At 54.1% G+C, this 261,408-nt stretch overlaps 10 protein-coding genes, 3 long non-coding RNA genes and 3 pseudogenes across 66 annotated transcripts; 9 read left to right on the plus strand and 7 right to left on the minus strand.

Annotated features, from left to right (window-relative positions):
• Positions 1-3,060: 3,060 nt before the first annotated feature.
• LOC144338620 (keratin, type I cytoskeletal 18 pseudogene) lies at positions 3,061-7,502 on the minus strand (annotated as a pseudogene). The gene is made up of 2 exons (XR_013412869.1): positions 6,476-7,502; positions 3,061-5,543 (listed from the first exon to the last, which is right to left on the minus strand). The product of XR_013412869.1 is annotated as a keratin, type I cytoskeletal 18 pseudogene (transcript).
• Positions 6,524-7,153, plus strand: LOC114674833 (MORF4 family-associated protein 1-like; annotated as a pseudogene).
• Positions 7,503-8,681: 1,179 nt separating the features above from the next.
• LOC114674999 (uncharacterized) lies at positions 8,682-44,060 on the minus strand. The gene is made up of 7 exons (XR_013412870.1): positions 43,944-44,060; positions 34,663-34,780; positions 26,560-28,708; positions 26,311-26,458; positions 24,930-25,032; positions 23,547-23,694; positions 8,682-13,600 (listed from the first exon to the last, which is right to left on the minus strand). It is a non-coding gene; the product is annotated as an uncharacterized LOC114674999 (long non-coding RNA).
• On the plus strand, positions 24,920-26,515 carry LOC144338622 (uncharacterized). Its single transcript, XR_013412872.1, has 2 exons — positions 24,920-24,998; positions 25,153-26,515. It is a non-coding gene; the product is annotated as an uncharacterized LOC144338622 (long non-coding RNA).
• Positions 43,523-52,468, plus strand: DUSP9 (dual specificity phosphatase 9). Of its 7 annotated transcripts, XM_077987527.1 has the most exons (6): positions 45,818-46,254; positions 46,833-47,013; positions 48,571-48,785; positions 49,029-49,436; positions 50,396-50,851; positions 51,120-52,468. In XM_077987527.1, exons 4-6 carry the CDS (start codon positions 49,064-49,066, stop codon positions 51,443-51,445), a joined length of 1,155 nt encoding a protein of 384 aa, XP_077843653.1. In that variant the 5' UTR covers positions 45,818-46,254; positions 46,833-47,013; positions 48,571-48,785; positions 49,029-49,063; the 3' UTR covers positions 51,446-52,468.
• Positions 52,469-61,473: 9,005 nt separating this feature from the next.
• On the plus strand, positions 61,474-66,783 carry LOC698182 (large ribosomal subunit protein eL20 pseudogene; annotated as a pseudogene).
• Positions 66,784-69,096: 2,313 nt separating this feature from the next.
• On the minus strand, positions 69,097-86,135 carry PNCK (pregnancy up-regulated nonubiquitous CaM kinase). Of its 9 annotated transcripts, XM_077988858.1 has the most exons (14): positions 84,857-85,133; positions 74,445-74,483; positions 73,965-74,259; positions 72,314-72,383; positions 71,896-72,027; positions 71,453-71,527; positions 71,207-71,345; positions 70,875-70,998; positions 70,611-70,686; positions 70,404-70,516; positions 70,244-70,322; positions 70,069-70,156; positions 69,778-69,922; positions 69,097-69,493 (listed from the first exon to the last, which is right to left on the minus strand). In XM_077988858.1, the coding sequence occupies exons 4-13, from the start codon at positions 72,379-72,381 to the stop codon at positions 69,785-69,787; spliced, it is 1,032 nt and encodes a 343-aa protein (XP_077844984.1). In that variant the 5' UTR covers positions 72,382-72,383; positions 73,965-74,259; positions 74,445-74,483; positions 84,857-85,133; the 3' UTR covers positions 69,097-69,493; positions 69,778-69,784. The 9 variants fall into 9 exon arrangements, with proteins under 9 accessions (XP_077844984.1, XP_077844987.1, XP_077844988.1 ...); XM_077988861.1 differs by lacking the exons at positions 73,965-74,259; positions 74,445-74,483 and adding an exon at positions 85,649-86,135 and having other exon boundaries at positions 84,857-85,042; XM_077988862.1 differs by lacking the exons at positions 73,965-74,259; positions 74,445-74,483; positions 84,857-85,133 and adding an exon at positions 73,089-73,122 and having other exon boundaries at positions 69,097-69,489.
• Positions 86,136-86,289: 154 nt separating this feature from the next.
• SLC6A8 (solute carrier family 6 member 8) lies at positions 86,290-94,876 on the plus strand. Of its 7 annotated transcripts, none has more exons than XM_015128479.3 (13): positions 86,290-87,193; positions 88,703-88,834; positions 89,620-89,869; positions 90,307-90,439; positions 91,339-91,473; positions 91,561-91,664; positions 91,755-91,879; positions 92,200-92,312; positions 92,426-92,563; positions 92,642-92,744; positions 92,830-92,930; positions 93,011-93,181; positions 93,350-94,876. In XM_015128479.3, the coding sequence occupies exons 1-13, from the start codon at positions 86,932-86,934 to the stop codon at positions 93,488-93,490; spliced, it is 1,908 nt and encodes a 635-aa protein (XP_014983965.2). In that variant the 5' UTR covers positions 86,290-86,931; the 3' UTR covers positions 93,491-94,876.
• A 4,157-nt stretch (positions 94,877-99,033) lies between these two features.
• BCAP31 (B cell receptor associated protein 31) lies at positions 99,034-127,517 on the minus strand. 6 transcript variants are annotated; one of them, XM_015128516.3, is made up of 8 exons: positions 127,464-127,517; positions 126,263-126,398; positions 123,809-123,909; positions 117,564-117,711; positions 102,510-102,645; positions 101,487-101,610; positions 100,555-100,655; positions 99,034-99,514 (listed from the first exon to the last, which is right to left on the minus strand). In XM_015128516.3, the coding sequence occupies exons 2-8, from the start codon at positions 126,352-126,354 to the stop codon at positions 99,476-99,478; spliced, it is 741 nt and encodes a 246-aa protein (XP_014984002.1). In that variant the 5' UTR covers positions 126,355-126,398; positions 127,464-127,517; the 3' UTR covers positions 99,034-99,475. The 6 variants fall into 6 exon arrangements, with proteins under 6 accessions (XP_014984002.1, XP_077844991.1, XP_028698142.1 ...); XM_077988865.1 differs by having other exon boundaries at positions 127,391-127,517; XM_028842309.2 differs by having other exon boundaries at positions 127,333-127,517.
• Positions 127,518-127,976: 459 nt separating this feature from the next.
• Positions 127,977-149,179, plus strand: ABCD1 (ATP binding cassette subfamily D member 1). Of its 4 annotated transcripts, none has more exons than XR_013412868.1 (11): positions 127,977-129,290; positions 132,305-132,485; positions 139,412-139,554; positions 139,645-139,813; positions 140,295-140,389; positions 143,223-143,368; positions 143,705-143,850; positions 146,136-146,260; positions 146,336-146,487; positions 146,630-146,822; positions 148,990-149,179. XR_013412868.1 is itself a non-coding variant. In XM_077988849.1 (11 exons), exons 1-11 carry the CDS (start codon positions 128,391-128,393, stop codon positions 149,077-149,079), a joined length of 2,274 nt encoding a protein of 757 aa, XP_077844975.1. In that variant the 5' UTR covers positions 127,977-128,390; the 3' UTR covers positions 149,080-149,179. The 4 variants fall into 4 exon arrangements, 3 of the variants coding, with proteins under 3 accessions (XP_077844975.1, XP_028698141.1, XP_001085640.2); XM_077988849.1 differs by having other exon boundaries at positions 146,136-146,220; positions 146,362-146,487; XM_028842308.2 differs by lacking the exon at positions 148,990-149,179 and adding an exon at positions 147,524-147,881 and having other exon boundaries at positions 146,136-146,220; positions 146,362-146,487.
• LOC144338621 (uncharacterized) lies at positions 138,055-168,513 on the minus strand. Its single transcript, XR_013412871.1, has 8 exons — positions 168,278-168,513; positions 159,053-159,132; positions 158,224-158,311; positions 150,675-150,769; positions 150,134-150,295; positions 142,230-142,349; positions 141,620-141,744; positions 138,055-140,019 (listed from the first exon to the last, which is right to left on the minus strand). It is a non-coding gene; the product is annotated as an uncharacterized LOC144338621 (long non-coding RNA).
• Positions 168,514-170,424: 1,911 nt separating this feature from the next.
• PLXNB3 (plexin B3) lies at positions 170,425-184,005 on the plus strand. Of its 8 annotated transcripts, XM_077988807.1 has the most exons (36): positions 170,425-170,500; positions 171,081-171,260; positions 171,782-172,822; positions 173,165-173,344; positions 173,825-173,953; positions 174,039-174,139; positions 174,662-174,794; positions 174,959-175,115; positions 175,205-175,313; positions 175,395-175,509; positions 175,625-175,750; positions 175,832-175,948; positions 176,177-176,270; positions 176,353-176,522; positions 176,758-176,909; positions 177,103-177,208; positions 177,816-177,946; positions 178,201-178,377; positions 178,489-178,684; positions 178,821-179,060; positions 179,147-179,305; positions 179,378-179,529; positions 179,639-179,739; positions 179,813-180,036; positions 180,158-180,336; positions 180,527-180,593; positions 180,819-181,146; positions 181,288-181,391; positions 181,558-181,651; positions 181,887-182,059; positions 182,208-182,368; positions 182,628-182,775; positions 182,938-183,002; positions 183,074-183,149; positions 183,269-183,343; positions 183,604-184,005. In XM_077988807.1, exons 1-36 carry the CDS (start codon positions 170,456-170,458, stop codon positions 183,706-183,708), a joined length of 5,910 nt encoding a protein of 1,969 aa, XP_077844933.1. In that variant the 5' UTR covers positions 170,425-170,455; the 3' UTR covers positions 183,709-184,005. The 8 variants fall into 8 exon arrangements, 7 of the variants coding, with proteins under 7 accessions (XP_077844933.1, XP_001085759.1, XP_077844935.1 ...); XR_013412865.1 differs by lacking the exon at positions 171,081-171,260 and having other exon boundaries at positions 173,846-173,953; positions 182,208-182,396; positions 182,595-182,775; positions 183,269-183,330; XM_001085759.4 differs by lacking the exon at positions 171,081-171,260.
• A 1,657-nt stretch (positions 184,006-185,662) lies between these two features.
• On the plus strand, positions 185,663-190,412 carry SRPK3 (SRSF protein kinase 3). Of its 4 annotated transcripts, none has more exons than XM_028842311.2 (15): positions 185,663-185,827; positions 185,899-186,029; positions 186,190-186,298; positions 186,428-186,515; positions 186,804-186,891; positions 187,450-187,556; positions 187,631-187,796; positions 187,898-187,923; positions 188,423-188,555; positions 188,645-188,884; positions 188,965-189,065; positions 189,423-189,530; positions 189,607-189,676; positions 189,762-189,854; positions 190,018-190,412. In XM_028842311.2, exons 1-15 carry the CDS (start codon positions 185,709-185,711, stop codon positions 190,200-190,202), a joined length of 1,764 nt encoding a protein of 587 aa, XP_028698144.2. In that variant the 5' UTR covers positions 185,663-185,708; the 3' UTR covers positions 190,203-190,412. The 4 variants fall into 4 exon arrangements, with proteins under 4 accessions (XP_028698144.2, XP_077844976.1, XP_014984008.3 ...); XM_077988850.1 differs by having other exon boundaries at positions 188,693-188,884; XM_015128522.3 differs by having other exon boundaries at positions 188,426-188,555.
• A 35-nt stretch (positions 190,413-190,447) lies between these two features.
• On the minus strand, positions 190,448-199,553 carry IDH3G (isocitrate dehydrogenase (NAD(+)) 3 non-catalytic subunit gamma). 4 transcript variants are annotated; one of them, XM_015128520.3, is made up of 13 exons: positions 199,463-199,553; positions 195,748-195,789; positions 195,502-195,513; positions 195,133-195,230; positions 194,653-194,765; positions 192,768-192,828; positions 192,516-192,648; positions 192,158-192,291; positions 191,741-191,843; positions 191,490-191,636; positions 191,051-191,145; positions 190,908-190,968; positions 190,448-190,643 (listed from the first exon to the last, which is right to left on the minus strand). In XM_015128520.3, exons 1-13 carry the CDS (start codon positions 199,541-199,543, stop codon positions 190,542-190,544), a joined length of 1,182 nt encoding a protein of 393 aa, XP_014984006.1. In that variant the 5' UTR covers positions 199,544-199,553; the 3' UTR covers positions 190,448-190,541. The 4 variants fall into 4 exon arrangements, with proteins under 4 accessions (XP_014984006.1, XP_077844978.1, XP_077844979.1 ...); XM_077988852.1 differs by lacking the exon at positions 195,502-195,513; XM_077988853.1 differs by lacking the exon at positions 195,502-195,513 and having other exon boundaries at positions 195,744-195,789.
• On the plus strand, positions 199,382-203,699 carry SSR4 (signal sequence receptor subunit 4). 3 transcript variants are annotated; one of them, XM_077988868.1, is made up of 7 exons: positions 199,382-199,551; positions 199,892-199,972; positions 201,588-201,706; positions 202,671-202,745; positions 202,940-203,029; positions 203,279-203,344; positions 203,540-203,699. In XM_077988868.1, the coding sequence occupies exons 1-7, from the start codon at positions 199,542-199,544 to the stop codon at positions 203,642-203,644; spliced, it is 546 nt and encodes a 181-aa protein (XP_077844994.1). In that variant the 5' UTR covers positions 199,382-199,541; the 3' UTR covers positions 203,645-203,699. The 3 variants fall into 3 exon arrangements, with proteins under 3 accessions (XP_077844994.1, XP_014984009.3, XP_077844993.1); XM_015128523.3 differs by having other exon boundaries at positions 199,449-199,608; XM_077988867.1 differs by lacking the exon at positions 199,382-199,551 and adding an exon at positions 199,665-199,803.
• A 3,664-nt stretch (positions 203,700-207,363) lies between these two features.
• PDZD4 (PDZ domain containing 4) lies at positions 207,364-233,450 on the minus strand. 10 transcript variants are annotated; one of them, XM_077988840.1, is made up of 10 exons: positions 233,333-233,450; positions 233,082-233,217; positions 232,773-232,956; positions 213,511-213,746; positions 212,433-212,523; positions 211,910-212,008; positions 211,238-211,300; positions 210,673-210,774; positions 210,265-210,375; positions 207,364-210,069 (listed from the first exon to the last, which is right to left on the minus strand). In XM_077988840.1, exons 3-10 carry the CDS (start codon positions 232,830-232,832, stop codon positions 208,522-208,524), a joined length of 2,310 nt encoding a protein of 769 aa, XP_077844966.1. In that variant the 5' UTR covers positions 232,833-232,956; positions 233,082-233,217; positions 233,333-233,450; the 3' UTR covers positions 207,364-208,521. The 10 variants fall into 10 exon arrangements, with proteins under 10 accessions (XP_077844966.1, XP_077844967.1, XP_077844973.1 ...); XM_077988841.1 differs by having other exon boundaries at positions 233,082-233,434; XM_077988847.1 differs by lacking the exons at positions 212,433-212,523; positions 213,511-213,746.
• Between the last annotated feature and the right edge of the window lie 27,958 nt (positions 233,451-261,408).

Genomic DNA, 261,408 nt, shown 5'->3' on the forward strand with positions numbered 1-261,408 from the left:
TGTTGAATATCGAACTCATGTATTTACCATCCCATTTTTCATTCGTGCCTTCCACAAGCAGGAAATGGCGCATCAGGCTTTAGGGACATAGAACCCCAAAAGGACTCCCAAGCTAGTGACAGTCACTTGAGCCATTCTGATACATTCAGATCATTGCTACAATTTCAGACAGCTGGCAATATGGAGAGGCAACAGCTACTACTCCCTAAACCCTTCTACCCAGGCGCCTTGATCTCCGGATGATGTGGAAGTCTCCACCTCTTACCCCCACCCCACACACCCAGTCCGGCCTGGGTCTCCTTCCTCAGCACCTCCTGCCTCCACCAGGCTCCCCAAGTCCTCTCCATCGCAGCTGGGTTAGTTTCCTGGGGCTACTGTAACAAATGACCACAAATTGGGTTGCTAAAAACACCAGAAGTATATCCTCTCTCAATTCTGGAGGCCAGACACCTGAAATGGAGGTGACACCAGGGCTTTGCTCCCTCAAAGGCTCTGGCAGAGGATCAGTTCTTCCTTGCTCTTCCAGCTTCTGCAGCCTGAGTTCTTCCTGGGCTTGTGGCCCCATCACTCCAATCTCTGCCTCCATCTTTACATGGCCTTCTCCCTGTCTTCTCTTCTCTTATAAGCACATCTGTCACTGGATTAGGGCCCACCTAGATAATCCAGGAGGAGCTCATCTTGACATCCTTATCTTCATTACATCTTGCAAAGGTCCTTCTAAATAAGGTTACAGTCACAAGGATTAGGACATGGACACACCTTTTGGGGGCTGCCATTCAGCCCACAATAGCAGCCGCCGGAGCCAGCTTTCTAAACGGCGAGGCTCAACAGGTCCTGCCCTGCCTGACACCCTCCGGGGTCCCTTCACCCTCAGGAGAAAATGTGGGGCCTTGGCCTCACATGCTGGTCCTTGCAGAGTCACCCTGTCAACTGACCGGCCTCAGATCTCACCACTTTGCCTCATGGCAGAGACCTTTGGCAGGTCCCCTAAAGGTTATGGCCCCCCAGCTGAACGTCTCTGCACATATTCTGCCTGGTGAAGGAATTACTGCTCCACTTCCATCACCCAGCTTGCTTTTGTCTATGTGCACAGGTGTGCACGTGTGTGTGCATATGTGCGTGTGTGAACTGACTCAGGGTCCCCAGCTCCCGGTGCTGCTGACACCTGCCATACCTTGAGCACTGTGTCTGTCCCCAAGCTGTGAGCAGCCCCACCCTCTCCCCAGCCCAAGGCTGAAACCTGGGCAATGCCCAGAGGGCCCACCTTGCCTCAGCCCCGTTGGTGGAGGCCAGGTCCTGTGTTCCTCCAGACAGTGCCCTGGGCTGGAGCAGCCACAGCTAGATCTAGAAGGCTCAAGCCCATGTTCCCTAAAGCAGCTATGGGCCTTGGAGAATCAGGCTGCTGCCTCTCAGCTTCCCCCTACCACCACATCTGTGCACACTACACACACACACACCCCCATACACATGCATCACACATTCCCCCCACATACACACATGCACATATGCGAACACCCCAAATCATACAGTGCTTCCCTCTGGCCCCTGGTGGCCCGCCTATCCTCTAGGCACAGCTCGAACTCCTCCTTCTGCTCTGGGCCTTATGTGCTGAGAAGAGTCCCAGCTCAGCTAGTAAAAGGTGCCTGGGAATGTAAGCCGAGGGAATGACTCAATGAACACGAAGTTTAAAGCCCTGGGTCACCTCGGCGCAGTGGTTGATAAATGAATAATTCACTAGCCACCAACTGGAGCCAGCAAACCTTTAGGCAGCACCTCCTCTCCCACTGGCAAGCCTGTCCCCATTGTCCCAAATGTGGCATACCCCGTCTCATCTCCCCTGGCTCAGATGGTGAGTTCCTCGAGGGCTGAAGCCTGGTTCGCGACCCCAGGCTCGGCCCTGGGGCTGCCAGTCACCATCAGAAACACGATTCTGTAATATTTGCCAGCGCTTCCTTAGCTAATCCTCACCATGTGCCCATACATTGATTAAATCACAGCCTTTCCCTCACAATAGCACTATTATGGAAAAGAGTGAGTGACTCATTTCAAGGAATAGGACTCGGTCTGAAGATCAAAGGATGAGGCAGAGAAAGAGGGAAGAGGCATTTGGGGTCCAGAAGAGAGGCTGTGCACAGGCAGGGCCATGGGAAAGCCTGGGTGGTCTTCAAAAAGCAGAGGCAATTTCCAAAGCACCTAACCTGCCCAGGTCTTCATCCTGGCAGCCTCATCAAAGTCCAGGCCTACTACTTGTCTTTAGAAACTCCTCACTGCCTGGGAACCTCCTGCCATAGTCACTTATCCACTGTGCCATCCGAGCCAGCTCCCTCTCACCATCGGCAAGATCCACAGCCTCCATCTCTGTTCTCCCTCCCCGCTCCCCACTGCCTACCCACCCTTCATCTTTTTATTTATTGATTGATTGAGACAGAATCTCGCTCTGCCGCCCAAGCTGGAGTGCAGTAGCATGATCTTGGCTCACTGCAACCTCCACCTCCCGGGTTCAAGTGATACTCCTGCCTCAGCCTCCTGAGTAGCTGGCGTTACAGGCCACGTGCGCCACCACACCCAGCTAATTTTTTGTATTTTTAGTAGAGACGGGGTTTCACCATGTTGGCCAGGCTGGTCTCGAACTCCTGACCTCAGGTGATTTGGCTACCTCGGCCTCCCAAAGTGCTGAGATTACAGGTGTGAGCCACAAAGCCTGGTCAGATTATGACTTTTTGGTGAATCTACTACCTGGTATTATTTTCTTTTTCAGAGACTCGAGTAACCAGGAGCTCAACAGAGTAATTGAGCAAGCTCTAAGCACGCACGGGATCTTGGGTGTGACCAAGTTGGACCTAGGGAGAAGTGCTGCCAGTCGGGCATGAGGGCTGGAAAATCTACCCCGGCAATAGATGTGCGGGAGACTAAAACCAGATGAGTGGGTGCCAGGGCCAGGAAGAGATCACAGGGAGTGACTGCTGATGGAGACAGGGGTGACAAGGCTGTTCTGGAATTAGATAGTGGTGACGGTGGCACAACTCTGTGAATACATTAAAAGGCCATTGAATTGTATGCTTTAAATGGGTGAATTTTATGGTACGTGAATTATATCTGAGTAAATCCATTATTTTTTAAAACTACCACATGCAATCGTGCCACTGAGGACAAAATCTTCTTATGGGGAGAAGGGTTTCACACGGAAGAGCTGGGAGACTGGCCAGCAAAGAAAGTCGGAGGGCAGAGCAGCTGGAAGAAGTGGGCAACGTTACGGAGCCAGGAAGCTCTCAGAAGGGCCAAGTGAAGGCAAGGACCTGAGAAACCCAGGGTGTCAGCAGGACAGCCACAGCGAGGGTGGGTGGCCGGGCTGTCCCGGGACTCCTGATAGCCCAGGGACGACTCCTGATAGCAAGGAGGTGGTGCGGGAGGGGACCAGAGTGGGGTGTACCCTCAAAGTCCTGCAACGAGGTCAGCGAGGTCACCTCTGAAACAAGGCTCCACTGCGATGGTTGGAGATGGAGGATCCTCGTTGTGGGCTGCACAGCAGCCAGAGTGGGAGCTGATGGAAAGACCTTGGCCTGAAATCTGTCTCCTAGGCAGCCCCTGAGCCCCTCCTGTGATGAACAGCTGGCTCCCTGGCTCAGGTGGGTGAAGGCTCCTGTCCCGCAACCCCATGGGGACTCCACTCACAGCCACTGGTCCCACTGTGACCCTCTCGCTGGAGCAAAGCAGGAAAGTCACTGGCAAATAATTTGCAGTTCCATTCTCATACACAGAGAACTCTAGAAGTTTCCACCTGCCCCAAAGAGCAACATTATGCTTTTACTATCCTCCCCCTAGGACACTTCAGCTCTCCGGCTCCATGCCACAGTCTGTCTCCAGGGACCTTGATCTCGCTGTCCCTCACATGTCACACAGGTCCACTCTATCCATGACAACATGCTGACAGGATCTGGGGATCAGGAGCAAGTGGCTGAGGAAGGGAGGGAGGGTAAAGGTCAAGGTATCAGGGAGAGAGGAGTGAGGCCTGTCTATGAGTTACTCAATTGTCATGCATTAATGGGGCCCTAAATGTGTTATTTTCCTAGGGGGTATTTGTACAAAAGCATCAAAGTGAAGATGTATTTGTTTCCCGTTCATGGCCCGCCCCCCCACCACCCCATTTCCTGTGGCTGCCGTAACAAAGTAACACAACAGAAATGCGCTCTCTGGCAGCTCTGGAGGCCAGAAGCCTAAGATCCTGGTGTCCGCAGGACCCTGTTCCCTCCTCTGGAGGCTCTGGGGGAGGCTCCTTCTTGCCTCTCCCAGTTCCTGGGGAATCTGGGTGTCCCTTGGCTTGTGATGACACCGCTCTATTCTCTGTGAATCCACGTGGCCTTCTCCTCTGTGTTTGTGACTTCTTTTCTCTTATAAGGACACCTGTCATTGGATGTAGGGCCCTAATCCCGATGATCTCATCTCGAGATCCTTAACTTAAGCACATCTGCACAGACACTTTTTCCAAATAAGGTTCCATTCACTGAGTTCAGAGGGTTTTGTTTGTTTGTTTGTTTGTTTGTTTGTTTGTTTGTTTTTGAGATGGAGTCTCACTCTGTCACTGCATGGTGACCACTCTGGTGGCATCCTCAATCTGCTGAGACCAGTACTTGTCCAGTTCCTCTTGTTTCTTCCAAGCCAGCTTGTCATATTGGGCCCGGATGTCTGCCATGATCTTGGCGAGGTCCTGAGATTTGGGGATCTACCTCCACGGTCAACTCAGAGCTGGCAATCTGGGTTTGTAGGCCTTTTACTTCCTCTTCGTGATTCTTCTTCATGAAGAGCAGCTCCTCCTTGAGGGCCTCGATCTCTGTCTCCAGCTGCAGCCAAGTGACATTGGTGTCATCAATGACCTTGCAAAACCCATGGATGTCGTTCTCCACAGACTGGCGCATGGCCAGCTCTGTCTCATACTTGACTCTAAAGTCATTAGCAGCAAGACGGGCACTGTCGATCTGCAGAACAACACGAGTATTTTCCACAGTATTTGCAGAGATCTGAGCCCTCAGGTCCTCCATGGTCTTGAAGTAATAGCTGCAGCCTCTGTCCTGGGGTCCCTTCTTCTCCAGGTGCTTCCGGATTTTGCTCTCCAGCTTCTGGTTCTCAGTCTCCAGGCTCCTCACTCTGCCCAGGTAGGAGGCCAGGCGGTCGTTCAGACTTTGCATGGTCTCCTTCTTGTTCTGAATGCCTCCCATTCCTGTCAGACCCCTGGCCATCCCTGTGGCCAGGCCGCAGACCCCATGCCGCCCTGGAAGCTGGTGGAGCAGGACACGGAGATCCGGGAACCAGAGGCCCCAGCACCTGCATAGATGCTAGCCACACTGCTGACCAGCCAGGCACCATAGCTGGGCACCTGGACAGAGCCCAGGGACTGGTAGTTGGTGGAGAAGGTGGAGCAAGTGGTGAAGCTCACACTGTCCGTGGAGGAGAGCAAGAGGACAGGACTCGAGCTTTGCCGGCAACCAAGATGACAATACTCTCTAAATTGATCTACAAATTCAATGGAATCCTTATCAAAATCCCAGCTGGCTTAAATTAAGAAAGAAAGAAAGAAAGAAAGAAAGAAAGAAAGAAAGAAAGAAAGAAAGAAAGAAAGAAAGAAAGAAAGAAAGAAAGGAAGGAAGGAAGGAAGGAAGGAAGGAAGGAAGGAAGGAAGGAAGGAAGGAAGGAAGGAAGGAAGAAAGAAAGAAAGAAAGAAAGAAAGAGAAAATCAGTCCTAGCTGACTTTTGTGCAGAAATTGACAAGCTGACCCTAAAATGTATGTGAAAATGCAAGAAACTCAGAATAGCCAAAACAATCTTGAAAAAGAATGAAGTTACTTTTCCTAATTTTCCAAGACTCACATTTCCTAATTTCAAAACTTACCACAAAGCTACAGGACTCAAGTCTGTGTGGTACTAGCACAAAGATACTCATAGATCAATTGAACAGAATTAAGAATTCAGAAATAAACCCTTACATCTGTGGTCAACTGATTTTTGCCAAGGGTGCCAAGACCAACATCAATGGCAGAGAGAATAGTCTGTTTAACAAAAGGTGTTGGGACAATTAGACATCCACAAGCCAAAGAATGAACTTGGACCCCTAGCTCAGACCATATACAAAAATTAACTCAAAATGGATCATAAATCTAAATGTAAGAGCTAAAACTATAAAACTCTCGGAAGAAAACGCAAGAGTAAATCTTGATGACCTTGGCTTAGGCAATGGTTTCTTAGAAAGGATGTCCAAAGTATCAAACAAGCAAAGCAAAAATAAATTGGAAAATGAAAAACTGTTGTGCTTCAAAGGGCACCATCAAGAAAGTGAAAAGACAACCCACAAAATAACAGAACCCATTTGCAAATTACATAGTAGCTGATAATTGACTTGTATCTAGATCATATACAGAACCAATGCAACTCAATAACAAAAAGAAATAGCCCGATTAAAATTAGGTAAAGGGATTTTGTTTACCGCTGCTCTGCTCACGTTGCTACTGCGGTTCTGAGGCAGCAGGAAGAGATGCGGCCCCCGGACGTCGTCGAGCTGTCAGAACCGAAGGAAGTAGAGGTGCTGGAGGTGGAGGAGGATTTTGAGCAGTTTCTGCTCCCAGTCATCCATAAGATGCGAGAGGACATCGCGTCGCTGACAAGCACTGGCCAGCATACCTGTGGAAGCAGAGCACGCTGTGGAAGATGGGCAATATGCCCATCCAGATCAAAACCCAGGTGGAAGCTTCAGAGGAGCATCCTCAACCACCTCAACAACCCGGACAACGCAATGGAGGGCAGGGTGGCCAACAGGTGCCAGAAGACCGAGGAGAAGGCCAAGGAAATGGTGAAGATGGCAGGGATGCTGGTGGCGCTGGCCCGGAGGATAGAGATGAACGAGTTGAGAGCATGGTCGGTGGTTTACAGCCAATGGATTCTGGTCATCTGGTGGAGATTGGCTGACACCCAGGAGAAGCTGAAACCAGAGAGCCTTTGGTTTTCTCTGTTTTCCTCTGTCCACGTGGCTGACACCCAGGAGAAGCTGAAACCAGAGAGCCTTTGGTTTTCTCTGTTTTCCTCTGTCCACGCTCTGTCCTCACTCACACTCAGTTCTCTGCTATGGTCTGTGGTTGATGAACTCAAAGTGAGTTTTGATTGTTAGCGTTTTTGTCTGGGGAAGTAAGTTTGTTTGGAAAATGCTCTCTCATACAGGAATGAGGACCTAGACCACGCTCTTGCAGCAGTCACATTTGTTCCCAGGCTTTGGTTGTTATTTCTAGATGTTTGAGGTGCTTTGCTCTTTCTTGTGTGATCTGATAGCTCCATGGAACTTTGGGTCTGTGTGTGACACATGAGCCTCACAGTTGGAGTTCTCCAGCTCTGGAGGGGCTGAAGGAGCCGCAATAATTCTAGAAGATGACTCCATACAGCAACTACTGAAGAAAGGACCAGACTTCAACTGGGAATGTGGATGGGCTGACCTGGCTTGGACCCATGAATCTGGAGAAGAGCTGGAGAATGGAGAGTATTATCTGTATTTGAGGACTTTAATTTCTGTGTGAGACCAAAGGAGGAGATATATATTTTGTTCAAAATTTAAATTTTATGTGGTACACTATCTGATATAACCTGTCTGGTGAGTTTGTTTGGACAACCTAATTCAGCTTTATCTGACATGGAACCTAAAATAGAGGATGAGATCTTGATATTCTGTACAACTTGATGTAATACCCTGATGCATTTCAGGGACTTAGCATAAAATGAAAGAGATTTGCAAAGACCCTTGAGGAGCTGGGGGATGAGAGTGTGGAATTGTGCGTTGGACCCTAAACTGGAGTGGAAGAGGCATCTTCAAGGTTCATACATTGTCCAGCTATAAGTTCATTTGAGTAGCAGACCTGATAAATATTTGGGGTCAAAACCCTACCATGTTTTTTTTAAACTTACCGTATTAATCAAAGTATTCATTTGCTTGAAAAGAAAAAAAATTGGGCAAATGATCTAAACGGACATTTCTCAAAAGACTATGTACAATGTGCCATGAGCACATGAAAAAATGGTCAACATCACTAGTCATTAGTGATGCAGATCACTAGAAAACGCAAATCAAAACTAGAATGAGGCCAGGTGCAGTGGCTCATGCCTATAATCCCAGAACTTTGGGAGGCTGAGGCAGGTGGATCACCTTAGGTCAGGCATTCAACATCAGCCTGACCAACATGGTGAAACCCCGGGTCTCCTAAAAATACAAAAATTAGCTGGACATGGTGGTAGGTGCCTGTAATCCTAGCTATTCAGGAGGCTGAAGCAGGAGACTCGCTTGAACCCAGGAGGCAGAGGTTGCAGTGAGCTGAGATCGTGCCACTGCGCTCCAGCCTGGGCGACAGAGTGAGAGTCTGTCTCAAAAAAGAAAAAAGAAAAGAAAAAAAAAACTCGAATAAGATACAATTCACACCTGTTAGGATGACTAATAAAATTAAAATGGAAAATAACAAGTGTCTGTTTGGAGAGGATATGGAGAAATCAGAACCCTCATACATTGCTAGTAAGATGTTCAATGGTTATAGCCATTTGGGAAACTAGTCTGGCAGTTCCTCCAAAGGTTAAACATAGAGTAACCATGTGACCTAGCAATTCCACTCCTAGCTGTACAGCCAAGAGAAGTGAAAGTATATGCCCACACCAGATAATTTGCACGAATGTTCATAGCAGATTTATTCGTAATAGCCAAAAAGCAGAAGCAACTCAAATGTCCATCAATAGATGAATAAACAAAAGGTGGCATATCCAGGCAATGAACATTATTCAGCCCCCAAAAGCAATGAAACACTGGTCCATGCTGCAGTGTTGGTGAACCTTGGAAACATTATGCCAAGCCAAAGAAGCCAGACACAAAAGGCCACAAAATTATATGAGTCCATTTCTATGCCAGATTGGAACAGGCAAATCCATAGAAAGGAAGACAAATGGTTGCCAGGACTTAGGGGGAGAGGAGAATGAGGAGTTAGTGCTTAGGTGATACAGGGCTCCTGGTGGGGGTGATAAAAACGTTCTGGAATGAGATCGTGGTGATGGTTACTTAACTCTATGAATATTTTTTAAAGTACTGCATTGTACACTTTAAAATTTTTTGTAAAGGCAGAGTTTGCCATGTTGTCCAGGCTGGTCTCGAACTCCTGGACTCAAGTGATCCACCCATCATGGCCTCTCAAAGTGCTGGGATTACAGGCATGAGGCACCACGCCTGGCATGTATACTTTAAATCGGGAAACAGGGTGAAGGGTACATGGGACCTCCCTGCACTGTCTTTAGAACTTCCTGTGAATCTATCATAACTCAAAATAAAGACAAGCCAACAAAAAAAGGTGTCAGATGAACTGGGCTCATTCAGGTGTTGGCAGAATTCAGTTCCCTGGAGCTAGGCCCTCCTTTCACTTTCCAGCCATCAATGATGCCAAGAGCTCTTCCCATCATCTCTGCATCTTTCTGACTTCGGCTTCTGGCCTCGGCCAGTGAAGCTCTGCTTGTATGAGCTCTTCTCCCTATGTTAAGGTCAACCGATGAGTAGCCCGAATCACATCTGCAAAGTCCCTTTGGCCATGTAATGTAACATACTCACGGGAGTGACACGGGAATGAAGGTCATGGGGGCCGAAATTCTGCCTACCAGAAGTTGATTATTTCAAAGCTATTTGGGATGGAGAATCCCCAGGATCAGTGAGGAGGTGGATGTTGGGGAGGAGGAAGAGGAGATATCAAGGAGCTTTCCCAAGTTTGGGCCAACCGGGTGGGTGAAGGTGCCAGTCTCCGAGATGAGGGACGGGTGTGGGAAGAAGACGCGCTCCATTGTGACACGTGGAGTTTGAGGGGCCTATGTCTTCCTGGGGATTGTCCCCTAGGGGAAAGGTCTGGACAGCCATAAGAGGGACTGAGGTCACCCAGGACGAGGGTGGCGGGTGAAAAGGAGCTGCCGGGGCAGCGGGCCGCCGTGAACCCCTCCTGGGATCTTCCACCCCAAGCTCAGCCTGCGATTCTCTCCCTGGACCCCTTCTCCTTCCTCTCCAAAGCCCTCCCTGGAAGGAGCCCCGCATGCTGATCACAGCTGCCGCTAGGGGGCAGAGCCGTCTACATCAAAAGCCACCCTGCTCCAGCGTGCGCGTGCGGGGAGATGCGCGAGCCCGTGTGCACGCACGGCGGGGCCTGGCTTGACGCTGAGTCCCGCGAGCTAGGCTCGCCACCCCCACCCCATCCCCCTGCTGCTGGGAGCCCCAGGCAGTCCCCGGACAAGGGGTTCCAAAAGGTCCCCTCTGTTGGGGACTGGGAAGCAGGCCCTGCCCCAGTGCCCCCCAAAGCGCCCGCCCTCCCCTGGTGTGGCTGGAGAGGGGTCTGATCCGGTGGGGCTGAGCCCGGAACTGGGTCTCCTCCTCCGGGCCCGGGGTTGGGGCTGGGGGCGGTTACCGCCCCTCCCCACCTCAGCCCCGCACCCTCCACGCCGTGTCTCCGGCATCGAAATTCACAGCAAAATACACAACTAGTGAAGAACTGGGCTCGGGTCCCAGAAATAGGCTGCCCTTTCCAGAGGGTGACGGGAATATCCTCCCTGCTTCCCGTTGCCATGGTTTCCGCTCAACCACCAGGCAGCCTGTTGCGCGGCAGCCATTTGCCGCGACGGGATGCTGCTGCCGCTGGTGTGCAGCAGGCCGCCACGCGAGGAAGGGGACAGACTGCCCCGGAGACCCGCCCGCCACGGAGAAAAGGCCACGGATCTAAAGACATCGGAGGGCGGCTACGTGGGCCGGATGGACAAATGTTAGCGTCAGCACCTGTCTGCAGGGGCGCCCTTGGCCTGGGCGCTGGACCTAGGCCATCAGGACTGAAGAGCCTTCTTCTCTTCTGGCCAGAGAAAGAGCAAGGGGTGGCTTCCTGGCAGGTTCGGAGCTGGCACAGCACAACAGAGCCTAGAAAATCACTAGCAGGGCTGAGCTCAGGATTCCACAGCTGCAGGCTTCCTGTTGGACCCAGTCTGCTCAAGGACTCCCTCACAGCCCAGTGCTTTCTGTTCACCCCAGGGTGCTCCCCGCCCAACCTCCTAGCCTCAGTGAGTGGGAAATGTCTGTGCTGCCCACTTGTCCTCAAATGCCTGTCCTTGCTCAGCTGCTCCCTGCTCTGCCCCATCTGGAGGGGACAGGGTGAGGAGGCGCCCTGGAGGCCTGACCCCAGCTTGGGCAACACAGCCTAGTGGGGTGATCACACCTGGGCCTGCAGCCCCTCCAGCACTTCCTGGGGCTGTGCCGGCCATTCCAGACCATTCCTGTTGGTGGAACTCATGACAGGGCTTGTTTACGCCAGTCACTGTGTTCTGGCACCTCCCCCACCCCGATCATTAACTTTTCTGGTCCTTTTCAGTTATTAAAATTCAGCCCAGACTCACATCCCATGGGCCTCCCCTCCCCATCCTTGGGGCTGGAATGGACTGGAATGGAGAGGAGGTGGCCTGACCTCCCTTCCCTCCCTTCCCACCCTCCACCCCCCAGGCCGAGGCAGGCAGAACTTGTGCCAAGGTGAGGGGGTGAGAGGGGCCCCATCTTTGCCTGGACTTTTTGATGCCTGCCAATGGGATCGCCCTTTTCCGAGGGCGGACTCAGCCCCCTGGTTGCTAAGGCTAAAGACCCTTTGGGATTGGGAAGCCCTGTCCTCTCTGGGCCCCACCAGTGCCTACGGGACCCCCTCAGACCTCTGGCTCCCACACCTTGTGCCCCCGGAGCAGAAGGCAGCTAGGGTAAGAGTGCCTTCAGTCCTGCCAGGTTCAGCAAATGTCCTGCCTTCAGAAACCTCGGCGGGCAGACAGGCAGGTGCCTGCTCAGGAATACGGCATGCCCCCCATCCCCAGGGGGACATACCCAGCTCTCCCCACAGCCTCCGGGGACTGCGGGCTGTGTCCACAGCACTGGCAGGGCCTTATTTTCTCCCAACATTTTGGCATTTTATGGTTTAAAAACAAAGCATTCCCCTAAGGGCAGCCTGTTTCCGCACCGGGCTTCTGTGGGAGTGAGTGAGGCTGCTCTCCTGAGGGAAGTGTGATTCTTGCCGGGGTCAGAGGCCAAGACGAGCCAGGAGGGCACTTACCCCTTTGGGACATCTTGCCCTTGTCCTTTCTGTTTTCTCTACTCAGGCCTCTCCCCTGAGCTGAGGAAACCAAGAGAATTCTTGTCCTTTTGGATAAAGACCCTTTCCTAAGATTATTTTTTCCTAGAAATAAGCATACCTTATTAAGATATTTTGGACTGGCTGGGCGCAGTGGCTCACGCCTCTAATCCCAGCACTCTGGGAGGCCAAGGCGGGGTGATCTCGAGGTCAGGAGTTCGAGAGCAGCCTGGCCAACATGGTGAAACCCCAACTCTACCAAAAATACAAAAAACTAGCCGGGCGCAGTTGGGCATGCCTGTAATCCTAGCTACTCAGGAGGCTGAGGCAGGAGAATTGATTGAACCCGGGAGGTGGAGGTTGCAGTGAGCTGAGATCGTGCCACTGCACTCCAGCCTGGGTGACAGAGCGAGACTTTGTCTAAGGAAAAAAGAAAAAACAAAACATATTTTGGACTGATTTTGTGTGTCCTGATGCAGTTTTTCTTTGTGCATTAGACATAGTTAAACACACAGTGCAGCCAAGTGCAGGGCCACACTGCCTCGCTGCTCTCTTCCCTCACAGAGCCGGGCACGACAGCTGCGGCCACAGGGAGCAATTGCCTGGAGCCAGAGGGGGCAACATCAGCCCAAGGGCAAATGGGCAACCCTGTGCGAAAGGCTTCGGTAGCTAGACCATCTACTTTAGAAGAAAGGTGAAGAAAAAGCCCCCAGGAGAGGAAGCAGCCCCTAACCCAACTGACAAGCAATCCTTTCGCAGAGACAGAAGGGCCTTCAGTGAATTGGTTTCAAAGTGTTTGATTTCTTAGAATCAGAACAATTGATCATTAGAGAACTGATTAAGCTACAGCCGCTGTTGAATAAAAGGTAAAAATAAACTCCTTCATTTGAATTCCAAATTCAGGCTTGGAGGTGACCTAGCCATGAGGCAAACTGGCTGTGGGTGGACAGGGCTGCACACAGAGCCGGTGGGTGGACGTCACCTGAAGTCTTCTCTCCTCCCAAAGGGTGGGTGCTGGGACCCCAAGGGCGCAGTGTGAATTTTCCAGCACTTAACACCAGGATAGCCCAGGTATAGAGGCTGCTGAGGGGCTGATGCAGGTTCTCCAAGGGCCACTGCTGTGCCCAGAATGAGCCACTAGTTCCGGATCAGGAGGAGCAGGGGCCGAGGGGGGGGTCCCAAAGGAGAGACTGGTTCAGGGTCAGCTGCAGTTTACCAACGGGTGCAGAGGTACTTTGACATTTTAGCCACAGGCACAGCCCTACCAGTGAGTACCAGCTGTTGTGACCGGAGATGGCAGGGGTCAGAGCCAGTCCTGGGACCCAATTTCTCCCCTCGTCCGTTACCTGGAGGGGTCACCAGGGCCTAATGAAGACTTTTGAGGTTTGTTAGCCACGAAAGAATTACGGTGCCTCTCCATATGGAATTCAGCAGAACTCTCACCTTTTAAAATGGTCTAGTAGACACTGAGTAGACACAAAAGGACATTTACAAAATATGTGTAAGTGTAAAAAACAATACAGCGAACTTCTGTGTACTCACCACCAGCTTAGAAGAAAGGTAACGTTCCCTTTGAAGGACCTTGAGTGACCCTTCTCTTCGCCCCATGTCCCCCACCCCCACTTCAGAGGTGACCACCTTCTTGAATTTTACATTTACCACTCGTGTGTTTCTTTACAGTTTCACCACCTTTGCATCCCCAAACGATATATTTTTTAGTTTTGCCTGTTTTGAATTTTATATAAATGGATTCATACTGTCTGTATTATTCTATAACCTGCCTTTCCACTGAATGTGGTATTCACGAGACTAAGAGCCATAATCCATTTTTCCCACAAGCATTCTGTTCTGTCGTGGGATTAAACTACAACTGATCTCTGTATCACCTGCTTGGTGGATGGGGGAATTGTTTCCACTTTTTGGGCTGTTACCAGAGTCCTGATGCCCAGCACAAGTTTCACTAGTGGGTATATCCAGGGGAAAATCCGTGGGCCACCAGAAATGTACACTTGCAACTTTGCTGGGCAATGACAAATTGTTTCCTCAAGTGGTTGTACCGATCCATACGCCCCCCCTGTAGCGTACAAGCTTTCTAGCGGTTTCACAGCCTTGCCAACACTTGATGTTGTCAGACCTTATTTTCCATATGGATAACCAGCATAATTTATTGAACATCTCCTTCCCTCACTGGCCAGCAATGCCAACTTTGTCATACATTAAGGTTTTTGTTTTTGTTGTTGTTTGTTTGTTTGTTTGTTTTGAGACAGGGTGTCACTCTGTCACCCAAGCTAGAGTGCAGTGGTGTGATCTCAGTTCACCACAGCCTCGACCTCCCGGGCTCAGGTGATCCTCCCACCTTAGTCCCCCGAGTAGCTGGGACTACAGGCGCCCACCACCGTGCTCCGCCAATTTTTTGTAAGTTTTGTAGACACAGGGTCTCACCGTGTGTTGCCCAGGCTAGTCTCAAGCTCCTGGGCTCAAGTGATCCTCCTGCCTCAGCCTCGCAAAGTTCTGGGATTTCAGGCATGAGCCACTGTGCCCGGCCCGCACTATCTTAAATATGGCACCTTTATAATAATTTTTAGAATCTGCTGAGGCAACTCCACCCACCCCCTCCTTCTCTATGAGTGTCTTAGCTATGCCATTTGTTCTTCCATATAGATGTAAGAACCACCTTGTCAAGCTCCATTTACAAATGGCATTTAGATTACAATTACGTTCAATCTAAAACTTTAATTGGGAAGAACTGGCATGCTCAAAACCTTGATTTTTCAGAAAATCCTGGATATCCAAGGTAATGGCAGCCCCGTAAATCTGGAACTCTCAACAGAGCTTCCAAACCAAAATCATTTTTAAAAAGCAAGCACAAATAAAACTACCCAAAACTCATGTCCTCAGCATAATCAGAAGACAAAGAGCATTTGAACTTCAAAGTACCTAAAACAGATCAAGTCACAAGGATGGGGAAATAGATCCTCACAGGAAATACAAACGGAAACAAGTGAAGCAAACCATATATCAAACAACAACACAATCACCTTGAAAGAGAAAAAATCTCAGCAAGCAGCCTGAACGCGGTATGGGACTCTATGTCCTCAAGGGAAAGACAAAAAGGACTCTAGACAAACCTGGAAATCTACATAGTAGTTTTCTTCTTTGCAGAGACAAGAGTTGATGATTCTGAAACTACTTTCCAAGCATTCTAGGACTGAGCAAACACATAAATATATTGTGGATAATGGGAGCCAACTTTCTCAGCAAGAGGGAAAGAATTTATCAACCAAGAAGTAGGAGGAAGACTAAAATGGACCTGGTGCTGTTGGGTTGAAATTGGATGGGTCAGTATGGACTCATGGTAGATAGATACATAGACAAATGTGGGACTGTATATACATATATACACATATATGTATCTGCATATATGTATGTATTCTCTATGTGTGTGTAATTTCCCAGTAAGCTTCTAAGTGCCATTATCCACTCAAAATGAATCAGGGATCCTAGGAGAAATGGCTGATTCCAGAAAAGGAGACCAGGGAAAGTCAAGATGAGCCTAGACTACCCTGTTCTTCCAGAAAGTAAGAAACCCCCAAGTCCACACTGATAAAAAGAAATAAGTATAGTTGTACACTGAATAATGACATTTTGGTCAAAAACAAACTGCACATATGACAGTGGTCCCACAAGATTATTATACTGCATTTTTTTTTGAGATGGGGTCTCGCTCTGTTGCCCAGACTGGAGTGCAGTGGCATGACCTCAGCTCACTGCAGCCTAGACCTCCCAGGCTCCACCAATCCTCCCACATCAGCCTCCCTAGTAGCTGGCACCTGCCACCACGCCTGGCTATTTTTTAAACTTTTTTGTAGAGATGGAGTCTCGTTATGTTGGTCAGGCTGTTCTTGAACCTCTAGGATCAAGTGATCCTCCCGCCTCAGCCTCCCAAAGTGCTGAGGCTACAGGTGTGAGCCACTATGCCCAGCCTATAATACTGCATTTTGACTGGACCTTTTCTAGGTTTAGATACACAGATACTTACCACTGTGTTACAGTTGCCTACATTATCGTGCTGTACAGGTTTGTAGCCCAGGAGCAATAGGCCATACCATATAGCCTGGGAGTACAGTAAGCTACACCATCTAGGTTTGCGTATGTGCACTCTAGGATGCTCGAACAATGATGTAATCGCCTAACAACACTCTTCTCAGAACATAGCCCCATCATCAAGCAACACATGATGTAAAGGGGGAGAAGAGAAGCTCTTTCTCCCAGAACAAAGCCAAATAATAAATGAAGAAGGAATGATGGAAATAGGAAATCGCCATTTGGCAACTATTGTAGTAATGAGTTTCAAGCAAAAAATAATCAATGAATGAAAAACCTCGTGGGAACTGGACAGCAGAGACACCTGGAAGATGCCACCTTAACCACATGATCAAAGTGATCATCATCAGCAATGGGACAAGGGGACTGGCCATACACAGAGAGGGACACAGCACTTCTGAGCTATTGCCATGGAAAGTGCAAAACCTGGATGGAATCATGAAGAAACATCAGCCAAGCCCCAACACACAGAAGTGCTGCAAAATCACTGGCCCATTTGCTCCTGAAAACTGTCAAAAGCCACAAAGAACAAAGAGCTGGTCCAGACTTAAGGAGACTAAAGGGCTAGGTCAACTGCATAGAACGTGTGATCACAGGTGCTCCTTTTCTGGAAAGAACTTTATAGAAAAGATATTATTGGCACAATTAACAAACTCTAAGGTCTGTAGATTATAGTATTTTTTTTTGAGACAGAATCTTGCTCTGTCACCCAGGCTGGAGTGCAGTGGCATGATCACAGCTCACTGCAGTGACAACCTCCCAGGCTCAAGCAACCCTCCCACCTCAGCCTCCCCAGTAGCTGGGACCACAGGTGCACAACTACATGCCTGGCTGAATTTGTTTAACTTTTTGTAGAGATGGGGTCTCACGTATTACCCAGGGTGGAGTGCAGTGGCACGATCATGGCTCACTGCAGCTTCCACCTCCTGGGCTCGTGATCCTCCCGCCTCAGTCTCCACAGTAGCTGGGACCACAGGCATGCACCACCACACCTGGCTAAATTTTCTTGTATTTTTTTGTAGAAATGGGGTTTCACCATTTGCCCAGGCTGGTCTTGAGCTCCTGGGCTCAGGGATCTGCCCACCTTGGCCTCCCAAAGTCTAGGATTGCAGGTATGAGCCACCGTGCCTGGGAAACACTTGTTGGTGTCCGTCCTTTTGAATAGAGCCATCTTAGTGTGAAGTGGTATCTCATGTGGCTTTGATTTGCATTTCTCTAACGACTGGTGATGTTGAACATCTTTTCATGTGCTCATTCGCCTCTCCTATATCTTATTTGGAGAAATATCTATTCAAATCTTTCACTCACTTTAAAAATTGGGTCATTTGTCTTTTTATTGCGGGGTTTTGTGAGGTTCTTGATATATTCTAGATACAAGTCCCTTATCTGATATATAATTTGCAAATTTTCTATCTCATTCTGCAAGTTTTCTTTTAACTTTCTTTTTAGTAATATTTGCAGTGCAGAACTATTCAATTTTGATGAAGCCCAATTTATCTATTTTATCTTTTGTCACTTGGACTTTGGGTATCACGTTTAAGAAATTATTGCCTGATCTGAGGTCATGAAGATTTACACCTACGTTTTCTTCTAAGAGTTTCATAGTTTTGGGGCTCGCATTTGAGTCTTTAATACATTTTGAGTGAGTGTTTCTGTATGGTGTGAGGTTGGAGTTCAGCTTCATTCTTTGGCATGTAGACATTTAGTTTCCCTAGCACCATTTATTAAAGAGATGATTTTTTCTCCCATTGAATGGTCTTGGTGCGCCTGGCAAAAATCAATTGACCATTGATGTGTGGGTTTATTTCTGGCCTCTCAATTCTACTCCATTGATCTGTGAGCCTTTTCTTATGTCAATACCATGCAGTCTTGATTCCCGTAGGTTGTCCTAAAGTTTGTATTTGATAATTCCACTATGGGTCTACTTCTGCTGCTTCCATTCATATTGCCTTCACTCTTCATATGCCTAGTTATTTTTATTGTTTGCTGAACATTTCAATTGCAGACATTTTTATAGTGATAGCTTAAGGACTAGGGCGATGTCACCTTCCTGCAGAGAAGATGCCACTTGACTGTCCCAGCTTCTGAGGATGCCAGCAATCTAAGATTAGTTGCCCTAATCCAGTTTCTGGTATTGAGAGGCTAAAAAGCTAGCTAAAGTACTAGGAGACTCTTTCTATTGCTGGATCACCTTTACTCCTAGGGAACAGCCCTATAGGGTCCCCACCAAAATGAGAGAGATGCACCAGGGTGCTCCATGAGCAGGTCCTGGTTCCTGTGCCTGTCCTGCTAGCCCCAGGAGCCATCAAAAGCCCTGGACAGTTCGTACTCCCCTCATTCTCAATCTCCAATCACGCTCAGGGTGTGAGCAGCTGCAAACACTGGCCTTGCCTCCCTAGCATCCTGCCCTGGAAGTTCTTCATCCTCTTTTTGCTCTATGATGCCTTCAAGCAGATGACTTTCATATTTTTCCAGTTTTTTTAATTGCCCTCAGTAGGAGGGAGGCACCAATTCACTAATTTATCATGATCACAAGTGGAAGTCCTTCACTGAATTCTTAAATTCAATTACCTTATTTTCCACTTTTAAAAGTATAATTTGGTCCATTTTCAAATGTCCTTGGTTGTTTCATAGAACACTGCCTTTTTGATATTTTCAACCCCCTCTTCGATTTCTCTCAATGTATTAAACACGCTGACGTTATGCTCTGTAGCTGATGATCCCAGCTTTGGCTGTGGGAGCTGTGCTCTGCTGGCACTTACCCATGGAGTGGTTTCCTTTTTTACTCGTGTGTTTGGATTTTTTGACTGGATATTTTTCCTTCTCAGATCTCACAGTGGGAATGCCTTGAGACCTGGTTGAAGGTGGTTCCCTCCAGAGAGGATTTGCATTGCCTTCTGACAGTTTTCCGGGGCACTCTAACCCAGAACCTTTTTTTTTTTTTTGAGACAGGGTCTCACTCTGTCACCCAGGCTGGAATGCAATGTTGCGATCATGGCTCATTGCGACCTCCAACTCCTGAGCTCAAGCGATCCTCCTGCCTCAGTCTCCTGAGTAGCTGGGACCACAGATGCCACTATACCCAGCTATTTTTTTTTTTTTTTTTTTTTTTTTTTTTTTTTTTTTGTAGAGATGGGGGTCTGTCTATAGGCTGGTCTCGAACTCCTGAGCTCTAGTGATCCTCCCATCTTGGCCTCCCAAAGTGGAGGGATTACAGGCATGAGCCACCACACCTTGCCCAGAAGTATTTAAACTAAATTCTCAGTTTGAGGAGTTTATGGCCTATCTGGGTGTTGTAAATTCCAGCTGCAAAGCCACGTGGTGCTGGCTTGTGAGTACAAATACTCAAGAGGAGGTATTTTCCCCTCCCCCTCATGCCAGGCTTGGAAATGAGCAATTCTCCTTGAGGCCTGGTGATGAAGAGGTAGTGGTCGATATTTCCAGTTCATCCTGACGATGATGATAACACCTTTTATGGTCCCACCTTCATGCAGATGGTGGTAAGGGGGGTGGTTCCTTTTAGACTTCTCATTTTGCAAGTCTTGGGCCTTGTCTTCTGTCCCCACAATCCATGAGGCCATGAAAACTGAACCCAAAGTCACCAGGGTCTGCAAATGCCCAAGGGTGACAGTTAGCCTCACTGTTCTGGTTACCTCTAGGAGTTCCTGCTTTGACTTAATTTTTGGACTCTGGGAATTCCTTACTTCTTTGCCATATCACTGGTGCATTAAAAAAAAATGATTTTAAGGCCAGGCACGGTGGCTGATGCCTATAATCCCAGCACTTTTGGAGGCCGAGGCAGGAGGATCACTTGAGCCCAGGAGTTCGAGACCAGCCTAGGCAACAGAGTGAGACCCCCGTCTCTATAAAACAATTAGCCAGGCGTGGTGGCACCTGTAGTCTCAGCTACTCGGAAGGCTGAGGTGGGAGAATGGCTTGAGCCCAGGAGGTCAAGGCTGCAGTGAGGCAAGATCATGCCACTGCACTCCACTCTGAGCAACGGAGCCAGACTCTGTCTCAAAAAACAGAGAGATGATTTTAAAATATTTTCTTTTCTTTAGCATATTTAGTTGTTTTCATCAGAAGGGTCATGCAGAGCACCTAGTTTATAATTGTAATGAAAACAGAAATCAGTTTTTACCTTTTGAAATGTCACAAAACTGACACGCATGCTCACATAAAAACAACTTCTTTCTTGGTTTTCTCATTGCGAAAAGCTGGATACACTCACCAAAGATGAATCTCTCTGTCTCTCTCTCGGTTTCTTGTTGAGGAGGTGGCCTCGTATTTTTCTTTCATAGATACTTTTGCAATAATAATTACACATTTACTTATTACGTGTGTCATTAAATGACTGTCCCCCCACTTGATAATAACAAGACCACATCTGTTTGGTTCTCTCTTCTATCAGTTAGGATGAGATTCGGGTACACAGATGACAAACCATATATATATATATATATATATATATATATATATATATATATATGCATATGAATGGGGGAGAGGGAGGAAGGGAAGGAGTCCTACAGACCTAACAAGAATAGGTGATTATTTGTAATAGCAAAGTACTGGAAACGACGCCACCATCCATCAGCTGGGCTTGTTTGAACAAGCTGGGGCTGACCTGCGTGTTGGAATACTATGCAGCTAGAGTCAGCATGCTGCCCGGGGCGCCCCCAGCATACCAAGATACACCCAACAGTGAAGCACACAACAATATGCCATTTTTTTGTATAAAAATGTGGGGATATGAATGCACATATGTTGTTTAATGAAAAATGTTTTCCATAATATAAAAAATCGGAAAGAAAGATCACTGCCATCCCTAAGAATCAAAACAAACAGAAATAGATGAACCAAACAATATAAAAGTTGGCGGCATAATCATATGTAGAAGTATTTCAAGTGTCTTGAAAACACAGTATTTTGGTTGACTGGACGCGGGGCTCACACCTGTACTCCCAGCACTTTGGGAGGCCGAGGCGGGCAGATCACCTGAGGTCAGGAGTTCAAAACCAACCTGACCAACATGGTGAAACCCCATCTCTACTAAAAATACAAGAACTAGCTGGGCGTGGTGGTGCACGCCTGTAATCCCATTTACTCAGGACACTGAGACAGGAAAATTGCCTGAACCTGGGAGGCAGAAGTTGCAGTGAACCAAGATTGCACCACTGCACTCTAGCCTGGGCGACAGAGCAAGACTCTGTCTCAGAAAAAAAAAGAAAAAAGAAAGAAAAGAAAAAGAAAGAAAAGAAAAGAAAAGACGGAAAAAGCAGTATTTGTATTGTCCACACCTGGCGGGATACATGTGGTTTTTTTGAAACACGGTCTTGCTTTGTCACCCAGCCTGGAGTGCAGTGGTATGATTACAGCTCACTGTAGCCTTGACCTCCTGGGCTCAAGTGACCCTCTTACCTCAGCCTTCTGAGTAGCTGGGACTACAGGTGCACACCACCACACCCAGCTAATTTTTAAAAAATTTTTATAGAGATGGGGGTCTCACTCTGTTGCCCAGGCTGGTCTTGAACTCCCGGGCTCAAGTGATCCTTCTGCCTTGGCCTCCCAAAGTGCGAAGATTACAGGCATGAGCCACTGTGCCCTGCCCCTAATGGGATAAGGATGAAAAAAATTGCAAAGAAATCTGAAATGGTATTCAGTAATGCCTAAGTGTGGTCTCTCTGAATACATTTCCCCCTAAAAGGACCTGGGGTTCCTTGGAGTGATGTGTATATGCAGGTCTGGAGTGGAGAGTGGAGAAGATGAGACCAGGACATCCTGCTGGGACTGCAGCAAGGGACATGGAAGCCCCCTCCAAGGCACCCCCACTGGCCAACAGCACCAAGAGGAGGAAGGATGGCCATGGAATAAAGCATGTGACATATGCCAGAGTCAGAATAGGGATTCTTTGTTTTCTTTTGTTTTGTTGTGTTGTGTTTTGTTTTGTTTTGTTTTGTTTTTTGACAAAGTCTTGTTCTGTCACCCAGGCTGGAGTACAGTGGTGTGATCTCGGCTCACTGCAACCTCCACCTCCCAGGTTCAAGCAATTCTCCTGCCTCAGCCTCCCAAGTAGCTGGGACTATAGGCGTGCACCACCATGCCTGGCTAAATTTTTTTGTATTTTTAATGGAGACGGGGTTTCACCACGTTGGTCAGGCTGGTCTCGAACTCCTGACCTCAAATGATCTGCCCGCCTCGGCCTCCCAAAGTGCTGGGATCACAGGCATGAGCCACCGCACCCAGCCCAGAGTCAGAATATTCTTAACAATGGGTCACCTGCAGAAATTGTTGGGGACTGGCCTGTGACTCTGAAGGGTGATGTATAGAAAGAACACTCACATGGCTATCTGGCTTTTCCTGCCTCGCCTGTTTTTGTGTGTGTGTGTGTGTGTGTGTTTTTATTATACTTTAAGTTCTAGGGTACGTGTGCACCACATGCAGGTTTGTTACATATGTATACATGTGCCGTGTTGGTGTGCTGCACCCATTAACTCATCATTTACATTAGGTATATCTCCTAATGCTATCCCTCCCCCCTACTCCCTCCCCACAATAGGACCTGGTGTGTGATGCTCCCCTTCCTGTGTCCAAGTGATCTCATTGTTCAATTCCCACCTATGAGTGAGAACATGTGGTATTTGGTTTTCTGTTCTTGTGATAGTTTGCTGAGAATGATGGTTTCCAGCTGCATCCATGTCCCTACAAAGGACACGAACTCATCCTTTTTTATGGCTGCATAGTATTCCGCCTCACCTGTTTTTTATGGTGACCAGTCAATGAAGGAAAGCTCTTCTGTTACAGAATTCCAACTAGGAAATGCCGGAATAATTATAGAATCGAAAAATCACCATTTTCAACCCTAAATAATGGATCTAGGTGCTAAAAACACTGGGCAAAGGGATACTAGAGAATTCTATAAAGGCCAGATCAGGCTGACACCACTTGAATCTCCTGATCAGTCTTACCATCGTCAAGAGGTACATGAAAAGGGGCTCAGCATCACCAGCCATTAGGGAGACGCAAATCAAAACCACCGTGCAGTGCCATCACACACCTATCCCATGGCTGAACTAAACCACAGCAGATGTCGGAGTGGGTGTGGAGAAACCAGCGCTCACCCATTGCTGGTGGATATGACAAACCGGGCAGCCACTCGGGAAAACAGTTGGCAGTTTCTTACAAAAACACTCATCTATAAAGGGGTAGCCCAGGGGGTTTTGTGGTGAGGAAACCGTTCTGTAATTTGATTGCACTGAGTGTTACATGAATGTACACAGTGATGAAGTTGCATAGAGATGTACATACACGAGTGCACGCACACAGGAGACACCTGAGCATGGACATCACGTCCGGGTTCCGGTCGTGCCTCGGGTGTTCAAGTAGCCAATGTCAGAGGGACCTGTGGGGAGGGGCCACAGCTTCCCAGGCACTTCTCACCGAAGTCCTCGTGAATCTAACGGTTTAAAAAGAACAAGTTAAAAAATATTCCAGCAGAAAAAAAGAAAAGTATAAATGAAAAATATGGGCAAACTATTGATGCCAGTTGATGGATCCACAGGGTTTCATGAACTCTCTCTTTGTTTATGTTTGAACTTTTCCATGATAAACCATTTTCTTAAGAGTCACCACTAAACAAGTGTCTGTTGAATAAGTGAAGCATTCGTGAATAACTGCAGTCCAACTCTGTCCTTCCAGAGATAATGCGAGCAAGATCCCGCAAGGGGAGATGACTACTCAAGGTCACGTGGAACAGTCAAGGCTACTGAGATCCCGTCTAGCTCTTTCTTAATGTGTGTTTTTAACTTTATACAAGCAGTACATTATTTTTAAAGGAAAAGTGACCATAAACTGAGGGCTGCAACATAGGAGGGGGGAAGGGCAGAGGGAGACCCAGGATGCCAGCTTTGCCCAGGGGCAGGGGCAAGGCAGACAGCCTGGGGAGGTTAGAGGCTCTGCTGTGAAAGGGTTTCTGCAAGATGAAATCACTCGAACGCCGGCTGTGTTTGGACATCTTGAGAGAACATTTCCACACATGGATGGGGTCTAGGGTTGAGTTCGTGATACATGCAAACAGCAAACCCAAAGGACAATGATTAACTCCTGGGAAAACAAAATGCAGCTTGCATGGCCCCACCATGAGCGGCATTTATGTGGCCGCATAATTTCCAAGCATGGGGATAGGAAGGGGTAGAACAGCAAAGGTTTGGGGGATGGGACTCATGGAAGCCTTCGAGGAGGCCCCCAAGACGTGGGCGGACCCTTGTCTTGGCACACTCCTGCCCCCACATCCTTCGGGCCCCAGCACTCCCCGACACCACTGGACCCGCCGCCCCCACCACTCTGCTTCCTGCCAGCCTTCCAGATGGCCTGTCCTTGCCCCTGTGTTTGCTGTCTCCTGAGGTCAGCCCCTCTGCAAAGACACTGGCCTCTCCCCTCTGGCTAGGTTAGGTCAAGGACTTGGCCTCTCCAACGCCCACTCCTCTCATTCACAAACAGGGGCACCCTAGGCATCAACCTGTACCCGAGCTCAGCCACAGACACATCCGGGCCCCCAGAAGGGCCCTCAGCTCTCCAGAGCCAGAGCAGGCAAGGGTGACAGAGCGTGTGGCTTTGGCGGCTGGGCCAGGAGGAGGGAGGGGCCCCCACTGCAGGGCTTAGCCCTGTCACACTTCAGCAGAGAGCAGCTGCCCTGTCAGCATCCACGTGCTGCTGTCCTCAGAAATGGGGTGCCTGTCGGGGTGTGCTGGTCCTCAAAAGGTGTGTCCACGTTCTGGAGCCTGTGAGTGGGACCCTGTTAGGAAAGAGGGTATCTGCAGATGTGATGACAGTCAGGCTCTCGAGATAAGCTCAGTCTACATGATGGGGGGCAGGGGGTGCCAAATCTCATGACAGGCATCCTTCTGAGACACAGGAGAGACAGAGAGGAGAAGGCCATGTGGAGATGGAGGTGGAAATTGGGGTGATGCAGCCATGAGCCAAGGAAGCCTGGAGCCCCCAGGAGCTGGAAGAAGCAGGAAGGATCCCCCCGGAGACTCGGCCCTGCGCACGCCTAGATCTCACACTTCTGGCTTCCGGAGCGTGAGGGAATCGATTGCTGCTGTTTGAAGCCCCAGGGCCCATGGTCATTTCTTATGGCAACCATGGGACACTTGTTCGGTGAGAAAAAGCCCCTTGAAGCACATGAGTGGTGGGTGCCATGGATCAAGGGCCGCCAACAAGTCAAGCCCCAGGGCCACTGGCTGGGCAGACTGGACCCCACAGAACCAAGCCACATGGAACACCCCCTGTCCTGAAGAACAGGTCCCTGTCACAACTGGCTCAGGAGGAACTCACCGACTGCGAACACCAGGCCGGGCTGGGCCACTGAGAGGAAAGCTGGGGACACAGCCAAGGTTGGGGAGGGACAGGCAGACTGGAGCCCCCTCCAGCTACACCCTCTTGCTCACAGGACCGCGCCTCCTAGCCAGACTTCTGGAAAGCCTGGTCTCACTTGACAGTCACCCGCCCCAACCAGGTGTCACTCCCTTCTCCCTCACCCCCTTTAGACAGTTCCCTCTGTCTCCCATGACCCTCCTCCAGGGCCTGGTGCTTCAGCTCCATGACCTCTGGCTTCAAGTAAGGGGGAGGGGCAGGAGGGACTGGGATGGCCCAGAAGCCTGTTCTCAGAGGCTGGCACCGTGAGCAGGAGAAACAAAGGGCAAAGCCAGGAGACACCAAATGTAGGTTAACTGCAAGGAAGGAGGGAAGGGAAGGCCATGATGGAGACGTGGAGCCTGCAGACCATAGGCCAGAGGTTCCGTTGTGCAGACCCACCCCACTGAAGGCTGCAGGCTGGCCAGAACCCCAACGCCTCACAGGCCTAGGGAGCCCGGGCTCACCATGAAGCCCAGTAGCCACGGTTTCTGGGCCCCAGGGAGGTCTCATGGCTGCACAGGCACTGCCACCCAGGACCCCCCAGGTGCCACAGGACAAGAGGTTGGTGAGTCAGGAACCTGCCACAGCCATGCTCATGCTGAGGGGCTCAGAGGATGCCTGGGCCCAGGTGCACCCTGGCTTGGAATAAGCTGACCTTCATTCAGGTAACCTTCCGGCTCCCCAGCTAGGTTGTCAAAGTCATGGGGACAGCCATTTGGTCGAGTCCACTCTTCTATCACCAGCACAGGTGCTTCAATATGTGTTGAATGAATGAATGAATATATGAACAGGTCCAGTATTTCCTGCAGGGAGCAGAGAGTGGTCTGGGCAGCCTCTGAAATGAACGACTGTTGCTGTGGCATGACTGGTGTACCCTCCCCTCTTTGAAGGGTAGATGGGGTACCTGGGGGAAAGAGCCTTCCACTCACTGCCCTGGAGCCATATCTCTTCCTCATGGTCGATCTTCTCACGCCAACCCTCCGGGCAATGGCCCAGAAGCCACTTGCAAAGCGGCCACTGCCCGGCAGGTCAAAAGTCCAGGGAGTGAGACAGGCCCTGGCAGAGCCAAGGGAGGAGAAAGAGCTGGAGTGTGAAGGTGGGTGAGGAGGGGCTGGGGAGGAAGAGTGGGGGTCTGGGAGTGGGGAGATCCCCTCTCCTCCCTGGGTCCTCGCCACCCCCTCCCAGTCTGGCTGGCCTGGCTGCTCCCCAGCTCCGGTCTCCCATTCTCCTCTTGTCCCAGGCTGGTCCACGAGGGGCAGGCGAGGTATCCGGGGCACAGGGGAGCAGGCGCTGTCCCACAGCTGTGGTCCTGCCCGCTGTGCTGGGGGCACCTGCCAGGCCAGAGGCAGCTCCCTCCTGGGGACAGGTCAGCAGCAGGTCCCCAGAGGCCCAGCAGGGAGGTCCAGGGTGAAGCCAAGGTGTCCATGGGAGGCAAGAGAGTCCCCCAGAGGACTGAGCCAGTGGGAGAAGACCAGGCCAAAGGGGGCTGTGGGCCACCTTCACGGCAGGGCAGGGGCCAAGGCGGCACCTCGCCCCAGGGCTAACTGTGGAGCTACATGGTCTGAAGGAGGTAGAAGGAGAGTGGGGGCGGCCCTCCTCTGCCTTGGGCTGGCTCAGCTGACCCAGCTGGCTGCGGGATCCTGGGGGCAGAGGCCTTTCCCACATGTGCATCTAGTTGAAAAAGGAGGTTCAATGAGTTGAAGCGTCCTGATCTGGAGGACAGAGACCTTAGGAATCTGCATTTACCAGATGCCAGTGTCCCCTTCATATACTGAGGGCTCAGCGCTCCCATGTCCCAGCCTTGCCCACCCAGCCCTGGCTGCTGGGAGCTGAGCATGAGTTAGGAGCCCCTTCAGCCCCTGAGAAACCAGAGCTCAGGGATTTCTTTTCTTCAGAGACCCTGGGCCCTGGCCAGGAGCACTTAGCCCGCAGCAAGGATCCCTCAGCAGGCCTGTGCTCCCAGGACGAAAGCTGTCCATCCGGGGCTTAGGGGAAGGGTGGAGACACTGCTCAGGGAACCTCCGGCTGCAGGGAGCAGGGCCCCCAGGGGGCCTAGTGCAGGGACAGCTTCGGAGCCCCTTTTCCTGAGCAGAGGCAGGGAGGTGCCCAGTGGCCTTCGGCTGTGTGGCCTGGTGCCCAAGCTTGTCCCTTCACCAGGGCGCTGTGGCTGGGGCCTGGGCTGTTGACACGTTGTGGGGTGACTGGTTGGTGCCCCCACCGAAAGATACATCCACATCTTAACACCCGGGCCCTGTGATCAGGGCCTTATATGCAAAAAAAGGGTGTCTGCAGATGTCATTAAATTGAGGATGTGGAGATGAGAGCAACCTAGAGGATCCAGAGGGCCCCAAATCCAAGGATAGTTTCCTTAGAAGAGACAGGAGACACAGAGAAGACCATGTGGAGGCAAAGGTGGGGAGTGCCCGGGGCCCCCAGAAGCTTGAAGAGGCGGGAGGATCCTCCCCCAGAGCCACCGGAGGAAGCGCCCAATTCTGGATTCCGGCCTCCAAAACTGGGAGAGTCAATTCCTGTTGGCTGAAGCCACACGGTTTGTGGTCATTTGCTGCGGCAGCCCAGGCCACTCCGACACTAGGGAATGGGCTGAGTCCAGAGTCTTCCTGGGCCGTGGAGGCGGGGGGGTGGGGAGACCTTTGCACCTGCATCGTCCAGTAACCTGATGGGGGCTGGGGCGACCTTGGGAAGGCAGCTCCTGTTGTCCTTGGCTCATTTCCAGAGAGCGTGAGCGGCCAACCTGCATGGAGGCTGGGGAGTGAGCCCCTTAGGCCGGGGGCCCCTGGGAGTGCACCCCACTTCCACTGCAGGAGGAAGAGTCATGTGCACTGGGCTGTGGGTCCCACACAAGCCTAGAAATAGGGGAGCAGGGGCTGCCGTGTGCACCATTGTTGGCACTGCGTGTGTGGACACATTGGTGGTGGAGGCGGCACTGCGGTCAGCTGAAGAGCGCGACGCCTAGAGCAAGTGAAGACGACCTTGACAAGTCCGTGATCCTGTCAGGAGATCAATCTCCCTTCCAGCATGTTTTCAGTTTTTTACTGTAAAGAATTGCAAACACACGCCCAACCTCCAGAGGATGACAGGGCACACCGGCCCCGCCGGCGGTCCTCACACGGCCCTCTCTCCTCTCCACTCCCCTTACTGTGGCCCCGAGGCCTGGGGCCTCCTGAGAGAGGCATCTCCATCTGCCTTAAGTAGGGACAGGGCCTCCCAGGCAGCAAACCCGGATTCAAAACCTGGACGCTTGTCTACACCAGCCAGGGCTGGAGGTTGGCCCTCTCAGCCTGGGGACTCACAGGGGTGCCCCAAACTCCAAGAATCAGCCCCCTAGACCTCCACCGGGTCGGGTCAAAGTCAGTATGGGTGGGAGGTATTCTCAAGATCGCCATGCAGGAAGTAGGGTCCCGGAGAGAGGACAGGCCCAGACAGCCATCGCCGCAGGCATCTGCCCACATGGAAAGCAAGGCGGTAAGCAGAGGCGATGGAATGTGTGTCAACACCGTGCAAAGGGCCAATGTGGCCGGGGCTGGGGCAGAGAGGGCGGCAGCCGGGGGCCTCAAGGGGCGGGCAAGAGGCCCGGGAAGCTGGGACTGCCAGGAAGTAAGCCAGCTGCTCAGCCTGGGGCGCCCTCCCCGAGGCCTGCCTGCTCCCTACCAGCCAGACTTCTAGCCAAGCTCCAGACCCAGGAACCCAGCTGCCCACCTAGCATCTCATGGGGGTGGCCTTGCACACCATGCACCTCCACCCAAGTGTATATGCCAAGCACTTGAGCAATTTCTAATGCCAGGCTCCCCTGCCCCACCACATCTATAGTGGCTCCAGCTGCGGTTGCCTCTTCTCTTCACACCCCTCCCGGGAGCACACACGCGGGCATGCAGGCTGTTCCGAGGGATTCTGGAAGGCTCTGGTCCTTTCTCCTTCAGCAACCCCCTAAGGGGCTGGGTGAGGGGTGAGCAGCCAACACACATACATGCATACACACACACACACACACACACACACACACACACAGGTCTCTGCATTTCATGTACATGTGAAAATCGTTTGCTCCCCAATGCAGGTAACATGGGAGGCTGGGCCCTGCAGCTCTGAGGCTCTCTACACAAACAGATCCTGAGACAGGACAGCCTCAAGGGGCCTGTCAGCCTGTGGCCAAGTCAGACAGTCGCGTCCTGTTTGCCCTGGGAGGTGACTGGTCCAGAGGTGGGCCTCCCCGTGAGGACTCAACTGGTAGGGCCAGCAACGGGCACTGAATGCTTGTAGGCCCAGTTGTGGGCCAGGGGACCTCCCTCCCTCCCCCAGCAGGCTCCTCTCACTCACACTCTGGAAGGTACAGAGGGCCAGGAGCAGGGGGGAGGGGCAAGGGAAGGGATTAGTCCCAGGCAGCCAGCTAAAGAGGGGTCCAGGAGCAAGGCGGCACTGAGGGGCGCCTCCAAGGGCCAGCAGCATCAGGCTGACAAGGAAGCATACATGGGCACACATTCGGAACACGCGGGAGCGCCTGCCTGTGTGCCTGCAGGCAGGAGTGTGCAGGAGGCCATGTGAGAGCCTGGGGAGGGCTGCGCCAGTGAACAAGGCAGGCTTGTGTGTGTGTGTGTGTGTGTGTGTGTGTGTGTGTGCGCGCGTGTGTCTATCTGCCTACCTGTGCATGTCTGTGTCTGTGTACACACGTGAGTGCATTTGTGCATGACCCAGGGGAGCAAGTGCGCTCTGCCTCAGGGACTCCAGGAGCCGAGCTGGCATTCAGGAAGCATCTTTAGGCTCTTGAACAAAAGGGCAGCCTCTGCTGTCTCCCTCCCCACAGCTCCCTCTTCTGATGCGGCAGCCGTGTGGCACATCCAGGCTCTTCGGCTTTCAGTCTCATTTTTATCCTGAATATCTACACACTTGCGTGCACACGCACGTGAGCACACGCACAGACGCCCTGTGGTACAGTACACTCCAGGAATACTATGGACCCTCTTTCTTTCTTTCTTTTGAGATGAAGTCTTGCTGTTGTCGCCCAGGCTGGAGTGCAATGACGCGATCTCGGCTCACTGCAACCTCCGCCTCCCAGGTTCAATCAATTATCCTGACTCAGCCTCCTGCGTAGCTGGGATCACAGGCGTGCACCACTACACCTGGCTAATTTTTGTATTTTTAATAGAGACGGGGTTTTACCATGTTGGCCAGGCTTCTCTCGAACTCCTGACCTCAACTGATCCAGCCGCCTCAGCCTCCCAAAGTGCTGGGACTATAGGCAAGAGCCACCGCGCCCAGCCTACGGACCCTCTTTCTAGGTCCCTGAGCAGGGGAAGCATTTCCGTGCCTCCATGCTCTTGCCCATGCTGCGCCCCCAGCCTGCTATGACTTGCTTTCCAGAGCCACCTGGTGAACTCCTACTTTGAGTGGCAGCTCAGTGGCCTGCCTTCTTCCTCTGCAGAACCAGTGGCTTTCCCTGGTCCTGTCTTACCTGTGGGTCTTATGAGCTACTTGTTAAAAGTGGATCACTTGCTCCTGATACCTCAGCCACCATCCCAGTAACTATCCCAGACCTAGATTGTACCCAGAATCCAGCTGAATTGGTTCATCCATTCACTCCACAGGCACGGATTGGGAGCTTACTGCATCATGTTTCTCCCTAAAGATAAGCTCTTAGTTAACATCACCAACCATCAATTACTATACCAGAATACACACTCAGGAAAAACCATAATGTAGACCAGGATTTAAAGAAATGCCATTAACTAAGAAAAAACTAAGGACCTTGTTTCAATATCAGCCATGAGCTGCCACTGCTTGTTAAATATGAGTCTGTGTCAGAGGCAGAATTAACAATTCACCAAACACCTCCTTAAGGAGTTACAAGTTTCTTATCAAAACCTCCAGCCCCATTTGTGCTTCTGTTATATTGGCATTTCCAAATGGAAGAGAATGTTCACTGGTAGCTTTGTCCCTTTTCCATGGTGAGGGGCAGAGGGAGGTGCTGACTGTCCTTCCTCTTCCTCAGTCTGGGCCTAGAATAGCTAAAGAAAGCAAAACTACCTCCTCTGAGTTGAGTCTTTTTTCACTGAGACCCTCTTCTGTCGCCAGGCCTCAAATATCATGAAAACTGTAACTGGTTAAAAAAAATCACCTGCATAAAAATCTTTAAAATTCATTTTAACAACAAAAGTATTTATGATAAAGGGTCATTCCACCAAGAAAACATGGCAATTTTAAATGCATATACACCAAACAACAGAGCTACAAAATATGTGAAGCAAAAACTAATAAAACTGGAGGGCTAGGTGCAGTGACTCATGCCTGTAACCCCAGCACTTTGGAAGACTGAGGCAGGCAGATTGCTTTGGCTTAGGAGTTCAAGACCAGCCTGGGCAACATGGCAAAACCCCATCTCTACAAAAAAAAAAAATATAAAAACTAGCCGAGTGTGGTGGTGTGTGCCTGTGGTCCCAGCTACTTGGGAGGCTGAAGTGGGAGGATCACCTGGGCCTGGGAGGTTGAAGCTGCAGTGAGCTGTGATTATCCTACTGCACTCCAGCCTGGGCAACAGAACCAGCTCCTGTCTCAACAACAAACAACTCTAACAAAACTGGAAGGGGAAATAGACAAATCCACAATTACAGTTGGAGATTTTAACACACTTCTCTCAAAAATTGACAAAACAACTAGACAGAAAATCAGCAAATTATAAAATAACTCAACATCACCATCTATATTGGGCACATCCCAATATAGATTATATCCCAGGCAAACCTCAATGAATTTAACAGAGCTAAAATCATACAGTGTGTTCTCTGACTACGATAGAATCAAATTCTAAATGAATCACAGAAAAATCTCCAAACACCAGGAAAGTAAGCAACATGCTTCTAAATAACCCATGGGTCCAAGAGGAAGTCTAAAGGAAAAACTTTTTTAAAAATACACCAAAATAGTCAAAAACAAAACTACAAAACAGGAAAATTTGTGGGGTGCAGCTAAAGCAGTGCCCAGGGGGACATTTATAGCACAAAAAGAAAGGCAATTGTTTCTCTCCCTAAAAAGTAATCAATTTCTCAGAGGCAGGTTGGTGCATGGGAGAGGGTTGACTTGAACAATATCTGGAGAGCCCAAAGCTTTCAAAAAACATTACAACTTGAATATATTGGGAAGCTGGAAGATGTTAGAGCACTTACATTTACTTTCCTGGATCCAGACTTCACATTGAAGAGTTGAATTGAACTCTGGGTCTACCTCCACCTGGCTGAATTAGTCTGAACAAGTCATTCAGATGTTCAGAGTCTTCATTTCCTCATCTGTGAAATGCTAAGGCCCTCAACTTCACAGGGATCTTTTCGAGTTAAACGTTAGAGCACTTAAGAAAACTTCCTGAAACTCCCGAAGCATTGCATTCATTTGCTAGAGCTGCTGTCACAAAATCCTGCACATGGTGTGTGTGAAAATTGCACACATTTATTCTCTCCCAGCTCTGCAGGCCAGAAGTTCAAGATCAGGGTTTGGGCAGGGCTGTGGTCCCTCCGAAGGCTGGAGGGAAAGGTCCGTCCCAGGCCTCTCTCGTGGCTTCTGTCAGGTTGTGGCTAATCTTCGGTGTTCTCTGGCTTGTGGATCTCTGCCTCCACAGCAAGTTCTATACTAAACTATACTAAGGCTCTACTAGAAAATGTTAGCCTTGTCTCTATTGGACCCTGTGAGATATATATATATACACACACACACACACACACGCACACATACACACATATATAGCTCAACCTTGGTTGCGTCCTGGCCAGTCGGCCTACGTGGCTGAGAGGCATTCTGCTGTCCCTGTTCCTGTGAAGGTATATATGCACAGCTATGCGTGGACGCAGTGTGGCTGCTCCGGCTCTGGACAGGGCCAGCTTCGTCACTGCCTCCAGCCCCGTCTCATCCAGGGCATCTGCAGCCCTGGGAGCAGCCAGGCTCTCAGCGCACATCTCTGGGCCTGCCCAGGAGGACTCGGGCAGTTGCCGGAGCACCTGGTCCCTCACAGAGGCGCACTCTGCCCAAATCCCTCCTCCCAGATGACGAGCACTCACACAAGACTTCAGTTTCATCAGTAACGAAGGCCTGTAGCTGACTGGTCACAGAATTCGAGGCAGAGGTGTCCCAGGGACCACCATTGTGATGACATGGCAGCTGGCCCTCCTCCTGCCCCTGCCCCCACTTATTCCTCTAGCGCATGCCTAGCCAGTGCCTGGGGGGTAGCCAGCCCGCCTCGGGCCAGGCCAGCTGAGGGAGACTGGGAGGCCTGTGGCCAGCCTGGCCCTGGCAGCCACACTCTTTGCTCTCTGACATGGCGCACAGCCACCTGGAGCATCATGAAGCCATGAAGGGTGCCCGGGTGCCAGAAGAAGGGAGCAGGGCTAGGCCGGGACTGGGCTGGGAAGGCCGGAGGGGCCTCCGACAGAGGTCAGGGTGCATTTAGAGAAGGGGAATGGCAGAAACAAGGTACAGACAGCAGAAACAGGGACTCAGCGGGCTCCCTGGAGCGGAAATGGGGACAGGTGGGCAGGTGAGGGGCAGCGGGAGAAAAGGCTCAGTGCCCTCAAGTTTTGGGGCACACCAGTGCACAGGAGAAAGGGATTCCACAGCAGGCCCATGAGCCTCACCCAGGAATTCCCAGTCTTTCCAAGATGGGACAAGGCTACAGAAAGAACGGGGGCCACACGGTACACACCAAGATGAGGGTATGGGGAGCACCTGTGCAGGGAGGGGACTGTGGGGTGTGCCTCGAGTGCCACCTATGGGCATGGGCCTCTCTGGGCCCCAGTAACCTAGCCAGGCAGAGAACCGCCCCAGTTCGCCATGCTCCACTCAGAACTCGGTGCCCAGTGCAGTGGCTTGCACCTGCAATCCCAGCACTTTGGGAGGCCCAGGCAGGAGGATCGCTTGAGCCCAGGAGTTCCAGACCAGCCTAGACAACAAAGGAAGACCCTGTCTCTATGAAAAAAAAAAAAAAATTGATTAGCTAGTGAGTGGTACGTACCTGTTATCCCAACTACTTGGAGGGCTGAGGTGGGAGGATCGCTTGAGCCCAGTGGGTTGAGGCTGCAGTGAACTGTGATTGATCCATTGCCTTCCAGCCTGGGTGACAGAGTGAGACCCTGTCTCAAAAATAAATAAATAAATAAATAATAACCCACCAGAAATCTGTGCCCAGGCCCAATGCCAGGCACACTGGTGCACAGAGGCATCTGCAGCGCCCATGCCCTCACCAGCCGGCTGATGCCACAGGGGAGGGAAGCAGGGCACCTGAGGGGCATGCCCAGCACTGTAGGGCCAACGGGAAGGAGGGGAGGACCCTGCACGCAGGGAACATGGTGCCAGGACACCAAGCCAAGAAGCGACCTGCTGAGGGGGGTAAGGACCATGCCCACTGCAGGCCAAGGGGTGCCTGGAGGGAGTGGGGCATCTTGCAAAGGCGGGAGGGCCCCTCTCAGGCCAGGACATGACATTAATGTGGGGTTCCGCATCTCCCTCTCAGCGCACCCCACAGCCCATCAGAGGCCATGCCCAGCTGCTCCTCCAGGCCCCAAACCTCTCTCATCGTCATCTGTCATCGGCGGCATCCCCCTCCTCCCCGGATTCTGTGCTCATGGACAGATGCCCACTCTCTCCACCGAGAAAGCATTGGGAGAGCATGGCCGGGCTGGGGACAAGACCTGGAGGGGTTGATTTCTGCTTTGCGTGCTCACCCCCTCCCCTACTCCTTTGGGGGGCACCCCAACCCTGCCCATCTCCATCACAGGCACCCCCTCCCATGACTGTGCTATAGCCCGGCTCCCTCCTTCAGTGCAGGGTTGAGGGAGCGCAGGGAGCCAGGCAGTGGCCAGGAGCCCTGACCTACTCCCCACCCACTGCCCCATCCTACCTACAGACACAGCCACACAGGGCCACCAGAGCAGGGATCTCAGGCCCTTTAATTCCTTCCTTCCTGGTGTCTACACACATTGCTACAGCCCCATCCCAGAGCCAGGGTGGGGGCAAAGCCCTGGAGACAGATGCCGCTCCTCCAAATGTCCTGTCTGCTCCGCAGCCAAGGACAGCAGTGGTCCGGGGCAAGTGGGACATAGGCATTCTGTGTTGGGTGGTCCTAGCAAAGGAAAGAAAGGACTTTCACGCCAGCACCAGCGTCAGGGGGAGGCTGGAAAGATGAGTGCCCTGCCAGGCAGATGTGGGGGCAGCAGTACAGCAGGAGGGTGCAGGCACACAGGCACAGATGTGGGCAAATGCACTTTGCACATGTGATGGACATGAAGTGGGGGAACAGAGAGAGGACTGCAGTAGGCTAAACAGTGGCCCCCCAAAATATCTGTCCACCTGGAGCCTCAGCATGTGACCTTCTTTAGAATAAGGCAAGGGAACACGCGACATCCTGCTTCATTCTGGCAACTGCAAGGCACGAGTTGGGGCTGGAATGTGGGCCTGGAGGAAGTGGGGGAGAGGACGCTGGGGAAGGGAGCAGGAGCCAGATGGCTCAGGGCCGTGGAGCTGGACTTTGTCCTTGAGGCCACGAGGGGCCACTGAAGGGGGCTGAGAGGAGGAGTGGCCAGGCATCTGGGCAAGGACACTTCCTCTGGCCTTGATGTGGAGGATGGGTGTGAGGCTGGGGCCGTCATCCAGGCGAGAAGGGACAGGGCCTGGGTCAGGAGAAAATCTGGCAATGTGAGGGGTGATTATGGAGAGAGAGGAATCAAGGGCACCCCTGAGTTTGGGGTGTGGAAGGAAGAACTTTGGGACATCCAGGTGGCAATGGAGCTACAGTCATGGAACCCAGGAGACACTGATGTCACAGTTGTCCCCCAGAAGAGGGACATGAGAAAGAGACTTGGGACAAGTGACCAGAGTCGGGGGAAGAAAACCAGGAGGGGGTGGGTATGAGGAGGGAGGCCTTAGGAGGGGACCCAAGCAAGCAGGGGCAGGTGGAGAAAGAGCCTTAGAGGCCTTGGAGTTTGACAGGAGGCAGATGAGTCCCGTCTGGAAGCCACCACTTCTCAAGGAAGGCAATGCCAGCTGGCCTGGGCTCTGGGGAGACGGGTGGAAGAACGCACAGCACCCACCAGCTGCAGCTCAGGAGAAACCAGACCAAAGGGGGCTCTCAACTTGGAAGCCACGGGGTAGCATGGAACGATTTTGAGATACTCAGGCCTTTTAGGGAGGTCAGGATGGGCAGGCTCAAGGCTGGTGGCCAGGGGATGAGGGCCAGAGGATGGAGGACACGGGGATAGGAGGAGCCCTGGGGGATGGGTGGACTTGGCTAAGGAGAAGACGTTCTGGGCACTACAGACCCCCTTTTCCTGAAGACAACCTCTGGACTCCTCTCCCTTGCGGCCTACAGAGCCTGCCCAGGCAGAGCCGATGTGGCTGTCACTGAGAGAAGAGCCCTGGGCTTAAGTCTGGGACATGTGAGTTTGAGGAGCCTGGAGGTCACCCAAGGGAACCCACCTGGGGGCAGCTGGGCCCAGGAGCCTGGGGCAGAGACCTGGTGTCACAGGCCAGTGTATGAGCACTGGAGTGACGTCAGCCAGGCAGTGGGCTAGGAGGTCCCAACACTCATCCCTCCCTCAAAACAACAATCAATAAATGACACGCCCAGAGAAACAGGACAGCAGTGTGCTGAGGATCACCAGCTCCTGCTCCTACAGGTCTTCGGGCAACATGAGAAGTGTCAAGCGACAGGTAGCACCGACCCAAATTATGAGGACACAAAAGACCCTTCAGAGGCCAAGCAAGGGCCTTCACTGTGGCTCCCTTGGGGCCCTTGAGGTCCTGGCTGGGCTGGGCCGAGAAGAGGGAAGTGAGCATGCATCAGAGACGCCGCCGGCCAGGAGATCCAGCCCAAGAGCTCCCGGGCAGACCTCCCTGCCTTGCCTGTGCTGAGCTCCAAGGAAACATCCAGCATCCACTGTAGGGCAATTCTGACCACAGCCAGCCAGGGAGCAGGGCCGGGAGCAGGCCCATCCTCAGATGCCAAGCAGCCAGCCTCAGCGCCAGCCATCTGTGACACCTCCCTCTGGCTGGGCTCACCACTGCAGCGGGTAGCGCAAGAAAGGCAGCAGCCCTGCAGCTTCTGCTTGGATCCTCTAGAGACGGGATGCTCACCCCTCCAGGAAGCCAGTCTCAAGCTGGCTGCGCTGCCAACCAGGAAGTCTTCCTAGGCTCATGGTCCTAGGGATCCCATCCTCAGCCTCCCCTGCTTTCCCCTTTAGGGCTGAGAAGAACAGGCAGCCATGGTCCTCATGGTTCTGGCCAGCTCTCCAACCATGCGTCCTGAGAGCTGAGCCTTACAGGCTGACAGACTGGACCCTGGGTCACCCTCATGGTCCTAGCCCATGTCAGCCACAGCCGTTCTCCCTGGGGTTCAAGAGGCAGTGAAAAAGGAGTCTCAGGCCCTGTTCCAGGTGGTGACAGCAGTGGCCAGGACTGATGACTAACTCCCGGAGCCCCCTGTGTGCACCCTCCTTTTCTCTGTGCAACATTGACATGGCAGTGGGGATGCAGTGTGCAGTGGTGGAAGGGAGATGGCTGTGGAGATGGTTACCCTGTCGTTGCAAGCAGGGCAGTAAGAAGCCCTGGAAGGGGCTCAGTGACCTGCCACAGCCTCCCACTGGGAAGGCCAGGCTGTGTGCCTGATCCCACACAAGGAGCCTTGGCTGTCCCCTTCCCACCCATGGCATCTCTCAGGCAGAGGCCCACTGGCCCTCTCCACATGGATGCGGTTGATCCCTGGGACGTGGCTGCCACCTTCCTCACCTTCCCCCTCCTCTCCACCTTCTCTCTGCCCAGGAGCTGGTCCCGAGGTGTGAGAAGGTCACGTGGCACCGCATCTGCACTGATCTCCTCTCCGGGGCTCTCGGGACCCAAATCAGCCACTGATGTGGGAAGCAGGTATTGAGGGGTAATCGCTGCTCTCTAAATTGAGACGGGAGAACTCCCCAGAGAGCTGGCAGAAATATCCTGAGCCTTCCTGTGGCGAGGCCCTCAGGCAGGAGAACGAGGAGGGGGCAGCGAGAACCCGAGGAGAGGGGGCGGCAGGGCTAAGAGATGGTGACAGAGGAGAAGGCCCGCACTTGGGCTGGAGTGCCCATGCTCTGGACCACAGCCTTGAACTCCACTGTGGCGGGGGGGCCCACATTCAAGGGCAGGCCGGGTCCTCTCTGCAATTCGGGTGGCACCCGTGGCTCTCCAGCGCCCTTCTGCAACCAGGAGGGAGTTGCCTCCTTCCTTGCTCTGGCCGGGGGGGTGGCTTGCCAGGTGACTGAGGCCTGGGGTAGCACATCCCCTCCTGCCTGTCCCCCAGCCTATGAGAAAGAGCCACTCAAGGGCAGAGGCAGTTCCCTGCAGAGGAGTGCTCTGGCCATGGGGCCCTGGTTGCTAGTCTATGGACCTGAGTGCATCGCCCGGTCACCGTCCCCCCATTCCATACTTCGGCGTCCTCATCTAGAAGCAAACAAGAAGTGCAGCAAACAGCATGGCTTGTCCTCACGGTCACGGCCCCAGTGGTGGGAGGGAGGAGACCCTCATCTGTCCCTGGAGCTGCTGTTACCATTACCCAAGGGGCCTGCACACAACGTGGAAGCTTCAGGACAGCAGCGCTTCCAAGGGTAGCCCACCCGGAGACCCTGTCCTGGAGGCTACAAGGCTCCATCAGCTGGGACTCCTTGTTTGGAAGGTGACTTGTGGCACCCACAGCTGTGATTCTGGCTCCAGCTGTGCCCCTGATCACTGCAGGGCCTTGGGCAAGTGGCAGTGGTGGGCAGGAGAGGTGCTGGGTGCTCCCAGATGCCAGAGCAGCAAGGGGCTCAGCAGCCTGAGGGTTCGGAAGGGTCTGGGTGCAGGAAGCCAACAGGGCCCACCAGGCTGGGCCTTTCAGTGCTGGGAGGAGATGGGGAGTGGTGGAGGGAGGCAGCCAGACAAGCCAACAGGTGCTGTGACAGAGCGCGCAGGGGCAGAGGCTCCCTAGGAGCGAAATGAGAAAAACCCACAGCCTCCAGGAGCCCCTCTCCACTCCTGCAGACATCTGAGCCAGGGCAAGCGCTCGCCACAAGCCCCTGCCTGGGCCTGGCCATGGCTGCCTGTCTCATGTCTTATCTTGTTACCTGTGATGAGACACCCTGACTGAAGAATCATGTTCCTGGCAGGGGAGCGAGGTGGGGGTGTTGAAATGTGGCCAGAAAGGCAGGTGGGCCTTCCTTCTGAGCCAGGCAGGGCAAAGCGGGGGAGGGGGGATCTGCAGCAGGGGAGCTAGGTAGACTGGGCACACCCTTGGCATCCCCAATCTCCCCAGACGCATCATTTCACCCTTGGTGGTTCCCCTCTCTCCTGGTTCCCTTAGCCCTGGATGTCCCTGGGCCACGCGGGAAAGTCACCTGCTGCCCTCTCTCCAGCTCTCCCCCTGCACGGGGTCTGGACAGAGGCTCCTTGTCTCCCCTCACTTCCCTTCCCCTGTCCAGCGCAGGGGTGTGGGTAGCTGGTTCTCCTGCTAAAAGGATTATATCATCTGTAATGTATATCCAGACACACGTGCACTGCTGCTTGGGAGGACTAGACAAGGAGAGGGAGCCTATGCAGCTGGCCAGAGGGGGAATGTATTGAGCCTGAACCTGAGCCCTCCCTGAATGGGGGTGTTAATGGCTCACCAGGTCCTGGCCCCCAGAAATCAATCGTTGCACAGGCTGACGCTCTACGTTCTGCCCCCCTCCCTTCCCTCCCACCTACCTCCTGTCCCTCCCTGATACTCACACCCCTGGGCACTCACCTGCCCAATTGACCTGCCTTTGACCTCGTCTGCAAGTGAGATTTCAGAGCCATTTTGTTTCAAATGTCTGGGCATGGCTTCTTTGGGAGCTACTTCAGACAGGTAGGGTGCTTCTGAAGACATGGTAACTGGTAGCGGGATACATCTAGAAGATGCTGGCTGAAGCGCTTCAGATCTGGGAGGGGTGCAGAGGGAGGAGTCGGAGGGTTGGTGCGGGGCGGGGGGATTGCCATGTGAGCAGATGGCTTCAGCCGCAGAAGCCATCTCTGTGGGACCCAATGGTTGCCCAGAAATGAAGTCTTGGATGTGTGTGCACCCTGGCTCCGGGGCCTGCCGATGTGATCCGGGTTCCATGCAGGGACACAGGCAGGGAGGACCCAGCATTCAGAGGCAGCGGCAGCAGGCGCTGAGGTACGCTGAGACAAGCCAACAGCAAGGCAGCCTGGGGACCCTGGGCAGGGCCCTGCGGAGGGCGCTAAGCTTATGGCAGGAACATGCCTGCCCCTGTGCCAGGTGTGAGGCTTTGACGGCCATCACCTTTCCCACGGTCTCTTCCAAAACCTCATTTGCCTGGAGAGTGGCCCGGAATCGGGCCCTGAACAAACTGCCCCTTAACAGATACGGATGCCTTCAGCCAAAGCCCTCCATGTCAGAGGGTGTCAGTCGGACCGGTCGCCGGAGGCACTGCCAGGCTAAAGACCTCTCTACCCCAAGCAAAGCACAGCTCCCTGGCCCCTCCACCTTGCCCGGGGCTGGCGGTTCCTGTGGCTGCTTTCAAGATCTCTGGGGAGCACCTTTGGGATTTGGGAGGGTGTGGGGTCTGACAGGAAACAAGATGGCCGCTTCCCAGTGGCCATCCCCAAGGAAGGGACAGGAAGGACGGCAGTGGCCTTGGGGTTCCGGGTGGAATGGAGGGTGAGGGCTGGGGCGGCCCCATCACCTCACCCTGAGACTCCTGTCAGCAGCAGATGGACCCAGCTGCTTCGGAGTCAGAGGCCCAGCTGTGCCCTCGGTTCTGCGAAGCAAACTTGCACTCACTGAAGTCCCCCTTGGGAGCTTTCTGCATTTTCTTCCCCAGCCCTGGGGACGAGGAGGGAACCACTATCTCCTGAGACCGAGCAGGCCTGTGCCTTGAGAGCTCCCCGGGCATCTCCGGGCAGGCCTGGCCTTTGCATGCTCCTCTTCCGGCAATGGTTGGGTCTCGTTGCCTGGAGAGCAGAGACACCAGGAAGGCTAGAGTGGGAGCTGTGCAGGGGCGAGGGTGGCATTCTTTAATCCAAATGTTTCTTCCCCAGCCTCTCAGCCCTGAGTCACTAAAGCACGGGATGGTGGCGGAGGTGGGGATGTTAACCAACCTTGCTAGAAACTCCTCTGAGTCAGCTCACCCACCAAGACTCTGCTGGTGGCCAGCTGGGCACCCAGGCCATGGGCAAAGCTGTCATCCATCCTCCCCAAACAGGAGGCGCCCTCGGTGGAGGGGGAGTGTGAAAGCCAGCCCCCTGTTTTTAGAGCACAGCTTCTACGGTATATTGATTTATTAGGAAAGGTTCCGTAACTTCAGCACATCTAGCAGTACGGGAACCAGTGGCAGCTGCATGTGCCTGCCTGTGTGGCGTGGCTAGGGTAGGTGCAAGCTCAAGTCCAAGGCTGTAGGGGAGAGCCCCAGTGCAGTCCCACGAGGCCCAGCGTTCAGAGCAGGGAGAGGGTTGCAGGGCCAGAGGCCTCCTCCCAGGAGGGACTGTGCTGCTGCCAAGGCTGAAAAGGTGCAGAGGAGCAGTCGGGGCCCAGAGCAGGGTGGGCAGGCCTGGCTGGCCACAGCAGGACCCTCCCAGCTCCGGTGCCATGGCTTGAAACTGCAGCACAGCTAGGAGGGCCCTTGAAGATCATATGGTCCCACCTCTCTCCCCAAACCTACAGACCAGGAAATGGAGACCCAGATGGGACAAGGACCTGGGCTCCAGAGGCAAAGTGCTGCCCTCGTCTCTTCCAGGGGTAATGACTCAGGGGAATTCAGCGCTGCCGCAGACACAGCCAAGCGGCCAGCGGAGCTGCTGGCATCCCAGCCCTGCCTGGCCGCACCTTATCCTGCGCTCCCTGGGCGGAGAAGACGGCCCTTGATGCTCACAGCCTCCTGCCGAGTCTCAGGCAATCCCCCACTGAAGGCACGAGGCCAGGCTGGCCTGGAAGCCCCAGGAAGGCCAGGTGCACATCCCCGCGGGCTGCCCTTTGCCTCCCCTCCCCACGCAACCTTCTGCACTCACACTTGCTCAGGCTCTAGGCTTCTGAACTCAGCCAGACCAAGCCACATCCTACTCTGCCACTACACTATTGTGCCACCACCAGGGAGCCACGGCCTCAGTTTCCCTGGCTGTAGCATGGGGACAAACTCCTTAGACTTCCAGAACTGCTGTAAGGATAAAATGAGGTCCTCGATGGGCAATGCGTGTGACCTTTGGTACAGAGGAGAAAGCTAACGGGACCTAGTGACAACAGCCTCTCCCTACTCGCTCCCAGCCCCTCCCCCACCCAAACGTCCTGGCTCCACCTCTTCCAGGCACTGAGGCTCAAATGCTATTACTATTAGCCAGAATCTGACACATGAGAATGAGAGGAGACACTGCAGGGGGACCTGGGGTGGGGGGTGGAATTGGCAGCGCTGTCAGCCGGATTTTATACCCTCTCCACTGTGGGAGCAGGAGGTGGCTCTGGGGGACCAAGCTGTGCCCGGTCCTCAATGGGCCCCTTCGCTGGGGTGCCAGTGCAGATTCTGCGCTGTAACTGTCCCCCTAGCCCAGGTCCAGCTTAGTTCAGGGCCCCCAACCCCACTCCCGCGCCCCAAGCTCGGGAGCCCCCACTCAGTAGCGCCACTGGGGACCGGGGAGCGCAGGGCGCGTCGGACAGGACTGGCCTAGAGGGCAGAGGCTTGCAGGTGGGAGGAAGGCGGGCGGGGGCGTGGGAGGTGGAGGGAGACGCCGGGCAGGCTGCGGCCCCTCCCCGCTCCCTCCCTGCGCGCCGCCAGCTACAGTGCCCCTCCTGGGCAGGGGGCGGAGAAGACGGCTACGGGAGGAGAGGAGGCGGCGGCAGAGGCGGAGGAGGCAGCGGCGGCGGAGGCGGGATTTGGAGTTTCCCTCCGCAGCGGCGGCGGCTGCCCCTCCGCTCCAGGCGAGGCCGCCACCCAGGGTTCCGGTGGCGTTAGGCGGCAGCAGTGGCGCTTCCCGCCGCCCGAGCTTCGGAAACTTCCCGGCCGCGACGCAGGGAACCGGCGCGGAGAACCGAGCAGAGCGGAGGTGAGTGGAGCACGCGGCGCCCAGGGGACCCCCACCCCACCCCCACCCCACCCGGCCTGACTGCCCCCGCCCCGACGTGCGCTCCTCCATCCTGCAGCCCCAAAGTCCTGACAACGCACACCCCACGAAGCCGGCGCACGCGCCCCCACGAGACCCATTCGGTGCTGCCGCCGCACACCCCCGCACCCCGCCTGTGCACCTCCCGTGTCCCCTGTCACTTACACCGGCTGCACACTCGCTCGCGTACAAACCTCGCACCACAGACCCGGGTTCCTGTAGTGCACACACTAGCAGCCCCTGCCCCACCACTCACCACTGTCCCCAACTCATGCCAACCCACCGAGACCCTGCCACGCCCCAATACACACCCAGGCGCACACGCACGCTTCCAACACATCTCTGCGATACCTGCACTAACATAGCTCCCCCTACCATGCCCCCACCACCTCGAACTCCCCATCTGCCCATTACAGACACCCCACCCACGTTCCCAGCCCACAGACACTGCAGTCCACCCACCCCGGAGCAAGGTCCCATCAGAAACCCATATCCCAGTGGCTGACACTCCCCACGTCCCAAGCACACACCTCCAGCATCTCCAAGGCGCACTCTCATCCACCCCAGCAAGCGCGCACACCTGCTGGATTCACGCTCTCCAGCACCCTGCCCCGCCCCCATCACAAATAGCCTTCGACACCCCCCAGCACATCTCTGAGTCCCTCCCTTCCTCCCCCCCCCAACACCTGGCACGCGGGCTCTAGAGGCTGCAGCATTTGGTGGCATCCCTGCCAGGCACCTCTGGCTCTCCTTCGGCAGCGGCTCAGCAGCCTTGGGCCCCCCAGGTGCCTCCCTAGACAGACCTTGAGACTCCCCAGCGACTGGTTTGGCCTCTTCCCTAAGAGATAAAGAAGGCACTTTGGGGTCCAAGGTAGGGTACTTAGATGTGGAAGCAAGGGGCCCCGGGGAGGGGCGGGGAGGAGGCGGAGAGAGCCCGGCGCTGAAATGGAGGCGGCCCAGGTGGGACCAAAAGGACGCCAGCTGCCCGGCAAGCACGTAGTAGGTGGGTTCCATGGGGGCTGGCGTCCGCGCGCGCTGTCTGGGTGCCTGCCTGCGTGTGTGTTACGGGGAGGGCTGTGTGTGCACGTGTGCTTGTGCGTGTCGGGGTGGGGGAGGAGTGTGTGATCCGCAGAAGGAAAAGCAGGAGCAGCTCCCTCAGGCAACAATTGGTTTCATTCATTCATGCCTTCTTTGTTAACGAGCATTTCTTCCGCGAGCGCCGGGCGCGTGCCAGGCCCTGCACTGGGGGCTGGGGCCAGCTTGGGGCCGGGCACACACCCGTTCCTGCCTTGGAGGAACTCCCAGTCCCGCGAGGAGACCGACCAGGAAAAGCAGAAAGCCATCCCCAGCAGAAAGTGGATTTGATGGAAAAGACACTGGATTTGGCAGGCACGCTGTCGCTGGGACTTGTGCTCTTGGCCATGTGACCCGGCCGCGACAGCCGAAATCCTGTCACTCGGCCCGGCGGGAACGATGCATTTCGTGGGGGAAGGCGGCGCGGCGCCGCTCTCGGGAGGCTCCCGGGACCAGAGGGCGCACGCGGCGCGCGCGAGGCCTGCAGGCGGCGGCGTCCCCTCGGCCTCCAGGGGGCGCTGGCCCGGCCCGGCGGAGGCCCAGGGCGCCCGGCGGGGGCGGGGGCGGGGGCGGGGGCGGGGGCGGCAGGCGCAGCGCCCACCCTGCGGCGAGCAGCGAGCGCGCGGCCTGGCTCCGCCAGCCGGAGGGGGCCAGGCGAGGCCCGGGCGCGCGGCGCGGCCTCCCCCAGCACAGCGCACCCGCGAGCGGCTGTGGGCGGGTCGGAGCCCAGAGCCGGCGCTGCAGGGGGCTTGAGTTGGGACGGCCCGCCTAGGGTCGCCGGTGAGAGGGGCGTTAGGGGGTTGGCTGCGCTCAGCCCTGCAGTGCGGAGGTGGCAACAGGTTCCCATTTGTCCTGTTGCTGGCGCTGCGGGCGCTGTGGGCCCCAAGCACTGAGCTCTGACTTTGGAAATTGAGCCCCTAGTGGCCTCCTCCCAAATGCTTTCTCCCGGCGGGAGGGCTTGCCAGCAGGACTCCGCAGTTGGGTGCAGGGGAGTCCCTCGCCAGGCGTCAGGAGACGTGGACCCTTGGATCCTAGGCTTCCCCTTCCTTCACCATTGCGGAGGTTGCCTGTCCCCGTCCTCATCCCAGCCCAGCTCTCACCTCCAGGGATCCCTCTCCAGAGAGCACGTCTGAGCACCTCAGGAGCTCCTTCTCCAGCCAAACTGAGCCCCCACAGCAGGGCGGGCGGGGGAAGTGGCTGTCCAGCTCCCTGCTGGTCATAGCCCTGTGCCACCCCCACTATCCACAACCAGACTGGCACATGGCAGAACCTCCGTGGTGCCTTCAACCCCTGCCCACTCTTAGCTCCCACCCACAGCTGCAGTGGGCCTGGAGGCAGCCCCCAGGCTGGGTGCCGGTGACCACCTCCGCCACTGTGGAGCTAGGCTGTGAGACAGGAGAAGGTAGAAGACAGAAGACAAAGTCCCTGCCCCAGGAACACACTGAGAAAGGGGGAAAGTGACCACACTAGGGAGCACAGAGGAGGGAGACTACTGGCTCTGAGTTGGGAAGGCTGCCTGGAGGAGAGGGCCTGAAGAATGAGCAGAATCTCAGAATCTGGGCAGGGGGCATGGGAGGGAGGCCTGGGCTGGGGCCCATGCCCACTGGGCAAGAGAAGGAAGGACACAGTCCAGTTGCCCAAGGTCCTTAGATGCAGGAATTAGGACTCATGTTAGATACAGGGACATGGGGGTGTGGCCAGACAGCAGCCCAGTGCCAGGGTCCTGGGAGTCCCCAGTTAGCAGCCCACTGCCTGAAAGGGAGGAAGAGGGGCAAACTGGAAGCCCCTTAGAGGTGACCCACCTAGCTTTCCATCACCTGCCCTCTTACCTAACCATGACCTTAGACATTTTCTCCTCTAACTCCATGGCTCCTGAGAGGAGTCTTTGGACTCATAGTTTGCTTTGCATTTTCCACTCGTTAGAAAAATGTTTTGTGGTGCCCATCTTTGTGTGCATAACTTTGCTTTCTTTTACTTTAGTTCCTTAGATTCCCAAAAGTGGTCAGAGGGTTGGGATTCTTTCCTAGCTCTTGATATTGCCAGATTAATTTCCAAAAGGGCCGTACCAATATATAACCCTGCAACAGTTGAACAGCACGCTGATTTCACAGCAATCTTGCCAGCACTGCGTGTTCTCAAAAATGAGAACATTTCTAACGCGGTAGGTGGGAAGTGTTACCTCCTTGGTCGTTGTTACTTGTTTATTGGAGTTGCTTTCCTTCTACGCCTGAAGTTGAACCTTCCCCCAAATATTTGTTAGGCCACCACATTCCCTCCTTCCTGCAGTATGCAGTGTTTTCAGGTTCTTTGCCCATTTATCTACAGGGGTCTTAACCTTTTGGTTGGGTATGAGCTTTATCTTATCTATTGTACATTTTCCTTCAACACTGTTATTTGCTTTTGTTGGGCTTTAAGCAGAGAAGGGACTTTTAGCCAGATCAGCATTGTGGACACCTCCCCCTGACCCTGGTCTCCTGCCTCAGTGCTCACCACACCTGAGACCTTGTCCAGTGCTCTTGCTGCCTGTGGATCTGTCCCTCCTGTTGTGCCCATAGAGGAAAGGATGGAGGCCGCCAGCCTTGGTTGAGTGAATGGCATTCTGACATTGGGCAGGGCTGGGCAGGGCAGGGTGGAGGGCAGGTCGTTGCAGGCCCAGAGGCAGGGAGACTGTTGTGCAAGACATTACAGTGACCTGGCCTAAAGCTGATGAATTTGAGCCCTTGGCTAGGGCAGGGGACAGGAGAGAGAGGCGTGTATGTGAGAGATATTTAGGTAGAAACTACTTCTCTCCACTTTGATCAGCCGAAGCGGGGTTAAGGGAAGGAGGCAGAGTGGGGAGACAGGGGTGACTCTTAGGATCAGTAATGTGATAAGACCAGAATGCCCCAGTTTAGGGCTGGGAACTCAGGGCTCCTGGATGCTTTTGGCCTGTCCTGTGCGAGTGAAGCAGGCTGGGGTTGGGAGGTATTCAGGAGCTGCTCCTGCCTGCCTTGCCCTGCAGCAGAGCTCTGGGACAAAGCTGCACTAGTTTCTGGTCCTGCTTCCTCCTCCCCTCCGTGATTTCGGTGGCATCCCATGTTTGGCCAAGCTGGTAGCTATGAGCCCATTACAGAGATGCGGCCACTGAGATCCAGGAAGGGGAGAAGATGGTCCAGTATCACCTAGTGAGTTGGGTTGGAGGCAGCTTCCGCGGCAGAGGGGCTGGGCTCTGGTCCCCACCCCTCCCCCTGCCTCCCGAGGCCAGGCTGGCGCCGGCCAGGGGAGCCGCAGCTGGTCCCCTGCTGGGCCCCTGACCTGCCCTTGGCCTCTGCCCCGACCCCGTCCCGCCTCGGTGGAAGCCCCAGCTCAGCCGACTCGCAGGTCCCACCCGACTGCTTCGGCTAGCACCCGTTGGCTCACCGGCCCCCCGGGCCCGCCCCCGGAGCCCCGCCCCGGCCCGCCCCTCGGAGTTGTAACTCCACGTCCGAAGGCAGTTTCCAAAGTGGAGGCTGGGTCCGGCTGCCAGGAAGCGGCCAGTGCGCGGGCTGCGCGGGGCTCGGCTTCCACGTGCAAGCCTGTACCGCCACCCCGCCTTCTCCTGGCGGCCAGGCCTGGGGACTCCCTGCCCCGGGACGGCGCCCCGCGTTCCGCAGTGGCAGTGACCGTGGCCAGAACGTCCACGCGCGGTCGTCCACCTCCGGATTTCGCTCCAGGTCTCTCTCCTTTTGTTCTCTCCTAGGGGTGGGGGAGATGGGGGACCGGGGGCCAGGTCACCTCTGAGAGGACTCGCTGAGGCCCAGAACCTCGGCGCCTCCTCTGTTCTCCTGGCCCACCTGGCCGTGGGGGAGATCTAGGCCTCGAACTGGCACCCCTCACACGCACACCCCCAACCAGAGTCGGAAGCTCGAACTTGGGGAGCATTCGCGAGAAGGCCGAGAGAGGAGCAGAAAGGCGGTATGGAGGGAGGCGGCTGCGGCCTCAGGGGTGAGCCTCGAAGGGGCAGTTAGTCGCTCAGCCCTCTTCTCGAGGACCCTTCCCCGGGCCAAGCTGCTGCCTGGGGGTTTTCTTGGGGCGCCTTGTTGGGAGTCCTCACGGTGGGGGACCCTGGGCTCCCGCCTTCAGGACGCAGGGCGAGCTTCAAGTCTGAGCCCCCTCGGCCCTCCGGGAGCTCACACTGTGCCTTCTCTCTCTCCGCAGCGCCCGTGGCCCGGCGTGTAGGGAGCCGATCGCCCATGGAGGGTCTGGGCCGCTCGTGCCTGTGGCTGCGCCGGGAGCTGTCGCCCCCGCGACCGCGGCTCCTGCTCCTGGACTGCCGTAGCCGCGAGCTGTACGAGTCGGCGCGCATCGGTGGGGCGCTGAGCGTGGCACTGCCGGCGCTGCTGCTGCGCCGCCTGCGAAGGGGCAGCCTGTCGGTGCGCGCGCTCCTGCCCGGGCCGCCGCTGCAGCCGCCCCCACCTGCCCCGGTGCTCCTGTACGACCAGGGTGGGGGCCGGCGCCGGCGCGGGGAGGCAGAGGCCGAGGCCGAGGAGTGGGAGGCCGAGTCGGTGCTGGGCACCCTGCTGCAGAAGCTGCGAGAGGAAGGCTACCTGGCCTACTACCTTCAGGGTAGGTGCCGCGGGGCCCTCCTTCCAGGGCGTTTGGGATTCATTTGACCTTAGGCCAGCCCCACTTCTTTTTTTCCAAAGCGAGTTGAGGCCCCCCTCCTCTGATGACCTGCCAGGCTGCTTTGAGAGGAGGGAAGCCTGAGTGTGACCGTGGGCAAGTTCTTTACCCTCGGCAGCCCAGTCTCTGAGCCTGGAAAATGGGGAGAATTGGCCTGACCTGAGCTAGTTCTCAGGATGCTCAAGAGCGAAGTAGAAAGTGTGGGCTCCCCAGGGTCTCGGCAAGGGTATCGCCACCTCTCCCACCTGCTCAGCAAATGAGCAAGGGAGGCAGGGGTCAGACAGCATTGGTGCAATCACGGCTCACTGAAGCCTCCTGGGCTCAAGCGATCCTCCCACCTTAGCCTCCTGAACAGCATATAAAGTGTCAGGTTTCCAGGCCGGGGAAATAGTATCTGTAAATAGAGATGCTGGCTTCTTGAGACTTTAGAACCATTCTGGTGGAATGTCACATTCTCCCCCAAGTTCCCCACATCTTGGGGTCCCACTTCATCCCTGAGGGTCAGGACATGCCCAGGCAGAGAACTTCCTTTTCTTTAACTGATGGCCACAGTCCTCCCTAAGGCTGGCAGTATATCTCAGCTCTGTTGAGCCCTCACACCTGCCTCAGCTTGACCCTAGGGGTGTAAGATCCTCTCCGGTGGTTCAGCGTGAGCCCAGCTTCTTGCAGCCCCAGCAGCTGCAGTGGGCACTTGCTGTCCAGAGCAGTGGCCGAGAGTGCTGAGTGAGGGTGGCTAGGGCTCCACGTGGCACCAGGACACACCAAGCTGCTGGGTTTTGTGTTCCTTTTAGGAACATTTGCAAACCCTCCAAGTTGTCTAGGGTCAGCTCCCCAGCCCCAGACAGAGGTACTTGGCTGCCCAGGAGGCCAGGTCAGCAGGCCCCATGCCCTCTCCCCCACAGGTGGCTTCAGCAGATTCCAGGCCGAGTGCCCTCACCTGTGTGAGACCAGCCTTAGTGGCCGTGCCGGCTCCAGCATGGCCCCGGTGCCCAGTCCGGTGCCTGTAGTGGGGTTGGGCAGTCTGTGCCTGGGCTCCGACTGCTCTGATGCGGAATCCGAGGCTGACCGCGACTCCATGAGCTGTGGCCTGGATTCGGAGGGTGCCACACCCCCGCCAGTGGGGCTGCGGGCATCCTTCCCTGTCCAGATCCTGCCCAACCTCTATCTGGGCAGTGCCCGGGATTCCGCCAACTTGGAGAGCCTGGCCAAACTGGGCATCCGCTACATCCTCAATGTCACCCCCAACCTCCCAAACTTCTTCGAGAAGAATGGCGACTTTCACTACAAGCAGATCCCCATCTCCGACCACTGGAGCCAGAACCTGTCGCAGTTCTTCCCGGAGGCTATTGAGTTCATCGGTGAGTCCGCCCCACCCGCCCTCCCCAAGACCTGCTCTGGCCTCCCCCTTGTGAGCACTCCTCCCAAGCCCAGCTGCCATTCCCAGAGCCAAAAGCCAGGGTGGCACTTCTAGGGGACAGGCAGAGCTAGGGCGGCCCCCAGAGGCCACCAGCGAAAACTCCAGGCCGTGGCCATCTGGCTCAGGGGGCAGGGCGGGGTCTTCGGAAGGCCTCGGCCTCACACACGCTTGCCCTCGGGGTCTCCCGGGCCCTGTCCTGCCCCATCTAGATGAGGCCTTGTCCCAGAACTGCGGGGTGCTCGTCCACTGCCTGGCGGGGGTCAGCCGTTCTGTCACCGTCACTGTGGCCTACCTCATGCAGAAGCTCCACCTCTCTCTCAACGATGCCTATGACCTGGTCAAGAGAAAGAAGTCTAACATCTCCCCCAACTTCAACTTCATGGGGCAGTTGCTGGACTTTGAGCGCAGCCTGCGGCTGGAGGAGCGCCGCTCACAGGAGCAGGGCAGTGGGGGGCAGGCATCCATGGCCTCTGACCCGCCCTCCTTCTTCACCACCCCCACCAGTGATGGCGCCTTCGAGCTGGCCCCTACCTAGGGCCCAGTGGCCGGCGGGCCGGCCCCTGCCCCACCCCCACCCACGGGTGTCCCTGCCCACTCGTGCGGCAAGGGAGGGGAGGGCGGGAGGGCTCGGCCTGAGCAGGGTGCTGGGGGGAGAGCGCAATACCTCACGCGGGCTGGCGTCCTAATCAACGTGCCTACGGCAGGGCTGCTCTAAGCCTGCCTCTTCTGCGACTGTTACTTTTTGCTTTGCGGGATGGGGGTGGGGGTTCCCTCTCCAGGTGGTTGTCCAGGCCCCGGCCCCGGCCCTGGGTGCTCGGCCAGCTCGGCTGGGCCCTGCACCTCCCTGCGCTTCCTCCTTCAGGAAGGGTGTGTCTCACCTTGTTGCCACAGGGACTGGCTCCCAGTCCCTCCCCTGTCCCCAAATGGTTGCTTGGGGGAGAGGAGTTTGCCATCACTGGTGTTGTCACCTCCCTGTTTCTCCACCAAGGGCTTGGGCCTCTCGGGGCTGGGGCCTCCCAGGGAATGGGGACCCAGAGGTGCAGTGGCTGCCTGCATCCATGGCCTAGGAGCGACTGGGCAGGTTCCCGGCCACACATCTGGTGGGCTTTTTTTTTTCCCTCTTCCCCCAGATGTCTTGACGGGATCACTGGGGCTCTTTGTGAGTGAGGGTGGTCAAACTGCTGCCGGAGGAGATGGGGTCTCAGAGCGAGAGCTGGGGAGGGGGAGGGGAAGAAGAAGGCCTCACTTTTGCTGCTGCGGGGCCCACACAGCCGCTGCTACTTTGGGGGCTGGGGAAGGGGCCAAGCTGCAGACACACACAGTCATTCATTTCTGCCCACACCCCTGTGGGTGGCGGGTGTGCGTGTGTGTGCGCGCGTGTCGGCACTCACACACACATGCTAGCCCACTGATTCACCCAGCCCAGGGCTGGCAGTCTTTGCGGCACGGGGCCATCTCACCCTGGAGCCTGGAGAGGAGCTATGCTTATTTGTTTTTGTAATCCATATCACAGTTGCTTTCTTTAATTATTCCTTCTGAATAAACAGTTTATTTAAGATACTGAGTAGAGAGGCAAGCTACCTCCTGAGCACCTTGGAGGGTTTGGGGGAAGGTGGGGAAGGAGGCCCTCTTGGTCTCTCTGGACTGCCCATGGTGGAAAGGGGGGTGTGTCGGGCTGGCCAGGGACTCAAGCACCACCCCACTCCCCGCCCCATGTTATCATTTCCCATATTGTGCTTACACTGCCCGCTGGCCCAAGCTCTGAGTTGCACATTCATTCACCTCCATTTGAACCCCTAGTCTGTGCCACACACTGTCGGGGGACTGGGTTGCAGCAGTGAGCTCTGCCTGCTCAGAGCAGACTTTCTAGTGGGGGAAGAAATGATACATGCAACAGTCACAGCACTGCAGTTATGCCATAGATGTCCACTGCCATGGACAGAGCAGAAAAGCGAGGACCCAGCACTCACAAGTGATCCCTGAGACACCGGCCAAGTCAGCCCGGAGCCCTGCCTGGAACCTGAGGGCTGCCACGGCTGGGTGGCATCCTGAGAGTGACAGGGAGGGGTGTGGGCAGACTGGCACATGTGAGTGTTGTGGTTCTCTGGCTGTGGAATTTGGGCTGCAAAGCCCAGGCTGGGGACTAGAAGAACCCCATGGAGAACATGGAGACCAACAGGCCACCTAAAGGGACAGAGGTGAACTGCACCTCTCCTCATCTTGGGACACTGCCAATGCCTTCTCCACACCGTAGCTTCCGGGGTCTATAACCATGCTACACCATGGAGATGTAGCAGAGGGAAAGGGCAACTGGAGGGTGGCGGGGAGCAAGCGCAGCCCGAGAAAGCTGCGGAGACTTTGGGAGCAATGTGGCCCAGAACCCACAAGATGTTGGGGGCAATCTAAAGGCATTTGTGTGAATGGCTGAGCTAGTAGGAAAGGAAGAGCAAGGTGATGAGGTGAGAAATGATGCGAATCCTCTGGGCCAGTGGAGTAAGCCACCCTGGGGCTAGCCCAGGAGCCAGGACCCTCCATGGGAACGCAACCCCACCAACACCTTGATTTCAGTCCACTGAAATCTATTTTGGATGGCTGATCTTCTGAAATGGAAGATATGAAATCTGTGTTACTGTAAGCCACCAACTCTGTGGTAATTTATTACAGCAGCCACAGAAAACTACTAGAACAGGTGACCTAGGAAGATACATCCCAAAGAAAGAAGAGGGTGTGTGCTGATCTTGACCTTGGATCTGGGGGGAAGTGGAATAAAAGGAAAATGTTCCCCCTCCCCTGAGAGCTTATAGCCACAAGCTGAACTGTTCTTTTAGAGTGGTCTCAGCATAGAGTAGTGGACACTCCAGAATCTCTCTCGGAGGCACTTAGAAACAGTGATTCAGCCAGGCACCGTGGCTCACACCCATAATCCCAGTACTTTGGGAGGCCAAAGCAGGAGGATCACCTGAGGTCAGGAGTTCAATACCAGCCCGGCCAACATGGGGAAACCCTGTCTCTACTGAAAATACAAAAAAAAAAAAAAAACAAAACTGAGCTGGGCATGGTGGCACGTGCCTGTCCAAGCTACTTGGGAAGTTGAGGCACGAGAATCACTTGAACCCGGGAGGCAGAGGTTACAGTGAGCTGGGACTGCGCCACTGCACTCCAGCCTGGGTAACAGAGTGAGAGAATGATGAGAGAGTGAGAGTGAGGCCCTGTCTCAAAACAAAGAAACAAAACAAAACAAAAACAGTGATCTGGCTGCTGGAGAAGGCTCCTGGATTTGTCTCGAAGCTGTATTTGACTATCTTACATACAGTTTTACTTAGATTGTGACAGCCCAATAAAAAATAGCAGTTTAAAACATTAATAAAATACATTTTTAAAGTTTTTTATTTTAGAAACAAGGTCTCAATATAGAACTTAAATAGGCCAGGTGCAATGCCTCAGCCTCCCAAAGTGCTGAGATTACAGGCATGAGCCACCACACCTGGCCTATTTAAGTTTTAAATGAAATGGTTCAGAAGTCACATTGCTCCAGAGTGACCAGCAGAAGCAAGCACAAATCCTCTGTGGAGGGAGGGATGTCCTTTAAACACAGGCCTCAAAGTACTCCTATAGAAAATTCCAAAATACGTAATTTTTTTAAATCCTAAAATGTACAAGGAAACAAGCCACCATGAGTTATAGAAACATTTAACATGTGAATTCAAGTATCAGTCCTGCAAAGATAGCAGCTTTTGAAATCATATGACAAAGGCTATAAGTATAATTAATATGCTTAAAGAAATAAAAGGAAGTATTGAAACTGTAACAAAAAAGCAAGAGAATATAAAATGACTAGATACACTTGAAAGAAAACCAAAAAGAGCTCCTAGAAATGAAAAATATGACAATCGAAATTGGACATTTAAAGTTTAAACAGCATATTAAACATAGCTGAAGAAAGAAATAGTGAACTGGAAGATGGATTTAAGGAAATTACCCAGAATGCAGCACAGAGAGACAATAAGATAGACAGGTCACACATATATTTAGTTGGATTTCTAGAAGACAAAAAGGAGAATAGGGAATATAAAATATTTTAATAAACAATGCCTGAGAATTTTCCGAAACTGATGAAAGACACTGTGGAAGAGACTACTAAGTGTCCCCCAGTATCCATTCTCTGCTTCTCCTTTTTAGAAGTAAAATGTCCAAAGGTTAATAGTGTATATGGCTTCACAGCTAGAAACTTTATTTCCCATCCTCCCTTGCAGCTAATTGTGGCCATGTTTTTGCATATTGTCTCCTATTTCCATTACAGCCCTTAGCATTTTAATCATAGTTATTTTAAACTTCTGGTCTGATCGTTCCAACACCCCTGTCATAGCTGAGCCTGCTTCTGGTACTGGCTCTATCTTTTTGAACTGTGTTTTTTGGCCTTTAGCATGCTTTGTCTTTTTCTTTTTTTCTTTTTTTTTTTTTTTTGGTCAAAACCTGGACATGTACTGGGTAAAAGGACCTGCTACGAATAGGCCGTATCGATATAGCAGACTGTGGAGGGAGGAAAAGCGTTCAGTCCTGTGATTAGGTTTCTGTCTTTGGGCGTGCCTGTGCCTCTGGACTGTGAATTTCACCAGTGCTTCTCAGATTGTGCCCTGCTTAGATGGGCCAGAATGGCTACAAAAGACTGAGTTGGGTATTTTGCTTCCCTCAGTTCAGTTAGGCTCAGGCAAAACCCTAATAGGTTGGGCCTGGTAAGGGTTACTCTTGAGGGCAGGCCTAGTTAAGAACAGAATGCCCTGGGCCTCTTTCAAAATGACCACTTTCCCCTCCCCTTGCCAGAAGTATGATGAGATTTTTCTCCTGAACCAGGAGGTCGAGGCTGCAGTGAGCCATGATTGTGCCAGCAGTATGATCGGTGGAAATGACTTCTTGGAAGCAGGTTGGCAGGGAAGATTTTTTCCATTTAAAAATATATATTCTACTTAAAAATGTTAAGTCTGGTTTCCTAGGGGCTACCCTGTATCTGCCTAGCTTGGTGGTCAGCCAATGATTGGACAGAAGCTGTGCTCAAACATCTCAAGCCAGTAAGGCTTGTGTCCTCTGTAGATGGGTCTGGGTGTGGGTAGGGGAGCTTATTCAATGTTCAGGCTACTTTCAGGTCTTCTGGGCTTTCCTTTCCACCGGGCCCTCTCACATCTTTTATATACACGTGCATAGTCCCAGGGCAGTCCAGGAGAACGTGAGTAGTGTGGGACCCTCCAGTCTCTGGTCGGCTAGAAATATACTGCCACAAGCACATCCATAGCCTCAGTTGAGTAGAGCTGATCTGTTTGCCCTTCCCAGCCCACCCACCTCCAAGAAGTCACTTCCACCGATGACACCACTGGGCACAGGTGTTGCCCACCAATCCAAATGAGCGAGCGCCCTTCAAGCCTACGGGGAGAAGCTGCTGGGCTTCATGGCCTTCCCTGCCTTGGCGCAGCCTTCATGCCCAGCAAGCCAGGAGGGATGGGAGCAGCCCTGGGCCAGAATGCCATAGACTCCCGCTGTTCTTACTCAAAATCCAGCCGCTTGGATTATGAGACATCTTCGTTGGCTTCCAGATCAAAAAGCTTGTTTTTGTCAATTTGGTCCAGCTTTATGGTTACTTTCTTGGGGAGGTTGTTTGCTGATATCCACATTTGGCCACAGCTGGAGGTCCTGCCCTTTCTTTTTCTTTTCTTCTCTCTCTCTCTATTTTTTTTTTTTTTTTTTCAGACAGGGTCTCACTCAGTCAACCCAGGCTGGAGTACAGTGGCAAAATCACAGCTCACAACAGCCTCAACCTCCCGGTTCAAGTGATCCTCCTGCCTCAGTCTCCCAAGTAGTTGGGACCACAGGTTCGCACCACCACGCCCAACTAATTTTTTTTTATTTTTTTGTGGAGATGGGGGTCTCACTATGTTGCCTAAACTGGTCTCAAACTCCTGGGCTCAAGTGATCTTCCCCCCTTGGCCTCCCCAAGTGCTGGGATTTCAGGCATGAGCCACCACTGTGCCCAGCCAGTCCTGCCCTTTCAGCCTTTTTCAGCCCTGTTCTTTTAGATGTATCTCTTACAAACAGCTTATAGCTGGATTTTTTTTTAATCCTAACTGGATAATTTAATCTATTTATTTTGCTTAATGCTTTTTGGATCTATTTTTAACATATTATGTTATACTTTCTACTTATTCCAATGTTTCCGTTTCTTTTTTTTTTTTTTTTTTTTTGGGACGGAGTCTCGCTCTGTCACCCAGGCTGGAGTGGAGTGGCCGGATCTCAGCTCACTGCAAGCTCTGCCTCCCGGGTTCATGCCATTCTCCTGCCTCAGCCTCCCGAGTAGCTGGGACTACAGGCGCCCGCCACCACGCCCGGCTAATTTTTTTGCATTTTTAGTAGAGACGGGGTTTCACCATATTAGTCAGAATAGTCTCGATCTCCTGACTTCATGATCAGCCCGCCTCGGCCTCCCAAAGTGCTGGGATTACAGGCATGAGCCACCAGGCCCGGCCTATTTCCATTTCTTTATTTCCCTTACTTGACCTTTATTTGATTAACTGATATTTTCCTTCATTATCTGCTATTTTCTTCTACTAGTTTGGAAGTAGTACATCCTATTTATATTCTAGTTACTCTAAAAAAGTTAACATGCATATTTGTCTTAACAAAACGTAAAGTCACTCAATATCAATACGGCCATGAGGAAATAAGAGGGTCCAGAATTACCGTCTCACCATAAACAGCTAGAAACTGGGCAAAATATATGAAAATCCATTGTTTTCAGATGGGGGACAGCAATCAGTGAAGGACTGTGGTCCCTGAGAGAAAGGAGACAGACTAGGAGAGCTCTACGTCCCGGCTTTCTGACTCAGGTAGAAGAGACATAAAAATGTGGCCCATATGGATTGCTTTAGCCCAGGAGTTCAAGACCACTCTGGAAAGTATGGCAAAACCCCATCTCTACAAAAAACACAAAAAATTAGCCAGGTGTGGTGGTGCACACGTATAGTCCCAGCTACTCGGGAGGCTGCATCAGGAGGATTGCTTATTGCTTGAGCTCAGGAGGTGGAGGTTGTAGTGAGCCGTGATCACACTAGTGCACTCCAGCCTGGGTGACAGAGACTCCATCTCAAAAAAAAAAAAAAAAAGGATCCCATAATGAGAAGAAAAATCCGCCAATGAAAACAGACCCAGAGGAGTTTCAGTTTCTGGTCCAACATGTAAGAAGCCCAGAAGTCATCAGTGTCTCCTAACAACAAGTACAAGCGGAACAGACTTAAAACTGAACACATATTTTGATATATGTAATTGGAGGCTCTGAGGAAGAGGAGAAAGAGAAAGTGGCAGAATAAATATTTGAATAAATAATGGCTAAACACCAACGTTTGGTGAAAAGCATTAATCGGATACAAGAAGTTAGATTAACCCCAAGTAAGATAAACACAAAGAGAGCCACTCATAGACATTTCGTGGTTGAATTATTGAAAGCCAAAGACAGACAATTTTGAAAGTATTATAGCAGAAGAAATAAATGACCCACATAAAAGGGAACCGCAATAAAATTAACATCTGACTTATCATCAGGAACAATGGAGGCCAGAAGGGAGTGGAATGACAAACTGAAAGCATCGAAAAAAAAAATACTATCAACTAAAAAAAAAAAATTTGTTTTGAGACAGTCTCAGTCTGTCACCCAGGCTGGAGTGCAGTGGTGTGATCTCAGCTCATCGCAGCCTCAACCTCCTGGGCTCAAATGATCTGCCTGCCTCAGCCTCCCAAAGTGCTGAGATTACAGGTGTGAACTACTGCAAACAGCCCTCAAATTTTATATCTAGCAAAACTATACTTTAAAAATTGAAGGTTTAGCTGGGTGTGTTGGCTCACGCCTGTAATCTCGACACTTTAGGAGGCCAAGGCAGGCGGATCACCTGAGGTCAACAGTTTGAGACCAACCTGACCAACATGGTGAAACCCCATCTCTACTAAAAATACAATAATTAGCCAGACGTGGTGGCATGCACCTGTAATCCCAGCTACTCGGGACACTGAGGCACAAGAATCGCTTGAACCTGGGAGGCAGAGGTTGCAGTGAGCTGAGATCACGCCACTGCACTCCAGCCTGGGCAACAGAGAGAGACTCCATCTCAAAAAAAAAAAAAAAAATTGAAGGTTTAAAAAAAGACATTCCCAGATAAACAAAGGCTGACGTAGTTCATTGCTAGCATGCCTCATTACAAGAAATACTCAAGGAAGTCCTTCAGGCTGAAAGGAAATGACACCAGTTAGTAACTGGAATTCAAAGTAAGAAATGGAAAGCAGAAAAAATGGTTTAAAAGTGAGCTAATATAAAAGCCACTCAACATATTTTTATTCATTTACTTTCTTTTAAAAACGTAAGATTGCATTTAAAAAAGGTATTACACTGTATTTCAGGGTTTATAACCTATATAGATGTAATATACATGGCATTACTAGCTCAAAAGAAGTGGGAAAGAATGTAGCCATACTGGGGCAAAGTCTCCATATTTCACCAAAATTAAGTGAGTAGTCACCTGAGGTGGATTGTGATTAGTTAAGACTCATAATGTAATTGCTAGAGAAAACCCTAAGAAAATAACTCAAACTTGGAGTGAATGAATGCCTATTTATGTCTAAATTTCTGCTTCAATGTAATTAAAAATCAACAGAGGAAAATTGGCCAGCGCAGTGGCTCACATCTATAATCCCAGCACTTTGTGAGGCCGAGGTGGGTGGATCACTTGAGGTCAGAAGTTCGAGACCAGCCTGGCCAACATGGGGAAATCCCGTCTCTACTAAAAATACAAAATAAAATTCAAATATAACATATGGACATTTCAATGCTCTATTTTCAATAGTTGATAGGACTACACAGAACATCAGCAAGGATATATAAAATCTGAACAATACTATCAACAAATTTGACCTAACTGATACCTATAGAACACACCATTCAACAATTGCCAAGTACACATTTTTTTCAAGTGCACATGAAACATTCTCCAGGATAGACCATAACCTAGGTCATAAAACAAGTCTCAATATATTTAAAGGAATTTAAATAATATAAAATATGTTCTCTGACCGCAAGAGAATTAAATTATAAATCCAAAAAGATAGAAACCTAGGAAGTCCAAAATACTTGGAAATTATGCAACACTCTTCTAAATAACTGGCAAGTCAAAGAAAAAACAAAGGAAATTAGAAAAGCCTGAAGAGAATGAAAATGAAAACACAACATATCAAAATCTATGGACTGCAGCTAAAGCAGTACTCAGAGGGAAACTTACAGCTTTAAAGGCCTACACCAGCAAAAAAAGAAAGATCTCAAATTAATAACCTTGCATCTACCTTGACAAACTAGAAAAAGAAGAGCATACTAAATCCAAAGCAAGCAGAAGGAAGGAAATAAAGATTAGCACAGAAACTAATGGAATTGAAAACAGGAAAACAATAGAGAAAAATCAATGAAAACAAAAGTCAGCTCTTTGAAAAATCAGCAAAATTGATCTTGGCTAGAGTGACCAAAAAGAAAAGAGAATCAAATTACCAAGATCAAGAAGAGAAAAGGGGGACCGGGCGCGGTGGCTCACGCCTGTAATCCCAGCACTTTGGGAGGCCGAGGCGGGCGGATCACAAGGTCAGGAGATCGAGACCACGGTGAAACCCCGTTTCTACTAAAAATACAAAAAAATTAGCCGGGCGCGGTGGCGGGCGCCTGTAGTCCCAGCTACTCAGGAGGCTGAGGCAGGAGAATGGCGTGAACCCGGGAGGCGGAGCTTGCAGTGAGCCGAGATTGCGCCACTGCACTCCAGCCTGGGCGACAGAGCGAGACTCTGTCTCAAAAAAAAAAAAAAAAAAAAAAAGAAGAGAAAAGGGGGGCATTACTACTGACCTATAGAAATTTAAAGGATTATAAGAGAATGCTTTGATGACTTCATGCCAAAAAAATTGGACAACTCAGATGAAATGGAGAAATTCCTAGAAAGACACATGACCAAAACTGACTTTAAAATAAATTAAAAATCTGAATAGACTTATACCAAGCAAATAAATTGAATTAGTAATTGAAAATATTCCCACAAAGAAAATCCAAGCCCAGATGGCTTCACTGGTGAATTCTATCAAATAACTGAAGAATGATGAACGCCAATCCTTCACAGACTCTCAGAAAATAGAGGAGTAGGAACACTTCCTATCTCATCCTATCAGCCCAGTATTACCCTCATACCAAGGATATCACAAGGAAACAACTACATCTCAATATGCTTCATGAACTCCTGGATGCAAAAATCTTTAACACAATATTTAAAAACTAAATCTAGCAGCACATAAGGATTAGACACCATCATCAAGTGGGATTTATACCAAGAATACAAGCTTGATTTAACATCTGAAACTCAGTGTAACACACTACATTAACAGAAAAAGGACAAAAACCACATGATCCTCTCAATAGGTGCATAAAAAGATTCGACAGAATCTAACATCCATTCATGACTTGAAACAGTCCTTTTGCGGGTGGCGGCGAGCGCAGAGGACGCCATGAAGGTCCCGAGCGCACTACAAGAGTACAAGGTGGTGGGTCGCTGCCTGCCCACCCCCAAATGCCACACACCGCCTCTTTACCGCATGCGAATCTTTGCGCCTAATCATGTCGTTGCCGAGTCCCCCTTCCGGCACTTCGTATCTCAGTTAAAGATTAAGATTAAGAAGTCTTCAGGGGAGATTGTCTACTGTGGGCAGGTGTTTGAGAAGCGCCCCCTGCGGGTGAAGAACTTCGGCATCTGGCTGCGCTATGACTCCCGGAGCGGCACCCACAACATGTACCGGGAATACCGGGACCTGACCACCGCGGGGCTGTCACCCAGTGCTACTGAGACATGGGCGCCCGGCATGGCGCCCGGGTCCACTCCATCCAGATCATGAAGGTGAGGGAGATCGCAGCCAGCAAGTGCCGCTGGTCGGCCATCAAGCAGTTTCACGACTCCAAGATCAAGTTCCCGCTGCCCCACCGGGTCCTGCGCCGTCAGCACAAATCACGCCTCATCACCAAGAGGCCCAACACCTTCTTCTGGGCGCAGGGGCCTCGCCCGGGTGTGCCCCAAATAAACTCAGGAAAGCCCAGTGAAAAAACAAAACAAAACAAAACAAAACAAAAAACAAAACAAAACAAAAAAAAACACCTTTCTACAAACTAGGAACAGGAACAGAATGGAAGTTACTCATGACAAAGGGCATCTACGAAAAATCCACAGCTAACATGACACTTAATGATGAAAGACTAAACGTTTTCCCTCTAAGATTAGGAACAAGGAAAGGATTCTTTTACCACTTGTATTTAATGTAGTATTGGAGGTTCTTGGTAGTGCAATAAGCAGGAGAAACAAAAAGAAAAAAGAGAGAAAAGGAAGGGAACAAGGAAATAAGCATCCCAATTAGAAAGGAATAAGTAAAATTCTCTTTACTTGCAGATGACACGTGCTGTGTGTAGAAAATCACAAAGAATCCACACAAATAAAACCTATTAGAACTAATAAAAAGGGCCAGGCATGGTGGCTTATGCCTATAATCCCAGTGCTTTGGGAGGCTGAGGCAGGAGGATTACTTGAGCCCAGGAGTTCAACACCAGCGTGTGCAGCATAGTGAGACTCCATCTCTAAAAATAAAATAAAATAAAGTAAATTAGAACCTAACATGGTGGCCTGCTCCTGTAGTCCCAGCTACTCTGGAGGCTGAGAAGGGAGGATTTGCTTGAGCCCAGGAGTTCAAGACCGCAGTGAGCTGTGATTGCACCACTGCACTCCGGCCTCTAGCCTGGGTGACAGAGCAAGACCCTGGTCCCCCGTCAAAAGAGAGAGATAGAGCGAGAACTAATAAAAAGTTTAGGAAGGCCACAGAATACAAGATCAATATATTTTTAAAAATCAATGGTTATTTCTATACACTTTTAATGAACAATTCAAAAATGAAATTATGAAAACAATTCTGTGTACAAGAGCATACAAAGAATAAAATCCACAAATAAATTTAACAACAAAAGAAGTGCGAAATGTATACACTGAAAACTGTAAAAGATCATTTAAAAAATTAAAGAACAAAATAAGTGGAATGATATTCTGTGTTCATGGATTGGAAAACAATATTGTTTTAACATAGCAACACTCTCTGGCTGGGCACGGTGGCTCACGCCTGTAACCCCAGCACTTTGGGAGGCTGAGACGGGCAAATCACCTGAGGTCAGAAGTTCGAGACCAGCCTGGCCAACATGGTGAAACCTTGTCTCTACTAAAAATACAAAAAAATTAGCCAGCCATGGTGGCAGGCATCTGCAATCCCAGCTACTTGGGAGACTGAGACAGGAGAATCATTTGAACCTGGGAGGCGAAGGTTGCAGTGAGCCAAGATCGTGCCATTGCACTCCAGCCTGGGTGACAACAGTGAAACTCTGTCTCAAAAAAAAAAAACAAAACAAAAAACAAACAAACAAAAAAACCCATGTGCCTCAAAAGACACTATCAAAGAGTGAAAAGATAATCCACAGAATGGGAGAAAATATTTACAAATCATATATCTGATAAGGATCTAATATCCAGAATACATAAAGAACCCTTACAGCTCATCAATAAAAAGATAAATTATCCAATTAAAAAATGAACAGAAGTTTTGAATGAACATTTTTCCAAATAAGATATACAAATGACTAATAAGTACATGAAAAGATGCTCAATATCATTGGTCATTAGAGCAATACAAATCAAAACCACAATGAGATACCATTTCACACACACTAGGATGGCTATTTTAAAAATCACGCACAATAACAAGTGTTGACAAGGATGGAGAGAAATTTGAACCACATGCATTGCTGGTGGGAATGTAAAATGGTGCTGTTGCTTTGGAAAATGGCTTGGCATTTCCTTCAAAAGTTAAACATGGAGTTATCATATGGCCCAACAATAGTACTCCTAGGTGTATACTCAAGACAATTGAAAATACACATCCACACAAAAACTTGCACACAATTGTTCATAGCACTATTATTCACAATAGCTAAAAGTGGAAACAACCCAAATGTCCATCAATGATTAATAAAATGTGGTCTATCCATACAGTAAAATATTCTTCAGCTGTAAAAAAGAATGAAGTACTGATCCATGCTACAATATGGATGAACACTGAAAACATCATAGTAAGGGTAAGCCAGACACAAAAGTCCACGTATGGTATGATTTCATTAATTTGAAATATTGAAACAAGCAAATCCACAGATAGAAAGTCAATTAGTGGTTGCCAAACACTGGGGGGGGGGTTGTAAATAGGGAGCTACTGCAAATGCATACAAGGTTTCCTTTCGGGGTGATGAAAATGTTCTGGAATTAGATAGTGGTGATGGTGGCAAAACACTGTAAATACACTAAAAACTGCTGAATTGTACATTTTACAGGGTGAATTTTATGGTACGTGAATTGTACCTCAATAAAAAACAAATTTTTAATTTGAACGGAAAAGGATTGAAAAAAATATACCAGTCAAATGTTAACCAAAAAAAGTTATAGTTGCTATGTTAATATCAGACCAAGTAGACTAGAAGGGAAAATCATTGCTAGTATTAATGTATATCACTATATTTTGATCAAATATTCAACTTACCTAAAATACATACCAATTCTAAACTCATATATACTGAATAACATAACTTATAAATACATAAAGCAATAATTGAAAGAACTACAAGGAGAAACTGGCAAAAAGCAGTTGAGCCTCTACTCAGGGCATCATGTGAGGAAAGACTTGGCTCCCTGGGGTGAGGGAAACTATGGAAATCTCCATGGGGTGTGAGGGAGGAGCTCTGGAGAGATGGGCATGAGCTTTTGTTTTTTCAAAGACCAGCGTGATAGTAAGCCTGGGCTTTTTCTATTTCTCAAAAGGGGGCAGATAATAGGGTTGAAAAATACTGAAAAATTCTCTTAAAGCAAAAATCAGATCCTGTCACTTGTTCTGTTTAAAACGTCAGTGGCTCCCAGTGCCCTCTTGAGAAAGTTCACTTTCCAGGCTGATCTCTACCCACCTCCTCTCACAACCTCTCTCAACCAGACGGGATTCTTTGTTATTTCTGAAACATTCCATACTTCTTATCTTGCCCACCTCGTGTTGGGCTGGTGATAGGGATCCCTGAATGAAGCTGGGGTGGGGTGGAGAACATGGTCACCACATGCCCAGACAGTGCCTGGCAGAAAGAAACATGTGGCTTATAGTGCCAACTCGGCCACCACCTGGCCAGGGGGCCTGACTTGGTCACTTCATCTCTTCAACAGACCTGCTGCTCTCCTGGGTTCCCTGGCAGCATCCTCAACTCCCTCACAACTCCCCCCCTCCCACTCCCATTGACTCCATGACCAAGCTCCATCCTTCCAGTAGCCCCACGTCTCTTGCCTTGTCCTATACATGGTTCAGGCTTGTCTCCCAGCCACCAGCCCTGCCCTGCCCCACTTCCAGGCCGTTGCTCACACCGAACTCCAAAGGGATCTTTGTAGGGCCCAGCTCCCATGCCCCATTTCCACCACTGTGAAAAGACCTCCCTGGTTCCCACTTAACAGGACATAAAATTGAGGCACAGAGGACCTTAAAGGCAACACAAGCCAGGTGGCATGGTGGCTCACAGCTGTAGTCCTAGCTACTCGGGAGGTTGAGAATCACTTGAACCCAGGAGTTCTGGGCTGTAGTGTGCTATGTCCATCAGGTGTCCATACTAAGTTCAGCATCAATATTCTGGGAGCAGAGGACCACTAGGTTGCCTATGGAGGGGTGAACCACCCCAGGTCGGAAACAGCGTAGGTCAAAACTCGTGTGCTGATCAGTAGTAGCATCACACTTGTGAAGTGAATAGCCACTGCACTCCATCCTGGGCAACATAGTGAGACTCCATCTCATAAAAAAAAGTAAAAAATAAAAAAATTTTTTTTAAAAAGGCAACACAAACCATGTGCAAGACCCAAACTCAAATCCAGCGTGGGGTCCCCCAGCCCAGGGTTCTCTTTCCTTCAGACACACAGAGTTTGCATTCACAAAGAGAAGTGGGAAACAAATGCCGCCTTGTTTTCTTCAATTCCCCACACAATTATGTCCCAAGCAAGACCTCGCTTGCATGGATGCAAGCAAGAGGATGCAGTGGGAGAGCATGGGTTCAAATCTTCACTCTGCCACAGGCTGTGTAACTTTGGCTCACTTAGCCTCTCTATGCCTCAGTTTCTCCATATGTGAAGTGGGGATGATGACCATGATAGCAGCTATCTCACAGGTGAGGTTCAAGTTAATACATAGGAAGCTTTTCAATAAAGAGTCGTTACTAGCTTTTTTTTTTTTCTTTTTTTTTTTTTTTTTTTTTTGTAGAGACAGGTTCTCTCCATCTTACCCAGGCTAGTCTCAAACTCCTGGGCTCGAGGGATCAGTGTTCTTTTTATTACAAGGAATAAACCTTCCAGAACTACTAGATACAATGCTAGACACATATTTGCAAAGAGAAGGGTGAAAAGTAAGTCTACTTTCATACCCCTCAGGCAACTCGAACTCACCACATCCAGAATCAATCTCATCACTCCTCCCCCAAAGTGATGCTCATTGAACTCTTCTTGATGAATGTTCTGCTGCCAGAACCATGACCTACCGGGATCCTCTCGCTTCATTCCCTACCTGCAACCCATCACAAGACCTGTCCACGTGACTCCCAAAGAGCTCCTAGGACCACCTCCGTGTCTCCCTGTCCCTAGGGTGGACCCACAGGTTGAGCTTCCCTTGAAACTCTGCTACCTACAGGTTTGCTTCAAGATGGAGCACGTGACCCACCCCGTGTGACCCAGAACAGCAGAGACAGCTTCCTTTTGTGATGCCCACCAGGGTTCCCCCGACCCTCGATTCTGGTCTGGTTCCAGACACTCCAATTCCCAGCAGCCAGCCCCAGCTCAGCACCTAACCCACACTGGACAAGAATGCTCTCTGGCTAAAAACCCCTTCGATGGCTCCCCACTGCTCCTAGACTACAGCTCCAGCTCCTTCCCCTGCCAGGATTGGTCTGGCCCATTCCTCTTGCTGCCAGCCTCAGCAACGGCCCTGAGCCTGAGAAGCCCTCACAGGGTCCAGCGCAGCTCCCTTGCCATCACTTCACACACACACCACTTTTGCCTTTGGCTAAACCAGTCCTTTCTCTCTCCTTGGCTGCCATCCCACTGCCTAAGGGACCCAAATTGCCTTCCTCATATGGGGTCTTGGAGGGATGAAGGAGGGGTGCCACCTCTGCTTGACCTGGGGGTTCCCCCTCTCACCCCTATCACAGATGGGCAGGACCTCTCCCCCAAGGTTGGACTTCCCCAGGGCAGGATTTGCAGGGAGTGGGGTGGGGGCAGTGGCAAAGAGGAACGGGTTTGAGAGGCTGCCCAGGTGCTGAAGGAACTAGGGGAGGCTAATGGACGTCTAAAGATGGGGCCGTGGCTCCCCCTGCTGACGGGAGGCCATATTGCACCCTGTGTCAAGGCAGCCCAGAGCTGGCTTGAGCTCCAAGCGGAGGCGATCTGGCCAAGTGCCTGGACTGGAAGAGCTGGCTGTTCCTGAGCAAGTGCCGGTTTCTTCTGGAAGGTTGGCTCTGGCACTCCTGCTCACGGCTCCCAGACCCACAAAGATCATTTTTATCATCCCCGTAAAACCACCCCTAAAATAGAGGGCGTCCTCCTGGGGGGCAGGCACCTACTCAGCGCCCAGCACCTGACACAGAGTAGAGGCTCAGTCAACATCTGACCAAAACAAGAGCAAGTAGGTATCATGGGAGTCCAGTGTGAACAACGGAGAAGATGGGAAGGGGGACCCGCAGCAGGGGTGCCCACAGGCAACAAGGCCCCGGGTACGGGTGAGGGCAAGTGGGACAGGTCTTGGAGGTGAGGAGGCCATGGTACTGGCTGACTGAGGTCCCCTGTGCGGCCCAGAGTCTGGAGCGAAGGATGGCCTGGGAGTGGCTGTGGGGATGGAGGAGGAGGCTGCCCACCCACCTCCAGCCTGTTCTCCCTGGTGGAAGCCAGGTCCCCTGGCTCCAACCCTGAACCCCACTCCAGCCTTCACCCACAAGGCCCAGGCCAGCCTTGGTTTGACCCTCACCGCCTCCCTTTGGGGTCCAAAGTTCAACAGGGAGGGTAATCTTCTCTACCATTCTCTCCAGTCAAGCCGTGGGTCATCAGGCTACACTCTGGGGGCTGGCAGGGAGCAAGGGTCTCAGAAGGTAGGGAGGGGTGGCCAGCTTGCCTGGAACTCTGGCTGGGGCCAAGGAGTGGCTCTAGAGGTCTTCCCCTGATGGGCCCAAGAGAAAGGGCTAGAGGGGCCAGCAGAGGTTTGGGACCCAGCAAGGCAGGGCTCTGGAGCCCTGGCCGCTCCAGAATGGAGGTTGGTGGGCCTGGGGCCACTCAGACCAGAGGACAGGCCACGGCTCTTCACTTCAGAAGCCACTGCCAAGCTGCCACTGCTCCCAGAGTCCCAGCTTCCAGCCCAGGTCTACCCCAGCCTGGAACCTGAGGGTTCCAAAGCCCCCCACACAGCAGAGGGGAAGAGGGCCCCGTGTGGCCCTCTCCTGGACAAGGAGCTCCTCTCACCCCCTGACCCTGGGGTTCCCTATTCTTCTGCTTGGCAAGATGGCCTCTGGCCATCAAGAAAGGGAAGGGAGGGAGGGATGGAAGGTGACAGTTCTGGGCTCTGGTCGCCCTCCATGTACCTGTGAGCCCTTCCCAGTCCCAGGCACCTGGCTGAGGCACTCCAGGCCCGGCCCTGCATGGCAGGGGCACTGCAGCCCATCCCTGGGGGTCTGGAGCCACATTCAGCCTCCTGCCAGCGCCCCCTGCTGGCAGCCCAGCAGGCGTGTGCTGCCTCCACTTTGTCCCAGGACCCCAAGGCTGGGCAGTTACACCTCTGGGGTGGCAGAGCTGCCTGGCCACGCTGTCACTTGTTGGTGCTTTGGGGAGAGGGGACAGGAAGTTTTTGGACAGTTGGAAACTTGTCTGCCACGATGAGAGGGAGCAGAGGTTCAGGTGGCAGTGGGTAAAGCCGTGTGGCAGGGTCTCATTGGTTTCCTTCCCACAAGTGACCAGGTCTCCTCCACACTCGCCGCACCCCCAGTTCACCACTGGCCCATTGCTGTATCTTTCTTTATTGGTTTGGGGAAAACTGGAGGGGGCTGGAAGGCCATGACCATGGCACAAGCAGGACCACCCACACTCAGCGAAGCACAGAACAGCCATGCAGGAAAGACAGCCCCTGAGGCCCGCCTGCCAGCACCTCCTCGGCTTTTGGTGGGGTGGGGGGCAGGGGCGGGAGAGGCAACAGGGGAGGGGATCCACTGCCCCCAGGCAGGGCAGAGCCTGGGGACAGACTTGAGGGTGCTCCATTCCAACCCCAGCACCATGCGCCACACCCTCAAATCTCAAACTCCAGCAGAGGCCAGCCCCAGGGGTGAAGGGTTGGGGGAGGGGACCAAAAGTATCCAAGGGAAGGAAATCTGGGGGTCAGTCCACTTGGCCTTGGCATCTGCCTGAGAGCGAGAAGCAGAGGGAAAGGGGGTAGTTAGGAGCCGACCTGCCAGCCCTGTGCCCCCACCCCCACCTCGGTCAAATCCTGGATTTCTTAGAGGCCCTCTCCCCCTTCACTCCCTTGCCCAATCTCGGGCACCCACAGGCCCTCCCTGTCCTTCCACCTCTCCTGGGGCCCTGGCTCCTCCCTCTGCCCTCTGCCCTCAGCCCTCTGGCCTGTGGGGGCCACCCCACTTAGCTCTTGGCCACATGGAGTGCCACCACCCTCTAAGCTCTTCAAACACACCTGGGGATCACCACTTGGGGGGCTGGCCAGTATGGAGGCCTGAGTGGCTGTGGCGGGCCAGGCCCTGCTCAGAGGCCCCCTCGGCCTCTGGGCTCTGCCCCAGCTTCCGGATGTGGCGCAGGAATGAGGTGGCATTGAAGGCTCGCTGCCAGAAGAGAGGGAGATCAGGCCAGGCCTGGGCCAGGCCCCAGCCCCAAGACTGTGAGGGCCACAGTGGCCACTGGGCAGTCACAGTGATCGGGCTACAGCTGGGATGCAGCGGGTGACCACACTGGGTGTCTCCACACTGACCTTCCAGTGCATCCGAGCAAAGTTCTTCTGGATCTGCTCACTGACAGAGCCTAAGATGTCCCTGTCGAAGGCTGTGTCCCCAGAGATCCTGGGGAAAGGCTGAAGGTCGGGGGGGGGCCTCTCTGCAGGTGCAGTCCCCCTGGCCCTGAAGCAGCTCGGCAGGGCTCCCACTCACCAAAGATGCTGCAAGGCCTGTTGGCAGGTGAACCTCTTCTGGGGGTCTCGCTCCAGAAGGTGCCGGATGAAGTCTTTGGCTGGAGCAGGGAGGCTGGGTCAGCCCATCGGGTCCCCACTCCCTTGCATCACCCCCAAGCATGGGCCAGCCTGAAGCTCACCTGATTCTGAGATGTCATCCCAGAAAGGAGAGTCAAACTCATAGCTGGCCCTCAGGATCTGGTTGAAGAGTTCAGGGTCGCTCTCGTCGTAGAAGGGGGGATACCCACACAGCCTGGCACCCACAGATGAATCACCCAGCTGTCCCACCCTCCCCAACCCAGCAGAGGCAGGCAGGCAGGAGACAAGCCTTCCCAGCAGTAACTCACAGGATGTAGGAGATGACGCCCAGTGCCCACACATCTACGGCCTTCCCGTAGGGTTTCTGCTCCAAGAGCTCTGGGGCTGGGGGCCAGAGACAGACAGACGCACGCACAGGCACACACGCAGCCATGCCGCTCAGTGTCGCTGGCTCAGCCTACTCAAGCCCAGGAATGGCCCACACAAAGGCAACGGGCACAACAGCCTTCCCGGCTATCTAGGGTCCCCCAGGCCACCCCACTCCCAGCAAGCCTCAGGGTGCCGTCCCTCACCCACATATCCGGGGGTCCCACAGGCGGTGCCTAGCATGTTGCCAGCCTGGATTTTGGAGAGTCCAAAGTCAGAGACCATGATCTTTGAGTCCTCAAAGGGTGTGGCATACAGGAGGTTTTCGGGCTGTGACACACGGACACCGGGAAAAGGGCCAGGTCAGTCCTGATGCGGTGCCGGTGCTGGGACAGGATGAGGACTACACACTCTCAGGTTCCCCAGAGCCTTGGTGGAGTGGGAGATCAAGAAAGGCCCCAGCCGTGCTCCCGGGAAAACAAAGGCAGGGCCAGGTGGGCAAGTGGGAGGGTGGGGCGCAGAGGCCCCAGCCAGGCACCTTGAGGTCCCGGTGCACGATCCCCAGGCTGTGCAGGTAGGAGACGGCGCCGAGGACCTGACCCACCAGATGGCTGGCATCCTTCTCTGTGTAGGAGCCGCGCTCCATGATGCGATCAAACAGCTCGCCACCCGTCACCCTGGGGGTGCCAGGGGTTTGGCTGACCCAGGCACTCAGCCTGGCCTTCAGCCCCACTCACTGCTCAGCCCCTCCCCGGCTCCCACAGCCTGCCCAGGCCCTCCTCACAGTTCCATGGCCAGGTAGAGGTGGGAAGGGCTCTCGTGGACATCCTCCAGAGCAACAATGTTGGGGTGGCTGATCCTGCAACGGCAAGGAAGCACCTGTGGGCCAACAGAGTCAAGGGGTGCTCTGTCCTGAGGCCCCGGGAAAAGCCTCCTCCCTCTTCTCCTCCTCCCACCTCTGTTCCCCATTCCCTACCACATGCCACCCCTGCCCGGTCCAGGAAGGCGGAGCTCCAGCCTGAGCCCTGGCCTTCCTTCTAAAGCCCATTTGAAAAGCACAGATCAATATCCACTAGCTCCCTGTGGCTGCCACAGGGACGTGCAGGCCCAGAGAGAGCACTGCCCCAGGCTTCCCAAAGGTTGGTGGCCAGGCCTAGACTAGAACCAGGGACTCCTTGCACCCCTCATCGACCTATGCCACATCCCAGGGCCCCGTGAGGTGCGCACCTACGGAGCACTGCGATCTCGTTCTCCACCAGGGCCTCCTTGCCCCGGAGGGCCTTCTTGGGGATGCACTTGAGGGCCACGAGGTGTGCGGAGCCCCGCTCCTGGGCCAGCACCACCTCGGAGAAGGCACCCCTGCCGCAGACACGAGCGGTGGGAGGTGGGAAGGAAGTGGGAAGAGAAAAGAGGCAGGAGGGAGAGAGAGGGGAGTGGGGAGGGCCCCCTGTGAAGAAGATGGGGAGGCCCTACCTGGCCCTGTGCCACCCCCCACGAAACTCAACACATGCCATCTCACAGACTCACTCACATTCACACACCCTTATATATTCACACACACATCATCTCACACCCACTCGCGTAGTCACACACACATGCCATCTCACACAGGTACACACACACGATCACACGCGCGCACACTCACGAGCCGAGCCTCTCGCGGATCTCATAGACGCTGCTGATGTCCTCCGTGTGTTTCTTCAGCAGCAGCATGTCTGCAGGGGCAGGGGAGAGGTGATAGGGGTCCCTCCTCCCTCCCCCGCACCGGAGGCGAGGGCAGCTTCCTCCTCCACCCCTGTCAGGCAGGCCTCAGCCGTTGCCGCTGCGCTCGACCCTCCCCTCCCCCGTCCAGGTCCACACCCCCAGACGGACGCCTTGCAGCGAGGCCACCGCAAACGCGCCTCCACATCCCAGGCCTACAGCTGCCATCCCACGCCCCCACACCCTGCACCCCGACAGCGACCAGCGCCTGGATGCTGCCTCTCTGCCTCCACACATCCGGCCACTTTCCAGAAGGCTCCATGCTCACCCACGCCGGTCCCTCCCCCATCCACACATCCACAGAGCCCACGCCCCCACCCCCGCGTAGACCCGCCACCCATGGCACAGCGCCCACAGGCACCCGCTGCCGAAGCCACCAAGCTGCCCGGGATGCACCTGCGACCCCCGCGCGCAGCCACCTGCCAAGACCGCGGCCACCCACGCGGCCGCAGACGCAGCCCGGCCTTCGGCGCCGCGGAGCAGGGGGACCTGGCAGCCTGGGCCGCACGCGTCCTGAGCTGCGTGGACCGAGCGCGAGCGGGCAGGGGGCGCGCCAGGCGTGACAGGTGTGCTGCGGGCGCGCAGGGCTGTGGCGGCTGTGGGCCAGACCTGGTGCGCCCCCGCCTCGCGCGTCCCCGCGCCCCAAAGCAGGTGCGGACCTGGAGCGGGTGCCGCAGCGTCGTTTAGTGCAGTGGCCGCCTCACCAAGCCCCCCGCCCGCTTCCCGCCGGCCCCGCCCCCTCCGCGCACGCCCCCGCCGGCCGCCCAAGCACGCAGTGGCCAAGCGCGGCCGCGGCGCCGCAGGGCACCTTGTAAGGCAATCGCCGGGCTCCGACTCGGGCGCCGGCCGCCACCGCCCGGCCCACTGCTCTCTCGCGCCGCCTCCCGGAGCTGCGGCCCAGCTGGGCCGACCCCAGGACCTTTGCACCACCGGTGGCTGTCTCCCAGAGAGCTCTCTTCGGCCACAGGTCGGCAAGGCTCTCTGCCTTCCAGTCTCTGCTTTCACCGCCTCTCCGAGGACAGGCCGACCAGGCCACTTGCCCGAAAACAGCCTCCATCCCTAGCTCCAGGACCCTGCAGCCCTGCACCACAGCTCTGCCACCCTGGGCTCCCGGCACTCACTGGGCTCCCTCTAGCTCCACCATTAATCCCTCACCCTCACTCTCTTCTCTACCCAGCAGCCAGAGCATTCCTTTTATTGAGATCATGTCACCCTCCCGCAGCTCTCTATGTCAATCCAAGTCAAAGCATGAGTCCTTAGGGGGTGGCCTAATGACTGCTCTGGCCCCTCCCCACCTTTCCCGGCCACTGGCTTCCTGACTGGCCCTAACCCGGACCACATTTGCAGCTGCGTCCCAGCCTTTGCTCCCCTGCCTGGAATGTTCTTCGCTCAGGTATCTGCCTGGCTTGGCTCCTCACTCCATCAGATCTCGGCTCAAATGTCCCCTCCTCAAACCGGCCTCCCTGGCTCTGCCTCTCCCAATTCTCCCCGCATACCCCTGCCCTGTCTTTAGAACGTCCAACAGCAAAAATCACCTTCTTCGTCTGGTCTTCCCCACCAAAGCGTCTGCTCCTAGAGAGTGTATCTCCGCGAACCCAGCCAAGACGAGCACAGGAAATAAGTGCGGGTGACTGAATTCAATTCTGCATCCAACAGTTACTGGACGCCCCTCACTGCCGGCCATCCAGTCCCATGAGGTTCTGGTACCCTCCCCAGGGTCTGTGCTCCACATCCCCGCAGGTCAGCATCACAGGGGTTCCATCAAGTGGCAGGGTCCAATCTTCACAGTGACCCATGGGCCCTGGCATGACACAGAGTCTTCAAGAGAGTCTGCGGGGCAGGAAGAGTTTTTTAAAAATCATTTTCCCAGACCTCAACTCCCATATATACTCTGTAAAAACTGGGAAATCTGAGGAGGCCCCTGGCAGCTCTTGCCCCCTGGCCTTTCCCAGTCACCCTCCCAGGGCACTGCAGAAGGCTCCAGGGACCCCGGCACTCAGAAGCGCCAGTCCTACCTGCTCATCTATGTGAACAGGGTTTCCTGGGACCGACATCTAAAACAGAAAAAAAACAGGAATGGAACTGATGCTGAGCCCCTTCTCATGACAGCAGGAAGTGCAATTTGTTCACAGATACCTACAGATAATTCCCCAGAATGTCTAATATGCCAATGGTGCTTTGCTCAAGCCAGAAGAAGCATTAGCAGAGTTCTACAACATGGTCCCGGGTTATAAAAAGAAATAGAAATACACATATTTCTGTGTCCCAGAGAAATATGGCGGCGTGAGTAATAAAAAACTGCCCACGTGTCCCAGAGAAATATGGCGGCGTGAGTAATAAAAACTGCCCACGTGTCCCAGAGAAATATGGCGGCGTGAGTAATAAAAACTGCCCACGTGGACAGAGATGGCACAAAGAGACCTCTCTGAGGGGCAGCAGATGGAAACTGGAGGCCAGAAGGAAAGCACCCACCTCCAAAGTGGGCCTGGGAAACAAGAGCCAACGGGCAGGTATTGGTCCACGAGGTGACTCAGATGCCCCTGGCCTCATGTAAAAACTGATGGCACAATTTTTGTTTTAAATCATTGTATCATGGGGTTTTTTGGTTTGTTATTGTTGTTGTTGTTCTTGTCGTTGTTTGAGACAGAGTCTTACTCTGTCGCCTAGCCTGGAGTGCAGTGGTGCAATCTCAGCTCACTACAACCTCTGCCTCCTGGGTTCAAGCAATTCCCCTGTCTCAGCCTCCTGAGTAGGCTGGGACTACACGTGCACGCCACCACGCCCAGCTAATTTTTGTATTTTTAGTAGAGGCAGGGTTTCACCATGCCAGGCTGATCAGGCTGGTCTCGAACTCCTGACCTCAGGTGATCTGCCCGCCTCAGCCTCCCAAAGTGCTGGGACTACAGGTGTGAGCCACCGCACCAGGCCTGTATCATGTGTTTACAAGAGGAATTACACCTTCCGGCCTGGCAAGGTGGCTCATGCTTGTAATCCCAGCACTTTGGGAGGCTGAGGCTGGAGGATCACTTGAGCCCAGGAGTTCCAGCCTAGCCTGGGCAACATAGCAAGACCCCACTTTCTTTTTTTCTTTTTTTGAGATGGAGTGTAGAAAGTAAAAAGTTCCTCTTCAAAGTTTCCCTTCTTATTAAAAAATAAATCATAAGTGTTAGAAATAATAGTTTCTTTTAAAGACTAACTTCCTTCAAGCCTCCTTGCTTTGTGCTAGTAACTCTTTGTTAAGCCCTATCCTATGTAGCTGTTAAACATGCTTACAGGCACGTAGTACATTCTGTGTCCTTGTACTTTAACCAAGATATCTGTGCTGGACGTGCTCACAGGCATGTCCCAGCTCGCAGCCTATGTCCCTTTCCTGTTTGGGAATATTATTACTTTTCTAAGTCATTTCGTAAGCAACTTCCTCTTTTCCTTTATCCTTCCATTGCTTTTACCTATTTTTAAAAGTTTTAAACTATTAGCCAATCAGGTTTTAGTTTAGATTGTGAGGTCTGGCTCCAGCCAATGGAAACAGGACACAGTAGCAAGGACAAACTGCGTAGGGGATAAAAATTGCTTCCCTCCTTTGTTTGGTGTACTTGCATGGCAAAACTGCTGGCAAGTGTAACCTTTCCGCAGAAAGTTAAAAAATAGCCTTGCTAAGAGAATTAAACTTATGCCAGGTGTGGTGGCTCACGCCTGTAATCCCAGCAGTTTGGGAGGCCGAGGCGGGCAGATCACCTGAGGTCAGGAATTCAAGACCAGCTGGGCCAACATGGTGAAACCCTGTCTCTACTAAAAATACAAAAATTAGCTGGGCATGGTGATGGGTGCCTGTAATCCCAGCTACTCGGGAGGCTGACGCAGGAGAATCGCTTGAACCCAGGAGGCAGAGGTTGCAGTGAGCTGAGATTGTACCACTACACTCCAGCCTGGGCAACAGAATAAGACTGTCTCAGAAAAAAGAAAAGAAAAGAAAAGAAAAGCCCCAACTCAATAAGAAAACAACCCAATTTAAAAATGAGCAAAAGATCTAAACAGATGGCCGGGCGCGGTGGCTCACGCCTGTAATCCCAGCACTTTGGGAGGCCGAGGCAGGTGGATCACGAGGTCAGGAGATTGAGACCATCCTGGTTAACACGGTGAAACCCCGTCTCTACTAAAAAAATACAAAAAACTAGCCGGGCGAGGTGGCGGGTGCCTGTAGTCCCAGCTACTTGGGAGGCTGAGGCAGGAGAATAGCGTGAACCCGGGAGGTGGAGCTTGCAGTGAGCCGAGATCGTGCCACTGCACTCCAGTCTGGGCAACAGAGCGAAACTCCGTCTAAAAAAAAAAAAAGATCTGAACAGATGCCTCTGCAAAGAAGAAATGCAAATGGAAAATAAGCATATCAGAAGATGTTTAACATTATACATCATTAGGGAATTGCAAATTAAAACCACAAGGAGATACCGCTGCATACCTACTAGATAGCCAAAACCCCAAACACTGACAACCCTAATGCTGGCAAGGACCTGGAGCAGCAGCAAGAACTCCCATTCATTGCTGGTGAGAATGCGACAAGGTACAGCCACCCTGAAAAACGGTTGGCAGTTCCTTCCGAAGTTAAGTATACTCTTACCATACAATTCAGCAATCATACTCCTTGGTATTTACCCAAATGATTTGAAAACTTATGTCCACACAAAAACCACCACACACATATTTATAGCAGCCTTTTTTTTCCTAAAAGACCAATGTGATAGCATTAGCAACTTTATTCGTAATTGGCAAAAACTGGAAGCATTTAAGATGTTCCTCAGTAGGTGAACAAATAAAATGTGGTATATCTGGACAATGGAATACTAGTCAGTGATAAAGAGGGAAAAGCTGTGAACCCATGCAAAGAAATAAGTGAATCTTAAATACATATTGCAGAGTAAAAAGCCTGACAGGCCGGGCGCGGTGGCTCAAGCCTGTAATCCCAGCACTTTGGGAGGCCGAGACGGGCGGATCACGAGGTCAGGAGATCGAGACCATCCTGGCTAACACAGTGAAACCCCGTCTCTACTAAAAAAATACAAAAAACTAGCCGGGCGAGGTGGCGGGCGCCTGTAGTCCCAGCTACTTGGGAGGCTGAGGCAGGAGAATGGCGTGAACCTGGGAGGCGGAGCTTGCAGTGAGCTGAGATCCGGCCACTGCACTCCAGCCTGGGCGGCAGAGCGAGACTCCGTCTCAAAAAAAAAAAAAAAAAAAAAAAAAAAAAAAAAAAAAGCCTGACAAAGCTGCCTACTCTATGAGTCCATTTACCTGACATGACATTCCCGAAAAAGCAAAATAGACGAAAAAAAGACAGAAAACAGATCCACGGTTGCCAGGGGTCTGAGAGAGGGGATCGTGCTTGACTAGGGGCAGCACAGGGATTCTGTAGGGCAAGGAAACTTCTGTATGATGCTGTAATGGTGGACACGTGACACTCTGAATATGTCAAAACCCACAGAACTTTACAGCAGACAGAGGGAACTTAAAATAGGCACCTTTTAAAATAATCTTTTAGAAGGTTGGGAGATCACAAGACGGAATGCAGACTGCGACAAAAGGCAATTAGAAATGTACAAAACAAACAAACAAAAAAGGAACAGAAATGTACAAAACAGCCTTACTGAAGGGGGTCAGGGAGAAAGGGGCTGATCTCAGTCACTCTGGAAATGAGTGGCATCTGTCAGACTAAAAGCAAAAGGAAGCACACATAAGCGCTGTACTCTGATTGATAAGATCACTCCCCACCAGGGTAGGGGTGAATGATTCTGAAACCTCTCCACCTTTATACCGGAATTCAAGAACTATGGCAATGGATGGAAGACGGTGGGAGCCAGGTTTCTCACTTTAATTTGAATTTTTTATTTTATTTTTAGAGACAGGATCTTGCTGTGTAGCCCAGGCTAGAGTGCAGTGGCACAATCATGGCTCGCTGCAGCCTTGACCTCCTAGGCTCAAGAGATCCTCCCAACTCAGCCTCCCGAGTAGCTGGGACCACAGGCATGCACCACCATGCCTGGCTAATTTTTCATATTTTTGGTAGATTTGGGGTTTCACCATGTTGGCCAGGCTGGTCTTGAACTCCTGACCTCAGATAATTCACCCACCTCGACCTCCCAAAGTGCTGGGATTACAGGCATGAGCCACCGCGCCTGGCCTGGGTTTCTCACTTTTAGAGTGGGAGGTTATAGACAAGCAAGGACAGACAGCTAGAATGACCCAGGTGGTGATGGATTAGAGTTGGAGACATCAGTGTGCACTCGTGTTGAGTTTAATATAGATACTGATGCACATATGTATCTGTTTATAGATGTTATGTTAGTAACATAACATGAGTTAGTATATATATAAAATGGGTTAGTATATATATGGGTTTATATATATCTCTCTATATGTATATGGGTTAGCATGCATATATATATATATATATATATATATATGTTCTTGCTGTCAGCAGAGAGGGCCTAGAAGCAGCAATACTCCAGGAACAATGGGCACACCTAGAGCCCAGATCTTTGTCTCCAACACCATTCTCTCAAAAATGGCTCCTTAAAGAAAATGGCTGGTTCTAGGACTGGTTCAGGAAATTTAAGGGATGAGCACAGAGCCAGAAAGTAAGGAAGTGCTCACACAGACAGCCACACCCACACCCACACAGGCATGCAGACACACAAGCAGTGATGAAGGGACATCAAAAGGACATAGGTGGCCGGGTGCGGTAGCTCACTCCTGTAATCTCAGCACTTTGGGAGGCCGAGGAGGGTGGATCATCTGAGGTCAGGAATTCGAGATCAGCCTGGCCAACGTGGTGAAACTGTCTCTACCAAAAAATACAAAAATGAGCTGGGCGTGGTGGCGGGCGCCTATAGTCCCAGCTACTTGGGAGGCTGAACTGGGAGAACCGCTTGAGCCCAGGAGGCGGAGGTTGCAGTGAGCAGAGATCACACAACTGCCCACCAGCCTGGTTGACAGAGTGAGAACCTGTCTCAAAAAAAAAAAAAAAAAGGACACAGGAGCCAACTGAAAGAGACCCCAATGGTCCAAGATGGAAATTTTGAGCAAGAAAATAAAGAGTTGTGTTAGATTAAAACCAAATATAAGGTACACATGTACGAGTCCATACGGTTATAAATAAATGATTACATAAATAAATGTGGGAGAACAGACGAAATTCCTGTGCAGAACTCCACATCACTTGTGTAGATATTCCCCCTCCAGGAGGTGGCCCCACTCCCTAACTGGGCCACACGGAGTAGCTTCCTTCCCAAGAGCAAGGTATGGAAAGGGGGAACAATCACTTCCCAGTGGAGAAACCCGACAAACAGGACCCCAGCCGGTTGTTCCAGGTCCACATGGGCCCCGATGAGGCGCCTCATCCCCGTGGTCTTCCTCCTGATCACCCCTGAGGCCCACCTGATCATGGGAAACAGCAAAAGGTTCTCAAGAGAGGTTGTTTTACAACATACTGCCCAGTCCTTCTCGAAGCTGTCAGGGCTACCAAGAACAAGGAGTCTGAGAAACTGTCATAGCCAAGAGGAGCCTCAGGAGACAGGATGACTAAATGCAACATGTGATCCTGACAGAAAAAGGACATTAGGGAAAAGCCAAGAAAACCTGAATAAACTATGGGCTTTAGTTACTAACAATGTTGATTCATTGTTTGCAATAACTGATGTTGATTCATTAATTGCAATAAATGAGCTGTCCTAAGGTAAGAGGCTAATCAGGCGGGAGATGGGGGTGGGCTGTATGGGAATTCTTGATACCTCTTCATAGTTTGTCTATACATCTAAAACTAGTCCAGAAGGCGAGGGTTGAAAAATTACCTATTGGGTACAACGTTCACTATTCAGGTTGTAACCACCTAATGGGTTCATTTTGCCCGCTGCCCAAATAGATAGAGCCGATTTATCAAGACAGGGTAATTACAAAAAGGAAAGTTCTGTTTTTTTGAGACAGAGTCTCGCTCTGTCACCCAGGCTGGAGTACAGTGGCGCGAGCTCAGCTCACTGCAACCTCCGCCTCCCAGGTTCAAATGATTCTCCAGCCCCAGCCTCCTGAGTAGCTGGGACTACAGGCGTGCACCACCGTGTCCGGCTAATTTTTGTATTTTTAGTAGGGACAGGGTTTCACCATGTTGGCAAGGCTGATCTCGAACTCCTGACCTCAGGTGATCTGCCTGCCTCGGCCTCACAAAGTGCTGGGATTACAGGTGTGAGCCACTGCACCTGGCCTGTTTTGTTTTGTTTTGAGGCAGGGTGTTGTTCTCTAAGGCTGGAGTGCAGTGGTACAATCACGGCTCACTGCACCCTTGACCTCTTGAGCTCCTCTTGCCTCAGCCTCCCCAGTAGCTGGGACCACAGGTGCATGTCACCACCCCAGGTAATTTTTAAATTTTTTGTAGAGACAAGGTCTCGCTATGTTGCCCAGGCTGGTCTCGAACCCCTGGGATCAAGTGATCTGTGTCAGGCCTCTGAGCCCAAGCTAAGCCACCATATCCCCTGTGACGTGCACATATACATCCAGATGGCCTGAAGCAACTGAAGATCCATAAAATAAGTGAAAATAGCCTTAACTGATGACATTCCAGCATTGTAATTTGTTTCTGCCCTACCCTAACTGATCAATGTACTTTGTAATCTCCCCTACTCTTGAGAAGGTTCTTTGGAATTCTCCCCACCCTTGAGAATGTACTTTGTGAGATCTGCCAAACATTGCTCCTAACTCCACCGCCTATCCCAAAACCTATAAGCACTAATGATAATCCCATCACCCTTTGCTGACTCTTTTCGGACTCAGCCCACCTGCTCCCAGGTGAAATAAACAGCCTTGTTGCTCACACAGAGCCTGTTTGGTGGTCTCTTCACATGGACGCGTGAGACAACTGCCCACCTGGTCCTCCCAAAATGCTGGGATTATAGGTGTGAGTCACCAGGTCCAGCCCAGAAAGAGTTTAATACACGTAGAGGAGACTGGAGTTTTATTATTACTCAAATCAGCTGCCCTGAAATTTTGAAGGCTATGATTTTTTTTTTTTTTTTTTTTTGAGACGGAGTCTCGCTCTGTCACCCAGGCTGGAGTGCAGTGGCATGATCTGGGCTCACTGCAACCTCCGCCTCCCCCAGGTTCAAGCGATTCTCCTGCCTCAGCCTCCTGAGTAGCAAGAATTACAGGCTCGTGCCACCACACCTGGTTAATTTTTTTTTGTTTTTTTTGTTTTTGTTTTTGTTTTTTTTTTTTAGTAGAGACAGGGCTTCACCATGTTAGCCAGGATGGTCTTGATCTCCTGACCTCATGACCCACCCATGTCAGCCTCCCAAAGTGTTGGGATTACGGGCATGAGCCACCGTGCCCAGCCCTGAAGGCTAGGATTTTTTTTTTTTTTTTTTTTTTTTTTTTTTGAGACGGAGTGTCACTCTGTTGCCCAGGCTGGAGTGCAGTGGCACAATCTTGGCTCACTGCAATCTCCGCCTCCCGGGTTCAAGCGATTTCTGGCTAACTTTTGTATTTTTAGTAGAGACAGGGGTTTCACCATGTTGGCTAGGCTGCTCTTGAACTCCTGACCTCAAGTGACCTGCCCGCCTCGGCCTCCCAAAGTGCGAGGATTACAGGTGTGAGCCACCGTGCCCAGCCCGAAAGCCAGGATTTTTTTAAAGATAGTTTGGCAGACAGGGGACTAGGGAATGGGTGCCACTGACTGGTTGGGTGGGGGATGATTCTTGTGTGCTGAACTGAGTCTGCTTTTAGATGGGGCCACAGGACTTTGAGTCATAGGTCTCTGTGGTCCGGGTGGAGCCATCTGGTAGTGAGAAATGCAAAAATCTGCAAAGACCTCTCAAAAAGCCTTAGGTTCTACAATAGTGATATTATCTACAGGAGTAATCGGAGAAGTTACAAATCTCTTGACCTCTGAACAATGGCTGGTCATCATTAATGCTTACATGTTAGCAGAATTCAGGCCCCTCTCATCCTCCTAACCTCCTGGTCTTTAATTAGTTTTTCGTCTTGGGAAGGTCTATTATCATTTAAACTATAAACTAAATTTCTCCCAAAGTTAGCTTGGCCCATGCCCAGGAAAGACCAAGAGCAGTTTGGAGGGTAAATGCAGATAGGGTTGGTTAGATCAGATTTCTCACTGGCGTAATTTTGTTACTGTTATAGTTTTTGCAAGGCGGCTTTAGGGTGACGGGTCTGCTGAAAGCTTAGACTTCACCACCACGAAATACATGCATATAACAAAACCACACTTGTACCCCCTCAATCTATAAAACGAATAAAACCAGTCTAATAAAAGTTTATATAAAATGTAAAAAAACCAAAGCCTCCTTTCTGCGGGTCTGTGTAAAGGAGCACAGCTGGTGGGAAGGGCAGGGATGGGGGTTCTGCTGCCCCCCATCCCCTCGCTGCTGCAGGCCCTCTCCCCCAGCCCCATTCTTTCTGTTCTCCGCTTGGCTGCAGCCGCACATCGACCCCCTCCCCAGGAGCTGGAAGTACAAAGCCCTTCCAGGTGGACTCTGGCTCCCTCTTTGTTCCCAGCTTATTCTAATTCCGAAGCTCATTGTGCCCGGCTCGTCTCCAGAAGAGGAGGCGCCCCCACCCTGTCTCCAGCTGCCCGTCCTCCCAGGATAACCAGTCACCCCAGGACCGGGTGGCCCCCCCACCCAGCCCCTCCCTCGTCCGCAGCTGCCCTAGACTTGAGTGGGCGCTGGCTCCGATTCCCAGGCCTCCCCCAACAAACGGGAGCATTCCGGCTAGCCCCCCTCCCCTGCCCTCCCTCCAGCTCCCCCTCTCCCTCCTCCTCAGCTCCTACTCCAACCTCCAGCCCCAGCTGGGGCCTGAAAGGCCGCCCGCTCCCTGGGACACCGTAGGGGGAGGGCGCAGCTCTCCTTGGTCGCCTCTGCCCCAGAGAACAGTTTGCTTCTCACCCAGGAGCCACCATAAGAGCTCTGGGCTGGGCACAGGTCGCAGGGCACCCCCACCCCCTCCTGCACATGCTTGGAACCCCCTTTCGGTGAGTAGAACACAAGGGCTTGGCAAGACAGGCAGAGGCTTGGACAGGGCTGGCGCGGGAGAGCCACCTGGCCCTCGGCTGGGGGCCCGGAGAGCCCACCCTGCCCCTCCCCAGCAGCTGCTGCCCCCAGGCCGAGCCTGACATGCCTTGACAAAGCCTGAGAACGCTTTGAAGCCTTCGGACGTGGGAGAGGACCCAGCCAGGGCTGGAAATCGCTTTGGCTTCGTTCCCCCAACTGCTCAGCAGCTCATGGGAGCAGCCTCAGAAGACCCTGTCACTGGCCGCCCAGGTCAGAGCCTGTGACAGAGACCAGAGCTCTGTCCTGGGTTCCCCGGGAACTCCAGCCTCACCAGCCTGAACTTCATGCACTGCTCAAAGAGGCCCAGCTCGCCCTGGCTGGGCAGGGGCGGCTCCCAGGGTAGCTGACATGGGGAGGATTCCTGAACCTCCCTCAGGAGCCTCCTGGGACAGAGTCCTGGAGGTCAGCAGAGAAAGGGAAGCCCAGGCTGTGGGTCCTGCGTGGAGGGAAAACTCAGGGGGAATGCCCTGAGGCTGGGAGGCCACAGCCCCGTCACACTCCATCTTGTAGTCTTGGAGAAAAATTTAGTTCTACCTCCAGGGCACAGAAAAGCCCAGAGAAGGGATGAGACAAAGGAGGGGCTGCTTAGATTTGTGCTTCAGGAGGGTTCCTCTGGCTGCTCAGAGAATGCGGTTTGGGGTCTGGCCCAGGCCGTGAAGAGTTCAGTCACTACCAGGTCCAGACCAGCTGGAGGCAGGGAGGCGGGGGGCCTGGCCAAGGGGCTGGTGGTGGGTGCACCCCAGGCTGGGCTGGCAGGGGGTGGGGAAGAAGGTGGGTGTGGGAAGGGGTGGCTGCCCGGAGAAGAGCCCAGTTCCAGGAGGTCGAGGGAGTCAGGTATGGGGACCCACTGAACCTCCCCTCAGATGTGTGGGCTCCCACTCCGAGGGTCCGTGAAGCAGTGGCAGCCATTCTGGGCAGCCCCTCACCCTTCACTTCTGTCTCCAGTACCCTCCAGCCTGGCCACCTTGCCCTCTGCCTCGGACACCTCTGATCTCACAGAGGCAGCAGCAGTCGGGGGTGGCAACTTCTCACGATCCTGCCCCTGGCCTCAGAACCCACCAGAGGAGGAACTGCAGCAGTGGGCACTTCCCCAAAGTGCCATCGGCTCTCCTACATCCTTCTCGAGCCTCCACTCTCTCTCCCTTCCACACCCACCCCTTGGACAAGCAAAATCTGAAAGTCTCCCCTGCCCGCGGCTCCCAGAGCTGTCTGGCGGTGGCCTGCACTCTCCCTCAAAGCGGCCCTCCCCCAGGTCACTATCCTCCCTTTGCTGACATCAAGCGCCCACCCCGCACTCCTGCTGGGCTGAGGCCCTCAGAGCCTACTTCACCGGGTCCTCTTCTCAGTTCTCTCAAAGGCCATGGGGTTTGCCTGCAGTCCAGCTGGGTCAGCCCTCTTCCCTCTGTCCTGGGTCCTTGAGTGGCCCCGCTTCTTTAGGCCATCTATGAGTCACTTCTCTAACGCCCCTGTCTCCAGACCAGCTTCAGTCAAAAGCTGGGCCAGAGAAGACCCTAGTGAGAAACTTCAGATGAGCAGTGTGACCCTGCCACCTCAAAGGTACCCACCCACCACCCCTAGTCTAAGCATAGGTGACACCGCCTGTCTCCCCCAATCACACACACCCCTTGAGGCTCCTCCTCCAAGCCTGGGTGGGGACACTGCCCCTCCCTCACCCAGCAAGCTCAATCTGGCTTGGGCCGGAACTGCTTTTCTTCCTAAAGCTGGCCGGATGGCCTCGGGCTTAGCTTAACGGGATGAGCCATCTGGGGACTGCAGTGTCCACTATCAGATCAGGGAGCTTGAGGTTGAGGGGGGCACACCTTACCTCCCAGGCCAGGACAATGACCCCTTCCTTCCCCACCCCACCCCCAGGCTACTCTTAGCCCTAGAAAATTCTAAACAAGCTGCTCAGCTGGCGGCGGAGAGGCAGCCCAACAAGCTGACTCTTGCTGGGGAGGCCTTGAGGGTCCTGGGAAGAGGAACACGGGGTGGGTGGGGGGCGGGCATCCAGGACCTCAGGGCTGAGGCCTTTGGGGAAGGGTCTGTGCACCCGCCAGGCACCAGGGGGCAGCCTTGCCTCATTCCCGCTCCGGTCCCCTCAAGTCCGAAGCCCCTACCCACTCTCACGCCTGGCAAGGGGTGGGGGCCGCCGGGGTCATTTACCCAAGCCCCTTCTCTGCCTTGGTGACAAAGTCGAGCCTTGCTCATCAGCCAGGCAGGCTCGCCTCTGCCCACTGTGGAGACACAGAGGCCTGTCACCTGGAGAGCTGGTCCCGGCCTCCAGATCCAGGGTAGCCGGGAAGCTTTAGCCCCCATTGGGGGAGCCTTGGACAGAGCTCGAGGAAGGAGGGGATACCAGGAGGAGACGGCTGCAGCCTGCCAGGAGCGGGGAGAAAGGGAGAAAAGGGGAGGCGGAGGGCTGAGGGGGCCCGGGGGACGTCTTCCTAGGGCTGGGAGGGGCCGGCCGGCCGGGAAGCCTGGGCCGCACTGGGGACCGGCGACCCTGGGGCGAGGGGCGGCCCGGGGCCCTGCGGGAGGCGCTGCCGGCCGCCCTAGGTAGCAACCATCCGGCCTCCCGCTGGAGCGGCGTCTCCTCCCCGGGAGGAGGGCAGGGAGGAGGTGGGCGGAGTGTGACGAGGAGGGCGGGAGGGAGGGATGCGGGAGGGGGAGGGGGAGGGAGGCCGGCCGGCCGTGGGGGTGGGGCGATAGTGACATCACCCCGGAGTCGGTTTTTAAGCGGCGGCCGGCCGGGGACGGGGAAGAGAGGGACAGTCGGAGCGCGGTGGCGAGTTGCTGAGCCCGCCGCGGCCCCGAGAGCGGCTGCAGCCGCCGCCGCCGGGAAGGAGGGGGCGAGGCGCGCCCGAGCCGCCGTCGCTGTCGCCGCCGCCGCCGCCGCCGCCGCCGCCACCGGAGTCGCGGGCAAGCCGGGCAGCCGCTGTGGGCCCCGGCCGGGGCGGGGGGCGCGGGCCGCAGGGCCCTGCTCCGGCCGCCGCTTGCAGACCGCCGGCGCCGATGTCGCCCGCGCCCCGCTAGGGTGAGCCTCTGGTGGGGCGAGGAGCCGCCGCAGCCTCCGCCGCCCGAGCCGCGGGCAGGAGCCTCGGGAGCCGCCGCCGCCGCCGCCCGGCCGGGCCCCGCCGCCGCCCGCGCGCCCCCGGGCCCCCGACACACATGAGATTCTTCAGGCTCACTTTCAAGTGCTTCGTGGACTGCTTCTGACTGCGCCGCCTGCGCCCCACACCCCGCCGCCCGCCCGCCGCCCCGTCCCCCGGCCCGGCCGCCCCCCGGCCCCCGGCGGGCCCGCGCCCTCGGGGTCCTCCCCGGTGCCCCCGGCGCCCCCGCCTGACCGCCGCCCCCCGCGAGGTGCCGCGACCCCGGCCCGGCCGTGCGGCCCGCCGGGGCCATGGCGAAGAAGAGCGCCGAGAACGGCATCTATAGCGTGTCCGGCGACGAGAAGAAGGGCCCCCTCATCGCGCCCGGGCCCGACGGGGCCCCGGCCAAGGGCGACGGCACCGCGGGCCTGGGGACACCCGGCGGCCGCCTGGCCGTGCCGCCGCGCGAGACCTGGACACGCCAGATGGACTTCATCATGTCGTGCGTGGGCTTCGCCGTGGGCCTGGGCAACGTGTGGCGCTTCCCCTACCTCTGCTACAAGAACGGCGGAGGTGAGCGCCCCCGCCCGCTGCGGCCCCCTCCCCCAGCAGGCCGCCGGCCCCCAACGCCCGACCCCTCGGGCCGCCGCGGAGAGGTGAAGTCCGGGCAGCGGGTGGCCCCCGGGCACGCGGGGGTCGGGGCCGCCCCTCGTCTGCCGCTGCCACTTGGTGGCCGGGCCGGGCGCCTCCACCCCCCTAGCAGTCATGTGCCTGGCAGGGTGGGGGGAGGGGGCCGGCGATGCCCGCGGGGCTGCCCCCCAGACTCGCGGGCTGGGAGGAGCGATTGGTCGCCGAGGTGGGAAACCAGGCCTGCGCCTTGGGGTCTACGCGAGGTAAGGAGCCCTGGCTGCCCCCGTGGGTCGGGCACACAAGCGGCATATTGTGTGGGCCCCCCACGTGTGCACACACACGAACACACACACACACAATGGGCCACTCTGTCCCTCCCCTGCCCTCCCCACCCCTCGCGGCCCTCCCACCCCTCCCCTCTGGCCTGGGCCTGGAACACTGGGTGCCCGAGCCAGGCTTGGGAAGCCTGCGGCCTGGCCCGCCTGGCGCCGCCACTGGACACACTGCATGCACGTCCCATGCCCGCCCGCCCGGGCCCAGCTTAGCAACAGCGATGGGCACGAGTGTGTCCTATGACTACAAAACAGCACTGGGGTTGCTGGAAGCTGAAGTGACCCGGTGATGGGTGGGAAACAGAGGTCCAGAGCAAAGGCCTTTGCCCAAGGTCAGGAGAAGGATGCTGGGACCTGGAGTCAGGCAAGTTGCAGCCAAGCTCAGCCTCTGAGTAGTGGAGGGAGCCCAGCCAGGGCAAGGGTAGGAGGCCTAGAGAGAAGGGGGCGGTGGCACCCGGCTCTCCCTGCCCTTCTGCCACCCTCACCCCAGCCTGCTGGCCAGGGCCTGTGTCTGGCCTTGCCTATATGCCTATCTCCTGCAGAGCCTGACTCCCTGGGCTTGCTAAGGCCGGCCTGGCCCCTCTTCCCACACCTGTCTCCCTCTGTCCTTGCACATCGCCATCCCACCAGCAGGAGACTTCGACCCACCCACCCTCTGCCTTGGACCTCACATTTGCAGGCAGGCATCCAAGTGCAGGACAGTCACGCTCCCTGCCTTTGGACAAGCCCCCCAGGCCTGATCACCCATCCTTGGCGCACATACCCCACTGTGCTGCCTGAAACAGGGAACTGTGGCACTAGGGACAGCCTGCATGTCTGAGCGTGTGTCCTCCATGGCCATCACCCCAAGTGACCATGGGGGTGGAAGCCCTATGGGCCTAGGGCCCCTCTGCCACCCAGGGAATAGGGCTCCAATGGCTCAGGGGCTACTGTAGCCCCTCTTCAACACACTCAACCCACCCCCACAAGACTCCACCTGGGGCCTGAGTCAGTGGCCACCCCTACACTGACTCACCCAGTGGGAAGTTGTGATGGGACCTTTGGAGTCTGGGCTGGCCCGCTGGGCCTGGGCAGCCTGGCTGGGGGCCACCCTGAGTTCACCCTGTCCCTCCACCCCCAGGTGTGTTCCTTATTCCCTACGTCCTGATCGCCCTGGTCGGAGGAATCCCCATTTTCTTCTTGGAGATCTCGCTGGGCCAGTTCATGAAGGCCGGCAGCATCAATGTCTGGAACATCTGTCCCCTGTTCAAAGGTGAGCAGCCCTTGGCCAGCCTCAGGGACTGCCCCCTTTTTCCAGCTGGCTTCCACTTGAGATATCTTTTTCCTGTCCTGAGTACCAGGCCTGGGGCCACGTGATAGCGCCCCAGTCTCAAGGGGGGAGCCTGGAGATGTTCAGGCTGCACAGTGAACTTGGGGAAGCGGGGACTAGAGGGGGCATAGGCAGCTCCACAAGGCAAGGACAGGCCAGGCATAGCCGGGCTGGGGGCAGACCCGCCCAGCACACTTGGCTTTCTAGGTAGGTCCTACTATTACTATCCCCAAGGACGCGGGGGCACAGAGTGGAGCAACATACTGAGGCTGCCCACTGCGGGGGCAACTGTCTCCAACACTACCTTAGGCTACTAGAAACCGCCCCCCCAACCGACCACCACCACCAGCTGCTGTGGACTGGAGGCTACTGGGTGGCTAGGCGGAGGCTTGGACCTCCTGGAACCGCCATGGTGGCAGTGGGACCCGAAGAAAGGGGCCAGGTGTTGTGAGGTTGGAGACTCAACAGCACTTGGTCACATGGGGACGGGGAGAAGGGCTCGCTCTGCCTTGGGTTTGGGGGGCGGCTGGAGGAGAGGAGACAGGCTGGGGAGTCAGCCTAGTGTTGGGGCTCACACAAGGGGGAGTCCAGGGGGGTCAGGAGCACCACACAGAAGGCTCCAGGAGGACAGACGGTGGGAGCATTGCCAGCCCGGGTCGGGAGATAAAGGGGTGGTGGAGGGAGGTGGCCAGGAAAGAATTCACATGGCAAGGACTTCCCGGCCCCAGGCCTGGGCTACGCCTCCATGGTGATCGTCTTCTACTGCAACACCTACTACATCATGGTGCTGGCCTGGGGCTTCTATTACCTGGTCAAGTCCTTCACCACCACGCTGCCCTGGGCCACATGTGGCCACACCTGGAACACTCCCGACTGCGTGGAGATCTTCCGCCATGAAGACTGTGCCAACGCCAGCCTGGCCAACCTCACCTGTGACCAGCTTGCTGACCGCCGGTCCCCTGTCATTGAGTTCTGGGAGTGAGTCCGGCACCTCTGGGCCAAGCCCATCCCATCCCCTAGGTCTCCCTCACATGGCCTGGCTCCAGGGGAATGGCCCTGAGTGGGGGGCCAGGGTGTTGCCTGGCAGTCCAACCTGGACCCTGCCTGCCCTCAGAGAGTCCTGGGGCTAGCCCCAGGGGCTGGGCCAGGTCGGGCCTCGCTCTTGGGTTCGGCAGCCTATCACTGTCCTGGTCACTCCCACCAGATGGGGGAGCTGGGGCTGCATGTGGGGTGGGATGGGAGTGGCCTCCCAATGGCCAGGGGCTCTTGGGCTCCAGGCCCAGCCCAGATGGACAAAGAGGGATCCGCTGAACCCTGGGCTGTAGGAGAGAAAGGAGCCACAACTCCTGGGGGTGGACCCTGTGGCTCCATCCTCTGCTGGCACAGGCCTCAAGGGACCTCCCTCCCTCCCCTAGGAACAAAGTCTTGAGGCTGTCTGGGGGACTGGAGGTGCCAGGGGCCCTCAACTGGGAGGTGACCCTTTGTCTGCTGGCCTGCTGGGTGCTGGTCTACTTCTGTGTCTGGAAGGGGGTCAAATCCACGGGAAAGGTACCACTAGAGGCATGCAGGGGGGAGGGTGTCTCAGCCCTGGGAGCTGGATGTCTGTGCCAGGCACACCTGTGGCAACAGGAGGTGACCAGACAGGGTCTAGCCCTAAGGAAGGGGGAGGTACTGAAAGCCAAGAAACGCTCCCCACCCTCCACATCCAGGGCCCAGCAGGTACTGCCCCTTCCCTGTGCCCATCACCCCCACCGGTGCCCTCCTGCCAGTCTCTGACTCTTGTGACAGTCTGGGTGGACCTGGTCTGACCATCTGTTACCTGCTTGTCTTGCCTTGGGGACCCAGAGCAAAGTCTGGCCACATCCCCTGGGGGCTCCCGGTCAGGCTGGGGAGTCACCTGAACAAAGAAGACAGTGTCTAGAGCTGTGGGACATGGCCAGGTCCCTGGGGGACAAGGTCCCCAGAGCAGCATGTGGGAAGAGGGGGCAGATGGTGTGGCGGCCGCATCTCGCCTGCCTCTGCCTGGCCCAGTTCCACTCTCCACCTGCTCAGCCCCCACCTCTCTGCAGAAGAGGAGGGGACCCGGCCCTGATCCAATACCCCGCTCCCTGTCTGGGCCTCCCACACCTGCACTGCCCACACACGCACACAGCCCTCACTCCCCACATGCTCCACGCCTCCTGTCCCCACTGAGGAGAGCTCCCAGAGGCTCACCTGCTCCCGAACGACATGCATCCTGCAGACAAGGTGCCCAGAGAGCTTCCCCCCGCAATTGCCAGGGCTGCCAGGGCCCAGCCTTGCCCCTAGCTTCCTCTGGTGGGAGCCATGGCTCCGAGGAGAATGGGGACCTCTGAACATACCTGTCCACAAGGGGGACCGGAGGCGCCGGGAATGGGGGTGTGAGGGAGGTGGTGCCATGGCGCCCACTGAGCAGCCTGGCCCCCCAGATCGTGTACTTCACTGCTACATTCCCCTACGTGGTCCTGGTCGTGCTGCTGGTGCGTGGAGTGCTGCTGCCTGGCGCCCTGGACGGCATCATTTACTATCTGAAGCCTGACTGGTCCAAGCTGGGGTCCCCTCAGGTGAGGTGGAGGTGGGGAGGCTGCAGCAGGGTGCTGCAGGGGAGCCCTACAGGCCCCTCACGCCTGTGCTCACCGTACCTCCTCTAGGTGTGGATAGATGCGGGGACCCAGATTTTCTTTTCTTACGCCATTGGCCTGGGGGCCCTCACAGCCCTGGGCAGCTACAACCGCTTCAACAACAACTGCTACAAGTAAGCACCACCGCCCTACTACTGGTGCCCTGCCCTGCCCTGCCCTGCCCAGCAGCCTAACCCATCCACTCTGGCCCCTCCACCCCTCAGGGACGCCATCATCCTGGCTCTCATCAACAGCGGGACCAGCTTCTTTGCTGGCTTTGTGGTCTTCTCCATCCTGGGCTTCATGGCTGCAGAGCAGGGTGTGCACATCTCCAAGGTGGCAGAGTCAGGTAGGGCCCTACCCCCAGCCCCGCCTCCAGAGCAGCAACTGCCACCCAGATGCATGATGTACATGAACACACAATATAAATGCTGAAAAGTGACAAGGATTCAAACGGAACTTGTCAGATTGTGGGCCTGCGGGGGCAGGTCCTGGGATTTGTCAATGTTGACAGAGGGAGAAAGGACCTCCCAGCCCCTGCTGCACGACCCAGGGTTCACAGCTCCTGCGGCAGGAGAGGGCATGGGCGCGAGTGTTGCAGGCAGGGCTCAGGGTGCACACAGGGCAGGACGTCAGCTGCAAGGTCTAGAGCCTGCACCTTTCCCACAGGGCCGGGCCTGGCCTTCATCGCCTACCCGCGGGCTGTCACACTGATGCCAGTGGCCCCACTCTGGGCTGCCCTGTTCTTCTTCATGCTGTTGCTGCTTGGTCTCGACAGCCAGGTTTGCATGGAGCTCTGGGACAGGGAGCCAGGAGGGCGGCAGGGTGAGGGCTGCAGGCAAGGAAAGGGGTGGGAGGGTGGTGCGGGGCTCGGCCTGAGCTGCCCTGGCCACAGTTTGTAGGTGTGGAAGGCTTCATCACCGGCCTCCTCGACCTCCTCCCGGCCTCCTACTACTTCCGTTTCCAAAGGGAGATCTCTGTGGCCCTCTGTTGTGCCCTCTGCTTTGTCATCGATCTCTCCATGGTGACTGATGTGAGTGGGGTGGGGGGGTCTGCCTATGACCTCTGGTGGCCATCCGCCATCCTTCCCTGACTGGGCTCTGTCCCCCAGGGCGGGATGTACGTCTTCCAGCTGTTTGACTACTACTCGGCCAGTGGCACCACCCTGCTCTGGCAGGCATTTTGGGAGTGCGTGGTGGTGGCCTGGGTGTATGGTAGGTCATGGCTGAGGGCTGGGCTGGGGGATGGTGGCAGGGAAGGCAGGTCTCCAGCTCGGCCCTCCCGCCTCTCCTGTCGCAGGAGCGGACCGCTTCATGGACGACATTGCCTGTATGATCGGGTACCGACCTTGCCCCTGGATGAAATGGTGCTGGTCCTTCTTCACCCCGCTGGTCTGCATGGTAAGGGCTAGGGGAGGTGGGGTGGGGGGCGAGGCAGGGCGGGGTGGGGGCCCCATTAACCGCAGCATTCTGGTCCGTAGGGCATCTTCATCTTCAACGTTGTGTACTACGAGCCGCTGGTCTACAACAACACCTACGTGTACCCGTGGTGGGGCGAGGCCATGGGCTGGGCCTTCGCGCTGTCCTCCATGCTGTGTGTGCCGCTGCACCTCCTGGGCTGCCTCCTCAGGGCCAAGGGCACCATGGCCGAGGTAAGGCTCCCGCCTGGCCCACCCTCCCCTCCCCTGCTGTGAACATTCAACCGGGCCTGCTTCCTAGCCAGGGAGTGGCCCCAACTAGGGTGGCAGGCAGTGGGAACTGGAGAGAGGCAGAGGAAGTCAGTGACCCTGGGGGCTTCAGCATGTCCTCCTCTCCTGCAGCGCTGGCAGCACCTGACCCAGCCCATCTGGGGCCTCCACCACTTGGAGTACCGAGCTCAGGATGCGGATGTCAGGGGCCTGACCACCCTGACCCCAGTGTCCGAGAGCAGCAAGGTCGTCGTGGTGGAGAGTGTCATGTGACAGCCCAGCTCACATCACCAGCTCACCTCTGGTAGCCATAGCAGCCCCTGCTTCAGCCCCACCCACCCCATCCCTCCAGGGGGCCTGCCTTTCCCTGACACTTTTGGGGTCTGCCTGGAGGAGGAGGGGAGAAAGCACCATGAGTGCTCACTAAAACAACTTTTTCCATTTTTAATAAAACGCCAAAAATATCACAGCCCACCAAAAATAGATGCCTCTCCCCCTCCAGCCCTAGCCAAGCTGGTCCTAGGCCCTGCCTAGTGCCCCACCCCCAACCCACAGTGCTGCACTTCTCCTGCCCCTGCCATGCCCACCCCCTGCCCACCTCTCCAGCCTCTGCTCTGCAGCACACCCTTGGGTGACCCCTCACCCCAGAAGCAGCAGTGGCAGCTTGGGAAATGTGAGGAAGGGAAGGAGGGAGAGATGGGAGGGGGGAGAAAGAGGAGAAGGGAGGCAAGGGAGGGGCAGCAGAACTAAGGCAAATATTTCAGCTGGGCTACACCCCTCTCCCCATCCCTGTTATAGAAGCTTAGAGAGCCAGCCAGCAATGGAACCTTCTGGTTCCTGCGCCAATCGCCACCAATATCAATTGTGTGAGCTTGGGTGCGAGTGCACGCGTGCGTGACTACGTAGAGTATATATAGATCTCTATCTCTTAGCAAAGGTGAATACCAGATGTAAATGGTGCCTCTGGGCAACGGAGGCTTGTATTTTGCACATTTTATAAAAACTTGAGAGAATGAGATTTCTGCTTGTATATTTCTAAAGAGGAAGGAGCCCAAACCATCCTCTCCTTACCACTCCCATCCCTGTGAGCCCCACCTTACCCCTCTGCCCCTAGCCAAGGAGTGTGAATTTATAGATCTAACTTTCATAGGCAAAACAAAAGCTTTGAGCTGTTGCGTGTGTGAGTCTGTTGTGTGGATGTGCGTGTGTAGTCCCCAGCCCGACTGGATTGGAAAAGTGCATGGTGGGGGTCTTGGGGCTGTCCCCACGCTGTCCCTTTGCCCACAAGTCTGTGGGGCAAGAGACTGCAGTTCTCCGTCCTGGGTGTCTGGGCTGCTCACCTGGCCTGTTCAGGCTTCCCACCCCATGCCCTGGGCTGGGCATGCCCCCCGGAAGGGACCCCGGACACGGCTCCCACGTCCAGGCTTAAGGTGGATGCACTTCCCGCACCTCCAGTCTTCTGTGTAGCAGCTTTAACCCACGTACGTCTGTCACATCCAGTCCCAAGACGGCTGAGTGACCCAAGAAAAGCTTCCCCGACACCCAGACAGAGGCTGGAGGGCTGGGGCTGGGTGAGGGTGGCGGGCCTGCAGGGACATTCTTACTGTGCTAAAAAGCCACTGCAAACATAGCAATAAAAACATGTCATTTTCCAAAGCAGGCTCCTGCTTCCGCCTCTGCTGCTCTAAGAAGGGGTTGGGGTACAGGAGGTAGGGGGAACCCCCTCCAACTGGAGCTGCTGCAGTGGGCAAGGCTCTGCTCTGGAGGCCTCTGAGGTCGGCACCCTTCTGGAGAGTGGGAAGGGAGTAGGGAAGGCAGCAGCCCGGGGAAAGCCTCATCCACCTGGAGCCTGGGCACTTGGGGAGAGCAGGACGAGAGTGAGCTGGAAAGCAGCCACACCCGTGGGGAAGGGTGGGTGTAAAGCCATGGGTGCTGAAATTTTCAAAACGTTGCCCCAAGAATTTGTCACTGAACAGGTGCCTTGTGTCACTTGGGCTGGGCTGGTAGCAGCAGAGAGGATAAGTCTTTGCATCAGGGATCAATTTTGAGGTGGAGCCAATAGGGGCTGTGCATGACCAGGATGCAGGGCTCAAAGAAGAGTTAAGGACAACAGATTTGGCCTGAGCAAGAGGAAAGATGGAGCTGCCAGGTCCTGCAACGGGGAGGCAAGGAGAGAATGGTCCGGAGTCAGCCTTGGGTGTGTCATGCAGGAAGTGTCATCCAAGCGGAGATGTCTAGTTGGCAGGTGGACACAGAAGTTCCAGAAAGTACTGGAGATGGAACTTTGCAAGTTCTTACCACATAGAGATGACACTGAAAGCCCTGAGCCTGGGGAGCTCCCAGGGATGCCACAAGTCCGGAGACAATGAGAGGGGCAGAGGGGAGATGCAGCAGCGATGGGGGAGGATGCCTGAGAGCTGGTGGGGTCCCTTCACATGTCAGGGAGGAGCAGTGGCTGGCTCCATCTGTCCAGTGCTGCTGCTGCTGGTGAAGGACAGTGACCTGCAGAATGCTCACTGGGTCTGGCAAGGGGGCCTGGCGAGGGTGGCTTGCGTGAGGGGGTGCGTGTGAAAGGCTGGTTGTGCGATTGAGAAAAGGGGTGGCGGCAGCCCAGTGTTATCTGCAGATAAAGGGAGAGACACAATGTAGTTCATCCAGACAAGGAAATATGAGCCGGTCTAGAAAAGGAAGGAACTCCAACACAAGATAACATGGCTGACCTTGGAGAACATCTGTGAAATGAGCCATCATAAAGGGACACTTGCTGTAGGGTTCTGCTCCTGTGAGACAGGGCCTTACATGAGAGGAGGGAGATCCACAGAGACAGAGGGCAAGTGTGGGTACCAGGGGCTGGGGACAGGGTGAGGAGTGTTGAGTGGGGACAGAGTGTCAGTTTGAGAAAATAAATTCTAGAGGTGGATGGAAGTGGTGGCTGCGCAACACAGTGACTGCACTTGATGGTGAAAATGGCTCATTACATATACATTGATGACACTATATATATGTATGATATATATGCATTTTACCATGAGAAGAAGAGGCGGAGAGGAATTGGAGACAGTGAGTACAGACAGGTCCTTTGAGGGACGGGACCCCATGCACAAGATGAGCATGTGGCACCCCACCCTAAAAGGGCTGGGCGCCGTGGCGGGGCAGAGCAGGCAAGGCAGTGGGCGGCTCAGGTAGGCACAGAGAGCATCAGGGATTGGAGCCTGTGAAGGGGGAGCAGGTGGCCCCTCAGAGCAAAGTAACAGCTTGGGCTGCTCTGTTTGTGTCCTGTCCAGGACTGCTATCGTGCTATGGGAGAACACCCAGAGGCCCTGCTCCTCAGCAGGCAGCACCCCCTATGAAAGGGCTTTACCCCTAAACTTCTAGAGCCAGGGGAGGGACCTGGCTTGGAATACGGCCAAGAAGAGCCTGGGTGAGAAATACATGGACCGGGCAGGGAGCAGAGAAAGGAGTGGCAGTGCAGTCCCACCCTAGCTCAGCTGGGGGCTCTGGAGCCTGTCCTGCGGTCCCCAGGCCCCATCTCTTCAGCACTATTGTTTCCAGTTTTCTTTCTCTTCCTGCGAAGCCTCTCCTCTCACCATGCCTGTACCTTCAAGAACCCTGCCTGCTGGCAGCTCCCAAATCTCCAGCCTGGCCCTCCTTAGCTGCAAAGGTGCTTCCAAACGTCAAGACCTCTCCCCAGGGTGCCCCAGTCCCTCACACAGCCCCTGCCCTCAACCAACTCCAACTGTCCTGCAGCCCACGGTCACCCTCAGGACCCCTTGAGCTCAGGCCAACTGCTTTATATACTGTCAGCCAGGTCTCTCTGCCTGGATGACAATCACCCTCTGCTAATTGTTCTCCACAACTCCAGGCCAAATGCCCTCCAAGTCACCTCATGCACCACAATGACACCAAACACACAGAAAAAAGACATTGAAGAAAGGAAACTTCACAGAGGCGTGTCATTTAAAGTGGGTCCTGAAATAGAGACACCATTTCCTCAGGACTTAGCTCCTGCATCAGGGGTTAGGACACAGAGATCAACAAGCAGCAGGCTTTGCCCTCAAGCAGCTCGCAGTCTAGCGGAAGATGGGTAAGAAAACAGATCAGGACGCCCACGGGTGTAGATGCCCTGGAACAGAAGCTGATCCAGGAAAACGTGAGCCTGCAGGTCGCCCTCCAGTCTAGGCTGGGCAAGCGCCTCAATTTCCATCTCTAAGAGCCTGTGCCCCCTCCCCCCGCCCAGTTGTTGTTCCATCACTCCACTAGAAAGGGCACTCCAGCCGGGCGCGGTGGCTCACGCCTGTAATCCCAGCACTTTGGGAGGCCGAGGCGGGCGGATCACAAGGTCAGGAGATCGAGACCACGGTGAAACCCCGTCTCTACTAAAAAATTACAAAAAATTAGCCGGGCGCGGTTGTGGGCGCCTGTAGTCCCAGCTACTCGGGAGGCTGAGGCAGGAGAATGGCGTGAACCCGGGAGGCGGAGCTTGCAGTGAGCCGAGATCGCGCCACTGCACTCCAGCCTGGGCGACAGAGCGAGACTCCGTCTCAAAAAAAAAAAAAGTAAAAAAAAAAAAAAAAAAAGGGCACTCCAGAAGCTGGCCTCGTGAAGCTTTCTGTCTGCTGCTGGCCTAGGCAGAACAGCGGAAAAGGCTGTCAGGGCTGGTGAGGGAAGCACCCATTTGGACTTTAGCCTTTCAAAGCTCAGAGAAGGGTGAGCTCAGGGAGGTCCAAGGTAGCAGAGAACATTTCCTGGAAAAGTGGGATCAGCCTTCGGCCTTGGCACAGCAACCAGAGGGCATCGCCCACGTGTCCCCTACTCCCTCAGACACCACCTCTCAGACCGCCTGGAAAGGGACAGAACTCAGCATGAAGCAGCTGTGCTCTGAGCACAGGGAAGGGTAACAGGATGCTAGAGAAGGGAACCACTGGCGTGGGCCCGGACAGGACAGGCAGAAGTGAGCATGCACAGCAGGCCATCAGCTACCCTGCCAGCATCAACATCCTTCAGGGGTCCCCCACCCCCGGTTCTAGGAGACACACCTCTAACCTGTTCCCCTGACCCTTCCGCCCAGTCCTCATGCAGACACCAGGCATGGCAGAGGCCCTGCAGGGTGGGAGCACTGTGCTACGGGCGGGGGCTGCCTTCCTCATGTGCTACTAGAGAGCAGCACAGTGCAGAGGCCTGGGCACCAGCGCCAGGCAGCAAGCCCCGGTTCTGGCCTGGCTTGCTGTGGGCCTGGAAGACACAGCTCTGAGGGAGCCACGCGAGGGACACCCTGGAGCCAGCACAGCGCTCTGGTGGCAGGCACACACCCAATACGTTCTCAGGGCCGGGGGCCCCAGCCCATTCCCAGCCCCTTTCTGCCTAGCTCTGCCCTGGGCCAGCTCCAGGTCACTGCCAAGGACAAGTCTCCTCTCCCAGCTGGCATTAGTCAGAGGTCATCCTGCAAACCTTCAGGAGGGGGTGGGGCAGGGAGTGACTAGTGGCGTTCTGCCACGTTCTGTCTGTCCCAAATGTGACGAACAGGAACCCAGAGAAGGCAAGCGAGTCCTCTACCCGGAAGCCCCGCCGCTTTACTGAGCCTCCCAAGCTGCCCACACCCAGGGAGGCAGACAGGACACACACTCGGCGGGTGGCCCTGAAGCGAGGCCTGGCCCGGCCCAGGGAGCAGGAGGGCAGACAGGGCAGGGCCTTTGAGAACAGGTGTGAGCCTGGCCTTCAGTGGGGGAAACAGGTTGAAGGGCTGTGGCCGCTTGGGGGCTCCGGGCAGGAGAGGAAGCAGAGCCCTCCCCACAGCCGCAGTCACACAACACACCACGTACACACCATGACAACATTTATTGCCCTCAAGAGAAACTCCAGTCCACCTGCTCCACCCACCCTCCTGCGGGACCAAAGAAAACACCCAGAGGGCAAAACTAAAAGGGCTCAACCCAACAGGAAGTCAGCCCCACCGCAAGCCAGACTACAACTAACTCGTGCCCTCCACGCTCAGGCGTGGAAGCCAGGGCTGCGCCAGGCCTGGCCAGGCCAAGCCAAACAGGATGACAGCAAATGCATTCTGAACGTGTTGCAATCAGGTCCCCTGTAATGTGCTGGGAGAGTGTGGACGGGCCGAGATGATGAGCTATGAGCTGTGGAAGGGAATGGGGGAAGCAGAAGGGCACAAACAGAAGTACTGGAGGAAGAGGCTGGGCTCTCAGGAAGCAGCAGGCACGTGCCAGGTGGAAGCCAGCTGCAGGCAGGGGAGGAAGGAGGCCCTTACTCTTCCTTCTTGTCCATGGGACCATCTACTGCAGCCTGGAAAGGGACAGAAATCCCACAGCAGTAGGTTGGTTGGGTCCACTCCTCCCCTGCCACCTCCAGCCCCATGCCCCAGAGGTCCAGCTCAGTTCTCCTATCTCCTAACAACAGCTGAATTCAATTAAGCAAGGGGCCCCCTCCTCAGCTGTACCCAAAGGCCTGCCAGGGTGGGAGCGTCAGCCCTGGCCCACCCTCTAGGATAGGGAAAGCCCTGGACCTAACGCCAGCCAGGGAGGACTGCCAGTACCTCACTGGGGGCTGAGTCCTGGCTGCAGGGAACAGCAAGGCATCCAGTCCCCTTGAAGACCTGATCAGGCCCTTCCCAACTCTGCACAACTTTGACAGGTGCCCTCGAAGCCCAAGTCCCATTCGCCAAGCCTGCCCCATACAGAGGGCATGGGTGCCCCCTCTGAGGCTGGACCCTTCCTCCCCATCTGCTGTGGTGCCCAAACTTGGGCCACCAAGCACTGATGCCAGGTGTCCAAAGTTGGGAGTATTTACGTGGCCCTCACTCCCAACGTCAAGACCTCCTGGGCTTCCAGATGCAGCCCGGTGCACCCAAGCTAATCTGAGGACTCGGATCAGGCCTAGGGCAGCAGGCGATGGCAACAACTAGTGCCTGCTGGGGGAGGTGCCTTTTTGACACCTTATGCCCTCACTTGCCCAGGGATGTTTGCCCAACATCACCCCCCCAGTGCTCTAGGAAAGAAAGCCACCAGTGGGTCCTAGAGTTTCACCTGCTTCTCTGTTCTTGACGGGGCCCCAAACCATGGACTGAACCTGAGCACAAAGGTAGGAAGGCTCAGAGCCTAGTGAGCCAGTGCCACTCCTGAGGGCCGCCTCGGCAAGTGCCTACATCTGCTGCCAGGCCACCCTCTCCTGTCCGGTGAAGAGTCCCACTCAGCAGGGCAGAGGTGGCCAGGGGGAGTCGGGGATAGGGCAGCCGGCCCCTCGGCCCCTGGAAGGTTCCCTCCCCACCCGTGGGGCTGCCTCATCCTGCTGTTCTGTCCTGGGCACAGTGACACGGGAGGACTGACCTGCAGCTTTGCGTGTTCCTCCAGCAGGCGGTCGTACTCCTTGGTGAGGCCCTCAGACTGCTTCCGCATGGCCAGAACCTGGTTTTCAGCTTTCTCTAATTCTTGAAATGATGTAAATGACCAAGAAAACAGAAATGAAAAGACCAGAATTAGGGGGAAAAAAAACAACTGCTACAGACATAAGAAACTGGCCCAAATCCATCTCAAAGGAGGTTGTACAGGAGACTATACAGGAGACTACTTCTCAAAGCCCCTCTGCTTTTGCAGGTCCCCAAAGTAGAAGGAAAGGGCTGACAAAAAAGCTAGATAAAGCAAAAGAAATACAGAGGATGTCCCCCAGTCCCTTTCATGGAGGGGAACTCTAGTGGCTTTCTGCAGGGGTAACCTCCAGGGAGGCTGAGAGTGGGAAACAGGGAGCAAGATCCCAGCCTGAAAGCGACACCCAATGACAACCATGTCTTGCAGACAGCAGCAGCAGGCGAGGCCTGTGATGTTGGGGGAAAATGCCCCAGACTTAGTCTATGCATGGGAGACCAAAGATAGGCAGGCCGCTCGGGAGCCGCCCACTCCCCTCCTGAACGCCACTCACACACTCCCCTCATTCTCAGCCCCCAGGCATGCTGGGGCTACCACGCCACACTGTGGACAGGAAAACCCCAGTGTGCATTGCTCTAGCATGGGGCAATCGAGGCCCACCAGCTGCAGCCTGGTTCCTCCTGAGCCCCATTCAAACCACTTAGCCTCACTGGCCTGAGGGCTAAGCATGACTGCATTGGGGATGGAGGCACAGGGTGCTATTTGTTTGTTTTCAGCCAGCCCTCCAGCGTGCATGCAAGGCTTGTTACTAATAGTTTGGCACAAAATGGGCAGCAGCAGGCAGAGGAGGCTCCTCTGGACTTCCCTCCAGGTAAGGACACAAGGTCGAGCCTCACTTTGCTTAGTGCTGGCCAGCTCATCATTTAGCTTCTGCAGGTCAGCCTTCAGGCTCCTGTTCTCTGCCTCCAACTTCACCTCAGCATTCCCGACATCCAACTTGCCTCCGTCAACAGCAGCTCCCTGGGAAAAGTGCCAAAGGCCAAGGTTACTCAGGAGGGAGGGAGGGAGAGGCTCCAGCCCCATCCTCCCCACCGAGATGCGGTTCCTCAAGCTGCCCTGGCGACTCGCCCCTTCGGAAATGTCAACGCAGAACCGAGCCACCACTTGCTCCCAGCTCCTAGGCAAAGGCCAGGGCGTGGCTGCCAGCCGAGGGAAAGAGAAGCGCCAGCGGGGCCACCTGCTGCAGCTCGCCAGGCACGCCTTGTCTGCCCTGGCCCCTGGCCCTGCCTCCTTCCTGAGCAGCAGGGCTCACCAGCTCCATGGTGCTCACCAACCCCTCCACGGATGATGGTGCCTTCTGCTCCCCACGTGGTGCCGTTTGCTGCCGTAAGGAGCCCGCTGTCTGCCTGGCCAGCTCTATCCCACTTCTGCATCCACATCCCTCCAAGCTTGGCTCGCAGCTCGCCTCCTGACAGGATGTCTAGGACTTGCCAACCACTCTGCCCCCACCTCCTCTCCAGCACTGAGGGATGCCACAGACCCCATGTTCCAGAGGGGGTGCGGCAATCTTGCAGGGAACAAGGGCCTAGCTGAGGGCCTTCAGTTCACACAGAGGGCCTGGCTCACTGAGGGGCCGTTTTTCTCAGGGAAGGGTCTGACTGGAAGCAGTGGATGGAAATGAGAGCAGCAACACCCTCCTCCTCACCCGGACCCTCGTACACAGACACCTCCAGCGGGCATACCCTCCCCATCGAGGACTTCCCCTCTGTGCCTCCACCCAACTCTGGTTTTTCAGGCAGTGGAAGTTTCATACATTTCCCAGCGTGACTGGCTAGCAGTGGCCACTGAGGCCCTACAGAACGTGGCTCCCACGGTGTAACACCAGGGCGCCCCATGGCGGGTCAGGAAGCTGGGCTCACCTTCTTGAGCTGGTCATTCTCCTCCATGTACTTCTTGGCCGCCTCACTAGCACTCTCTGCCTGCTTTTTAAAGGCTTCATTAGAGGCCAGCAGTGTGGCCTGCTGCGAGATGAGAGTCACCAGGCGTCTAAGCAGGCTGCAATTATTTACAAAAAGAAGGGAGAACTGAGAAAAAGAGCATGAAGCGCTGGCAGGAGCACCTCCTGGTTGCTCCCACCCCACACCTGGTTCCAGCCTGGGCCTGCCTTCTTGCCAAGGCAGCCGAGCGAGAAGCCGCCAACCTGGTGCTGGCAGCGGGTGGGAAAAGGTGGGGCTCAGAAGCTGTCCTCTTCCGCTGTGCCCAACGGCCACCCTCAGCTCTGGGAGGGGCTGGAAGCAGGAGCCTGGGGGGTTGGGAAGAGCCTTGCTACAGCATGAGGTCCCAGAACGCAGCACTTTCCAGATCGGGGCCTAAACGTGCCAGACAAGCCACAGCACCACCTTCCTCCCTGCGAGGCCGGGCTTGCCTCGGTAAGGTAACAAGAGAAGCTAATCAATTCGGGCACTTCCAACATGCCGGGCCGCATTCTCACATCTACCTGATGAGGAAGTTACTATCACTGCCCCAGCTTATAGACGAGGAAACTGAAGTTTAGCAGAGTAAATCAACATACCCAAGGCCAAAAACCAGAAATGGACATGGCTGGAATTCCAACTTATGTCTGCCTGACTCTGGAACCTGAGCTCAGAACCACTATACTCTCTAAACTAACAAGGAACAGCTCCCAGGTCCCAACGTAAGATAGAACTCTCTACTCTGGCCAGCCTCCATCCCAACCCATCATGCAGGCTGCGCTGGAACACATCTGTTATGTAACAGCACCCCGAATGAGGTCTTCTTGGGCTGGAGGGTGTAGAGGAATCAGGACACAGGCGCACGCTGCCTATCTGAAGCAGCCAGGAGAGACAGGCAAACAGGTGGCAGCTGGAGGCAGATGCTGGTCCCCAAGCAGAGGTTAGAATGGCCACTTCATTTCCCTTGGTTCACCCCTGCCCCGAAATGTTAGCTGGCAGGAAGAGAAGAGGGAAGGACTTGTTCAAACAGTCAAAACAAGGCAGGGGTACCTTTCTCACACACTTCAGAAGGTAAGGGACACACAGGGCATGGGAGAAGGAAGAAACAAGTCTGCTTAGTTCAGGGTGCTTCAACAACAGCTTACTCAGAAGAGTCGAAGTGGCCTCCTGCCCCAGCCAGGCCTTCACACTTCACAGCCTCTGCTCATGGCCAGGGGCAGCCCGGAAGGGCTAGAGAAAGTAGAGAGCAGACAAGGTGAGCTACCTCCCTGGCCCAAGCCATGGCTGTCCAGGGCCTCAGCAGAGCCCCTTTCTAGACGTACTCAGCACAGAAAGGACCCACCCGGGCCAGGAGATGCCCCTGAGGTTCCTGGTTTGGGGAGAGGCTCCCAGGAGCCCCTGGCAGCACCAGGAGAGCCAGGCCATTGATTCCTGGCAGAGAAGGAGAGTTTCCAATGACATGTGCTTTCTAAAATTAGCGGCCCAGGACCTCGTGGCCTAGGGCTCAGGTTTCCCTGCCTCAGCCCCCCAGCTGCCCACCAGCCTGCCTCCAACTGGGCTGGAGCCTGAAGGTAGAGGAAGCTACTGAGCACCCTAGGAGCCAGAGAGAAACAACGTGTCTGACTCACATCGGCATGGCCAGAAGTCACTGGGGAGACCTAGAAAGAAAGGCAAGTCTGACTAAGACCCAGCCCCCTGGCAAAGAGCTGCCCAGCCCCAGAGCAGATCCCAGTGATGTAGAAAGAGGAAGAGGACTGCTCCTCCCAGCTGGAATTGAGGGGTGGGGGTCATGCCACCTGGTGGTAGAGACAGGACCAAGCAAGACTGAAGGCTATACTCCCCGCCACCAGGCCAGGCAAGTGGCTGCTGGTGAGTGCTCATAGCTATCACCCCAGTACCCAGGGAGACAGCTAACACGAATGCTTCCGCGGCAGTGCAGGAGAGGCCCAGCTCTTTTCGGACCGTCCCAGGCCTTTCCCGGCTATTGAGAACCAGGGCTTCCAAGATAAGCCAGGGCACACACAATGTGCGGCGCAAAATCCACTGCCCGAAAGCCTGGCCCTGCTCAGCCCCAGCCCGGGCCTTCAGTTCCCAGCCTTGAGACAGTCTGGGGCTCCCCTGTGCCAGGTCCCAGTTCCCCTTCCTCTTGCCAACCCTCACAGGCGCTCCCCACCCCCACAGCACCCTGGGCATACTCCTCCCATTGCACCCCCAGCCCGACAGTTCTTTTTCACACCTTCTAGGTCCTCTCTCTTCCTGCTGAACGACCCAGGATCATTCTCCCCCCAGGAACCTCGTCTTCAACTGCCTCCTTCCTGGAGTCACCCTGACCAAGTTCCTGGTCTTTTCCTTCACATATATTCCTCAACCTAGGCTGGCCAAGGCCTGCCCTTCCAAGCCAGCAGCAGGGCCACCAGTGGCCTCCTAACCGCCAGTCCAGAGGCCACCCTGAACTCCTTGCTCTGCTGCTAAGTTACCCTCCGAGGTTCCCTCGCAACACCCTCCTCCCAGGGTTATTCTGCTCCCTCTGGAGTCTGCACTCTTCAGCTGACACCCTTCCTCCCAGCCACTCTTATCCCTGAAAGGGTTTTCTCTGCAGCCCAGACTCACACCTAACCTCCTGCTAAACGTTGGCTCCTGGATGTCCCCAGAGACATTCCAGACTCAGCTTGTCCAAAACAGGCCTTCCTTTGCCCTGCCTGACCTGACCACCTCATGTAGCCCCTGCTGTAGTGGTGGACAGGCAAACCGCCTTAGACTCGGCCCTCTTGGCCCCTTAGCCCGAGCCACAACCCAGTACTTTCCATGTCAACTGCAAACACGCCCGCCATCATCCCCACTGCCGGCGCCTCTTCCCTATCTGCCGCCATACGGCTTTCCCATCCACCTCCCAGAGCAAGGCAAATCCAACCACATCAGCCCTCTGCTTAAGCCACCTGCTGTCAGCACGCAGGCCCTCAGTGAGCTCTCCTCCCTCACTAACCACGTGGTCCCCTTGCTCTAGTAACACCTAACCCCTCACCATTCCTGGAACATGCCTGGCTCTGTGTGGCAGTCCTCCAGGCTGGAATGTCCTCTCAACCCAGCTCGATCCTCACCTCCCCGAAGAAACCCTTTCGGATCTCCCACCCCATCAGAGGGATGCCTTCTGGGGGCTCCTGCAGCAGCCCCCTAGGCACCCACATGTAACTACCTCATTTTCTGTTCTCTGCGTGGCTGCCATCCGTTTATATGGCTGCCCCACCAGGCTATGAAAGTCTTTAGGCTGGGCACTGTGCCTCCATCTCTGCACTCCCATACCTGGCACACTGACAAGGGGTCTTCCGCCCACTCCAGCAAGTATAGCTAAAAAAAGGCTGGGCTTCCAGATGACCCGATCTCACTCCCAGAAGAGGAAGTGCTCCCTGACAGGTGAGGGGACAGGTTTGAGGCTGCACGTCAGGCTGGACAGAATCTCCCTGGGCCTAGACTGCACCTGCGTTCACCTGGGAGCCTGGCACCAAGAGGGGCAGAGGCAGACACAGAGCTGCTCAGTCTAGCAACCGAAGAGACAGAAGCCAGTGGGAAGGAGCTGTCTCCGACCCGTGCTGATGAGCAAGCCAGGCTCATGGCTGCAGGGGGAAAAACCATTCACTGCCGCGAGCTGAAGGCGTAACCCAGAGCTCCAGCCTCTGCGTCCTCGCACCCTTAGCCCCCACCCAGGGCCCCAGCAATGCAGACCAGGCCCCCTCTGATCACTGGCATTTTTCAGCCTAGGAGCCAACCTTCTAGAACATTTTCCTGCTCCCTCACACTGGGTCACTCAGGAACATTAACGTGTGCTTCTGTCTGTTCCCTTGTAGCTTCCCAGGCGCCCAGGAGAGGGCACGGAACATGGCCTTTACCTTCTGCCTCTACTGGATCTCCCAAGTAGTCTTACTTGGGAGAATCACTGTTCTTAGCTATTCATTTCCAGAAAACAGGCAAGAACCTAAGAGCCAAAGGCATCTCCTACAGATATAGGGTGGTCACCAACAGAATGGCCCAGGGTCCAAGAAAAGGCCAGTGAATGAAACTTAATAGAATCCAGATGTGGCCTTGGCAGACACATGGCAGCTCCAAATGCCTCAATGTAACTGGGCTTTCTTGATAGAATGTTCTTGGACACTAAGCAGGGCTATCGTGCTTTTATAAAAGGTTGAGTAAACCAGAGAAGGCAGGAGAAACAGAACCTCTCCACAGACTCTAGAGAAACAGGGCCAACCATATCAAGTAGGGAGAGCCATGACTCATAAGTCCTTTTCGGCAGCCCTGTCTTCCCCCATGAGCAAGGGGAAGAGGACATGGACTTAATAGGAAATGGGGAGGCCGGGCGCGGTGGCTCACGCCTGTAATCCCAGCACTTTGGGAGGCCGAGATGGGCGGATCATGAGGTCAGGAGATCGAGACCATCCTGGCTAACACGGTGAAACTCCGTCTCTACTAAAAAAATACAAAAAGCATGGCCGGGCGCGGTGGCTCAAGCCTGTAATCCCAGCACTTTGGGAGGCCGAGACGGGTGGATCACGAGGTCAGGAGATCGAGACCATCCTGGCTAACACGGTGAAACCCCGTCTCTACTAAAAAATATAAAAAACTAGCCGGGCGAGGTGGCGGGCGCCTGTAGTCCCAGCTACTCGGGAGGCTGAGGCAGGAGAATGGCGTGAACCTGGGAGGCGGAGCTTGCTGTGAGCTGAGATCCGGCCACTGCACCCCAGCCTGGGCGACAGAGCAAGACTCTGTCTCAAAAAAAAAAAAAAAAAAAATACAAAAAGCTAGGCGGGCGAGGTGGCGGGCGCCTGTAGTCCCAGCTACTCGGGAGGCTGAGGCAGGAGAATGGCGTGAACCCGGGAGGCGGAGCTTGCAGTGAGGGGAGATCCCGCCACTGCACTCCAGCCTGGGCGACAGAGCGAGACTCCATCTCAAAAAAAAATAAAAAAAAAAAAAAAAAAAAAAAAAAAGGAAATGGGGAAAGAGCAAATCCCGACCAAAAGATTCCATGCTATGGCTCCCCCCGCCACCCCCTGGGCCCACCCTGCCGATGGGTTTCAGGTGAGTCAAGTCATTCAACCCCCAGCCCCTGCATACATAGTGTTCACACAAACTCACTCCTCTGCCCCCAGCCAGCAGAAAGCCTGTGTCCCAGCGCCACCTGCTGACTTTCCAGGCCTATCGCAGGTGGCCAATAGACTGGGTGAACACGCCCCAGCTGTGGAAGAAAAAATGAGGCAGCGCCCAGGCAAGGAACCAAGTCAGGCGACGCCTCAGGAAGGCTTCAGTGAAGGAGAATGACTAACACCAGGGCTTCCAGTGTCCTGAGCGACTCTTACCCACCAGTCTGGAATCAGGAAGACAGGTTACAACTAGGAGAGTCACCTAGAGCAGACCCGAGAAGGCCGCCCCGAAGGGCTGCCCCAAGTCCATTTTGGTACAGCTGCTTGGCCTTCCCTGTAGCCTCCCAGCACACAGATGCTGGAGAAGACGGGAAGAGGAGGGCTAGAGCTGGGGGAAATGGAGGCCGTTTCAAATGAGAACATGCCTTGTGGCAGCTCCAGCCCACAACCCAGATGGAGCTCGCCCGTCCTGAGGACAGTGCAGCAAGCACAGGGCGAAGGGGCAGGTGTGGGTCTGGCCTGTCCTCCCTTCTTCTTGAGAACAAGCGACATGGACCCAGCTGGGTTTCTGGGGTTTTGCTGTGTATCTTTTTTAAAACCAGCTATCTGAGGGGTTTGGGGTAAGCTGGAGGGCAGAGAGCGACCGAGTGAGGTAAGACAACTTAGGCAAAGGTAGTCTGTGATTAGATGACTCAACCTAAAAAAGAAGAAAAAGGAGCTGAGCAAAGAGGCACGGCAGCTCCATCTGGGCTAATGGCAGCGATGGGATTCTACCCTGGAGGGTAAGGAGGAAACAAAAGATGCGTGTGGATCAAGTTCAGGTCAGCAAAAATCCAGGGGGCTCCCACACAAACAGGGGCCTTCCTGCGCCTGGCTGCTAACCAGCACTTTGGGCCTAACCTTGACCGCCACCGAAGCTGAATAAGGCAGAGAAGGCAGTGCAAGTCCTCTGAATACACAAACCCCAGCCCAGAGGGAGCTGCTGTCCCCAACACACTCCAAGACTCAAGAGGGCCTCTAGCTAGCTGTGCCCCCGAAGCGCAAGGTTGGCAGGAAGAAACAGGAGCGACTGCCAGAGTCTTCCCCAAGCGGAAACCAGTGGCTCATCCAGTGTGGTCCCCTGGAGGTGGCCCCGATGCATCCATCTTCACAAACTGTCATAGCTCCTAAGACCTGAAAAGCTGGGCTTCTCATCTAAAAAGCCTGACAAGTTCGACACAGACACGCATCTAAAGCTGTCGCCATCATCCCAGGACAGCCCATTCAGTCACCAAAGATTTCAGCAGCCCTTCACACGTGCCAGGCCCTTGGCACTGAGCTGAACAGTCTAAAGGGCAAGAGCCCAGGTTTTCCATGATGGGCAACCCTGCCAAGTGCCACGCCTCAAGAGCTGGATGTGCAGGCTGCCCTAAGACCCAAGGACAGCACTATGGGTCAGCCAGGGACATGGTGTGGGCCCCTCGGAACAGGCTCCACAGGGAAGCCTTGGAGATTCATGAAGAGGAGGTGCTGGCTAGGCCGGCACCTGGAGGGGGTGATCCGCACAGAGGCCCCCAAAATGCTAAGAGAATCAAGTCGGGGGAGAGCATGTGTTACGTGAGGCTCTCCCATGAGGCCCACATGACTGCTTCATGGCAGGGGGAGGTCGAAGCAGAGACTGTGGGGGAGCCACGTCCTGGAGGATCCATGTGATAGCAAGCCACTATCACAGGCCAAAGAGGGGAAGACAGGTGGCAGGGAGCCTGCTTGGTCTATACGGGATGGTGGTGGCCCCACCACAGCAGTGGTCCCAAGGGTTGTGAGAGAGAGGCTTAGGAGGTGACATCTACAGGCTGTTTCATGGGTGGAGTCCAGCTCTGCAGGGTGAAGACTTCTGGAGGTTGGCTACTTGACAATGTGAAAGCGCCTCAGCCTGCTGGGCCGCACACTGAGAAATGGTCACGATGGTTGGGCAGTCACATGGGACAAGAAGAAAGGGCAGAGCAGCCCCAGACTTCTGGGTCAAGTCACAGGATTTAGATAGTAGTGGCAGAGGCAGGACAAAAGCTCAGAAGGCTTTGGCTAGGAAGCTGGGACTCTCCCACTGCTGTCCCAGGGAGCAGCAGCAGACTATGGGGGGCGAGGAGTACAGGCTTGCTTCTAGGTGTGATGTTTCCTTTCAGGCCAGGCCCCCTTTCCCAATTACAAGGGCTACTCGGGGGTTCTCAGGCTAACCTCCTGTATGTCCTGAGCCCAGTCCCGCTGAAAACTAGTGCCAAGCACAAGGCTTTCTCCGGAATGTGCTCCCCTCCTTGGCCACTAACCTGCTCACATCCTCCTTCTTGATCTTGCTTCCCTCTTCCTTCTGATCCCCGATCTTCTATTGCTCTGCTAGAGGTTGGAGTCCATCCTGCCAGCACATTCCCTTTGCCCTGGCCTCAACATCTCTGCAAAGCCAGCAACGCAAGCGCGACTGCCCGGAAGCACCCTATCCTGCTCATCTGCCAGGCCTCCCCTGCTCAATCCTGCTTTCCCTGTCCCCTCCTTTCCTTGCTGTCCCCAGGTCTGGCCAGAGGTCCCACTCTGCAACCAGCCCTCATGCCTAGCATGGTAGTGTTACCCCATGGGCAGCCAGAGCTCCCTTTCCAGCAGGGGGCTGGGTCCTCGCATTCCGCAAGTCCAGAGCAGAACCAATATCATCTCAGACTCCCAGAGACTGGAAAAGCCTGCTGATTCAACTCCACCTGGGCCCCTCAGGTCTGTCCCCTCCACCCTACTCCTGCTATCACTGCCTCAGTTCAGGTTCCCAGCAAGTCTCACTGACAACCTCCAACTTGGTCTCCCCACCTCAGGCTCTCCTGCTCCACTCCATCCCATACACCCTCGCAAAATATTAATCCACACAGGTGACCGCATCCCAGCAGTACTGGAATACCCACTAGGCAGGCTCTCTACCACTCAGGAAAGTTGCATACAAAGTCTGGAACCCTTTACTCCTAACCATCTAACCTGCTCGGGTCATGAATACCTGCTCACGTTCAAGAACTGAGCCTCTCAGTGGGACATAAAGAACATGGAGGCCGGGCGCGGTGGCTCAAGCCTGTAATCCCAGCACTTTGGGAGGCCGAGACGGGCGGATCACTAGGTCAGGAGATCGAGACCATCCTGGCTAACACGGTGAAACCCCGTCTCTACTAAAAAAATACAAAAAACTAGCCGGGCGAGGTGGCGGGTGCCTGTAGTCCCAGCTACTCAGGAGGCTGAGACAGGAGAATGGCCCGAACCCGGGAGGCGGAGCTTGCAGTGAGCTGAGATCCGGCCACTGCACTCCAGCCTGGGCGACAGAGCGAGACTCCGTCTCAAAAAAAAAAAAAAAAAAAAAAAAAAAAAGAACATGGAAAGAAAGAGGGGTGGGCACGGTGGCTCGCACCTGTACTCCCAGTGCTTTGTTTGGGAGGCCGAGGTGGACGGATCACATGAGGCCAGGAGTCGGAGACCAGCCTGGCCAACATGGCGAAACCCTGTCTCTACTAAAAATACAAAAATTAGCCAGGTGTGGCGGCATGTGCCTGTAGTCCCAGCTACTCGGGAGGCTGAGGCACGAGAACTGCTTGAACCCAGGAGGCAGAGGTTGCAGTAAGCCGAGATTGTGCCAATGCACTCCGGCCTCGGCGACAGAGTGAGACTCTGTCTCAAAAAAAAAAAAAAAAGAAAAGAAAAAAAAAATCAACAACAACAAAAAAGAGAGAGACAGATAATAGGACTGGCACAGATGCTCCAAAGAGGATCAGGAGGCCGAAAGAAAGCTGACTAGCTGAGGCCACTGTTTATGACGTCAGAAACAGAGCTGCGGGCTCAACGTCCACCAAAGAGGAATTGGGTAGACACTCAAGAACACTCAAAAACGCTGGAGAGGCCAGGCATGGTGGCTCCTGCCTGTAATCCTAGCACTTTGGGAGGATGAGGTGGGAGGATCGCTTGAGCCCAGTAGTTTGAGATCAGCTTGGGCAACAGAGCAAGACTCTGTCTCTAAAACATTAGCAGGACGTGGTGGCACATGCCTGTAGCCTCAGCTACTCGGGAGGCTGAAGCAAAAGGGCAGGGCTGCGGTGAGCCATGATCACACCAATGCACTCCAGCCTGGGTGACAGAGCAAGACCCTGTCTCAAAAAAAAAAAAATGCTGGAAACAGGTCAGTTGTCCCAGAAAAGCATTCATGATAAACTGAGTAGAACATTCAAGTCACCAAGGGGCATTTAAAGCATGTGGTGCTTTAAAGCCCCGTGGTTAACTTTTTTTAAACACGGAAATGTTTTTTAAAAAGCATGTGGAGGCTGGGTGCGCTGGCTCACGCCTGCAATCCCAGCACTTTGGGAGGCTGAGGCGGGTGGATCACCTGAGGTCAGGAGTTCAAAACCAGTCTGACCAATATGATGAAACCCCGTCTCTACTAAAAATGCAAAAATTAGCCGGGCATGGTGGCATGTGCTGCAATCCCAGCTACTCAGGAGGCTGAGGCAGAAGAATTGCCTGAACCTGGGAGGTGGAGAAGCCGAGATTGCACCACTGCACTCCAGCCTGGGCAACAGAGCGAGACTCCGTCTCAAAAAACAAACAAACAACAACAAAAAAAGAACCCGTCTTCTCATCGGCAGGCCTGAGAAGCCCAGGTCCTGCCAAGGTTGCTGGGCTCTGGGCCACACTTAGAGTATCAAGGTGCAGCAGAGCAGATGTCAGTTACCCCAGTTCCAATGATTAAGATGGGAAAAAGGAGAAAAGGAACACAGTGTGCAGAAAGCGCAGATGAGAAACCATGGATGTGGGACACTGGTTGTTTAGTAATAAAAATTGCAGCTGGGCGTGGTGGCTCACACTGGTAATCCTAGTACTTTGGGAGGTCAAGGTGGGCAAATCGCTTGAGCCCAGATGTTCAAGGCCAGCCTGGGCAACATGGCAAGACCTCACCTCTACCAAAAAAAAAAGTTAGCCAGGGTTGGTGGTGCACGCCTGTAGTCCCAGCAACTCGGGAGGCTGAGGAGGGTGAGGCTGCAATAAGTCACCTCACTCCAGCCTAAGTGTCACAATGAGACCCCATCACAAAATAAATAAATAAATAAATAAATAGATGGCACAAAAAGGCTGGAGTAAAATAGAAAAAAAAGATTTCAAACCAGGTCACACATCTCTGAGTAGGGAACTGGTTAAACCCCAACAATCCCTTCCAACAACAGAACACTGCGCAATGGCTGAGGATGAGGGAGGTCTATGTGAAGAATGTGGACCAATTGCTAAGATGCGCTGTTGGGTGGTAAGGGCTAGTCAAAACAGTGCAAAAGCAGCCCTGGCACTTGTAAGGAGAAAGTTATCCAAACATGGAAAAATTTACTGAACAGTTCAGAAACACACCAACCATTACCAGCCACTATCTCTGGGGATGGGGCCACAGGGGAGCTCACCTGACACTTCTCTATTATGTAAAGTTATTTTTTTGGGGGGGCGGGGGGGTTTGTTTTACAATGAGCAGGTATAACTTTCGTAACGGAAATATGAAGAGGACAGCTTTGTTTGTTTTGTTTTGTTTGAGATGGGAAGTTTAGTTCTTGTCACCCAGGCTGGAGTACGATGGTGCCATCTTGGCTCACTGCAACCTCCACCTCCCGGGTTCAAGTGATTCTCCTACCTCAGCCTCCAGAGTACCTGGGATTACAGGCGCCCACCACCACACCCGGCTAATTTTTGTATTTTTAGTAGAGACGCGGCTTTACCACGTTGGCCAGGCTGGTCTCAAACTCCTGAGCTCAGGTGATCTGCCCACCTCAGCCTCCCAAAGTGCTGGAATCACAGGCGTAAGCCACCGCGCCCAGCCTGCTTTGTTTTTTAAGTGTTTTCTGCAAGCTGCAAATGGGCTGCGTGGCCGTAAGGCTGGACGAGAGCATCACACAGAAAGCCAAGTTCCTCTAGGGTCACAGCCAACATCTTAGATTTAACTCTTAGACTAGCAAGGAATATATATTTCTGCCAAAATTCCAGAAATGATTAACTAGATCACTTATGGGCAACTGGTGAGCCAAGATGTGGGCAAGATGTGTGTGGCTGCTTGAACCATCTGGTTGAGAAAGTAGTAGAGCCACTCGCTTGTCAGACTTGTTCAACAGTGAATTAGGTGAGGCCTCACATGCGTGTCAAAGGGAATAGTAACAGAAAAGTGAGATAGGCTATAGACACCAGAGAGCAGATCAGGACTGTGAGAGCAGATTGCAACAGCAGGCCAAAGTGAACTCTGCATTCTAGCCTCCAGGCGTCACTTTGGGAGTATACTGGAGGGTCTCATGAGAACTGCCTTTACCGGAAGCCACGCATTCATGGTAGAAAGGAAAGTACAAGCTGTTCTGCATCCTGATTGTGGTGGTTATTAACTGATGCTCTGCATATCAAAACACTCACAACTGTATGCCAGAAAGTTAATTTTACTATATGTCAACTTTTTAAAATGTCGACTGTAGAAATTAACCTGGAACATCCTAACTTCACACTAAGGCACACGGAGAGGACTACACTGAGCGTAACACATTCGTCTAGTAGCCTAGCTATCCCAAAGCCACAGGAGGGAGGTGACCATTCCACTGTCCTCTGGCATGGTCAGACAATACCCGTAGTGCCCAACCTGGAGTCGTCCTAGAAACAAGATCATGAAAGCAGAATGGAATCAGGAGAGCAAAGGACTTATTACTAAAAACCAGTCTGTGGGGAACCAGCACTGGCATACCTGCTACCACTATAACAGCTTCTGAGGCAGCAATCTGTTCTCAAAAAGTTGGCCCTTGAATGCAGCCCCCCAGATATCACAGAAATGGCAGCAAGCCTGACAGGGCCAGCACCTCCCTCCTAGTAGCTCCAGCCTTCACTCAAGGGTGCTAACAGCTCATTAACTTTCGCAGTAGCTCTGCCACTAACTCAAACTGAGTTGCAGTAAGCTCCAACCCCCAAGTCTTTGAGCTCCTGGGTAGCCCAGTCTTCCCTGCCCTTTATGAACCTACATGCATGCCTATAATAATGCCTCCCCATTGAAAACTCAAGTCTCATTAAAGGTGTTCTGATCAGGAAGCCCATCTAGATAGCTGAGGATGCTGAATGGTCACTAACCTTCTTGCTATTCCTCCTAGCATCCATTTCTCCCTACTTCTGCTCACCATGACAAACATCCTCGTGCAGATAAATACTGAGCAAGCCAGATGTAAAGAGTGAGCCCCCTGGCCAGGCGCGGTGGCTCACAACTGTAATCCCAGCACTCTGAGAGGCCGAGGCGGGCAGATCATGAGGTCAGGAGATCAAGACCATCTTGGCTAACACGGTGAAACCCCATCTCTACTAAAAATACAAAAAATTAGCCGGGCGTGGTGGCGGGTGCCTGTAGTCCCAGCTACTTGGGGGGCTGAGGCAGGAGAATGACATGAACCCGGGAGGTGGAGCTTGCAGTGAGCCAAAATGGAGTCACTGCACTCCAGCCTGGGCAACAGAGTGAGACTCCATCTCAAAAAAAGAGTGAGCCCCCTAAGGCTTCTACGTGGATGTGTTGATGGAGCCAATCCACAAGGCAGCCACTCATGTAGGTTAGGACCACACCTAACTACACTGTTCTGCCGGCACCTTCCCCACACTTTGGCATCTGGTCCTTAAGAACAGACTCAGACTGGCAAGCGTCATGCTAAAAATCCATCTACACTCCATCTATAGAAGGCTGACAGAACTTCTCCAGGAATTCACAGCAGTCACCAATGATTCCACTCTTCTTTTCCGAAAGCATACAAGCTATTCTTTCTAGAGCATGGTTGGAGATTAAAGTCAACCCTCCCCAGGTCAATTCCTCATCTACCTTCTCCCTTTGGAAATTGGGATGTTTGCCAGGCTGCAGTCTGCCAGTATCTCTCCCACTCTGCAAATCCTCAAGCATCGGTGGCAATTTCATCTGCAGATGATCTCAACAGCTTCTGGACATAATCTCATCAAGTCTAAGTGCAAAGTACATCATTTAGGGATGCTACTCTTGCCCACCTGTAATTTCCATTTTCTCATCCCAGTGTTTCCTTTGCCCTTGATCACCTACCCTCCATCTCCTTCCTTACACAGACATATAAAAGGGACTGCCTTCTCCCCACTTCTCCATATCTTTCATGATTCAGAGCTCCCGGCAGGTTTTTACCTTCCCAATACTATTCCTTTTTTTTGAGGCAGAGTCTCGCTCTGTTGCCCAGGCTGGAGTACAGTGGTGCGATATCGGCTCACTGCAACCTCTGCCTCCCGGATTCAAGCAATTCTCCTGCCTCAGCCTCCAGAGTAGCTGGGATTACAGGCACCTACCACCAAGCCTGGCTAATTTTTTTTTTTTTTTTGTATTTTTAGTAGAGACAGAGTGTCACCATGTTGGCCAGGCTGGTCTCAAACTCCTGGCCTCAGGTGATCTGCCTGCCTCAGCCTCCCAAAGTGCTGGGATTACAGGCGTAAGTTACCATGCCCAGCCCACCCCCTCCCCCATACTATTCTTAAAGCTCTAGATGCTTTTCTGGTAGATGGCCTAGTTTCCTCTCTTTCCCTCCTCACTGTGGTCTTTTTTCCTCATTTTGCTGACTATCATACTCAGAATTCTGGTTTTGAGACTCAGTCTTCCAGAGCTGCTTCCCTTTCAGCCTCAGACCACAAGATAATATTTGTTTGGAACTTCCTGAAAAATCTAGGGTATGTGTCTCATTCCTCCCAGGCTTCTCATTTCCTGACTTTCCTAAGTTTGAAGATAACAAGCTTGTTGATCAAATCTGTGATCAAACCCATCATCTTGAAAAAATGTGTTTGCCTTTTCTACCTCCACCCCTCTTCCCAACTTGGTCGCAGAGAATACAAAATCATCTAAACGACAGACTTTAAGACAAGTCTAGTGCCTGGTAAAGCACGACACACCAGGTGACTAGAGAGCAAGAATCTCTTAGGCATGGAGATTCTTGAGTCTCGCAGCACAAAACCAAGTGGGGAATAACTGTCTGTGAGCCTGAGAATCACTTGGTGCTATTGTCTGAGTGCCCATCAAACTTCATGTGTTGGAATTTAATCCCCACTGCGGTAGCATTAAGAGGTGGGGCCTTTTGAGAAGTGATTAAGTCATGAGAGCTCCACCCTCAAAGCAAGCACCTTTCCAATGCCTTCATACACCCTTGGTCTGAGCTCCCATCCACCTCTCAGCCAGGCCCTGCTGATCAGAACGGCTGCGTGAAGCAGGAGGCAGCAAACAGGGCCCCAGGCTCAAATAGGCACTTCGTAGTTGTCTAGTTTTGCCCAACTAGTTACCCTTGGCCCTGATCAAGGCACTTAGTTTTACCAAAAACATCACCAGAAATACTCTGGCTGCCATGGAACGTAACATGCCCTCATGAGTTTCATGTGGGGAAGGCCCTGAGGTGAGGTGAGGAGAGGCCTAGCCTCCTCGTGTCACTTCTACCTGCTGTCCCTAGGTCAGCACCCCAAACACAAAGAGCCCCCCATTCAATTGCTCCCTTGTGAGTTGGACTCTGAAGGTCCTCTCCCAGAGGAGGGCAAGGCCTTACCCGTTACACCTCACTCTCCATGCAAACAGAGTATGAGACAGTAATCTGTTTGCCTCAGAGTATGTGGTGTGTGAGGGTCTTCTGATATTTCGAGCAGCCTTCTCCTATCCTCCACGCAGCCTCTGGAGGTCAGGAGAAAACTATGTGGCTTCCCTAACTCAGACAGGGCTTTGGGGTCCAGGCCACAGGCTTAGGAGGAATCAAAGTCACAGGGGGAGACTGAGCCCACTGAGCTCCGTGTCCCTGGCTAGCCCATGGCTCCTTTCACAGCACCTGCCCCCTCAAACCCCACTCACAAGGACAGCAGCAAGGAAAAGCCAGCAATGTAGAGATTCCTCTGGGCACGGAAAAGCTTCATGTGGAAGTGTTCCATGGCCCCAGGATTGTTCTGGAGGTTCACCTTTTCGGTCACATCATCATACTTCCGAATTTCGCGCACGGCATCTGTGGTGGAGCAGAGAGGAGACAGGCATTTAGCGGACGCTAGGGCAAGATAAGGCCATACCAGGCAGACAGGCGGCATGAAACAGGTCAGATTCACTTCCCTCAAATCGGCCTCCCCAGTTCTTCCCACTTCTACGCACACACACCCCTCATGGGATGCTGTTTGTCAGAAGCTCCCACCCTCAGGCCAGGCGCAGTGGCTCACACCTATAATCTCAGCACTTTGGGAGGCAGAGGCAGGCAGATCACCTGAGGTCAGGAGTCCGAGACAAGCCTGGCCAACATGGCAAAACCCCATCTCTACTAAAAATACAAAAAAAAAAAAATAGCCCAGCATGGTGGTGGGCGCCTGTAATCCCAGCTACTCGGGAGGCTGAGGCAAAAGAATCATTTGAACCCAGGAGGCAGAGGTTGCAGTGAGCCGAGATCACGCCATTGCATTCCAGCCCAGGGGACAACAGCGAAACTCCATCTCAAAAAAAAAAAGGAAGCTCCGATCCTCAGACCCACTCCTTCCTCCAGCTTTTCAACCCCTGGCCCCATTCTACACAGGCCCCCAAGCTTGCTCTGCAGTTCAAGATGCGAACCAAGCCTAAAGAGTTTCTGGAAATGGGGGTGGCTTCCTTTTCCCATGGTGCTCCCAACCACGTCTTGTTCTGCTCATCTCAAGTCGGCCCAGAGGTACCTCCCTGCCATGATAAGCCAGGTTGAACCTGGTGATGGAAATGCCTGCTCAGGGGATCTAAGGTGCTTAAGAGTCAAGACCCAGGCCAGATGTGGTGGTTCACGCCTATAATCCTAACACTTTGGGAGGCCAAGGCAGGAAGACTGCTTGAGGCCAAGAGTTCAAGACCAGCCTGGGCAACACAGGGAGACCATGTCTCTACAAAAAAAAATTTTTTTTTAAATAGCTGGGCATGGTGGTGCACACCTGCAGTCCCAACTACTCAGGAGGCTAAGACAGGAAGATCGCTTAAGCCCAAGAGGTCAAGGCTGCCATGAGTTATGATCACACCATTGCATTCCAGCCTGGGCGACAGAGCGAGACTCTGTCTCAAAAAAAACAAAACAAAACAAGCAAACAAACAAACAAACAAACAGGAGTCAAGACCTGCAGGATGCCAGCTAGCGGTCAAGGGTTTCATTTCAAAGCTTTACAACAGGTTTTATTATTTATAATGTTTTATTCTGGTTACAAAAGGAATTCACACTCATGGAAAGTTCAAACACACCCAAAATGTAGAAGGGGAAAGGATCCCATAACATAATCACCTCCAGCAATATACACAATAAAAATGTGGCCACCTCATCTAAAGTCATTTTTAGTCACATTACCCTATGTTACCTGCTTCGTAATAGACACCCATCTCTGAAATTATCTTAAACACATTTTTGGGGTCCATCTCTCCCAAACTAGACTACAAACTTCATAAAAGCAGAAATCTTTTATACTATATCCCCAGGGCCTGGGATAGTTTTGGGTGCAGAGTGGGCACTGAAATAATTGCTGAGTCAGTGAGCAGCCTCTGCTCCTGAAAGAGCCGCTGTTACACATAGAGCTCCAGTTAAAAACATATTTACATTTGTCTCTAATGTAGAAATTGAGCCACACCAAACCTGCTTTTCCCCATGCATCCTGAGACATCGTTTTAACTCAATACACTAAGATCTACCTAAAGAATGCTCTTAATAACTCCCATATGAGAGAGGCACTGTATGGGTATCAAGGTTTTTTTAGGGTGGGTTACAGGGTATCACTCTGTCACCCAGGCTGGAGTGCAATGGCATGATCCCGGCTCACTGCAACCTCCACCTCTCAGCCTCCCCAGTAGCTGGGACCACAAGTGTGTGCTACCACACTTAGTTAATCTTTTCTTTTTCTATTTTTGGTAGAGACAGGGTTTCGCCAAGTTGCCCAGGCTGGTTTCAAACTCCTGAGCTCAAGCAACTGCCTGGCCTCACGAAGTGTGGGGATTACAGGTGTGAGTCAGGGCACCGGTCTCATGGGGTTCTTAATTTCTGGTTTTAGGTTGCTTGGTTTTTATGTTGATCTTGCATTATAAAAATCTGCCCATCCCTCGGTACCATGAAGCAAGTACTCTCAAACGCTGTTAGCAGGGGTAAAGACAGCACACCTGTATAAAATGCAAAATGTTCATACCCTTGGGTTCAACAATCCACCTCTGAATTTATCCCACAGAAGTATTTGCATAAATTTGCAATGATTCGAGGATGCTTATAAAGAATGAATTATAGCACAACCACATGAGAGAATGCTACATGATCTTTTTTTTTTTTTTTTTTTTTGAGACAAGAGTCTCGCTCTGTCGCCCAGGCTGGAGTGCAGTGGCCGGATCTCAGCTCACTGCAAGCTCCGCCTCCCGGGTTTATGCCATTCTCCTGCCTCAGCCTCCCGAGTAGCTGGGAATACAGGCACCCGCCACCTCGCCCAGCTAGTTTTTTGTATTTTTTAGTAGAGACGGGGTTTCACCGGGTTAGCCAGGATGGTCTCGATCTCCTGACCTCGTGATCCGCCCGTCTCGGCCTCCCAAAGTGCTGGGATTACAGGTTTGAGCCACTGCGCCCGGCCTACATGATCTTTAAGAACAATGAGATTGCCGGGCGCGGTGGCTCAAGCCTGTAATCCCAGCACTTTGGGAGGCCGAGACGGGGGGATCACGAGGTCAGGAGATCGAGACCATCCTGGCTAACACGGTGAAACCCCGTCTCTACTAAAAAAAAATACAAAAAATTAGCCGGGCGTGGTGGCGGGCGCCTGTAGTCCCAGCTACTCGGGAGGCTGAGGCAGGAGAATGGCGTGAACCCGGGAGGCGGAGCTTGCAGTGAGCTGAGATCCGGCCACTGCACTCCAGCCCAGGCGACAGAGCGAGACTCCGTCTCAAAAAAAAAAAAAAAAAAGAAGAATGAGATTGCTATAAAAAGATGTCAGCCAGGCACAGTGGCTCACATCTGTCATCCCAACACTTTGGGAAGCCGAGGTGGGGCAGATCCACTTGAGGCCAGGAGTTCAAGACCACTCTGGCCAACATGGTGAAATCTCATCTCCACTAAAAATAACAAAAAATTAGCTGGGCATGGCGGCAGGCGCCTGTAATCTGCAGCTACTCGGAAGCTGAGGCAGGAGAATCACTTGAACCTGGGAGGTGGAGGTTGCAGTGAGATAAGATGGCGCCACTGCACTCCAGTCTGGGCGAGAGTGACTCCATCTCAAAAAAAAAAAAATGTTTAAGGTGCAGTAAGTAGAAAAAGCACAATCCAAAGTATTGGCTGGGCTCTGCTATGGACAGCAGTCTTGTCTCAGAGCTGTGCTGCCTGCTTAGGTATGGAATGCTCCTCCTGCCATGTCCCAGCAGGAATGTGGAAGGAAACATAAATACTTTGTGAGTATGATCCCACTGCTGTAGACATTTTATTAAAGATGTCAGTATGTGGAAATGCACAACAAAATATTCATGATGGTTACCTGTGGGACATGGGATTATGGGGAGTTTAACTTTCTTTTTTATTTATTTATTTATTTATTTATTTATTTATTTTTTGAGATGGAGTCTCGCTCTGTTGCCCAGGCTGGAGTGCAGTGGCACAATCTCGGCTCACTGCAAGCTCCGCTTCCCGGGTTCATGCCATTCTCCTGCCTGTCTCCTGAGTAGCTGAGACTACAGGAGCTCGCCACAGCGCCGGCTAATTTTTTTTTGTATTTTTAGTGGAGAAGGGGTTTCACCGTGTTAGCCAGGATGGTCTCGATCTCCTGACCTCGTGATCCGCCCACCTTGGCCTCCCAAAGTGCTGGGATTACAGGTGTGAGCCACCGTGCCCAGCCAGGAGATTAACTTTCTCAATTCAATTTTTGAGTTTTTAAGATTACCCATTATTTTTGTAATCAGAAAAACAAGATAAACATGTTTCCTTACACTGTCACCTGCATCCAGGAATCCCACCATCCTAAGGACCACCTTGGCCAATGACCATGAGTGGGGATGGGAGACTGAGCAACACTAACCCAAGTCCCACAGTAGAACCCGGCCCTTCCTATCTCGGGTCTCAGCCCAGGTGGGAAGATCCTGCACCCTCAGCAACTCCACCCTCCAGACGGATCTTCTCAACCCTCCCCGCCCCCAGGCAAGGCCACAGCTCTAGCTAGTTATGCCCGTTACCCTTCACTAGTACCTGTGACTAACACTTCTATTTGAAGAAGGCTCTGCAGATCTTTCTAGATTATGCTTAACATGAGAGTAGGAAGTAACCAGCCATCATGGCCATATGTCCCTCTAGAACTTCCAAGCAGTTCCCTGATCCCAAAAAAGAATGAAGGCTTTGTCAACTACCGGATTCCGCAAAGGATCTCTCAGCCCACTCAGCTGCTCTAGGAAAGAAACATACTCCTTCTGGTTTGGGGAAGGGGCAAGGCCCTGAGGGAATCATCCTCAGCGTGGTCCCTCCCTTCCCCAGTTCTTATCCCCACCCCAGACCCAAAAGCCAAAACACACATGCTCAGTTCAAAAACTCAGTAGCCTGGGGACAACACATACATTCCCTACCTACTCCTGGCTTGGAGGATGCTCAAGGAGAGAACCCTGGTTAGAAAGAGCTACCTCTTGGGGCCTTGCCAAGTATTTCAAGAACACTGAGGTACTCGGGCAGCTGGCACCTACCCTATGTGGTTGGAAGCTGTCAGGTCACACTTGGCCTGTTCAGAGGCAGTCCTGCCTGAACATATCCTATCAGGCTCTGAGACAGCAGGAAGGAGAAATGCCTAATGCTGAAGCTGGTGGGTGAGGCTTTGCACATTCCCCTGAACCACAGCCCCTCACCCGCTCAGCGTTTCTGCTGGGACTCGGTGGGAGGAGTGTTCCACACCTAGGCAGGCACCACAGCTCTGAGACAAAAGAGTGGTGTCCACAGCAGAGCCAAGCCAATATTTTGGAACCCTAACAGGGGAACATATCGATCACTTACCACAGCAAAACAACAAACATCTAACAGTCAGACAAGAGCTTTATTGATTCTTGTCTCCAGATGGTCACCCCACCACCTCATTGCAAAATGTCTGCCTTTCATCTTAACACCACCTGGCCTGGCCTTATCCCTGAGCTTGCTTGCCCTTAGACCAGTTTATCTTTCAAGCACCTGCTGGTATGCACCTCAATGTCAGAGTTTACAGAACTACAGAGCTGGAAGGACCTGGGAAAACCTCAAGTCTAGCCCAGATGCAGAGAGGTCTAGGATTTCTCCCCAAGATATGCTGCCACACATTTCTGTGTCCTCCTCCTCCTACTACAGGGAACAGCAGGACTTCCCAGCTAGGCTCACTGTGTGCTTAGTTGCTCAGTCCCCCATTAAAGGTCCTGCTCCAGGCAACTCTGTTTAAGTGACTGGTGAGCAGCACTACTCAGACCAAGGTCACAGGCCAGTTAGCTTCCCTTAGCTTCAGTTCTAGAGTGACCTAAGGAGCAGCCTCAGAAACCTAAGGCGTCCCTTCTCCCAAGGTCTTGAAAAAAAGCAATGTAAGGTGGCCATCATAAGGCTGCACACAAACTGCTTTGGTATAAGCCCACGCCCACTGCTAGAGAGGCCTCTTTTTTTTTTGAGATGGAGTTTCGCTCTTGTTGCCCAGGCTGGAGTGCAATGGAGCGATTTAGGCTCACTGCAAACTCTGCCTCCTGGGTTCAAGCGATTCTCCTGCCTGAGTCTCCCAAGTAGCTGGGATTACAGGCTCCCGCCACCATGCCCAAATAATTTTGTATTTTTCGTAGAGATGGGGTTTCACCACGTTGGCCAGGATGATCTTGAACTCCTCATCTCAAGTGATCCACCCACCTCAGCCTCCCAAAGTGCTGGGATTACAGGCATGAGCCACCATGCCCGGCCTAGAGGGGCCTCAAAGTGAAGAACCGACTAGAGGTCAGCAGCATAGGCAAAGGGAGCCTCTTCCTTCCCACAAGAGAAAGACACAGCATTTCATTGGTCTATCTCCCAGCAGCCAAAACTGGATGCTACACATCAAAAGCAGCAAAGGGTTTTGCATCAGAGACCGGGGTCTAGGTCATGTAGCTGCCCTCAGCCACAGCTCACTCACCGATGACCAACAGCACAAGGATGACAATGAGAACCACAAAGAAGGTGTTGCCATAGGACACTACCAACTCCACCAGCCGGGACTTGAAAATCTTCTGCCATCTGTGAAGACGACAAAAAGGACGGGAGCTGAAGAGAAAGCACACACACGGGCTCTAGGGCCCTGAGCAAAATGGAAATCCAGCTTTGCACTCTTCTCCAATGGCCGAATAGCCCACACAAAGTCAGCCTCAGTGGCTTGCAATTCTCTAATTTGATATCCATTCAAGAGTGTTGGAAAAAAGGCCAGGTGCAGTGGCTCACACCTGTAATCACAGCACTTTGGGAGACCAAGGTGGGTGGATCACTTGAGGTCAGGAGTGCAAGACCAACCTGGCCAACATGGCGAAAACCCCGTCTCTACAAATAAAGCATAAAAATTAGCCAGGCATGGTGGTGGGTGCCTGTAATCCCAGCTACTCAGGAGGCTGAAACAGGAGAATCACTTGAACCTGGGAAGCAGAAGTTGCAGTGAGCTGAGATCGCGCCACTGCACTCAAGTCTGGGCGACAGAGCGAGACCCTGTCTCAAAAAAAAAAAGGTGCTGGTCCACGTAGAGATCGAAATGTCTAGAAAACTAATCTTTTTTTTTATTTTGAGAGAGTCTCGCTCTGTCACCCAGGCTAGAGTGCAGTGGCATGATCTCGGCTCACTGCAAGCTCCGCCTCCCGGGTTCACGCCATTCTCCTGCCTCAGCCTCCCGAGTAGCTGGGACTACAGGCGCCCGCCACCACGCCCGGCTAATTTTTTGTATTTTTTATTAGAGACGGGGTTTCACCGTGTTAGCCACAATGGTCTCGATCTCCTGACCTCGTGATCCGCCTGCCTCAGCCTCCCAAAGTGCTGGGATTACAGGCGTGAGCCACCGCGCCTGGCCTGGAAAACTAATCTTAAACACGGGTAGTTGGCTGGGAACAGTGGCTCACGTCTGGAAACCCCATCTCTACAAAAAAAAAATATATATATATATATATATATATACACACACACACACACACATATAAAAAAAATTAGCTGCGCATGGTGGCAGGCGCCTGTAGTCCCAGCTACTCAGGAGGCTGAGGCAGGAGAATCACTTGAACCCAGTAGGTGGAGGTTGCTGTCAGCCGAGACCACACCACTGCACTCCAGCCTGGGTGACAGAGCAAGACTGTCTCAAAATTTAAAAAAAAAAAAAAAAAACAAACCACAGCAACAAAAAGAAAACACACTGATAGTCTCTGAAAAGGGAAACTTACTTTTCATTGTTCTCCCCTTTGTAATATTCAAAATGTCTGCCCCATACACATGTTATTTCTTTAAACTGTCTTTCCACATGATAAACCTTGGTTTGCCTATATCCCCCCCCACCCTGGGTTATGATGAGATGGACCCTAGACCTCACATCATTTCCCTCCACAAATGCTTTGGGATGCAGCTCTAAGAAGAGACTTCAGAAGTGTTTACATATTGTTCAAACCAACAAGAAGCCCTCATCATCAGGGCTAGAGATGAAAATGCCAATCACGGTAGGCAACAGTATTTATTTGAATCTGGACCCAGCAAGGTACCGATTTGGCATTTGGTAGATAAATGTCTTAAATCCCTCTTCTTATGGAAGCTCCCCCTTCCCTCCCCTCTTTCATTTGCTTTTCCAATTTGCTTTGTGTAGAAATCAGATTGTCTGTCCTCTAAAGCTTCCCAGATTAAAGCTCCCCGGGGTCCTCTATCTCTGCATGTCTTGTCAACTGTACGAAGGTTTGGTTTTCTGCAAGAATCCTCCTCAGGCAGCGCTGCATACTTTCTGTGGTATCACATCAGGGATAATTTTTCATGAAAAAACAGTTTTTAAAAATACCTGTGGAGATTTGGCCTTATTTGTAATATGTGAATTTAAATAGGGACGTGTTCAGGTATTATACATAATTAACAATTAACTTCCAATTCACTTTTAACAGGTTCTCTGTTCATTAAAAGGGAATATGGCTTCATCCTCCACAGGCTGAGTAATGTTCATGCAGCCACTGCGCAATGCCAGTGAGACTAGTTAGGACAAGAGTCACCAAATCAGCAACAACATGACCCAGTGGTGCAAGTCTTCCGAATCCCACGCTGCCATCCCAAGACCCCGGGGGCCAAGAGTAGGCGGGAGGGCATCATTTCCAGAACTGTAACATGGATCTTCCTGCCTCTCGCGGGCATTCTGAAGACCAGAAGGCAGGGGACACAGGAAAAGGAACTGAGCAAGTCATGACGAAGCAGAACCCTGGGGAGGGTTGGCAATAACAAACACAACCCCTGCCACCCCCACCCCTGACAGGTTCTACCTGTTCCATCGGGTTCCAATTCCAGGGTCCACCAGCTGCACACACCAGTCCCAGGGCTAGGGCACAGGGACCCTCCCGCCTAACTCGCCTGCTTGCTCCACAAGCCATACCTTTTAGGAGAAATGAAGGGAATGCAGAGAAGCAACACAACAAAGACCTCCGCATAGAGGAAGGTGGCAACTGCAGTCCACTGCAGACTCATCCTGCTGCTAGAAGGTTTCCCACAGGGAGATGTGAGCTTGTTTCCTGGCAGGGCACAGAAGGAACAGGATTTGTAAGCGCTGGGCAGCCAAGAACATCCAGTTCAGTTACCCTGCGAGGCTGGGGCCGCCACTCTCCACTCGACCCCCTGCACTTTGCTTCACAGTCTCTGACGCGCTGGCGGAAGCAGGGCTCCACTAGGCAAGGCCGCTTGGCCAGCAGCGTTCACAGGCCCCACAAACTTCCGTTCGCTGGTCAGTTACCCGCCCCCCTCCAGCACGTGTGTCAACACGTCCAGAGCGGCCTCTCCCGACGATCCCTGTCCCAGGGAGCCCGAGATTTCCGACGCCCATTTAACTGAAAGGCGTTCTTCGGGAAGAGCAGTGCCAGAGCGCCAAGAGGAGGACGCCTCGGCACCCATTGGACGCTCCCTTCCCCGCCAGGCAGAACTCAGCCGCAGAGGCGGGCGCTCTGTTGGCCCAAATCCCCGCTACCAGGCGGGCCCAAGGCCGCATCTAGTCCAAGCGCTGCCGACGCCCCCGCCTCCCACCGTCCCCACGGCGCCCGCGGAGAGAAACCGGCACCTCCCTCGAGGCTCAAGCGGCCTTCCGCCCGGGGCCGCTTCGCCTCCGGTGGGCTGGAGGCCCGCAAGAGCGACTCCTAGAGAGCAGAATTCGGGACCAAGCGCAAAAGCAGGTCTAGACCAAGCACCTCAAGGCCCCATACGGGGAAAGTTCTAGACGCAGTCTCCTCAAAGCCAGGGGTCCTTCCAGTAGCCCTCGAGGGCCATAGCGCCCACCCAGAGCGAGAGCCGACTGCGCGCACCGTGGGCCCCGCCGACATGACCCCGGCCTGGCACACCGTCCCCGAGGCCCAGCAAGGCCGCTCCTCCAGGTGGGGCTTCACCGCCCCCCACCCCGCCCCCGAGCCCAGCTTCTAGAGGCACCGCCCGTTTTCCCCTCTCCCCTGCCCCTCACACCCAGGTAGGCTGCGGGCCCCGAGATTCCCCGGCCCCCGGGCCTCCCCGCGCCGCTCGCCTCTCTCCCTCGTCAAGGGGCCAGGGAGCCTCGGCGGTCCCGGAGCTCAGCCTGGCGCGCGGAGCCCGCTCACCGAGTTTCCCACAGTCAGCGTGCAGGCCCCGCCGCAGCAGCCGAACTCTCCCACAGCAGCCCCGGCCCCGCCCCTCATCCCGCGGCCGGAAACCGGAAGCGCCCGCCGGGCACCGCCCACTAGCCCTCGCGAGGCCCCGGAGGCTCCGCCCACCGCCGCTTCCCGCCCCGCCCCCGAGCGGAGGGCCGACGCCCCGAGCGCGAGAGGAAGCGGCGCCTGGGGCTCCGGGCGCGCGGGGAGGGGTGGAGCGAGCACGCGGGCGGGGCGGGGCTTTGGCGGGCCTACGAGGGCCGCTTATCTAGTCCGCGAGGCCGTCCCACGTCTCTGTGGTGCGGAGAGGCCCTGCCGAGGGGCGAGAACGGGGTTGGTGGGGGAGGGGCCTCGCCGAGGGGCGAGAACAGGGTGGGGCTCCCGCGCCCGGACTCCGCCCTTCGCCCCTCCTCCGCCTCCTCCCCTTCCCCCGACTCGCCCCTGGGGAGGGGTGGGTGGGGATTCTGGGCCGGTGGCGGAGTCACTGTCGCTTCAGCCAGGCTGCGGAGCGGACGGACGCGCCTGGTGCCCCGGGGAGGGGCGCCACCAGGGGAGGAGGAGGAGGAGAAGAAGGTGGAGAGGAAGAGACGCCCCCTCTGCCCGAAATCCTTCCAGGCCCTGACCTCAGGAGCCAGGGCACTGACAGGACAGGAGAGCCAAGTTTCTCCACTTGGGCTGCCCGAAGAGGCCGCGACCCTGGAGGGCCCTGAGCCCACCGCACCAGGGGCCCCAGCAGCACCCCGGGGGCCTAAAGCGACAGTCTCAAGGGCCATCGCAAGGTTTCCAGTTGCCTAGACAACAGGCCCGGGGTCAGAACAACAACCCTTCCAGCCACCTGCCTCAACTGCTGCCCCAGGCACCAGCCCCAGTCCCTGCGTGCCAGCCAGCCCAGGTGACATGCCGGTGCTCTCCAGGCCCCGGCCCTGGCGGGGGAGCACGCTGAAGCGCACGGCCGTGCTCCTGGCCCTCGCGGCCTATGGAGTCCACAAAGTCTACCCCTTGGTGCGCCAGTGCCTGGCCCCGGCCAGGGGTTCTCAGGCGCCCGCCAGGGAGCCCACGCAGGAGTCCTCCGGGGCCGCGGCGGCCAAGGCCGGCATGAACCGGGTATTCCTGCAGCGGCTTATGTGGCTCCTGCGGCTGCTGTTCCCCCGGGTCCTGTGCCGGGAGACGGGGCTGCTGGCCTTGCACTCGGCCGCCCTGGTGAGCCGCACCTTCCTGTCGGTGTATGTGGCCCGCCTGGACGGAAGGCTGGCCCGCTGCATCGTGCGCAAGGACCCGCGGGCCTTTGGCTGGCAGCTGCTGCAATGGCTCCTCATCGCCCTCCCTGCTACCTTCGTCAACAGTGCCATCCGCTACCTGGAGGGCCAGCTGGCCCTGTCGTTCCGCAGCCGTCTGGTGGCCCACGCCTACCGCCTCTACTTCTCCCAGCAGACCTACTACCGGGTCAGCAACATGGACGGGCGGCTTCGCAACCCTGACCAGTCTCTGACAGAGGACGTGGTGGCCTTTGCGGCCTCTGTGGCCCACCTCTACTCCAACCTGACCAAGCCACTCCTGGACGTGGCCGTGACTTCCTACACCCTGCTTCAGGCGGCCCGCTCCCGTGGGGCCGGCACAGCCTGGCCCTCAGCCATCGCTGGCCTCGTGGTATTCCTCACGGCCAACGTGCTGCGGGCCTTCTCACCCAAGTTTGGGGAGCTGGTGGCAGAGGAGGCGCGGCGGAAGGGGGAGCTGCGCTACATGCACTCGCGCGTGGTGGCCAACTCGGAGGAGATCGCCTTCTATGGGGGCCACGAGGTGGGGCAGGTTGGGACGCTGGGCACGGAGGGAAGCGTGTGGCAGGGAGGCCCAGGGGCAGGCAGCCGTGAGCAGTGGGGACAGTCCAGGGCGGGCTGGGGCTGATGCCAAAGGTGTGGGCAGGCCATGGGAGAGCAGGGCTGGGGTGGGCAGGGCCTTGGGCAGCCGTGGACTCAGGTGCGGCAGTGGAGAGGCAGGAAGGCTGGGTGGGGACTGTCCTGTGCTGGTTGCCTGCACGCTCCTGGCCACTTCTGCTTCCTCTCCTCCTCAAGGAGGTTGTCCCAGCCTTAGAGCTGCGATCCTAGCAGTTTGAGCCTTGAGAGGAGATGCCTGCCATTCGGGAGCGGGGACCAAGGGACGTGACCTGCTGCCTAGCCCCTCCTGGGCCCTTGGGCCCTTTGAAGGCCGGCGTCCAGCAGAGCTGGCTGGCCAAGCAGGCAGGCATTATGGGCATGACTCAGCCCAAGCGAGGTTAATGAGCAGTGCCCAGCGCAGCAGTGGGACTTGGGGTCAAGGCCACCCCCGCCTGAGCCCACAGGCTTGCCCAGCTACCAACTGGCTCAGCTGCCTTCCCGGGCCCCGAGACCAGAGATGCCGGGTCCAGGCTGCCACTGCGGCGGGACACACTTCCTGCTCCTGGCGTGGCCGCCCTTCCGCCCCGTCTGTCTCCTAGTTCCCTGGTGGGCCGGGGCGGGGCGGGCCAGGCAGGCGCTGGGAAAGGTTACTCCAGGTTAATGCTCCCTTTATCTCGCCTCAGCCCCTCCCCTTCCTCGTGCCTGGGGTTGCAGTTGCCTTGGGCCCTGCTCTCTGCGACTCAGTTTCCGTTCCCCAGTGCTTCTTGGGAGGAGGGGCACAATGGCATCCATCCCCCAAAGGCCTGTGTGTGCTCCCTGGGTCAGGTAGCCTCTTGCCCTGGGACCTTGTCTCACTGTGCACCAGCAGAGAAGCAGGCTTGTCCTCGAACTCCACAGAGAGGGGCATCCCGGGTGTGGGCCAGACTGCAGATTCAGAGAAAAGGCCCCTGGACTTCAGCCACCACTCCAGCTTCCCTCTCCTCTTTACCCGCATGCTGGGCTGCAGGGCCTTGGCAAGCAGCCGCAGCCTTGGGCGAGGCGCTTGGCACATTCCCCACAGCTACATTGTCAGCCTTGGCTGGCACCCCTGCCAGCTCCCAGCACGAGTCTGGATTGCCGGGGTGCTTGCTTCAGGAATGGGAGATCGGGCTTGCAGGGAGCTGAGCTGTGCAGGCCGACCTGGGTGGCGGGGGCAGAAGAGAGATCACTGGTTCTTTGAAGGCCTTCGTCCAGGCTAACTTCAGGAAGTAGATTACTGGTTCTTTGAAGGACTCCATCCGGGCTAGCTTCAGGAAGTAGCGCGTTGGCCAAGAGGGTTTGTTGGCCAGGGCAGGAGGGCCCGGTGTGCATTCACGGCCTGTTTGCATAGGCCTCGGCTGGAAAGCTGTGTGGGATAGGAAAGCTGTGTGATAGGACCCCTCGGGTGGCATGTGGCCCGTGGCGGTCCCACTGGCTGATGTCCCCGTGGACACTGGCCTAGGCTCAGATCAGGGCAGAAGCAGCTGACTGGCTGGAGGGCACACAGCAGAGTATTCTGTCCTTCCTGGGATTGCCACGAGGAGGCTTATTGAAATACACATGCACATGATCTCTTGCTTGAGAACAAAGTAAAGCTCTCTTGATAAGTCTAAGCATCATTTACAAGAAAGTGGTTCTCCTGGCAGCTCTGCCAGTGTGGTTCAAATTCCCACACTGGTTGCCACCGTCAGGCTGTGTGGACTTGGGCAGGTCACTTTGCCTCCCTGGGCTTCAGTGTTCTGTGTACAATGGGCACGTGAATACACATGCAATGGGACGTGGTGAGAATCAGATGCAGAGACATGAAAGCACTTGGCAAACAGTGCCAAGCTGGGCAGCTGTCATCAGATGGCTATGGGGAGGCAAGGCTGGGGCACGTGCCCCTGGACTGAGCCCAGAAATTCACAACCCCTTGGCTACCTTGCTGGGAGCACTTCCCGACACCTCCCACCTCCCCCACCTATCTGACTGCTGCTGCCACCTCTTCTCTGCAGATGTCCCTTTCCCCACCTGCTGGTGTCCTGACATAGTGGTGGCCAGTGCAAGAAGGGGAACAGAAGGACAGGGGAGGCCTACCCACTGCTGAAGGAGCGAGGTCCAGGCTCAGCAGTGGGGACATCCACTGGGGCGAGTCCTGTAGGGCCCAGCTCAGCAGCACATCCGTGCAAATTTCTCACCAAAAGGAACTGTGGGAAAGTTGAGGGGAGAGGGGGCCTAAATAGGCCAAGACTGTTGAACTGAGTTTTTCAGAACCAAGAGACAGGGTCTCACTGTGCTGTCCAGGCTGGGGTGCAGTGGTGCCATCACTGCAGCTTCAAACTCCAGGGCTCCAGCAATCCTCCCACCTCAGCCTCGCAAGTAGCTGGGACTACACGTGTGTGCCACCACGCCTGGCTAATTTTTTTTTTTTTAATTATTTTTGGTAGAGACAGCATCTCGCCATATTGGCCAGGCTGGTCTCCAACTCCTGGGCTCAGACAATTAGCCTCTCAAAGTGCTGGGATTGCAGGTGTGAGCTACTGCACTCAGCCCAAGAGACACTGCCTTTTGCTGTCCTGCGCTGCTCTTTGCTTAGTTTAGTGGGGGAAAAATTAGAGCTGATGGGTGATCTCTCTGGATCAGGAGGAGGGGCTAGCAGGGAGCCCAAAGAAATGGGCTCAGCAGAGGACAGAAACAAGGTGACTAGAGAGGGAGTGGAGAGGGGACGGCAGCCGCACTGTGACATCAGCCAGTCCCTTATATCCTGTCACACCTTGAGTTTGAGACCTGGCCCCACCCAATCGTAACCTCTGGCTCTCAGCCTTCTGATGGCCACCATGGCACAGCGTGTGTGAGTGGCACTCGAAGACTCTGACCATTGCCCCCATGGGAGCTGCCACTGTGCATGGCCATGAAGCCTGTCTGTTTCTGTCACCCCCTCAGGTGGAGCTGGCGCTGCTACAGCACTCCTACCAGGACCTGGCCTCGCAGATCAACCTCATCCTTCTGGAACGCCTGTGGTATGTCATGCTGGAGCAGTTCCTCATGAAGTATGTGTGGAGCGCCTCAGGCCTGCTCATGGTGGCTGTCCCCATCATCACCGCCACTGGTTACTCAGAGACAGGTGAGACCCAGGGCTCTAAGAGGATCCAGGCCAGGGGCCTGTCCCCCATACCGCTGGCTGCTGGGCTCATGAGGGCCCAGCTCAGCCAGCCCGCCTCCCACTTCTGCTGCCGGGGCTGCCGAAGCCCTGCTGCCACCCTTGATGCTCTCAGAGGTTGGGCTTGCCTTGCCCCTCCTTGTTGCCTTTTGCCCTGCGCTCACCTCACGTCCTTTGGTACCACTCAGCCAAGCCCAGGATAAGTCAAGAACACAACATACCACTTCTCCAGGCACAGATACCCTCACCCACCTGTCCCTGTCCTCAACCCAACTGTGACTTAGAGGTGGGAGGATGTGCGGAGTACCTCGAGTGAGCCCCTTTATCACTCCAGCCTTGGTTTCCTCGCCCTGAAACAGCTCTTGTAGGTTGCAAAGGGGAAAGACCTCCACCCTAAGGCGTTTTAGAGGAGTGGGAAGCCTGTTCTACCTGTTATTTTAGTGATAAGATCAAAGATTTAAGTTTTCTGCATTCCTGTTGATTTTGTTTGTTTGTTTCATTTTCTTTTTGGTTTTTGAAACAGGAGTCTGATGTCGCCCAGGCTGGAGTGCAGTGGCACGACCTTGGCTTACTGCAGCCTTGACCTCCCAGGCTCAAGTGATCCTCCTACTTCAGCCTCCCCAGTAGCTGGGACTACAGGTGCAAGCCACCATACCTGGCTAATTTTCATATTTTTTGTAGAGACAGGGTTTCACCATGTTGCCCAGACTGATCTCGAACTCCTGGTCAGGTGGTCCTCCTGCCTCAGCCTCCCAAAGTGCTGGGATTACAGGCGTGAGCCGCGGCGCCCAGCCTGCATTCCTGTTTTGTTTCTCTACTGGATTGCAACTTCTGCATTTGATTTTTTAGTCCATTAGTGGTTACCCTTTAAAGGATCAACACGTGGCTGGGCACGGTGGCTCACGCCTGTCATCCCAGCACTTTGGGAGGCCGAGGCAGGCAGATCACGAGGTCAGGAGATCGAGACCATCCTGGCTAACACGGTGAAACCCCGTCTCTACTAAAAATACAAAAAAATTAGCTAGGCGCGGTGGTGGGCGCCTGTAGTCCCAGCTACTCCGGAGGCTGAGGCAGGAGAATGGCGTGAACCTGGGGGGCAGAGCTTGCAGTGAGCCAGGATAACGCCACTGCACTCCAGCCTGGGTGACAGAGTGAGACTCCGTCTCAAATAAAAATAAAAGTTAAAAATAAAAGATCAACACGCATACTTGTTAGGTTAATCAATAGCTCCGCCTCCTCCTGGACCTTAGAACACAGAAGACCCCCGTGGGGCATGGCGTCATAGCCCAGCCAAGAGTTGATTTGTACCTAGTTTTTCCTCTTTGCTATCGCCTTATCCACACGTGATAAAACTCGCTCACACGTTTGCTGAGTTCTATGCTCACCATTTCGCTCCTACATCTCAATTTCTCTTCTATGTTCCGTTGTCTTCCTCCAGATAGACATGTTTTTAGTTTTTGTTTGTTTGTTTGTTTTTTAACTCACAACTATACTCAGGACAAACAGTCATCAGTGCTTCTAATTCTTGATTATTTTATTGTAATTCTTTGTGTTGTTTTGGTTTTTGTTTGTTTGTTTGTTTTTTGTAGAGGCAGGTTCTTGCTATGTTGCCCAGGCTAGTGTGGAACTCCTGGGCTCAAGCGGTCCTCCCATATCGACCTCTCGAAGTGCTGGGATGACAGATGTGAGCCCCCGCACCTGGCCTGTTGTAATTCTTGATTATTTTTGTTGCAAATGTTTCTATTTCACCCTTATTCCGAAGCTAAAGTTGAGTTGCGCAATGGAGTCTAGGTGGACAATTCTTTTCTGTCAGCCCTTTCACAATGTCTTGCTGTCTCCCTGCTTCTTCTGTAGCTGCTGACAAATCTGTAGCTGCTGACAAATTGTCCTCCCTGAGTACCCTGTGTTTTTTCTCTGGGTACTCTGATCATTTTCTTTCTTTTTGGCATTCTGCAGTTTCACTATGACGTGTTTAGATGTCAGTTTTTGTTGATTCTGCTTGAGACTTGTTATATGTCCTTTGAATATTCAGGTTTTTCAATCATTCTGGAAGATTCTCAGCTATTAGCTTTTGAGATATTGTCTGACTCTCATTCTTTTATCCCGTTCTTCTAGAACTGGCAACCAGCGCTGGACTTCTGACTCTCTTCATTGTGTCTTTTGGTTTCTGTTTACTGTTTCCCATCTCACACTGTGCTGAATTCTGGGGATGCCCTCAGGCTTTCTTCCTGCTTGCTCATTTGCCAGTTCACCAGTTTTCTTTTCGGCCATGTCTAATTGGAATTTTGTTCACATTTCAGTGGCTGTTTCTGTAAGTTCTATTTCATTCTATTTCAAATAGAAATTTGAAAATGGATATTTCCTTTTTCAAGTAGAAATGTCAGGCTGTTTCTGTGTCTTATTTGCTCATCTTTTTGACTGCTCCTTTTATGCTGTGTATCATGTTAGTCATACTTACCCCACCGTCTCTATCCGATGGTTTGGTTAGCTTCAGTTCTTGGGAGTCTCATTCACCTGTCTTCTGTCTGCTGGTCCTCACTCATGGTGGATCATTTCCTTGTGGGTTTTGCAACAGAACTTCTATAGGGATTGATATGACCTCAATGGAGGGTGTAAGTCCGTATTTCTTTCTGTTTTGGCCAAGCACTCCAGGGTAAGCAGTTGGAGGCCGTTAGTTAGTGTGGAGGGGATGGTTCCTGAAATGAGAGGTGGTTTCATTTGAATTCATTTGAACTCCAGGCACATTGTTACAAATTCTTAGAGGAGGCTTTTTGTTCATTGCTTAGAGCCCAGGCTAAGCAAAGAAAGCTTCCTGGTCTTTGCCCTGCCTGCCTCTGGGGCTGCCTCTGGGGCTTTCAAAGGATCACCTGGCTGCCTGCTTCTCTTTGCTCCCAGGAGTTTCCCTTGCTTTCCATCAAGCTTGGCTCTGCTTGAAATAGTGTCATAGTTTTTACGCAGTTTGGTGGGAAGAGGGTTTTCAATTTATAAACAGAAGTCTGATTCTCTCCCTGTTTCTGTTTCCACCTCGGGGCTTCCATGCCCTCAGCCGTCTGTGTCGTCCTCTGGGTGACTCACCAAGAGGAAGGATCAGCCTTGATGCCGGCGTGGGTGCCCGGCCCAGTCAGCGCACCTAGCCCCAGGCACCGAGGCAGCCCATGAAACAGCACCTGCAGCCGCTTCACTCCATGGCTGCCACTGATTGCATCAGGCTGCTCCCTGCCCTGAAGGCCTAGGACTTTTCTGAGCCTCTGCTGTGCCGGGCTTTGTGGGCTCCTGGCCCTGCTCTGCTGGCCCTCAGAGCCAGCAGCCTTTGAAGGCTGTGAAGCGCTCCCTTTCCCCTGGCTTGATTGGTTCTGTCCTGTGGCCTTCCGTTTTTTGGGGGGGTTTTTGAGATGGAGTCTCACTCTGTCTCCCAGGCTGGAGTGCAGTGGCACGATCTTGGCTCACTGCAACCTCCGCCTCCTAGGTTCAAGCAATTCTCCTGCCTCAGCCTCCCAAGTAGCTGGGACTACAGGTACACACCACCATGCCTGGCTAATTTTTGTATTTTTAGTAGAGATGGGGTTTCGCCACGTTGGCCAGGCTGGTCTTGAACTCCTGACCTCAAGTGATCCATCTCCCTTGGCCTCCCAAAGTGCTGGGATTATAGGCATGAGCCACTGTGCCTGGTCCTGTGGCCTTCTTATTTCCCCAAATGCCAGGCCTGCTCTGTCTTGGGGCCTGTGCCAGGAGCACTCTTTACTCTGCTGCCCTGTGGCACAGCCCACCTATGCAAGGCCCGACCTACCTACCACCACCTTTCCTGTCTCCTTCCCTGCCTCATTGCTCTCCCAAGCACTGAACACCCCGTCAGTGGCGCTTTTCTCTCTCCCTGCCATGGACTGCAAGCCCCGTGGAGGGCAGGGATTTTTGTCTGTTTTGTCCCTGCTATGTCCCCTGCACTGGGTGGCTAGTGAGGGCTCCAGGTGCTTCAAGGAGGTGCAGCGTGCTGGTTGGGGAAGATTTAGATAAGCTTTGCTGGGCTGGCGTGCAAGGCAGGTGGGCTCAGGAGATGGGCAGGGCCTGTGGCTCCCACTCCAGCCCAGAGGCCTTGCTCTGTCCAGCTCCAGGGCCCTGGCCTTAGTCGCCCAAGGCTCCAAGAGAACCTGCAGAGGGCAGCTGGTTCTGCGCCAGGATGCCCTAGGCACAAAGACTTGCAGACCCTTCCCTTTGTCCACAGAGACTGTCCAGCTCTTAGAATACCTGGGGAGGAGGGCTGTGTCCTTAAGAGCACGGTGGGGGCCGGGCGCGGTGGCTCAAGCCTGTAATCCCAGCACTTTGGGAGGCCAAGGCGGGCGGATCACGAGGTCAGGAGATCGAGACCATCCTGGCTAACACGGTGAAACCCCGTCTCTACTAAAAAAAATGCAAAAAATTAGCCGGGCGTGGTGGTGGGTGCCTGTAGTCCCAGCTACTCGGGAGGCTGAGGCAGGAGAATGGCGTGAACCCGGGGGGCGGAGCTTGCAGTGAGCCGAGATCGCGCCACTGCACTCCAGCCTGGGGCACAGAGCAAGACTCCGTCTCAAAAAAAAAAAAGCACGGTGGGAAGGAAGGTCCAAGGCCTTCAACCTTTAGGATTAATGTCCCCACCCTGCCAGCCCAATCTAGTTCCCTGGTTTCCCAGGCCAGGCCCCTTTCCACCCTGCATGGCCCTGAGCTGACTCTACGTTTCATGTCCTCCCCCAGCCCCCAGCCAATGATCCCTGAGGCTTACCCCTCAGGATCACACACACCCCTGGATAGAGTCCTCGGGTCCTTCACAGGACCTTCCCACCACCTCAGCCACACCCCAGTACCCTCAGAGGCAGCCTTCACCCTTGCTCCCCACCTCTGCTCCTGTGGGGACTCTAAGGATCAAGAAACTGAGAGGGCCATTGACGAGGGTCAAGGGTGCTGCCATGGGGCCCTAGAGTGTGACAGAAAAGCAAGTTAAGACAGGAGCAGCTCCTGGGAGAAACAGACACCAAACAATATGGCTGCTGGCCCAGAGGTCAAAAACCATGGTGTAGAGGTCAGGAAGTGGGACATTAGGCTGGGCGCGGTGGCTCACGCCTGTAATCCCAGCATCTTGGGAGGCCAAGGCGAGCAGATCACCTGAGGTCAGGAGTTTGAGACCAGCCTGGCCAACATGGTGAGACCCCGTCTCTACTGAAAATACAAAAAAATTAGCTGGGCTTGGTGGCAGGCGCCTGTAATCCCAGCTACTTGGGAGGCTGAGGCATAAGAGTCACTTGAACCTGGGAGGCAGAGGTTGCAGTGAGCCAAGATCACACCACTGCACTCCAGCCTGGACAACAGAGCAAGACTCTGTCTCAAAAAAAAAGAAAAGAAAGAAAGAAAGAAAAAAGAAAGTTGGTGTTTCAAAGCCAAACAGCCCTGGGCGTTGGATGACAAAGTTCAGATATTCCCCAGGAGGGGCGACATCAGTGGTGCAGGACAGAGGGCAGGTGGAAGGAGCTGGTTGTACCCAGAAACAAAGCGAGATGCCTGCTGGTGCATTTTAAAAATCAATGTTATTGAGATGTAATTAACATACCATACAATTCATCCTTTTCCATGTACAATTTAAATTCATTCACAGAGTTGTGCAGCCATCACCACTAACTCCAGAATGTTTTATTTTTATTTTATCCCCCAAAGAAACCCCAGACCCATGAACAGTCACTCCTCATTCCCTCTCTCCAGCCCCTGGCACCCACTCATCTGCTTCCTGTCTCTGTGGATTTGCCTATCTGGACATGTCCTAGAAATGGAATCATGTGCTCTGTGGCCTTTTGTGACTACCTTCCTTCACTGAGCATCATGGTTTCAAGATTCGTCCATGTCATAAGATGAATCAGTCCTTCATTCCTTTTCATAGCTGAATAATATTCCATTGTGTACATAGACCACAATTTCTTTATCCATTCATCCATTGATGGACATTTTGGGTTTCTTCATGTTTTGGCTATTGTGAATAACACTGCTGTGAACATCCATGGACAAGTCTCTATGTGCACAGATATTTTCGTTTCTCCTAGGTGTATAGCTAGGAGTGGAATTGCCAGGTCACACAGTAACTGGACAGTTCACTTTTTGAGGAGCTGCGAGACCGTTCTCCACAGCGGCTGCCCCATTTTACCTTTCCGCCAGCAGTGTTGGAGGGTTCCACCGTTTCATCCTGGCTAGCACTGGTTGTCATCTCCTTTGTGTTCTAGCCACCTAGTGGGTGGGAGGTGGTATCTCTTGGTGGTTTTGATTTGCATTTCCCTGATGACTAATGACGCTGAGCCACTTTTGATGTGCTGAGTGGCCATTTGTATGTCTTCTTTGGAGAAATGTCTGTTCACGTCCTTTGCCCACGTGTGATCGGGTTATCTCTGCCGTTGGGTTGTGAAAGCTCTTTGTATATTCTGGATACTGCACCCTCATCAGATGTGCGGTTCACCAGTCCAGAGTTTTCTCCCAGTCTGTGGTTGTCTTTTTCACTGTCTCGATGTTGTCCTTTGGTGCACAAAAGTGTTGAGTTGGATGAGGTTTAGTTGATGTGTTTTTCTCTTGTTGCTCATGCTTTTGGTGTCCTAGTGAAGGAACTGTTGCCATATCCAAGGTCGTGAAGCTTTATCCCATTTTCTTCTAAGAGTTTCATAGTTTGGGCTACGCTACACATCACCCTATGATGTGCTCTGGGTTGGTTTGTATGTATGGTGTGAGAAGTCCCTCTCTTGCACATGGAGAGAAAGAGAGAGAGATCTGGTTGCCTTGGCACCATCTGCAGAAGAGCCTGGCCTTTCTCTCCAGCGGCTCATTTTTAACTTTCCACTGTCTCTGCCCCTCCCCGCCCCGCCACCCACCCCTCTGGGGCTTTGCAGATGCAGAGGCCGTGAAGAAGGCAGCCTTGGAAAAGAAGGAGGAGGAGCTGGTGAGCGAGCGCACAGAAGCCTTCACTATTGCCCGCAACCTCCTGACAGCGGCTGCAGATGCCATTGAGCGGATCATGTCGTCGTACAAGGAGGTACCTCTGGCCCAGCCCCACCCTTGCCATCCTTGCCATGCTCCTCTCCCTGCAACTGGCAAGGGCTGAGCCAGGGTCACCCTCCCTCAGGTGACGGAGCTTGCTGGCTACACAGCCCGGGTGCACGAGATGTTCCAGGTGTTTGAAGATGTTCAGCGCTGTCACTTCAAGAGGCCCAGGGAGCTGGAGGACGCTCAGGCGGGGTCTGGGACCATCGGCCGGTCTGGTGTCCGCGTGGAGGGCCCCCTGAAGATCCGAGGTAAGGCTGTCCCCTCCCTATGAGTGACCCCGCCCCTGCTGCTACTGCAGATGCTGACCTGCTGCCCCAGCTCCTCCCATTCCTGCTCCCTCACTCAGGGACCTCTGTGCGCTTCTGGCCCATCCCAGTCCACCCAGGACGGGAGGGCTGCCCAGCAGGGTCTTTGAGGACTTCGGCCTGGTCGAGCTGGGCCCCTGGAGGGTTTCCTGGGGAGAGAAAGTTCCAGTCAGTGTGTCAGCCGCTGGCTGCCGTGGGAGGCAGGTGCTACAGAAGTGGGTGGCGGCCCAGGGCACCGTACTAGACACTGAGGGAAGAGTTCAGCTTGTTGGAAAACCTGGCTGTGTTCCCTAGGGGCCCTGGACCACAGGCTGCTGGTGGGGAACCAGCTGGCATGCTGCCGGGGGCACGCAGACCCCCCAGAATGCAGAGGGGTTGCCGCCACTCCTTCCCCTCCCCACCCCCCGCCGTACTCTCTCTGCAGGCCAGGTGGTGGATGTGGAGCAGGGGATCATCTGCGAGAACATCCCCATCATCACGCCCTCAGGAGAGGTGGTGGTGGCCAGCCTCAACATCAGGGTAGGTCCAGCGGGGAGGGCGCCAGCCACGCACATATGCAAGCCTCAGCCCTTGGTTCCCGCCTGTCTGTGCTGGCAACAGCCATTGTCCCTAGATCTACGTGGCAGGTGGGCCAAGGTCAAGGTGAGAGACCAACGTGTCTCTGACTGTTCATCCTGGGGCAACAGAGGCTGATAAGAGAGACCAGTGATACCAGGATTGGCCAAGGTTCACCCCGGCGTTCCTGGCCCTATCATCTGATGCCAGCTCCCCATACTCCTAAGAAAGCCAAGACCCGGGCGGGGGGCTCTGCTTCAAACCTTGCCACTCGACCTCCCTGGGAAGGCCACAGATTACCTGTGTCCCCAGCCAGGGGTTTAGATGGGGCTGGGGAGCAATGGAGTGAGGGGGAGACTGGGGTAGAGGGACAGGTAGAGAAGTGACAAGGAATCATTCATTCATTCATTCATTTAACCAATATGCCCTGAACTCTGAGCTGGGCACCAGAAACCTGAGGTAAATCAGGAGCCCTGCACTCAGGGAGTCCTCACCGTGGAGGGGCACTAAAGTGTTACAAAGGTCTCCAGGTGGACAGCTGTTCAAGGGACAGTGGGGATCACAAGAAGAGTGGTCAAAGTCCCTCGGGGTGGTGGGGGTGGGATGAAGCCTTGCCCAGGAGTCGCTGCGAGCAAGTGGGCAGGCAGCTGACGGTAGAGGCCGTGGGCCTGAGGGGCAGCTCACACAGGACAAAGCAGACAGGAGGGGTATGCCAGGGAGGAGGGGCGTGCCAGGGAGGAGGGGCGTGCCAGGGAGGAGGGGCGTGCCAGGGAGGAGGGGCGTGCCAGGGAGGAGGGGCGTGCCAGGGAGGAGGGGCCAGCACAGGTGGTTACCCCTCACCGCCGGCAGTGGCCACTCCTAGGATATCGGGGGAGCTGATCACCAGTGAGTCTGAGGAGGGTGGTTTCCAGGCTGGCCCCGGGCAGCACAAGCAGGCAGGGGCAGCAGGCAAGCTCACAGGGCCCCTGCACACCCGGCCACAGCTGCTCAGGGAGCCAGGTGTGCAAGATGGGGCAAGGCCCAGGCCCGGCCCCTCAGGAGGGGACAGTCAGGTGGCTGCATTAGCATCCTGTGGCTGCGGTCACAAAGTGTTACAAACTTTGAGTGGCTTTCCCAGCAGAGACGGCCTCTCTCCCAGCTGGGGAACGGCAGTCCGGGAGGAAGGCGCAGGCGGGGCGGACTCTTGCCGAGTACCGAGAAGGCGCCTCCGCTCGGGGCCTCTGTCCCAGCTTCTGCTCTGCTGACCATCTGCAGGTTGGCCTCAGCCTCTGTCTCCACACAGCACTCTCCCTCTGGGTGTGTCCGTGTCTCCGTCTGCCCTGCCATGACATGGGTCACATTGCATTAGGGCCCACCCTTCTGCAGAATGACCTCATCCAAACCTAATTCGTCACGTCCGCAACGACCCTGTTTCCAAATCAGCTCACACTCCAAGGTAGTGGGGATTAGGGTTCCCACATAGGAATTTCAGAAGACACAGTTCCGTCCATGACACTGCCTGAGGTAAGCTAAAGACTACGCCCTCAAGTCTTCCCAGGAGCCCTGTGTAGCATTGTTGTTACCATGGACTTCACTGACTCCAGGCCCCCGGCCTCCTCCCTGCACACAGCCCTCCCCCCAGCCTAGCTGGCATTTTCCCGAAGTAGACGTTTCCTAGCTCCAGTGAGGACCATGGAATCAGTGAATTGAGGAGCCTGGGGTCCATGATGCAGAGCCCAGGGGCCACTGTGGCATCTCTGGGTCATTCTGGCACCTGGGAAGGCAGTGGGTCTGTACTGTCAGTCTAGAGCCATAAAGAAAGTACCTTTTGGGCCGGGTGTGGTGGTTCATGCCTGTCATCCCAGCACTTTGGGAGGCCGAGGTGGGCAGATCGCTTCAGCCCAGGAGTTCAAGACCAGCCTGGGCAACATGGCAAATACCGTCTCTACAAAAATTTTTAAAAATACAAAAATAAGCCAAGTGTGGTGGCCGTGCCTATAGTTCTAGCTACTTGAAAAGCTAAAGTGAGAGGATCTCTTGAGCCCAGTAGGTTGAGCCTGCAGTGAGCCATGATCCCACCACAAGGCCCTGTCTCAAAAAGAAAAGAAAGAAACTGCCTTTTGTCCCCAGTGACTCAGGAGGCCAAGGTGAGAGAATTGCTTGAGTCCAAGAGTTTGAGACCAGCCTGTACAACATAGCAAGACCCCGTCTCTAAAAAAACATTTAAAACTTAGCCAGGCATGGTGGCGTGCATCTGTAGGCCCAGCTACTCAGGAGGCTGAGGTGGGAGGATGACTTGAGCCAAGGAGTTGGAGACAGCAGTGAGCTGTGGTCACACCACTGCACTCCAGCCTGGGCGACACTGAGATCTCGTCTCTTGAAAACAAAGTGCCTTTCAGGGCAGTTCCTTAAAGGGGGCTGAGAGTTGACCCTGCACTTGGATTCCTGGTGAAGTGGAAGTTGGATGGGACTGAGGATGGCACTGGCTGTGTTGAAACACACCTACTCGTTCAGCTGTGGCAGAATAGGCCCTTCCTCTTGTGCTGGACCCACGTTCTCTGGGCATGTCAGGGCCTGAGGACAGGGCCAGGTCTTGTCCATTCCTATGTCCTGGGCCAGGCATTTAGCGAGAGCTAAATTTAGCTAGGGCCGTGGATGCTGGATCCCATCCCCCAGGCCCTGCTGTCCTTTATCAACAGATCAAGAATGGCCCGCCTGCTGGCCTCGGGCATTGGGAGCCTCTCAAGGCTGGGCAGGAGGCCATAGGGTACGGGAAGGAGCCTGCGCTCTCTGGCGTCAGTGGCTGTTGCCCCTGCAGGTGGAGGAAGGCATGCATCTGCTCATCACGGGCCCCAACGGCTGTGGCAAGAGCTCCCTGTTCCGGATCCTGGGTGGGCTCTGGCCCACATACGGCGGTGTGCTCTACAAGCCCCCACCCCAGCGCATGTTCTACATCCCACAGAGGTGAGGAAGCCCATGCGTCTCTCCTGCACCTCTTCCTGCCTGTGCGCCCACGCATGGCTTCCTGCAGAGGCCCAGGAAGTGGTGAAGAGTCAGCACCTCAGGAGAGGACACCGAGGCACTGTCCCCAGAGCCAGAGACAGGCTATGGTTCCTGCTCCCTCCACACCCACCCAATCCACTGCCCTGTTTTGGATCTGTGTGGGGTGTGTGCACGGGCGGCGACATGAGCGTGTGGGTGCGTGTGAGCGTGGCATGTGGACACTGCCTGGGAGGCGCAGAGTATCTTGGGAGAGGCAGGGCCAGCCCTTCCCTCTATGGACACCCAGCTTTCCCACAGGCCCTATATGTCTGTGGGCTCCCTGCGTGACCAGGTGATCTACCCGGACTCAGTGGCGGACATGCGAAGGAAGGGCTACTCAGAGCAGGACCTGGAAGCCATCCTGGACATCGTGCATCTGCACCACATCCTGCAGCGGGAGGGAGGTAGGAGGCCTGGGGCTGGCAGCCACCTTTTGTCTCACTGTGGCCTCTCCCTTGGCCTCCAGGGAGTGAAGATTATCTCAACATCCAGGAGTCTAAAGTGCCAGGTGCCACAGGGGCGGGACAGAGGGTGCTGCCTCTAAGGCCTGCCTACCAGGGAGGACCAGCACCACACAGATGGCCCCAGGTGGCATGGGTGCTCTAGAGAAGGGGGCACCTAACAGGGATGTGCACCTCATTGGGGGACCCAGGATACCCTCTCCCAGAGAAAAGAGGTCTGAGCTGAGCCCTGCAGAATGCTGAGCGGTTACCCTGTCGGGGAGCCAGGGACAGCAGGGCGGAGTGCGGCCCACAGGCTTGGTGGCGCGAGAGGCTAGCTCACAGAGTCCCCTCCGGACCAGACGGGAGCCTAGGCTTTCCCTGAGCAGGATCAGACGCTCTTGGAAGGACCATGGGGCGGTGGGCAGGGGCAGGCACATGTGTGCAGTGATGGCTACTGTCCGGAGGTTTGTGCAGACGCTTGGAGGGGGCTGGGGCCAGCAGAGTCGGGTGGATTCTGAGATGAGTTCACGGAAAAGGAGGCCAGACTAAGCTGTTGTCTTGTCCTGGGCTTATCAAGGAATGCTGCTTGTTCACAGTGTCCATCGTGCTGGGAGAGCAGAGGAGGAGAGGGGGGTGCAGCTGCAGGGACATGGTAGGAGTGTTTAGTTCTCTCTTTGAATTCTGATCCTCTGGGTTCAGCTTCCAGCCCCCAGTGCTGGGTGCAAGATTGCCCTGGGCAAGGGCCTCGCCTTGCTGGGGCTCCCCTTCACGGTTCAAGGGCACAGGCACCAAGCCCTGCCTTGGTGGCAACATGAGAAGAAGTGGCTCCTGCAGGAAATGGCTGGGGTGTTGTCACCTGCCTGTGGAGGAAGCGGGGACACAGGTGGCGATGGCAGTGGAGCAGCCCCTGGCGCGGCCCTGCTTCTTGCTCCTGCTGCCCTCAGCCTGGGAGCAGTGGCCCCTCCCGCCTCTGTGGCAGCCTGAATGCCTAGGGCCTGTGGCCGGCCAGCATGAGCCGTTAGGATGGAGTTGAGCTGCGAGGAACAGAACCGGCCTCCCTGCAGTACTGGCTAAGATCGTTTGTGAGTTTATTCTGCTGAGCTGTTAGGTCCCAAGAGAGCCAGGCCACGGTTGCCGGGGCTGGCCCTGCTCTGTGAAGGTCCCAGGGCTCTAGGCTTTTCTACCAGGTCACTCTGCTGTGTGTGGCCTCCATTTCCAAAGTCACCTCATGATACAGGGGGGCTGCTGCAGCCCTCACATCACGTCCCAGGCTGTAGGATGGAGGAAGTAGAAGGGAAGGGGCAAAAGGTATGTGCCTTCTATCTTTTAAGGAAGGTTCCAGAAGCCACCATATTGAATACTTACAGTTACATCTCATTGGCCACAACTTAGTCTCATGCTCACACCTCACCACAAGGCCACCTGGGAAGCGTAATCTCTATTCTGGGTGGCCATACACCCTGTCGCCACTTCCAGTCCTGGGCCGCAGGGGAAGACAGCATGCCCGAGAATACAGGAGGGGCCACTTCTGCCACAGTGCCCCGGCCCAGTGGAGCAGCCAACTCACCTGCTTGTTCAAGCAGCCCACTCGAGCCTTGCCAAAGTGCTGGCACAGGGCAGTGACAGGAGGCCCAACCCCTGTGGGTGGTGACAAGCCCCTGGTCTGGGGAGAGCACTGTGGCAGCTCTGGGGCTCTGTGCCAGGGAATTGTGTGGGTGCCCTGGGGCTGCCATAAACCGCAGGGGTGGGTCGTCTCCTGCATCCAGCAGCCTGAGATCCAGGTGCCAGCAGGGTGGACTCCTTCTGGGTGTCGTGACAGAAGGATGTGTTCCAGGCCTCTGTCCTTGGCTCGCAGATAGCCCACTTCTCCCTGTATATCTTCACCTCATGTTCCCTCTATGCACGTCCTCTGCCCGCATACCCCCTTTTTATGAGGACATAGTCATATTGAATTAGGGTCTACTCTGATGACCTCATCTTAGTGTGATCACCTCCATGAAGGCCCTGTCTCCAAATAAGGTCACACTGAAGTGCTGGGGCTGGGACTCCACCATATCTCTTCTAGGAGAAGGCATGATTCCAGTCCCCACTCCTCCATGATTAATGCCTGGCAGACGGACAAGGACACAGAGGCACAGTGGCCCTGTCATCACAGCCAGCTCATTCCCACAGCTCCCCCAGCTCCCCGGCCGGCCCCCAGGGCTGGGTGCTGGTGGAACTGAGCCAAGACCCTTGCCCCCGCCCAGGTTGGGAGGCTATGTGTGACTGGAAGGACGTCCTGTCGGGTGGCGAGAAGCAAAGAATCGGCATGGCCCGCATGTTCTACCACAGGTGAGCACTCTGGGCTCCCTGGGGTCCCCTGGAAGGGGAAGTAGCAGCCATGGGGAGGCCTGGGCTCAGTGGAGCCTGAGCTGGGCTGAGGTACTGGGCCCTGGAGGGTGCACAGACTCTCCTCTCGGCCCGGACCCCCAGGCCCAAGTACGCCCTCCTGGATGAATGCACCAGTGCCGTGAGCATCGATGTGGAAGGCAAGATCTTCCAGGCAGCCAAGGACGCGGGCATCGCCCTGCTCTCCATCACCCACCGGCCCTCCCTGTGGTAGGTGCCCTCTCTCCCTGTCTGGGGCCGGTGGGAGTGGCAGCCTGAGGGGAGGACGTGGCCTGGTGAGCCCAGCAGCAGCAGGCGGCTCTCATCAGCAGCCCTCGTGCCGTGCCCCTGACCCTGTCCCTCTCCTGGCCAGGAAGTACCACACACACTTGCTACAGTTCGACGGGGAGGGTGGCTGGAAGTTCGAGAAGCTGGACTCGGCTGCTCGCCTGAGCCTGACAGAGGAGAAGCAGCGGCTGGAGCAGCAGCTGGCAGGCATTCCCAAGATGCAGCGGCGCCTCCAAGAGCTCTGCCAGATCCTGGGCGAGGCCATGGCCCCAGCACAGGTGCCGGCACCTAGCCCACAAGACCCTGGCGGCCTCCAGGGTGCCTCCACCTGACTCGGCCTTCCCCGGCCCCTGCCCCGCCCCCAAGCTCAGATCATATGAAGGAGACAGCAGCACCCACCTGCGCATGCGCCCTGCCCCTGCATGCCTGGCCCCTCCTAGAAGACCCTTCCCGCCCTTGGGAAAGTAGATGTGGAGGGTGACGCCCTGCATAACCCCCACCCTGCCCCTCCCACTCCCTGGGGGGGCTGTTCCACAGTGACTGGGCCCTGTCCAGGGTAGTGAGTCTCCTACTTTGCTCCGCGGAGGAAGCTGGGGCACGGGGGCCCAGTGCTGGCCACAGCAGCGCAGCCGGGCCCCAGGAGCCACTCAGGCCACAGCCCCTGGTGCTGCAGGTGGCCTCCCTCCGGAGACTCGAGTCCCCATGATTCCCTCCTCGTCAGTCTCTCAAAGACCCCATGATCTATCCCCTGAGGGTGGCCAGCCAAGGCTTCTGTCGCATGGGATGCCATAAAAGCCACCCAGTGGGACCCATGGTCACACAGAGCCCCTCACCTGCATCCTCTCCCCCACGAGAGCCCTGAAGAGCCCACGGGAGAGGGACGCACAGCACTGCCTGCCAAGCGAGAATGTAGCCGCAGCCCCCTCGGCCCCTCACCTCTTCTTTCTACAGCCTAATTTATTGGATTCCCTATTCGTAGCCATCTCCATGGCCAATGTGACTACCCTGCCAGCAGCGGGGGTGGCCCAGCCTCTGAGTCCCATGGGGCCCTGGCTCCCACCGGTGCCAAACCCAGCCCCTGTGGCCGTCACCCCGCCAGCCTACACTGCCAGCCGCCACCGGGGCACACGGGCCTCTGCTTGCCAGCCGGGAGTGCGGACACCATGTTCCCAGCTCAGTGCCAAAGAGGGGTCACCAGGGGGAGCTGTCTATAGAGCCAGCGCCTGCCCGAGAGACCCCACCGCCACCGTGTGCCTTTCCCAGGCCCTCAGCCCTCGGGCCGGGCGCCACCCCCAGTCCCCCCAGTAAAAGCCTCCATTGGCAAATGCAGTCCTTCCTCCCTGCCTCGGAGTCTGATGGTGTCTGCTGCGGGTCTCGGGGAGAGATGGAGGAGAGGGAGTGGGTTGCCTGTGGGGGAAAGAGTGAGTTTGGGAAAGGAGTGGGCCTGACCCCCAAGCCCTTCTGCGGGGGAAAGTCACCAGAAGACACGGTCCAGCATGTCCTCCGCCAAGCCTCACACCAATGCTCTTAGGGTTCCCATGACGGTGGCGGGGCAGAACCTGCAACAACATTGCACAGAAATACTGGCTGAGCCCAAATAGGACTAGGGGAGGGGATCATGCTGGTCCCTGTGGGAGGAGCACGAAGGCAAGAGAAGGGATGTCTAAGCTGCCACACAGGGTGCTGCTGGCTCTTCTAGGGAGAAGGGGCCATTTGTGCAGGGACCTGGGGGGAACCAGGAGCACAGCACAGGGTGTTCGTGCTGCATGCAGGGTAAGGGAGGGCTGCGGCCGGCGGGCCTTGGAGGCCACACTACAGAGGCAGGACTTAGCCCAGAGGCCACCGAGGCGCTGTCAGCAACAGGGAAGCAGTGTTGAGTTCTGCAGGCTGCATGTGAGGGTGGCTGGTGGGAATGGGGTGCAGCAGCCCACCTGGCCTCAGAGGCACTAGAACTGAGAACAGCTGTACGGCCATACCTTTATGCATGGATGGCCATAGCCTCCCAAAGGTGGGGCAGCCTGAGTGCTCATCAACAGACAAATGGACAAACAGCCTGTCCATAAGGCGCAGTGCCATTCCTCCATAACATGACAGATAGACCTCGAAGAGTTCATGCTGGGTGAAAGAAGCCAGACACAAACGTCCAGAATAGGCTCATCGGGACAGAAAGCAGACAAGTGGGTGTCAAGGGCTGGGGCAGGGGAAGGAAAATGGGGTGGGGGTCCTTTTAAAAAATATATATATATATATATGGTATGTATTTTTTATTTTTTAATGAGACAGGATCTCACCCTGTCACCCAGGCTGGAGTGCAGTGGTGCAGTCATAACTCACTGCAGCCTTGATCTCCCTGGCTCAAGCAATTCTCCTGCCCCAGCCTCCTGAGTAGCTGGAACTACAGGCGTGTGCCACCATACCCTGCTAATTTTGTGATTTCTTTTGTAGGCAGGATCTCACTATGTTGCCCAGGCTGGTCTCAAACTGCTGAGCTCAAGCGATCGTCCTGCCTCAGCCTCCCACAGTGCTGGATTATAGGCATGAGCCACCCCACCCAGCCTCAGATTTCTTTTTATTGTGAAGAAAATGTTCTGGCACTATAGAGCATACTAAATGCCACTGAATTGTGCACTTTAAAGGGATCGATTGTGTATTTTGTGAATATCACCTCAAAAGCAGATAGATGGTAGATGATTGATGGATAAATTGATACATAGATATATACATGTATAGACATGATTGATATAGATGATTGATAGATGATGGATGATTGATGGGTGATAAGTGATAGATAAAAGATAATACATGATAGATACATGGATAGATAGATGAATAGAGAGAGAGAGATGATTTAAAATTTTTTTAGAGATGAGATCTCACTATGTTGCCCAGTCTGGACTCGATGTGCTAGCATCAAGCAGTCCTCCTGCCTCAGCCTCCTGAGTTGCTGGGACTACAGCCACATGCTACTGTGCCTGGTGATAGATAAATGATTGAAAGATAGACATGATAGAGGCATAAATGATAGACAGATGGAGAGACATGATAACAGGTAGATAGGAAGATACATGGGATAGATCAATGATTGATTATATAGATAAATGATATAGATTGATAGATTATTCATTATAGACTGATAGGTGGATAGTTGATTGATAGATGATCGATTGATTGGTTGATTGATTGATGGAGAGAGAGAAGAAAGCATAGCCATTGCAGCCACCCAGACAAGACATGCTGAGGCCTGAAGTTCCAGAAGTTTCGAGCAGTTGGAAGAACTTGACAGGCATGGGGGCAGCTTCTTCAGGGAGTGGGGGGGGCAGCAAGGTGCCACTGGGTTCTGGTTTGGAAGGTTAGGTGAGTGACAGCACCCTTGGTGGACAGAGGCAGCTCCAAAGGAGGGGCAGACCTGGGGAGCAGGTGCAGCCTGAGGGGATGGTGCACAGGCAGTTGGTTCAGAGCTTGGTGCTCCTCAGTGGGACGTGGGTCAGCAGGGAGGCCAGTGGTCGTTGAAGTTTGGATGGAGACAGCCTGGCTGAGGGGAGGGGCATGCTTGGCATCTCATTTAGGGGACAGGAGGTAGACTGTTTACCTGCATTTTGAGATTAGGATTTATTCCTGATCCCAGGAAGTGGCCGATTCAGAGGGCTGGAAGTTGTTCCTCTATTTCTTCTGACGATTGTGTAAGTCGCCCATGCTTGATCATAAACCCCTTTTGTTTATTTTTGACACATAGCTGGAATGACTCTAATTGCTACAGATAGAAGGAGACACATCTGGCAAAGACCATGCAAAAGGAAGCTAGTGGAGAGAAGCTCATATCGTACAAACTAGGCTCCAGGGCAAAATCATTATTAGGATCAAAAGAGGTTGCAGCATACTGATGAGTATTCATTCCAAAGCATTCACTGGCGGGGGAGGGGTGGGGGAAAATAATAAATACATAAATAAGTAAATTATTTTAAAAGAAGTATTAGCGGCTAGGCGTGGTTGCTCACACCTGTAATCCCAGCATTTTGGGAGGCCAAGGCGGGCAGATCACCTGAGGTCAGGAGATCGAGACCAGCCTGACCAACATGGTGACACCCCATCTCTACTGCAGTACAAAATTAGCCAGGCGTGGTGGCTCATACCTGTTGTCCCAGCTACTTGGGAGGCTGAGGCAGAACTGCTTGAACCTGGGAGGAGAAGGTTGCCATGAGCCAAGATCACGCCATTGCACTCCAGCCTGGGTGACAGGAAAAAAAATAAGCATTAGCCATTCTGATCTTGTGTGCCTGCATAATGATAGAGCCTCAAATGACTACAAAACAAGAAAAGGAAAAATTAATTTAAAAAAAGCACATTCTCCATGCAGGAAATTATACCACCTCTCACTGGAACTGCTGGTCTAAGCAGACTCAATTAGTAAGAATGTAGAAAAATTGGGCCAGGCATAGCGTCTCATGCTTGTAATCCCAACACTTTGGGAGGCGAAGGCAGGCAGATTACTTGAGGTCAGGAGTTCGAGACCAGCTTGGCCAACATGCTGAAACTAAAATAAAAAATATAAAAATGAGCCAGATGTGGTGGCTAGTGCCTGTAATCCCAGCTACTCAGGTGGCTAAGGCAGGAGAATCACTTGAACTTGAGGTTTCAGTGAGCTGAGATCGTGCCCCTGCACTCCAGCCTGGGCAACAGAGTGAGACTCTGTCAAAAAAAAAAAAGAATATGGAAAAGTTGAACAAGCTTAATTTAGTGGACACCCAAAAACTACAGACCACACATTGTTTTTAAGTTCACCTTGGACATTTACTAACACTCACCATATCCTAGGCTGCAAAACAAGACTCAGCAAATAGCAAAAGAACTCACATCACACCAGCCATGTTCTTGATGCAATAGAATAAAGGCATAAATTGGCAACCAAACTAAAACTAAGGGCTCCCCTATGTTTGGAAATTTAAAGATACACTATTGGCCAGACATGGTGCCTCACACCTATAATCCCAGAATTTCGGGAGGCCAAGGCGGGAGGATCGCTTGAGCCCAGGAGTTCAAGACCAGCCTAGGCAACATAGTGAGACCCCCTCCCCATCTCTATAAAAATAAATTAAATTATTTTTTAAATTAAAAAAATTAAAACTAATGCACTGGTCTGAGAAGAATTATAATGAAAATCTAAAAGCATTTAGAACTGAACAATGAAAACTATGTACAAAAGCTTAAGCCATGTAACCCAAGCAGTACTATGAGGAAATTTAAAAAAAATAAAAGAAAAAAAAGAAAAGAAAAAACGTGTGACCAGGCGCGGTGGCTCACGCCTCTAATCCCAGCACCTTGGGAGGCCAAGGTGAGTGGATCACCTGAGGTCAGGAATTCGAGACCATCCTGGTCAACATGATGAAACCCCGTCTCTACTAAAAATACAAAAATTAGCTGGGCGTAGTGGCGGGCACCTGTAATCCTAGCTACCTGGGAGGCTGAGGCAGGAGAATCACTTGAAACTGGAAGGCAGAGGTTGCACTGAGCCAAGATCCTACTGCTGCACTCCAGCCTGGGCGACAAGAGCAAAACTCCATCTCAAAAAAAAAAAAAGTAAAAAATAGAAATAATATTATGAACTACAGAGTGATCTCCCTCCAGGCACCACTGGGAGCTGAAACACCACGGGCACCTGGGGGCGAAAGACATGAGTGGGAACAACTTCAGCCCTTCCTTCTTCTCCAAACGCCACTAAAAGGAATGCAAAGGGATTGCAGATGTAAAAGGGAAGAGTTCACAGCAGAGAGTGAGAGGAGCGCCTGCCAGGAACATCACAGAAGCTGGAAAACAAGTTGGGGAGTGATAACTGATTCAAGGGATCAGAGTGAACTTGGAAAAAAGTGATGGGAAGCACCAAGGGCACGTGCCCACAGAGGAAAGGCCACGTGAGGCCACCACCCAGAAGAGAGGCCTTGGAAGAAACCCACCCTGCTGGCACCATGATCCTGGGCTTCCAGCCTGCAGGACTGTCAGACCATTACAGTGTTGGACCGACACTGTAAAGAAAGAAGTAGTGATAGCAGGCATGGTTGTCTCGCTCCAGTTCTAAAAGGGGGAAGGATGCCAGGTGCGATGGTCTCCACAAGGCCCTTCCATGTTTCTCTGTGGCACCTGCAGTGCCTGGATGTCAGCACTGGGAGAAACCACATCCAGATTCATCTGTAAAATCCAAGCATCAGTGAGCTCAACTCTCCCGCTTTCTCAGCTCTCTGTTTCCATTGGATTTGGTTGAACTGGGCCAGGGCCAGCATCAGAGGCAAACCCAAAGCTGCTCTCTGCGGACTGACTTCTCCCTTCTCTTACGTGTTTGCCATGTCCGCTAGCCTGTGAGCTTCAGGAGACAAAGGAGCATGTTTCTCCTTCCTGACACCCCCAAAACTTGCACAGCACATGCTATAAAATGCATGAGGGCTCTTTGCATTACAATTTTGAAAAAGAATCATGAACTATGATTTAGCGTCTCTTCCCATCAAACCCCAGGCCCATACAGCAATTGCCTCTACCTGTGACGCACACCTCCTACCTGTCCTCCCCCGAACCTGGCATCCCTGTCCTGCAGACCAGACACAAAACTCACTGCCATCCCTCTTCAACCTGGCTTCCTTTCTGACTTCCCTTCAGGTGCCCCAGGCAGAACCGTGGGGATCATCTGACCCTCTGTCTCTGTCATCCTTCCCTATTCCACTAGCCTGTGTCCTATTGACTCAGTCCCCAAAGTCCCTCTCGCTCCCTACCGGATCCTCAGTGTCTGGTAGCACAGTGCCTGGCGTAGAGCTACATAGCAACCACTAGGTGAATACAAGAATGATGTGATTGAGGGTGTCTGCAGTCTCATATGCTGCCCATGCTCGGTGACGCAGTGAATCATCATCTGTTTGGAACAGTCTAAGTCTCCAGCCAGAAAGGAGGGAGAAAGCACCATGTGACCCTGCATGTCTCTTGCCAGTGCTCTGATTTGACGTTATAGAAGAGTAGTCTTTATACCGGGGCACATGCTCGCCTGAGGATTATGAAGCCTGTCCAGGAGGGGCTCGGCATGGATGGTCCCAAGGAGCCAATGTCCCACCTCAGCTTGCACAGGGGCTCTAACCTGACGGTGCCCAGTGCCTTTCCCAGGAACCTGACCCCAGTTGACAAGAGCAGGGTGTTGCACCATGATATGCCGTGGGGTCAAAGGCTACCAGGCACCAGGAAAAGAAGTCATTTGAAATACTGCCTCCTGGCCCGGCGCGGTGGCTCAAGCCTGTAATCCCAGCACTTTGGGAGGCCGAGAGGGGGGGATCACGAGGTCAGGAGATCGAGACCATCCTGGCTAACACGATGAAACCCCGTCTCTACTAAAAAATACAAAAAACAGCCGGGCAAGGTGGCGGGCGCCTGTAGTCCCAGCTACTCGGGAGGCTGAGGCAGGAGAATGGCGGGAACCCGGGAGGCGGAGCTTGCAGTGAGCTGAGATCCGGCCACAGCACTCCAGCCTGGGCGACAGAGCGAGACTCCGTCTCAATTAAAAAAAAAAAAAAAAGAAATACTGCCTCCTTTCACCAACCTGACATCTCCACCTCTGCATTTCAGGAAGAGAAACCCTGTCTCTACTAAAAATACAAAAATTAGCCAGGTGTGGTGGCGTGCACCTGTAATCCCAGCTACTCGGAAAGCTGAGGCAGGAGAATCGCTTGAACCCGGGAGGCAGAGGTTGCAGTGAGCTGAGATTGTGCCATTGCACTCCAGCCTGGGTGATAGAGTGAGACTCCATCTCAAAAAAAAAAAAAGGTGGCCGGGCACGGTGGCTCACGCCTGTAATCCCAGCACTTTGGGAGGCCGAGGCAGGCGGATCACGAGGTCAGGAGATCAAGACCATCCTGGCTAACACGGTGAAACCCCGTCTCTACTAAAAATAAAAAAAATTAGCCGGGCATGGTGGTGGGCACCTGTAGTCCCAGCTACTTGGGAGGCTGAGGCAGGAGAATGGCGTGAACCCGGGAGGCGGAGCTTGCAGTGAGCCGAGATCGCGCCACTGCACTCTAGCCTGGGCAACTGAGTGAGACTCCGCCTCAAAAAAAAAAAAAAAAAAAAAAAGATATTTTACTGTGGCTTTAATTTGCATCTCCACAGAAAAAAGTAGTGGGAGGCAGCCAGTGGCAGAGGTGGTTTGCACAAGAATCAGAGGCACCAAATAACTCAGAAACAATGTGTGTGTGTGTATGTGTTGGGGAGTGCAGAACAAGAAGATTGATTGAAAGTCTCTATAAGAAGCTACTGTCCTTGCACTGGCTATGCAGATTAAAAAAGAAAAAAGAAAACAAAGAAGCTGTTGGGTGCCCACATCTCTGCCCCACTTTGTACAGAAGACTGGAGTCTCACTCTATCTTTTCGAGCAGCTGGGATTACAGGTGCATGCCACCACACCTGGCTAATTTTTGTGTTTTTAGTAGAGACAGGGTTTCATCATGTTGGTCAGGTCTCAAACTCCTGACCTCAGGTGATCCAAAGTGCTGGGATTACAGGCATGAGCCACCACGTCTGGCCCACAGTGAAGTATCTTTTTGCATCCACTGATTGGCAGAAATGTAAAGTCTGACAATACCAAGTGTTGGCAGTACTACAGAGCAGCAGGAACTCACACTTCCCTGGGGCAGGCAAACTGGGACAACCGCTTTGGAAAACAATGAGCATTATTTAGTATAGTTGAAGATGTGTGCATTTAGAACCTAACAATTTCACTCCTACACACCAGATTGCATGTACAAAATCGCTCACAGCAGCATTGTTTATAATGCTTAAAATAATGTTTAAATGTTTTTTAATAGGCAAAAGCCAGAAGCAACCCAAGTGTCCATTAGCAGAAGAACAGATGAAAGATCTATGTTAGAGTCATACAATGAAACAGTCCCAGTGTCCCAATAGAAATGTCCCGGAGTCAGACCATAGAGGTCTAAAAAAATAAAAAATAAAAAAATGAATAAACTACAGTTGTGTGCATCAACTTGGATGTCTATCACAAATGTCATGTGGAGTAAAAACAGCAGGTTATAGAAAAATATATCCAGTACGATTCCATTTATAAGGAAGTTAAAAAAATAATAATGCTGCAGGACTTGAACAACACTCTAGACCAGGGGTCCCCAACCTCAGGCCACTGACCAGTACTGGTCTGTGGCCCATTAGGAACTGGGCTGCAGAGCAGGAGGTGACTGGTGGGCAAGTGAGCATTCCCACCTAAGCTCCATCTCCTGGCAGATCAGCAGCGGCATGAGATTCTCATAGTAGCATGAGCCGTATCATGAACTGAGAATGTGAGGGATCAAAGTTGTGCCTGATGATCTGAGGTGGAACAGTTTCATCCTGAAACCATACCCCCCAACCCTTCATCCATGGAAAAATTGTCTTCCATGAAACTGGTCCTTGGTGCCAAAAAGATTGGGGACCACTGCTCTAGAGCAAATGGACCTAGCAGACATACACAGAACATTCCATCCAGCAGCAGCAGAATTCACTTTCTTCTCAGCTGCGCATGGGGCAGTCTCCAGGATAGACCATATGTTAGGCCACAAAACAAGTCTTAACAAATTCAAGAAGATCAAATCACATTAAGCATCTTTCCCAACCACAAAAGAGAAATCACTAACAGAAAGCAAACTGGAAAACTCACAGATATGTGGAAATATACAACACCCTCCTGAACAACCGATGGGTCAAAGAAGAAATCAAAAGGGAAACCAAAAAAAAAATCTCTTGAGACAAATGAACGTGGAAACACAACATACAAAATGCAGTGTGCAGCAAAGCAATTCGAAGAGGGAAGTTTAGAGTCTTAAATGCCTCCATTAAGAAATAAGAAAGAAGCTGGGCATAGTGGCTCACACCTATAATCCCAGCACTTTGGAAGGCCAAGGTTGGTGGGTCACTTGAGGCCAGAAGTTCAAGACCAGCCTGAGCAACATGGTGAAAACCCGTCTCTACTAAAAATACAAAAATTAGTGGGCATGGTGGCACATGCCTGTAGTCCCAGCTACTTGGGAGGCTGAGGCACAAGAGTCACTGGAAAAAAAAAAAAGAAAAGAAAAGAAAATAGAAGTAAGAAAGATTTCAAACAACCTAACTTTACACATCAAGGAACTAGAAAAGGAAGAACAAAATAAGCCCAAAGTCAGCAGAAAGAAGGAAATAACAAAGATCAAAGCAGAAATACATGAAATAGAGACTAGAAAAATAACAGAGGCCGGGCGCGGTGGCTCAAGCCTGTATTCCCAGCACTTTGGGAGGCCGAGATGGGGGGATCACAAGGTCAGGAGATCGAGACCATCCTGGCTAACACAGTGAAACCCCGTCTCTACTAAAAAAAAATACAAAAAACTAGCCGGGCGAGGTGGCGGGCGCCTGTAGTCCCAGCTACTCCGGAGGCTGAGGCAGGAGAATGGCGTAAACCCGGGAGGCGGAGCTTGCAGTGAGCTGAGATCCGGCCACTGCACTCCAGCCTGGGCGACAGAGCGAGACTCCGTCTCAAAAAAAAAAAAAAAAAAAAAAAAATAACAGAAAAGATCAATGAAACTAAGAGTTGGGATTTTTTTTAAAGATAAAATCAATAAACCTCTAGCTAGACCAAGTAAGAAGAGATAAGACTCGAATAAATCAATCAGAAATGAGACATTATAACTGATACCACAGAAATGCAAAGGATCATAAGAAACTATTATGAATAGGCTGGGCGCAGTGGTTCACGCCTGTAATCCCAGCACTTTGGGAGGCCAAGGCAGGTGGATCATGACGTCAGGAGATCAAGACCAGCCTGGCTAACACGGTGAAACCCTGTCTCCACTAAAAATACAAAAAATTAGGTGGGCATGGTGGCACATGCCTGTAATCCCAGCTACTCGGGAGGCTGAGGCAGGAGAATGGCGTGAACCCAGGAGGCGGAACTTGCAGTGAGCCGAGATTATGCCACTGCACTCCAGCCTGGGCAACAGAGTGAGACTCCATCTCCAAAAAAAAAAAAAAAAAAAAAAAAAGGAGAGAGAGAGAAAAGAAACTACTATGAATAATTATACTCCAACAAATTGGGTATCCTAGAAGAAATGGATACACTCCTAGACACATCCAACCTACCAAGACTGACTTAAGAAGAAATAGAAAATCTGAACAGACCAATAATGAGTAAGGAGATTGGACAAGTAATAAAGAGTCTCTCATCAAAGAAAAGCCCAGGACCTGATGGCTTCATTGATAAATTCTACCAAACATCTAAAGAACTAATACCAATCCTTCTCAAACTTCCAAAACACTAGAGGAGGGAACACTTCCAAACTCATTTTATGAGGTCAGAAAATTCCCTGATATCAAAGCCAGACAAGAACACTAAAAGAAAAAAAGCTACAGGCCAATATCCCTGATTAACACAGGTGCAAAAATCTTCAACAAAATACTAGCAAACCGAATTCAATAGCACATTAAAAGGATCATTCACCGTGAGCAAGTAGAATTTATCCCTGGGATGCAAGGGTGGTTCAATATATGCAAACCAATAAATGTAATGCACCACATTAACAGAATGGAGAATAAAATCATTTCTTGATTGATGCAGAAAAAGCATTTGACAAAATCCAACGTTCTTTCGTGATTTAAAAAAAAAAAAATAGCTCTTGGCCTGGTGCAGTGGCTTACACTTGTAATCTCAGCACTTTGGGATGCCGAGGCAGGAGGATCTCTTGAGCCCAGTTCAGACCAGCCTGGGCAACATAGCAAGACACGTCTACAAAAAAAAAAATTAAAAATTAACCAGGCATGGTGATATGTGCCTGTAGTCCCAGCTACTCTGGAGGCTTGAGCCCTGGAGTTCGAGGCTGCTGTGAGCCAGGATTATATCAGTGCACTCCAGTTTGGGGTGACAGAGCAAGACCCTGTCTCAAAAAACAAACAAACACAAATTAGCCAGGTACAATGGTGCATGCCTGTAGTTCTAGCACTCTGGGAGGCCAAGGCAGGAGGATCACTTGGGCCCAGGAGTTCAAGACCAGCCTGGGCAACATAGAGAGGCCCTGTCTCTACAAAAAGAAAAAACAAAATTAAAAAGAAACTCTCAACAAATTAGGTATAGAAGGAATATACCTCAACATCATAAAGGCCATATATGACAAAGCCACAGCTAACATCATACTCAATGGTGAAAAGCTGAAAACTTTTCCTTTAAGATCAGGAGTAAGACAAGGATGCCCACTCTCACCACTTCTACTCAGCATAGTCCTGGAAGGCCTAGCCAGAGCAATGAGGCAAGAAAAAAAAAAATTCAAATTAGGCCAGGCTCAGAGGCTCACACTTGTAATCCCAGCACTTTGGGAGGCCGAGGTGGGCAGATCACCTGAGGTCAGGAGTTCGAGACCAGCCTGGCTAACATAGTGAAACCCTATCTCTACTAAAAATACAATAATTAGCCGGGTGTGGTGGCGCATGCCTGTAATCCCAGCTACTCAAGAGGTTGAGGCAGGAGAATCACTTGAACTTGAGAGGCAGAGGTTGCAGTGAGCCGAGATCACGCTACTGCACTCCAGCCTGGACGACAGAGTGACGCTTCATCTAAAAAGAAAAAAAGAGAGAGAGAGAGAGAGATTAAGTTGTCTCTGTTTGCAGATCACATAATCCTGTATGTAGAAAACCCTAAAGACTCCACCAAAAAACTATTAGAATTCAGTCAAGGTGCAGGATACAAAATCAGCATACAAAAATTAATAGCATTTCTTTTTTTCTTTTCTTTTTCTCTCTTTTTTTTTTTTTTTTTTTTTTTGAGACAGAATCTTGCTCTGTCACTCCACCTGGAGTACAGTGGCTAGATCACAGTTCACTGCAGGCTTGACCTCCTGGGCTCCTCCCACCTCAGCTTCCTGAGTAGCTGGGACTACAAATGTGCACCATCACGCCTGGCTAATTACTATTCTTTTTTTTATTATTATTATTACTATTATTGAGACAGGGTCTGGTTTGGTTGCCCGGGCTGGTCTTGAATTTCTGGGCTCAAGTGATCCTCCTGCCTTGGCCTCCCAAAGTGCTGGGATTACAGATGTGAGCCATCATGCCCTACCTAGTAGCATTTCTATATGCTAACAATGCACTTTCTAAAAAAGAAATCATCAAAGAAGATTTATTTTGTTATCCAAAAAGGAAATCAACACAACAATCTCATTTACAATAGCTATAAAAAATAAAATACTTAGGAATAAGCTTAACCAAGGAGGTGAAAGACCTATACACTGAAAACTGTAAACCACTGATGAAAGAAACTGAAGAAAACACAAATAAATGGAAAGATATCCTGTGTTCATGGATTGGGATAATTAACATTGTTAAAATGTCTATACTACCCAAAGTGATCTACACATTCAATGTAATCCCTATCAACATTCCCATGAGATTTTTCACAGAAATAGAAAAAGCAATTCTAAAATGTATATGAAACCACAAGTGACCCCAAACAGCCAAAGCAATCTTGAACAAAAAGAACAAAACTGGAAGACTCATGCTATCTGATCTCAAAATATACTACAAAGCTATAATAACCAAAACAGCATGGTGCTGGCATGAAAACAGACACATATACCAATGTAACAGAATAGAGAACCCAGAAATAAATCTATGCATTTACAATTGATTGATCTTTGACAAAGGTGCCAATAACACATGATAGACAAAAGACAGTCTTGTCAACAAATGGTGTTGGGAAAACTGGATATTCACTTGCAGAATAATGAAATTGGACCCTTATCTCACACAATGCACAAAGATCAACTCAAAATGGACTAAAGATTCAAATGTGAGACCCGAAACTAGAAAACTACTAGAAGAAACTTAGGGGAAAAATTTCTTGGCACTGGTCTGGGCAATACGTTTTTCAATGACACCAAAAGCACAGGCAACAAAACAAAAACAGACAAATGAGTTTGCATCAAACTAAAAAGCTTCTGCACAGCAGAGGAAGCAATCAACAGAGTGAAGAGACAACCTACGGAATGGAAAAACATAGTTGTAAACCATCCATCTGATACAAGGTTAATACACAGAACACATAAGGAACTCAAACAACTCAATAGCAAGCAAATGTATTTTCTAACCAAGTTAAAATAACCCAGTTACACCTACTATGTACTCCTAAAAATTAAAAATTGAAAATTGAAAAAATAAACACCAGAAATAAATAACCCAAATAAAAATGGGCAAAGGACCTGAACAGGCATTTCTCAAAAGAAGACATACAAATGGCGAATAGGTCTATTTTAAAAAATGCTCAACATCAGCTGGGTGCAGTGGCTCACGCCTGTAATCCTAGCCCTTTGGGAGGCCAAGGTGGGTAGATCACCTGAGGTCAAGAGTTCGGGACCAGCCTGGCCAATATGGTGAAACCCTGTCTCTACTAAAAATACAAAAATTAGCCAGGTGTGGTGGCATGTGCCTGTAATCCCAGCTATTCCAGAGGCTGAGGCAGGAGAATTGCTTGAATCCGGGGGGCAGAGGTTGAGGTGAGCCGAGATCGCACCACTGCACTCCAGCCTGGGTGAAAGAGCAAAACTCCATCTCAAAAAAAAAAAAAAAGAAAGAAAGAAAAAAAATGCTCGACATCACCAATCATCAGGGAAATGCAACTCAAAACCACAATGAGACACCACCTCGCTCAAATTAGAATGACCGTTTTAAAAAACACAAAAGAAGACAAACTTTGGCGAGGGTGTGGAGAAAAGGGAACATTTCCACACTGTTGGTGGGATTGGAAACTAGTACAGCCAGTATGGAAAATGGTATGCATGGTAGTTCCTCAAAATATTTAAAATGAGAATGACCATACAATCCAGCAATCCCATTTCTGGGTATGTATCCAAAGGAAATGAAATCGGTATGTTGAAGCAATATCTACACTTGCGTGTCCATTGCAGCACTACTCACAATCGCCAAGATATGGAATCAAATGAAGTGCCCACCAACAGATGAATGGATAAAGAAAATGTGGTACAGATACACAATGGATCACTATTCAGCCCTTAAAAAGAAGGCAATCCTGGCTGGGCGTGGTGGCTCACGCCTGTAATCCCAGCAGTTTGGGAGGCCGAGGCGGGCAGATCACCTGAGGTCAGGAATTCAAGACCATCCTGGCTAACACGGTGAAACCCCATCTCTACTAAAAATACAAAACATTAGTCGGGCGTGGTAGCAGGCACCTGTAGTCCCAGATACTCGGGAGGCTGAGGCAGGAGAAGGGCGTGAACTCGGGAGGCGGAGCTTACAGTGAGCCACTGCACTCCAGCCTGAGCAACAGAGCAAGACTCTGTCTCAAAAATAAATAAATAAATAGGCCGGGCGCGGTGGCTCAAGCCTGTAATCCCAGCACTTTGGGAGGCCGAGACGGGCGGATCACTAGGTCAGGAGATCGAGACCATCCTGGCTAACACGGTGAAACCCCGTCTCTACTAAAAATACAAAAAATTAGCCGGGCGTGGCAGTGTGCGCCTGTAGTCCCAGCTACTCGGGAGGCTGAGGCAGGAGAATGGCGTAAACCCGGGAGGCGGAGCTTGCAGTGAGCTGAGATCCGGCCACTGCACTCCAGCCCGGGCGACAGAGCCAGACTCTGTCTCAAAAAAAAAAAAAAAAAAAAAAAAAAAATAAATAAATAAATAAATAAATAAATAATAAAAAGAAGGCAATCCTGCCATTTGCAACATGGAGGAACCCGGAGGACATTACATTAAGTGAAATAAGCCAGGCATAGAAAGACAAATACTGTATGACCTCGCTCATGCAGAATGTAAAAATGTCAGCCTCATGGAAACAGAGCGGAACAGTGGCCACCAGGACTGGGGTAGGGGAAATGGGGAAATGCTGGCCAAAGGGTACCAAGTTTCAGTTATGCAGGATGGAGACGTTCCAGAGATCTGATGTACAGCATGGTGATTCTAGTTAACACTTTTTAAAAAATAAAACAAAAAAAAAAATTGCTGCAAAAGTAAATACTTTATTGTTTAAAGCTAATTCATATTTGGGACAAGTATAAAGAAAACCAAGGAAAGGCTAGGACTAACTGTGAAGGGAAAAAGAAGGGTCCATGATGGCTGTCAGTGGGGACAGATGTGCAATAGTTGATCATCATTCTTTATGATTCATCTAAGCAGCATATTCTCTTTCGTGTGTATTAGGTTGAACAAGATGAAGCTGCAATTTTTGTAGGTTAAAAATAAATGAACATTAAGCAACGTCATCTGGTTTTGACCCAAGAAGTTTCTTTTTTTTTTGAGACGGAGTCTCGCTCTGTCGCCCAGGCTGGAGTGCAGTGGCACGATCTCAGCTCACTGCAAACTCTGCCTCCCGGGTTCACGCCATTCTCCTGCCTCAGCCTCCCGAGTAGCTGGGACTACAGGCGCCCGCCACCACGCCCGGTTAATTTTTTGTATTTTTAGTAGAGACGGAGTTTCACCATGTTAGCCAGGATGGTCTCGATCTCCTGACCTTGTGATCCGCCCTCCTCGGTCTCCCAAAGTGCTGGGATTACAGGCGTGAGCCACCGCGCCCGGCCAACCCAAGAAGTTTCTTAATAATAAATCAACGAAAAAATAAAACCAAAACACTTTATGCTAATCAACTTGAAAACTTCAACAAAATGGGCATGTTCCAGCCAGGCGCGGTGGCTCACGCTTGTAATCCCAGCACTTTGGAAGGCCGAGGTGGGTGAATCACCTGAGGTCAGGAGTTCGAGACCAGCCTGGCCAACACAGTGAAACTCTGTCTCTACTAAAAGTACAAAAATTAGCTGGGTGTGGTAGCGGGTGCCTGTAATCCCAGCTACTCGAGAGGCTGAGGCAGGAGAATTGCTTGAACCCAGAAGGCAGAGGTTGCAGTGAGCCAAGATCATGCCACTGCACTCCAGCCTGGGCAACAGAGCTAGACTCTGTTTAAAAAAAAAAAAAAAGGCATGTTCCTAGAAAACTATTGTTTATCAAAACTTGACTCAAAATAGAATGATTCATCCTAAATTCAGGTAGAATCTCAAGGGACTCCAAATAACCAAAACAATTCTGAAAAAGAAGAACAAAGTTCAAGGACTCACACTTCCTGATTTCCAAAATATATTACAAAATAAAACATATTTCAGTGTGGTCCTGGCAAAAAGGGACAGAATATAATCCAGAGCCCAGAAAGAAACTCTCAAGTATATGGTCAGATGATTTTTGGCAAGGGTATAAAGGCTACAAATTGGGAAAAGGGCAGTCTTTTTAACAAATGGTATAGGGGAAACTTGATATCCACATACAAAAGAATAAAGCTGGAGGCTGGGCATGATGGCTCACACCTGTGATCCCAGCGCTTTGGGAAGCCAAGGGAGGAGGACTGATTGAGGCTGGGAATTGGAGACCAGCCTGGGCAAAGTAACAAGATCCCATCTCTACCAAAAACATTAAAAATTTGAGACTGAGGCACAAAAATTGCTTGAACCCAGGAGGCAGAGGTTGCAGTGAGCTGAGATCACACCACTGTACTCCAGCTTGGGTGACAAAGTGAGATTTGTCTTTAAAAAAAAAAAAATTAAAAATTAGCTGGGCATGGTGGTGAATACCTGTAGTCCCAGCTACCCAGGAGGCTGAGGCAGGAGAATTCCTTGAGACCAGGAGTTTGAGGTTACAATGATCATGCCACTGCACCCCAGCCTGGGCAATAGCGCAAGACCCTGTCTCACCCTGTCTCAAAAAAAAAAAAAAGGCAAATTTTGTGTTATGTATTTTTTCCCCACAATAAAAAAATTACTCAAGAAGAAACAGAAAACCTAAATGGTCCCATAACTATTACAGAAGTTGGATCCATTGTTTAAAATCTATAGAGGGACAGGCAGGAAGCTACAACAACAAGGAAGGCCAGGCCAGATGCTACAGGTGTGGCTCACACCTGTAATCCCAGCACTTTGTGGGGCCAAGGCAGGCACATCACCTGAGGTCAAGAGTTCAAGACCAGCCTGGCCAACATGGCGAAACACCATCTCTACTAAAAATACAAAAATTAGCTGGACATGGTGGTGCACGCTTGCAGTCCCAGCTACTCAGGAGGTTGAGGCAGGAGAATCGCTTGCACCTGGGAGGCAGAGGTTGCAGTGAGCCAAGACTGCACCACTGCACTTCAGCCTGGGCAACAGAGTGAGTCTCTGTCTCAAAACAACAACAACAACAAAAACAAAACAAAACAAAAAACAGAAAACAAAAACCAAAAAAACAAGGAAGGCCTAGCTGGTTTTACAGATGATCTCCAGCAAACATGGAAGTAACTGATCATCTCCATCTTAGACTAACTGTTCCAGTGAACAGCTGAAAAAGGAAATACTGCCTCAACTCACCTTACGATGTCTTGATACCAAAACCAGACGAGGATAATACGAGGCTAAAAACAAAACAAAACAAAACAAAAAACCCCCCAATCCAGAATTGTATATGAAAATAATACATCATGCAAAGTTGAGTTTAGATCAGAAAATACAAGAGTGGTTTAACATTTTAAAATGAATTAATGTAATTTGCCACATTAACAGATTAGAGGAGGAAAACCCTCTGATCATATTAATGCACTCAGAAAATGCATTTTATAAAAATTCAACATATGGCACACTAGGAATGGAAGGGAGCTTTCTAAATCTGATAAACATATCTACCAAACGCTCCCTGCAAACATACTTAGTAATGGAACATTGAGAATGCCTCCTATGCTTTCATTTAAAGGAAGTAAAAGCAAGATAAAGCAAGTCCAGGGAAGTAAAGCAGGAAAAAGAAATCAGCCGGGCACAGTGGCTCATGCCTGTAATCCTAACACTTTGGGAGGCCAAAGCAGGTGGATCAGGAGTTCCAGATCAGCCTGGCCAACATGGTGAAACCCTGTGTCTGGTGAAGATACGAAAATCAGGCCGGGCGTGGTGGCTCATGCCTGTCATCCCAGCACTTTGGGAGGCCAAGGCGGGCGGATCACGAGGTCAGGAGATCGAGACCATCCCGGCTAACACGGTGAAACCCCGTCTCTACTAAAAATGCAAAAAATTAGCCGGGCGTGGCGGCGGGCGCCTGTAGTCCCAGCTACTTGGGAGGCTGAGGCAGGAGAATGGCATGAACCCGGGAGGCGGAGCTTGCAGTGAGCTGAGATCGTGCCACTGCACTCCAGCCTGGGCAACTGAGGGAGACTCCGTCTCAAAAAACAAACAAACAAACAAACAAACAAAAACACACAAAAAAACACAAAACAAACAACAAAAAAAAAGATACAAAAATTAGCCAGGTGTGGTGGTGGGCGCCTGTAGTCCCAGCTTCTTGGGAGGCTGAGGCAGGACAATTGCTTGAACCAGGGAGGCGGAGGTTGCAGTGAGCCAAGATTGTGCCACTGCACTCCAGCCTGGGGGACAGAGCCACACTCCACCTCAAAAAAAGAAATCAAAGCTAAAAGGACTGGAATAGAAGAAACAAAACAATCATTACTTGCAGATGATAGGATTGTGTACGCAGAAAATAAAAAAGAATCCACAAAGAGAACCCAAAGATAGTTATTAGACTTAATATGAGAGTTTACAAGGTTATTTGATACAAAAATCAGTACATAGAAATTCATTGTTTTTCTATATACCAGCAACACACAGTCTGAATAGGAATTCGAAAGAAGGTAGCCAGGCGCGGTGGCTCACAGGCTCATGGGCCAGTACTTTGGGAGGCTGAGGCGGGAGGACCACTTGAGTCCAGGAGTTTGAGACCAGCCTGGGCAACATAGCGAAACCCTGTCTCTACAAAAAATTACAAAATTAGCCGGGCACTGCAGCGCCTGCCTTTAGTCCCGGGTGTTTGGGAGGCTAAGGTGGGAGGATCACTTGAACCCAGGAGGCTTCAGTGAGCTGTGATTGTGCCACTGCACTCCAACCTGCACAACAGAGTGAGACCCCGTCTCAAAAAAAAAAAAATCAGATTGGTAAATGCTATGATATTAAAATTAAGACTTTCTGTTTATCACATGACATACAGCAAACTGAGAAGACAAGTAACAGGTAGGCCGAAGACATACACCCCAAGGATTGGTATGGAAAATACAGAACGCCTGCAAAATGTAAGGCCAAGACATGCAAGGGCATTTCACAGAAGAAATGAAAAGCGCTGCAATATGGCTGGTGGCCAGGGAATGCCGACTCAAAGCCCAGCAGGGCACCATTTCACACCCACGGTATGCGCAGAAACTATCAAATCTGCTCACTGGTGTACATGAAGACATGGAGCAGCAGTGGCAGTGGGAGTGTCCGCTGGAATGCTAGCATGGAGAGCTATGTCTTCAGCCCAGCAAACGCGAAGCCCACGTCCCACTGACCCAACGAGTCCCCTTCCAGCATTGAGAAGCCTGGCACACGGAAAGGAGACGATGCTCCTTCCCATCCCTCGGTGAGGGGACCCAGCCATTGCAGGATACATCCAGCACAACTCCCCTGACATAAGATGTTCCAGTTCCCCAAACCAGCCTCGATCCTTTCTGGTTACACCAGCTTCAGACCAGGGGCTGCCATAGCCACGCCTCTTATCTGCTCAGAAAGCTTAGAAGGTGCATTTGCCATCTACACACATATTTATGAAAATGGTGCTGCCTGTGGATGGATTTATTTTCTCTTTCTTTCTTTCTTTCTCTTTCTTTCCCTTTCCCTTTCTTTCTTTCTCTTTCTTTCTTTTTCTTTCTTTCCCTTTCTTTCTTTTCCTTTCTTTCCCTCTCTCTCTCTCTTTCTCTCTTTCTTTCTTTCTTGACAGAGTCTTGCACTGTCACCCAGGCTGGAGTGCAATGGCACCATCACGGCTCACTGCAGCCTGCACCTCCCAGGCTCAGGCAATCCTCCCAACTCAGCCTCCCAAGTAGCCGGGACTACAGGCTCACACCACCATGCCTGGCTAATTTTTAAATTTGTATGTAGAGATGGGGGTCTCACTATGTTGCCCATGCTGGTCTAGAACTTCTGGGCCCAAGCGATCCTCCTGCCTTGGGCTCCCAAAGTGCTGGGATTACAGGCAGGAGCCACGGTGCCCAGCCTGATTTATTTTCTTCTGTGGAAAGGAAGGAAAATCCCATCCCTCATGCCAGATTGCAGGTATCGCTGTTGTGCAGGGCCAGCAAGGACATGTGTGTGTGTTGGGGTAGGCATGGGGGGAAGGCCAGGGAGAGGGAGAGAGGGCAGGTGGCTCCCCCGAGCCTGCCCTCCTGGAGGTTCTAGATCCCTCCGTGGCCCCGTCAAGGCCACCCGGCCTTCCTGTTGGGGAGAGAGCCCTCGCCAGCTGCTCACTCGATTTTTGGTGGTCCCTTCCCACGGGCCTGCCTGGTTTGCCTCCACGTCCTCAGCGGCCACAGGTGAGAGGCTGTGGATCTTGGGCCCACTGGTCCAGAGTGTGGCCCATGCCAGAATGCCCGGTTCAAATCCCATCTCCGTGGAGTGCACTCTGAAGAAATGACGTCAGGCCATGGCAAGCCACCCGCCTCTGCGCCCCATTTCTCTCCATGCAGGTTGGAAAGAATGACACAGCTGCTCAGGGAAGCACCCATACGCCGAGCCTGCTGGGCCTTTGAGCTCCAGGGCGAACACCTGGCCCCATACCCCAGCTGCCCCCAGGGCTCCAGTCACCTGAGCCAAGCTTCTCACCCCGCGGCCTCCCCAGCCCCACTGCCATTTCCTCCTCCCTCATGAGCCCCTCAATCTTACCATCCTCCCACTTCTGCCGGCACCTCCATGGACGGCCCTGACACAGGGGGAACAGTGCCCCAGCAGAAAAGCCCCAGGGTCGCCTGGATTCTCCTGCCTTCACCTCCTGCCCTGGGTCCAACACACAGTCTTCAGAATGCTGCCTCCTCAGAGCGCCTCTGGAATGCACCCGCCTCTCCCCATGCCCACAACCACCACTGGACCAGGCCTCCCCACATTCTCTACCACCAACTTGCAGTTGCCCATGGCGAGGCAAGTCCAAGTTCTCAAGCCTGACTACAGAGACCCTGCCTGATTTGCTGGCCTCTGCCACACCCTGGAAGCCAGCCGTCGACCAACCTTGTGTTCCAGCTGGTGGGAAACACTGGTTTTTTCTCAACTCCACGTGGGCATGTCACGTGCAGGCCTGGCCTGGGGTAGGCCTCAGCTCCATCTCCTGCCAATGCCGGCCAATCTTCATGGTTCAAGGTCATGTAGCCTGATGGTGAAGTGAAGGGGCCCTGTTGTTGACTCAGTCTTGCCACACACTGTGTGACTTTATTCAAGTTTCCTAACCTCCTGTGCCTCAGTTTCCCAGCCTGTGTTTGTTTCTGAATGGTGCCAGTGCCAAGCCCAAGCCTGGCATCCAGTAGGTGCTTCGTGCCAGGTTATGGAATGCCCGCCCGATAGGAGGGCGCTGCCTTCTCTCACCTGCTCCAGCCAAGTGCCCACAGTCAGTCCTCCATCATGCCAGCTGCGGCCAGCAGAGGGCAGCAGCGCCCTGCCCTGCGCCACTGGGCAAAGGGGCGGGCAGAGAGAGGTTGGGCTGCCTGGCCAGGCTTGTTGGGATGAGTCGGGCTGGGCACAATTGCATTGCGGGGAGGGAGGCTGGGGCTCCGTGAGACGTGCTCCTGGCACTGCCAGCTACTACTTGGCCCTTGCTGGTGGCCCGCCAGGTAGGCAAGAGCTGGGGCAGGCTTGGGCTTGGGGTGCCGGGGCTACCAGGCTTCAGGCCAAGGCAACAGGGTGTGCTTAGGCCAGGGGGAAGCAAGGGTCTCAGGGCCAACTGGCTGGGGTCAGGCAAGAGCTCTCGGGCGCTGGCCCAGCCTGACGACGGCATTAGGTGCCTGAGAGCACAATGTCCCCCAAGGGGTAGCCCTGGGGTTAGGAGGTGGGGAACCGTGTTTCTTCCCCGAAATGGGAAAGCCAGCACCAACCCCGGGCAGAGTACAGGGTAGAGAGGCTGCCCGCCTGGCTCCCCACCCCCACAGCCACCCAACTGGCCCAGCCAGGTGGCAGCAGCCCGCTGCTACCTTGCCCTGGAGCCTACTGCTGCCGTGCTGTGAGGGAGGAAGAGACCCCATCCCCAGTGCACCTGCTCCTGTGCCACTGGCCAGGGTGGCCTGTGAGGGTGACAGGGGGGCTAGCTGCTAGGTGCCCCTCCCTTCCCCACCCCCTGCACGGATGGCGTCTAGGCCAGCAGGATGGTGCTTCAGGGGGTGGGGTGGACAGCCCTGGCCTGTGGACCCTCTGCCTCAGCCCATCTCAACCAGCCTCCTCCTGTGGTCCTGCTTGCTGCCACCATGCTGTACCTGGCACCACTTCACCAGTCCCCAGGGGCAGGGCTGGGCCGGGGGTGTGGGGGAAGATCTTTTGGACAAAGGCAGGCATTGAGGGCCAGGACTGGCACTTCACCCAGGCCCCAAGGCTATCAGCCTTGGCTCTGAAGCCCGCCCCGTGCCCTTCACAGGGACCCAGGGGAGTCAGGGAGGGGCATGCTTAGTGACACAGGGGTTGCAGGGCCAGAGAGGGAGGGCTGGCTGGAGGAAACCCCGGCCCTTTGTCCCCAGATCCCGGGGGTGGCTCCCTGAGGGTGGGAAGTGGCAAGGAGCCCCCTGTCCAGAACAGCCCAGTGGGGGTGGCAGCACCAGCGAGTGGGGCCCCGGCCTGGCCTCTGGACAGAGGGAACATTGTTGTGGTGGAGGCAGGGCTGCCTTGGCCTGGCCACTATTGACAAAGCTGCCAGCTGTGAGGGAGCCCGGTCGCCAGGCCCTGGGCGCCACCCCCACCACCGCCCCTCCTTCCCCAGGCCAGCTCGAATGGGGCTGAGCCTCAACTATCTCCCTCCCACTCAGGACAATGCCCCCCACAGCCATCTCATGCCCATCACCACTGCCCTGGGGCAGCTGAACTGAGCGGATGTGCCACGCCACCCACGAGACCCCTCTGCTGCACCACTTCATGGTAAGTGCCCAGGCCCGGTGTCCCCAAAAATGTTCCTGGGAGGGGCAGGGTAGGGCAGGATGGCTCTGGCCAGGGCCCAGGACATACAGGCTGCAGTCTCCCTCAAGGCAGACACTGCCACAGATAGCCCGGGGTCTGCAGGAAATGTCCGTGCTCTTCCTGCCTGTGTTCCTGAGATAAGGGGCCTCTGGGGCTTCCTCCAGGCGCTGCTCTGCCCTGAGTCCCAGCGGCCCCACTCTTGGTTGGCATGTGACCACACACCCAGGGCAACATCTCTCTGTGGGGGACAGCAGGGGCCACAGCAGGGGCTGCTCTCACCTCTCACCCTCAGCGGCTCAGCCCCGGGTTCCCACCAGGCACACCCAGGAGCCATCTCCAGTCTGGCACCCCTCCCTGCCCCTTCCCTGACCCCTCCCCCGGCCAGATCTCCTGGTCTGCTCTTCTCCCGGGACACTGCCACACTGAGGCCCCCTGTGCCAGGCCCTGAGAGACCCAAACTGCTGGGGCCCATGGGGCAGGAGCAGGCCTCCCTGCACCTCTGCAGCCTGTGTTGTCTCTTGGCACCCCTGGCTTCTCCCAGCACCCCTACTGGCTTGCCCCAGTGCTTCCTCACCCCGGAGCTGGGCGCCAGCATGGAGCAGGCCAGCATGGAACTGACCCCTGCTCCTCGCTGACTTGCTCCTTGCTCAGCCCGCGGCTGCCTGGCTCTTTCCCCCAGCTGGGGAGGGTTCCTCCTTGCAGCCGGCCCTGGCTGTCCAGGGCAGGTTTTCTCTCCCTGTCCAGTCCCTTGGTGGCCTCACTCCTCTCACTCCACTTCCATCTCTCTTGTCTGGGTGGTGGGCGCAGGGGCGCGTTGTGACACAGCTTCCGCCAGCCTTCCAGCTCCCATGGCCTCCCTCCCTCCCCTGCCCGCTCTGTGACTCAGAGTCCCTCTGTTAGCGCTCTTGCGGCTTTCCAGGACCTGCCCCCCTTCAACAATCTACATGCATATAAAGTAGGAGATAAAAGAATTCTCTCCTTGTGTGCTTGTGCGTGCGTGCGTGCACCCCTCCCTGCCTCTTGCTCCAGCTCTTGGACTCTGTCTTTGTCCCTCCTTCTGTCCTCCTCTCTCTGTGCCCCTCTGTCTCTTTGTCTCTGCTCACTCTCCCTCGCCCTCCATCTCTCTGCTTCCCCTGCTCCCTGGCCCTGAGCACCCTGGCCTCTCTCCACCCCGCCTTCCACCTTCCTCTGGTCTTCTATCTGCCTTGCACTCCCACTGCCCTGACCTGTGCCCTCTCACAGGCCCCCGTGATGGCTCGCTGGCCTCCCTTCGGCCTCTGCCTCCTCCTGCTGCTGCTGTCCCCACCGCCACTGCCCTTGACAGGGGCCCATCGCTTCTCCACACCTAACACCACTCTCAACCACTTGGCACTGGCGCCTGGCCGAGGCACACTCTATGTCGGCGCCGTGAACCGCCTCTTCCAGCTCAGCCCTGAGCTGCAGCTCGAGGCCATGGCTGTCACTGGCCCTGTCATCGACAGCCCCGACTGTGTGCCCTTCCGTGACCCGGCTGAGTGCCCACAGGCTCAGCTCACTGACAATGCCAACCAGCTGCTGCTGGTGAGCAGCCGTGCCCAGGAACTGGTGGCCTGTGGGCAGGTGCGGCAGGGTGTGTGTGAGACACGACGCCTCGGGGATGTGGCCGAGGTGCTGTACCAGGCCGAGGACCCTGGTGACGGGCAGTTTGTGGCTGCCAATACCCCGGGAGTGGCCACAGTGGGGCTGGTGGTGCCCTTGCCCGGCCAGGACCTCCTGCTTGTGGCCAGAGGCCTGGCGGGCAAGCTGTCGGCAGGGGTGCCACCCCTGGCCATCCGCCAGCTGGCAGGGCCTCAGCCCTTCTCCAGCGAGGGCCTGGGCCGCCTGGTGGTAGGCGACTTCTCCGACTACAACAACAGCTACGTGGGGGCCTTTGCCGACACCCGCTCCGCCTACTTTGTGTTCCGCCGCCGTGGGGCCCGGGCCCAGGCTGAGTACCGCTCCTACGTGGCCCGCGTCTGCCTGGGGGACACCAACCTGTACTCCTATGTGGAGGTCCCCCTCGACTGCCAGGGCCAGGGCCTCATCCAGGCCGCCTTCCTTGCCCCGGGCACCTTGCTAGGGGCGTTTGCCGCGGGCCCAGGGGGCACCCAGGCGGCACTCTGCGCCTTCCCCATGGCGGAGCTGGGGGCCAGCATGGAGCAGGCCCGGAGACTTTGCTACACGGCAGGCGGCCGGGGCCCCAGCGGCGCAGAAGAAGCCACCGTGGAGTACGGCGTCACGTCGCGCTGTGTCACCCTGCCCCTTGTGAGTGGCATGCCCTTCCACCCCCACTCCCTCTGTGGATGGCTAGCATCTTTCAGCACTGGGCAGGGGTGCCTGCCCATGGGAAGTGCCAGCCAACCTCTCAGCCAGGGGTCGGCTGAGTCTCCAGGTCTCCTGCCTGCTCTCCACCCGTTTCTTTCCACCTTTCTCCCTCTGGATGCTATGAGCTTGCCAGGTGCCCTGGCCCTTCAGCCCTGATTGCTGGGCCTTGGGATCCTCCCAAGCCAGGGTGCCTGGCTCTCCTCCCACTGGCACCCTGGGCATGCCCCCTGACTGCCTCTTTGCCCTCTTCCGGGGGCTGATTCTCTGCTCCCTGTCATGTAGGACTCCCCCGAGTCGTACCCCTGCGGCGACGAACACACCCCCAGCCCCATTGCCGGCCGCCAGCCCCTGGAGGCCCAGCCTCTGCTGAAGCTCGGGCAGCCGGTCAGCGCCGTGGCAGCCCTCCAGGCAGACGGGCACATGATAGCCTTCCTAGGGGACACCCAGGGCCAGCTGCACAAGGTGAGGGCCTGGCCTTGCTGTCTGGCTGGGTGTGCCCCTGGCCACAGAGGCTCAGGGAAGCCCCCAGAAACCTCCACCTCTTAGCCCACATCCCACAGTTGGGTTGGGGGGCTTTGCCACACAGTGACGGCTGGTGGTGGCTCACGGTGAAGGTAGCTGGGGTGGCTGGGTGAGGTGGGCAGGGTGTGGTGCCTCCTGGTGACCTTCCTGTCTCCCCATAGGTGCCCTCCCACCTGGCAGAACTGTCCCTGGTACGCAGGGCCTCACCCAGGGTGCCGCTGCTGCCCTGGTATCATGGTTCCCTGGAGAGTGTCCCAGACCTGAGGGTGCTGAGTGGGGGAAGCGATGTGTCCTCCCTCGATGGCCCAGCAGGAAGGGGAGCTGGCTCTAAAAAGGAGCCCCCACTGGGAGGAGGGCGTGTCCCTTGAACGGGCAACCTTTGGCCATCTGGCCCAGCCTTGTCCTTGTCCCCCCACTCAGGTCTTTCTCCACGGCTCCCAGGGCCAGGTTTACCACTCCCAGCAAGTGGGGCCTCCAGGCTCAGCCATCAGCCCAGACCTGCTGCTGGACAGCAGTGACAGTCACCTCTATGTCCTGACTGCTCACCAGGTGAGGGCCGTCCTGGGGCTGAAGGGGCCAGCACACGCGGCCCGAGTCTTGTGTCCATTGCCTCTCTGCTCTGCTGCCCCTCCAGGTGGACCGGATACCTGTGGCGGCCTGTCCCCAGTTCCCTGACTGTGCCAGCTGCCTCCAGGCCCAGGACCCGCTGTGTGGCTGGTGTGTCCTCCAGGGCAGGTGAGCACGGGGCCTGTGCCTAGGCTTGGGCCAATGGGTGGTGTGTGCCAGGAGGCTGCCCCTGGAAGCAGCCCTAGGTGCCTGTTGGAGAGACTTGGGACCACCACGGAGATCACCCATCCTGCCCCATTTCACTGAGCCGTGAATCTGGTTGGCACCCCCCTTTTCCAACACCACCCAGCCTGTGAGCTCCTCATCCCAGCAGCCCCAGCCAGGGTCCAGGACCCCCACATAGCTGCCCTCCAGCCCGTGCTACACCCGGCATTCCCAGGAATCCTTTAAGGCAGCCCTGAGTCACTTTGCGTCCCTCAGCCCAGTCACAGCTCCTTTTTGGCTGGAGCCCATGCCTCGGCCATGAGGCCTGGCCTGCTTGGCCCCTTTCTCTCTGGACACAATCCCCTTCACACCTCCTGCTCATTGCACCCCACCGCACTCCAGCTGGGCCGGCCTCCCCAGGCCCGTTGTCGGTCATGCTTGGAGTCTAGGACCCCCACGGTGACCTGATAGGCCCCTGCCTGGCAGGTGTACCCGGAAGGGCCAGTGCAGGCGGGCGGGCCAGCCGAACCAGTGGCTGTGGAGCTATGAGGAGGACAGCCACTGCCTGCACATCCAGAGCCTGCTGCCGAGCCACCACCCCCGCCAGGAGCAGGGCCAGGTAAGCTGCCCACCACCACTGGGCCCTCTGGGCAGCCTGACCACTGCCTGGAGCATGAACCTGCCTCCCTTCGTCTCTCTCCCATGGCCTCTGCTGCCGCCCCCAGCAGTGGCCACCCCCTCTGCTCTGGCTCCATCTCCCTGTTTCTCCCTGCTGCGTCCCAGGTCACTTTGTCTGTCCCCCGGCTGCCCATCCTGGATGCAGATGAATACTTCCATTGTGCGTTCGGGGACTATGACAGCTTGGCTCATGTGGAAGGGCCCTACGTAGCCTGTGTCACCCCTCCCCAAGACCAGGTGCCATTTAACCCTCCAGGCACAGGTGAGTGGCTCATGGGGTAGGGGGCTGGGGTGGAAGCTGGAGGGGGAATGAACCACCTGACCTGTCCTGCCCCCACTGTCCCCTCCCAGAACATGTCACTGTGCCCCTGGCCCTGATGTTCGAAGATGTGGCTGTGGCTGCCACCAACTTCTCCTTTTATGACTGCAGTGCCATCCAGGCCTTGGAGGCAGCTGCCCCGTGAGTCCCTGGGCCTGCCTCTTGGGGTAGAGGTGGCGACCGCAGAGGGCACTCAGCTGAGCAGCTGCCCTTCCCCTCCAGGTGTCGTGCTTGCGTGGGCAGCATCTGGCGGTGTCACTGGTGCCCCCAGAGTAGCCACTGTGTATATGGAGAGCACTGCCCAGAGGGCGAGAGGACCGTCTACAGCACCCAGGAGGTGGGTGGGCCCGACCTTTGGGCAGAGACAGAGCTGTCCCTTCTCCACCTTTCCCAGGCCTGCCCGGCAGTAGGCCCTTTGAGTTCTAAAGGGCTGAAGGCTCTCGTTTTCCCAGGTGGACGTCCAGGTGCGTGGCCCAGGGGCTTGCCCACAGGTTGAAGGCCTGGCAGGTCCCCACCTGGTGCCTGTGGGCTGGGAGAGCCATTTGGCCCTACGCGTGCGGAATCTTCAGCATTTCCGAGTGAGCCGTCAGGAGGGAAGTGGGCAGGGCAGTGGGGTCTGCCAACAGCATGTCCACATTCCTGACAGCATCCTTCCCCAGGGCTTGCCTGCCTCCTTCCACTGCTGGCTGGAGCTGCCTGGAGAACTTCGGGGGCTGCCGGCCACCCTGGAGGAGACAGCAGGGGACTCGGGCCTCATCCACTGCCAGGCCCACCAGGTGAGAGGCTGCCCTCCAAACCCTCTTATCCCCAAGCTTCCATAGACTCTCAGGAGTCTGCCATCTTTGTGGAGAGCCTGTTTGGGGCCCACTGCCTCTGTCCCTGGGCCCCAGTGTTGGGGGAGAGGCAGGGAACAATCACATTAATTCTAGGGGGTGGCCCAGAGGAGACAAGAGTCAGAGGTGCCCTGAGTGGGCATCCAGCCTGACCCCACACTCTGCCCACAGTTCTACCCCTCCATGTCCCAGCGGGAGCTCCCAGTGCCCATCTACGTCACTCAGGGCGAGGCCCAGAGGCTGGACAACGCCCATGCTCTTTATGGTGAGCCTGAGGTCAGCCAGGCAGGCGGGGCAGTGTGGGTGGCAGATAGGAGGCACTCAGCACACTGCCTGACCTTCCCTAGTGATCCTGTACGACTGTGCCATGGGCCACCCGGACTGCAGCCACTGCCAAGCGGCCAACAGGAGCCTGGGCTGCCTGTGGTGTGCTGATGGCCAGCCTGCCTGTCGCTATGGGCCCTTGTGCCCGCCGGGGGCTGTGGAGCTGCTGTGTCCTGCACCCAGCATTGATGCGGTGAGCCCCCGCCTCTAGGGTTGAGTGCAGGTCTCCTGCTGGGGCCCCTACAGCCCAGTGGCCCACTTCTCCTGCCCTGCACTGTCCTATCCTCCGTGGTCAGACCAGCCCTACCCCAGGCCCCCAAACCCCAGCAGCTCGGTCTGGCTGGGTTGGTTGGCCGGCTGGGCACCCGGCACTGTAGAGTGGGGTGTGGGTGCGGGGGATCCCATCTGCCATAATTTGCCTGCTGCAGGTGGAGCCCCTGACTGGTCCCCCTGAGGGAGGCTTGGCCCTCACCATCCTGGGCTCCAACCTGGGCCGGGCCTTCGCTGATGTGCAATACGCCGTGAGCGTGGCCAGCCGACCCTGCAGCCCTGAGCCCTCTCTCTACCGCACCTCAGCCCGGTGAGGCACTTGGAGGGTGAGGATGGGTGGGGAGGCCCTCAGAGATGGCCACCCAGAGATAAGGCAGGCCTGTGGCCAAGAAACCTGGGGCACTGGGTCACGGGAGGGGTGGAGAAGGTGTGCTCAGTAGCAGCTGGTGGGCTGTCCCCTGCGTCCCTGGGCCCTGAGCAGCTCCCAGGCCTCGGCTTTCCAGGATTGTGTGTGTGACATCTCCTGCCCCCAATGGCACCACTGGACCCGTCCAGGTGGCCATTAAGAGCCAGCCACCAGGCATCTCAAGCCAGCACTTCACCTACCAGGTCAGTGGCCTCCCAGGTGTGCAGGGGAGGGTGGGAGGGAGGGCCAGGAAAGGCAGGCGCCTAATGAGGATGTCAAGCTGGGTCTGCGGGGAGCAGGAAGCGCCGCTGCATGTCTAGGAGGGAAGCCACAGCATGTGAGTGGAGGCGGGCAACCAGGCCAGTCTGGGGCACGAAGCTCTCGGGAAGTGTTGCCCTGGGCATTTGGTGGCACCATTTCCCAGGCGGGAAGGCTGGGACAGGAGCAGTGGGGGCAGGGGCAGGTTCTGCTTGACCCATGCAGTGCCCCAAGGAGGCAACTGGATTTCAGAGTTCAGAGCTCCAGGTCTGGGGCTGCAAGCTGTGGTGTGGAGGAGGCTGTCCCAAGGGGGAGAGACTGGCCGTGAGGATAAAAGAGCCCCACTCCTACTCCCCATGTGGCAGGGGTGGGTGGGAGGAAGCTGCCCAGCATGCAGTGGCCTCTGGAAGGAGGGTGTGGTCCACTTTGGCCCCGGGAGGTGAAGCCCAGAGATGACCTGCGCTTCAGAACCGGAGGACCTTGGGCATGGCCCAAGGGGGTGAAAGGGCCAAGCTGGGCTGCCTTGCCTACCCAGCCCACGCTGTTCCCCAGGACCCTGTCCTGCTGAGCCTGAGTCCTCGCTGGGGTCCCCAGGCAGGGGGCACCCAGCTCACCATCCGAGGTCAGCACCTCCAGACAGGTGGCAACACCAGTGCCTTCGTGGGTGGCCAACCCTGTCCCATGTGAGTCCCAGCCTGCTGCCTGCCGTCGAGTGGTGGGCACTCCCATAGGCCTCAGTGTCCTTTCTACATGGCGGGGGTGGGGGGTGGTTCATTCAGAGAAGTGCTTGCTGTGGCCACCCCCAGTGGTCCCTGCCCTTGTCAAGACAGGCTAAGTAGGGCTTCTCCTATGGGGGCTGGGCCAGGGCTGGGCCAGGGCTAGGGTAGAGGGGCGGTAGTTAGAGCCAAGATGAGATATCCCACTACCCATCCTGCAGCCTGGAGCCAGTGTGTCCGGAGGCCATTGTGTGCCGTACCAGGCCCCAGGCTGTCCCAGGAGAAGCAGCGGTCCTTGTGGTTTTTGGCCATGCCCAGCGCACACTGCTCACCAGCCCCTTCCGCTACACCGCCAACCCCCGGCTTGTAGCAGCGGAACCCAGTGCCAGCTTCCGGGGGTGAGGGTCAGCCCACAGGCCAGCCTGTGCACCAGGCAGGAGGGAAGGTGGGATGGGGGCTGGGCTGTGCTGCCCACCACCCGCCCACACCCGACTGCCATCCTGGCACAGGGGTGGGCGGCTGATCCGTGTCAGGGGCACCGGCCTGGATGTGGTGCAGCGGCCCCTACTGTCTGTGTGGCTGGAGGCTGACACAGAGACACAGGCTTCCAGGGCCCAGCCCCGGGACCCAGAGCCAAGGAGGAGCTGTGGAGCCCCTGCTGCGGATCCCCAGGCTTGTATCCAGCTTGGTGGGGGACTGCTGCAGGTGAGCCCCTCACCAGCAGGCAACAGGGCTGTCCCTGACCATGCCCATGCCCGGTGGGGAGGGGGAGGGCAAGCTGCCATGCCCCTGGCAGTGCATAGCGGAGCCCAGCTCACTCCACCTGCGGCCGGCCCCACAGTGCTCCACCGTCTGCTCTGTCAACTCGTCCAGCCTCCTCCTGTGCTGGAGCCCTGCTGTGCCAGACAGGGCCCGCCTGCAGCGGGTCTTCTTCACCCTAGACAACGTGCAAGTGGACTTTGCCAGCGCCAGTGGGGGCCAGGGCTTCCTGTACCAGCCCAACCCCCGCCTGGCACCCCTCAGCCACGAGGGGCCTGCCCGACCCTACCGCCTCAAGCCAGGCCACATCCTGGATGTGGAGGTGAGGGCCATCTCCAACCCTGCCCGCCAGGCTGCTCAGGCCACCTCTGTGGGGACCAGTGGCTTAGGCTCCCATGTGTGTCCCAGGGTGAGGGCCTCAACCTGGGCATCAGCAAGGAAGAGGTGCGCGTGCACATCGGCCGCAGCGAGTGCCTGGTGAAGACGCTCACGCGCACCCACCTGTACTGCGAGCCGCCTGCGCACGCCCCGCAGCCTGCCAATGGCTCTGGCCTGCCACAGTTCGTGGTGAGTCCGCACCCTGGGTGGGCAGGTGGGCCAGGTGCCGCCGGCATGCACTCAGGAGTCTTGCCCACCCAGGTGCAGATGGGCAATGTGCGGCTGGCCCTGGGCCCTGTGCAGTACGAGGCTGAGCCCCCGCTGTCTGCCTTTCCCATGGAGGCCCAGGCAGGCCTGGGCATGGGTGCTGCCGTGCTGATTGCCGCCGTGCTCCTCCTCACCCTCATGTACAGGTGAGACCTGCCCACCCCCAGCACACTTCCCTCCTCGCCATTGGCAAGGGTACCCCAGCAGGCGGCCAGCCTGGCCCTGGCCCTGGCTGATGCTGGCCCTGGGCTGCAGGCACAAGAGCAAGCAGGCCCTGCGGGACTACCAGAAGGTGCTACTGCAGCTGGAGAGCCTGGAGACCGGCGTGGGGGACCAGTGCCGAAAGGAGTTCACAGGTGGGTGCGGAGGCCGGGGGGACAGGGTGCCCACAGGGCCTGAACTCACACCTCAGCTGCTCCTGGCCTGCAGACCTCATGACGGAGATGACCGACCTCAGCAGCGACCTGGAGGCCAGCGGGATCCCCTTCCTGGACTACCGCACCTACGCCGAGCGCGCCTTCTTCCCTGGCCATGGCGGTTGCCCACTGCAGCCCAAGCCTGAGGGGCCAGGGGAGGACGGCCGCTGCACCACTGTGCACCAGGGCCTCACGCAGCTCTCCAACCTGCTCAACAGCAAGCTCTTCCTCCTCACGGTGAGGGCCTCGTGGCAGGAGTTCCCGGTGGGCAAGGAGGTGGGGCTGGGGAACTGCTGGCCTGAGACAAATGTGGGGGAAGAGTGGGGCTTCCCGGGATGAGCCTCCAACCCTTGCCCAGCTCATCCACACCCTGGAGGAGCAGCCCAGCTTTTCCCAGAGGGATCGCTGCCATGTGGCTTCGCTGCTGTCGCTAGCACTACACGGCAAGCTGGAGTACCTGACTGACATCATGAGGACCCTGCTGGGTGACCTGGCAGCCCATTACGTGCACAGGAACCCCAAGCTCATGCTACGCAGGTTGGCCTTGACCTGGACCCAGTGGCGGGGGTGAGGGCTCGCCACAGACCTGCCCTCATCGCACCCTGGGCGGGCTCTGTCCAGGGGTGCGGGGGACCAGGAAGCCCCAGAAGGTTGTGGGAAAGAAAGTGAGATGTCCTCAGCAGGGACACAGGCACAAACGCCTGACCCTGTGGCCGGCTCTCCGCAGGACAGAGACCATGGTGGAAAAACTGCTCACCAACTGGCTGTCCATCTGCCTGTACGCCTTCCTGAGGGTGAGGGGCACTGTCCTGGCTGCCCCCAGCCCCGAGTGGCAGACTCCTCCCCTCCCGCCGTGTGGGGGCTGCTGCCTGCGCCCTACCTGACCAAGGCCCAGCAAGGGGGGGCTTTGGAAAGGGAAGGACTTTGAACCCTCTCCCGGGCTGGAGGCGAGGCAGAGGCGAGAAGGGCTGCCATCCATCCCCTCACTTGGCTGATGCTGGCTCATCTTGGCAGTGCAGGAGGTGGCCGGTGAGCCACTGTACATGCTCTTCCGGGCCATCCAGTACCAAGTGGACAAAGGCCCCGTGGACGCCGTGACAGGCAAGGCCAAACGGACCCTGAATGATAGCCGCCTGCTGCGGGAGGACGTGGAGTTCCAGCCCCTGACACTGATGGTGCTGGTGGGGCCTGGGGCTGGCGGGGCCGCATGCAGCAGTGAGGTGCAGCGCGTGCCGGCCCGGGTGCTCGACACAGACACCATCACCCAGGTCAAGGAGAAGGTGTTGGACCAAGTCTACAAGGGCACCCCCTTCTCCCAGAGGCCCTCAGTGCATGCCCTAGACCTTGGTGAGAGAGCCAGCCCTGCCCACCCACCCCAGGGACCCTTCCCTACCCCTCCGGCACCTGGAGACCCTCATCTGTGCCTTACTATGAGCGTGGGGCATGGAGAGCAGGCTGTAGACTATCTGCATCCCTGACCCCCTCCAGAGTGGCGCTCGGGCCTAGCTGGTCACCTCACCCTGTCGGATGAAGACTTGACCTCCGTGACCCAAAACCACTGGAAGAGACTCAACACTTTGCAGCACTACAAGGTGTGAGCAGTGGCAGGGCAAGGCAGGGCAGGGCGAGGCTGGGGCGGCGAGGTCGAGGCAGGGCAGGGCGGGGCTGGGGGCAGGGCAGGATGAGGCAGGGCAGGGTGGGAGCAGTGTAGGCGCCTCACCAGGGGTCAGCACAGCCTCTGCTCCCCATCTCTGCCAGGTCCCAGATGGAGCAACAGTGGGGCTCGTCCCTCAGCTGCACAGCGGCAGCAGCATCTCCCAGAGCCTGGCCCAGAGGTGCCCCTTGGGAGAGAGTGAGTCCCTCCGGGTCGGCCCCGACCTGGGGCCACTGGAGTCCAGGCTGGACAGGCAGAACTCCTGGCCACGCATCTGCCTCAGCTTCATCCCCCACCCCACTGAGATCTTCTGCCCATCTCTCCTTCCTTTCTTCCAGTCCCCACCCTGCCCCACCTTGTCAGGGAAGTGGACTGGGCATCCCAGGCCAGCGGCAGGGGGCATAATCCTGAAGCCAGGCTCCTGTGCCCTCAGACATCCCCACGCTGGAGGATGGCGAGGAGGGTGGGGTGTGCCTCTGGCACCTGGTGAAAGCCACCGAGGAGCCAGAAGGGGCCAAGGTGCGGTGCGGCAGCCTGCGGGAGCGGGAGCCAGCGAGGGCCAAGGCCATTCCGGAAATCTACCTCACCCGTCTGCTGTCCATGAAGGTTGGTGCGGCCCGGGCAGCTGGGCCTGAGAGGAGGCTCAGCCACGGGCCCCCGACCGAGCCAGGAAGTGGGAGGGGCAGAGGCAGCCTGGGCCGTGGATGGGCCCCACACCCTGCCCTCCACATGGCCCTTATCCCCTGCCTCGCAGGGCACGCTGCAGAAGTTTGTGGACGACACCTTCCAGGCCATTCTCAGTGTGAACCGGCCCATCCCCATTGCTGTCAAGTACCTGTTTGACCTTCTGGATGAACTCGCAGAGAAGCACGGCATCGAGGACCCAGGGACCCTGCACATCTGGAAGACTAACAGGTGCCTTTCCTGCTGCCCCACCCCCGCTGTGCACATGGTCCACTGAGTCCCAGAGGGACCAGGACATTCCCAGGGTGGATGCACCCACCTGCGGTCTCTGGAACTTACAGGAAGATCTAGGGCCCAGGTCACCTGGGCCACCAGGCCAGCTTCCAGTGGCCCCTGGCCCCAAGTGTGTTGCCAGTAGGCTGGAGCGCATGGGGTGGAGATCACGATGGCGGGCCAGGGCCTCAAGCCCACGCCCGCCCTGCACCCCCAGTCTGCTGCTGCGGTTCTGGGTGAATGCCTTGAAGAACCCACAGCTCATCTTTGATGTGCGGGTGTCGGACAACGTGGACGCCATCCTTGCTGTCATCGCCCAGACCTTTATTGACTCCTGTACCACCTCAGAGCATAAAGTGGGCCGGGTAAGAGCAGTGCCAGCAGCAGCTGGCAGGGGCTTGAGGAGGAAAGTATTATGGGGGAAGCCTGGAGGGCTCTGCACAGAGCTCTGGGTGGGCGGTGGCAGCGTAATGGTGGCACCTTCACCTCCTAGCTCATGCCTAGCGCCTTCCCTCCCTCTGGAGCAGGATTCCCCAGTGAACAAACTGCTCTACGCCCGGGAGATCCCACGCTACAAGCAAATGGTGGAAAGGTGGGTATCAGAGGCATTGGGGCTGCGGAGAATGGGCGCTGCCCCACCCCTAACTAAGTCTGTTCCTCCAGATACTATGCAGACATTCGCCAGAGCTCTCCGGCGAGCTACCAGGAGATGAACTCTGCCCTGGCTGAGCTCTCCGGGGTGAGGCATGGCCCAGGGGGTGCGCCTGTCCACATGTGGGTGGAAAGACTAGCAGAGGGGAGACTGGGCTTGAGGACCAGGCTGGGACCTCACTGCCCCCCTCCACATGGTGCCCCCAGAGCTACACTTCTGCTCCCCACTGTCTGGAGGCTCTGCAAGAACTCTACAACCACATCCACAGGTACTACGATCAGGTGAGGCCCAGGGCACTCCAGAGGGGAGGCGCAGCGGAGCGGGAGGCCCGTGGACCCTCCCGGCGGAGCAACGGTGCCAGCCCATGCTGGCGGGGCCCAGGCTGGGGAAGGGACTCGGCTTTCATTCAGATTTCCCAGGAAGACCCCAGGCAGCCCCCACTGGATCCCCAGGCTCCTGCAGAGATGGAAGCAGGGTGGGTGGCCCTGGGCCAGCAGGCAGAGGGGCAGGCTCAGACAGGCACCTTCCTCTGCCTGGGCAGATTATCAGTGCCCTGGAGGAGGACCCTGTGGGCCAGAAGCTGCAGCTGGCCTGCCGCCTGCAGCAGGTTGCCGCCCTGGTGGAGAACAAAGTGACTGACCTGTGAGCTCTGGCTCAGACAGCAGCAAGCCGGATCCACCACCACCGCAGTGCCTTATGATCCCGGAACCGAGCCAGCCACTGAGGGGAGCTGGCAGAGCCTGGGGGCGCAGGGTGCACAGCCAGGCGCTGTGCCCAGCAGTGGGCTCCCTGCCTGCCACCTCCCCTGCCAGCCCACCCACTTTCCCCCCACCTGGGATTATTTCTAATTTATAAGGACCCCCCCCTTCTTCCCCCTCTCCCCACTATATTTATTTGCCTGCTGGAAAATCACATCTGGAAATAAAATAGAAATATGTCTTTATTTTGAGATGGAGTCTTGCTCTCTCAGGCTGGAGTGCAGTGGCGCGATCTTGGCTTACTGCAACCTCTGTTTCCCGGGTTCAAGCAATTCTCCTGCCTCAGCCCCCCGAGTAGCTGGGATTACAGGCGTGTGCCACCACACCTGACTAATTTTGGTATTTTTAGTAGAGACGGGATTTCCCCATGTTGGTCAGGCTGGTCTCAAAACTCCTGACCTCAGGTGACCTGCCCGCCTCAGCCTCCCAAAATGCTGGGATCACAGGCATTAGCCACCACACCTGGACAGAAATGTCTTTTTACAAAGGGCGCAATCCCCAGCCCCTGCTTTTCCCTGCAGGAGCTGACTCAATGCTCTCCTGACTGAGAGCCCCTCAGCCCCATGGCTATGACCTGCTACCCACAGACAAAGAGAGGCCATCAGGTACCCGGGCTTCACTTTCCCTCCCACTCCCTGACCTCGCTGGCCCCTCCACCAATGCGTGGCCCACCCCTACCACTTCACGGACACTGGTACAGGAACACTGCACCAATATCTTACGACAAGCACCCTCTCTGCCAAGCCCCCTCCCCTTCACTGGGACTCCTCTGTCGGGCCCCAGCTGGCCTCTCAGCTCCACTCTCACCCCTCCATTCCCTTGTCCTTCAAGTGGCCAGAGTAACCTTTTGCTGAGCAGAAACTCAGTGACCACTCCCCAACCCCATATCACCCAAGCTCCACATTGAGCCAACAGACCCCAGGCCTCCAGTCCTTGCCCCCAAACCATGCAGCAGTCATGGCCAGCACGTGACGGGCTGGAACGCGTCTTGGCTGCAGGCCTTGCCCCACTGTGCCCTGGGTTACCGTGGATGCTTCTGGGGACCCAATTTCTCCTGGTCTCTCAGTCACCACCACACTCATGGAGAAGTGGCTATGGGCTTGCTTGTCCCCAGCAGCGAGCAGCTTCCTGCTGCCTCCCCCATGTCTGGCTATGGAGCAGCCCATAGCAGGCACCTTGCAAATGGTGGAGAGGAAGAGCAGGTGCTGGGAGCCAGAGTGCCAGGCAGGGTCGCAGGAGCAGGTTCTGGGCTCGCAAGCTCCCAGGCCTTCCCTCAGCAGGCCTGGTGCCTCTGGTAGGGGAAATGAGGGGTCCCCAGCGACGCCACATTCAGAGGGCACTGGGATCCCACTTGTCCTAGGGGCTGATGAAACATAGAAGCAGGAAGTGGCTGGGAGCAGCCAGGGATGGGGGTTCCCACGGGAGAGGAGCACCTCAAGGAGGATGCCCACGGGGGCACAGGTGGTCAGGGCTTGGCCTAAGGACCAGGTTGCCAAGCAGAGCACATCCCCACAGTCGGCACTGGAGAACGGGAACCCAACCTAGGGTACGGGTTGCTTCACCCCCTCGTGGACCTCCCCCTCAGCTGGGGTGCGGAGGCTAAGCCTGGGGGCCCAGTTGTCCCTGGTCCCCAAGCAGTAGCCCCCTCTGCCTCCAGGGCGGGCCTGGAGCAGGAGGGGGGCTCTGCCTGGGGGCCGGGCTCTCTGGGGCCGCCGTCGCGCCGCCCCCTCCTCGCGCCGCATACCTTGCCCACAGCCGAGCAGCTGGGAGGCTATTTATAAAGGCGGGTGAGATCAGCGGCCGGCCGAGGCTATAAATTCACAGGCCGCAGCCAGGCCCCACAGGAGCAGCCGCCCGGGGCACCGGAGCTGCGGGCTGCGCAGCCGGGATGAGCGCGAGCACGGGCGGTGTTGGGGACGGCGGCAGCAGCGGCGGCGGCGGCGGTGGTGGCGGCGGCGGCGGCGGCAGCAGCGGCAGCGGCAGCGGCAGCAGCAGCAGCAGCAGCAGGTAGGGCTCGGCTCAGGCACCCAGGGCCCCTGGCGTCTCTCACGCTCACCGCCCACCCACCCCACCCACAGCTCACAGGCCTCCTGCGGGCCCGGGTCCTCAGGCTCCGAACTAGCCCTGGCCATGCCGGCGCCTCAGATGCTGCAGGGGCTTCTGGGCTCTGACGATGAGGAACAGGAAGACCCCAAGGATTACTGCAAGGGTGAGGCTTGGCCTTGGGCACATGCGGCCTGACGGCCACTACAAGGGACCCAGGGCAGCCCTGGGCCCACATGGGCCAGATGGCCAATGGGGTCGAGGTGTTTGGGGGCCCAGGGGAGAGAGAACCCCCACCACCCCAATCTATCATCTCCCCTTGGCAGGCGGCTACTACCCTGTGAAGATTGGTGACCTGTTCAATGGGCGGTACCACGTGGTGCGCAAACTGGGCTGGGGCCACTTCTCCACTGTCTGGCTCTGCTGGGACATCCAGTGAGTGCCTCCTTCGCCTTCTGGGCCCAGCACTGGCTGGGATCCTGTCCCTGGGTTTGGTTGGGGCCACCCTGATCCCTGCCGTGGGTCCTGCCAGGGCCACAGCCTACAAGGGTCTCGGTATTACAGGCGCAAGCGCTTTGTGGCCCTGAAAGTGGTGAAGAGCGCAGGGCATTACACGGAGACAGCTGTGGATGAGATCAAGCTCCTGAAATGTGTGAGGCACCTCCCTACCCACTCCCAGCTCCCCTGGAGCTGCCTGGGGCCTGGCAATGCGGGTGCAGGGCCTGCTGGGGCTCTGTGGGGCAGGGCGGGGCTCCCCGAGGGGCAGCCTGCAGCTGGCTGTGCCAGAGGGGGAGGATCTGGAGGAACGGGTGAGGGACGGGGGGGTTGGCGACCTTTCTTCCAGCAGGGCCCAGCTGGAGCAGAAGAGGGATACACTGAAGGGAGCTGTGGGCTTCAGGGCAGGGTGGAACCGTCTGTGGCCCCTTGGCTTTTACTCCAGGTCCGAGACAGCGACCCCAGTGACCCCAAAAGAGAGACCATTGTCCAGCTCATTGATGACTTCAGGATCTCAGGAGTCAATGGAGTCCGTATCCTTTGCAGGAAGAGCAAAGCAGTGTGGCAGCCAAGGGCCGGCAAACGGGGGCCCTCACTGCTAGAGCCCGTCTGCAGATCCACACAATGGGCTTGCATCCCTCCCAGTAAAGCAAGCCTCTGGCATGACCCCACCCCCAGGTAATTGTGTTTACGTGGAGGCAGTAATAAGTTAGCGTTGATGGTCCATGGACGTTGCTGTCACCCCCAAACGGCAGGTGCTGCCTCTGTGGTGCTGCCTTCCCTTTGAGGGACTGCCAAGAGGCCCTATGGCATAACTGGCGTGGGAGTGGGCTGGCCCGAGAGGCCTCTGTGCCTGCTTCTCCAGCGCCACCTCTAGGATAACCACAAAATGCACCATCCCAACTGGTATACCTGTTGAGAGCGACAGGGACACTATCGACGACACCAGCATATTGGTGACCAGGACTGCCCCGGGGAGGCCCTGCCTCCCCACCTCTGCATGGCCCAAGCCTGGCTGCTCCCCCAGCTGAGGGTGGGTGGGGCCTGAGCCGCAGCTGGTGTCTACTGTCCGCCCTTCACTCCCGGCCTAGATGTGTGTATGGTGCTGGAGGTGCTGGGCCACCAGCTCCTCAAATGGATCATCAAGTCCAACTACCAGGGCCTGCCCGTGCCCTGCGTGAAGAGCATCGTGAGGCAGGTGAGTGCCACCCACTAGGCTGCCCAGCCTGGCCTGAGGGGGAGTTCGTGGAGGTCAGGTGCAACCCTCCGCAGGTGCTGCATGGCCTGGACTACCTCCATACCAAGTGCAAGATCATCCACACGGACATTAAGCCCGAGAACATCCTGCTATGTGTGGGGGACGCCTACATCAGGCGCCTGGCTGCCGAGGCCACGGAGTGGCAACAGGCAGGGGCGCCACCCCCTTCCCGCTCCATAGGTACCAAGGGTCCACATGGGGCTGGGTCAGGACCTCTGGGCCTGAACCCTTGCCTGAGTCTCTGTTCCTCCCTGTCTCCTGCTCCCCACCTACACTCCCAGTCAGTACTGCCCCCCAGGAGGTCTTGGTAAGTTGGGGGGCCCCTCTCTCCCATGCCTCCTCTCCCATCCGAGCCAACTGGAGGCCATCTCTGGAGCCACACTGGCTTCACTCCCCCCTTCATGCACTCCCACGGTGGTCATCCCGAAAGGCCGGGTGGCTGGGCGGAGGGTGACTCCCGGGATGGCTCAAATGCCCCAAACTGCTCTTGGTGAAAGGATGCTGTCTTCCCCGAGTGGCCACTTCCGGCTGCCTTAGCTTGGGCTGAGAGGGAACAGAGAGCACCCTGAGGCGGGCCAGTCAGGTCCTCCCACTCCTAATGGAGCTGTGGGGAGTGGGGCCACAGGTGGGGAGGCAGGGACAGTGGTGAGGAGCTGGTGCCAAGGGGCGCTGGCACCACATTCTGGTGTCCATGGGAGCCCTGGGGCCCGGAGAGGCCTCTTCCCTGGTGGCCATGCAGGGAAACCTCCACTTCATGCTGACTGGGGCGGGCGACAGGAACCCTGGGGTGACCCTGGCTCTGACAGCAGACCGGTAAGCTGTCCAAAAACAAGAGGAAGAAGATGAGGCGCAAACGGAAACAGCAGAAGCGGCTGCTGGAGGAGCGGCTGCGGGACCTGCAGAGACTGGAGGCCATGGAGGCCACGACCCAGGCTGAGGGTGAGGGGCCACAGGGGGTGCTGGGTCGTGGAGCGCAGCAAAGGCTGCAGGGCATCTGCTCAGCAGCTGCCTCCACCCCGTCTCCCTAGACTCTGGCTTGAGACTAGACGGGGGCAGCGGCTCCACCTCCTCTTCAGGTTGCCACCCCGAGGGCGCCAGAGCAGGTCCCTCCCCAGACTCTTCCTCCCCCGCCCCGGGGGATGGTCGTAGCCTCAGCCCCGGCTCACAGACCTCAGGTTTCTCTGGCTCCCTCTTCTCTCCTGCCTCCTGCTCCATCCTCTCCGGCTCATCCAATCAGCGAGAGACCGGGGGCCTCTTGTCACCTAGCAGTAAGTTGGGTGGCGGGCGGCGGGCAGGCAGGGCTGGCAGGAATCGAACCACTTCAGTCTCCCCGCTCTGCCTTCTCCAGCACCATTCGGTGCCTCGAACCTCCTGGTGAACCCCCTGGAGCCCCAAAATGCAGATAAGATCAAGATCAAGATCGCAGACCTGGGCAACGCCTGCTGGGTGGTACGCGCAAGCCTGGGAGAGCAGAGTGGGGGGCCCTGGTCCAAGGGTGGAGGCACAGGGCCACTCTTGGGGAACCCTGCCCCAGCCTGCAGTGCACATGAACCATTGGCTAGGTGGGCATCGGTCCTGCCCAGTCAACAGCACCGGGGCTGTGGCCAAGGGCAGGGGCCATTAGGAAAGGGTCGGCCTCAGCCTCAGATCACTGGGCCTGTCCCTCTTGGAAGATCTGGGGACCCCGAGGCTCAGAGCAAGCCCCACCGAGCTCCTCGGGTAGGTGGATCGGGGTGGGGTAGGAGTCCGTGGGGGCGGGCCAGCCTTGGCCCTGGCCCCTGTCCCCAGGGCTCCCCTTGCCTCCAGCACAAGCACTTCACAGAGGACATCCAGACTCGGCAGTACCGGGCCGTCGAGGTGCTGATTGGCGCCGAATATGGCCCCCCAGCAGACATCTGGAGCACAGCCTGCATGGTACGCCCACCCGGGCTGCCCTGTGCCCAGGGCCACCAGCCCACTGGCCAGCAGCCTCACTTCCTCCCCCTTCCAGGCCTTCGAGCTGGCCACTGGTGACTACCTGTTCGAGCCACATTCTGGAGAAGACTACAGTCGTGATGAGGGTAAGGGATGAGGGCCCTGGGCTCAGCCGCTCAGCCTCCCGGCCTCCCGGCCTGCCCGCCCCCAACCTCCTCTTTCTGCCCACAGACCACATAGCTCACATCGTGGAGCTTCTGGGGGACATCCCCCCAGCCTTCGCCCTCTCAGGCCGCTATTCCCGGGAGTTCTTCAACCGGAGAGGTGAGGGCCCGGGCAGGCTCAGGCCATGTGGCTGCAGGGAGGGTGGGACAGGGACCTTGGACTCTGCAACAGAGGGAACACTGGGGTCCCAGTAGCCAGGGCCAAAGCAGAAGGCAGGCCTGGAGACAGGGACAGAGCCTGACGCCCACTGGCCTGCCCACAGGAGAGCTGCGGCACATTCACAATCTCAAGCACTGGGGCCTGTACGAGGTGCTCATGGAAAAGTACGAGTGGCCCCTAGAGCAGGCCACGCAGTTCAGTGCCTTCCTGCTGCCCATGATGGAGTACATCCCCGAAAAGCGGGCCAGTGCCGCTGACTGCCTCCAGCACCCCTGGCTCAACCCCTAGGCCCGGCCACGGCTCCACCTCCAGCTCTCCATGCCTTGAGGGAAAAGCGGCACAGCTCTCACCACCCTTCTGGGCGCCAGCTGCCCACAACCGCAGGGCAGAAGAGACGCTGGAGCCAGGCCCGCTCTCAGAGCGTGTTCTGCCTGAGACCCCCAGGTGGGCCCTTGGAGAAAGTGTATGTGTTCCTTTCTTAATAAAGCGTGGACTGAACATCGGTGCCTGGAGTGAGGGAGGCCCACGTCAAGTCTAGGCAGAAGCTGCTTTATTCTGGGCTCTGCCTACCAGGCTGGCTGGGGTGCTGGGGTGGGAAGGGGAATCCAAGGAGGTCCCAGGGCCAGCCTAGGCCTCCACGGCCCGGCCGTTGATGACGCGGATGTGGCGGATAATGTCCTGGATGGCTTCAGATGTTGTGCCCTGGCCCCCGATGTCTGGAGTGTGCATCTGTAGGACACAGGCAGGCTTGGCACACGCCAGGCCCCGCCACTCCCCGCTGTACAGGTGGCCTGGGGCTACCCACTGTCTCCCGTGGCGTGCAGGGCTGGGACTGCCACAGGAGGGAAGTGGCACCAGCTAAGGGCCAGAAGGTGGTGCCGGATCCATTATCACCCTCCCCTGGGGACCGCGGTCAGTGCATGAGGTGGGCTACAGGAGGCTGCAGGGGGAGACTGCGTGGGGCAGCAGGGTAGGGTGCAAGGGGAACCTCACATTCTCATTGTCCATGGACGCCAGGACAGCCTTACGGATGGAAGTGGCATAGGAGTGCAGCCTAGAGGACGGGACAGCCAGGCTTCAGTCCCTGGGGCCCGGAGGGCTGGCTAGGGGCTCGCGGGGCACCGGGAGCCACTCACTTGAGGTGGTCAAGCATCATGCAGCTGGCCAGCAAGGTGGCCGTGGGGTTGGCGATGTTCTTATTGGCGATACTCTTGCCGGTGTTCCTCGTAGCCTGGGGAGGCAAGATGAAGGAGAGTGGGTGGAGGGCAGAAGGATGGTGACTCTGCTCCTGTGACGTGTCCAGAAGAGACCACTCCACAGGGACAAAAGCCCATCAGCGGGTGCCAGGGGCTGGGGGAGGGTGTGGGAACAGACAGCTTATGGGGACAGGCTTTCCTCGTGGGGTGGTGAAAACGTTCTGGAATGACATGGTGGTGATGGCAGTACAACCCTGGATATCCAAAAAACTACTAAATCATGCACTTTGAACGGGCGAACCCGATGGGATGAGTGTGCCTCAGTAAGTCTGTGAACTGGAAAAAGGCGGCAGGCTACGGCCCTGCCCCTAGTACTCACCGTTTCAAACACTGCATACACATGGCCATAGTTGGCCCCAGCCACAAGGCCTGGGCCCCCAACCAGTCCTGCGCAGACGTTGTTGACAATGTTGCCATAGAGATTGGGCATTACCATGACATCAAACTGCTGGGGTCGGGACACCAGCTGTGGGACAAAGAGGGGGCTGGCTGAGGGGCAGATTCGGGAGCATGGGTGACAGAAGCCCAGGGCACCCAGGGCAGGGGGGATAGCACTGGGCAGGCTAATACCTGCATGGTGGTGTTGTCCACAATCATGTTCTCGAAGGTGATCTGGGGGTAGCGGGCTGCCACCTCCCTGCAGCACTGGAGGAAAAGCCCATCGCCCAGTTTCCTGGTGAGGGGTTAGGAACAGGACACCAGCTTGGCCATCGCAAGTCAGCCGGAGGGATGGGGCATGCAGAGGCCCCAGGAGGCTGGGGTCTGAATTCTAACCTGTCCCTCACCAGCAAAATGGACAGAATCCCACCCCACCTCCCCTAAGTGTGGGCTCTGGCAATGCCTCGAGGGCAACAGGGCACTCGCCTGGGGTGGCCCCTCGGTGGGTAGCTGGGCTTTTGGACCACAAATCCCTGAGAACAGGCCCAAGCAGGCCACTGCAGCTGCTTCTGGACTACTCTCAGAGGGGTCAGGGGACAGGGGGCATACATGATGTTGGCCTTGTGTACAGCCGTCACTTTCTTGCGCCCGCTCTCCTGCGCCAGCTTGAAGGCATACTCGGCAATGCGCAGGGACTTGGCCTTGGTGATGATCTTCAGGCTCTCCACCACTCCCGCCACGCTCTGAGGAGGGGATGGGGAGAAGAGATCCATGTGCTACTGAAGAGCGGTACTGGCCAAACAAGCTGGTGTGACGGGGCCACAGTGGGAAGCACCCCATCTGCGTATTTCTGACTTCTCCCTCGGGCACAGCCCCTGCCCTCTGAGGGTACGCCTGTCCCTGGTTCCTTAAGCTCTCCCCTTAATCTTGACCCCAAGGGGGCTCATCCCGGGCCGCCCATGCACACCTCATGCTCCAGGCTGCTATACTCGCCCTCTGTGTTCTCCCGGACAATGAGGATGTCTATGTCCTTGTGCCGGGTCACCACACCTGGCAGGCTCTTACAGTGAATGACATTGGCATAGAGGTCCAGGCTGGTGCTGGGAGGGGACAGAGAAAGAGGCTGCTAGGCCTGACAGGTTGCTGACTGGAGCCAGACTCCGCTGGCTCACCCCACATTAGCCCCACCGAGCCCCCAGCCCGCACACCCGGATCTCACCGAAGGATGTTGTTTCGAGATTTGTGTGACGGTGGCAGGTTATGGTTGGTTTCAATGTTGCCTGCAAAACACAACACAGGTTTAGCGGCACTGCCCATCCCCACCCCACCTCAGCAGGGCAGCTGAAGTCTGCCAGGGTCAGGAGAAGACTTGGGGAGCAAAAATGCTTCATGGAACACTAGAATGCAACTTCCAGCCTAAGCCCCACAAGGCTACGTGCTCAGGGATCTCGAAGGGTGCCTGGTGGAGCAGGTGCTCCATGAATAACCACTGAGCGGTGGAATGAACAAGTCAATAAATGAATAAAGGCTGGCAACTGGCCAGGCGGCCATGCCATTCCCTGCCCAGGCTCTGGAGCCACAGAAAGTGACGACTCTTTATTAAACAGGGTGGCCGGCCAGGCTGGAGCTAGCAAGGTGGCCTTGGCGGTGTTACTGCCAGGACCCCGCATCAAGGCACCACACTCAGGGGCAGGCAGGGGCTGCCTGGAGAAGGCCACAGATTGGCCGGGCCCTGCCCTACGACCCAGGGCACCTGGAGTAAGGGAAGCAGAGGCTGGTGGCCACTGGAGACAGCAGTCAGAGGGTGCCAAACAGAGGCCGCCTGCTGGTGAGCGCCACCCCGCCCAGATCGCTCCACTCTGAGTGCAGGGGTCCCCTGTGGCTGGCACAAAGGCCCCTCCACTTGACTGCCAGAGCCTGGGGCTCCTCCTGGGTTCATTTTTGCTCACACGCTCCTCACACAGTGCAGGTAATGGGCTGAGTGTGCAAAATGAGCGATGGAAGCAGTTTAGGAACCTCAAGCGAAGCCCTGAGAATCCCTGCCTGGGCTGTGCCATCCACCCCCAGGCTGGCTGCACCCGAAGCGCCAGGCAGAGGGTCAGAACTACATCTCTGTGATACCTGGTTTGTGAAGAAAGATGCTGAGGGTCAAAGCTGACCCCAGCAGAGATGACTGTCTCAAGAGGGAAGGAGGAGTGGGAGGGAGCCTGTCACTGGACAGGCGCACACACAGCTGCTCCCACTAGAATCCCAGCATCATAGCGCAAACAGGCCCGAGGAGGCGTCCACCCAGTCTCCAAGCACAAGGGTCCTCTCTAGTCAGACAAGCCCTGAAATCAGAGCCATGGGACCTCACAAGAGTCAGCTCAGAGGGAGGTAAAAGAAATCATGCGGGCCGGGCATGGTGGCTCACGCCTGTAACCCCAGCACTTTGGGAGGCTGAGGCGGGCGGATCACGAGGTCAGGAGTTCGAGACCAGCCTGGCCAATGTGGTGAAACCCTGTCTCTACTGAAAATACAAAAATCAGCTGGGCGTGGTGGCACACGCCTGTAATCTCAGCTACTCGGGAGGCTGAGGCAGAAGAATTGCTTGAAACTGGAAGGCACAGGCTGCACTGAGCCGAGATCGCACCACTGCACTACATCCTGGGCGACAGAGCGAGACTCCATCTCAGAAAGAAAGCAAGAAAGAAAACAAGTAAGCGGCTGGGCGCAGTGGCTCATGCCTGTAATCCTAGCACTTTGGGAGGCTGAGGCAGGTGGATCACAAGGTCAGGAGATCGAGACCATCCTGGCTAACACGGTGAACCCCTGTCTCTACTGAAAACACACAAAAAATTAGCCGGGTGTGGTGGCGGGCACCTGTAGTCCCAGCCACTAGGGAGGCTGAGGCAGGAGAATGGTGCCAACCCAGGAGGTGGAGCTTACAGTGAGCCGAGATCGCGCCACTGCACTCCAGCCTGGGAGACAGAGCAAGACTCCGTCTCAAAAAAAAAAAAAAAGAAAAGAAAAGAAAACGAAGGAAGGGAGGGAGGGAGGGAGGGAGGAAGGAAGGAAGGAATCACACCTAGGGCCCCATCCTGGCCCCTGGCCCTGGAGCTCACCCTTCAGGGCCACACGGTTCCGGCGGATGGCCATGATGGCATTGCGAATGTCCTCTTCATCAGCGTTGGAACTCACGTGCACCTCTTCAAAGTCCACTGGTACACATGCGTGCCTGAGGCAGAGCAGGGTCAGGGAGGCTGGCCCAGGCCCTCCCCGCACCTCCTCCAGGAAGCCTGCCCAGGCTACCACTCTCCTGTTGCTACCTGCCCTGACCTGGCTCTAACTGAGAAGGGACTGGGCCCACTTTCACCAACTGATGGGGACATGCTTGAACTCCACAATGCACACTGTGGCAGGACTGGTGCCACCTTCCCTAAGCCCAGGCCAGCCTGGCGGCATCACAGGCCATGCAACGCAAGGCCTGGGCTTACAGGTAGTCCTGCCATGGCCTCACCGAGTGCTTCTGGGCGCAATGCCCCTCTTGGCACAAAGTCCTCAGGGCCCCCTGAGGACAAGGCGGGGACCCAGGAGCTCCATACCTGAAGACGGACTTGACATGCAGCATGAGCTCCGGCCCAATGCCATCCCCTGGGATCATGGTCACTGTGTGCCGCCCGCCATACTTAGCCGACGGAGGCTGTGGGAGGCAGAGGGTGAAGGTGGGCCTTCCGGGATCCCACATGCCTCCAGCTCGGCCCCCATGGGCTCCAGCCAGTTCCCTTCTTCCTACTGGCGCTGACCCCACAGGCCACCCCGTCACAAGGTGCCAACTTGGGGCAGCCCCGTCCCCGACAGGGCTGCTCATCCAGGGCTTCTGGGTCAGCAGCAGCCCACCCCCACCTGGAATTTAGTCAACCCCAAAGCAACTAAGAGCCCCCTATACCTAACAGGCAAAGAAGAATACTCACAATTGTTTGTTGCTAGAAAGGAGGAGAAAGGAAGAAGACATAATCAGCCAAGGTTCCAAGAGCAAAGCTGTGACCAGGAAAATGGGGCCTTTTCCCGGGGGGATGCTGGCCAGTACAACTCCCAGAAGAGGGGTGGGTAACCCGTGGAGACCGCATCTCAGAGGAAAGGACGCAGGCCGTGCGCACACGCGTACAACTGCGGCCACATGGAGACAGACACATGCATGGGCACGGGCAGGTACTTACTGAAGAGATGCTCCTTGAGGGGACCTCGTGGGCGCCTAGAACCTGGCAGAGAGACCAAACGCCAGAGGTTGGTTTGATGTCCAGCCCAGAAAGCCAAGTTAGAAGGAAAAACGGACCGTCCCCACTGTGCCCTGGCAGGTCCCCTGTCTGTGCGGCATGGCCCACTGCCAGGGGCACAACAGACAATTAGCTCCGAAGCCTCTGTCCCCAGGGCCGACCCGCTGGAGCACCCGGAAAGCAGAAGGCACTCCAGCCTCCTGCCTCCTTCGGCTCTTCAGCAAATTTCTTTTTTTTTTCTTTTTTTTTTTTGAGACGGAGTCTCGCTGTGTCGCCCAGGCTGGAGTGCAGTGGCGTAATCTCGGCTCACTGCAAGCTCCGCCTCCCGGCTTCATGCCATTCTCCTGCCTCAGCCTCCCGAGTAGCTGGGACTACAGGCGCCCGCCACCGCACCCGGCTAATTTTTTCTATTTTTAGTAGAGACAGGGTTTCACCATGGTCTCGATCTCCTGACCTTGTGATCCGCCCGCCTCGGCCTCCCAAAGTGCTGGGATTACAGGCGTGAGCCACCGCGCCTGGCAGGAAAATTTCTTAAAAGGCGTGTCCCTGCCCTCCCTCCTCTTTTTTGCTTCTGATTATTTTCTTGGCCAGTTATTCCTGCTCAGCGATGTTTGTAACATGCGAAAAAGGCAAACTAACCCTGGTACAGCAGAGAAATCATTACAAAAAAGCACAGATCCATGACAACAGTCATGTTATCACTTCGCTGAGCACTTTTCCTTATTACAAAAGCAGCATGTGGTTGCTACAGAAAACGCAGAATAGGGAGATAAGAAGGTAGTACCCAGCCTCCAGCCTCCCTGAGACAAGTACTGTTGGCCCCCTGGGAAATGGCCCTTCGGCGTTAGAAATTGAAAACAAATGTGTAGGGACATCCAGCCATTTCCGGAAAGTTGATAACAGAAACCCAACTCTAGGAAGGCCTTCAGAAAAGACGGCTGGATGCCAAATGTCCCCAACGCCCTGCCTGGAAATGCCGAACAGCTTCAGAGCCAAAGCTGCCTAAACCAAATGTGCCAGGTGCCAAGTGACCTGCTGTCCTGGAAGAAGCCCCACCTAGGAACACACCTGAGATGGTGGCAGAGCCAAGGTCTTCCCTGCCACTTGGGGATGTCCTGCCACTTGACCACCAGACAGGAGCAAACTGTTCCAGCCAATGGCAGAAGCATCACAGCCATTGGCCAAAGAGCCATGCCTTCCTGCTAGAAGTCCAGAAGGCTCGGGTGGAGTCTGACCTCTCCCTGTCTGTGTGTATCTGACCGGCATTCGCAAGGGGCCCACTTGCCCAAGCGCTGGCAGTGCAGATGTACCACTCATCAGTCCAAGCCAGGGGCTAGCAGAGTGTGACCACAAGGACCAGAGCCCTGAGTGGAGCTCAGCTGATCTGTGTGGCACCTGGATCTGCAACCACAGGCACAGTCGGGACTTTTCTGTCTTCTCTCTAGCGCTTGTCAGCATCTGAAATCATCTTATTTGGGGGCTCTTGTAAGCACGCAGAAGGTGGCTTCGATGGATCTTCCTCCAGGGAGCTCTCCCTGATGCCCTAAGGCTACTGAGCTGGGATCCTAAGGCCCTACTTACCCCCCTCCCTAGGTTGTCACTGCATTGCTCCCTCCTCAACCCCTGAGCCCGAGAGGAGGGGCCAAGTCAGTCTGGTCCAATACTGTCACCCTAGGACCCAGCACAGTACCTGGCCCAGAGCTAGGACATAAGGAACATTTCCTGAGTGAACAAGCACATCAGAAAATGAGGAAAGAACTGGAGACTAGGGAGGCCTCGGTCCAAATCCACCATCCACTCCTCTCGAGATGGCTTCACGGCCTCATTTGAAATTCACAGAATGGAGGTACCTACTTTCCGTGACTGCTGGAAAAATTAGGCGAGAGGAGGTGTGTGAGTTGCTCACAGTAGCTAGTGCTACATAGCACACCTGCCCCTTTACCCCACTGGCACCTCAGGTCAGAGTTCAAGGCTGGTGTCCCTGGGGGGTCACAGGTGGACCCCTGCAGCTCCCAGCAGTAGTTCCTCCTGGGCTTCAGCTGTGGCAGCGAGCCAATCTCCTGAGGGCATGGACCTCCCTCACAGATGGCAACATCACCACCAGGGCTGAACCTCTCCGCCACCCGGTCCCTGTGCCAGGTGTTCCTTTGGACTTTGGCAAAAGACCCAGAGAGCACTCCAGATGGACTTCCCTGACCGTACTGTACAGATGCAGGCACCTTCCTTCAGGAGGTCGCAAAGGCTCTGCCTTGTGCCCCAACTTCCCTGTGAAGCCACCAATCAAAGGAGCCAGGTGTGAGGCAGGATGCAATATGCACACGCCTCCCGCTCTCCCATCACCCTTTCATAGTTCCACAGAAAGAAAGAACATCCACACCCCACATCTTATGCCTGCTGAGGCTTCTCTCTTTGACACATTTCTGTCGGACCATGTGCCAATGGTGGCTGTATGTTCTCCCATGGCGTCCAAATCAGTGGGATCCAAGACCTGGGATTCCTCTGTAAGGGTTCCCATACCCAGGACAATCAATCTCAGGGCAAGGCACTGCCCAGCTACCCACCGTTCACTGTCCCCTACTCCCACCCCAACGCACACACAAGCACACACACAGGGGAGGTCAAGGAGGAGGCACATGTCTTCACCGAGAGCCTACAGGAGCCCAGCTGCTAGAGCCATCAGAGCCTCTGGAAAGCCACTATATGCTGCCGTCCTTTCAGCAGCAAGGTAGGAGAAGTCGGCATTGTCAAGAGAATTTCATTAGGCACAAGCATCTCCCCCAGAGGCCAGAAAGAGAAAACAGCAAGTAGAGGTGTCCCTGGTGAGTGGCAACAAAGTCACGGAGTTCTGGAAGGTCAGAGTTGACAGGATCCTTTGAAAACATGAAGTCTCCCCTCTGGGTTCCAAAGGGGAAACTGTAACCCAGAGAGAGGAGAAACTGGCCTAAGGCCACGCACTGGGTCAGTGGGGGAGCATGGCCTAGAGGCCAAACCTCTTACCCATCAGGGCCAGGTGCTGGCTCACAGCTGCTTCAGATGGTTTCCAGCCCACCTAGGACCTAAATTAACCTCTTCTTAAACAAGCGTAAGGAAAAAAGACTCAGACCTGAATACGCAAGACCGCAGACCAAGAAAAGCAGAAGCAAAACCCCCGCAGCCTGAGAAACCCTAGCTCCTTCCCATTCCAGGCGCCTCGGGGGGAAGGCATCTGGGGCTCTAAGACTGTGGGAGGATGGGGTATGACTGGCAAAGTCCGGTTCTTTGCCACCGGGACAAGTGACAAAGCGGTCAACGAGACGGGAACCCATGGAGAAATTTGAGTCCCGGAACCGGATTCCCGAAGCGGTTTGAGAAAGGCGGGCCGGGATACGTGAGTGACTGCGTCAAAGGGCTCTTTCAAGGACAGTAAGGAGGTGACAGCCGCCGTGGCCCACTCTCCCGGCCCGTCCGGAACCCCCCCCCCGCCACCCGATGCAGACGCCCTGGGGGAGCCGGCCCAGGGCCAACTTCGGCCAATCCCCTCAGTGACAGCGGAGGCGGCCAATCAACCCCGGCGCGCAGCCCTCTCCTAGCCAATCGGACTCCAGACTGCTTCGGGAGCGGCTACCCCACCGCTCCCCTGCGAGCGCTGCCGCGGCCCCGTGGCCCTTTCCCTGCTCACCTCCCAGGGACGGCAGAGAAGGGCTGGCCTGAGCACTGCCTTCGCAGCGCCGCCGGCGACCGTCGCTACCTTCAGCGCCATGACGGAAAGTGAGAGCCTCCGCACGTCCCGTCACGCAGACACCGCTCTCGCGAGAGTTCGACGGGGTGCGAAGTTTCGGGGACCGGCGCGGGCCCGGTACTGCGCACGCGCGCGGTCTCACCGATTCCCACGCCCCCTTCCGGCGCCTAGAGCGCCGCTGCCGCCATGTTGATGGGGGATCGCGACCAGCTGGGCCCCTGTCTCGGGGAGGGGCCACGTCAGTGCTGCCAGAGACGTCACAATGCCGGCCCGGCCCTTCGGTGCACGATTGGCTGCCGCTGTCACTTACGCGTCGCTCTTCCTCGTTTGCCCCTCGTGTTCATGGGAGCTCGTTTTCTTTTCCTCTAGGCAGAGAAGAGGCGATGGCGGCGATGGCATATCTCGGCGCCCTGGCGCTGCTCCTGCAGTCCAGCCTCTCCCGCTGCTCAGGTAGCGGCCCAGTCGGGGCTTCTTTCTGGCGAGCCTCTGACCCACCCCACGTGGTGTTGAGGGGAGGAGGGATGCGGGGGTCTGGCTTTTCGGGGTCCGTCGCTGAGAGCCGGGCCTTCCTCCGAGAGGCAGGCGGCCTTGGGACGCGGGGACCAAAGCACCTCGGGCACGTTTACCGGCAGCCAGGCTTTTCCTTGTCTGCCCATACGAAGAGGAGTCCCGGAGTCTCCACCGTGCGCCCGGCCCCCAGCTCCAGCACGGAACGTGACACATGTCCCCGCTCCCGCTCCCTGCGGGGTCGGACCAGAACGAAGCTCTGTAGTGCTGAGCGATCGCGGTCAAAAACGGGGCTGGAGGAGCCACATAAGCTAGGAAGGGACCTCAGTGAGGAGAGGGAGCAAGAACGGGGCGAGTTAGATGGGGAGCCAGAGGTGCGCAGGACCTTGAGTGCCAGGCCGAAGACTGGCCTTTCCGGAGGGCCCTGCCTTACCCTTACCAGAGTTTTCGGCAGAGCCTACCAGGGGTCCCGTCGATTTGCGTTCATGAGGGTCTGAGGCTCCAGAGTGTGTTTAGGAGGTGGCTGCAGCAGCCAGTCCCGGGCCCGGGGGCCAGGACTGGACAGGGGTGGCTTTCTGCACATTCCCTTTTCTGCCGTCCTTCAGGCCAGTAGCCTTGCTGCCTGCAACGTTTTGCCAGCTTAACTGGCCTCCCTGCCCGCACCCTCTTGTCTGCCCCTCAGGAATTCCCTGAGTTATAGCCAGGGACTTATCCAGAGGACAAGCCTGGCCATAAAACCCTTTCGGGGGCTCCCCTGCGCCACAGGAAGCAGGCCCAACTTAGGCAGGACACAGAAAGGCTGGTAGGATCTGGCCCCTGAGAGCGGCCTCCATGCTCTTCCTACGGATCTGCCTCCTCTGGTCCGGACCCAGAGCCTTCTCTGACGTCCTCTGCTGAAGCCGTCATTCTGCCGGAGCATCACATTTGGACAGCTGGTGACTGAGAACGTTCCCATTTTGGGGAGCCTTTGTTTCACACCCTCTGATGTAGGCGGCAGCCTGTCTTTCCTGTGGGCCTCTGTGGTTATGGAGAAGGCTAAGGCAGAGTCCTTTCTCTCACAGCTAACAAGTTGTGCTTCTGGAAGCAGAGCCTCTCCTGATGACTTCCTCAGGAAACGCTGGGGCAGTGCATTGCCTGCCTGCAGCCCTACCCCTGATGTCTCTGCTGAGGATGCCTTCAGTAACTCGTCCAGGCCGTTTGTGGTTCTGAATGGAGGCTGGCCTGGCCCCCTGGCCTCCGTGTCATAGGTCCAAGCGTTGGCATGTATTGTCCAGTGAATCCAGCGCCCACCTGTCCCCAGCACACGCGTTCGCTCTTCCTGCACACCTCCAGAAAGCTGGCCTTGCCCCCTCCAGTCTGCTTTCACAGCCATCCCACCTACCTTGCCACTGCATTTGTGACTGAGCACTTGGATCTGTCTGGATCCCACCTGGAAGGGACAGGAGGATCCCGTGCGTCCTCAGCTGATCCGTGCTGTGAGGCAGGGCCCGGCCATCCTGCCCTCAGACTGGGATACTCGAGCTGGCCTTACCCAAGCATCTCTCCCTCTTCCCTGCAGCTGAGGCCTGCCTGGAGCCCCAGATCACCCCTTCCTACTACACCACTTCTGACGCTGTCATTTCCACCGAGACTGTCTTTATTGTGGAGATCTCCCTGACATGCAAGAACAGGGTCCAGGTGAGACAGTGGGGTTTCAGACAGGAGGGCGGGTGGGGGTGCTCCTCACTGCCAGTTGATGGGGGACCCGTGTCAACAGAGATTCCAACTCTTGGGGTGCTGGAGAGATCAGGGCACGGCGATGCCAGATCCTAGCCAGTGTTGACAGGTCACCTTCCTCACCTGCTTTGTGTGCTGTGCCTACACGAGGTAACACTGGGCTCACAACCTGTGTCCCGAATGAGTATCTGAACCGGGAGAAAGGGCAGCCCACCCTCGTTGCCATTGGCCAGTTTGTCTGTGTGGGTGTTTTGTCTTTGTTTTTGTTTTTTGTTTGTTTTGAGACAGGGTCTCACTCTGTTGCCCCAGCTGGAGTGCATTGGCACGATCTTGGCTCATTGCAGCCTCCGCCTCCCGGGTTCAAGAGATTCTCCCCTCAGTCTCCCGAGTAGCTGGGATGACAGGCGCTTACCACCATGCCCAGCTAAGTTTTGTATTTTTTGGTAGAGACAGGATTTCGGGTGTTTTAACTTCAAGATTGAGGAGCCTTGGCCTTGGCCCCTGACCTACGTTCCCAAAAGTCCAAAGAAGGAAATGGGGCCTTTTTTTTGGGTATGGCTCTCTTAGGGTAAAGCACCCCTTGGGCAGCCCACTGGGCATCCCGGACCCCAGCACCTCCCTTGTAGACTCAGGAAAATCACTCGGCCCTTTTGATCATCCCGCCCCTGCTCACAGTCAACAGGGTTCTTATGCGTCCAGTTAGGTCCGACCATGGGGATCTAGCCCTGTGCCTCCGTAGGGAAGACCGATGCAGAGGGCCAGTCACAGGATTGGTGAGTGTTACCTGGAACCTCCTGCCAGGGACACTGCAGCCCCCAACTGGGCCTAGCCTACCCATCTGCAGGCCGTGTGAGCAGCACACAGGGTTCCTCTGCCCACACCCAGAGAAGGCAGAAGGTGACCCTGCCTTTGTCTCCTCACCCAGAACATGGCTCTCTATGCTGACGTCGGTGGAAAACAATTCCCTGTCACCCGAGGCCAGGACGTGGGGCGTTATCAGGTGAGGGGCCAAGGGTTCCCTTGCTAGGGGGCTTCCTGCTCCCGGGTGTGACCTGAAGCCCCAGGGGTGGCCAGTCAACCAGGGCCAGGGGCTGTGGGCTCTGGCTGCTGGAGTGCTGCGGTGTGGGCACTGGTGGGCAGGGTGGCCCTTCCATGTCCACTCTGCCCACACCCTGCTCAACACACCCAACCCAGGTGTCCTGGAGCCTGGACCACAAGAGCGCCCACGCAGGCACCTATGAAGTCAGATTCTTCGACGAGGAGTCCTACAGCCTCCTCAGGAAGGTGAGGGCTCCCGCAGCCCACTGGGCTCCCCTGTCCCTGGGGAGCAGGATGGGCCGGGTTGGGAGGCGCTGGCAGTGAGTCCTGAGCTGGGTGGCCTTTCTGTAATCCTGTCCCCTTCTACTGAGAAGGGTCTCTCGTCCATTTCTCTCCTTTCCTTTTCTGGGGCTCTGGCCAGCGTTCCTATCTCTTTCCCCTCCCCTTCCCACCCCCGCACGCTGGGCACTCCTGACCCTGACACCTCCCTTGCAGGCTCAGAGGAATAACGAGGACATTTCCATCATCCCGCCGCTGTTCACAGTCAGCGTGGACCATCGGGTGAGCGGCCTGGTCCGTCCTCCTTTTTGGGGTGGTTGGGCTGAGTGAAGGTTCTCATCCTCTCCACAGCCCCAGCTCCGCTGCTGGGCCGTGATTGGCCAGCGTGTCATGGTTCCCCTGGTGGAGGGTGACCAGCACTGGCTGGTCTGCTTGCCTATACCCACCTGAGCTGGCTTGTGATCTCCTTTCTTTCAGGGCACTTGGAACGGGCCCTGGGTGTCCACTGAGGTGCTGGCTGCGGCGATTGGTCTTGTGATCTACTACCTGGCCTTCAGCGCAAAGAGCCACATCCAGGCCTGAGGGTGGCACCCCAGCCCTGCCCTTGCTTCCTTCAAATAAACATCACAGGACCTGAGGCTGTTGGCTTGCGTTATTGTGCCTTCCCCTGACCGGGAGAGCTGGGGGCCCAGCGTCCCCTTGTCTGCCTGGCCAGCAGAGGCACCAGGCGGGAAAGGGGCAGGCTTTGGTCCAGAACTCCCTTTCCTCCTCCCAGTGAAGCCCTCTGGTCCCCACAGAACCCTGTGTCCACCTTCCAATGTCTCTCTCCTGGTTCTGGTGAGGGCAGTGGGCTTGGCCACCTCATCCCCAGGTGGCCCCACAGGCTCCATGGGGAGACAGCCAGCCTGGTCTCCATCACGGCTCCTGTGTTGGAAGCCCCGGGCCCAATCTGCACGCAGAGGGGTTTCCCTGCACTGCTCTCAGGCACAGCAAGTTCCCCCACCCTGCCCATGTGGTGTGCAACTGTCTGGGCTCAGCCCCTCCACACTCCACACCCTGACCACACCACCTTGCTTCCAGTGTGCTGTGCCTTCATGGGATATTGGGAAAATACACACCCATGGCCAGGTGTGGTGGCACATACCTGTAATCCCCACACTTTGTGAGGCCGAAGTGGGAGGATCACCTGATGTCAGGAGTCTGAGACCAACCTGGGCAACATGGCGAGACCCTGTCTCTACAGAAAAATTAGCTGCATGTGGTGGCATGTGCCTGTAGTGCCAGCTACTCGACCTGGAGAGGTCAAGGATGCAGTAAGCCATGATCGCACCACTGTGCTCCAGCCCAGATGACAGAATGAGACCTTGTCTCAACAAAACAACAAAAAACCCCACCTGTGAGGGGCACATCAACTTCCTCCTAGAGACCCCTCTCCCAAGAGCACCCGTGCCCTCAGGATACCAGGCAGGCGTCCCGGCCTGACACCACACTTGCAGTTCATCCTGCACCTCTCCCATCAGCCTGTTTTTCAGCTTGGCACATGCTGGCTCCTGACTAGCTAATGGCATTCCTTAGTGGCACTGAGGGCCAGTGAGGCAGTGAGGGTCTTGGGGACCAAAGGGACTGGGTGCAAATCCCAGGTGAGCCCTTCCCAGCTATGGGACCCAAGTCAGTTTGCTCAGCTGCGAGGCAGTGACAGTGCCTACTCCAAGGTGTCAGGGAGTCCACTGGTATCAGCCACCAAACTCCTGATGTCTGGGTCACCCATTGGCTGTTACTGGAGAGAAATGGAAATCTCCAGAGAGGCTGTTTTTGTTGTTTGTTTTTTTTTTTTTGAGACAGAGTTTCGCTCTTGTTGCCCAGGCTGGAGTGCAGTGGCGCAATCTCAGCTCACTGCAACCTCCACCTCCCGGGTTCAAGTGATTCTCCTGCCCCAGCCTCCCGAGTAGCTGGGAGTACAGGCGCCGCCACCAAGCCCGGCTAATGTTTTGTATTGTTGGTAGAGATGGGGTTTCACCATGTTGGCCAGGCTGGTCTCGAACTCCTGGCCTCAGGTGATCCATCCATCTCGGCCTCCCAAAGTTCTGGGGTTACAGTCATGAGCCACCGTGCCCAGCCAAGGCTGCTCTGGAAAAGGAGGGAAGGCCCAAAACCTGCCTGGGAGGTAGGGGCTCCTCAGTACTTCAGCTCAGTTGCCAGAGAGAGCGGCACTGTGAGGGGCCGGGGGTGTCAGGAGCAGGTGTAGGCTGCCTGTGACCTGGATCTGTCTGCTAAGCAGAGTCTCGGGTAGGGGGGTCATCTGTACAAGCAGGGAACCCTCTTCCCACCCCCAGGCCTTGGGAAGGGGGTTGGGTGGGGCCAGCTGCCAAGAATGGGCAGGCTCCTAGGAAGAGCTGGGCGCTCACCCCAGGACAATGCAGCAGGAGCGTTGGGGCTGAGGGGCCACACCAACTTTGCCAGCAGATGCAGTTTCCAGATTCCAGAGGAGACCCAGCAGCCTGTGCAGGGCAGGTGGCTGGGGCAGGCCGGGTGCGGCAGGCACCGGTGTGGCTGTTGGGCACCCAGTTGCTCTTTTTAGTTTTGGCTCTGCCACGAAGCCTGATGGCAGTGGGACCCGGACGTGAAGTTGCTATTCCAGGGCATCGGTAGCCAAGTGCTGCCAGCCTTTCTGGCGCCACCTCTCCCTGAACCAGCCAAGGGACTCCAGCCTCCAGGCCCATCTGGGCCCACATCCCATGAACACTGGAGGGCACCCCACCAGAGGAAGAAGGAAGATGCCTTTAGGACCATCCAAGTGAGGCCCCCAGCAGCTAGAGGGAGGCCAAGGGAACAGTTTGACCTCCATCTCCAATCAACTCCGGCCAATGCTCTGTGGCAGGGGCTGGGCCCTTGGACCCTTATTCCCCCGAGGGGCAGGGTTAGGGAGTTGGTCAAGGGTTGGATGTGCCAAGCCCTCATGGGGGTGAGGCCCTGAGGGGTGGGGAAGCCATTATCTCTAGCCCCTGCCCTCTGCTCCCCTTCCTGCCACCTAGCCAGCAAGCCTCTTCCCCTCTTCCCTGCTGGTGGGGTGTGATATGCCAGGCCTTCCCTCCCGGCGCTGCTATGCAGCAGAGAGGCAGCTGGCACCCTTGTGATCCAGCCTTCCCTGCAGCGGGACTCCAGGCTTCTGGGAACAGGCACTGGGACTTTTCCTTCACAACCTTCTTAGCATCTAATCTGTCACTGACTTGCTGCCCAGATCTCAGTACTTAGAAAAGTTTAAACGAAAAAAAATTTTTTTTGAGACGGGGTCTCACTCTGTCGCCCAGGCTGGAGTGCAGTGGCACGATCTCGGCTCACTGCAGCCTGCACCTCTCGGGTTCAAGCGATTCTCCTGCCTCGGCCTCCTGAGTAGCTGGGATTACAGGCACCTGCCACCATGCCCAGCTAATTTTTGTATTTTTAGTAGAGACAGGGTTTCTCCATGTTGGCCAGGCTGGTCTTGAACGCCTGACCTCATGTAATCCACCCACCTTGGCCTCCCAAAGTGCTGGGATTACAGGCGTGAGCCACCGCAACTGGCCTATATTGTCTTCTTTCTGGAGAATCTGAATGCCTCCTTGACCACTTCCGCTCCTTCACAGCAGCACTGCCCACTCCAGGGGGTACCACTCTCATGGCAGGCTGTGCCCATGTTGTCTGCGGAGTTGTCTTTGAGGCCCTGACCCTGCCCAGCATTGAGCTCCTGGCACTTGACAGAGCCCGAAGGTTTGCTGAGAGCTCTCAGGATGCAAGGGCCCTGGCAACAACATGGGTATTCATCTGTCTGGCCGAGACATCCACTGAGTGCCTTCTGCAAACTGAGCACCTTGCTAGGCACTGTGGAATCACCAAATGGGAGGGCAGCTTCCGCCTTCCAGAGTGGATGGCACCAGGCCCTGCTGGGCAGCATAGGACTGGAACCCACTTCTCTGTGGCATGTGCCAGCAGTGGGCCCCACCTACGGTTTGGTCCATGGAGATGACCATAGCCCTTGCCTGGAGGCTAGTCTGAAGTCAGGCTTCTGCCAGCCTTCTGCATCTGGTCACCACCCTGTGACTGTGACACCTCTGAAATGACTCAGGTGACTCTGGTATATCTCCTCCTGGGGTGCCACACAATTGCCCATGGGAGGTCACAGTCACTGCTCCTGACATCCGAGACAAACCGAGGGCTGCAGCATGGCTTTCAGTTGACTCTAACCCTGCCCCCTCTTCCTTCTCCCACCCCAAACTGACAACTCTTTCCCCAGCCCAATAAGAATGAACACAGGGAGGCCACGATTCAACCAAGTACAAAGGCAGCTTGCTTTATTCTCAAGATGCAGGGGGAAGGGGTGGTGCAGCCTGTCTGCCTCCAATCTGGGGCTCTCCAAGCCTGAGGGGCACCCCCAGGCAGCCTAGTTCACACGTGCAAATCCTCAGGAGGCTGGGGGCCTCTCCTTCCCAGTCAGCCCACCACCTTACTGGGGTCCAGGTTGCGGATCGCCACCAAGTCCTCTCCAGGCCGCATGGCCCAAGGTCTTCCACTGCTGCTCACGGGGCTTGGCTTCTAGACCCCTTCTAAGCACCTTCTTCAGTTCATTCAGAAGAGAAGCCCCTGCTCCAGATGGTGTGGGGCGCAGAACGGGCTCTGTGACTTCTTGGTGGACACCCTGCAAGACCCCTCCGTTCCTGCAGTCTTGCTCTCTCTCTCAGTCACTGGGGAAACAGGTGCCCCCCAAAAGCTCCCCGTTCCCACACCTCAGAGTGGAAGCCACCAGAACAGCTGCTTCCCATTCCTCCCACCTTTCCCTCCCCTTCCCTCCCGTCCATCCCCAGCCCTCCCTCCCGGTCTTCCTCCCCAACTCCCTTCCCAGCCATCAGTGGAGTGGGGAGTTCCACCTCTGCCAGGCTGCCTGAAGGAGCTGCCAGCCCCCAGGTCAGGTCCACAAAACAAAACAACTATTGGCAAGCACAGAAAGGGAGAAAAACCACAAAAATCGGGGCGCCTTTGTCTACAAATAACTGCAGCGGGGAGAGGCCGAGCTCAGCAGCGAAGCCGGACACTCTCTTGTACTCCTTTCAGCTCAGCTTCCCTGTCTGCAAGTACACGGGTCGGGTGGAGAGATCACTGGGTGTGTGTGTGCGTGCACGTGCAAGCACACGCAAGAGCATGGGGAATGGGAAATGCACACGCACAGCCGAAGGGGTGCCCATTACAGGTGTGCCCCCAATACTGGCCACTAGCGTGGTCACTTGACTTGGGCAGAAAGAAGAAAAGCGTCCCTTCTCCTCAGGGGCTTCTCTCTGCTAACAAAGCCCTGTGCGCACACCTAGACGGGGAGGTGTGTGCATGCACACAGCGAGCACGCGCGCACACACACACAATCTCTATAGGAGAGTGAGGGCCGGGGCCCCAGGGGGCTCCTTGGGCCTGGGCCGTGCACCCGCCCGGGCAGCTCACACAGTAGTGACCGAGAGGAGAGGGTTGTAGACCCGCTTGCCATCAGCCGAGCGTGCGCCATGGGCCAGCATCTCCTGGATGGTGATCCAGTTGTCCAGGATCTTCTTGTTCCGCTTCTTCATGGTTTTGCGGTGGCTCAGGGCAATGATGTTGAGCTCGGGCTTGCTGTCGCCATTCTGCTGCTCCCGCAGGCACTCCAGCCGGCTCTGCATCATGAACTCGCGCCGCTTCCGCTGTTCGCGGGCTCGGATCAGGTGCTGCTTCCGCTCCTCCTTGCTCCAGTAGCGGCCCATCTTCATCTCGCTCACTGCGTCGTCGTCGGTAGTCATACCGCTGCGCTCCTCCCGGATCTTCAGGGCACGGGCTTTCAGCAGCCGATCTCGCACGGGCCGCTTGGCCACATAGCGGGTTCCATCGCTGCGCACCTTCACCTTCCACTCCATGCGCGGTGCTTCAGTGGCCGCGGTCGCCACCCCACCCACCCGAGGGCCACCGGCCAAGCTCAGGGGACCGTGGCCCAGCTCCTCCAGGCCTCGCGTCGGGGCCAGCTGCACGCAGCTGTGGTAGTGCTCGCCCTCCTGGCCCTGGCCGCGGTGGCGCCGCGAGAGGTAAGGGCTGCCTTCGGGGCCCATGCGCTCCAGGGTCAACCCGGTCTTGGGATTGCGGCGGCCGCGCTCCTCCGCATGCTGCCTCCGGCCGGCCTCAGGATCCCGGGAGAGGGACCGGAACTTGGTGGGGCTCCCCGGTGGAGGAGCTGCCTTGGCGGGGGTGGCAACAGGGGGGCCGGGAGGGGTCCGGTTCAAGTTGGAGTTGCCGGCCGCCGCCCGCCGCAGGGGACTCTCAGGCAGGGGTTCCACGAGCAGCGGGGTGCTGCGGCAGCTCTCCCCAGTGTTGTAGGCGCTGGTGCTGTCCTTGTCCGACTTCTCAGGCAGCTCGGAGATGTCAGACAGCTCGTGCTTCTTGGGCTCGCTGGCCGCCAGGTCGTAGAGGCTCTCCTCCTCCAGCAGCCAGGCCTTCATGCAGCGCTCACGCAGCTGCTGCATCTTTTGCGCCCGCAGGATGTTGCGGCACTTGAATTCCAGGTGCCGTAGCTCCTCCTCCAGCATGGCCATCTCGTGGCCCAGGCTCTCGTTGCGGTTGACGTCCAGGGCACTGTTGCCTCCGGAGGCCCGGGGAAAGAGGAGGCCCAGCTGGTTGCCGTTCTCTAGGTGGCACTTGATCTCCAGGAGCTCGCGGTAGCGCTCATACTCCTCATCCGTGAGGCCCGGGACGTCGCCAGCTCCCAGCCCCGCCCCCTCGGCCAGCAGAGAGTCCATGCTGAAATGGAAGTCCCGGCTCTGCAAGGCGTCCCCTTGCAGGCCAAACTTGCGCAGGCTTCCCGGGGTGTTGGTGGAGCTCGGGGGTTCGTCCCCCAGCAGGTCGTGCTCAGAGCTCTCTTCGTTCCGGGTGCTCTCGTCAGTCCGGCCCACCCCGCTGTCCAGCTCCTGGCTGTTGCTCAGGCCTGGGCCTGCGTCGGGAGCCCCTTTCTCCTCTTCGTTTCGGAGCTACAGCAGAAAGGTAAGTACCGCTCAGTTAGGTCCCATGGACAGGGATGTCACGGGATGTCACAGGAGGATTGAAAGGGCTTCAGACCTGGTTCATTTTCCTGCCAAGCATTGGGAGACCCTGCACAGCCTCAGCGCCTTCCACCCAGTTCTTTCCTTCTTGCCCTCCCCACCAGCGCCCTTCTCCTTCCTCACCTGCTGGGCAGGGGGTGATTTCAGTTTATGAGCACGCAGCTCCCCCTCATTCTCAGAGCCAAAGTCATCCAGGAAGTCATCCCGGTCGCTGTCCTTCCACCGTTTCGCCAGCTGTGGAGACAGGCCCTGGTGTCCCCACAGCTTCAAGGACCTCCCCATATACCCTTCTTGTCTGCTCTGGGCCCCACACTTGGTTTGTTTCAGTGAAGTTCAACAACCTGGGGGGGAGGGTCCCAGCCCACTCAGCCTTCAGAGGCCAGAAGGGGAAACGGGCCTGAGAGACCCCTGCCCACTCGCCCTCCATCAACTCCAGGTTGTTGGCACATCTGTGCCCTAGTCACGGCCAGCAGCTTCCAAGACAGAAAGCCTGATGTCGTGGCCCTGGGTCGCCCTGCCAGGCACACACACCTGGCTCTCAGGTCGGGCCACCAGCAGGGAGATGTTGGTGTTCTCTTCCTGGCTCAGGATGGCCACCGCCTCTTCCCGGTTCTGGACGTCCACACCGTTAATCTGAGGCAGGCCAGGGTACAATCAACAAGGATGCTAGGGCTGGCCCTAGGGCAGACCCTGGGCGAGTGCAGGGAGCCCAAGCACTCTGGGCTCCGCTGGGCTAGGCTGGGGCTTGAGCTCCGGGAGGATGTAACTAAGTGGAGGGTACCAGGGAGAGGGTGGCCTGGCTCTTGCAAGAACCAATGTGTGCTCAGGACAGCATGGAGTGGAGCAGAGGGAGGGGTCTGGAGGTTTCAGAGCAGCAGGGGCCCTGGATGCCAGCAAATCCCATAGGCACACGGGAGCCACTGGGGTGAGTGGGCAGGAGAGAGATGAGACTCAGCCTGGGTTTGGGACATGGCAGGCTGCTGGGCCTCAGGCTTGGCTCTTAGTGGGAGAGAGCTAGGGACTGGCTAAAGAGAGGTAGCTGGGCCGACAGGTACAGCGGGGCCTTGGGCCAGGCCTGCAGCCTGCCAGTGCTCACCTGGATGATGCGGTCTCCCTCACGGATCCGGCCGTCTTTGGCTGCAATGCTGTTGGGATTTACCTGCAGGACACACACATCTTGGGGACTTGGTGCCTAACATGCCCTTTCAGTAGAAGGGAGCAGGCTCACCTCAGGGGCCTCCAAAGCAAGCTGAAGGCTCTCTGGCTCCCCTTCCAGCCCCGAGTCCCAGAAAGCAGGGGCAGAGGCTGTGGAGTAGTCGCCTCTCCCTGCCCCTGCCCCTGGCACTCCTAGGCTCCTCTGCATGGAAGCCTGTGCTTTTGGTCAGCCCTGGGCATTGGTGGGAAGTAGGACATTGTCCATCTGGAAGGGTGGCTTTAGTGGGATGCTGCTAGTAGGGAGGGGAGCGAGGGGCCATCCCCCTCCTGGGGATACACAGACATCTGCCCAAGATGGGTTCAGGAGAAGACTAGAAAGCAACCCTGTTGCTCGTTCTCAGGCCCATCTGCTGTCCCACCCGGACACAGGCCTCTTTCTGCAGATGACTGCCTCAGTGGACAGTGGCTGAAGCCGTCGACCATCCTCGCCTCACCACGCAGTACCCTAGCTGTGATGCCCTGTCTCTGCTAGCTGGGACCTCACGGGCAGCCTGTGAGCCATGGGCAGGCCACATGGAGGGGCCTCGGGGCTGGGGCATACCCGTCTGCATACCTCTCCGACATAAATGCCCAGGTCCTCCTCGTCGTCCGTGCGGTAGCAAACCATCAGGCCCAGCTTGTCCCGGTGGCTACTTTTATACAGCTCCACTTCCTGCCACGAGGGGTCCGGGAGGAAGCAGAGGAAGAAAGCCCCAGAAATGCGTGAGTGAGGGAGCAGGCAGCACAGCCCAGCCCCTCAACCCGCAGCCCCTCAGCTTCCTCTGGGACCCCTGAGCTCAGTTTCCAGTCCCCGCTTTGAGGGTCTCTCTTACCATCCCACGTGGCGCATGTACTCAGTGGTCTCCCTCCCAGGAAATGCGCGAGGCACACACACAGGCACAGGACACAGAAGACAGACATGCATGGGACGTGGACTCACCAACATGGACGGAACATGTAACCTCACCCGCACCCTCCCTGACTCAGCCAGACACGTGCCGGAAGGGCCACAGGGTCAGGCCTGGGCAGGAAGGCACGCAGGCGTCGGGGCGGCTGCCACAGCTGGCTGCGGGCCCTAGCCTGGCCACCCGGCTCACCTCATACTCCAGCTCGTCCAAGCGGTCTGCCTCCTGCGGGCCGCCCTCCATAAATTCCGCTGGGTCATAATACTCATGGCTGATGGGGGGGCTGCCCAGGAGAAGGTGGGGGTCAGACCGGCTGGCTGTCCTCTCACACCTCAGCCCCAGCTCCCAGGCAGGCCAATCCCAGCGTGCCTGGCACGGAGACCTGCTCTGCTTGTGCTCTCAAGGGTGGGTGGCCTAGCTGCCTCCTGCAGAGCTCCTTCCTGGGCAACATGCAGCCATGCAAAGACCGGGGACACTTCTCGCACCTGAGTGTGCGGCATCCACACGGAGGACCTGCACATGCCTAGCTCGCCCGTCCCGCAGACCAGACTCCTCCAACCACACCAGCTGGCAGGGACTGACTTCTCCAATCTCTAGGTGCCCACCCACCCGCCCAGTACTGGCCCCACTCATGCAACGCCCCCAGGAGTTATCCAGGCCCCGGAGGACTTCTGCAGAGCAGAGGGAGGCCCACCCTACCTCCAGGGGCTGCCTTCCTGGCCCCAAAACTAAGATTGGCTGTTCATGGCCCTGTGGCCTACCTCCCCACAGCCCGAGCTAAGATTAGCAGAATGAGGCAGCGCTCACGCGGTCATGAGCCACCAGGCCTGGATGAAAGGCCCTTCTTCCGGTCAGGCCAAAGAAAGAAGCCGAAGAGATGGAGGAAATTCAGAGCAGGTAGAGGAATGAGACAGACAAGGGATGCAAGAAGATTCAAGGAGTGATGCTTGTGAGGCAGCAGAGGAGAGAGGATGGAGGAGTAGGAGCTGAGGCCCTCAACCCTGGCACTTCCGGCAGCGTCGTCCCGGACAGGAGGGTCCTCCCTCGGCCCTGGGGGTAGATACAACGGGGCACCTTCTGGAGCCCGGCCCAAGGCTAGAGGCCTGGAGGTTTTGGAGCCCTCGGATACCACGGTCAGCTCTGGAGGCCGAGGGGCCTGCTTCCTGCCCAAGAGGGTGGTGTGCAGATGGCCACCCCAGGTGGCCTGCCCTCTCTGGAGGCAGGGCCCGGGGCCCTCCTGAGGGCGACTCACAGCTCAGAGAGGACGTACGGCTCCAGGATGACCATGGGCGGGGTGGGCGGACGCAGCTTGCCCAGCGCCATGATATGCTCGAAGGTGATGTCGGTCTGAGTGCCACTGTCCACCAGCTGCAGGTCATGACAGGAGCTGTCCCCCCGGAGGCGGGGGCTGCGTCTCAGCACCTGGATCACCAGGGGCTCCTTGGAGGAGCGCAGGGCCTGCAGAGTTTGCTCCTGAGACAGCTTGGAGAGCTCCTTCCCGTTCACCTACGGCAGAGACACGCCTCTGTGAGAACCCTCAAGGGCCCACTCCTCCCCTGTGAGGTCAAGGCAGAGGCCCTAGCTGGCAGGACCTGGGCTGACAACCAGCACCCTAATCCACTCAAGCAAGGAATCTGCTCTCTGTCTGCAGCCCTGGCTACCTTTGGTGCCCCCGTTCCCAGGCAAGCCCCACTGCTCAGCCTTCATCCCACTGAAGGCCAGCTGGGGATCGCCAAGTCACACCAAGGGCTGGGGGACCCAGCCTCTGTGCACTGGGTCTGGAGGCTGTGATACCACCCTACAACGTCCTCCAGACTCTGCTTGAGCTCTCCTGGTCTCTCCCCATCCGGACCCGCTTCTTTCTAGGGCAGCACTAAGGCCAGAGCTAGCATGAAGAAGATCCCATTGAGTTCCTTAGCACTGACTGGACCATAACAGCCAACACTCAGTGAGCATCTGTGTTGTGCTCATTCAACATCAAGCAAGAGGATGACCTTGACTCTTCAGATGAGCTGAGTCTCTCAACAAATGTCTACTCACTAGGGAGGGCCAGGGTCAGGTTAGGGGACAAGTAGGAAGATGCCTAAAGATATGGTGTTGTATCCTCACAGCGGCAACTGACTTGCCCAAGAGAAAAGGCTTTGACATACAAGAAACCCCCGGAACTGCAAAGTAGCCTAAAAGAGGTGCCAGGAAAGTGGTCCTTATAAAGCCACCACTGGGCCGGGCACGATGGCTCACGCCTGTAATCCCAGCACTTTGGGAGGCTGATCACAAGGTCAGGAGATTGAGATCATCCTGACTAAAACGGTGAAACCCCGTCTTTGCTAAAAATACAAAAAAATTAGCCGGGCGTGGTGGTGGACGCCTGTAGTCCCAGCTACTCGGGAGGCTGAGGCAGGAGAATGGCATGAACCCAGGAGGCGGAGCTTGCAGTGAGCGGAGATTGTACCACTGCACCCCAGCTTGCGTGACAGAGCGAGACTCCGTCTCCAAAAAAAAAAAAAAAAGCCACCACTGTTTTTTGGGCACGTGCCATGTGCTACATTCTGGGAAAGACCCCTGATGTGGGTCCCCCACAAAATCCTAATCCCCAACAACCTTGAGGGAGATGCCATTATTGCAGATGAGGAAACCGCGTCAGCAAGCTCAGCAAGGTGGTGGCGCTGAGTCAAGGTCATGAGCCAGGACAGGCTGCCCGGTGGCCAGAAGGAGGGGTCAGGGAGGAGGCGGCCATCGAGGGCCAGGGCCCAAGGTGGAAGCGGGACCTGAGCAGCTCTGTGGGATGCTGTGGGGGTGAAGGAAGGACGATGGAGGGGAGCAGAAGGAAGCCCATTATGTACAGCGCAGCTGGTGAGGCAAGGAGTGCCCACAAGGTCGAAGGCTGCTTCCACAGCACCCTGGGACAGTATGCTGCAACCTTCAAGTCCTCCTTGGGGAAGGGAGGCAAGTAGAGAAGGGATGAATGACTAAGGACCAAGAAGGACTGAACAGACTCCACCAGAATTCAGGGCACGTGCCACAGGGCCAGCAAGGGTCAGCAGGAAGCACTTCCAGGAGGAGGCAGCTCTCGAGGCAGGTGTGCAGGGTCTCCTCATGGGCCCAGTGGCTTGTGGAAGGGCTGTTCTGGGCCCGGGGAGGCTACACACTAGCATTGTGCCCAAATGGCTATGCCCCACAGGTGAGCGTGGGGACAGGTAAGGGAGCGCACATGGCCGGCCATGCACGCCTCCGCGGGAGGCAGAGAAGGCTTCTGGAGCAGGGGCAGCTGGCCTCCATCAGGCAAAGGGAGCAGGGCCAAGAAAAGACACGGGGAGGTTGGTTTGCAGTTGGAAGCAAAGCCCCCAGTCAGCACGGAGAGGACCCAGAGTCCACCCAGGGATGGAGCAGGCTGGGAGCTTGTGCCAGATGAGAGGGCAGAAGGGCCCTGGGCGTGGGTAGAGGTGGCTGCGGCTGCACAGAGTCCTCTGCTTTTCCGAGTTGTGCGAATATTAGCAAGTTTACAAGAACTCTCTGTCCTGCATTCTCAGGGCAGCACCTCCCTCCCCGGGTTTCTCACAGAGGTATCAATTCCGACGGCAAAATCTTGTCTTAGTGCCTGCAACACAGTAGAACCACCGCTGTAGGAGTCTTTTCAGGAAGACAGATATCACAGGAGAGCCCAGCTTGTCCTCAGAACCCCTGTGGCCTCAGCAGTGGCTCCTGCGTTACCTTTTTTCGACTTATGTCCTTGTAGATAATCATTGAAGTTTTCTATGTCTCCCTTCTCCCCCAAATTTTTCATATTCTGAAAAGAGCTTGTTGTCAAAATCAGTTTTGTCTGATTGTAAAAGAAACACATGTTCATTTTTTGTTTTTTGGGGCTTTTTTTTTTTTTTTTTTTGAGATGGAGTCTTGCTGTGTTGCCCAGGCTGAGGTGCAGTGGCACGATCTTGGCTCACTGCAACCTCCACCTCCTGGGCTCAAGCAATTATCCTGTCTCAGCCTCCCAAGTAGCTGGGACTACAGGTGTGTGCCACCACGCCCAGCTATTTTTTTTTTTTAGACAGTCTTGCTCAGTCATCCAGGCTGCAGTGCAGTGGCACAATCTTGGCTCACTGCAACCTGTCTCCTGGGTTCAGGTGATTCTCCTGCCTCAGCCTCCCCAATAGCTAGGATTACAGGCACCCACCACCACACCTGGATAATTTTTGTATTTTTAGTAGAGATGGGGTTTCACTATGTTGGCCAGGATGGTCTCGAACTCCTGACCTCAAGTAATCCTCCTGCCTCAGCCTCCCAAAGTGCTGGGATTACAGGCATGAGCCACCGCACCCGGCCATGCGGCCTATTTCCTTCCAGTCTGTTTTCTATTTGTGCCATTTTGCAGCTGCAGGCCCCTTAAGGTCCATCCACACCAGTGGACCATCATGTTCATCATCACATCACTAAGGCTGGCTTTGATTTTTTATTATAAAGAATGTGGCAAAGACACATTTCGGGGTGCATTTTGCACATTTTTCATACTTAAATCTTTGTGTAACCAGTAGTTGTCAAAGTGGATAAAATTTCTTGAGGTGCAATTTCTGGATCAAAGACTATAAAGGAAACAGCTTTCAGCTAAGAAGGTATTTGTTGGAAGACCATAAGAATGTCAGTCAGGACAGGGCTCGCTGTGCTTGGTGGAGAGGCTGCAGTGAGAAAGGCAGGATGGAAGAGGGTGGGCGGCAGCAGAGTGTGGGTTCAGGAAGGCTGTAGACAAAGGGACATGACGGAATGGCCTCAACACTCTCAGCAGCAGTGACTAGAGCCAACTGAAGCTGGGAAATTTGGGAGCCAGTTGTCAAACACAGCCATTATTGATATTGTAACTGTAGAAATGTACAGGTAACTGAATGATATTAACAACAAAGTCAATAAATCCTCGGAACACATCACTGTCTAATTATCTTACTACACTTTTCTGTCATCTGTGCTCTTGGGGTTATTCACATCTGGCGTGGGAGGTGGGAATACTCTGATGGTGTGTGCATTCCCCCCAACTCCAAGCTCAGTGACATCGCAGTGGTGGCTTGAAATCGGCTATAGTGGCAGCATTTACACCAAGGAAATCGGCAAATGCTCCAAATCAGGGCTTTTTGTCTGGGAACATTTACCAGCTTACCACTGCCCTTGAGGAGAAGCCAAAACACAAGCAGAAGGGCTCGGAGCTGTCCTCAGGGTTTCTTCCTGAACTCCCGGGGCAGGACAGCAAGCAGGCAGCGGGATGCTCAGGTGACAGAGATGACAGAGAACGCAGGAATGCCTTTCTCCCTGGAATCATTACCCAGCAGCAGTGTTGCTATGGAAACTGAGGAGCGCTTGCTGGGCGGGCTGGTGGAGGCTGGGATGTCAAGAGGGGGATGGGCGCATGCACAGCCTCAGCACCTCAGATCAACAGCAATCAGAGTGATCGCCTGTGACAGCCAGGCAAGTCTTTGGGGGGAAGCCACTGGCTCTTGAAGCCTTCTCTCTCTCTCTCTCTCTCTCTCTCTTCCTCATCAGGTCATGCTGGACCCCCAAGGAAGAAATGAGCTCCTCTCTGGGGAGGGGCTAAGGGCTGCCAACAAGGTGGGACAATATGGGGCCATGAGCATAGAGGTACAGGGCCAGGCACATGGTAAGGAGCCACATTGTGGCCCTTCTGATAACAGCAGCTCTTCCAGTTCTGCTCAGAGCCCTGCCCCCGCCACCCCCAACCATCCTGACGTAGCACACTGGTAAAGCCACCCCTGTAATGCCCCAACTTTCAGATTGCCTACTCGACCACTCCAGTCTCTAAAAGGCACAAACACTCAACATGGCCAACCCCAGGCTTGCTTCCCGCCAGACTCTCGCTCCTGCCCCACCTGCAAACATTTCCATACCCTGGGAGCTCGCCCCACCAAGACAGAAGACCTAGTCCAAGCCCTGGCCAAGCAATTCCAATTGGATCAAAGACCTACAGTGACAAAGCAAAACAAGAGAACAATATCTTTACGGTGTGGGATAGAGATGAAATTCTCAATATTTCAAATGGGCAAGCAATAATGGAAGAGATGTAAAACTTCTAGATGACAAAAGACACCCTAAATGCAGTATAAAGGCGGGCTCAGAGAGCCTTACAATGCACGGACCTCATAATGGGTTTTCCAGAATATGCAAATAATTCCTACAAAACAAGAAGAAAACACAGACACAAACAACTCAAGAAGAACATGGGCAAAGGATATCAACAGGTGCTCAGGGCAAAGGGGACCCACCAGCAAGCACCTGGAGCCATGAGATAGGAGGAGACGCCCTTCAGAACCGCCACCAGGAGGACCAGGAGGATGTGGGCATGAAGGCCACAGCGGCCAAACACCGGGGACAGCCCAAAGGTCTGCCAGCGGTCAAACAAACAATTCCTGGCATTCTGTATGTGCGGTTAATGGAGGCGCACATGCTTATTCATAGTATGTACTTGGTGGAAAACATGGCAGAGAGGCAAGCAAAGGAAGGGCGTCGGGGACGGGTGGGCACAGTCGGCTTCAATCTGCCTTTAATACCTTCTTCAAGGAAAAACGCTCAGGCCAACAGGGCCCACATCAAGACTGGGTGCCAGTGCTGGTGCTAAGTAACGCTAGATGATGCCCCATACTTCTCCAGATGCTACAGCAAGTCCAGGAGGCCTCAAGGTACCCAGGCCGGAGCTCAGCCTTTTATGTGTGATTGTCTAATTACCTCCCTTTCGTTAGACTACAAACCCCAAGAGAGCTTCACCCTGAGTTCTACTTCCATCCCAACTCCTGGCAGTTTGCTAAAGACAAAAGTTTAATGTTTCTTGGCTGAATTAAAATTTTATATATTTCCATAATTTATTGAATATATATTAATGACCTGTAATTTATCTGATCTATCTTTTAAAAAACAATAATAAGAAATGGGAGGCCGGGCGCGGTGGCTCAAGCCGGTAATCCCAGCACTTTGGGAGGCCGAGACGGTCAGATCACGAGGTCAGGAGATCGAGACCATCCTAGCTAACATGGTGAAACCTCGTCTCTACTAAAAAATACAAAAAACAAAAAACAAACAAAAAAAAAACAAAACTAGCTGGGCGAGGTGGCGGGCGCCTGTAGTCCCAGCTACTCGGGAGGCTGAGGCAGGAGAATGGCGTGAACCCAGGAGGCGGAGCTTGCAGTGAGCTGAGATCTGGCCACTGCACTCCAGCCTGGGCGACACAGCGAGACTCCGTCTCAAAAAAAAAAAAAAAAAAGAAGAAACAAGGTTTCACCATGTTGCCCAGGCTAGTCTCTAACTCCTAGGCTCAAGCCATCTGCTTAGTCCTCCCAAAGTGTTGGGATTACAGGCATGACCCAGCCCCTGGGTCTGATGTACCCAGACTCTACTAAAAATACAAAAATTGCCCGGCGCGGAGTCTCACGCATGTAATCCCAGCACATTGGGAGGCCAAGGCAGGCAGATCACCTGAGGTCAGGAGTTCGAGACCAGTCTGGCCAACAGAGTGAAACCTCGTCTCAACTGAAAATACAAAAATTAGCCAGGCATGGTGGTGCACGCCTGTAACCTCAGCTACTTGAGAGACTGACGCAGGAGAATCACTTGAACCTGGGAGGTGGAGGCTGCAGTGAGCTGAGATTGCACCACTGAACTCCAGCCTGGGCAACAGAGTGAGACTCCATCCACCCCCCATTCCCCCCCAAAAAAGTCTCCTTCATCAAGTGCAAGCCTCCCTCCTTTGGAACAATCCAGAAGAAATCCACTTTGCTTCTAGTATGTGGAGAGTGGGGATTGTTGACTGAGCTCATTATCACAAAACTCTCACTATTGAATGTTTCCTTCATTGAGAGCAACCTCCCTCCTTTGGAACAATCCAGAAGAAACTCACTTTATCTTGCAACGCTTCGCGTACCTGAAGCCCACTCGAATGCCCCTTGTCCCCCCTCGTCCGGGTTCCCAGCGACTCTCATCTTCTCCAGTGCTCCTGTGCCATCCTGACCACATGCTGGGCATCATGCTTCCCCTAAGCGAGGCCACCCTGTGGCAGTTAACCCTGTTGATTGGGTAGTGAGCTGGCAGCCAAGCAAACCCTCAAAGCCTGTTCACAAAGACCCCTCCTCCATCCCATGCTAGCGCGATAGATTTTGTCGCCATTTCCTTTCAAATAACACTGAGGAGGCAGAGGAGCACAAAGATGAAAATACAAGTCCCTGGTACTCCGCTGCCCCAGGGAGTGCAGCAGCCTGTGAGCACAACAAGGCTCAGCCAGGAGCTTGATGTGCCCTATGGCGACTCTTCAGCATACAGATCTATTTCCTTCCTGATTTGTTGGAGGAGCTCACCTGGGGAGTGAATGTAGACAAGAACAGGAGAGGCCCAAGGAGAGTCCTGGGGCACCCTGACATTGAGCTGGCTGGGGAGAGAGACTAGGAAGTCCCGGGAGGGAAGTTGAGGAGCAGCTCGATGCACTGGGTCGGAGCCCGGGAGAGGAGGGCGGAAAGTGTGACCTCTGGATTTGCTAAAAGGTGGGAGGGGGCCGGGTGGGGAAGCTCGACCTGCATCGACACAGCCTTCTGGAGCTTTTTGCAGAGAAGGAGCAGGGGCAGCTCGGGCAGAGGAGCTCTCGTTTGGGTTTTCAGGGACATCAGAGCGGCAGCTGAGTACCAATGAAAGAGCAATTCGCAAGGCCAGGGAAAATGCTGGCACCACTTTCCCCGCATGAGGGGGACATGCGGGCAGGGGAGTGGGACACAGGGACAGGGGAGGGGGCAACACGGGGCAGGCGAGGCAGGCATCACGCGAAGTCGGCCCCACGGGCAGTCGCTGTGGGGTGACGATCTCCCGCAAGGCAAGGGACTGGCGGGCCTTAGGGGAGGCGCGAAGCGGGGCGCCCAGGGTGGAGAGGGCGGGGCCCCAGGCGCGCTCGCCCCACCCCGAGCCCGGAGCCGCAGACAAAGAGCGCGCCGCAACGGCGGGGTGGCTGCGGCCGCGGGAGCAGGGCGGACCACACTCGTCCCTGCGCCGCCACGCTGGTGGCTGGACTAGCAGGACTCCTGCCCGCCGGCCCCGCCACCTCCGTCGGAGGCTGAGCTCTGTTTCCGGGCCCTGCCCCAGGCACCCTCCCGCATCCAGCGGTGGCAGGCCCACAGCCGGGTGGGGCGCGACACCCTCTTGCTGATCAGGAATCTCTGGGAAGCGGAGAAGAGAGACCGGAGAGACTAAGAAAACAGTTGTGGCCTGGGAGACTCGCAATCCCGAGTGCTTGTCACACGGCGCCTGCGACCCCTTTCACTCTCACTGGTAACGCGCGGGATGGGAAGTGAAGCCACATCACTTCCAGGGGCCCCCGTGGCTGCCACGTTCGGACTCCCCTTACCCTACAGATGTAGAGTAGGAAACAGGCTGGGGAAGGACAGAGACAGGAAGTTATCCTCTGCCCCGGGCCGAGCTCTGACCTACCTGCTGGCTCTCAGCTCTGCCGTCTGGACTATCCAGGACACCTTGGAAGCAGTTGTGACTGTAGCTTCCGGGCCAAGTCAGGCATCAGGGGGATCTTCCAACGGGGAGAGCATCGGAGGAGAAAGGAGGAGCCGCAAGCTCACTACATTCACCTACTCAGTGGCCCAGCAAAGTCCCCATTCATGTTTCCCCAGCTCGGGATTTTGAAAATTGCCCGCCCACAAGCATGTGGGAACATCTGCAGATTCCCCACACCTGCTCTCCGGGTTTCTACACACACATTTGCAGAAGCATTTGAAAGCAAGATGCCACCAGTCCCATTCTCCGTGGAACCACAACACCCTTGGCACGGAATTCCGCACTCATACAATGGGCCAGCCTCACATCTCCCCAACTGTCCCACTAACACCCTTACAGCTTTTTTAAAAAATCTAAGATTTGAGGCTGGGCACAATGGCTCATGCCTGTACATCCCAGCACTTTGGGAGGCCGAGGCGGGCAGATCACAAGGTCAGGAGTTCAAGACCAGCCTGGCAAATTTGGTGAAACCCTGTCTCTACTAAAAATACAAAAATTAGCCAGGTGTGGTGGCTTGCACCTGTAGTCCCAGCTACTCAGGAGGCTGAGGCAGGAGAACCACTTGAATCATGGAGGCAGAGGAGGTTGCAGTGAGCCGAGATTGTGCCACTGCACTCCAGCCTGGGTGACAGAGCAAGACTCCGTCTCAGAGAAAAAAAAAAAAAAAAAGGCGGGGCATGGTGGTGCGGTGCAGCCTGTAGTCCCAGCTACTTGGGAGGCTGAGGCAGGAAAATCAATTGAACCCGGGAAGCAGAGGTAGAAGTGAGCTGAGATCACACCATCACACTCCAGCCTGAGCGACACAGAGAGACTCCATCACAAAAACAAAACAAACAAACAAAAAATCTAGGATTCAATCAAGAAGCACACATACTACATTCGGTTGTTAGGTCTCTAGTTATTATGTCTCCTCTCTAATCTAGAAAATATATATATATATATGTATATTTACTTTAATGAGAATGACTTCTTGGAAGAGACCAATCCTTATAGAATGTGCCAGAGTATGAATTTGCCTGATTCATTCCCGCGGTGAGATTCAGGATGAGCATTTTGAAAAGAGCACCTTGCAGGAGAAGCTGTATGTCTCCTCCCCAGCCCCGCATCTGGCGGCTGGCAGGGTCAGGCTGCCCCACTGTTGAGGAGGCTGTTTGATCACATGGCCCAGGTGGCGGCTGCCAGATCTCTCGCCTGTAAAGACGCAGTTTCCCTTCCTGATTCACAGGTAATTTGGGGTAATATTTGGAGACTTTGTGAATATTCTGTCCCCAACAACCTTACATCTAATGATTTTGGCATCCAGTGATGATCTTTGCCTGAATTAATTACTGCACTGGTGGCTGCAAAATGTCTCCACCGATGTGTAAGAATTCTAAAAGGGACAAAGAGGTGACAGGCCCGACAAGTAGCATGGCTGCCCACGCTCCCAACTGTGGCCGCCTGGGCAAGCCACACCACCCCCCTCCATAACTCTGTGTCCGCCCTTTCTGCCTGGGGACAGAAGAGAGAGAAACATGGGAGGGCTTCATCTCAAAGGCCTTTGAGCAGTTAGTAGGGGGAAGGGGCGTCTGGGTGTCCATGAGAGACATGTATACTGGTAGGGGTGCTGGTGACAGGGAAGGAGGGTTAGTTAGCTGCACATGGCAGGGAAGAACAAGTTATGTCCTGTAAAGACCCCACATAGGCAACAACCCCTGGAAGTTCTGATTTAATAGGTGTGGGGTGAGGCCTCACCCTCTTATTTGTTAAAAAACAAAACAAAACAAAACAAAAACAGCTCACTTCGCCATCCATGTTAGTGTGGTTTGGGGCTACCACGGACGTACTCCCGGTCCCTACCCAAGGCCCTAGCTACCCACAGCCAGTGGGTTCCACATCACCTGGGAGCTTGTGAGAAGTGCAGAATCGGCCGGGCGCGGTGGCTCAAGCCTGTAATCCCAGCACTTTGGGAGGCCGAGATGGGCGGATCACGAGGTCAGGAGATCGAGACCATCCTGGCTAACACGGTGAAACTCCGTCTCTACTAAAAAATACAAAAAACTAGCCGGGCGCGGTTGTGGGCGCCTGTAGTCCCAGCTACTCGGGAGGCTGAGGCAGGAGAATGGCGTGAACCCGGGAGGCGGAGCTTGCAGTGAGCTGAGATCCGGCCACCGCACTCCAGCCTGGGCGGCAGAGCCAGACTCAGTCTCAAAAAAAAAAAAAAAAAAAAAAGTGAGAAGTGCAGAATCCCAGGCCCCATGCTGGTGGCTCAGTCAGAAAGTGCACTTTAACAAGGACTTCCGGTGGAGGGTGGCGCTGTACTGACTCAGAGCACACCCTGGAGGAACCAGGACAGACCTCAGGGAAGGCCTTCTGCACGAAGCAAGCATCTTTCCTTCCTCTCACTTCCCCTTCTCTCCCCGAATCCCAGGGTCTGTTGAAGTCTCATCAATCCACCTGGCCCCCACCTTTCTGGGAGAGTGATGGCCTCTCAGACACCTCTGTAGTCCTGGCTCAGAAGCAGAAAGGAGGCCGGGTGCGGTGGCTCACGCCTGTAATCCCAGCACTTTGGGAGGCCAAGGCAGGCGGATCACTAGAGGTCAGGAGTTTGAGACCAGCCTGGCCAACATGGTGAAACCTTGTCTCTACTAAAAACACAAAAAGTAGCCAGGCGTGGTGGCAGGTGCCTGTAATCCCAGCTACTCGGGAAGCTGAGGCGGAATTGCTTGAACCCAGGAGGCGGAGGCTGCAATGAGCCGAGATCACGACACTGCACTCTAGCCTGGGTGACAGAGCCAGACTCTGTCTCAAAAAAAAAAAAAAAAAAAAGATAGGAAAGAGGAGTGTCCCACACCTTGCACAGGAAAAGCCAACCACTTCCGGAAGCCATTATCAAGATCAACCTTCAGGTACATGTTCACAGCTTTCCAGGCACGTGGCCCAGCAACTAAACTCATCCTCCCACCCACCTCAGGCTAACCTGACTGGCTAAGGGCACAGTTCACATCTAGCAACAATCAAAGCAATGTTCCCTCTGCAGCGTTTCTCATTTCCAATGCTCCAAGCAGCCATGAGGACAGGCAGAATGCACTGAAAGGGAGGACATCTTGTCCAGTCCCAGGCTGCTCAGCCTCGCCTAACTCCTGGGCAAAATGACCATATATGCCTCCGCTTTGTTCTCTGTCCATCTGTTTTCTTTCTTTCTCTCTCTCTCTCTCTCCCTCTCTTTCTTTCTTTCTTTTTTTTTTTTTCCAGACACAGTGTGGCTCCATTGCCCAGGCTGGAGTGCAGTGATGCAATCATGGCTCACAGCAGCCTCCAACTCCTGGGTTCAAGCAGTCCTCCTGCCTCAGACTCCCCAGTAGCTGGGATTAGAGGTGCAAGCTACTACGCCTGAGCAATTTTTTATTTTTGTAGAGATGAGGTCTCAATATGTTGCCCAGGCTGTCCTAACTAATATTATACTATGTCACACTTCTTCAAAACTTGGAGGTCCCTTTCCTGAGAGAAATTCTCAGCATAATACCGGACATTCTTCTGTCACTGGGCATTAACTGTGACATACCCAGATGTAAGGCCTTCTCCATGTAACTTCCTTTTTCATTATTTTTATTTTATTTATTTATTTATTTATTTATTTATTTATTTGAGACAGGGTCTCGCTGTGTCACCCAGGCTGGAGTGAGTGGCTTGATCTTGGCTCATGCAACCTCCACCTGCTGGGTTCAAGCAATTCTCCTGCCTCAGCCTCCCGAGTAGCTGGGACTACAGGCGCATGCCACCATGCCCGGCTAATTTTTTGTATTTTGGTTTTTTTTTTTTTTTTTTTTGAGATGGAGTTTCGAGCCCAGGCTGGAGTGCAATGGCATGATCTCAGCTCACTGCAACCTCTACCTCCTCCCAGGTTCAAGCAATTCTCCTGCCTCAGCCTCCCGAGTAGCTGGGATCACAGGCATGCGCCATCATGCCCGGCTAATTTTGTATTTTTAGTAGAGACGGGGTTTCTCTATGTTGGTCAGGCTGGTCTCGAACTGCTGACCTGAGGTGATCCACCCGCCTCGGCCTCCCAAAGTGCTGGGATTACAGGCATGAGCCACTATGCCCGGTTAATTTTTTGTATTTTTAGTAGAGATGGGGTTTCACCATGCTGGCCAGGCTGGTCTCCAACTCCTGACCTCATGACCCACCCACCTCGGCCTCCCAAAGTGTTGGGATTACATGTGAGCCACGGCGCCCGGCCAATTTGCACTTCTTAATGACCAACTGAATGGCCTGGGGGCAGCAATTCCCCCCTCCACCCAGTGAGATCCCGTGGGACACATCATCTGTTTTCCTTGTCACAATGGCCTTCGGAGGCCTGCACTCTTTTCACTGCCATTTCACAGGTGAGGAAACCAAGTCACTGAGCCAGTGGACCATGCAGCGACTTGCCCCTGGCCACACAACTGGCAGTTGGTGACTGCCTCCATTCCTATCTCTACGCTGCACTGCCTTCTCTGGCAGGGCCCCTGAAGTAGAAGGAAGGAAGGGACGCCTTTCTCCCCGGGATGCGTGCATGTGGCCATGGAGTTCCTGTTCTAAAGCTTTGGTGAGGTTTGTCACTGGGTGGTAACCTGCACATCTTCAGTGTGCAGAGGGCAGGTGTTCATATGTCATACATGAACCTGGGGAACCGTGACCACCGTCAGGACAGTGGCCATTTCTATCTTCCCCAAAAGTGTCCTCGTGCCCCTCTGCCCATCCCCGCAACCACAAATCTTTTCTCTGGCACTATCGAATTTCATTTCAGCGGACTGGACAGTCCTCAGGAACCCCGAGGTGAGAGGGGAAAGGGCATTCTACAATCTTGGAACAACGATACAGAGCAGGATGACCTGGTCCGGAAGGTGGCAGTCAGAATTCAGTGTCCGGCCCTCTGTTCTTCCACTCCACAAGGACTTTCTCAGAGCCTGCTGCTTCCCCAGGCAGCTTCTGTGGCAGAACCAGCTGACTGAGAGACCAGCTTTCCCTGGAAGGATGGAGGCCAGCGTGGGTATGCTGGCACCATCTGGTGCTGGTGGGGTGGGTAGGCAGACTGCCCGTGTCAGATCCAAATCCCTGCTCACGGGAAGCCCCTGTGCAAGCGGGAGGGAGTCAGAGAAGCCACCTTGCTCGGTGGGTGGGAGAGCAGCTTGGAGGAAGATGTCGCTGAAGAGGGGACACTGGCTGCCACCCTTGCTCCTGCACTCAAGCAGTACTTTCTCCCCCCCACAGTTGCCTACGTGTTGGTGATGGTCTCCCTCTTATTAAAAGGGGAGCCTAGGGCCAGGTGTGGTGGCTCACTCCTATAATCCCAGCACTTTGGGAGGCCGGTACGGGTGGATCACCTGGGGTCGAGAGTTCAAGACCAGCCTGACCAACATGGAGAAACCCTGTCTCTACTAAAAATACAAAATTAGCCAGGCATGGTGGCGCATGCTTGTAATTCCAGCTACTCGGGAGGCTGAGGCAGGAGAATCGCTTGAACCCTGGAGGTGGAGGTTTCAGTGAGCCCAGAACATGCCATTGCACTCCAGCCTGGGCAACAAGAGCGAAACTCTGTCTCAAAAAATAAAAAGTCGGGGGGAGACTGGGGGAGGGGGCAAGGCCCTGTCTGCAGTGAATGCCCTGCACCCAGGATGGCTGCCAGCACCATGGGGGCTCACATGTAGGTGCTTTAGGCAAGAATGCCCAGGAGACCACCAGAAGGGCTGGCCAGGTGTCCTTTGGCCTCCCCCGATGTGGACGGAGGGAAGACAGGTGGTCCTGACCCACTCCCCTTGTAAAGCCTGAGTAGGATGGGCGGGAGGCCAGTCCCAAGCACCAGGGATTTATCCCCTGACCATCTCCGGCGTGCCCGGATGCTAGCAAGCACATCATGGTGTCAGAGAGGGAGTGCCAAGGCCGAGAGACAAGTTCAGCAGAGTGTGGACCATGATGAGATATACGACAAGGGGGCCCGGTGGCAGTGGAGGGACATGGGCTGCAGAAAAGGCTCGGGAGCTGAGGACATGTTGCTTCCTGTCTTCCATTCTGGGCAACCGGCCTGCTTCCTTTTCCTAGCTCAACACGCAGTAATCCCCCATTTTCAGGGGAGGTCCCAGATTTTTCCGAACTAGGAGGACATGATTGGAATATAGGAATGGGGCTGAGGTTCCGACATGACACACGAAAGTGCCTGTGACGGCCCACATCCGTGGAATAAAGGAACCATGTGGTCATCTCACTAGCCACAGAAGCAGCACTGCACAATCCAACATCTCTCATGATAGAAACAAATTAGGAATAGAATGGGAACTTCCTTACACTGATAAAGGACAGCTATGAAAAAGCCACAGCTAACTTTATACTCCCTAGTGAAAGACTGGAGGCTTCTTTACCTCTAAGATAAGGAACAAGGAAAAGACACTTCACCGGCACTTCTATTCAACATTGTACTAGAGACTCTAGCCACAGCAAATTAACAAGAAAAAGAAATCGAAGGGTCGGGCACAGTGGCAATCCCAGCACTTTGGGAGGCCGAGGCGGGCAGCATTACTCGAGGCCAGGAATTCGAGACTGGCCTGGCCAACATGGCAAAATCTCGTCTCTACTAAAAATACAAAAATTAGCTGGGCGTGGTAGTGAGTGCCTGTAATCCCAGCTACATGGGAAGCTGAGGCAGGAGAATCACTTGAACCCAGGAGACGGAGGTTGCAGTGAGCCGAGATCACACCACTGCACTCCAGTCTGGGCGATAGAGTGAGACTGTCTCAAAAAAAAAAAAAAAAAGAGAAATCGAAGGCATCCAGATTGGGAAGGAAGAAGAAAAACGATTTCTATTTGCCAATGACATGATCCTAATATGCAGATAATCCTGAGGACTCTGCTAAACAAATGATACTTAATAAACAATTTTAGTAAGGTTGCAAGATATAGGATCAATGTATAAAAATCAATTTTTTTTTGAGACAGAGTCCTGCCCCTGTCACCCAGGCTGGAGTGCAGTGGTGCGATCTCAGCTCACTGCAACCTCTGCCTCTGGGGTTCACACGATTCTCTTGGCTCAGTCTCCTAAGTAGCTGGGATTATAGGCACACACCACCATGCCCCGTTAAATTTTTTTGTATTTTTAGTAGAGACGGGGTTCCACTATGTTGGCCAGGCTGGTCTTGAACTCCTGACGTCAGGTGAGCCACCCGCCTTGGTCTCCCAAAATGCTGGGATTACAGGCGTGAGCCAACACGCTCGGCCAATCAATTGTATTTCTATACAGCAGCAATGAGAAGGCTGAAAGTGAAATTAAGAAAACAATTCCATTTACGATAGCATCATAAAGAAAATACTCATGAATAAACTTAACAAAAGTGCAAAACATCATTTAAATTAAAGACCTAAATAAATGGAAAACATACCCCATGCTCATGAACAATAATCCCCAATTGATCCACAAATTTGATGCAATCTGTATCAAAATGCCAGCTGGCTTCTTTCCAGAAATTAACCTGATCCTGAAATTAATATGGAAATTTGAGGGACTTAGAGTAGACAAAACAGTCTTGAAAAAGACATACAAAGTTGGAGGACTCTCATTTCTTTATTTCAAAACTTGCTACAAAACTGCAGTAATGAAAGCAGTGTGGCGCTGGCTTAAGGACAGACATTTTTCTAAAGAAGATACACAAATGGCCAACAAGCACAAGAAAAGATGCTCAACATCATTTAGCTAACAGGAAGTGCAAATCAAAATCACAATGAGATACCACTTCACACCCAGCAGGACAGCCATAACAAAAACCCAGAAAATAACAACTGTTGGCAAGGATACAGAGAAATTGGAACCCTTATATGTTGCTGGTGGGAATGTAAACTTGTTCCAGCCACTGTGGAAAGCAGTTCAATGGCTACAGGCAAATACTCCAAAGAATTAAAAGCAAGGATTCAAACAGATACAAGTAGACCAGGGTGCCGGGCGCGGTGGCTCAAGCCTGTAATCCCAGCACTTTGGGAGGCCGAGACGGGCGGATCACGAGGTCAATAGATGGAGACCATCCTGGCTAACACCGTGAAACCCCGTCTCTACTAAAAAATACAAAAAAACTAGCCGGGCGAGGTGGCGGGCGCTTGTAGTCCCAGCTACTCCGGAGGCTGAGGCAGGAGAATGGCGTAAACCCGGGAGGCAGAGCTTGCAGTGAGCTAAGATTCTACACAGCCCAAGGGGGTTGGAAGCACCCCAAATGCCCATCAACTGACGAATGGATAAATATTATGTTGTACATCACAAAATGAAATATTATTTGGAAATAAAAAGAAATTGACTACTGATACATGGATGAACCTTGAAAACATTATGATTAATGAAAGCCAGACACAAAAGGTCAGTTTCTATGAAATGTTTAGAATAAACAAATCCATAGAGACAGGAAGTAGACTGGTGGGTGCCAGGGGCTAGGAAGTTTGTAGGAGAAATGGAGGTGTGACCGCTAATGAGTGCAGGGTTTCTTCTGGGGTGATGTAAATGTTCTGGAATTACTGGTGTGGGTTGCACAACTTTGTGAATATACTAAAAACCAGTGAGTTGTACACTTCGAAAGGGTAAGTTGTACGGTAGGAGAATTATAGCTCAATACAGCTGTAATTTTGGAAGTGCTGTGAGTCATTGGCAGAAAATGGCTTGGAACACAACGCTAGGCTAGAGACTTGGGGGTTCCTAGCCTGGGGGTCCCAGGCCTCTGTGGATTGTATATGGAAGGCGCTGCAGATGCACTTGTGCTTTTTTCTGAAAATCAGACCCATGAAGTGTCTCACCCTGATAAGGTGCAGAGGCCCAAGGGGGTGCAGATGAGGTTATTCAGGGGAGACAGGGAGAAGTGTCGCCTGAAGATGGGGGAGCACCCGTGTTTAAGCTGGCCGGGAGGCAGGCACGGGGTCCCAGAAGCTGACCAGTCTTTTGGAACAAAAGCGCCTTCTCCTCTGAAGAGGCTGGGACCTGTGATTCGTCCACCTCCAGAAGCGCAGTCCCCTGGGACAGCTCATGGCCTGCACTGCTTTCCGTATCCACTTTTTTCAGTCCTCTTGTTTTCTCTTAGCTGTAAAGGATAGTTCTCCTCCTAAAATCCCGGCTCTGATTGGGCCAAGGAGGAATGTAGAAAGTGAAAGTTTGCAGCCAAACTTCCACGGGAGTTTTCCAAGGGAGCCCAGCAGGAAAGCGCACAGAGGGTGCATGCGGTAGTGGCCCTCCTCCTGGCGGGTCTCCTTGGAGAGGGCAAGTCCATTCTATGAGGGAGAGCTTAGGGCGCAGAGCAAGGAGGGCCCAGCCAGGTTCACCTCCCTGAAGGCAGGCCCAGCCCGACCTGCTGAGGCCTTCCCGGAGGGCTGTGGGGAGCCCCAAGGGCTACCGGTGTCTTTCCATGGCTCATTTCAGGCCTGGGGTGCAGCTCGGGTCGCTCTCCCCTATCCACGCGTCCCCACGAGGTTGGCCTTAAATGAAGAGCGACACCAATCCTTCTCCAGGAAAGTCAAGACGGCCCCGGAGGAATCGCTTGGAGAAATCGCTTGCCGTTTGATGGAATAACTCCCGAAAAGGAAGCAGTAGGATGGGATCCAGAGTCCCCGTCAACTAACCATCCCAGCCCCGGAATCCAACACGGATTCCACAGGACGCCCTTTCGGTCGCATTCCTATCCCGCTAGGGGGCTGGCAATGGCCACACAAGGTTTCCAAACAGCGGGAACAAGAGATGAGGAGTGGCAGCCAGGAACTGAGAGGGAAGAAGGCGGAGGACAGCGAACGGGAGAAGCCGAGGACCCCGCGCACCCCCGAAGAAGGGCCGGGGAGAGGGGACCCGGAGTTCCGCCAGGCTGAGGCAAGATTTGCGTCCCCGCCCTGCCCCTCCGCTCCCGCACAAGGTGGCCAGAAGAGCTCGGCTCACAGCGTGAAGTCAGTCCCCGGATTCCTAGGAATTCTTCCCCGCGCCCCGCCCCGCCTCCCCTCACCCCCACAGTCGTCGCCGATCCCTGCACGGGTTCCCCCACGTTCTCCCAAGCCAACACCCTTCTTTGCAAAGCACTTGATTCCTTCCCAGTCCAGACCAATAAACCCGGGAGCTGAATCCAGGCCACTAAACGCATACCTGTCTGAGCCCTGTCTGCTCCTGGGTGCCTTGACATTGACCTCCCGCCACTTAGCCCTAGGGGGTCTCAGCCCACAGCATCCGGGACATTTCTCTAGACAGTTTGCAGGGTGCACACAGAAAGTACACAAATGCGGGGCCGGGGGAGCCTCCGCGCACACAGAGACGGGGCACAGGAACGCACTCACGTAGTCACGCCACGCACAGGCAAGAAGCCCCATTTCGGGCCGCGGGGCTGGGCTCCAGGTCCGAGCTCGGGGCCCCGCGTCTCATTCCCTCCCTGCGGGGCCTTCCTGGTCCACGCCCCCCAAAGCCGGGTCAAGCACTGCCACCCGCAGAGAGCCCAACCCGCTGATCCCGGCGGTGCCCACTCACCCGAGACGCCCAAGGCCCAGGAGCCCAACGTTCGGGCAGGGCCAGGCGGGAGTGGGTGTCCGGGTGGGCACGCAGCCCCCGGCCGGACTTGGACCGCGCCCGGGGACGCCCACGCACTCCTACGCTCCAGGCCCGCCGGGATCGAGATTCGGCGCCCCCCCGCACGGCGGGAGCCTGGCTCCATCCCCCGCCCTGGGTTCTGCGGGGAGAGCGTGTGCGGGGAACTGCGCTCGTTGCTATGCAACCTCCATCCCGCGCCCGCCGCACCGCGCCTCCCGGGACGGAAGCGCGCCCCACCCGGGCCAACCCCAACTTCCCACCCCACCCGTGGCTGGTTTCCACGGAGCGACAACACTCAACAGCCCCAGGATGGGAGGGTGCGGACGGCACATTACCTTTTCCTCCTCAAGCCCTCCCGCTCTCCCACGCCCGCCGCTCCGCCGCTCCGGGCCTCCCCACTGGCCCGCTCCTTCCCGCGGAGGGCCGCGCCCCCGCCGCAGCGCTGGCAGCCCTACCTGCAGCATCACTTTGTACTGCTCCTCCGGTTTCTGGACCACGCACATATTACATCCCATGGTGCTGGCCGGCGAGAGGAGGCGGAGGGTGGGAACGGGAAGACGCCTTTCACTGGCCCGGGCGCGGGACCTCGGGTCCCGGGCCAGGGCCGGGGGCCATACCCTGGCGCGGGGGGCGGGCCGCCTAGCGGGGGAGGGGGGCACGCCCCCGAGGTGGGGGCAGCGGCTCGCCCCTCAGGTTAACTCTTCGCTGGCCGAGGCCAGGCGCGGGCATGCTCCCTCGCACCCGGCCAGGAGAAAAAGGGCAGCGGGGGATGGGCGGGCGCGCCGGGCGTTGCCAGGCTACGGCCCCCCAGGGAGCGCGGGGTCGCGCCGGGCCGCCAGGGGCAGTCAGGGGCCGTCAGGGGCCGTGGGCCGCGCGCCTCCCCGCCCGCGGGGCCCGCCGCTGCCGCTGCCGCCTCCGGCTCCTGCCCATGGCCGCCAGCCCTGAGAGCCCGGCCCTCGCGCTCGGCGCCGCGGCCCGGCCCGCGACAGGGGGGCAGCGGCGCGGCGGCGGCGGCCCCCGCCCGCGGCCAGGCCAGCGCCCGCGCTCCCGCCTCGCCCGGCCGCGCTCTCGGCGCTCCCGGCGCCCGCTCTTCGTCCAGCAGCCGCCGGCAGTCTCCAGCTCCTGCCTGGGACGACGGGCACGCGCGCGCGCCCACGGCGGCGGGGGAGGGGCGCGGGCACGGGGCGCACGCGCGCCGGGAGGGGCGGGGAGGGGAGCGGGGCCTGCTGCGGGAGGGAGCGGCGGGGGTGCAGGAGCGGGCGCGGGAAGCCGGGGGCGGGCTCTCGACGGAAGCGGGCGGGAGTCCTAGGCACTCCACGACACCCGGCGTCCGGTCCTGAGGGGCAAGCACCCGGCGCGTTGTCTGCGCGATGCCGCTCTGGGAGAGAGGGGTCCTACCAAGAGGAGCAGTCTCCTGGGTTCCCCAGAGAGAGTCCGCGATTTCAGCCGCTCTCCCCGTCCTGGACGCAGCAGCCCTCACGCCTCTGCTTCTTTCTGGGGCTTCTTAAATGACTGCATCCCTCCTTCAACTCAGCCATTCCTTGCTGTCTTTGAAACGGACACCTTTGTTTAAAACAAGAAAGAAAGAAAGAGAGAAAGGGAGGAAAGAAAGGAAAGAAAAGAGAGAAAGAGAGAGAAAGGATGAGCGAAGCGTGGGGAGGGGGTAGGTCGTGGGGAGAGTGGCCGGAGCAGCCTCGGAGGCCTTGGGACCCGGACCTGCACACAGCACTGGCCAGCGTGGGTCCGCCGCCTACCTGTTCCTCAGCCCCAGCCCTCACCCGGCCCCCGCTTTCACAGCCCTTCCATCTCTTCCTCTTCTCTCCCACCACCTGCCCCCTCTTCTTGGACAAGCCTGGAGGGAGAAGGCCTTTGCCTGGAAAGCAGCAGCGGGTGGAAGGCTGCGTTCCCAGGGGCTGCCCCGGCTGCAGGAGATCACTTGGAGAAATTGGTACATGCTTCATTTCCAGGTTTGGGCAAGTGAGGGAACCCCCAGCCACACGGGGCTGTTTAATTAGAGCCCTTCCTTTTCTCCCTGACTCCTTAGAGGACAAATCAGGAATGGCGGGCCTTCCCAGAATGTGGAGAAGGAAGGCAAGTTTCTTATCCGGGCTTCTCCCGGAAAGCAGAACTTGAGACAAGGGTTGGTGTGCAGGTTGCAACCTGCCCCCCAATGGCTGGCTAGTCTTGAGGAATGGCGTCATATTGAGGGCTCAGCATCGATCGCTGCTGCTGGTGGGGGAACATTGACTAGCGGCAGTGTCTAGATGAGCCGTGGTAAGAGGAAGCCCTTGCCGTTGGGCTTATACAGAGCCTCCAGCCTGCCCACCATAGCCACTGGCATCGTGTGTCCATCGCATCCTGGGGAGAAGCTGGCTGACCTCCACCAGAAGGTCCCTTCTGTTCGCCAGCTTCTGGCGCGCCCCCTCCACACTGCGTGCTCCCCAGCGGCATGGGCGCAAGTACGGGGCTCCACACGCTCCCGGAGCACTCCTGTAGGTACCTCTTCGCCAAACCTGTCTCTTCTTCCAATCTTTCTCCACCCGGGTCCCTGACCAGTCAGCCCAGCCATTTTCCACCGCCCAGGGGTCACAGACCCCTTCGTCTCATGCCATTTCTCCCTCTACAAAGTAGGCAACCTAGTGTCTTGCTCCCCGAGAGGATGTCCCCTCACTACTGTCCCTCAGGGCCACCCTGCATAGGGCCTCAGTGTGGCAGCAGGTGTTTTTCCTAGTGGTGACATGAGATGACCAGTCAAGAACCTGGGTCTGAGTCCCACCACCGCTACCCATGAGGCCATAGGTGTGAGCTGAGGGGGCATGCCAGTGTGAAAGAGCCGGGTGACCGGGGTCTGGACTGCCTGGGCCTCAATGTGCTATCTCCACCTCAATACTCAGTTCACAGTGGGTGGCTTGGGTCACACAGGCCCTGGATGCCCCATGGTCAGGCTCTAAGTCTCTCCTAGGTCCCAGTAGCATGGTCACAGCTATGTTTTATTCAGTGGTGAGTAGCCCTGCCACTGAAGGTGTGGCCCTGCCACAGCCCCTATGGTCCCTGCTGGGATCCTTCCTTTGAGGCTTCCTGATGGCTCCGCACAGCATCCTGGCCTACCATGGACAGATCCCTCCAGCACCTTTAGGTTGGCGGGCTCTCACTGCTGGTGGCAGAGCAGTTGCTCTGCAGCCCAGTCCTTCTGCAGGGTCCTTTCTTGCTCTGGATCCCACTCAAAACAGGTCTCAGCCGGGCGTGGTAGCACGCACCTGTAGTCCCAGCTACTCAGGAGGCTGAGGTGGGAGGATGGCTGGCCCCAGGAATTCAATGTTACAAGGAGCTGTGGTTGCACCACTGCACTCCAGCTGGGGCACAACAAAACAAAAAAAGAACTGGTTTTGCCTGTGCGTCTGAAAGCCCACTCCATTAGACATTCCACCAATTTGGTAATCTACACAGCATCATGCGAGATAAATCCCTTTTCTGGCACCACCATGCTCCCTGGGGCACTTCAGCATTCTTTAACCTGAAGATGGGTACCCAGGTGAGTCTGGCCCAGATTCGTATCTGGATGGGTCCTATCTTACTCTGTGCTGATGAAGTAAGTCCCTGCTCTCCCTCCACATCCCAGAGCTTGGACCCACTGGGGATGCCAGGACACCCCACAGAAGGGCTCCACTCTGACCCACCATAGAGAGCTGCAAAAAGGCCGTGGTGCTCTTAGAAGCAGGACACACAGAGGAGCCCACCCTTCTGACTACAGTTGTCCTTCAGTGTCCACGGGGCATGGGTTCCAGCCTTCCCCCTACTGGGGATACCAAAGTCCATGGATGCCCAAATCCCTGATCTAAAATGGCATACTATTTGCATAGAACCTTTGCTCATCCTCCCTAATACTTTAAATCTTCTCTAGATTACTCATATTACCAGATGCAATGTCAATGTTACATAAACAGCTACAGTGTATTGATTTTTTTTTTTTTTTGAGATGGAGTCTCACTCTGTCGCCCAGGCTGGAGTGCAGTGGCGTGATCTCGGCTCACTGCAAGCTCCGCCTCCCAGGTTCACACCATTCGCCACCTCAGCCTCCCTAGTAGCTAGGACCACAGGTGCCTGCCACCACGCCCGGCTAACTTTTTGTATTTTTAGTAGAGACGGGGTTTCACCGTGTTAGCCAGGATGGCATCGATCTCCTGACCTCATGATCCGCCCGCCTTGGCCTCCCAAAGTGCTGGGATTACAGGCATGAGCCACCACATGTGGCCCGATTTGTTTTTTAATTTGTATTATCTTTATTGTTGTATTGTTATTTTTTATTTTTCAAGTGTTTTCCATCCGTGGCCAGTTGAATCCTCAGATGTGAAACCCACAGATATGAAGGCCAACTCTATTTTTTCCACTGGATGCGTGCAATCCCCAGTCCTCAGCTCAGCCCTGTCAGATATGTGAGTGGGGACCCCTGTTTCCCAGGAGTCTCTAAGGACCTTGCCCACTGGCTTTTCCAGAAGGGACTGTCAGGTAGGCCGAAGCCAGACCATGACCCAGAAACTCTGTCCAGCTCCCTTCTCCTGGGAGCCTTGGCCTAGAGGGACCAGGTTGCCCTTTCCTTACTTGGCCATGAGCTGAGTTTGCTGCTTTGTTTTCTCTCCATGGGTCGTGCTGTTGGCCCTGTATCTAAAGAAGTCATCACCAAACCCAGTGTCACCTAGATGTTCCCATGTTATTCTCTAGGACTCGATAGTTTTGTGTTACATTTGAGTCCATGATCTGTTTTGAGCTAACGTTTGTGAAGGATGGAAGGTCTGTCTCAAATCATTTTTCTCACAGTTTTGGAGGCTGGGAAGCCCAAGATCACAGTGCCAACTGGTTCCATGCCTGGTGAAGGTCTCTTCCATCAATGATGTCTTTTCATGATGTCCTTACATGTTAGAAAAGGGGAGAAAAGCAAGACCGCTCCGTGAAGCCTCTTTTATCAGGGCACTAATCCTGTTCATGAGAGTGGAGCCCTCATGACCGAATCACCTCTTAAAGGGCCTGCCCTGTGATACCATCATCTTGGTAATTAGGTTTCCGCATATGAATTTTGGAAGGCTACATACCTTTAAGCCACAACAGTCTGTGCCTGGGTTCATTTTTCCATGTAGATGTTCAGTTGTTCCAGCACCATTTGCTGGGAAGGCTACCCTTTCTCCATGGAATTGCCTTTGCTCTTTGGTCTATTTCTGCTTTTCTTTCTTTTTTTCTTTCTCTCTCTTTCTTTCTCTCTCTCTCTTTCTTTCTTTCTTTCTTTCTTTCTTTCTTTCTTTCTTTCTTTCTTTCTTTCTTTCTTTCTCTTCCTTCCTTCCTTCCTTTCTTCCTTTCCTCCTTTCCTCCTTTCTTCCTTTCTTTCTTTCTTCCTTTCTTTTTTTGAGACGGAGTCTGGCTCTGTGGCCCAGGCTGGAGTGCAATGGCACGATCTTGGCTCACTACAACCTCCACCTCCTGGGTTCATGCCATTCTCCTGCCTCAGCCTCCCTTGTTGCTGGGATTACAGGCACCTGCCACCAGACCCAGCTAATTTTTGTATTTTTAGTAGAGATGGGGTTTCACCATGTTGGCCAGGCTGGTCTCAAACTCCAGACCTCAGGTGATCCGCCCACCTCAGCCTCTCAAAGTGCTGGGATTACAGGTGTGAGCCACCTGCACCTGGCCTGCTACATCATTTTTTCAGATGGGCAGGGCCCCGCAGGGCTTCTCATGTTCTCGTATGAACGTGGTATTTTCCTTCTGTCTTTCGTTGTTGCTGTTGCTTCAGATTCACGGAGCCAGATTATCATTATCCATCAACACTTATCCACCCAAGACCCTCTTTCATTTTATTTTCTGTTTAGAAAATAAGCTAAGGCCAGGTGCGGTGGCCAGCACTTTGGAAGGCCAAGGTGGGCGGATCTCCTAAGGTCAGAAGATGGAGACCAGCCTGGTCAACATGGTGAAACCCAGTCTGTAACAAAAATACAAAAAAAAAAAAAAAAAAATAGCCAGATGTGGTGGTGTGTGCCTGTGATCCCAGCCACTCGGAAGGCTGAGGCAGGAGAATCACTTGAACCTGGGAGGTGGAGGTTGCAGTGAGCCGAGATTGTGCCACTGCACTCCAGCCTGGGTGGCAGAGACTCCATTTCAAAAAAGTAAATCAATAAGGCTGGGCGCAGTGGTTCAAGCCTGTAATCTCAGCACTTTGGGAGGCCGAGGTGGGCAGATCATGAAGTCAGGAGTTCAAGACCAGCCTGGCTAACATGGTGAAACCCCTTCTCCATTAAAAATGCAAAAAATGAGCCGGGTGCAGTGGCAGGCACCTGTAATCCCAGCTACTCGGGAGGCTGAGGCAGGAGAATTACTTGAACCCAGGAGGCAGAGGTTGCAGTGAGCCGCGATTATGCCACTGCACTCCAGCCTGGGTGGCAGAAACTCCATCTCAAGAAAATAAATAAATAAGGCCAGGCGCGGTGGCTCATGCCTGTAATCCCAACACTTTGGGAGGCCGAGGCGAGTGGATCACGAGGTCAGCAGTTCAAGATCAGCCTGGCCAACATGATGAAACCCCATCTCCACTAAAAATACAAAAAAATTAGCCTAGGCACAGTGGCAGGCACCTGTAATCCCAGCTACTCGGGAGGCTGAGGCAGGAGAATTGCTTGAACCCAGGAGGCAGAGGTTGCAGTGAGCTGGGATCGCTCCACTGCACTGCAGACTGGGTGACAGAGCAAGATTCCATCTCAGAAAATAAATACAATAAAATAAATACAAATAAAAAATAAACTAATGAATGTCTGTAAGTCCACTGGCCAGCCCAGGAATGGGCCCCACACCAATGCCCTACTGAAATACACCCAGGTGCTCTACTGTCTCCCCAAATCCACCTCCCCACTCCAAGATAACCAGTATCTTGCATTTTGTATTTATTATTCTTCTGCTTTTGAAAATTTTGATAGCAGCTGGGGCAACATAGTGACACCCCGTCTCTACAAAAAATTAGAAAATCAGCCAGGCATGGTGGTGTATTACTGTGGTCCCAGCTACTCGGGAGGCTGAGATGGGAGGATCGCTTAAGCCCAGAAGGTCAAGGCTGCCGTGAGCTATGATCACACCACTGTACTCCAGCCTGGGTGACAAAGTGAGACCCTGTCTGGAAAAAATATATCAAAAAATAAAAAATAGTAAAATAGAATTGTGACCAAACATGTATATAACACAGCACTTGCCATTTTAACCATTTTTCAGTACAAGTCAGTGGTACAACTGACTAGTGGTGTATAAGTAGAGCATTCACACCGTTCAGCCATCACCACTGTTTCTCAAACACTCCCATCACCCCAAACAGAAACTTTGCACCCGTTGAGCAATAGCTCCCCAGTTCCTGCTCCCCCAGCCCCTGGTAACCTGTAGCCGCTTTCTGTCTCTATGAATTTGCCCATTCTAGATATTTTATGTAAGTGGAATCACAGTATTTGTGCTTTTGTGACTGGCTTATGTGGCTTAGCATGTTGTTTTCAGGTTGATGTATCTTGTAACATACATCAGAACTACGTTCCTTTTGATGGCGCAATAGTAATCTGTTGTGGGGGTACACCACATTTTCTTTATCCATTCATTTGTCAATGGGCACTTGGATTGCTTCCCGCTTAGGTTTTTTTTCGGCAGAGGGCAGGGTTTGGCTCTGTTGCTCAGAATGGAATATAGTTGCACCATCTCAGCTCACTGCATCTTCCGCCTTCTGGGCTCAAGCGATCCTCCCTCTGATCCTCCCACCTCAGCCTCCCAAGTGGCTGGGACTACAGCATATGCCACCACACTCAGCTAATAATTTAAAATTTTTTTTGTAGAGACAGGGTCTCACTATATTGCCCAGACTGGCCTCAGACTACTGGGCTCAAACGATCCCTCCACCTCAGCCTCCCAAAGTGCTGGGATTACCAGTGTGAGCCACCACCCTGGGGCCTAGTTTTTTGCGTTTTTTTTTCCTAGTTTTTTTTTTAATATAGCTGTATCATATATGCCTAAAATTATATGTTCTTTAGTTGAGCTTATTTTTTCCCCTATTCCCCCAGATTTCTTTGTCATAGTTTAGCTTATTTTTGAACTTTATGCAAAAGTGTCCTATGTATAGTTTTCTGGGACTTGCTTTTTTTCTCTTCAACATTATGTAACTAAGATTTTTTTCCATGATGCTGTCTGTAGCCATAGTTCATTCATTTATACTGATATATAATATTCCGTAATTTATTTACCCATTTTCTTGTTGGAGGGCACTTGGGTTGGATCCAGTTTTCTTGCTACTAAACAGCATTGCAGCCGGGCGCAGTGGCTCACGCCTGTAATCCCAGCAGTTTGGGAGGCTGAAGCGGGCAGATCATCTGAGGTCAGGAGTTCGAGACCACCCTGGTCAACGTGGTGAACTCCCATCTCTACTAAAAATACAAAATTAGACGGTCATAGTGGTACGCGCCTGTAATCCCAGCTACTCAGGAGACTGAGACAGGAGAATCGCTTGAACTGGAGAGGCAGAGGTTGCAGTGAGGTGAGATTGTGCCATTGCACTCCAGCCTGGGCAACAAGAGCGAAACTCCATCTCCAAAAATAAAAATAAATAAACAGCATTGCTGTGAACATTTGTGTACCTGTCTCCTAGTGCAAGGTGGAGAAGTTGCTCTTGTTATGTATGCCCAGGAGTTACTGTAAGATAAGCATGCAACTTTGCATAAGCCCTAATTGTTTTCCAAAGTGCTCCTATCAATTTATACTTCCACTGACAATGTGTACAAGATCCTTTTTGATCTACATCTTTCTCAACTATTTTTTTTTTTTAAACAGTCTTGCTCTGTAACCCAGGCTGGAGTGCAGTGGCGCGATCTCGGCTCACTGCAAGCTCCACCTCCCGGGGGCAGCGTATATCTTCTTCAACTCTTGCTATTTGGGGGAATTCCTTCGTTTTTGCCAGACTGATGGGTGCAAAACAGTATCCCACCATAATCTTGCATTTCCCTGATTACCAGCAAGGCTGCTCTTTTCTTCTGTGGTTTCAGGCCATATGTGTTTTCTCTTCTATTTTGCCTGGAGTTGTCTTTTGCACGTTTTATATTTTCTTCTTCCTTTTGCTTATTGATTTGTAGGAATTTTTTACATATTCTAGACACTAGTCCTTTGCCAGCTATGTGTATTCTCTCATTTGTGGCTTGCCTTTTGACTTTCTTTAAGGAGTCTTTCATAAAAAGACGTTTCTAATTCTAGTGTAATTAAATCCATCTTATCTTACTTTTTTTTTTTTTTTTGACAGGGTTTCATTGCCCAGGCTGGAGTGCAGTGGCACAAACATGGTTCACTGCAGCTTCGAACTCCTGGGCTAAAGTGATCATCCCACCTCAGCTGCCCATGTAGCTGAGACTACAGGCGCCCACCACCACACCCAGATAATTTTTTAATTTTTTGTACAGATGAAGTCACATCATGTTGTCCAGACTGGTCTCAAACTCCTGGGCTCAAGCAATCTTCCCACCTCAACTTCCCAAAGTGCTGGGATAACAGGCATGAGCCACCGTGCCGGCTACCTTATTTTTTTTCTTAAGGATTAATGCTTCTTATATCTGGTTTAAGAAATCCTTTTCTGCCGGGCGCGGTGGCTCACGCCTGTAATCCCAGCACTTTGGGAGGCCGAGGCGGGCGGATCACAAGGTCAGGAGATCGAGACCACGGTGAAACCCCGTCTCTACTAAAAATACAAAAAATTAGCCGGGCGCGGTTGTGGGCGCCTGTAGTCCCAGCTACTCGGGAGGCTGAGGCAGGAGAATGGCGTGAACCCGGGAGGCGGAGCTTGCAGTGAGCCGAGATCGCGCCACTGCACTCCAGCCTGGGCGACAGAGCAAGACTCCGTCTCAAAAAAAAAAAAAAAAAAAAAAAAAAAAAAAAAAAAAAAAAAAAAAGAAATCCTTTTCTAATCCAAGGTCATAAAGATACTCTTTTACATTTTCATTAAAGAATTTTAAAGTTTCCTTTTTTGACATTTAAATCCTTAATCCATGTGGAAATTATTTTTGTGTAAGATGTGGAGGGCCTAATTTCATTTTTCCCCATTATAAATCACCTCTATTTCCTTCTCCTTTTGTTAAATAATCCCTCTTTCCTCGCTGATCTGCCTTGCCACCTTGTCATATTATATATGTATTATTCTCTCTTTTTTTTTGAGACAGGTTCTCACTCTGTCACCCAGGCTAGAGCAGTGGCACGATCACAGCTCACTGCAACCTCAACCTCCCAGGTTCAAGTGATTATCCCACCTCAGCCTCCGGAGTAGCCGGGACCACAGACGCATGCCACCACGTCCGGCGTATTTATTTATTTATTTATTTATTTATTTATTTATTTATTGCAGAGACATGTTGCCCAGGCTATTGTCATATATTAAAGATTCATCTTTCTGGGATCTCTTTAGGGCTCTCTATTTTGTCCCACTGGCTACTTTGTCTACCCTTGAACTAAGGTCAGGGTTTGTTAATTATGATAGTTTTATAATAAGCCTTGTGATTTGCCAGGCAAGCCCTCCTCATTCATCTTCAGGGTTGTCTCAGCTAGTCTTGACCTTTGCTCTACCATATACATTTTAGAATGAACTTTAGTTTCTCAAAACATCCTGTGGGGATTTGGATTAGAGTGGCATTGAATCTGTTCACTCAATTTGGGGAGATTTGACACTATCTTAACAATCACCATTGCATATCGCTCCATTTATTTAGGTCTTTTAAAATGTGTTTAGAATTTCCTGTACATCTTTCTTTTTTCTTTTTATGATTATTTATTATTTCAGAGATAGGGTCTTGCTCTGTCACCCAGGCTGGAGTGCAGTGGTGTGATCCTAGCTCACTGCAGCCTCAAACTCCTGGGCTCAAGTGATCCTCCTGCATCTACCTCCCAAAATACTGGCATTACAGCCATGAGCCACCATGCCCTGCCCACATCTTTTATTTTACTTATTTCTGAGTATTTTAAATTTTTTGTTGCTATCATAAATGAGGTATTTTTACAGAATACATTTTCTCAATAGTATGGGTTGTGCATAGACATACACTTGGCTTGTGTATATTCAGCATTATGTCCAGTCAGTTTGCTAAACTCTCTTTTCTTTCTAATAATTTGTCTTTATATCCTCTTTGGATTTTTTTTTTTTTTTTTTGGCAGAAGATCACTTCATCTGAAATAATGACAGATGTATTTCCACAGTTCTAATCTTTATGCCTTCCATTTCTTTTCTTACTATACTACCCTGGCTAGAGCCTCTGGAACAAAGCTCAATAAAGGTGGTACAAGTGGACTGGCATGCTTTGTTATTGATTGTTAAGAAAAAACTTATAGGCCAGGCATGGTGGCTCACACCTGTAATTCCAGCACTTTGGGAGGCCGAGGTGGGCGGATCACCAGAGGTCAGGGGTTTGAGACCAGTCTCTGGCCAACATGGTAAAACCCCGTCTCTACTAAAAATACAAAAATTAGCCGGGCATGGTGGCGGGTGCCTGTCATCCCAGGTACTTGGGAGGCTGAGGCAGGAGAATTGCTTGAACCTGGGAGGCAGAGGTTGCAGTGAGCCGAGATCATGCCACTGCACTCCAGGCTAGGCAACAGAGACTCCATCTCAAAATAAAAAAATAAAAATAAAAATAAATAAAAGAGGCCAGGCATGGTGGCTCACGCCTGTAATCCCAGCACTTTGGGAGGCCAAGGCTGGCGGATCATGAGGTCAGGAGATCCAGACCATCCTGGCTAACACGGTGAAACCCCGTCTCTACCAAAAATACAAAAAGCTGGGCGTGGTGGCGGGTGCCTGTAGTCCCAGCTACTCGGGAGGCTAAGGGAGGAGAATGGCCTGAACCCGGTACGCGGAGCTTGCAGCGAGGGGAGATAGTGCCACTGCACTCCAGCCTGGTCAACAGAGTGAGACTCCGTCTCAAAAAATAAATAAATAAATAAAAGAAAATATTTCTAACATTTCCCTATTAATACAATTATATATGTATTTTATCAAGTCTAGGAAGTTCCTTTTTATTCCCAGCTTATTAAGAGTTTTTGTTATGAATAAGTGTTGAATTTTATCAAATGCTTTTTCTGCACTTAATGAGATGACCAGCGTGTTTCTCCTTTATCCTGCTCCTGTGTTAAAAGACATTTATGGGCCGGGCACAGTGGCTCACATCTGTAATCCCAGCACTTTGGGAAGCCAAGGCGGGCAGATCACAAGGTCAGGAGATCGAGACTATCCTGGCTGACACAGTGAAACCCTGTCTCTACTTAAAATACAAAAAAATTAGCCGGGCCAACGTGTTGGCGGGTGCCTGTAGTCCCAGTTGCTCGGGAGGCTGAGGCAGGAGAATGGCGTGAACCCGGGAGGCAGAGCTTGCAGTGAGCGGAGATCACGCCACTGCACTCCAGCCTGGGTGACAGAGTAAGACTCTGTTAAAAAAAAAAAAAAGAAAAAAAGAAAAAAAAAGGCATTTATGGACATTCTAATATTAAATCACCTTGCTTTACTGACATTCACTGAACTTGGTCATTAATGGCTATTTTCCTTTATACACATTTGGATTTGGTTTGGAAAAATTTTTGTTTAGGACTTTTGTCTCTGTGTTCCAGACCAAAATGGACCTACAATCTTCCTATCTTGTTCTGTCTTTGCCTAGTTACTATTAAGGTTTTGTTGGCCTTATAGAATAAATTGGGTAATGGTCCTTCCTTTTCAATTCTCTAGCAGAGTCTGTAGGGCTGCTAGAACTTGTCTGTAAAACCATGTGGGCCGGGTGTTTTATTTGTGGGAAGATTTTTAAACTGCTGCTTCAATCTGTTTTATACTTTTAGGGTTACTAGGGCTTGCTTGCTTTTTTTTTTTTTTTTTTTTTAAGACAGAGTCTTGCTCTTTTCGCCCAGGCTGGAGTGCAGTGGCACGATCTCGGCTCACTGCAACCTCCACCTCCTGGGTTCAAGCAATTCTCCCACCTCAGCCTACCAAGGATCTGGGATTACAGGCACCTGCCACCATGCCTGGCTAATTTTTGTATTTTTAGTAGAGACTGGGTTTTGCCATGTTGGCCAGGCTGGTCTCAAACTCCTGACCTCAAGTGATCCACCTGCCTCGGCCTCCCAAAGTGCTGGGATTACAGGTGTGAGCCACCGTGCCCAGCCTGCTTTCTTTTTTGTCTGTTTTAGTACATTTAGTATATTTCTACTTTGTTTCAGGTTTATTGTCATCCATAGTTGATGGTTTATTTTTAGTCATTAAACTGTATATATACATTTTCTGTATTTTCATATAATTCACAATTTTAAAGACAAAATAAAAAAAAAAAATAGGTTGGGCGCGGTGGCTCACGCCTGTAATCCTAGCACTTTGGGAGGCTGAGACGGGCAGATCACCTGAGGTCAGGAGTTTCAGACCAGCCTGGCCAACATGGAGAAACCCCGTCTCTACTAAAAGTACAAAAATTAGCCGGGTGTGGTGGTGCTCATCTGTGGTCCCAGCTACTCGGGTGGCTGAAGCACGAGAATCCTTTGAATCGGGAGGCGGAGGCTGCAGAGAGCCGAGATTACACCACTGCACTCCAGCCTTGGTGACAGAGAGAGACTCTGTCTCAAAAAAAAAGTAATTACATTACCTGTTTTAAAGCATACATACAACTCAGTGGTTGTTAGTATACTCACAATGTTGTGACAACATCACTAATAATTCCAGAACATTTTCATCACCCCAAAAAGAAACCCCTTACTTGTTAGCAATCTCCGTTCCCCCCTCCTCTAGCCCCTGGCAACCGTTCATCTCCTTGCTGTCTCTATGGATTTGCCTATTCTGATCTTTCATATGAATGGAATCATACGCTATGTGGCCTTTTGTGTGTAGCTTCTTTCACTCAGCACAACGTTTCCAAGGCTCATCGCGTTGTGGCATGGATCAGTATTTTATTTCTTTTTATGCCTGAATAGTATTTCAAATGATGAGACCAAATCATTGTACTGTTCTTGCAACTTTTCTGTAGGTTTTTAAATTTTCAAAGTAAGAAGTTGAAAAGAAAAAACTTACCTTAAGCAATCATTGGATGAAAGAGGAGAACATACAGAAATGACAAGCTTCGAGAGCATCGTGAAAAGAGGAACACATCTTACTCCAACCTCTACACACAACTCAAGCTTTCCATGAGGGGCAGTTAGAATAGTCAAGATATGCGTGATTAAGGAGGGTAGATCAAAAGTCAATGACAACCAGAAAAATAACGAGAGAAGCCAAAGGGGAAACAAAGGAAAGGAGAAAAGGAGAATAAAGATTAAAACTGGGATGAATAAAATAAAAAACATAAAATAGTAAAAATTGTAAATAAATACAAAAGCTGATCCTTCAACAACAAAAAAAAATTGATAATTTCCTAACAAAATACGACTTTCTGAAAACCCAACAAGAACTAGAAAATTTGAGTCTACAAATTACCATTTTAAAGTAGAGAAGGAAGCCAGGCTCAGTAGCTCACGCCTGTAATCCCAACACTTTGGGAGGCCAAGGTGGGAGGATCACTTGAGTCTAGGAGTTTGAGGCCAGCCTGAGCAACATAGTGAGACTCCCATCCCTGCAAAAATAAAAATTAAAAAATTAGCTGAACGTGGTGGCACACACCTGTAGTCCTAGCTGCTCTGGAGGCTGAGGTGAGATGATTGCTTGAGCCCAGGAATTTGAGGCTGCACTGAGCTACGATCATGCCACCGCACTCCAGCTTTGGCAATGGAGGGAGACCCTGTGTCAAATAAAATAAAATAGAGAGGGGATTCTCCATAAAAACGGTACCAACCCTAAGTAGTTTCAAAGCCAAATCCTATATAATCTTTCCAGAGAAAATAATTCTGATATCATTTAAACTATTCCAGTCCACACAAAAACATTTCATAAAGCCAACAATACCTAAACCTAGGTTGATACCCAAACCTCCTAAACAGGGCACAAAAAGAAACATATGAACAACTGTCACTTCTGACTACAAATGCAAAAATTCTGAATAAAAGTTAAGTACATGGATTCCAGTGATATAGCAAAATAATAAGATATTATGTCTGACCAAGACATAATATTCTATTATTATGAATAGCATAGAATTTCAAGTGTACTACAGAAATACAGAGGTGATTCAACATCAGGAAATCTTTCCACAGAATTCATTACTCAGCAAATTAAAGGAGGAAACTCACAGGATCACTAGTTGCTGACCAGGCATTTGATACATTTCGACAGGCGTTCCTTGAAAAAGAAAGAACATCTCTTCTAAAAGGAGACTTTGGGTAGAAACACTTGAAGGTGATAGTGAGAGACAGCATTTCCACTCTTCTGCATAGCAACACGAAAGCAACGGGGTGCATGGAAACCCCCTGCCAACTCCATTGTTGGCAAAAGGAGGAGTCAGACAGCCTCCTAGCAAGCAAAGCAGAAATCTTTCCCAAGCCCCAGGTTCTGAAGATATTCTCCTGTTGTCTTCTACAGACCTTACTGTTTTCCCTTTTGTTCTTAGATCTACAACACACCTGGAATTGATTTTTTTTTTTTTTTTTTTTTGTATGATGTCAGGCAGTGGTCATGATTTGTTTTTTCTTTGAAGACACAAAAAGACTTCCAGACTGAAGATCCTCAAGAAGGATTCCGTAGGGTCTTATTACAAGGTCCATTTTGGGTCTTGTTTTTAAGCAATGCCAGGAAGCTGACCAAAGTACTCTTTTCCTTTAAAAGCAACAGTGCATTGAGATGCATCTCCCTTTGAGGGCAGAGGCATTTGCTTACACATATCGGAACTGGGGCGCTTTTACATTGCAAGGGAACCATTGGCAATTCTCCGGTCCCATCACAATTGCCTGCTGGAGAAAATGCACAGTGTGAACCCCTGGGGAGGGGATATTGCCAATTCTATGACTTGCACAACTCGCAAATCGAGTCCTTCCTCTCCTTTCACGCCCTCACTGTCTCAGTGCCAGCCATCTGCATCCTTAGGATGAGGCCATGACCCAAAGGGGCTGCTAGGGCGCTAGCCTTCTTCCTTTCTGTCTTTGCAATCCCTCCAATGGGTTGCCTGTGATGCACACCACATTCTGGTTTAATGCTTATTCAGTTATAAATTGTTTTCTTTCTCTTCTACTTTTGTGGAGAGGTTTTCTGGATTGGGAGAAGATTTTGTTTTTAATTACATTTCCCCAACATACTCCATAACAATGGGGAAAGGAGTTGTCCCCTTTCCCCATTGCTATGGAGTATGTTGGGGAAATGTAACTCATCCGACCAGGCACTTTCTCAGGCATCAGTCCCAATCAAGTCATGTTATTATAGCAAGTGTTGTCCTTTCCCCATTGCTATAGAGTATGTTGGGGAAATTTAATTAAAAACAAAAGACAGAAAGGGCCTCACTCTTCTATACAGCTAAGTGGGTCTGTATCCACTACAGTAGGCAAGTTTCACAATTCGGAGCCAGGTGGCAGCTGAAACTGAGAGATGAGGAGAGTTATCTTCCCGGATGATTAATTACATTTCAAAAAGCTGGCTCCCGGATCCCAGAGGAGAGGAAACATTCCTGAGTTGTGAAACTGGCCAGAGCTTCTTTAGCCATTTAAAAGATCTACATACATTTGAAAAGGACTGAGAAAGAAATTCCAAAAGATAAAGGAAAAAGGTGCAGGGAGCCTCTTGCCTTATTTTCAACAGAGAGAATGAAGCCTCTTGTTTTTAATCTGTATTTGCCCTTACAATCTTCTTCCTGTGTTACTATGAAATAATAACATTGCGATATTTAATTAACACCATTGTTGCTTTTACCTTTTTCTGGGCAGGATGCAGATGCCTAAATATCCAGCTAGTCCATAGTAAAATGCAAAACAATGACCACAATTGAAATAGCATCAGTTTTTGAATTCAGTACAATATTTGCTTTGGAGGACAACATTCAAATATATGACAATATATTTGGTGCAGTTCAATGGTGCAGGGTTCAATCAGATTCTTCGTAAGCAATGTGTAAACATTTCCCTCCATCACACATTAATTGTACTAGCTGTCATGACATCTTCATTGCTTGAGCTTTCAAATAGCTAACCATTTGAACATCGTTTCGTGGCTCCTTACAAAATATTATCCAATCCAAGCTTAAGGAGTAGTTTAACTCTGGAGTCTTATAATTAAAATTTTAATGAAGAGTTTTCCTTGTAAGACCCCCCAGAATTTCTTGAGTTTTCATCATATATATATATATATATATATATATATATATGTAACTTTTTTTTTTTTTTGAGAAGGAGTCTTGCTCTGTTGCCCAGGCTGGAGTGCAGTGGCGTGATCTGTGCTCACTGCAACCTCTACCTCCTGGGTTCAAGCGATTCTCCTGCCTCAGCCTCCTGAGTAGCTGGAATGACAGGTGCCTACCACCAGGCCAGGCTGGTCTCAAACTCCTGGCCTCAAGTGATCCACCCACTTCAGCCTCCCAAAGTGCTAGGATTACAAGCGTGAGCCACCACGCCCGGCCCTGTAACATCATATTGACAATAATAACGTAGGCCCTTTGGTAATTGTTCTGTCTTCCTGAAAAGTATTTCTCAATGTGAACTACAAAGATACCTATGGCCATATCTAGGATCAAAGTCTTATTATGAACTTCCAGGGTGTAATGTACACAGCCCTATTTTAATGTACACAGCCCTTTTTTTTTTGGTTGGTTGGTTGGTTTTGAGATGGAGTTTTGCTCTTGTTGCCCAGGCTGGAGTGCAATGGCATGATCTCAGCTCACAGCAACCTCCGCCTCCTGGGTTCAAGTGATTCTCCTGCCTCAGCCTCCCGAGTAGCTGGGATTATAGGCATGCACCACCACGTCCGGCTAATTTTTGTATTTTTAGTAGAGATGGGGTTTCTCCATGTTGGTCAGGCTGGTTTCGAACTCCTGACCTCAGGTGATCTGCCCACCTCGGCCTCCCAAAGTGCTGGGATTACAGGCATGAGCCACCACACCCGGCCTGCCCTATCTGTTTTCAGTTGAAGATAAACTCATCCTACCGGCACTTTCTCAGGCATCAGTCCCAATCAAGTTATGTTATTATAACAGCCTATTAAGTCTCCCTGGATAACAGACAACCTTTGTTTATCTATCCATACTGGGACTGGAGAGAACTTGCTTTGTACAATTAATGAAGTGACATTACACCTGTCTTCTCAGCCTCTGTCTGTAAATGCCAGCTTTCTATTTGTGTATTGATTAGATGCTATTCTTTTCATCCGTTCCATAGTCATAGTCTCAATACCTAATTGTTTCCTTAAATATGAATAGACCTGCTAATGATGATATTGTAGAACTGTTTTGTAGCTAATTGCTGCTGGGCTATGAGTGAGGGCCTCCTACAGCTTGATGAGATTATGTCTTCCCAGCATTAAATTATTCCAAACAAATCAATTTCAAATGTTAACAAATAATATGTTTGTTAGTAAAAATGTGAGTCTTACAGTAATTCAAATAACCACTACTGTGGATAGAGCAGCCAATACCAGTTACAGGAAAAGTCCTTTGTGGGAACGACAGTGCAATCCTCCCAAGGGTCCAGCTGCGTTTTTCTTTCCCTCTGACGGCCCTATAGGTGATCAGTAGCATTTGAAAGGGTTCCTCTCAGCACAGTGGCAGCCCAGGCCTTTCCCCTGGAAAAGCTTTGATGCAGAGGAAACCTCCCAGTCAATTGGGATGGTGGACTTCTTTGGAGGGATACCTCCAGATCCTTCTGACTTTTTAAGTCTCATGGTTTCTAAAGAAGAGAAAAGCCCTATTAAGTACTGAGTATGATTATGGGAGGATTCAGTTAAATCAGGCGTAGGAAGGACAGGCACAGTGGCTCATGCCTGTATCCCAGCACTTTGGGAGGCTGAGGCAGGCGGATCACCTGAGGCCAGGAGTTCAAGACCAGCCTAGCCAACATAGCAAAACCCCATCTCTACAAAAAATATAAAAGAAACTATCCAGGCATGGTGGCACATGCCTGTAATCGCAGCTACTTGGGAAGCTAAGGCAGGAGAATCACTTGAATCTGGGAGGCAGAGGTTGCAGTGAGTCGAGATCGTGCCACTGCACTACAGCCTGGGCAACAGAGCAAGATTCTTTCTCAAAAAACAAAAATAAATAAAAACATTTTTTAAAAGTCAGGCACAGGACTTGATCTTGGACCCAAATTAGAGCTAGGTCACGCTTGCTTAAAGGAGTCACTATAATTTTAAACAAGGCTAGTGGTAAAGTTCCAGTCCATCTTAACATTGTAGGTTGCGGAATCTTAGCCAATGAGTCTTTCAGAGCTGGATTCATTAATTTGTTAATTCATTAATTTTTTTTATTCTACTGGATGACAGTAGGAATAAAATGACTTTTTCTGTCTTATTAAAATGCTCTGATATTCCAAAAGGGAGATTCATATTTATTAAGAGAGCCTTTCCCATTGTTTATACTCCCTGCCTAAGCATCAGCTCCTTTTTTTCTTTCTTCACAGCTGACAACAGATGCCCTAAATGTTTCACCTCAGGTTAGCCCTATTGCAATTTGTCTAGCAAGACCTTATGGCCCTGCCAGATGAGAAATTGCAGTAAAACCAAAGCATCAGTTTTGCATTGCTCTTTAGTTTCTGAGGCTACTAGTAGCAAGTCGTCTACATAGCGAATAATCATAGATCCCCCTGGTGGGAGAAATTCCTCTAAGTGTTTCTGTAAATTACTAGAGAAAATAATGGAAGCATTCAAAACCCTTGAGGAATTCTTTGCCATAAATATCAGACTTTCTCATAAGCAAAAGCAAACAATAATTTAGATTCATCCGCTAGAGGAATGGAAAGAACGAAAATGCAGAAAATTGATCAATTACAGAGAAAAACTTTGCAGACAATGGTACCAAAGTCAGAATAGTTGCTGGGGTAAACAGAACAACACACATATTTACTTCAAGATTTTTTTTTTTTTTTTTTTTGAGATGGAGTCTCGCTCTGTCACCCAGGCTGCAGTGCAATGGCCGGATCTCAGCTCACTGCAAGCTCCGCCTCCCGGGTTCACGCCATTCTTCTGCCTCAGCCTCCCGAGTAGCTGGGACTACAGGCGCCCGCCACCTCGCCCGGCTAGTTTTTTTTTTTTGTATTTTTTAGTAGAGACGGCGTTTCACCGTGTTAGCCAGGATGGTCTCGATCTCCTGACGTCGTGATCCACCCGTCTCGGCCTCCCAAAGTGCTGGGATTACAGGCTTGAGCCACCGCGCCCGGCCTTTTTTTTTTTTTTTTTTTTGAGATGGAGTCTTGCTCTGCCGCCCAGATTGGAGGTCAGTGGTACGATCTCGGCTCACTGCAAACTCTGCCCCCCAGGTTTAAGCGATTCTCCTGCCTCAGTATCTCAAGTAGCTGGGATTACAGGCACGTGCCACCACACCCAGCTAATTTTTTGTATGTTTCTTAGAGACAGGGTTTCACCATGTTGGCCAGGCTGGTCTCGAACTCCTGACCTCAGGTGATCTGCCTGCCTTGGCCTCCCAAAGTGCTGGGATTACAGGTGAGCCACCACACGCGGCCTTCTTTAAGATCTTATACAAATAAATTCAGCGGTTGACCATCTTCATCACTTTTACCTCTCTTCTCTTTCAGAAGTGTGAGACTATTTCAAAGTTGGTGGCTTTTTCAATTTATCCCTTGTTTCTCTATTTTTTTTTTTGAGACAGAGTCTTGCTCTGTCACCCAAGCTGGAGTGTAGTGGCACGATCTCAGCTCACGGCAGCCTTGACCTCCCAGGCTCAAGAGATCCTCTGACCTCTGCCTCCTGAGTAGCTGGGGCTAGAAGCACGCACCACCATGCCTGGCTAATTTTTCTTTTTTCTTTTTTTTTAAATTTTTTATTTTTTATTTTTGTGGAGACAGGGTCTTGCTATGTTGCCCAGGCTGGTCTCAAACTCCTGGGCTCAAGTGATCCTTCTGCCTTGACCTCCCAAACTGCTAGGATTACAGGTGAGCCCCCACATCTGGCCTCTAATTCTTTTTTTTTTTTTTTTTTTTTTGAGACGGAGTCTCACTCTGTCGCCCAGACTGGAGTGCAGTGGTGCAATCTCGGCTCACTGCAAGCTCCACCTCCCGGACTCACGCCATTCTCCCGCCTCAGCCTCCTGAGTAGCTGGGACCACAGGCACCGCCACCATGCCCGGCCAATTTTTTGTATTTTTAGTAGAGACAGGGTTTCACCGTGTGAGCCAGGATGGTCTCGATCTCCTGACCTCGTAATCCACCCGCCTTGGCCTCCCAAAGTGCTAGGATTACAGGCGTGAGCCACCATGCCCGACTCTCTAATTCTTTTATAACTTATTTCATTCCTTCTAATTGAGCTCCCAACAAAGGAGATCGTTTTACACGCAGCTATGGCTTATCCCTTTGGTAAATTGATTTTATGGGTTCTATAGCTCAAATTAAACCAGCATCTTGATTCTCTAGGGCTCAAAAGATGCCTTGATTTGTGTCAGCTCAGGAAGGGGGCTTTTCCGGCACTGAATATGGTAGGCTTGAAGGTGCATGGCAGGTCTCTCGCCAATAGGTTTACAGAAGAGTCAGGAGAAAGGGGGAGTACTTGCTCCTTAAGCAAAGGCAGAGGGCCCACCTGATGGGAATTGGAGGGAAGGGAACATGTAGAAGGCTTAGCCAAGATACCAACAACCTGTACTGATGGAAAGCAAGAGCTTTCCAAGGCAAATGCAGAATAAGTAGCACCAGTCTCTAGGAGAAAAGGCAAGGACAGATCAGCCTAACAAACAGTGATCGACACACACACACTTAACCCTAATCCCTTCCCACCACTGCCATTTCCTCAATCTATCTATTTTGAGCCATTTGCAAAGCATCCCCTAGCTGAAGGTTTTGTCCTCTTACGCCCCCACCCCTGATTCTCTTGTTCCTGCCATCCTTCATGCCTCAGTCTCTTTGGACAATCCCTCTTCCAATGTCCTTGCTTCTTGCAATGATGACACGTGTCTTGCTTCCTTTCCTTTCTAGGTTGTCCAGAGCAGGAGTTACTCCCTTTTAGTAAACAGACATGAGCAACTAACACAGAAGTTTTTCAGTTTCTTTACTTCTTTGACTTTCTCTAGATTCCCAAATACTGAATAGCTGCTCCTAAGCTTACATGATAGTCAGTCCTGCCATCCTACCACCTTTTCCCTTATTTGAGTTGTTGTTGTTATTTGTTTTGTTTTTTGTTTTGAGACAGAATTTTGCTCTTGTTGCCCAGGGTGGAGTGCAATGGCACCATCTCTGCTCACTGCAACCTCCACCTCCCGGCTTCAAGCAGTTCCCCTGCCTCAGCCTCCCGAATAGCTGGGATTACAGGCCTGCGCCACCATGCCTGGTTAATTTTGTATTTTTAGTAGGGATAGACTTTCACCATGTTGTTCAAGCTGGTCTCGAACTCCTGACCTCAGGTGATCCACCCGCCTCAGCCTCCCAAAGTGCTGGGATTACAGGCGTGAGCCACTGTGCCCAGCCATATTGGCACTTTTTAAGCCTCGTGTTTTTTAATGTCCCATTAACCAAAGCAAATCACATGATCAAGCACAGATCTGAGAGTGTGGAAAAATGGACTCTACCTCTTGCAGGGAGGAGCTGAAAGTTCCATCACAAAAGGGTATGCATCCAGGGATGGCAAGAATTTGAGGCCATTTTTGTGATCTCTCGCAGAGATTGTCCTTGGACATAAAATTCAAGGCTGGCAGTTATTTTTTTTGTTGGCACATCAAATATACCATTGTCTTGTTTTCTGGCTTCTGTAGTTTGTGTTGAGAAGTCGGCTGTCAGTCAAACTGCATAACTATAAAAGTAATCAACCCACCCACCAGCTGCTTTGAATATTTTCTCTTTGTCTTTGCTTTCCCTCAGTTTTACTATGATGTGCCTAGGTGTGGTTTTTTGTTTGTTTGTTTTATCCCGCAATTGGCCCATGTGACTTCTAGAAACTGACTTGATATCTTTTACCAGTTTGGAAATATTTCATCCATTAACTCTTCAAATGTTATCTGTGTCCCATTCTTTCTCACCTTGTTTTTCTGAACTCCAATTAAGCGTATATTAGGTCAAGCATGGTCACTCACGCCTGTAATCCCAGCACTTTGGGAGGCTGAGGCAGGAGGATTCCTTGATCCTAGGAGCTCAAGACCAACCTGGGCAACATAGTGAGACCTCATCTCTACAAAAAAAAAAATGATCAAAATTAGCTGGGCATGATTGCATGTGCCTGTGGTGCTAGCTACTCAGGAGGCTGAGGCAGGAGGATTGCTTGAGCCCAGGAAGTTGAGGCTGCAGTGAGCAGAGATTGTGCCACTGCCCTCCAGCCTGGGTAACACAGCAAGACCTTGTCTTACACACACACACACACACACACACACACACATATATATATATTAGACCTTCTTTCTGTATGCCCTATGTCTCTTACCTCCTTTGCCTTGTCTTTTACCATCTTTTTACCTCTCCAAGCTTTAGTCTGGTTATTTTATTCTGACTTATCTTTCAGGTCACTAATTCTGTCTTCAACTCTTGTGTATCCCACCCATTGAGCTGCTAATTTTAACTTGTATATTTTATATTTCTAAATTTTTCATTAGATTCTTTTTGTAGTTTCAAATTATCTGCTAAATTTCTCAATTCTGTCTTTTGTTTCCTTGAATTATTAAATATAATTATTTTAAATTCTGTATCTGATAATGCCATTATTTGGAGTCCTTGTGGCTCTGTTTTTATTATATTACTTTTCCAATTTCATTTTTATTACATTTTCTTTTCTCCTTATGACATTTTTTGTTTGTTTTTAAGACAAGATCTCACACTGTCACCTAGGCTGGAGTGCAATCATAGCTCACTATAACCTTGAACTACTGGGCTCAAGCAATCCACCTGCCTAGGCCTCCCAAGTGCTGGGATTGCAGGCATGAGCCACCATGCCGGGCCTTGTCCTGGTTATTTTTTATTGAGTGCTGGACATTGTGAATGGAAAACTATAAATCATTTGAGGCCGAGGACAATGTTATCTTCCTCCAGAGAAAATTTACATTTGTTTCTGGCAGGCAGCTGGGGCACTGGAAATCCTGGTCACCTTAATTCAATTTTCAGGGATTGAAAGAGCTCAAATCTTGACTACAGTCCCTTAGGGGACGGGGATGCAGTCCTTTAGAGGGCTATTCTATTTCCCGTTTACACTTATTCCTAGACCTTTGGGTTTCCAACCCAAAGCATGAGGGGCTTACTAGGGCCCTCCTCCTTGGTGAGCCCTGAACTCTGATTTTTGACCCCTTACCTCATAAGTCTACTAACAGTTCTGCTCAGCTTCTTGGGCCCTCAGCTGTCTGCTGGAATTAGCGGATGGCCATAGGGGATAAGCAGCCTTAAACGCTGAGCTCATCTCTCAGCTCATTTCCTTTCTCCCATATCTTGGTCCCATATGCTTCACCACCTATTATCACTTGGATATTTTCAAGCAAATATTTTCCCTATTTTATTGAGTCTGTTTAGTTGCTCCCAGTGGATGTCGTGGTTCAAATTACTTATTTTGTCATTGCCAGACACAGAAGTCATTCAGCACTAGGTTTTAGGCTCTATTTATATTGTTGGGTCTACCTATAATCTTGCTTCCAAGTACTGCATAGCACTCCCTAATATTTTATCTGCTTCTTCAGTCACTGCAAATAATGCTGCCATGACCTTTGTCATGCAGGCCATTGCTCTGTCACACAGATTGGAGTGCAGTAGCATGAACATGGCTCACTGCAGCCTCAACCTTCTGGACTCAATGGATCCTCCTGCCTAAGCCTCTCACGTAGCTGGGATCACAGGCATGAGCTACCACACGCGGCAAATTTTTGTATTTTTTGTAGAGAAAGAGTCTCACCATGCTGCCCAGGCTGGTCTCAAACTCCTAGATTCAAGTAGTTCTCCCACCTCAGCCTCCCAAAGTGCCATGATTACAGGCATGAGCCACCACGCCCAGCCAAGAATTTTTGTGATGTATACCCAAGAGCAGAATTACAGAGAATTACCAGAATTACCCAACCTAGTGTACACTTTATTTGACAGGATACTGACATATTGTTCTCCAGAATGGTTGTGTTGGTCTGTATCTCCACCAGCAGTACATGAGCGCTCTCTAGCCACACATCCCTGCCAGCATTTGCTATTGCCTGCATTTCTAGGTGTGTGCATATTTGTCAATCTAATGGGTATGCAGTGATACTGTTGTTTTGATTTGCATTCCTCTGTTAATCAATGGGCTTGCACATCTTGGGTGTGGCATGTCTGCTGCTGGTGCTGCCAACACTTGGTGGGGCATGTAGAGCTGGGCCTCCGACCTCTGAGGAAGGGGTGTCATCTGGCGGGTTCTGAGAAGGCTGAAATGAGCTGGAACCTGAAACCACTGCTGCTGCTAAGGGCCGATCGAGACTGGCGCTACAGCAACAGGAATAGAAAGCAAGCAGGAAGGAGCAAGACCCTTCTCTCCTTCCCAGCCTTCCAGTCTCCCTCTAGTGTCCCAGTTGGTGGAAACTGACAGCCAGCCAGAAGACAAAGAAGGAATGTAGGTTCAGAGTCCCAGCGTCAGCCTCACAAAGCAGAGTATGGCACCTTCCCCACCCCCGTCCCTTTGGCTTCGCAACATGAGTTCGAAGCCTTACATACGTTTGAACTTCCCTCAGCAGTAATGACAACTTTATGTTTCTGCCTAACAAGATGCCAGTCTCTTTCATACAAATATGCTCCTACTCTCTTCTCAAGAGGGGAGACATAAAGTCCCAACAGTCTTTGCAATCATCTCCAAATTAGTCACGCTATTGATGATATTAATTTCTCCTTTAAATAAGTCATAGTACCACTTAACTATTCTGTGACCTAGAGGCTAAGTTGTAAAACTTACCATCAAAACAACTGTTATTGACCAGGTGCGGTGGCGCATGCTTGTAGTCCCAGCTACTCAGGAGGCTGAGGCAGGAGAACCGCTTGAGCCCAGGAGGTGGGGGTTGCAGTGAGCCAAGATTGCACCACTGCACTCCAGCCTGGGCAACAGAGCGAGATTGTCTCAAATTAAAAGAGAGAGAGAGGCTGGGCGCAGTGGCTCACGCCTATAATCCCAGCACTTTGGGAGGCCGAGGCGGGTGGATCATGAGGTCAGGAGATCGAGACCATCCTGGCTAGCATGGTGAAACCCTGTCTCTATAAAAATACAAAAAACTAGCCGGGTGAGGTGGCGGGCACCTGTAGTCCCAGCTACTCCGGAGGCTGAGGCAAGAGAATGGCGGGAACCCGGGAGGCGGAGCTTGCAGTGAGCCGAGATCGGGCCACTGCACTCCAGCCTGGGAGGCAGAGCGAGACTCCGTCTCAAAAAAAAAAAAAAAAAAAGAGAGAGAGAATCAAAATCTGTAAGTACTATTTCGTGTCAGAGAGGAGGAGAGATGGCAGAGCCTTTAGGGAAGACTGTGAAGATGTACTGTTGGCCCTGCCAGGTTAAAAGAAATGTGATCTTTGAAGTGCAAATACGTGAGCTTTTCAACCCTGAGCAATAAAAGAAGTGCTCTGGTGGTCTTTGCAAATTGCTATGGAGTAACACTATTTGACAGGGCAGTAGCAAACTAGATGCAGGGGCTATGATGCTTTGCTTCAGTAAAGTGACTGCATCTGAAACAGCAGCTGCAATCAATTCACTGCGGTCATTCTTGAAGAGCCATCCACCTTCTGCCAAGTGTCAAATAGACAAATAGCACATGAGAGACATCACGACTGCAACCTTCAAGTTCAAGGCACTAATCTCTGCAATTTCCCCCAGAATCGTGACTTTGGGTTCCTTTCTCTCCATTAGGCAAGGGTTGTTCTGACATCTCAATATCATTGAATTTAGGCCACAGTTGAGTTCCAGTTTAAGTCAACCAACCACATAGGCTGTTAAAGTCACTTTCAGCTGCATGGACCAACATTAAATATAGGCCCTCTGGTAAATGTCCCCAGCTCAAGAAATTGTGCCCAATCCAATGTTATATCCATCCCTTTTGGTAGAACTTCCTTAGAATTCACTTATACACATATTCACCCAGGTTTTTGCCAATATTTCTTAACAAAAATCATGTTATTGTTTTGGTGTATAGGTTTTCTTCTTGTGTTTTAGTGTGTACCTGTCCACCTGTGGTGGATTGCACCCTCATTATGGAACAGGCGGTGGTGGTTGTGGTGGGTCCTGAGAGGAGAATGGGTATCCTCTTGCAAGGCACCAGAGGGCTACCAGGTCAGCCCTAAAAATTGTCTTACTCCTTGTACCTGCAGGGCTAACAGTGCTAAATCAAACACAAACTTTAATTGCTTGAGTTACAGAATTGTAACATCAGTTGAATTCCCAGCCTAGTCATGTGTCTCACATGAAATGTCAGGCAGTGGTCGGGAGGAGTGAGACCCTGAAACTTACCACTGCTTTCAAGCACAAGGATGCAAACAAACCAATCTTCAAACCCCATCTTCCAGGATATGATTCTTGACACCACTCCAGCTGCCAATTTTGCTATCACCCAGGATCTGATCAGGAAGTAGAAAGGATGACAGCTCCTCCCCTGGTGCATGCAGTTGAGATTTCAAGTGATCTTCCTGCCTTGGCTTCCTGAGTATCTGGGACTACAGGCACCTGCCACCACACCAGGCTACGTTTTGTATTTTTTGTAGACGGATCTCTTGAATTCCTGGGCTCAAGTGATCCTCCCAGCTCAGCCTCCCAAAGTGCAGGGGCTGCAATGTGAGTCACAGCGCCCAGCCTCCTCTGTTTGAAGAGTTCTAACTCCCTTCATTCCCCAGCCTTAGAGGCTTTGTTAATTTCCTGGAGCTGCCATAGAAAAGCACCACAAACCCAGTGGCTTCGACAGCAGAAATGGATTCTCTCACAGTTCTACAGGGAAGAAGCCCTAGATCAAGGCTGTGAGAGAGCAGGAGGATCACTTGAGCCTGGGAGTTTGAGGTTGCAGTGAGCCATGACTGTCCCACTGCACTCCACTCTGGGCAACAGAGGGAGATTATGTGGAAAGAAAGAAAGAGAGAGAGAGAGAGAGGAAGGAAAGAAGGAAGGAAGGAAGGAAGGAAGGAAGGAAGGAAGGAAGGAAGGAAGGAAGGAAGGAAGGAAGGAAGGACAGGACGGAGGAGAAGGAAATAAGAAAAGGAGAGAGAGAGAAAGAGAAAGGAAGAAAGGAGAGAGAGAAAGGAAGGAAGGAGAGAGAGAAAGAAAAGATAGAGAAAGAAAGAAAAGAAAGGAAAAGAAAGGAAGGAAAGAAGGAAAGAAGAAAGAAAGAAAGAAAGAGAAAGAAAGAAAGAATGAGAAAAGGAAGTAAGGAGAGAGAAAAGAAAGAAGAAAAGAGAAAGAAAGAAGAAAAAAGAAAGAAAAAAGAAAGAAGAAAGGAAAAAGAAAGAAAGAAGAAAGAAAGAGAAAAGAAAGAGTACGAGAAAAGGAAGTAAGGACAGAGAGAAAGGAAGGAAGAAAAGAGAAAGAAAAAAGAAAGAAGAAGAAAGAAAAAAAGAAGAAAGAAAGGAAGAAGGAAAGGAAGGAAAGAAAAAGAAAGAAAGAAAAAGAAGGAAGGAAGGAAGGAAGGAAGGAAGGAAGGTTAGAGAGAGGCCCACAGAGCTGAAGCTGGGTCTCTGAGGTCTGAGGTGGGGGCATGGCCTAGCTAGTTGTGTAGGAGTGAGCTCAGTAGAGGGACTTGTGGGGCTGGGATCCAGACCTCTAAGGAGCAGGGGTCTGGCTGATGCTGGGGTTTCTGAGCTCCGGGGATGGCCTAGTACTCAGATTTTTGAGCACAGGGCACTGGGTGTCTGGTGGTGGTGTCTCAGAGATGGGATGCAATGAAGCTCGTCTTGCAAGTGGTGAGAGATCTGAAAATTGGCTTCAGGCGGTGCCACGGAAATGAAGCGCTTGCTGCAAGGATGAAGAAGCCTTGCTAGATGGTGCGCACAGGGAGAGCAGGTCCCTTCTTCCTCCTTCAGTCTTGTGGTCTCCCTCAAACGCCCCCGGCTAGCAGAGCCTAGGAGGGA

The sequence above is a fragment of the Macaca mulatta genome, chromosome X (genome assembly GCF_049350105.2).
Source record: "Macaca mulatta isolate MMU2019108-1 chromosome X, T2T-MMU8v2.0, whole genome shotgun sequence".
In the NCBI taxonomy this organism is placed as follows: domain Eukaryota; kingdom Metazoa; phylum Chordata; class Mammalia; order Primates; family Cercopithecidae; genus Macaca; species Macaca mulatta.

Coding starts and splice junctions, on each gene's coding strand:
- DUSP9 (XM_077987523.1), top strand. CDS start 44,724: ATGGAGGCGGCCCAGGTGGGACCAAAAGGACGCCAGCTGCCCGGCAAG. Junction 44,782..49,028: donor GCCCGGCAAGCACGTAGTAG/GTGGGTTCCATG, acceptor CTCTCTCCGCAG/CGCCCGTGGCCCGGCGTGTA. Junction 50,852..51,119: donor GGAGGCTATTGAGTTCATCG/GTGAGTCCGCCC, acceptor TGCCCCATCTAG/ATGAGGCCTTGTCCCAGAAC.
- PNCK (XM_077988855.1), bottom strand. CDS start 72,577: ATGTGGAGGCGCGTTTGCGGTGGCCTCGCTGCAAGGCGTCCGTCTGGG. Junction 72,028..72,313: donor ATCCGCGAGAGGCTCGGCTC/GTGAGTGTGCGC, acceptor TGTCTGCGGCAG/GGGTGCCTTCTCCGAGGTGG. Junction 71,528..71,895: donor GAGATCGCAGTGCTCCGTAG/GTGCGCACCTCA, acceptor TTGCCGTTGCAG/GATCAGCCACCCCAACATTG.
- SLC6A8 (XM_015128479.3), top strand. CDS start 86,932: ATGGCGAAGAAGAGCGCCGAGAACGGCATCTATAGCGTGTCCGGCGAC. Junction 87,194..88,702: donor CTGCTACAAGAACGGCGGAG/GTGAGCGCCCCC, acceptor CTCCACCCCCAG/GTGTGTTCCTTATTCCCTAC. Junction 91,880..92,199: donor CTCCAAGGTGGCAGAGTCAG/GTAGGGCCCTAC, acceptor CCTTTCCCACAG/GGCCGGGCCTGGCCTTCATC.
- BCAP31 (XM_077988864.1), bottom strand. CDS start 126,774: ATGGGTGCCGAGGCGTCCTCCTCTTGGCGCTCTGGCACTGCTCTTCCC. Junction 101,611..102,509: donor AGAATGACCAGCTCAAGAAG/GTGAGCCCAGCT, acceptor CACTTTTCCCAG/GGAGCTGCTGTTGACGGAGG. Junction 100,656..101,486: donor GCTGGCCAGCACTAAGCAAA/GTGAGGCTCGAC, acceptor CATCATTTCAAG/AATTAGAGAAAGCTGAAAAC.
- ABCD1 (XM_077988849.1), top strand. CDS start 128,391: ATGCCGGTGCTCTCCAGGCCCCGGCCCTGGCGGGGGAGCACGCTGAAG. Junction 140,390..143,222: donor TGGCCAGCCTCAACATCAGG/GTAGGTCCAGCG, acceptor TTGCCCCTGCAG/GTGGAGGAAGGCATGCATCT. Junction 146,823..148,989: donor AGGCCATGGCCCCAGCACAG/GTGCCGGCACCT, acceptor TTTCTTTTGTAG/GCAGGATCTCACTATGTTGC.
- PLXNB3 (XM_077988807.1), top strand. CDS start 170,456: ATGTGCCACGCCACCCACGAGACCCCTCTGCTGCACCACTTCATG. Junction 179,306..179,377: donor CTGGCCTGCCACAGTTCGTG/GTGAGTCCGCAC, acceptor TTGCCCACCCAG/GTGCAGATGGGCAATGTGCG. Junction 179,740..179,812: donor GTGCCGAAAGGAGTTCACAG/GTGGGTGCGGAG, acceptor CCTGGCCTGCAG/ACCTCATGACGGAGATGACC.
- SRPK3 (XM_028842311.2), top strand. CDS start 185,709: ATGAGCGCGAGCACGGGCGGTGTTGGGGACGGCGGCAGCAGCGGCGGC. Junction 186,516..186,803: donor AGATCAAGCTCCTGAAATGT/GTGAGGCACCTC, acceptor CTTTTACTCCAG/GTCCGAGACAGCGACCCCAG. Junction 187,557..187,630: donor TGAAGAGCATCGTGAGGCAG/GTGAGTGCCACC, acceptor AACCCTCCGCAG/GTGCTGCATGGCCTGGACTA.
- SSR4 (XM_015128523.3), top strand. CDS start 199,542: ATGACGGAAAGTGAGAGCCTCCGCACGTCCCGTCACGCAGACACCGCT. Junction 203,030..203,278: donor CCTACAGCCTCCTCAGGAAG/GTGAGGGCTCCC, acceptor CCTCCCTTGCAG/GCTCAGAGGAATAACGAGGA. Junction 203,345..203,539: donor CAGTCAGCGTGGACCATCGG/GTGAGCGGCCTG, acceptor CCTTTCTTTCAG/GGCACTTGGAACGGGCCCTG.
- IDH3G (XM_015128520.3), bottom strand. CDS start 199,543: ATGGCGCTGAAGGTAGCGACGGTCGCCGGCGGCGCTGCGAAGGCAGTG. Junction 192,829..194,652: donor GAACCGTGTGGCCCTGAAGG/GTGAGCTCCAGG, acceptor TGTGTTTTGCAG/GCAACATTGAAACCAACCAT. Junction 190,644..190,907: donor CGTCCATGGACAATGAGAAT/GTGAGGTTCCCC, acceptor TGTGTCCTACAG/ATGCACACTCCAGACATCGG.
- PDZD4 (XM_077988846.1), bottom strand. CDS start 232,832: ATGGGATGTAATATGTGCGTGGTCCAGAAACCGGAGGAGCAGTACAAA. Junction 213,747..232,652: donor GAGGGCTTGAGGAGGAAAAG/GTAATGTGCCGT, acceptor TCTCTGCCGTAG/GTGAACGGGAAGGAGCTCTC. Junction 212,009..212,432: donor TGGACGAGCTGGAGTATGAG/GTGAGCCGGGTG, acceptor CCCTCGTGGCAG/GAAGTGGAGCTGTATAAAAG.